This window comes from Heloderma suspectum, chromosome 7 (genome assembly GCF_057233095.1).
Source record: "Heloderma suspectum isolate Gila_16-S chromosome 7, 16-S_ref, whole genome shotgun sequence".
NCBI lineage: Eukaryota > Metazoa > Chordata > Lepidosauria > Squamata > Helodermatidae > Heloderma > Heloderma suspectum.
In genome coordinates, this window is record NC_139464.1 from 30957956 (window position 1) to 31189585 (window position 231630).

General features: G+C 45.7%; 4 protein-coding genes and 1 pseudogene across 9 annotated transcripts; 2 read left to right on the forward strand and 3 right to left on the reverse strand.

Moving 5' to 3' along the window:
- Positions 1-6902: 6902 nt before the first annotated feature.
- On the reverse strand, positions 6903-28785 carry SSBP1 (single stranded DNA binding protein 1). Of its 2 annotated transcripts, none has more exons than XM_084809482.1 (7): positions 28622-28785; positions 25199-25268; positions 21972-22032; positions 20952-21092; positions 17614-17701; positions 10466-10554; positions 6903-7068 (listed from the first exon to the last, which is right to left on the reverse strand). In XM_084809482.1, exons 2-7 carry the CDS (start codon positions 25220-25222, stop codon positions 7025-7027), a joined length of 447 nt encoding a protein of 148 aa, XP_084665608.1. In that variant the 5' UTR covers positions 25223-25268; positions 28622-28785; the 3' UTR covers positions 6903-7024. The 2 variants fall into 2 exon arrangements, with proteins under 2 accessions (XP_084665608.1, XP_084665609.1); XM_084809483.1 differs by lacking the exon at positions 28622-28785 and adding an exon at positions 27960-28178.
- Positions 28786-30415: 1630 nt separating this feature from the next.
- On the reverse strand, positions 30416-69441 carry WEE2 (WEE2 oocyte meiosis inhibiting kinase). 2 transcript variants are annotated; one of them, XM_084809475.1, is made up of 12 exons: positions 69052-69441; positions 65617-65978; positions 52612-52811; positions 50560-50611; positions 42535-42707; positions 40675-40796; positions 39650-39796; positions 38004-38105; positions 34797-34882; positions 33401-33571; positions 33170-33312; positions 30416-31936 (listed from the first exon to the last, which is right to left on the reverse strand). In XM_084809475.1, the coding sequence occupies exons 2-12, from the start codon at positions 65971-65973 to the stop codon at positions 31771-31773; spliced, it is 1719 nt and encodes a 572-aa protein (XP_084665601.1). In that variant the 5' UTR covers positions 65974-65978; positions 69052-69441; the 3' UTR covers positions 30416-31770. The 2 variants fall into 2 exon arrangements, with proteins under 2 accessions (XP_084665601.1, XP_084665600.1); XM_084809474.1 differs by having other exon boundaries at positions 68350-69441.
- On the forward strand, positions 69383-114080 carry DENND11 (DENN domain containing 11). The gene is made up of 9 exons (XM_084809476.1): positions 69383-69738; positions 94158-94257; positions 95523-95681; positions 96379-96526; positions 98193-98331; positions 100071-100202; positions 102037-102187; positions 106856-106924; positions 109225-114080. Exons 1-9 carry the CDS (start codon positions 69525-69527, stop codon positions 109418-109420), a joined length of 1308 nt encoding a protein of 435 aa, XP_084665602.1. The 5' UTR covers positions 69383-69524; the 3' UTR covers positions 109421-114080.
- LOC146339473 (uncharacterized) lies at positions 80548-83943 on the forward strand (annotated as a pseudogene).
- Positions 114081-115108: 1028 nt separating the features above from the next.
- AGK (acylglycerol kinase) lies at positions 115109-170819 on the reverse strand. 4 transcript variants are annotated; one of them, XM_084809478.1, is made up of 17 exons: positions 170540-170819; positions 166824-166881; positions 165728-165874; positions 152557-152596; positions 150029-150108; positions 145312-145387; positions 143715-143807; positions 141309-141341; positions 138091-138185; positions 135919-135988; positions 134990-135069; positions 133310-133367; positions 129743-129890; positions 129316-129413; positions 127005-127075; positions 117733-117817; positions 115109-117318 (listed from the first exon to the last, which is right to left on the reverse strand). In XM_084809478.1, the coding sequence occupies exons 3-17, from the start codon at positions 165835-165837 to the stop codon at positions 117184-117186; spliced, it is 1272 nt and encodes a 423-aa protein (XP_084665604.1). In that variant the 5' UTR covers positions 165838-165874; positions 166824-166881; positions 170540-170819; the 3' UTR covers positions 115109-117183. The 4 variants fall into 4 exon arrangements, with proteins under 4 accessions (XP_084665604.1, XP_084665606.1, XP_084665603.1 ...); XM_084809480.1 differs by lacking the exon at positions 166824-166881 and adding an exon at positions 169255-169320; XM_084809477.1 differs by lacking the exon at positions 166824-166881.
- Positions 170820-231630: the final 60811 nt, after the last annotated feature.

The following is a 231630-nucleotide window of genomic DNA, read 5'->3' on the forward strand; positions in this document are numbered from 1 at the left end:
TGCTGCTGCTGCTGCTAAGTGAGACCCTGGACTGAGTGAGGCTATGAAGGGATACATTCTTCAACCAGTTTTGGGGAAAGAATGAGATGTGGGGGGGCATGGAGAGGCAGGCAGCTAACAAGATGGGCATATGGTTGTGGGGAGGAAGGGTAAAAATGACTGGCAGGTGAAGCATAAGACAGCAGGCAAGAGGATTGGGAAGATATTTTATTATTTAGATTTTTTGTAACTCCATCAGAAAGGCTACACAGTATAAAATCAAAAGCCTAGAAACATAGAAGTATTTTTAAACCCCCAGTCTCTAAAACATTTGAGCTAAATCTGAATGTAGGCTTTAAAGCTGTAGCTACCATACTTACCTTACATCTGCTCCATCTCTCACTCAAGGAAGCCTCTACCCAGCACTCCTTAATACTGGTTTACACAAAACGGGAGCATAGTGGCACCATTCTCTAACCTCAGGGAGAGCAAGCTGCAGCCCTTGGCCTACTTTTATAAGGCCTCTATAAGCAGTCAGTTCAGACCTTGGCAAGAGTGGTCTGTTCCTCCTCTGGCAGCCCACTTGGTGGAGAGAGAGAAAGGGGGTTGGCAGAGAGAAAGAGAGAGAGAATGAGAGAGAGAGAAGGGGTGGCAGAGAGAGAGGGAGGGAGGGAGGGAGGGAGGGAGGGGTGGCAGAGAAGGGGTGACTCCACCCACTTTTGGCTCAGGCCCACCCACTACAATCATGCAGCCCATGGTAATTATTCCTGAGGGAATGCAGCTCTCAATAGAAACGTTTTCCTCACTCTTAAGGTAACCCCATCCTTCCCACTCATGAAGGTTACTGGGTCCACATAAAACAGTCTGCAACCACCCCACTATGTTAACCTCTTACTAGCAAGCATAGTAAGCCTGAAAACAGTGGCCTGGTATTCAAGCCAACGATTGAGAGAAAAGGACCGCCACTGTGCCAGACAGACAGGCTTATATTAGCCAGGATTAAAATAACAGAGGGAATGAAGGAAAGAACTATGGACATGACTTTCTATTTTGGTACAGTATTTGTTATGGCTAAGAATGGCGCCTGCCTGGCACTGGGTAAGCATCTAAACACACACACACATACAGGGCATCCAGACTTGTGCTAAAAACCCACATTTCAGAGGACTGCTCTCTTCTTGGATTCCCCCCCCACACACACACATCTGGCATAAACAGCAAAATGAAGCCACCTTTAAAGGCCAAGGACCCAACAAGCCAGACAAAGCCAAAGGGGGCAAAATGACATTCATTTGAAAACTGGAATGGTTTCCAACCCTTTGGCACAGTGACCCCAAAAGGCACCAGTTCAACCACTCTCCTGTCCATATGCCACAGATGTTCCAAAGTTGACAAGGCCTCCATCGTTGTGAAAGTAATGTGAGAAGCAACACATCAGTCTTGAATTTAATGGAGGCTTCACATGTGCATTTAAAAACGTGAGTCTACAATTTTCTCTGTACATATATAGCACACTCAAAAGGGCTGTGTGCTTCTGGTAGGGATGTTGGAGGAATCCAGTTGCGGGGTAGAAATGGACAAGCTTTCATCAGCTGGGCCCCCAGGTCCCCAGCAAGTTGGGCCAGCTGGTGAGTTTTCTGTCTTTTAAAAAAAAATCTGTAAATAGACATTTGCACAAATTGCAGCTGCAATTTGCATAATTTGAGAGAAACTGCAGCTGCAATTTGCACAAATTACACAAATTGTGGCTGTAATGTTTAATTATACAAATAAAAAATAACCCAAAAATGTTCCCGGATTTCTGGGAAAACCCACCGCTCAGCTTGCAAATGTGAGCCGAGTTGCAGGCACCACGGAAACCCAGCAAGCCCAAAAAGGGCTGGATTTTCCAATGTCAGACATCCCTAGCTTCCGGTGACTGTCAATAACGTGGAATAGGTGAAAGAACAGGAACATAGGAAGACACCTGATACAAGGGCAGACTATACGTCCATCAGACCCAGTACTGTATTCTCCAGGGGTTGGACAGAAGGTAAATCGGGATGTACCGGCAGATCTCAGCGTGATTTGCAGTAGAGTGACAAGAATTCCTGACTCTCAGAGTTGTCCAAGAATAGCAAGAACTAAAAAGCTCCCTCACACCCACCCCTAAATTAAGTTGCTGAAAAAGAACGTTAGGCGAAAAACCAGGACTGGATTTGTGTATGAAAGGTTTTTGTTCTGCTCCTGAACACAAGATCTGGGGCTGAGTACATGGTGAGGAGCGCCCTGTTGCTTTATTCTTAGCATATGCTTGCCTGCCTGAGCCACTAATTTCCACCAAATGCAAAGGTAGCCGTTTAGACTAGACGTAAAATTCCAAAACCCGTATTAGTGTAATACTTTATCAGGCCGACCAATGATCACCAAAAATGTGCATGCTTTTGAGATCTCCAGATCTTTTCATCAGGCAAAATGTTATAAAAAGGGTGTGTGTGTGTGTGTGTGTGTGTGTGTGTAGCAGAGGGAGAAAAAACCCTGACTTGATGGTGAAGTCAATGTGTCTACATAGTCAGAGTCCCAAGTCAGATTTTTCCCTCTCTCCTACTCCCCCCGCCTCCCCACACACCTGCTTTTGCCTGATGAAGACGTCTGGACATCTCAAAAGCTTGGACATTGTTTTGTGATCCTTTGGTTGGCCTCATTTGCATCAGGCTCCAGTTGGCGGACCTCAAGAGTTCTAGTGAAAAACTCACAAGACTGAGGTCTGCCCACCCCAGGTCTACTCTGCCTTTATTGGCTGCAGTTTCCCAGGGTCTTTCTTAGCCCTATCTGGAGATGTCTGGGATCAAACCTGAGACCTTCCGCATGCAAATCCTGTGCTTTACCCACTAATTTCTAGTATAGAAAATCTTGAATTCAGACATGTTCAACACACGTACATACCCCCCCCCCCAATACACACACAGCAAGACACAGGCTCTTTCATCCCCATTTTTGTTGACTGTGTGACAGCCACAGGCCAAATCCCACTGATCCTTTGCCCTGCCCCAAGGATTTGAATAGCAGCACTGAGTAAATGTTTCCAAGCACAGCAGGCCATGTAGAGATGTATATCTGAAAAGCCATTACCCGTACAACAGTGCAGAAGCCATGCAGGAGGGATATAATAAAAGCAAACAGCCCGCATAATGTATATTCCACACACACAATTTGAAGATTGCCCATGAGGCTGCCTTTCCATCCTTCATTCCCCGCCAGAAGATGGATAAAACAAAGACAGCCTCCTAGGCCATTAGTATTATTCTTTCTGAAGTACAGGGAGACTAAACATTTTCTCCTTATGCAGGGGGAAAGGAACCACCAGACCACGCACAGTGTGACAATTTTGCCAGGCTGTAGCCGTTCAGGATGCAGATGGTTAAGTGCATCATCATTATTACCATCACCGCCACCCCTGTCTTCTACCCAGAACACTGCTCTTACGGTGGGCTCCCTGTGGTCTGCCATCCAAGGGACTGAACTAATCCACACTTCCCTCGTTTCGGTAATGACGCAGCACCCAGCAATGACGGAGCTCATGGGTTGTGTGCTTGAATCTTTCCCCACTGAAAAGAAAAAAGATCAAAACACTCTCTACTACACGTACAAAACTCATCAGGGGCTAGGCTTTACCTTGGCACAGAATTTCTTTTTTGTTGTTGTTTAAGCACACACACCTTTGCCAGCAATTATGTGTATCAGGCTGGGAGATAGTAACTTATCCTAATCTGGGAGTTGGAGGAGAACAGATCTATCAATGGCTTTATTAACAGTGACAGCTAAAAATGAACCCAGGATCAGAGAATTATACATCCAAATAGCAGATAATATGAAACACTCGCATCGTGCAGAGATGGGATATTGGTGGCCCTACCAATATTGCTGAACTACTACACCCATCATCCTTGACCATTGACCAGGTTGGCTGAGGAAATGGAATCCAACAACTGGAGTGGCACAGGTTCCCCAACCTTGGTATGCTTTCCAATATTCAAAGCACTTTACGTTAATTATCGAGCTGTAATCCTTACAACAACCCTGCAAGGCGGGGTGTGCACCCTGCAAGCCATGGAGCTGCAGGGACCCTGCTCAGGGATTGGAGAGAAGGGCAAGGTTACCCTTGTTAATGCCAGCTATGGAAACTCTTCCTTGTTCTCTGATTCGAGAGTGAAGGTAAGGGTTTTCTGTTAGTGCTAGTGCTGGCAAGGGGAACGCACCTCTGTGCATGGGGAGTGTGTGCGCATGCACATGCATGTGCATGCGCAGCCTCCAGTCTCCTATTTAGCACCAGATACAGCCCTCAAGGCCAGAAAGTTTGTGTATCCCTGTTTTAAGTTAAGTGTTACTTCCCATATTGCAGACTGGGGCAGGGACTGATGCTAGAAAAGCACAGCTTGCCTAGTGAGTTCCTCACAGAGATTCAAACCAGGGACTTCTTGATGCGCAGCTCAGTCTCTTGTGTATGCTACACCAGCTGTCAGATACTGGGGGCAACCCGGGGACAGCTATCAACACCTTCACACCCTGCTTGTGAACTTCCAAGGGACCTTAGGCTGTCCTCTACTGGAGACAGCATGCGAGGCTCGGTGGCCTTTCCTTGGATCTAGCAATGCCTTTCTTGTTATTCTACTTTGGAGGCTGTCAAAAGACTTTTGCTTTGCTAAAGTGGTGGAGAAACCTTGATGTAAGAAAACACAGCCTGACAGTCCCAACAATACTGTGCAAACATTGGCCAGTGTTTGCTTTGAGTCACCCTGCTAAGCCCGTTTTTCTCCCATTCAGTGACCATCACCTTGACACACAACCACCCCACACCCTGCACAGCTCCTTGGTGGTTTATCAGCGGAGCTTCGAGAGTGTACTCTGTTCCAGTGCAGCCATACTTCTACTGGCAAGAGCCGGGGGCAGGGGAGAAGACCGCAGGTCAATGAGGAAAGGATGGCATTATTCAGGCTTAAAACAAATATCAAACAGACAACTGACAGGAAGATAAAAGGTCATGAAACAAAACTCGCTTCCAGAAGAATGCAGCTGAGGGAGAAGTGTGGTTTGCGGTCTCCACACCTGACCCATCATGCATGGGGAAGAGGACTGCTCAGGGCAGAAGGCCAATTATCTCCACTTAAAGGACCCAGCACCATGGAGAACCACTGCCAGTCATAGCATCCAGTACTGGGCTATGCAGAGCAATGGTTTGACTCTGTGTAAGACAGCTTCCTAATTTAGAGAACAACATGCTAGGTTTGCAACAGCGATCAGGCTGTGCGAAGAGGAGAATACTGATCAGGCAGGCACTTGATCGGGGGGGGGGGATAGGTCACTCTCCTTGGACACAGGAAGCTGCCTTATAGAGTCAGATCACTGGCTAACCTAGCCCAGTACAGTCTACACTGACTGGCAGCAACTCTCCAAGGTTGCAGGCAGAGAGAAATCTGACTTGGATTCCTACACTGAGCAGGGGGTTGGACTCAATGGTCTTGTAGGCCCCTTTCCAACCCTACTATTCTATGATTTCCCAGCTCTGCTACCAAATATCCTTTTATTGTTGCTGCTTTTAAAGTAATTCTTTTTTGCTTTCATTATGTATGGTCCCAAGAGCTTTGGCTATAAAACAACTCATCAATTGAATGAAATAAATAAGTGAGTTGAATATTTGACAGCAAATTTTTCCAGCTTGAAAGAGGGCCTTTTGAGCAGGGGCAAAAGGTTTCACAAAAGCACACACTGCCCCCCCCGGTGGCCATCTTTGGTATCCCTTCTTTGCTACCCATTTGTTTTCCTGGTGGTGGCAGTAACCATGCTAACCCGTTTCTCCACACCCTTTCCCATTCTGTTTTGCACAAGACAATGCTACAGTGAGAGCAGGAAGCCCTCATTCTCGCTTGGCTTTGAGACGTCATCATGACGCCAACTCAAGAGTGAAGGCAATGCTTCCACCCAGAGTTAAGGCAAATATTTCATCTCTATTCACACACCTTTCAAAACTGTTTCCCCAAAGGGGCCCTAACTCACAGCCTTCAAACAGGGAGGCAAAGTTGGACTGCCATTTTAGCTGGGGCCTAACTTGAGGTGCCAAGGGCTGAGCGTGGGTCCTCTACATGCAATATAAGGGTTCTCCTACTGAGATAGGGTCCAGCAGTAATTTATGTAGGGTGAGGCAACAAGGGTTCATGCTCTTGGCAAAATCAAATAAGGGCCCCAAAATCATGTACAATATTGACAGGTATTAACAAGATATTAATATATGTAAATATTTCCTTTCAGTATTAAGCAGGTTGTCAAGATGGTAAGTGAAAAACTAAATATTAGCTTTTTTAGAGGCTTAGTAGGGGCAGTAGGCCAGTCAGAGTGATGCCACTGCAGGCTCTTGCTGACCCTGTGCTTGCAGCCTAACACACTAATGCACATTCAGCTGGGAGGTGGCATGGATGGAAAGAAATAGGGCACACGCAACACTGGACAGAAGCAGCCAGCAAGTTTCTGCATAACGTCTTTGAGGAGGAACAGTGAAACTCTGAAGTTGCAAGCAGCAGCACCACCACCACCTTTAGGGGTCTACAACCATTCTCTGCTTGCCCTGGTGCCAGATTCTGTCCACAAACCCAAACGTCCCCCTAGTACATAGAAATGACTAGTTACAACGTAAGTGGGGTTTGCAACAATGGTGCTATCAAATGTGGCTCTAGGCCTTATCCATTTTGCATGGCCAGACCCCTCATATAATCCATTCACACAGCATTAAGGAGCAGCTATGACAGTGAAAAATAAGCCACATTTCTCCCCCCACCCCCCTTGCAAATACACACCAGCTTTCCTTAAGAAGTGAAACATACAGGTATCACATGAAAAAGACCCCCTCCCCTTCAAAATAAACCCCAAACAGTCACACATTCTCCCAAATGTGTACAAAAGGTTATTTTTAATATTGGCAAAGAAACTATAGGCAGAGACATGATTGCAGAATTAGGAAATACTACAAAACCAAGTAGGAACAGATGAAGCCAGAGTCCTAGAACTGAACACCTCATTCCTTTTCTTTTGGAAAGTCGCTCAGGAAAATAATGTTATCTGGAAGGGGGAAAATGGGGGAGAAAGAGAGTAAGTAGCCACACATTTGAACGTATACAGACACAAGAAGCTGAGAAGCCAAAGAAGGCTTTTCTTCTTCTTTTTTTACCTCCAGGGGGTAGAATTTCAGGGAAAAATGGGTGCAGGGAAGTTTAATGCCCCGCCCCCGTACCATGGTCCTGATTTGAATTGGGGCCACATGCGCTTACACAGGAGTAAGGAAAACTATCACACATAGATGCACTATGCACAATTAGGACAACATTTAGTTTGGCCCTGAATCAGACTATTACGGGTTCATCTTCCCCTGTAGTCTGGTTGGCAGCGATTCTCCAGGCTCGCAGACAGAGGTCTTTCCCCAGCCCTGAGATCATCTGAGCTGGAGATGCCAGAAATGAACCTGGAACCTTGTACAAGCAAGGCGCATGCTCTGCGGGGCTGGCCTTACCATTAGGTAAAGTGAGGCAGCCGCCTCAGGCGACAGATGCTGAGGGAGCGGCAGCGAGAAGTTGGAGGACAAAGCTATGGATCTTAAGCAGCCTGCCCTGTACCCCTGAAGCGATCTTGCTGTCCTCAGGTGTGGTGGTGAAATAATATTCAACTATTACTGTGTTGAAATAAGATTCAACTATTACTGCGGCTGACTTCTATGTAGAAAGTGTGTGCGGCGAGGTGTCATTTTAACCTTCACCTCAAGCAGCAAAATGTCTTGGGCTGGCCCTGTCTGCCAACTCCCCCCCGCCGCCCTCCCCAGAAAAACTTTAATGCCATTTGAGTCTGTGGTGGATAGGTGGGTGTCGCTTGGTGGCAGAGCAGCAGAGCCGGCACAAGACATTTTGCTGCTTGAGACGAATGGTAATACAGATCCCCCACCCCCACCTCACTTCTACATTCAGAAAGCAACTGCAGTGAGAGTTAAATTTTACTTCAACACAGGTGGTGGGACAGCATTCTCCACCCCACCTGAGGGAGGCACTGTAGCTGTGGGGCTGCAGGGCAGGCTGTGCAGCATCGATCACTCTGTCCAGCAACACCTCACTGCTGCTCCCCCAGCATCTGCTGCTGCCTGAGGCAGCTGCCTCACTTTAACTAATGGCAGGGCTGCCCCCGAGTACAACTTTGGATGGACAGGCATCCACAACTCACGCCATGTTCTGGCTGCCTTTGCTTTCTGAGGCTAAGTTGGCAACTATATATTTCTTACATTTCTATACCGCCCAACAGCCAAAGCTCTCTGGGCGGTTCACAAAAATGAAAACCCTAAAATGCAACATGAAAAAACACAATATAAACAATATAACAGAATAAAACAAAGTAAAAAACAGAGTAATCGCCAGCGGCAGTGTCAAGATCTAAAAACAAAACGTATTTAAAACAAAACAAAAGGGCTAAAAAGCCTGGGAAAATAAAAAGGTCTTCACCTGGTACAGAAAAGAGCACAGTGTAGGAGCCTCTCAGGGGAGGATATTCCACAAGTGGGGTGCCAGCACGGAAAAGGCCCTCTCCTTAATAGCACCTGCCTCAGCTCATTGGGTGGGGGCACCTGGAGGAAGGCCTCTGGAAATGATCTTAGGGTCTGGGTCTTTTTTGTAGTGGGGACTTTCTTTCCCAGAGAGAGCCACTGGGCCAATTTGCTAAAGATTTCAGAAGCCTTCTAAAAAGGCTTCTTGTCCTGCCAGGTCAAGATGTGTGCATGTGTGGGGGAAGGGGTGTGTGTGTCTATTCTGGGACCCTGCTATTAGCTGTATTTCTTATCACTGGCTTTTACGATGACTTCCCTTGTGGTTTATGATGGTGTTAAGGCTTTCTGTTGTGAGCTGCCCAGAGGGCCCTGTTAGGGTATAAGACAGATATCCAGTCTAAATTAAAAACGAACTCACAGGTAGTCTGTACAGAGTTTGGGATGCCTAAATCCACAGAAAGCAACAGGCTGAGCCATGCCTAACTCTGCGCAGGATCAGGCCATTAGCCTCTTGCCTGGGACCATTAACTCTCCCTTTTAGCCTTACTCCTGAAGTCACTCCGACACGTTTGGCTACATGTCAGAGAAGGGGGCTGTAATATTTATTGTTCATATCTACAAGGATGTTATTAACACCATTCGTCTCCAGCTTTGCTAACATAAAGACAGGCATGTTTCTTTTACTTCTGCTGTCTCCCAAGGGATCCATGTGTTCCTGTTAGGGCTGGAGACAGAACCGAGTAACTACTAGATTTTATCTGTTCAAAAATGGGGAACAGTCATTATTGCGCCTTTGTCCCAGTATCTCTGGGTGCAGCCTGCCATCTGCCTTGCAATCTTCCCACACTTCTGCACTCCAACGTAAAGCTGCTACAAACAGCAAACTTTGGGGCAGTGACATTATGGCCCAGGTTCTCTCTCTCTCTCTCTCTCTGCCTGCCCCCACCCCCTTGTTTTGTTTACCATTCAGCCCGAAGAAGAGTTCTGAAGAATTCAAAAGCTTGCTCATGACTTTGTGACATTTTGGTTGGTCCTAATAAAGCAGGGGCATCGAAACCCAGGGCCAGGGGCCAAATCCAGCCCACTTGGGGTCCTAAGCTGGCAAACTGGAGTTCCCCAGATGGCCCCGCCCCTTTTCCCCTGACCCCACCCACCACAGGAACACAGGTCCGGAGGGCTTTTTCAAAACTGAATGTGGCCTCAGGCTGAAAGAAGTTCAGCACCCGTGTAATAAATGCATAGGCATACTGCGGTTATTGGATTAACGTTCCAGCCCCTTTTGCAAGGGTCATTTCTCCTTTCTCCCCTCTTTTTTTTTTTTTTTTCCAAACCAACTCCTCCTCCCCAAGGTGATTTAAAAAGTCTCTCTTATAACAACAAGAATGCAAAAAGACGGAAGAAAACCTGTCATCAGTGGCACAGCCAGACAGGCAAGTATTTCCTGCTAAATTCTTGAACTGGGACATTCAGGCAGGGCTCCCTTTCATCTAGAGAGCAAACAGAACCTGAACAGCCTCTGCGAGCACAGAGAAAGCACGCAAACGCTCACCAGCTACAGCTGACCAGCAAATGCTGCGATAGCCTTCCTCAACGTGGTGCCCCTGCCAATATGTGGGACTACAACACCCAGCATTCCCAATAGGTGTGGCCATTCTGACTGGGAATGATGGAAGCTGTAGACCAACAACTTGGGAGGGGCACCAGGTTGGGGAAGGAGTCTTAGGGAGTCGGTGCAACCTCTCCCACTCCGCTCTTGGTGTTCACAGCACCCAGCAGCACCACCTCGTGGTATGGCTAAGAACTGGAGATATGTACCCAGCTCTATCTAAATCCAGCCCGTGGCCCGAAGGAGAAAGGCAGCGCAGACGTCTGGGCAGCGGTGCATCTCCCACCCCTGCTCACAACCCTGCCAGCTTTGGCATCCGAAAGCTTTACCTGCGATGACTGTTGTGGCTTGCCGCCTCACGTTGTTTTTATCTACGTAATCACCGTAGTCGATTTTCCCTTCCACGTAGATCCGAGCGCTGCCGGGAGCCAAGCACAGACCACGGGCAGATTAATGGCAACGTTCACTTTTAATTCTGAGCTTACGGCCATATAATTAAATCAGGGCTTTAAATGCTGCCATTAACAGACGCTGCTCATCGGTTCATTCATCAAATTGCAGAAGGTTGGAGGAAAAGGGAAGTTTTAAGAGACTACTGATAAGGCTGACACGGGAGAACATAGGAAAGTGCCTCATATAGAATCAGACTATCAATTCATCTAGGCCGGTATTGTCGACACTGACTGGCAGCAGCTCTCTAGAGTTCCAAGCAGGAATTTTTCTAGCCCTGTCTGGATAGGGAGACATTTTTCTCCCTCTCTCATAACACTAGAGCCTGGGGACATTGCACGAAGCTGATTGATGGGAGACTCAGGACAGATGAAAGGAAGGACTCCTTCACAGCGCATAGTTAAACTATGGAATTCACTTCCACAAGATGTAGTGATGGCCACCACTTTGGAGGGCTTCAAAGGAGATTGGGCAAATTTATGGAAGAGGAAGGCTATCAGTGGCTACTAATCCTGATGGCTATGTGCTACCTCCAGTACCAGAGGCAGTATGCCTATGCACACCAGTTGCTGTGGAACATGGGCAGGAGAGGGCTGTTGCTTCTGGGTTTCCTGTGGGCAGCTGGTTGGCTGCTGTGTGAACAGAATGCCGGACTAGATGGACTTTGGTCTGATCCAGCATGGCTCTTCTTATGTTCTCATGAGATGACGGGGATAGAACCTGGGATCTTGTGCATGCAAAGCATGTACTCTTACCACAGAGCCACAGCCCCTCCCTTATCCCACCTCGTCAAGGCAAGCTACTGAAGCAGATCCTGCTGGGCCCCCTAGAACTCGGTTACTCAAAGCTGTGAACAGGCTTGCATTCGTGGCATAACAAACACCACATATATGCGATCGCTGCGCTTTGGCAAGTTCAGATTTAGATCACAGGACAGAGTGAACCACACGAAGAAAGAGACCAAAGTAAGAGAGAAGCACAGTTAATGCTTGGCACTGATGCAGCTCAGACTTCCCCAACCTGGTGCCCTTCAGGTGTGTTGGGACTGCAGTCCAACACAGCTTGAGGGTACCAGGTTGGAGAAGGCGGATATGCCTCTTTACAACAGGGGTCTCCAACGCGGTGCCTGTGGGTGTCAGTGTGCCCACGGAGCCCACCCTTGGTGTCCACCAGGCTCCCTGCCCCTCCCTAATTTTAATTCTTACGTTTTTTAAAATTATTCTTTTTTAACTGGGAGGTTGCCATGTTGTGAAGCAAAGGACTGTTCTCCAGCACCAACTTTGTTTGGGTTCAAAAGAGTGGTTTTGTGTTTGGGAGTTGGTTCTTGGGCGAGTTACTTTTCTTTCAGTCTCTCCAGTTTGCCTTCATGACTGGCCATACCCATCGTGGCAGCCATTTTCTGAATGGGCAAGGTCCCATTCCTGGAAGCCATTTTGTGAGAGTGCCCACAACACTCTTAAAATTCCAAATGTGCCCACTGGCCCAAAAAGGTTGGAGACCCCTGCTTTACAAGATTAAAAACACTGATCATGTTTTATCTCAATCATCTTTTTGACAGCTTTGCAACAGGAGTAAGATTTTGCACCTACCCCCGCCCCCCACCACAAACATTGAAGATTGGCAGCTGGGGCAGACACTGACTTGTTTAAGACTATGCAGAGAGGTCGTGGTGAGGGTGAGTTTTGAGCTGGAGGCTTCCTGGCTTACAGCTCTTATGCTTGGCCAGAGCACCAGCACCGGGTCTTCTGTTAGTGGAGGCTGGTGGCTCTAGTGTCAGTGGGGTGGTGAATCTGCTCCAAGTTTCACTCAGAACCTGTCAGAGCTGTAAAGGAGCTATCCAAGGTGCTTGAGGTAGCTCCTTTAGAGTTCTGACTGGTTCTTTTTTAATAATGAAATGTTATTCTATTTCAAAATAAGGTTAACAAAATAACAGCAACAAAAAGAAGGTACCTAATAAAAAATCAAAATGACGAAAGAAACAAAGGACTTCACTAATTATAAATCTTAGTCTATAAGTGAAATGCTTATGCAACATCTACAATAAAAAATGCTCAAGTAGGAGCTCAATACCTAATGAAAGTAAAAATACAAGTACTACAACATATAAAAGCAGCATGCGTGAGTGTAGGTCATTTTGTGCAGATGTGTGTATTAATCAGAAAAAAATATAGGCAACTGTACTTTGCTTCTGACTGAAACCTGGAGCAGATTCGCCACCCCACTGATATCGGAGCCTACCAAGGCCTACAACAACAAGAAGAGAACAGCAGCAGCGGTAGAGATTCCTTGCTGCATGGGATTGAAACCCAAAGATGTCATGAAGACCCATGGACTCGCCAGGTACACTGTCTCCCAGGAGGATGGATTAGAGATGTGATTGAAGGGTTGCCTGCACTCATAAAGCCCACTGACAGGTATCCCTTCCTTCTCGTCCATGTGGGTACAAATGATAGCACCAAGCAGAGCTACGAAGAAATCATGTCAGACTTTGAAGCTTTGGGAAGGAAACTCAAGAACTTTGGGGCCCAGATAGTTTTCTCATCCATCCTTCCAGTAGTTAGAAGAGGGACAGAAAGAGAAAGTAAAATATTCTGGGTGAATGACTGGCTACGAAGGTGGTGCTGGCGTGAGAGATTTGGATTCTGAGACCACGGGCTATACTTCTTGGAACATGGACTGTTGGCAAGGGATGGGTTGCACCTCACAAAGGCTGGGAAGAATGTGTTTGGCCACAGCATGAAGAACTTCATCAGGAGGGCTTTAAACTGAATCCTACAGGGGAGGGAGACGTAAAGTTGGGGGTAACAATGGATGGAAGGCTCATGCACCACAGTGGAGAGAACAGTTCTAATAGCACCCAATAATAGTCTTTAGAAACATGTAGGAAGAAAGGCGGATTATAAAGCACACGGTCTTCAATGTCTATACACTAATGCCCAGAGTATGGGAAACAAACAGAATGAACTTGAACTCTTAGTACAGGAGGGAAATTATGGCTTGATAGGTGTAACTGAAACTTGGTGGGATGACTCCCATGACTGGAATATAGCAATTGAAGGCTATAACTTGTTCAAAAAGAACAGGAGGAACAGAAAGGGAGGTGGAATTGCACTATATGTTAAAAATATGTATCTCTGCACAGAAATACAGGATGACTTAGTAGCCCCATTGAGAGCATCTGGGTTAAAATAAATGGAGCAAAGATAAAAGGAACCTGGTGGTCGGAATCTACTACCGGCCACCCAATCAAGGAGAAGACGAAGATGAAACTTTTGCAAAGCAAATTGCCAAGGTTTTAAGGAAGCATGATGTAGTAATAATGGGGGACTTCAATTTCCCTGGTATTTGTTGGGAGACAAATTCTGCAAAACATGGCCCCTCCAAGAGATTCCTGACTTGTGTGGCGGATAACTTCCTCCTACAGAAAGTAGAGGAAGGAACTAGAGGATCGGCTATCCTTGACTTGATCCTAACCAACAGAGATGACTTAGTGGATGAAGTAGCAGTTACGGGAACTCTGGGGGAAAACTACCATGTTATACTTGAGTTCTTGGTTCTAAAGGAAGCAAAGCTGAGTGTAGCCAAATGCGTACCCTGGCAATTTTAATAAACTCAGAACAACGATCAGTAAGGTCCCATGGCAAGCAACACTAACAAGAAAAGGAGTCCAAGATGGGTGGGAGCTTTTAAAAAAGGAAATTCTCAAGGCACAATCACAAACAATTCCAACAAGAAAAAAGGCGGAAGACAACAGAAGAAGCCAATGTGGCATCACAAAAAGCTTAAGGATGACCTGAAAACAAAAAAGGACACATATAAGAAGTGGAAGGAAGGCCAAGCTACAAAGGAAGAGTACAGGCAGGTAGCACAGAATTACGGGGATGGCATCAGGAAGGCTAAAGCTGAGAACAAGCTGAGGTTAGCGAGGGATGCTAAAAACAACAAAAAGGCTTTCTTCACCTACATGCATAGTAAAAGATAGAGGAAATAAATGGTGGTTCAGCTATTAAATAAGGATGGCAAAATGATAACAGATGACAAGGAAAAGGCAGAAGTGCTCAGTTCCTACTGTGGCTCAAGTCTTCTCCCAAAAGAGGGTCTATGACCCCCCTGGCAAAGGCAAAGTACAGGCTGAAGGGGCAGGACTGCAGCTTGAGATCGATAGGCGTATGGTCAAGGAACACCTAATTACTTTGAATGAGTTCAAATCTCCAGGGCCAGATGAACTGCATCCTAGAGTAATAAAGGAACTGGCAGAAGAACTCCCAGAACCACTGTCTGTTCTCTTTGAGAAATCAGGGAGGACGGGCGAAGTGCCAGATGACTGGAGGAGGGCTAATGTGGTCCCTATCTTCAAAAAGGGCAAAAAGGAGGAACCTGGGAACTACAGACCAGTCAGTCTGACATCAATCTCTGGGAAAATCCTGGAGCAGGTGATAAAAGCAATCCATCTGTAAGCACCTTGAAAACAATACAGTGATTACTCGAAGCCAACATGGATTTGTCAAGAACAAATCCTGCCAGACGAATCTGATCTCATTTTTTGATCAGGTCACCTCCCCTGTGGACTGTGGGAATGCTGTGGACATAATATACCTCGACTTTAGCAAAGCTTTCGACAAAGTGCCCCATGATATCCTGATGAGCAAACTAGCTCAAAGTGGGCTAGATGAAACAACCATCAGGTGGACCCACAGTTGGCTACAGAATCGGACTCAAGGACTGCTTATCAATGGGATCTTCTCAAAGTGGGGAGATGTAACGAGTGGGGTACCGCAGGGCTCAGTCCTGGGCCCAGTGCTCTTCAACATCCTTATTAATGACTTGGATGAGGAGGTGAAGGGAATGCTGATCAAATTTGCAGATGACATAAAATTGGGCGGGATAGCTAATACCTTGGAAGACAGAAACAAAATTCAAAGTGATCTTGATAGGCTGGAGTGCTGGACAGAAAAGAGAATGAAATTTAATAGAGGTAAATGCCAACTTCTGCACCTAGAAAAAGGAAACCAAATGCACAGTTACAAGATGGGGAATACTTGGCTCAACAATGCTACAAGCAAGAAGGATCTTGGAATTGTTGTAGATTTCAAGCTGAACATGAGCCAACTATGTGATGTGGCTACAAAAAAGGCAAATACTACTTTGGGCTGCATTAATAGAAGCATAGCTTCAAAATCCCGGGAAGTACTAGTTCTCCTCTACTCAGCACTGGTTAGGCCTCATCTGGAGTACTGTGTCCAGTTCTGGGCACCACACTTTTAAGAAGGATGCAGACAAACTGGAGAGGGTTCAGAGGAGGGCAACAAAAATGATCAGGGGACTGGAAACAAATTCCTATGAAAAGAGACTGTAAAAACTGGGCATGTTTAGCCTTGAGAAGAGAAGACTGAGGAGAGATATGATAGCGCTGTTCAAATACATGAAAGGTTGTCACAGGGAGGAAGGCCAGCATCTCTTCTCGATCATCCCAGAGTGCAGGACACGGAATAATGGGCTCAAGGTACAGGAAGCCAGATTCCGGCTGAACATCAGGAAAAACCTCCTGACTGCTAGAGCAATATGACAATGGAACCAATTATCTAGGAAGGTAGTGGGCTCTCCCACACTGGAGGCATTCAAGACGAGGCTGGACAGCCATCTGTCAGGGATGCTTTGACTTAAGTTTCCTGCATTGAGCAGGGGGTTGGACTCAGTGGTCTTATAGGCCCCTTCCAACCCTACTATTCTATGATTCTATGAGCCACCAGCCTCCACAGCCTTCTGTACTTCCTCATGGCACGAGGAAATACTCTATACTCCACCACTAATGTCTTATGGAAGGAATGGCATCCATTTCACTTTCAGCAGCCATTGTTACAGTTGAGATCTGTTCCTGAAACAGACTCCGCTCTTAGAGCACAAGTGAGATCCTGTTCACAGGGCAAATAGAACAACCCATTTTTTCCAATGCCTAAATGCTTCTTCAACTTTCGGGGTTGTAAACCACAGTGTCCCCAATGCCACCGCTGATATCCCATCATCTGACCTAAACAAGGAACTAAATATACGCATGTCTGAGAAGGCCTTAATGTAACCAACCAGGCCAATTCAGAAGCTTCTTGAACAGCAGCAGGCCAAAGAAGGTCTTGTGATACTGCCTTGGCGTCTATAGAAGCTGGCCAAAGCTTGCTCTGTGTAGTGGTCTGAACAACAAAGGTACGCTGTGGGCTTCTTTTCCTTACTGAGGCCTATCTTGACTCTCCCTCACCTTGTTCCCAGACAAGTCTTCTGGTATGAGCATGAGGCATTGTTGGGCAGCTGCTGGGGGCCCCACAACACTGCCTGCCTTGGCCCCCAGCTTTTGAAAATGTGGCTCAGTTGGGAAGCCGCCATTTTGATTCTCCACAATGCCCTGGAACAGGGGTGTTGAACCTCTTTCAGCCCACAGGGCAAATTCAATTTTGGAGAAGCTATTGGGGGGAGGGGGTGAATTCCAGTGGTGGGCAGGGCCACAGCCAAAAGGAGTAGGCCCAAAACGCCTTATATATTTTATAAGGCAGTATATTTTAGCTTAAAGCTCCTACTGTCAGAAACTAAGCCTTGGAAGGTGCATTTCAACCTTTTAGAGTGGGGGGAAACATGCAAAATCCGGAAAACAACCAAATGACTGGTGGTAGGGTCAAAGGGGGCGTGGCCTTCTGAGAAGCCCTGGCAGGCTGGATTGGGACCCCAGAAGCAAGATTTTCCCCAGTGGCCTGAGGTTCCCCACTCCTGCCTTGGAATGGTGCTATGCTGGTAGCTCTGTTGGAAGTCTGCAGCCACTGCCACCAGGCTAACTGGAAAGGGCCCCATCGACACTAGAAAACCACCCATAGCAGGAAATGCAGACAAAATAATAATCCCCCATTTTGGTCTTCCTACATTTTGACAGACAATTCCGGTTTACATACAGATCAGCTTACCCAAGGCAATGCCGTGCGGGAAACTACCGTTTGGCATTACCTTGGATGACCAGGAATGCTAACAACAAGCTCTTGCAACTCACCCTTTCTTCACGTATTGATAAGCCACATCTCTCAGCCCCGGCCTGAACACAGAGACCCTGTGCCACGTTGTCTTCTGCGTAATATCACCTGGGTCCAATGAAAACAGAACAGGTTATACAAACTTCCACAGACTCCTGGTCTTGTCTAGAGCATGGCTTAAAGCTCCTCAGAAGCCAAGTGCATGTGTGACCTAAAACCCCATTACACATTCTTTCGGCGTATGAGGCGATTGTGAGGTCACGCCCTCCTACTGGCTGTGCATTCAGCAGCCATAGGAAGGGATCTGAGATTAGCACTGGCGTAGATGCATAGAGCTCCTCCAGACAAAGGGGGTTGGGGTGTGTGTAGTGAGTTGGTTAATAAGCAAACAATTGGACTTCACAGAGTTCTTGGATGCTGGTGGCAGATCTGTGTAATTTACCCAGCAGTAAATTACAGTACACAGTTAATTTTATGGTTAACTTTTGTTGTTTATTCGTTCAGTCGCTTCCGACTCTTCGTGACTTCATGGATCAGCCCACGCCAGACCTTGCTGTCAGCTGTTGCCACCCCCAGCTCCCCCAAGGTCGAGTCTGTCACCTCCAGCATATCATCCATCCATCTTGCCCTTGGTCGGCCCCTCTTCCTTGTGCCTTCCACTTTCCCTAGCATCAGCATCTTCTCCAGGGTATCCTGTCTTCTCATGATGTGGCCAAAGTACTTCAGTTTTGCCTTTAACATCATTCCCTCAAGTGAGCAGTCTGGCTTTATTTCCTGGAGTATGGAGTGGTTTGATCTTCTTGCAGTCCAAGGCACTCTCAGAATTTTCCTCCAGCACCACAGTTCAAAAGCATCTGTCTTCCTTCGCTCAGCCTTCCTTATGGTCCAGCTCTCGCAGCCATAGGTTACTACGGGGAATACTACTGCTTTAAGTATGCGGACCTTTGTTGCCAGTGTGATGTCTCTGCTCTTAACTATTTTATCATATGGTTAACTAAGCAGGCCTTTTACACCAGGCCTTAATCAGTTCCAAGCAAGTACAGCTCCATGTGTTGACAACTGTACCTTGGTAACTCTTGCACAATTATCTCATGAAGTGAACGAGATAAGGGTGCTTTGCCATGAATCTCATCGAGGAGCTGGAATGCTAGGGTCTCTCTCTTTAAGCTCAGTTTCCCAGGCCAGGATGCTTCGAGCAGGGGAGGGCCCTCCTTCTCCTAGATGTATGTGTGCTGGCCTGCCTGTCAAATCATGAGCTAGAGGTGGGCATCTAGCATAAAAGCTCATAAGATCCAATCCACAGGCCTTGAGCTTTGGCCTTGCCTCGGGGGCCGATGTGCACACAGCCAGCTTGGAGGACTCTCATGACTTGAGGGACGGCTTCTGTCTATCATGCCCCCCCCCCCCGACAGATACCCAGTTATAACAGCTTGATTAGCTGGAAAGAGGGGTGAGCTTTCTTTCCACACATATTCTGCATCTATTTTCTATCCATAAGCTGTCATCTTTTTGCACACGTGACTTTGTTTCATCTTGGTAACCAAAAGAATCTATTTTCGGCTGGGACCTGATTCTGGGACAGAATCAGGACCCTGGATCAACACATGGGAGAGATCCTGATTGGCCCAAGATCCCTCCTCGCATGGAGGAGCTCTATGACCATGCATCAGTACGCACGTAGAACCCTCTTAAGGGTGCCATAAGTGTGGCTGGCAGGGGAAGGGAGAGGCACCCAGCACATGCAATGGGGTTGGTGGGCATGGGGTAGGTCAGGTGATGGGGAAAGGGGAAGGGGAAGCCGGGCACAGGAAAGGCTGGGCTACAGTGGAGCATCTTGAGCAAGGGTGCCAAGACTCAGAGAACAGGAAGCTGATCTTCAGAACAGGAAGCCGCAATGGCAGGGGTCACAGAGGCAGGAGTGGGAGAAGGAGGCAAAGGCAAAGGGACTCTGTCTGGAGTGAAAAGCAAAGAAGAAGACAGGGAAGGAGAAAGGAAGAGTCAGAGAACTGAGGGCCATTGATAGTTAAATACTAGAACAGGAGTGCACAACCTGAGTCCTTATTTACTTATTTCATTTCTATACCGTCCAATAGTCGAAGCTCTCTGGGTGGTTCACAAAAATTAAAACCACAAAGCGCAGCAAAAAACAATATGAAATATGAAAGCTTAAAACAGTACAACCAGAATAAAACCTAGCAGCAATGCAGAGATTTAAAATACAGACTTAAAACACAGGAGCTAAAAGACTAGGAAGCTAAAATGCTAAAGGACTGGGAGAATAAAAAAGGTCTTTACTGCAGACCCCCAAGGGAGCCCTAACCCTCTAACCATTGCTGAATTCAACCACACCAGCCCCTGGCTTGTACTCTCTACTCCACCCCGAGATAGTCGTACAGATCCCTCATTCCTTGCCGCTGCAAGGAGCGCTGAGAAAGCAATCTGTATCAGGGTTGCTGGTGCGCAACTGTGCGTGCGCACAGGGGTGTATATGCATGTGTGTGTGCATGTACATGTGTATATGTATATGTATACATGTGCATATCTGTGTATGCACATGCAGCCCCCTGGTCCCCAAACCGACATTGCATGTGGCCCTCGAGACCAAAATGTTGAGATCGGAAGTGTAACCTGGAGCCTTGGAATCCAATAGAACTTGTAGGAGCCTCACAATATGCCAAGGAACATCCCTTCCTGGGCCAGGCAGCTCCCAATTCCAAACCGGTAGAAATGGAACCTTTTCTGGAGGCATTCAAGATGAAGCTGGACAGCCATCTGTCTGGGATGCTTTGATTCCTGCATTGAGCAGAGGGTTGGACTCGATGGTTTTATAGGCCCCTTCCAACCCTACTATTCTGTGATTCTATAATTCTATGATCCTCCTTACCTGTCTGCTCCAGTGATCTTGGAGGGAAAGTGTGTGCGAGGTAATACATGATGCATGTCAGGAACTGGCATTATTTATTTTATTTTTAATTACAATTATATCCTGTCTTTTACAATTATATATTATATATATTACAATTATATCCTGTCTTTTTTTCCTCTTGCAAGAAACCTCTCCATTTTATTCTCACCTCAACACCGTGTGGTAGGTTAAGCTAAGAGTCAATCCCAAAGTCACCCAGTGGCTTTATGGTTGAGTGGGGACTAACATCCGAGTCTCACAAGTCCCAGTCTGACACTCTAACCACCACACCACACTGATTCTCATTATAACATAGACTTTGGTTAAACTATGCAGGGTCAAAGAAGACGAGACACTTCCCTAAGTCAATTTAGTGCCAGAACACAGCCCAAACGTATCGCAGTATTTACTGTATTATTCGTGCACCCCCCGCCAACAGCCACACACACTCACCTCCTTGGAACACTTCACTTTCTCCTGACCGCCACATCTCATTGGTTGCAAGGCTGAAAATGGTGACAGGATTTTTCCCTTCCACTTGCCTCATGACAGGGTCCTGACCGACACGGCCAAGCAGCTGGATACGATTCAACGCTTTAAACAAAACAGGACAAAGTATTTGTGAGGTATGTTAGAAGCCAATATGGTCAAAGGCAGGGGCGGGGGATCTCTTTCAGCGCAAGGGCCAAATTCAATTTCAGAGGTGCTCTCGGGGGCTGCATGCCAGTGGTGGGTGGAGCTGAAGGCAAGGGGGGCTGGGGCAAAAACACCCAAAACACCAGCCTATTTCAATTTGAAGCTCTTACTGCCAGAAACTAACCCTTAAGAGGGGCAGTTCAAACTTTTAGAATGGGAAAAAAACTGCACAAAAGCTTGGAAAACACCAAATAATTGGTGTGCGGGGAAGGGGCTCGGGGAAGTGGGTGTGGACTAGGAGGTCTGGTGGGCTGGATTTCACCTGCAGGCCTGAGGTTCAACACTCCATCTTGCCATGGTTGAGGAAAGCCTCTTCCTGCCTCTTTTTGAATTTACATTGACGCTAAGGAGTCCCTCTCCTTGTGTTTCGGACAGAGCATAGGGAAGGAAAGCTATAACCCTTGTTCCATCCCTCTCTTTCTCCTGTCAGATTTCCATCTTTCACCACTTCAACCTCCCTGAATACTGACGCATCACCTTCAACTTTTCAGAATGGTGGGAAAAACTGCACAAAACCCAGGAAACCACGAAATGGTATGTGGAAAGGGCGGTGGCGGGGGGCAGGGGTGTGTGGACATTCAGGGAACCCCAGAAGGCTGAATTGGGAGCCCAGACAGGCCAGATTTGGCCCCCAGGCCTGAGGTTACCCACTCCTGGTCAAGGGTGACCCACTCTCGGCAGCGCTAAAGACAGTGAAATGGGCTGACAGGATGATCTGACATGGACTCCACGTGACCCTTGGAAGCAGCCTGCCCTGCCTCAAGAAAAGCTACTTACATCTCTCAAGAACACTGGGCATCACTGACTCAGACTCATGTCTCACAAACTGACGCAATACCTGGAGAAAGAAAAGAAAAACCCAGTCAGAGAGGCCATGCCTACCTGAATCATTCCATTACAGCACAGGTGCTGTAAGGCTTGGGGGCCAAATCTGGCGCTCTTGGGCTCCCCAGAAGGCCACACCCCCTCCCCCTGTCACCAGACAGTTCCAGCTTCCCCCTCCCCAACACACACACACACAAACACACACCCTGATCACTTGGTGGTTTCCCAGATTTGTGCTTTATTTCCCCCCATTCTCAAAGGCTGAAATGCCTCTCTTTAGGCTTATTTACTGGTAATAAAAGCTTTAAGCTAAAATATGCTGGTGTTTTGGCCCTGTCTCCTTTTGCTCCACCCACCACTGGACCATGGCCTCTGAGAGCTTCTCTGAAATGGAACGGCCCCCGGGCTCAGAGATGGTCTGTAATCCCTGCAGCAGAGGGCCTTTCTAGCAGGAACCATCCCTCCATAGGAGAACAAACTGGGGATGCAAATAGTCTGGAGTACATCTTTGCTCTCACTCAGCCTTCCCCAACCTGGCGCCTTCAGGATGTTTAAGACTCCAATTCATCAGCCCCAGCCAGCATGGCCAATGGTCAGGGATTCTGGGAGTTGTAGCCCAAAACATCTGGAGGGCCCCAGGCTGAAGATTTGTTTGCAGGGTTGGGTGTTTGTGCAGTTGGGTGTTCGCTGCCACGCTCCAGCTGTACTAACAGCTGCCACCTGTGTCCATACATTTACTACTGCCAATAAATAAGGCTCAAGAAAGGCTCAGTTCCGACAGGGATTCTCAGAACATGGCGAAGCGAGCCTCTGAAATGGCAGGAAAGGCAAAGACCTGCTGAGAGGTAGCCAGGTGGGAAGATAGAGACTTTAAGGCACCACTGCTTCCAGACCAAACTAGAGATGACGGTCCGAAGCACCTCCTCGATGTTTCCGTCAGGTTGCGCATAAAACTCTTTTGCCAGCAGCCAGGTTCCCTTCAGCTCCCAAGGTCATAAAAAGAGAGCAACCAGCTGAGTGTTTTCATAAACATGAAGAATGCAGGCCCAACTCACGTCTTCACATAAAATGGTGCAGATCAGTGTGGGGAACACTGCAAGGCACACACACAGAAGAGGACCTCTTCTCCAAACCCACACTCCTCCCTTCTTCCCCCATTCCTCTGGGCCACTCCTTCTTCCAAGTTTCACACCTCATTTCCCAAGGTTCCCTGCTTCTGTTGGTCAGCGGGCTTCTCAGGTCCCTGCCATTCTGCAGGCCTTGTTCCCTCAGGAGAGTCTGAGCATCCCTGCCTCTCCCTTTGATTAGAGTTGGAGGGAGGCAGGCAGAACCTGAATGTGGGTTAGTGAAGGAGGTGGATGACAGCAGCCCCAAGAGCAGAGTCTCCCCCAGAGACTTAATATATTTTAGTCAAAAAAGAGTGCATATTCCCAAGCACCTGAAAATGCTTTAATAAGTCCAACACATTTTGGAATGGTATTTCTTTCCTCAGGGAGCACTCGTCTTTCCCCATGTATATTTTGAAAAATCTTATCAAAACAACCTCTGTTTCAAACTTCATGAAGTATTACTCTTTTTTTAAGTAGTCCAAAAGAGAGGAAGTATTAGTAAGATTCCTCAAAATATAGGTGGAGGAAAATGAGTGGCTCCTGAGAAAGAAAAGACCTTTCCAGAATGCACTTTCCAGCACTTGGGAATATCTTCCATCCTGGTTTTTTTTCCACATACTTGGTGCCTTTCCCTCTTATGTTTTTTTTCTCCCCCCAAAATATATATTTAGGATAGATCATATCCTGGCCTCTCTGGTCTCCACCCCTCTACATCCACTGGAAAGCCCCTTTTTCCTCCTCTTTGAGGTTGGTTTTCCGACCTTGGAGGGCAGCTGGCATAGTTCTTTCCATGCTGGCTGTGAGAGCGGCGGGGAGGTTGACCTCCAACTCCCCCCTTCCAAAGTCGGAGTGCTGTCTCCAGCTTCGGGGGGGGGGGGGAATCCCCAGCATCCTATGGCCCCTCAGACAATGTCTGGGGGCCATAGGACTGCTCCCTTAAACAACTGGGGGTTCAAAATTCTTGCTTATCCGATCTTCCTTCTGCCCACCCATTTTAATGGGTACAAGAGGGGAGACTCATGAAATTGGTGTTTGGGTGTGTGTGTGCGTGTGTGTGTGTGAGAGAGAAAGGCTTTACCAAGTGCAATTCAGACAAAGGACAAGAAAACAGTATTCGATTGAAAAAGGTTAAGATGACTGAGTTTTTTTAGCTCTTCATTCTATGTAACATACATTGGTGGAGCCTAACATTCTGTGAGTGGATCAATATGTAATTTCTGTTCCTGTATTAAGTTTGAGTGTGATTTTATTCTGAGAATCTTTTTGTACGGTGCTTGGAGAGCCATTCAGGGCATAAAATGGGATATAAATATTCCGAATAAATCTATCTATGTTCTGTAGTGGTGGATTAAGATTGCCATTTTTAAAAAATACAAAAATATCTTTTCTTTCACCTAGTATATATACTTTAAAGAAAAACCAATCAGGAGGTACATGTCTTTAAATAATTACATAAGAGGCAAAACCAATCAAGAGGTAAGCCTTTCCCAGCAACGAGAAACACAGATGGAAGAAGCTTCACCGGTTGATTTCTGCCTGTCATACAGTTGAGTTAAAAGACAGAGACTTTGACCATAAAAAAGAGGCACATCCCTAGGTCACTGAGCAAGATACTGACTCTATGGTACTGAAGAGTCTTCTACAATTAGAACTAGTGACCCCTTTGAACCTGAAGTTAATCCTTCATTTCCATTCTCTTCCTTGCAGTCCTGATTCCTTTTCTAAATTTGTTCTCTATGATTTTTTTCCAAATTGCATTAGAGGAAAACACTCTGGATTTTTAAAAAAAAACTAATCCACCCTCGCCCAACCTGGCACCGTCCAGATGTATTGGACTACAACTCCCATCATCCCCAGCCAGCATGGCCTGTGCTGGCTGGTGATGATCTGAGTTGTGATTCAACACATCTGGAGAGCACCGGGTTGGGGCAGACTATAGAAAGCCCAATAACACAAACATAATCATAAGCAACTTCTCCTCCTCATCGTTGTTTTTGAGGTAATACACATCTCCAGTACCAACAGAATCCACCACTTTCAGAACTGTAGCAAAAGGAAATAGATTGTTACCTGCAGTAGCGGTCTACGCAACATTCTGGCTGTTTTCTTTAATTCTATTTAGGGGGCTTTTCTAGATGCTCTGAAAGAGAAAACACAGCTATTAAAACAGTCAGTAGGTACCAGCTGTCAGATGGCATATAACTTTCATTTCTGCCTCTTGTTCCACAGAACAGAAACTTGGAAACAAAACCAAAGCACAGGGAGAGCCTGGGGGTGGGGGAAAGGCACAAGAAGTCGAAAGAAGGAACAGTGGCAAGAAACAGTGTGACTCTCCAGAGACATTACATACAGCGGTGGCTCTCGCACAAAACAATGAGCCAGAATTCTTCAGAATCCTGGCTTACTATTCATGAGCAAGAGTGCCCAGGGTACATCACAAATATGATTCCTTTTAAACTGCTCTTTCTTCCACGAGTGTTAAGATGGGCACAGTGGCACATTCACACAAAACAATAAGCCAGAATCCTGGCTCATCTCGCCAGCAAAAAAAAGCGTAGTGTCACGTCTGAACCCAACGCCTGGTTTGACACTCCCAAACAAGCCAGGAATAGTAAGCCAATGCCAAACCATGGCTTGTTAGGGGAATGACAGACCAGGAGCCCTAATTCAGATGTAACACTAAGCTTGTTTCTCCTGGGAAGTTCCGGTTACTGAAGCTGCTCCTGCTGGCAAGGAGGACCCAAGCGAGCGATCAGGCTCAGAGTGCACCAGCATGCTTGCTCAGAATTCCTCGGAATTCTGGCTTATCGCTTTGTGTGAATGTGGCCATTGCGTCCGTCTTAACAGACATGGAAGAAAGAGTTTAAAGTGAGTCATAATTGTGATGTACCCTTCTGTCCTTTGGAGAGTTCTTACCCCAGTCCTTAACCTGGCATCTCAAGGTTTAAACTAAAATAAATGGGTTTCTGCTTGCCCTAGCATTACCACTAGGACTAAGCCTAACCCAAAATATCCCAAACAATCAGCAGCTGCTATCACTTAAGGCGCAATACTATGCATGTTTAAGACAGAAAAAATCCAGCTCCTAGCATTCCCCAGCCAACATGGATGGCTGGGGAATACTGCGAGTTGTAGGACAATTTCCTGTCCAAACATGATAGCATTGCACCCTTACTGACTTCAAAGAGCAATAGGGCTCTTTAAGTAGTTGGGGCGGCGGGGGGGATCTAGCTGGCATACAGATTCACTACTCTGCCAGTTCCCAATCTCTGCTTACCAAACTCCTTGGTGGCCAGCACATACCTGTAGCTTGGCTGAAAAGGCCAAGGCAATAACATGGGGTGAGGAGATACAATAATTCAGAATCTACCCAGATCAGAACACAACAAACACCTAACCAGTTAGATTTATTAACAGAATGCAAGGAACATGGTATTGCAACCAATTCAATAAACAAATAAAATATTGTTTCTAATGCCAAAGGCTTCTAAACTTGCCCAGTTGATCTGGGAAACTGCATTGATTTTAATGGGTCTACTCTAAGTAGGACTAACATTGGATACAACCCTATGTTTTCTCTCTCTTACTTGCTGCAGAAGATCCATTTTAAGATCCATTTGAGTCTAGAATCAAAGATCATTCTCTACCCCTTCTGGCAGATGAACAGCATGGGCTTCTGGGAGAGAACAGACTCTGGAGACAAGTTAACCAAACGACTAGAGGCCTTTTCAGCACAGACATCTGCAAAGGGGTGCCTATGCATGAGAAGCTGTTCGTGCATAGGAGCCCCACGTGATCAGGACCCCCGGCACCGATGCCTGGAGACAGGGAAAGCACAGTGTAGGTGGGGCCAGAAGGTACAGCCCTTCTCCTCTCCATCCATCAGCCCTACATGCTGAGGACATGCATGAAAAGGGCTCAGGAGGGTTGTCTTCTTATAGGAACTTTAATTCAAAGTTGTTCTTAGTTATACATTTGTATATATTTTCCATATGTTTTTGTGTAAATGGTTTTTAAACTTTGTATATTGTATTTTAATTTTTTAACTTTTGTAAACCGCCCAGAGAGCTTCAGCTATGGGTTGGTATAGAAATATAACAACAGCAACAACAACAACATGCATGTGAAGCGAACACAGTCCCAAACTCTACTGCGGGATGTTAGGCAGGCCTGAAACAAAGGCCAACCTTGCTTGCGGCATATATCGTCGTTGTCCCCCCGCCCCCAAGGAAGACAGCAAGACTGAGGTCTGGATGTACAAAAAGCGCAGAACAGACTTAAAGACAATAATTTCATGAACAGGGCAGAAGGAGCAATCACAGTTCTGCCACTACAGAAGGCAAGGACTTCGGGGTGACTTTATTCCCAGTTCAGTTATGAGCAAAGCCAGTAGACCACGGCCATAATACTAGGTATGTTTACTTGAAAGCAAGCTCCAGTGGGCTCAATGGAACTTACTTCCAAGTAAATACATGCAGGATCAGACTGCAAGTCTACTGCATCTTTCTATGGAAATAATGCTCACCTCTTTCTATAAAGAAGTGCTACTGAGTCAGAATCAAGCCCTTAAATGAATGTGTTTAAGGGTGCAATCCTATACATGGTTCGACAGAAAAAGGGTCCTACAATTCCCGGCGTGCTTAGTGGTTAAGACGCTGAACTGCAGACCGGAAGGTCGGCAGGACAGCAGTTTGAGAACCGAGTGCTGCATGACGGAGCGAGCTCCCGTCTTCAGTCCCAGCTCCTGGCAACCTAGCAGTTCGAAAGCAAGAAATTGCAAGTAGATAAATAGGTACCGCCTCGGCGGGAAAGGTAACAGCGTTCCGCACACCTCGGTGTTCAGTCATGCCGGCCACATGGCCACGGAAGCGTCTTCGGACAGCGCTGGCTCTTCGGCTTAGAAATGGAGATGAGCACCGCACTCTAGAGTCGGACACGACTGGTTGGGGACACCTTTACCTTTTTTTTCTGTCTAAACGTGCAAAGGATTGCAATTTCTTTAAGAGCGCAGTCCTACCATGTTTAGACAGAGAAAAGTCCTACAACTCCCAGCATTCCCCAGCCAGCATGGAATGCTGGGAGTTGTAGGGCTTTCTCTCTCTCTCTCTCTCTAAACATGCATAGGATTAAAGGTGCCGCAGATCTCTCCGTTGCTTTTGGGTAACCAGGCAAGACGCGCTCCACGAGGATCACGGCAGAAATACAAGAGGCCGGGGCCAAATACAATTGGCTTAGGCAGCCTTCCCCAAACCACGCTTGCTGGGGATGATAGGAGTTGTAGTCCAACGCCTTGGAGGGACACCAAGTTGGGGGAAAGCCCAGCTCAGGAGTTGTTACTGGGGCAGCCGCACCTTGGGGTCCTTCGGAACAACTGCAGGCAGGCACGGCGGGGCAAGGGGGCTGCTGGGCTGCAGGCGATCCTAGGAAGGCATAAGCCCAGTCACTCGCAGCTTCGCCTCCTCCGCCGCCCGCCCTTGTGCAAGCGCAGCTTACCTGGAACCCAGCCCCGATCGCGCTCCCACGTGGCGCCGCCCGGGCTGCCTCGCCTGCCGGCCCAGGAGCGCGGGGCGCGATCATAGAGGTAGGGGAAGATCCGAAGCGTGCCTCGACGCAGGCCCGGCCGACACTTCCGGCCCCGCATCGAACCAGTCTCCCCCTCCTAACTTCCCAGCGCAAAGACTATAAAGGGGAGGAGGAAGTGGTTCACCATAGAGATGCCGAGGGGCAGAGCGACGCCATCCTGCGCCCATAGACAACCGGAAGCTTGGGCTTTGCGTCATATCTCTTCCCCCCCTTATTTCCCCTCGCTACAGACCATAGACTTTTCATATAGACTGGGACACCCTGCTAGTTTCTTGCTTCGATAGAGTAATTTTTTTTCCTGCCCTGGGCCGTGAGAGCTGCCCATCGAAAGCAATGGGGGAAATCCCGGATTGGTGCAACGGCCGCTCAGCGACTCCCCATCAGTAAACAAACAAACAAACGAGTTCTTGCTCTCTCTCATCAGGCTATTATTTTGTGAGAGGATTAAAAAAAACAACCGAACCCTTCAAACTTATCGTTACGACAGAAATGCGCCCTACAATTCCCAGATACTTTGCTAGTAAACTGAATAATGAATGGATTAGGGCGGGAGCCTATGCATGTTCAGGCAGAAAAAGGGTCCTACAATTTCCAGCATGCCCGAGGCAGCATAGCTGGCTGGAGGGATCCTGGGAGTTGTAGGACTTTTTTCACGTCTAACCATGGAAAGGATTGTGCCTCAAGTCTTTAAAGCAGGGGTCCCCAACCCCCGGACCACGGACCAGTCCCGGTCCGTGGCCTGTCAGCAACCGGGCCACAGGGGTGTGTGAAACCCCCCCTGGGTCTGCGGGGGGGGGGGGAGGCTATCCATCCCCCCGCTCCGAATCCTCGCCAGCCCCGGACATGCGGACACCATTTGCATCCCTGTTCTACAAGTAATAGGCTACGTAAACCTTTACGTAGGTGATTATTGCAAGGGACGCAAATGGCGTCCGCAAAGTGGACGCCATTTGTGTCCCAGTGGCCAGATGTCCACCAGCGGAAACCCCACCCACGCTCCATGGAAAAATTGGACTGGCTGGGGACCACTGTTTTAAGGGCACAATCCTACGCATGTTTCGATAAAGTCCTACCACTCCCAGCATTCCCCAGCCAGCATGGCTGGGAGTGGTAGGACTTTTCTCTGGCTAAACACACGCAGGATCACACTCTTAATCAAGTGCAAGGTGGCTGCAAGCATGTCGATAGAGTGCAAGACTCTTACATGCAATTGTGCGCTGGGTTTGGGCTGGGGCGCATTTTAACTAGACTGATCTATGCTGCAGCCTGGGGATTGTTCTGGTGGGAAATATTTGGCTGGAAACCCAAACCAGACTCAGCCCCTCCATCCTACAGTGTGAATACTGGACTAGATTCCAGGGTTTTCGGAAGCCACTCAGCCAGCCAGTATAGGGGGATACTTGGTACTGCAACATGCGTGGGGAGGACTAATCTTTAAATGTTGGCCGGCACCTACTGCAACTGTACCACCGCATGTGCCCCTCCGAAGGGCTGAGTATCATTGTGCAGCCCTAACACTGCACCCAATGGCATTCTCTTCCCAGTAGACATGAGTTGGCCAATGCTTGGAACAACTCCACCAGTCAGAAGATAAATCTGCAAATTAGCCCCAACAAATGTGTGGACATGGCCAAAGAAGTTGTTGTCGTCCCTCCCTTATATGATCTCAAAGAAATTCCCCCACACATACACATTTAAATAAATAAGGTTAAAAGCTTTATTCACACAGGTGTCACTTTTTTAAGATATATATAAAAAAAGGAGAATAGTTCCAACAGCTAAAAATGTTTGTGCTGTCCAGCAGCTAGGAGGAAAACCACATTCAGGAAAGTTTGGGGAACTTACACATAACAAAGGAAATGTTGGGAGCTCCCTAAAGACACGGCTCTGATGGTCAAGTCTTTGTGACTGAGCTGGTCAAATGAAACAGTGGTTTTTGTTCATGAAACAATATCAGAAGTTAACACTTTGACAGGGGCATAAGATTTACTTTATTTTATTACATAACACTTTACACAATGCAGTTCCCAGAACACTGAGGCCTTCTAAAAGCATGTCTACCTCCTTTCCAGTGCACGTAAAAAAACACCCTACCCTCTCACAAGAAGACAGAACTTTTACATGTCTGTATGTCAGCCCCCCCCCCCTTAAGAATAAATCAGGTGCTCTGTTCTGAGCAAAGAAAAACACAGCCGTCAAGGACAGCCTATATTTTGCCTGCTGTTGCATATGCAAACAGAGAGATAACCTGTCTCCAAACCAGGTTACGTTTTCTTCAACACCTCTGGGCAACAAAGCAAAGGATCCTCATCATTAGGACTGTTCCATTAAATATATTTTGCTCTGGTTACTTCCTCTGGCTCTTTAGGTCAGATTTAAAGTTTAGAATGATGGCCCAGGCTCAGATGGCCCCTTCCCCAACTGCAAGAAGAACAGACCATCCGCTGCCTAAGAATTATTCCTTTGAAACACTCAGCAAGTAGCCATTTCCAACTTTTATTTTTTTGTTAGTGATGAACACAGAGGTCCTTAAAATAGGCCAGTATAAAAGCTAGAGAAAGGAACGATAGATATAAACTCTCCTGAGAAACCAGGGGAGAAAACAGACTTGTTAGTTTAAAGCAGAGGTGGACAACTTGTGGCTCTCCACATGGTTTGGCCTACAACTCTCATCAGGCCTAGCCAGCATAACCAATGGTGAGAGATGATGGGGGTTGCAGGCCAAAATGACTGGAGGGCCACAAGTTGCTGACCCCTTGTTGAAAGAGAGATTATGTTTATAGTTGCTGCCATGAGGCCCCTCTACCTATGAACTCCAGGTTTTATTGGCCTCACAGCAGTACCAGCTATGGCCATCGAGCCCAGAGGGCAAGAGGGTGGGACAGTTTAGTCTAACAAGAGATATGATGTTGCAACGTAATGGACGGCAATGTTCTTATACCAATCGAGATTCGGCACCGGGACTCTTGCAGTCATGATGGAATAGGTAAAAACAATTATGAGTTCTTATTCTGAATGAGTGCTCTTTGCTGGGATATGCCTTCCATAACTTGAATATCTCAATAGGCACCAGAAGTAAAGCTAAACGACCGGGCATTTTTGCCTCCCACCAAGCGTTTCTTGTTGTTCTGATGCTTTGTCCCGAATCCAGATTCTCGAGGCCGGGCACATTCCAAAGACGGGTTCTTCCTGAAGGTCTGGGCAAGACGGGCTGCTCTCAACTCCCTGAGAAAGAGTGGAGATGCGTTTAACAGTAAGACCCCATGGATTACAAAGGAGAGTAGGGAACATTTCCCCACGATGGAGGCAGTGAAGGCTAGTGCCTCCGATGTCAGTCCATTCTGAGTTTCAGTCAGAACCAGTCAACCAGTCCAAGCTTCACACCTTGGATAGCTATTTTAGTTCTGACTGGTTCTGACTGAAACCTGCAGTGGATGCACTGCCCCACTGACATTGGAGCCACCAGCCTCCACTGGACTGAGGATGTCACTGATGGCAGAGTAAGTTCACGTTTAGGGAAACAGATGCAGTGAGGAAGGGGAGGGACTGACAGACCCTTCATACCCTTTCCAAAAGCAGCCCAGAGCTAGTGAACGTATGCAAAACTTGGAGGTGCAGGATTTTCCTAGCAGCTTAAACTAGCATGCATTCACTAGTTGCAGGACTGCCTTTGATGGGAAGGGTTTAGGCACATTAAGTTGGGAGACGGGGGAAGACTGCTGCCCTCTCCAACCTGTGCACTGGTTTTCTGTGGAGAAAGGGACGTGAGATCTCTCTGCCTTATGAGCTCTACATTTTATTGGCAGCATACAGCTATGGCTACTGAGTACAAAGAGCTAAAGGAAGGAAAGAATGGATGGGCAGAGATAGGCAATATCCTCCCTCCCTCTAAAGTCTCCCTGCTCCTGATTTTTATTTACCCTACTTCCGCCTTGTACTTAGGTAGCCTCACCAGTGTTCCTTCTGGGAAATGAGTGTTTTGTGACTGCCCACGTCCACCATGGCAGCCATTTTAAGGATGGGCAAGCCCCTGCCCCATGGCAGCCATTTTATGGGAGTGTCACAACACTCTCTCAAAATTCCAAATGTGCCCACTGACCCAAAAAGATTGGGGTCCCCTGTTCTACCCAATCCTCTCCAAAGTAGCACGAATGGTCACAGACCCCTCACTTTAAACTAGCAGGACTTTAAAGCCCGCAAGGAAATCAGCTCATGTAATGTTAAAGAAGAGGTATATTTCCTTTTGATCAGTCATATCAGATGCCCATGGAAACCCAACACATCGGAATTCTGTGATGGGGGAAAGACAGCAGGGAGAGAAGAATAGTCTAGTCATAAGCCTGAGTTGAACCTGGAATAAGTTCTCCTCCAAGGGAGGAATTGGCTTCCAAGCCAAGTAGTCCAACACCATTGTTACTTGCCAATCCTCCTTTGCTTTGGAAGACTGACGGACATTACCTTTCCAGCATAGCAGTTTTGAACCTCTCTACATTTAGCTGCTTCTGAAGTTGGGCAGCTTTCCCAAGAGAAGGCCGAAGGACAGGGTGTTTGGTCAGCGCAGTGGCTGATGGCCTCAAAATTGGATCGGGATGAATCATTATCTGAGGTAAAGAAAAAAGAAGAGAGGTCCTATATGATTGAAGTGCTGAAATACCTGCGCTCTTCCAAACCTCCCCCAAGGAAGCTCACCTCAAGCAGTTCTGTAAAGCCACGTGACAGTGGCTGAGGGATTAGTGGCAGGTTGCCTTGGCGGATGTGGTGCCACATGGTATCATTGGCAGGCAAAGGTCCAGCACCTGCAGCTAGAGCGATTGTTAGCGCAAGGGCAAAGATGTCTGCCTTGGGCAGATAGCAATATTGCTACGAAGGAAAAGAAGAACACTAGAGATTTTAAAACACAAAGAATCATAGAATAGTAGGGTTGGAAGGGGCCTAGAAGGCCATCGAGTCCAACCCCCAAACAAGTAATACACCTCTTACATGACATGGGTCATGTTCAGTTTACACGTGCTGGCTGAGAATGTTGGCAGTTGTAGTCCAACACATCTGGAGGGTTGAGGAACATTGGTTTAGAACCTCTCATCATATAAAAAAGGACATATTCTAGAACTGACAGTGTTTTGCCTGAATTTGAAATTTTCATAATTTAAAAATCCAGGTTTAGAGTATAGAGATTTCCCAATTCATTTTTGAACCCCCACCCCCCACCCCCAGTTAGATTCAAGCTTAGTTAAAACACCTAATAAGTCACTGCCCCAAAGTCAGTAACCTCATCAGAATAGTCCCGGCAATATAGGGACTGGACTGCAAGATGTATTTGATGCTAAACAGCAGAAGGAATCAGATTTAAAAGAAGAAACATTTTCTTGCAACTTAGGCCATGTTATGAAATTTTCAAAAGACTGATATGCAATACACCAAACTGAAATAAACCTTTTGCCTGGACTGGTTCAGAGTCTCAGTCTCAACTTCTACAACAGGGGTAGGCAACTTGTGGTCCTCCAGATGTTTTGGCCTACATCTCCCATAATCCCTCACCACTGGCTATACTGACTAGGGCTGATGGGAGTTGTAGGCCAAAACAACTGGTGGGTCACAAGTTGCCCACCTGTTTTACAGGCATATTCAAACACCCTCTATAACATGTGCTCTCCTTCAGAGGTGGGGAACCTGCAGCACGCTACTTGTTAGACTACAATCCCTATCAGGCCCAGAGAGCATGCCAATGGCCAGAGCTAATGGGAATTGGAGTTCCCAACTCCTGCTCTAGTTCTAGTATATTCTCTTGACAAGCTATTATGATTGGTTTCTTTACTGAACTTTACTCCAGTTTTATTTTGTTTTTAATAGCCATATGTTTGCCAATAAATGCTGCCATTTTGTGTGGGGTTGGCAACAATGCAATGCTAAGCACAACTTATGTGTAAGTCTTATGCCAGTAGGACTTACATAAAATCAAAATGGCCGTGTAAATTGGGTAAATCAAAACACAATGAAATGAGTATTATTTTAAGTGTGAACAGAAGTTGCTCTTCTGCTGAAATCCCCCTGTGTAAGTCCTAAAGAAAGCTCACCACCATTTTACCTCTTGCAAGATTTCGTTGGCCAAGAAGCGGCAGTCTCCCTCCTCCACTTGGGGATTGGTTATGGATGTCACATGTCCAAGGTCCCCTAACAGAGAGAAACCCATGAGCCATGGAATGCATCAAACGCGCCCATGGTTTTCAACCTTTCTACCTTTGTGGAGTCTTTTCTACATTTTGGACTTGTCTGCTAAGAACCCCAGCATGTCCACTATGGAAGCCCTTTATGTTGGAAGATTCTGGTGTGTGTTCTTAGCTACAACATCTGGTCAGGTCCAGCTTTGAGATGCAAATGCATTATATAGCATCTCTTCCCACTTCTTGGAGTATTAGCCTGGGTATAAGATTAACCTTAAACAATGTGGAGAATGTTAGTTGAGGAGTATGTTTTACTTAAACAGACCCAGATGACTTGGTTACCCAATATGTTGGACTTCTTAAGAAAAAGGCAAATTCTGCTGGGATGTGGGAGCAGTCCCATCTCTCCAGGTTTGCTCCCCCTCTGTCAAATGGGCCAAGAATTTTTTGTGGCTTTAACCCTCTGTTCTAAGGATTGTGGTTTTAACCCTATGTTCATGTGACCAAGAGACATGAACTGAGAATGCATCTTAGAGAGCAATCCTATGGCCCTGAGTCCACAGACCTTGGGGAGGGGGGAATCCAAGCAGGGATACCCCCCCCCCCCCCGGGTCTCCCAGCCATCATAGAAAGCTCCCTGGTGGCTCCTTTCCCGAGTTCAGTGTCTTGACCTGGGAAGAGGATGGGTAGGGAGAGAAGAGGACGTGGATTCAGCGAATCTACAAGCCTCTCAGTTCCCATGCCCAGCCACAGCAAGGTGAGTGAGCCAGATGGGCTCAGAGGCCCATCTAGTTCGAAATGTGCAAATGGAGGACAGAGAAGCTGTAAAACCCTCAGCTGGTCCTCCCACCCTGCCTGTCTCTTGCTGGCAGGGCTTAGGATAGACAGAGGGCTCCGAGATCAAAGCCCATCATCTAGTGTGCATCAGTCCTGTAAGGCTGAGCCCTTAACCAACTCACTTAAGCAACCACTTTCCTGCCATTGTGCATTGCGCATGAAGATTGATAGCAGCCCAGCATGCATCTTTTGTGGAAGCTCATCTGCCATTACTGCTCTCATTGAAGAACCCCTGATAAGGAAAGGAATGGTTGCCATATAACAGGTCAGACTCTTGGCCATCTAGCCCCATATTGTCTCCTCTGGCTGGCAGCATTTCTACAGGGCCTCAGACAGAGGTCTTTCCCCATCAACTGCTATCAGATCCTTCCAAGCAGAGATACTAGGGACTGAACCTTCTTCATGCAAGGCATGTTCTCTTCCACTGAGCTATGTTTCCTTCCCTAAGGGCACAATCCTATGCATGCTTAGACAGAAAAAGTCCTGCAACTCCCAGCATTCCCCAGCCAGCTATGGTGGGAGTTGTAGGACCTTTCTCCATCTAAACATGCATAGGATTGTGCCTTAAGGAAGCTTCCTAGAACATAGGGTTAAAACCACAAAAAATACATTGCCATTTGAGAGAGGGGGAGCAACCCTGAAGAGATGGATTGCTCCCATATCCCAGCAGAATTTGCTTTTTTCTTGAGAAGCCCAACATACCGAGTAACTGAGCCATCTGGGTCTGTTTAGGTCAAACATAGTCCTCGACTAGGACTCCCCACATTGTTCAAAGACAATCCTACATAGGAAGAGGTGCTATATGGTACATTTGCATCTCAAAGCTGGAACAATGAGGAACCAGATGATCCAATGACAACAACTGTGGCCACATCAGCCATTGCTTTATTCCAGGGTCATCATATGCTGGAAGCTGCACAGACTTTTCAGCCAGCACAGTGGCTGAGTTTTGACCTGGCCTTCCAGTGTGCTAAACTCACATCTACATCTCAAAGGTATTACCTTGGGCAAAGTTGTACTCAACATCAAGGAGCTAACAGACTTTGCGGACACCACATCATAGGGGCACAATGGAGTGTTAAGGCCACTAACTGAACAATGGTCAAATCCAGTTTCTTTCCTCCCCAACTGCATCACTATGCATCCTGATCCAACCGGGGCAATGTGTGGAACCAGGATTCCACACACGAATCATTTTGTGGGATGTGTTTCCATGTCTGAAAACTGCCCTGATGCAAAACAACACAACCCACATGCAGTTCTGTACATGAAATGATTCTTACTGAGTCTGTTTTTATTCGTGTTGTGCTGAAAATTTCTCCTACCTTTTTTTTTTTTTTACCATTCTCATTCAACATGATAGAAGAGAAATAGCTTTTTAAAAGAAATTCAGCGGTGAAGCCATTTCAGAGAAATTCTCAAGGGTTTGGGTTTCTTGGGCTTACCTTATTTAGGAGGCAGCTGAGGAATGAGCACAAGTGTCCTATCTTTCATTGTACAATCATCTCTTCAGCAGCCTGTAGCCTCCTCAGCTCCCTTCACTTCAATTAAAGCCTTGTGGAAGGCATCATGAGGTAATTCCTCCCATAGGGCTTTTTCAGGTCAGGGAACTGCAGGCAGCCTGGGTGGCTAGCTGGGATTAGGTAAGCTCAAACACACCACAAAAATAAATAAAACACCCGGAGAATGAGGCAGAACAATGAAAGCCCCTTTCATGGGGGAAGAAAACTTTCAGGAAATTGGAGGACAGATCTTGGCAGAACAGTAACTCCATCTCACTCCTGGAGCTTGACACAACACTCCCCCACCCCCTGCCCTCCCACACACACACCCCTGCATTGTGGTGGATGCAAAATGGGGGCCAGCCTGCCAACAGTTGATGCTATTATAGCACAAAAGAACCCCCAAACCCTTATCCATCCAAAAAGAAAGAAGCTGCGCTTTGACCCTGGTCAATGAGGAGCCCTATCTGGAAGAAATTGTTGAGAATTTCTACTCCCTCTGGAGAAATTCAGTGAAATTGTCTCCCAAATTTCTCTGTCCACAAATAAGGTGGAGACTTTCGAGAGGCCATTTGTGCACAGCTTTAGTTTTTATACCAAATCCAGAAACACCACAGCTCACCACCCCATTCTGGTTATCATGATCATATGTTCAGCAGGACCTATGTGTAGCTCCTAACAAAGAGGAGACAGATTGGTCTATATGCACCTTAGGAGCCATTTGGAAAGTTCAAGCTGAAAAGCATTTTACCCAACACTGTCCAGAGACAAAGAAATATTTAAGCTACACACCAATTTTATACACCACATTAGAAGAAGCAAACCCATCATCTTCACTGTCACTCTCCTCCAGACTAGCAGGCCAAATCAGCTTGTGACATATAAAAATATTGCCTGCAATCAAGAAGAAATAAAACAATGAAGCTTGCAGTGTCCATGCAGAGGAATTGTACCAAGAACACTCAACAGAGCTTGCATTCCGCAAGCATCTATTTAGACTAGAGGTGGGGGACCTCTTTCAGCCCAAGGGCCAAATACAATTTTGGAGAAGCTCTCAGGGGCCGCATTCCAGTGGTGGGTGGAGCCCAAAGCAAAAGTGGCACAGCCACCTTGGAATGCCAGATTGGGACCCTAGGAGGGCCAGATTTGATACCTGGGCCTTTGCTTACCTGGGCCTTAGGTTCTCCACCAAGTGGCAGTGAGGAATCTACACATTTCTCACTGCCCCTTGAGATCCCATCCTGTACAGGGGAATGAAGGAGTGTGGACAATGCACTTGCTTCTGGATTGTTTGCATATTACACATTGTTGTGAAATACTGCATGTTGTGAAATACTGCATGTTGTGAAATACTGCATGTTGTGAAATACTGCATGTTGTGAAATATGCAATGAACTTGCTTTCTGCTGGAGCTCTGAGGGATTTTATGGCTCTAGCCATAAATCTTCGCCCCAAGAGCGGCGGAGCACAAGAAGTTCCATTTTCAGAGTTTTCTAGTAATCAGGATATTGTTGGCCATGTAGATTTCATAGAAACATGGAGAGAGCCTTGTAGGTTGTCTAGTCCAAGCCCCTGCTCAGTGCAGGAAAACCAGAGCTAGAACATCCCCAGCAAATGGATGTCCAGCCTCTGCTTGAAGACTTCCAGTGAGGGAAAGCCCACCACTCCTCTAGGCAATTGGTCCCATTGTTGAACTATTTCTACCATCAAGGTGTTGCTCCTTGTGCTCAACCAAAATCTACCCTCCTGCAACCTAAGTCCAGTAGAGCTAGTCCTGCCCTCTGAGGGCAGCAGGGAATTCCAGCTATTGGAAGAGTGCTATATTGTCCCCCACCCCACCCCACCCCTGTATTCTCTCTTCTGGCTAAACATTCTCTTTCTTCAGCCTTTCTTGTAGGACCGGTTTCAGCTTCCTACATGTTGTGGAAGTGCCCCACCCATGAAATGAGTCAATAAAGAGTGAAGGCCATGCTTCCCGACTACTTGGAAGCAATAACCCTGCAATTCTAATTAAGTTCAGTAACTTATTGATGCAGCTTCAGTGGAGACTCAGAAGGAACCTTTCAGAGCTCTGTAACCAGGATGTCTGCAATTCCCAATTCAGTACGGGGAGGAGCCCCTCAGGGCTTCAGTGCGTTCAACTCACTTTTTTCCAAACTGTTATGGCAACACAGTAAGTGCGCCATCCACAAATATTGGACACCCAGAGGAACGTAAGAGCATAGCAAGCTGCCTTAACTGAGTCTGAGCATTGGTCCATATAGCCCAGTACTGTCGACGCTAAGTGGCAGCGGCTCTCCAGGATTTCAAATAGTTTTTCCAGCCCTACCTGGAGATGCTGGGGATCGAACCTGGGACCTTCTGCATGCCAAGCATGTGCTCTACCACTGAGCTATGGCCCCTCCCTAGCAATGTTCGGAGTTACAGATAAGGCTTACTGGGTTTGATGTCCATGTGAACCAGGCCAGAAGTATGTATATATTTCAGCCCCATGGAGACTTGCAGTAAGATCTCCTTCAGCTCAGATTCTTTGAAATAGTCTGCCATCTTCACATTTTCCAAAAGCACATCTTGAAGGCTCCCACCTGTGGAAAAACAAGTGTTTAGACACACACACACACACACACACACACCCCGCAAAGGCTCCTTTGTCCAAGTCCATCTATTCACAGCCCCTCCCTCCTGAAGTAGCTTGTTCCTTCTTACAATGAGAGTTTAAAAGATCTGTTTACTTCAGCGCTTAAATGGTAACCTTATACCATTTGACCTTCTGTCAAACTTCATAACCTCCTGCTAAGCTTTCTGACCTAACTAAAAATTTGACCTCTAAATGATGAAACTGACTAGCATGCATGCTCGTGTGTCCACACACACTCACACGTGTGATCTAACCCCATAATAACCTACAACCAATCTAAATGCCCAAAATGGAGGACAGTTCTGCTACTTCACACACTTCCTATCATGGGCATACTTGTTCAAAAGCCTTGAGTTTGTTGCCACACAATGTGCAGAATATCCTCTTGAGACCTAAGGCCTGAAATGCATTTGAAAGAGCACTTCAGACACCATGGGCTTCTGAGAGGTGTCTCAAAGAAAAGTAATTTGCTCAAGAACCTAATTACAAGGCAAAAGTGGGGTCTGAGCTCCAAAACCCAAAATCCCTCTTTTGAATCCAAATAAAGATGGCCCTAGAGGGGATCCCTTTGCTTTGCAGAATGCTAGCCTCCCAGTAAAAGAAAAATTAAATCCTAAGAAATAACATAAAAATCAGGAGGGGCAGGGAGCCTGGCAGACATCGGGAGAGGTATCTGTGGGCACACTGGTGCCCATGGGCACCACAGTGGATACCCAGCTAGACATGATTAACTCCATGAAGGAATTCACAGGGTCTCCATGGATTACAAGGTTCAGTCACTTTGGAGTGGAGCAGCAAAGTCCGAATGGGGCCCCATCTCCTTACCATTGCAGTGCTCATTCTGAATAATCATGTGATCATCTTCAGCCCAAGCAGAGTAATAGCGCACAACATGCGGATGATGGCCGAGCACTGCATGAGCATAGACTTCCCGCAAAGCCATTTGCCTGAGGGGGAGAGAGAGAGAGAGAGAGAATGAGAGAGGCAGAAAGAAAGGTCCATCATGAAAACTACAATATTGTTGTCGGATTGGGAATTTGACAGTAGAGGGTTAACGGAGCCAGAAGTATTGCTGGAGATTCCCTTCATAAAATCGGCAAGCGCCCCTTTTGTAGAGAAATAATAGAATGCAATTTTTCAGGTCGGACACAGACTGACAGAGAGCCAAGGGTGGGCTCTGTAAACTACCAGCTATCAGGGGAGCTGCCTCTCTCCGGAGTTCTGATGTGAGAGCCGTGGGCTTCGGCTGTCTGTTGGAGTGCTTGAGTCAAGGGTGTGGAACCTCTTTCAGCCCAAGGGCCAAATTCCATTTTGGAGGAGCTCTCGGGGTCTGCATTCCAGTAATGGGCAGGGCGAAAGACAAAAGGGGCGGGGCCAAAAATACCACCATATTTTAGCTTAAAGTTCTTTCTGCCGGTAACTGAGCCTTAGAGAGGCATTTCAACCTTTAAGAATTGGGGAAGAACTGCACAAAAGCCAGGAAGCCACCTCTTCATTGGTGGTCAAGAGGAAGGGGGGGTGATCATCTGAGGAACCTGGCCTGGGACCCCAGCTGGTCCAGATCTGGCCCCAGGCCTGAGGTCTTGCCCCCCCCCCCCGACTTAAGCTGTGGATGCTTTCAGATGAGGCTTTTAATGTGCTGTTGCCCTGCCTCATTCACAGAATTGTATGTTGTGGGTCCAGATGACAACATCTTCTATTCGTAGCCCTTCCATGTTTTCCCACAGCTTCTTCCATCTTTTTACTTACTACAGAAAATCCGTTAAGGAAATAAAGATGGATTTTCTGCATAATGCCTTCTGATTGGTAGCACTAGGATTCCTCCTTCTGGAAGCGGCACGTGTGTGCCTCCACTGATGCTCAACCTGTGATATCTGAGCTTTTTTTTTTATGAATATACAAGACGCCATAAGCCTCCAGTGACTTCCTTCCAAAGAAAACAGAGCCCAGCAAGCCCTGCATCCCTGGAACGTCAACTTCTTGGAGAAGTGGTGAAAGCGTAGAAAGATCAAGGAGCAAAATGACTTGAATCAAAGCAATATTTACAACACTGGACACAGACTAAAGAGAGGCCATCTTGGAGGAACAAGGCAAAGGAGGATGCTTGCTGGGTTGAGATAATGGCTTTAAAAAGAATGGTGTCTGTCTAATCTACACATGGGCTAGAAAGCACATTAGACTGTAATGTGCTTCCTAGGCAGTGTGTAGATTAGTGGTATTTAGCCAGGTCTAGAAAAACGTACTGTGAAAAGTAGAGAGACACTATTATTTATTATTATTATTGATTACAGGATGTGCAATACAGTTTGGGGAATTCAGAAGCAAACGTTGCCTCTAAACCTATACTGACAAATGGGATTGTATCCAAATGGTGTCATTCCACCAGCAGAAGAGAACTGCTGGGAGAATGGATTTCCCCTCCCACCTCCTACTGGCCCCCACTGCATCCCAACCCCAAATTTGCTCCAGAATGTAGGGGGATCCTTCGGATTACATTTGGCACATGCACAGATGGACGCAGGGAGGAGAGGGGGAGAGGGAAGTCCCATTGCGTGAGCAGAAATCCCATAACGCAAGTGGACTTCTGCTCACATGAGGGTTGGTCATAATCCATCGTGGTGTATATGTGTGTCCACACACTGAAGGGTGGTAGTTTTTTGGATTTGTTCAACACCATTTGCTTACTCATCCGAGGATCCAGCCAGGGGTCTCTTTGAGCGCTTGATGGCGTAGACGCACCCATCCAGCCTTTTGATGCACTTGTATACAGATCCAAATTCCCCCACACCAATTTTCTCCAGCTCTAGGAATTCCTTCTTGTAGCGGGAAACCATGTTGCTCTCACGTAAGAGGAATCTCTAAGGGTGGATGAGAAGAGCCCACATAGTTAAGGACAGATTCTACATCACCCCTGGAGCAGGACTTGGGAAAGACCCTGCAATGCAAAACCTTGTTCAGATTCTTTTGCAGTTGTGCCTGTTATTTTTTTAGACAGACACAGACAAACCCAAAATCACGATCTATTTGGTCGGAAAGTTTCCTACCATTTTTTTGTTTGATGATCTTTGGAATATTTACCTTCTGAAGAAAAGAGTTATTAACCAAGACCGCAGTCCAAGATGAGCCCAATGATGAGCCCAATGGCTTGGGTACATACAGTAATTTGGGTTTTTTCCATCCTTCCCCCACCTCCCACCCTTTAACACAGGGGTGGGAAACTTCTTTCAGCCCATGGGCCAGATATGATTTTGGAAAAGCTCTTGGGGGCCGCATTCTGGTGATGGGCAGGGCCAAAGTAAAAAGGGGCAGGGCCAAAATGCAAAAACACAAGCAAAACTTGCATGTTTTAGCTTGAAGTTCTTATTGCCAGTAAATGAGCCTTAGGAGAGGCAGTTCAACATTTTAGAATGGGGAAAATCCATGCAAAAGCCGGGAAACACCAAATAATTGGTGGTTGGGGAGAAAGGGGCATGGATGTCTGGAGAACCCCAGAAGGCCAGATTGGGACCCTGGGGGGTGGGAGAGATTTAGACCCTGGGCCTGAGGTTCCCCACCCCTGCTTTAACAGAAGACCACTACACCATACCATTTCAGTTCAGAACCTGCTTGGGAAACTGCCCTTAGTTCCAACAGTGGTTTGCTACATAGCATGGGGCTGCTGTTTAAGAAACAAAACTCCAAAATCATCTCTTTTCCCTTGCAGGGTAAAAGCAGCTGCGGGAGAGAATTGACATGATTTGGCGGGGGAGGGGGGAGACAGTCCAAGGAGAGAGCATTAAGAAACACACCCCTTTGCACTGGTCTCCCCCTTCAAAAGTGCAGTCTCTCTGTTTACATTGTGTAAAATACAAAGTCTGTAAGAAGAATTACAGAATTACATAGAATTACACACAACAGCTTGGATCGAGATTTAGTTATACTTCGAGCAGAGCCATTGAAATCAATGGGACAATTCAGTTACAACCAACTTAAGCCCCATTGATTTCAATGGGTCTACTCTAAATATGACTAAGTCCGGATCCAACCCAATGTATATGTCTGCCCTTAGAAAGAATGCGATTGTTAGCTCCTGCAAAAAAAAAATCCGAACAGATACCGCTAAAACAGTTCAGATTTTGATTTATGGCGTTAACACTTCTTTGCGAAGAGCTGGTCAGTCACAGCACTCACTTTTTCTAGTTGCCTAGAATTAAACTTGCAGCAAGACAAATGTCAAAGCCTTCGGGGCAGTTGAAAATATATCCAGTGTACTGAGCCAAAATTCTGCTGATAGCCAGGCCAGCCAAAAAGTGCCTGGTGTTCCTCATTATGCTTCCCTTGGTGGTGCAATTGCTTTTTACTTCTGTAGTCCGCACTCCAATGTCCCAATCTGACTGAATCATTTATTTTTGTATGTAAACTGTGGTCCAACGACAACATTGACATGTACCAGGAGGTACCTAGCGAGATCCCCAAAACTGACCATCTATTTTGAGGGCCAAGGTAGGAGAGAAGTGGTGTCTTCCATTTGGCAACCTTTGTGATGATGTGCCTTGCAGAGTCAGGCATAGAGCTAATCTCCCTTCAACTTCCCCACCTACCTCAATTAAACCAGAATTTATGTAGTTTTAAAGACCTACTAACAGCCTGGCTTGGAAAGACACAACTTGGGGGCAGCCCCTGGGCCATACAGGGTTCATTTTAGATCATCCAGTGGTGTCTTCCAGATGGTTTGGACTACAACTCCCATAAACCACAGTCAGCATGGCCAATGGTCAGGAATGATGGGAGTTATCCAAAACATCTGGAGGGTACCAGGTTGCCTGTCCCTATGCTGTGGAGTGTTCATCCCCATAAGACTGGCTTGGCTACATCTGTCTTAAGGTTCAGGGAACAGGTCCAAGTCTTTTTATTCCATTTGGGTAGCTGATGGAGGCATGGGCACTGCCTATTTTGCCTCGTTGCTGTTTTTAGGATTTAGAGATGGGCAACTTGCAGTCCTCCACATGTTGGACTGTAGCTCCCATGATCCCTTGTTGCCGACTATGCTGGCAAGGGCTGATGGGAATTGCAGTCCAACATCTGGAGTGCCATAAGTTGTCCACCTCTGATTTAAATGGAAATCTTTAATTTCTATACACTATTTGTTACCTTGGGGATTCTTGAGCCGACAAGACAAATTATAAGTGAAGCTACAAAAAAAGAGCACCTGCTCTGTATGCAGGAGGCCCCAGTTCAATCCCTGGAATCTCAAGCTAAAAGAGGGTCAAGTCTGCATCTGAGTCATCACAGATCAGGGGTTCTAATTTAGACTTTAAAACAGCTATCAATCAATTGGGAGTTGGAGACACTTGCCCATCTACTGCAAATCACCTAGAGATCTACCCGCAGATCCTGATCTACCCACTCATGCAGTACATATATGGCAGTCCATTGTGCCTTATTGAGTTGATGTTCTTACTCATAAATTGCTTTAGAGAAAAGAGCTCTACAGGGGTTTTCAGTGAATCAACAGATTGCTTTTTGATTTTCAGGATAAGGCCATTCCATCCAGAGATACAATCTGGTTGTTTCTTGTGGGTTTAAAAGGATCAGGTACAAGCTCATGGGACAGGCACCTATCTGTCCAAGGCCCTGGAGGATTGCTGCCAAGGAGTAGACAATACTGGGTCCAATGGGCAAACTGTCTGAGCCAGTATAAGGCAAGTTTCTAGGTTCCTACAATGCCAGCATCCCAAATGCATGAAAGTCTAACTAGTTGGGTCTGGAATAGCACAGGTTTCAGTATAGTTTTACTAAACTATGTGGCATGTGGGTAACAGAATAGAAGGTGCTACCTAATACCCCCAAATCAAGCCATCGGCCACTCTAGCCCTGTGGGGCTACCTTAATTGGCAGCTGTTCTTCAGAATCTCTGGCAGAATTCCATTCCCAGCCTTGGTAGAAGGCTTTAACCCTTTAACAGGAAATGCCAGACAATGAACAGGAGCACGGAGATCTACCAGCGACCCATGGCTTCGTTCCACCTTGTGGGGTTCATGCATTCAGTCATAGGGCAATGCACCGTATTATAATGCTTTCCCACTTACGGAAAAGATAGAACCCTGCTTGGGGAAAACAGTCCTAAATGCTTGTTGACAAGGGTAAAGTATGCATTTGGAAGCCTGTGCGGGGGCGGGGTGGGGGACAAAAAAGGGCTAAACACACTCCACCTGTCCACTCCTAAAGTTGCTCTTCTGTTATGAAAGGAAGAAAGAACTTGGTATCACGGTTTAAAGCAGAGTTGCAGAACCTCAGGCCCCAGAAGCCAAATCTGGCCTTCCAAGAGTCCCCAGAAGGCCCCATTCCTTTCCCTGGTCCCACCCCCTTTCTCCCAACTGCCAATCATTTGGTGATTTCCCAGGTTTTGTGCAGGTTTCCTGCATTTTACAAGGCTGAAACACCTCTCCAAAGGCTTAACTACTGGCAGTGAGAGCTTTAAGTTAATATATGCTGGTATTTTGGATACTTCTGGCCCCACCCCGTCCACCCTAACCCCTGAGCATCATAGTATGGTAGGGATGGAAGGGGCCTGTAAGACCATCGAGTCCAAGCCCCTGCTCAATGCAGGAATCCAAGTCAAAGCATCCCTGACAGAGCTTCTCCAAAATGGAATTTGGCCCTCAGACCAAAAGAGGTTCTGCCCCTGTGGTTTAAAGTTACAGATGTCACCCCCAGCTGTTTCCAAGGGAAAAAGAAACAATACCAGAGACAAACTAGAGTCACTCTGGTTTCTCTCCAGAAGAGGGCGATGCTGCTTTATCCCTTTAAAACATCTTACTACTGTGGAAAGCAAAAGATCCATCTTGTAAACACGAGTAATTGTGCACAGTGACTCAAGGGGGAAGGAGGCAGAGGAGAGATTCCTGCACCAGAACACCAAGGATGAACAGCATGAGATATTTATCTAATGCTCAGTAAGGTTCACTGCTTCCCCCCCCAACACACAAAACACGTCTACAAAGATTTTTATCTTCATTAGTTTTTCAATTAGGGGTTTTCCAATTTGCTTAATTTCTCCCCTGGTAACTAACACAGTCAATTGCAATAAGGATAAGAGCAAAGCATTTGGGGCTGATCTACACAAGCAGAAAAAGGACAAGAAATTGCCCTAGGATTACACCACTGCAAAATGCCAGTGGGAGGGAGTAGTGTTCTCACCCCCACCCCCCATACTCATATAAATTCCTACATATGGAAAGCTACGCATGAGGGAAAGGGTTCTAGTAGACTAACTTTCTTCCAAGCTTACTAGATCCCTTCTCTTTAACATGCCACAGCTCTCCACACTCACGGGTGTTTGATTTACATAGCAAGGACCAAAACACACACGATGGGATTCTGAAGTGGTTCAGTTCCAGGAGGTGCTACACTGGATGCTTCCAGATGAGGCTTTTATTATTGCACCATCATCTTGCCTCATTCACGGAATTTTACAGCGGGAACACCATCTTCCACTTGTAACCCACTGAGAGCCAACGTGGCGTAGTGGCAAGAGTGTCAGACTGAGATCCGGGAGATCCGGGTTCTAGTCCCCACTCGGCCACAGAAGCTCACTGGGTGACTTTGGGCCAGTCACAGACTCTCAGCCCACCCCACCTCACAGGGTTGCTGTTGTGAGGATGAAATGGAGAGGAGGATTATGTACGCCGCCTTGGGTTCCTTGCAAGAGGAAAAAAGGCAGGGTATAAAGGTAATAAATAAATAACCCTTCCTTTTTTTCCCACTGCTTCTTCCACCTTTTTTCTTACCGTAAAAAATCCGTTAAGGAGAAAAAGATGGAAGAGCTGCACAATGCCTTCTGTCTGGTAGCGCTAGGAGCCCTCCATCTGGATGGGCCCCTTGTGTAGGGACTGGCAAAATCAGTCTATAGCCAACCAATATCATTTTCTCATGGGCTCACCCATAAGCCCATCCTATCCCATTTTTGCATGACTCTGGAGAGGCAGTGTTGAGTAGTGGTTAGAATATTGGACTGGGACTCAGCAGACCAGGTTCAAGTCCCCACTCAGCCATGAAGCTCACTGGGTGACTTTGGGCCAGTCACTGACTCTCAGCACAGGGTTGTTGTGAGGATAAAATGGAGAGAAGGAGACGGACCATCTAAGCCACCTTGGGTTCCATGCAAGAGGAAAAAAGTTGGGATATAAATGTAATAATGAAATAAATGTAATTAAAAATAAAATCTGCATGAATATTTGAATTTAAATCCTATTTAAATATGTGTATCTCAAAGCAATTTCTCTCAAAGTACACACCACTAAACGTATTTTTATTTGTTTTGTTTTTTTGAGCAGAGAACTGTCCCTGAACATTTAGGAAGTGTGAAAGCCAGTGGATCGCTAAGTCCTGATCTGCACATTAGTCTGGGACACGCAGATCAGCTCAGTTTGTATTGGAATTTGCTAACCAAGAATCTACGTGAAGATCTCTGAACTAAAACAACTTGTTGATATTACGTGCAGACACTGTGAGTCACCCAACATGAGCTTTATGGCCCAGTGAGGATTTGAATCTAGCTCTGACACTTCGTTGGCCATCACACTGGATATGGTGCTACACATTTCAATGGGACTTACTCAGTAAAAATTGGTTTAGAAGTGCAGGCACACTTTCCTGTGAGTATAGTCTATTGAACAAACTGGGACTTCTGAGTAAAAGTGCATAGGATCAGGTTGCAAGTCCCAGATTGTTAGATTACGCCTTGTTGTTGTTGTTCAGTCGTTCAGTCGTGTCCAACTCTTCGTGACCCCATGGACCATAGCACGCCAGGCCTTCCTGTCCTCCGCTCTCTCCCGGAGTGTGCTCAAGTCCATATTCATTGCATCGGTGATGCTATCTAGCCATCTCATCCACTGCCTTCCCCTTCTCCTTTTGCCTTCAATCTTTCCCAGCATCAGGGTCTTTTCCAGGGAGTTTTCCCTTCGCATTAGGTGGCCAAAATATTTGAGCTTCAGTATCTGTCCTTCCAATGAGCACTCAGGGTTGAGTTCCTTTAGGATGGACTGATTTGACCTCCTTGCAGTCCAGGGACTTGTAAGAGTCTTCTCCAGCACCACAGTTCGAACACATCAATTCTTCGGTGCTCAGTCTTCCTTTGCACGTCTTTCCTAAGCCCATCTTTGCACAAAACGTTCCCTTGAGATCTCCAATTTTCTTAAAAAGATCTCTAGTCTTTCTCATCCTGTTGGGAACAACATTCTGTTGTTGTCTTTCCCAACAATTATGTTGGGCATAATCTCCATGAAGGGGAGATTATGCCTACTCACCAGTAAATACGCACAGGATTACAACCTAACGGTAAGATCTCTATGGATGCTTAATGAGAAATAAGTTCAACTAGGACCTACTTTCGAGTACTTTGGTTGACTCAGAGCCCCACTAAGTCCAATGGGACTTACTCCTGAGTAGAGGGCTTTAGGATTGCAGCAGGCACATTTCTTTGTTTTTTTAGGCCTCCGTTTCATTTTTTATAGTTACATTATATTGTTTTTTATAATTTTATGTACACTGCCCTAGGACTGCATTTGGCGATGGAGTGGTATAGAAATATGTCCTGAATATGCACGCCTACTCATCATTCAATATATCAGTCTTCAAGATATCATATTACACACAGAGGCCTTACTTCTCTAGGGGTGGATGAAAAGGACCCATATAGAATCCACACCTTTGATTAAGTATTATTGCCTCTTAGAAAGTATCCTCAGAACTGATCTATAATTTGATTATAACAACCCAGGGTAAAGATAGCCAAATATATGGAAAAGGGTGGCGGTGGCATTTCACTTAGAAGAGTAGCTGGAATGCTGGAGCCCATTATGTGATCAAACATATGATTTAGTTAGTTCAGGAAAGGTCTGAAGCAAGCAAATAAGGATCATTCCACATAACTTGGGACTGGTTTGTTCATTTTTGGAATGTTGTCTTCCATTAAAGTACAGCAGCACATATATTTTCTGTTTTGAATTGTGTTACTATTTAAGCCTGTAAGGGAGCAATCCTATGGCTGCTAGTCAGCAGCTAGACGGCCATAAAATATCTGGTTTTCCGGGAACCAACCTCGGAGCCCATGTTCCGAGGTTGGTTCCCAAAGAACCAACCTTCTCCCCCTTCCCACTGCCTCGCAGGCAGCACGGAACAGCCTCGTGCTCCATGCTCACAAGAGGAGTATGGAGCGGCCAAAATGGGGCATTCCGGGGGGGGGGGTGTTCTGGGGCGGGCGGAAATGCCAGTACAACACATCCCATGTGTCGTCTGGCAGCCTCCTCCCCCACTCTGCCCTCCCGCGGCTAGACAGCCAAAATCGGCTGTCCAGCCAAAGAAGCAGGGCAGGAGAAGCGCGGAGGGAATGATCCCCTCTGTGCTTCTCCTGCCCTGCATTGGATAGGCGGTCGCCTCCGAGTCTGGAGGTGGCCGCCTATCCCCATAGGATTGCACCCTAAGTAACCATCTAGCATTGTAATGACCATCACACTGTAACATTATCTTGTTTTTCTCTCCCTCCAATACACTTTATTATAGGTTTTCTTTGAAATTTTAAAATTAAAAGAAGGATGTCAACTCTTTCTTGTACTCCAGTTGTACCTCCTTTGTCTCCTGCTCCAGGCCAGCACACTTTTTCTCCCCTTCAAACAGAGAACTGCTGAGCATGATGGCATTTATACATCTATGCAAATATCAACTACTCACCTTGGCTGGCAACCCCAGCTCCATGGGACCCTCTTTTTGGCTAGGATCATCCCTAAAACGATAAGTTTAATTACATGAAGTAGGATTCTAGTGCAAACATAAGAGCCATGAGCCTTCAGTTTCACCATTTAAATATTTAAGCATCAGCCTCAGGAACTATTCAAGCTTGATAAAGTATTTATACAGGCATTTCTGCATATAAGCATACAGAAACCACAAGAAAATTCACTCTAAGACCACAGAGGCCACAGTGCTCGGATCGGGGGGTTCACATTCTAGTTCAGGATCAATTCAGATTTCTCATTAATGCATAATTCCCCGCCATCTGGAGACACAGGAAGTAGCGATGTGGCATTTTAAGCTTATGAAATTTGATTCCAGAGTTGTGAAACCCAAGACTCCTAAGCTGGCCTGGAAGGAAGCACTCATCCAACTTTGACAGACCCACAGTAGATCAATTCAAACATCACCTTTTCTCTCCTGTAAATGCAGATTCAGGAAGAACTGGGCGAAAATAGCAAGCTTCTCAACTGGCCTTTGATACCCCAGGCTCATATATTGGTGCGATGTTGATCTCTTATCAGCAGCGCAAGTTGGAGGAATCAGCAATGGCTAAATCTGTCTTTCTGTGGTAGGCACATTGAATCTGCTGACCATTACCCATTGACAGTATTCTAGCACTTCTTGTCAAGTATGTATACCATTATACTCGTCTCCTACGATATTCCACCAGCTAATCACAGGTTTTAGAGGGTGGAATGTTCTTCCTGTTATTTAATACAAATGAATAGCAATGACATAGGGCTCCCCTGACATCCCAACCCTAATCTCCACACAGACTGCCAATCCTTTGCTTGGGAGGATGCACCAAGGCTTTATAAAAGACACACAGAAGCCTTTATTGATCAACACAGCACTTGCTAAATGTCTCCAGAAGATTTCCACATTGACTTTTCTGTCAAGGACTCATAGAATCAACAAGTCGGAGGAGGCTTTGTAGGCCACTTAGTCTAACACCCCAGCTCAATGCAGGAAACCCGGAGCGAGGGCATCCTCAACACATGGCTGTCCAGCCTCTCCAAAGGATTTGGGGTGGGGGGTTGTAGGACACATGCTCAGTTCACGTGTCATATTGACTAGCCCCGTTTGGCCTCTCCCGTCACTCTGTGAGAGTGGATCTTTCGGAACACCTGCCATTCCAGCTCTGCATTGCAAAGGAGGTTCAGAAGGAGCACACAAGAAGCAGGCTGTCGGAAGTATGTCTGCCGTTACTGACCTTCTCAGTGGAACACAGGTTTTGAAAACCAGTGGGTTTACAAGATGGCTACCCTACTATCCCATTTTGCTTCCTATCAAAGATGTAGTACAGGGGTGTCTAACTTCTTTCAGCCTGAGGGCTGGATTCAATTTCAGAGAAGCTCTTGGGATCTGCATTCCAGTGGTGGCAGAGCTAAAAATGCCAGCATATTTTAGCTTAAAGCTCTCCCTGCCAGTTGCTAAGTCTTAGGAAAGGGATTTCAAACTTTTAGAAGGGGGAAAAATTGTGCAAAAGCTGGGAAAAGCTGAGGCTGTACACCCTGTTGTAGAAAGATGCAGGATCCACCTTGATTTTTACTAGGCTCCTGTGGTCCACCAACCAGAGATAGGTGCCAAATACTGGCTCAGTACCAGTTATCAGTACCAGAACTGATAACTGGTATCACCATGGGCTCACCATTGTGAGCTCACCATTGTGAGCTCACCATTGAGCTTTGTTCCACTCCTGCTACGAAGGAAACCCCCCCCCCCCACTCCTGCTACTTCTTCCAAAGATTTTTTTCAGCAACCTAATTTAGGGGGGAAAGCTTTCTAACTGTTGCTATTGTTAGACAATCAGGAGTCAGAAATCCTTGCCAAACTACCACAACCAGTTAGAAATATTTTTTAAATATGGCAAGCCGTCAATAAATCTATGGATAATAATAATATCATCCAGAGATCTACCAGTAGATCCTGAGCTACCTTTCATTTATCTACCCCTGCAACAAGATATCTTAGTAAGAAAACACTCACAGCTCCCCTCTGGCTTTCCTCTTGCCGCTCGGATAGAAAACCATCTGCCGATATGACTCGGGTGTGAACGGGTTAATGTTAACCAAGGAAGTTGGGAGAGGCTCCTCAGGGTCAGTGCAAGATGTGAACCCCAAGCTCCTCATCCCCTTGGAGGGGAATTTGCCCACAGGTGAAGGGAAAGCTGTCTTGCTTAGGAGACTCTAGAGCAAAAACACAATGAAGATTGTCACCAGGCTTAGACAACTGTTTCACCTGCAAAGAGGAAGATGTTAATGACTGTCTTTATTCCCAATATTACTAAGACTTTGCAAAGCACATGAAGCAGTATCTGCTTCTGCACTTCGAATGCTAATATTTATTTTTTTTATAATTCTCATACCCCGCCCTTCCTCCAAAAGGAGCACAGCGTGGCTTACAATCTTAACAAAACATGTACCAGTAAAACAACCATACAATCATACTTTCACACTATTTAAAATACAACAATAGTAATCTGACCTAAAAATACGGAAACCAACAATTCAGGAGCCAAATGTTTGTGTAAGTAAAAAGGTTTTAAATTTGTGTTTAAAAATAGTCCATGAGGGCTACTCGCACCTCTCTTGGGAGCATGTTCTACATATGGGCGGGGGGGGGGGGGCAGAGCACCACTGAGAGTGCTGTCTCTGAAGTCCCTCTCCTTGCCCCATTTCTGGGGTGTGGGGACCATGAGCAGGGCATCTCCTGCAGATCAGAGCGCTCTAGTTGGCTGGTAATGGAGGCAACTGGGTCCAAAATTGTTAAAAGCAAGACCTTAAATTGGGTTTGGTAGCTCATTGGTAACCAGTGCACTGCTTTCAGGATAAGTATAAAATGATCTCGCCTAGCTTCTCCTACTAGCCACTGGGCCACTATGTTCTGCATTAGCTGCAGCTTCCAGACCATCTTCAAGGAGAGTCCCACATAGAGCACACTGCAGTAATCTATCTATTAGATTAGCCATTATGTTATGTTATAAATATAAGAACTTGCCTAACTCAGACCAAGGTCTTTCTAACTCAGAGTTCCATTTTCACGAGGTATGGAGCCATTTGCCCTTAAAAGCTCACAAGCCTTGGAAGAAGCCGATAGCCAGCCAGCCAGCTAACCACCAACAGCCACAGCTCCTGGGAATCAGAGGTCCCCTCCCTTTGAAAGTGGAAGTTCAATTGTAGCGAGACTAGGATGATCAGCACACCAGGAAGAAGCTGTCCCTTCCACATGCAGCGGAGCCTTTAAACATGAAACGTCCAACCCCGCACCTTGAAGTGGTACAGTCCAGCAAGAGCCTTACTTACCATTCGATTCTGCGCAATGGATCAACTAGACCACAGCGCAGTTGGGAGAGAGAGTGTTTATGCTGAGATAGCAGTCCTGTATAGCCCCCTTCCCCAAGCTGCTGTCCTCCAGATAGGTTGGACTAAAACACCCTGGGATGCTAGGAGCTGTGGTCCAGCACATCTGGAGGGAATCAGGTGGGGGGAAGGTGTTGCATAGGCTTGAGCAGGGGGAGGGAGGAGAGACTCACTTTCCAAGTGGGAACAACAAATGTATAAGCATCCACAGCCTGAGGATTTGCAAAAGATTTCCTATCCCACATTTGATTTTGAGAGAAAGAGAGAGAGAGAATAAATGAGGATGAATCAGAGGTCTGGAGGGTATGTGAGTGAATGGGACTGTGTGAAATATATGTGCATTAATGGGGGCAGGGGCATGTGTGTGAATTGGCTCCAGGCAAGCATGCTGAGGCCAAGCCTCTGATGGGTTTCTCCAGAGCCAATTTGCCCCACAGGCCATAAAAGGTTCACTGCTTTATACAGTACTGTCTCCAGGTTTTTGAGGGCCCTTGGACAAGGCACCTTCAATGGGTCCCCTCCCTCAGTGAGTCTGCCTTCTCACTGCCAGCGTCTCCACGAATCTCGGGGAGGCCGAATGCCAACGCATTCGGCCCCCCGAAATTGTTGGTGAAATTCTCCCCCCCCCCCGGATGGGACTTACCTCCCTCGAATGTCCCTCTCGGCGCCGGGTCCCGGCGGCGTTTTGGCGGGGGTGGCAGCCGGTCTTCCGACCGGCCGCTGCCACCATTACAAAGTGAATGTAAAAAACACCCACGTGATAGGCTACGTAATGATTAACGCAGACTATCACGGCTAGATTTCCAAAGTCAGCTGTGATAGGCTACGTAAATCGTTACGTAGCCTATCACAGGTGACTTTGAAAAAAAAAAGCGCGTACACAAATGGCGGCGCCCATGGGCCATTTGCGTTCCTTATTTGGGCCCGGGTAGTCTACGTAATGGAGAAGGAAATGGCAACCCACTCCAGTATTCTTGCCAAGAAAACCCCATGGAACGTATCACAAGGCTAAAAGAGATGACGCCGGAAGATGAGCCCCTCAGGTCGGAAGGTGTCCAATATGCTACTGGGGAAGAGCAGAGGGTATTTCCAAGTAGCGCCAGAAAGAGTGAAGCGGCTGGGCCAAACCCGAAAGGACACTCAGCTGTGGATGTGTCTGGTGGTGAAAAGAAAATCCGATGCTGTAAAGAACAATATTGTTTAGGAACCTGGAATGTCAGATCAATGAATCAAGGTAAGCTGGAGGTGGTCAAACATGAGATGGCAAGATTGAACATCGACATCTTGGGAATCAGCGAACTAAAATGGACAGGCATGGGCGAATTTAATTCAGGTGACCATCATATCTACTATTGTGGGCAAGAATCCCTTAGAAGAAATGGAGTAGCACTCATAGTCAACAAAAGGGTGGGAAAAGCAGTACTGGGGTACAATCTTAAAAATGATAGAATGATCTCAGTACGAATCCAAGGCAAACCATTCAACATCACAGTAATTCAAGTCTATGCCCCAACCACTGAGACCGAAGAAGCTGAGGTTGATCGGTTCTATGAAGACCTACAACACCTTCTAGAACTAACACCAAAAAAAGATGTCCTCTTCATCATAGGGGATTGGAATGCTAAAGTAGGAAGTCAAGAAATCACCGGGATAACAGGCAGGCATGGCCTTGGTGTACAAAATGAAGCAGGACAAAAGCTAATAGAGTTTTGCCAAGAGAACATGCTGATCATAGCAAACACTCTTTTCCAACAGCACAAGAGGCGACTCTACACATGGACGTCACCAGATGGTCAATTTCGAAATCAGATTGATTATGTCCTTTGCAGCCAAAGATGGAGAAGCTCCATACAGTCAGTAAAAACAAGACCTGGAGCTGACTGTGGCTCAGATCATGAGCTGCTTCTTGCAAAATTTCGTCTTAAATTGAAGAACGTCGGGAAAACCACTAAACCTTTCAGGTATGACCTAAATCATATCCCTGATGAATATACAGTGGACGTGAGGAATAGATTTAAGGGATTAGACCCGATAGACAGAGTGCCTGAGGAACTATGGACAGAGGTCCGTAACATTGTTCACGAGGCAGCAACGAAATCCATCCCAAAGAAAAAGAAATGCAAGAAAGCAAAGTGGCTGTCTGAGGAGGCTTTACAAGTAGCTGAGGAAAGAAGGGAAGCGAAAAGCAAGGGAGAAAGGGGAAGATATACCCAACTGAATGCAGAGTTCCAGAGAATAGCAAGGAGAGACAAGAAGGCCTTCTTAAATGAACAATGCAAAGAAATCGAGGAAAACAACAGAATGGGAAAGACTAGAGATCTCTTCAAGAAAATTGGAGATCTCAAGGGAACGTTTTGTGCAAAGACGGGCATGATAAAGGACAAAGAAGGTAGGGACCTAACAGAAGCAGATGAGATTAAGAAGAGGTGGAAAGAATACACAGAAGACCTGTACAGGAAAGATCTGAATGACCCTGATAGCCATGATAGTGCGGTCACTGAACTTGAGCCGGACATCCTAGAGAGTGAAGTCAAGTGGGCCTTAGGAAGCATTAGTAACAACAAAGCTAGCGGAGATGACAGTATTCCAGCCGAGCTGTTTAAAATCCTAAAAGATGATGCTGTTAAAGTGCTGCATTCAATATGTCAACAAATCTGGAACACTCAACAGTGGCCACAAGACTGGAAAAGGTCAGTTTACATTCCAATTCCAAAGAAGGGCAACGCCAAAGAGTGTTCAAACTACCGCACAATTGCGCTCATTTCACATGCCAGCAAGGTGATGCTCAAAATCCTACAAGCTAGGCTTCAGCAGTATGCGAACCGAGAACTACCGGAAGTACAAGCTGGGTTTCGAAGAGGCAGAGGAACTAGAGATCAAATCGCCAACATTCGCTGCATCATGGAGAAAGCAAGAGAATTCCAGAAAAACGTCTATTTCTGCTTCATTGACTACGCTAAAGCCTTTGATTGTGTGGATCACAACAAACTGTGGCAAATTCTGAAAGTGATGGGAGTACCAGACCACCTTACCTGTCTCCTGAGAAACCTGTACGAGGGTCAAGAAGCAACAGTAAGAACCAGACATGGAACAACCGATTGGTTCAAAATTGGGAAAGGAGTACGACAAGGCTGCATATTGTCACCCTGCTTATTTAACTTATATGCAGAGTACATCATGAGAAATGCCGGGTTGGATGAATCAGAGGTTAGAATTAAGATTGCTGGGAGAATTATCAACAACCTCCGATATGCAGACGATACCACCCTAATGGCAGAAAGCGAAGAGGATCTCAAGAGCCTCTTGTTGAGGATGAAAGAGGAGAGTGCAAAAGCTGGTTTGAAACTCAACATTAAAAAAACTAAGATCATGGCATCTGGCCCCATCACTTCCTGGCATATAGAAGGGGAAGAAATGGAAGCAGTGACAGATTTTACTTTCTTGGGCTCCAAGATCACCACAGACGGTGACTGTAGCCATGAAATTAAAAGACGCTTGCTCCTTGGGAGGAAAGCTATGGCCAACCTAGACAGCATAGTAAGAAGCAGAGACATCACCTTGCCGACAAAGGTCCGTCTAATCAAAGCTATGGTTTTCCCAGTAGTAATGTATGGCTGTGAGAGCTGGACTATAAGGAAGGCTGAGCGCCGAAGAATTGATGCTTTCGAACTGTGGTGCTGGAGAAAACTCTTACGAGTCCCCTGGACTGCAAGGAGGTCAAATCAGTCCATCCTAAAGGAAATCAACCCTGAGTGCTCATTGGAAGGACAGATAATGAAACTGAAGCTCCAGTATTTTGGCCACCTAATGCGAAGAGAAAACTCTCTGGAAAAGACCCTGATGCTGGGAAAGACTGAAGGCAAAAGGAGAAGGGGACGGCAGAGGATGAGATGGCTAGATAGCATCACGGATGCAATGAATATGAACTTGAGCATGCTCCGGGAGAGAGCGCAGGACAGGAAGGCCTGGCGTGCTATGGTCCATGGGGTCACGAAGAGTCGGACATGACTGAACGACTGAACAACAACAACAACAACAACAAGTCTACGTAAAGATTTACGTAGACTACGGTGAAAATAAGGGCAACGCTATTTGCGTTGCCCTTATTTTCGCCGTAGTCTACGTAAATCTTTATGTAGACTACCCGGGCCCAAATAAGGAATGCAAATGGCGGCACCCATAGGCGCCGCCATTTGTGTACGCGTTTTTGTTTTTTTGTTTTTTCAAAGTCACCTGTGATAGGGTACGTAACGATTTACGTAGCCTATCATGGCTGACTTTGGAAATCTAGCCGTGATAGGCTATGTTAATCGTTACATAGCCTATCACGTGTGTGTGGTGTTTTTTTTTTACATTCACTTTTTTATTTCGCAGCCGGGGAGACGGGGCGCTTCTCCCCGGCCTGAATTTCGGCCGGGCGGGGAGGCAGGGCCCCTCCCCCCCGGCCTGAACTTCGGGGGGAGAACCGAAGCGCCTCCCCCCCACCGCAAAGCAAGCTGCGGGACCAGGTAAGTGACTTTCGTACATCCCTACTCCAGTGGCTATCGCTCCTCCTCCTCTTTCTCATCACTGCCACCACTTGCTTGAGGCAGCGGCATCTACTGCTCCTTCCTCACCACCACTGTTATCTGGGCCGGAGCGAGAGGCAAGTGAACAAGCAGGTTGCAATGGGGGAGAGGAGCAGCCACTCCAGAGGACTCTTGTCAGTGGGCCCCTGCTGGGGTTAGGGCCCTCAGCAGGTGCCCAACCATGCCGACCATTGATGCTGGCCCACGCTTCATGGCAGGTTGTACTATTCATCCATGTAGCCAGACTGAACCTTTCCAAGGTATTTCCCCATCACCTGCAATAGGGTCAGTGATTGAACCTGGGACCCTACCTACTGCTAAGCCAGGGATGGGCAGCTTGTGACCCTCCATGTTTTGGCCTACAGTTCCCATGATCCCTCACCACTGGCTATGCTGGCTAGGGCTGATAGGAGTTCTAGGCTAAGACATCTGGAGGGCCAGAAGTTGCCCACCCCTGCACTAAGTTATCACAACATGGACAGATCTGTTCAAACCACAGCTGGATCACCAAGAGTCAAACCAACAGACTCAGCGTCCTGTCAGGGAGGATCTTTGTCAGTCATACAGATTTAAAAACCGGGGGCGGGGGGAGGCTCTTCTAGCTATGTTACTATCACAATAGGATATTTTTGGCAGCATGGCCTAACAGAAAGTTGCAGATGGTAGCCAAGTCCTCAGATATCCATCTTGACAAGCAGGAAGATGAAGGGGATTTTCTAAATTGCTCCCATTTCAAATTTTAAGAGAGCAAAACACAATTAAAGAATCAATCAGGATTGTGTCTTTATAGACTGCAGAGACTTGACATCCAGGCCTGGGATGGGGAAGTGACAGAAGCTGCTTTGAAGTGAAGCTGCCTCTGCAATGCTACATTCTGATGGTTCTATCTATCTATCTATCTATCTATCATATATGTCATACCAGCCTCCCCCAACCAGGCGCCCCCCAGATGTGTTGGACTACACTTCCCAGCATCCCAATGGCTGGGGATGCTGGGACTTGTAGTCCAACACATCTGGGGGGTGCCCGGTTGGGGAAGGCTCATACATAATACAGAAAGACATTCAGCATATTCTCTTGACGCTCAGCTATTCATTTAAAAAAAAAAAATACAATGCTAGAGGGAGCAAAACCACCGAAGCATTTTGGTACCTAGCACAGCATCATCTCTTAAGGAGGCATACAATACATCTTCACTTATTTCATTTATGCTCCATGCCTTTCCTCCAAGGCTCATCAGGCAACACATGTTCTTCTCTCCCCCTCCATTTTATCCTCACTACAATCCTGTGAGATAGCTTCAGCCAAGCAACAGTGATTGTCCAAAGTCACCAAGCAAAACCTTCATGACTGAAAAGGAGATTCGAACTCGGGCCTCTCCAGTCCTCATCCTATACTCTAAGCACCATACCAACTCTCACCTATATGATTCTGTTGCGAGATTGGGGGTTAGACGAGAGAGTTAATGGGGCCAGAATGACTGCTTAGTCAGCCAGGTACAGAAGAGATACAATTAGAATGAAGGAACGTGGGTGAACATGAGCTCACAGTCCTTCCACACAAAAAACAATTTCTCATTTCAGAAGTCGAATGGGCAGGGGGTAGTAAACGGCAATTGTTGTTGCTATTTTAAAACCATTAGAATTCAGAAATCCTTGCCAGTCTCCTCCAAGTAACCCAGGGATCTACCAGAGGATCCTGAACTGTCTTCTGACCGCTCCTGACCTACCACAGTTCAGATTACATTTCTCTCTCTTTTCCTTGCTATGGAAGCCAGATGGAACACACTCAGGGGCAGGGCCAGCATCAGGGCTCAGCAGCATTGGGCACCCGCTGAGGCCTACTGCTGACACCCAAAGCCTCCAGGCCCCACTCTTTCAAACTGTCCCTACCTGTTCACCTGCCCTCTCACAGCACACAACAACAAGCCCACAAACAACAACACACCCGAGTGAGGAGATGGAGCTGCATCCTCCACTCGCCTTGCTCTCTTGGTCTGCGGCCGTTGGGCAGATTGGGCCCAGAGGAAGAGGGCAAATGAATGGACAGTGGTGAGGAGAAGGATGGCCCCAAGGCCATCGTGCTCTCCAAAACCTGGAGCTGGCACTGCTCAGGGGAGAAAATAGATCTTCTCTCCCACCCTAACTCTGAACACACCAACTTTGGTTCTTCTCCATTGCAAACTGGAATAACAAGAACATAACCATTCCATCCATTGAGTGTGCCATGTTACAGAGAAAAGTAATACTCTGCTGGTATTACAGAAGGAAATTTGTTGATGATGTTGTTGTTCAGTCATGTCCGACTCTTCGTGACCCCATGGACCATAGCATGCCAGGCCTTCCTGTCCTGCGCTCTCTCCCGGAGTGTGCTCAAGTCCATATTCATTGCATCCGTGATGCTATCTAGCCATCTCATCCTCTGCTGTCCCCTTCTCCTTTTGCCTTCCATCTTTCCCAGCATCAGGGTCTTTTCCAGGGAGTTTTCTCTTCGCATTAGGTGGCCAAAATATTTGAGCTTCAGCTTCAGTATCTGTCCTTCCAATGAGCACTCAGGGTTGATTTCCTTTAGGAAGGACTGATTTGACCTCCTTGCAGTCCAGGGGACTCGTAAGAGTCTTCTCCAGCACCACAGTTCGAAAGCATCAATTCTTCGGCGCTCAGCCTTCCTTATAGTCCAACTCTCACAGCCATACGTTGCTACTGGGAAAACCATAGCTTTGATTAGACGAATCTTTGTCAGCAAGGTGATGTCTCTGCTTCTTACTGTGCTGTCTAGGTTTGCCATAGCTTTCCTCCCAAGGAGCAAGCGTCTTTTAATTTCATGGCTACAGTCACCGTCTGCGGTGATCTTGGAGCCCAAGAAAGTAAAATCTGTCACTGCTTCCATTTCTTCCCCTTCTATATGCCAGGAAGTGATGGGGCCACATGCCATGATCTTAGTTTTTTTCATGTTGAGTTTCAAAGCAGCTTATGCATTCTCCACTTTCATCCTCAACAAGAGGCTCTTGAGATCCTCTTCGCTTTCTGCCATTAGGGTGGTATCGTCTGCGTATCTGAGGTTGTCGATAATTCTCCTGGCAATCTTAATTCCGACCTGTGATTCATCCAACCCGGCGTTTCTCATGATGTACTCTGCATATAAATTAAATAAGCAGGGTGACAATATGCAGCCTTGTCGTATTCCTTTCCCAATTTTGAACCAGTCGGTTGTTCCATGTCCGGTTCTTACTGTTGCTTCTTGTCCCTTGTACAGGTTTCTCAGGAGACAGGTAAGGTGGTCTGGTACTCCCATCGCTTTAAGAATTTGCCACACTTTGTTGTGATCCACACAATCAAAGGCTTTAGCGTAGTCAATGAAGCAGAAATAGACGCTTTTCTGGAATTCTCTTGCTTTCTCCATGATCCAGCAAATGTTGGCGATTTGATCTCTAGTTCCTCTGCCTCTTCGGAACCCAGCTTGTACTTCCGGTAGTTCTCTGTTCGCATGCTGCTGAAGCCTAGCTTGTAGGATTTTGAGCATAACCTTGCTGGCATGTGAAATGAGCACAATTGTACAGTAGTTTGAACACTCTTTGGAGTTGCCCTTCTTTGGAATTGGAATGTAAACTGACCTTTTCCAGTCTTGTGGCCACTGTTGAGTGTTCCAAATGTGTTGGCATATTGAGTGCAGCACTTTAACAGCATCATCTTTTAGGATTTTAAATAGCTCAGCTGCAATACTGTCATCTCCGCTAACTTTGTTGTTACTAATGCTTCCTAAGGCCCACTTGACTTCACTCTCGAGGATGTCCGGCTCAAGTTCAGTGACCGCACTATCATGGCTATCAGGGACATTCAGATCTTTCCTGTATAGTTCTTCTGTGAATTCTTTCCACCGCTTCTTAATCTCATCTGCTTCTGTTAGGTCCCTGCCTTCTTGGTCCTTTATCATGCCCATCTTTGCACAAAATGTTCCCTTGAGATCTCCGATTTTCTTGAAAAAGATCTCTAGTCTTTCCCATTCTATTGTTTTCCTCGATTTCTTTGCATTGTTCATTTAAGAAGGCCTTCTTGTCTCTCCTTGCTATTCTCTGGAACTCTGCATTCAGTTGGATATATCTTCCCCTTTCTCCCTTGCTTTTCGCTTCCCTTCTTTCCTCAGCTACTTGTAAAGCCCCATCAGACAGCCACTTGGCTTTCTTGCATTTCTTTTTCTTTGGGATGGATTGAGTTGCTGCCTCCTGAACAATGTTACGGACCTCCATCCATAGTTCCTCAGGCACTCTGTATATCAGGTCTAATCCCTGAAATCTATTCCTCACCTCCACTGTATATTCATAAGGGATATGATTTAGGTCATACCTGAAAGGTTTAGTGGTTTTCCCTACGTTCTTCAATTTAAGCCGACATTTTGCAAGAAGCAGCTCATGATCTGAGCCACAGTCAGCTCCAGGTCTTGTTTTTACTGACTGTATAGAGCTTCTCCATCTTTGGCTGCAAAGGACATAATCAATCTGATTTCGATATTGACCATCTGGTGATGTCCTTGTGTAGAGTCGCCTCTTGTGCTGTTGGAAAAGAGTGTTTGTTATGATCAGCGTGTTCTCTTGGCAAAACTCTATGATGTCCCCTATGATGAAGATAACTTTTTTGGTGTTAGTTCTAGAAGGTATTGTAGGTCTTCATAGAACCGATCAACCTCAGCTTATTCAGCCTCAGTGGTCAGGGCACAGACTTGAATGACAACTTATCATAGCTTATGGCTTCACTGAGTTACGCAAGCCCCTTCGCCACAACAAGGCAGTGATCCATGAAGGGGACAGAAGGAAATATAGTGACACTAAGGGCGAAATCCTGTGTACATTTAGACAGAAAAAGTCCTAAAAGTTGTGGGACTTTTTTCTGTCTAAATGTGCATAGGACTGCACCCTAAACTAGTGTTCCCAAGCACTATTATTAGCTGGGGAAATGTTTTTATTGCTGCTGCTGCATTAGAGGCACATTCCACTTACTCAAGTTTTTGATTATGTCAAGCATGCCCGTACCTAAAAAAACAATCATCTTTAGAATGATAGGAAGGTATTCCTTGCAACTGCATGTGACAACTCACTTAATTTTGCTCCCAAGCACGCCCTTTATGTCGGTGCTTTCTAGCATCCTCTCATACAATGCCAGCTCCAGGGTTTTTTTTGGGGGGAGGGGGTCTATCAGGGAAACAGCATAGCTTTGTGATGGAGCACATGCTTTGTATGCAGAAGGTCCCAGGTTCAGGCCCCAGCATCTTCACGTATGGCTAGAAAAGACCCCTGCCAGTCAGCGTACACAATACTGAGCTAGATACACCAAGCTTCCTACATTTGAGATAATCTCAGTGGAGACTCCCTCCCATCCACTATCGCCCATTCATTCTCCCTCTGCTCCTGGGCAGAATCCTCACTACTGCCCAGAGGAAAAAGGCAGGAGACTGACCAGGGAGAAGTAACTGCTCCTCCTCTTGGCTCCCTCGCTCATCAGGCCAAAGGGAGAGAGCAGGCGGCCATGATAACAGGAGCAACAGCAGGGCTGCCAAGGGTCCGGCAGTCAGGAGTGAGACCCCTGCTGAAGAGTGAGCCTTGGCAGTTGCCCAGCAATGCTGACCAGGCTCCCATGATATAGTTCAGGTGGAACCAGGGAATCCGGACCTTCCTCCTGCAGCACAAGGTCATCGCCCATCTATTGGTGTGGGAGGTTGCAGAGCACTGCGCTGGGCCTCCCCAATGGAATGCGAGATGCATCCATCATGGCAGCTTGGTGTAAAGCAGGGGTGGGCAACTTCAAGAGGTCCTGGGGCCATTTTCACCCCCTGGATCCCACCCTCCTCACAGGCCACAGTGTCTCGAAAAATTAACGTATTTTTTTTTAATGAAACAATGGCATCTAGCTTGATTGCAAGCTGAATTTGTCCTGCATTAGGGCCCTGTAGCAGCTATGGAGCCCCAGAAGGGTCAACTCTACCTTGCAAACAAACTAGGGGTGTCTCTACACAAGCAATTTATTGCAGGTTTGTGATTGGTCACTCACGGAAATTTGTGGATCCTTTACATGCTGTTGTCAATCTCCAGGATGTCTCCCACACATTTCCCCCTTTATCCCGCTTTCAAAAAGATCAGAAATAAGTTAGTAATAAAACTTAGTAGCACCATATCAGCGGCGTGTAATGCTGGCATAGTGCTATGAACTTGCTGCGGAAGGGCTTTCCTCAGTTCAAACCATGGGTCTGCCATGCAGGCCAATCGGAGGGAGAAGAGGGTAAAATTCCTCCCTGCAATGAAGGGAGACAGATCTGAATCAATGTCCCCTGTAGATTCAGAGAACCCCATTAAGCTCAATGGGACTTACTCCCAAGTAAGTGCGCCGAGGGTTGCAGACAGACTTACAGCATGATCTGATGTCTACTCAGAAGTCCTATTGAGTTCAATAGGGCTTACTCCCAAGTAAGTGTGCCTAGGATTGGAGATTTACAGCACAGTCTTATGTCTACTCAGAAGTAAGGCATAGCTTTCCTGGGGGCTGCAAGGAAACAGTATAAGTTAAGCGACAAAAACAAGACTCACCCCACCCCACCCCACCCACACCCCCGCACCGCGCCTTTGCACACATGCCAGGGAGGGAGGGACGGAGGTGCTCCCTTGAGTCAAAGCACGTATTTGCCATGTAAAGGAGCCCATCCTAATCCCAGAACAGAAACAGAAAGCAGAAAGCCCTGGTAAGGATGCGGGGGGTTTGCTTAATGTAGAAACACCCTAGATTTCACTTTTTTAGTGCTCTGTGGTTCTCCAGATGCAATTTTTTTCCTTAATTTTTTTTAAGCTTTTCTTTCAGGTGTGGGCAACAGCCACAGTGGTGGGCGCAGCAGGGCCCAGACCACTAAAACTAGGACAGTTTCACATTTGAAACAGTAAATACCTTTTGCAGAAATAAGCAACATCAAAATCTCAAGCATGCTGAAGCTCATGGATCAGGATTATGCTGTATGCCGCTCTTGACATTTTAGTAGAAGAGTGGGATACACATCAGTTCTCATCACCACTGCTCTCACCTTACCTTTGGGGTATTTGGGGTATCACAGAGTTGCAGTTTTTGCCAAGTGACATAGTGCAAAGGAGTCCCAGGGTAATCCACCAAAGGGAAAGTTTTCTTTCTCAGAGATTCCTTGCATTCCCCCACAGGACTTGGCCATGACTTTGGGAGAGTCTGAGAGAGGGTATCTGTTTCCCTCTGCGGGGTAACTGGGACAGGACAGTGCATTCGCCAGCTCTGAGATGCCCAGTTTTTCTGGGGGGTGCCATGTCTCAGCTCTTCCTCTTGCATGCTATTGTCCTCTTCCAACTCAGTGTCTTCTCCACAGCTGGAAAAATCCAGCCTCTGAATAAGGTTGTTACTGCTGTTCCAGTCATCCATTGCAGCTACAAAAAGACAGAAAACATATAGCCGAGACTAGACACTAGCCTTTTACATTATCTATCTTAGCCATGCCCTTTGCAGTCATACCAAGCCCTGCTTCTTAGAACATATTTCTTAAAAAAAATCTTAAAGCACTCCCCTTCCAACCTTCCCAATTACTTGCTTTCATGTGCAAGAAGTCAAGCAGATTACCTTAATTTGTTACTTATACTAGGTGTTAAGAGCTAACTTTCGACTTTTACTCAATTACACACAGTTGTCCATTTTGAACAGTCCCTTAGATATCTTGGGGCAGGGGAACACCCTCATTAGAAAGTAATTATTATTCATTTTATTTAACTTGATTTTGAGGCTGCCTTTAAGGGTGGAACCCCTTAAAGAAACAGGCCTTTTTTTAAAAAAGGAGAAAGACACACACCCTGAAGACACTCAAGAACAAAGGTATGATATTAAAATTGACATTCTGTGTATCCTTATTTGGAGATAAGCCCCACTGAACTCACTAAAGTAAACATAAATCAGATGTACACAAGTTTCATACTCATCAGGAATAAGCATTCAGCCTATAGCTGTTCCCACACAAGGGTCTAAGTCAGTCAATACACACAGAAGCTAGACAGAAAAAAGTTCCACATAATGACTCCTTTACACGGATCTCTAAACCCCAGAAGGAAGGCCATACGCTACTCACAGATGCAAAGGCACTCAGCCAGCTACCCAACATTTTCTGACAAAACCCTCTGACTAAAGAAAACCCTGTCTCTTATTAAATGCCCTACAAAATGTATAACCACTCCACTGGTGCTGCAGGACCCATTCAAAAGCAAAAATTAAAACCACGGTTATCATCTGTTCAAAATTACCCCTGACCATTTCCTGCTATCTCCTTCCTGTTAAAACCACTGATGTGTGTATGCTGGGATGGGAGAGCCTGGCAAATGGCGCTTAAGAGCAGCTTCCTGCATGTCCCCTGTTTTTATCATGGCCCATCCTGCAAAGACTTGCAGCCAAGCAGCTCTCTCACACCCTGAAAGTCAGCGAAAATAAAGGCGGGAACATGTAATTGCTGCTGAATCCGTCCTTGGAGATGTGTTGATGGGGAGCATGGTGAAAGGGAAGGGCCATTGAAGGGGAAGTGGTGGAGCACTTGCTTTGCATGCGAGAGGTCCCAGGTTCAATCCCTGGCATCTCCAGGTAAGGCTGGGAAAGACTCCTGGCTGAAACCCTGCAGAGCTGCTGCCAGTCAAGTCGAAATCCTGGGCTAGATAGACCAATGGCCAGGCCCCTTATGAAGCAGGGGCATCAACCCTCTTTCAGCCTGAGGGATGAAATTCCATTTTGGAGAAGATGGGGGGGGCGGGGGGGGCTGCATTCGATAGGAACTTAGGCAGCTGCCTTCTACTGGGCCATCTAGCCCAGTATTGTCAACACTGGCTGGCAGCAGCTCTCCAGGGTTTCAGGCAGGAGTTTTTCCAGCCCTACCAAGAGATGCCAGGGATCAAACTTGGGACCTTCTGCATGCAAAGCAGGGGCTCTCCCACTGAGCCACATACTTCCCCCCCCCCCATTCCAGTGCAGGGCAAAGCTAAAGGCAAGAAGCACTGGTCCAAGGGCAGAAGGGGTGGGAAGAAACTACCGCCATATTTTAGCATAAGGCTCTTACGGCCAGTAACAAAGACTTAGGAGAGGCATTCCGGCCTTTGAGAATGGGGGGAAAACTGCACAAAACCTGTGAAACCACCAAACGGTGGTTGGGCAAAAGGGAGCAGAGGCATCTGTGGAACCGTAGAGGGCCAGACTGAAACCCTGCGTGGGTTGGATTTGGCCTCCAAGCCTAAGGTTCTGCACCCCTTGTATAAAGGTGCAATCCTAGGCATGTTTGGACAGAAAAAAGGCCTCCAACTTCCAGCATGGCCCAGGCAGAATGGCTGGCTGGGGAATGCTGGGAGTTGTAGGACTTTTTTTCTGTCTAAAAATGCATAGGATTGCACCGCTAGTGGGATTTGAACTTAGTGGGATTTACTTCCGAGTCAAAGTACCAGGCTGACTTTATTTCTGAGTAAACATCCATAGACATAGTGCTGTTAGGTGCAGTCCTTTGCACATTTACTGGTGAGTAAGCATTGTCTAACAGCCTGGGACTTGCAGCCCGGTTCTATGCACATTTACTCAGAAGTCCTACTTTTCCCAACAGACCTCACTCACAGATAAGCGTACCTGCACTCCTAACTCCACTTACTAAGGAGTACATCCCACTGAGGCAAATAACGCTACACCCAGTGTAGTGCTTAGACACTGTCAGAAAGAGACTCAATTTCTCTCTTAGCCATAAGGCTCACTTTAGTCTGGTCACCCTGTGTATGCCTAACCTACCTCATAGGGTTGTTGTGAGGACAAAATGGAGAGGAAACCACAGATGTATACAAAATGGGGTGGTCGGGCACTATGTTGTTGTTCAGTCGTTCAGTCGTGTCCGACTCTTCGTGACCCCATGGACCATAGCACGCCGGGCCTTCCTGTCCTGCGCTCTCTCCCGGAGCGTGCTCAAGTTCATATTCATTGCATCTGTGATGCTATCTAGCCATCTCATCCTCTGCCGTCCCCTTCTCCTTTTGCCTTCAGTCTTTCCCAGCATCAGGGTCTTTTCCAGGGAGTTTTCTCTTCGCATTAGGTGGCCAAAATATTTGAGCTTCAGCTTCAGTATCTGCCCATCCAATGAGCACTCAGGGTTGATTTCCTTTAGGATGGACTGATTTGACCTCCTTGCAGTCCAGGGGACTGGTAAGAGTCTTCTCCAGCACCACAGATGTATACAAAACTGGCTTCTCCTTCTCCCCAAGTTTTTTGAGCAGTGCTGCTCCCAATCTGTATTAAAGTCCTCGCAGATAGGTGGGATATATGTTTTTTAAAACACACACACACACACACTCCCTACACTTGTCTACTCAGAATTCAAATATCACTGATTTCAACGGGAAGTACTGCCTAGTGGGTGCGTTTAAGATTATTCCATTAGAGGGGCTGACAGGGAAACTCTATAAACGCCAATCCCATTCCAAAGTAAGTCCCACTGACCTCAGTTTGGGCTTACTCCCAGGTACGCGGGTACTGGGCGTGCAGCCTTCAATTCTGCCGTTGTTTTGTGCGTGTGTGTTTTTTTAAGTAGGATTTACTTCTAGAGTAAACCTGCATAGGATTCTGCTCTTAGGTGCTCCGATCCAATGCTTACTTATCCGGCAGCAAGCTCCATCGACCACAGCAGGGCTTACTTCCGAGTAAACATGCTCGGGGGCGGGCTCCCCCTTCCAAGTTAGCCTGCGCAGGATCAAGGCCGCCCGACACGCGCGCGCGCGAGGATCGGGACGCGCCGGACTCCTTCTCCGAGTAAGCCAGGCGCGTCAGGTGACCCGGGGGCGCGCGCGGAGAGGCCTCCTCCTGGCTTCCCCGGCTCGGCCGGGGGAAGGCGGCCGGCCGGGGGCGGAGAGCGGGCGTTCCCGCAGGCCGCCAAGCGCCGCCCCTCACCTCGGCGCACCGCTGCTGGCTGGGCCATGGTGGAGCAAGCCGACGACGCGCCGCTCCTGTTCTGGGCCGAGGGCCCGGCCGTCTCCTTGCCGGAGCCGGCCGAGCCCGGCGGCTGGGGGGGCTCTTGCGCCTCCTCGGGATGGGGAAGCGGCGGCCCCGGGGGGCGCCCCCAGGACCCCGAGCAGGTAGAGGAGGACCAGATCGTCGCGGTGTTCGTGGTCACCTTCGACTCCCGCACCGGTAAGGCTCGCAGCGGCGGCGGGGATGAGAACGCGCGATCGCCGCCCTCTCCATTCCCGGGGTGGCGGCGGCGGCGGCTTGGTGGCCTTCGATTTCACACCCACCCTACCCCCTTTGAAATCCGACTTTGCCCCTGATGGCTGGCTGCTTCTACAGCAGCGACCCCCCCCCCCTTCTTCATAGGACCTTGGATTTTGCTCCGGAGCCCTTTTTGTGCGGGTGGCGGCAGGTCTCTGATCTGGAAGAACCCAGTGTCTCTGCCCATGTGCAGAGTGCGCTTGTATTCCCCCCTCCTCGTGGAGTAACCGCAGCTCTCTGCGAGATTCGGGGCCGCGGTTTCCAGGTCGGAGGGCACGGCTCAGCTGGTATTTACCTTTCCAGCAGGTTGGGAGTAGGCAGGGCTGTCTGGCCTCTTCCCGCTGGCTCATGATGTCCAGAGAATGGCCCAATGTCAACAGTAAATCATCCCTCTGGGAAGACTGTTCACACCTGTTTGCGAAGGTGGTGGAGGAGGCCGGCTTACAGCAGGCTTCTCCAGCCTGGTGCCGTCCAGATGTTTTGGACTACAGCACCGAGAATTCCTGACCTTTTGCCTTGCTGCCTGGGGCTGATGGGAACTGAAGTCCAAAGCATCTGGTTGGCACCAGATTGGAGAAGGCTGACCTGTATTATCTCCACCCCTGGGTGTTCTGTCTTTAATGGCAACCACCTGAGGTGATTGCATGCGCGCGCACACACCCCTTAACCTTACGGGAAGGTTGCTTTTGCCCCACAGATATGTGGGAAGGTTTCTCTAAAACAGCCTTTTCAAATTTGAGCCAGTGGCAAGGGGTGGTGGGAGTTGTGCACATTTGGGGCCCAAGGCTGGGAAAGGCTGCTAGAAGATTTATTGAATTGAATTGAATTGTACCCCGCCTTTCTGCCAAAAAATAGCACTCAAGGCAGCTTACAGGTACAATTAAAATTGATCAAAACAGTACATTAAAAGCATAACAATTACAGAATGAATATATATATACACAAACAGCATCCAACCCAACAAGCCCATTTATAGGCCAAAGGCCTTCTTGAATAAGGCCTTCTCTTCATCATCGCAATCTGTGTGTTCACCTGCCTCTGGCTCTGGCACAGAGAATGTGGTGAGGAGGAGCAGGAGATACCATGACCTACTTGCTCACCGGCTCTCTGCCTGCCAAGCGAGCAAATAGTAGCAATGATGAGGAAGAGGATGAGGAGTAACAGATGGTGACAATGGTGGTGAAAGGGCCCATTGTGGGTTTCTTGCCCAAGTGCCCTCAAAAATCTAGAGCAGCCTTGCTACTCTCTCAGAGATCTGGAATAGTTACGATAAGTGTGTCCTTCCTCTTCAACTAATTTTGGGACTATTGGCTTTAATCTGAACTTGTGTTCTCAAAAGATCCTAGAACAGGGCTAGCTCAAGGCATTTTGGTATCTGGTGTGGGAAATACGTGTGTGTGTTGAACTTGCCCTGCTGCTCTGAATGGCAGTCAGCATCTTTCCACCGGAAGTGAGCTCCCCCTCCCCCCTACACCTTTATGTCTGGCTTTGCCCCGCAGGTATAACTGGAAAGATTTCCTTGGACAGAGCGTCCAGGAATCACAGTTGTCCCAGCCATAAAAGTGGTTTATGTATGGTTTATTATTTGGCTGGCGGAGGGGAGCTTAGTAGCACCTTCCAACAGAAGTAACAGGATTCTTCCCCACGGACTGTCAGGAGCTTGGGAGATAAAAGCATCTTCAGAAAAAGCACATTCCTTCAGGAGTACCAGATGCAAAAGAAGCCATGGGAATTCTAGGCCTCACCTCACTCTGAACCCCTGAGCCTGTCCTGTGATGAGCGTTACCAGATCCTCAAAGAAACATGTTGGTCCTTTTCCTTCCTTAAACTTTGCCTGTGGATGTAACCAACAGTGTAAATGTCACCAAGTGAGATAGACATGACCTGTATGTGAAGTGTTTGTCCCCTTCCCGCCACCCCAGCTTTGCTAACTTGATTCATTCATGTTTAAGCAAGGGTGAGAAACTGCCGCCCTCCAGATGTCATTGGACTCCAACTCTCATTATCCACAGCCAACATGGCCAGTTGCTGGGGATGATGGGAGTTGTAGTTTAACAGCATCTGGGGTGCTGCAGGTTCCCCAGTCTTGGCACAACATGACTCTAATTTACAGAACTCACTGCCAGGAGATGCAGTGATGGCCATTGGCTTAGATCAGCCTTCCCTAACATGGTGCCCTCCAGATACTTTGGACTACAACTCCCAGCATTCCTGACCATTAGCCATGTTAGCTTGGGCTGATAGGAGTTGAAGTCCAAAATATCTGGAGGGCACCATGTTGGGGAAGGCTGGCTTTCAAAGGGGATGAAACAAATTAATGGTGGAAGAAAGGTCTGCCAGCCATGATGGCTAAACAAAGCAGGTATCCCTTTTCATTCTTATCTTCAAGGATAAATAAAAGTCTTCCTATACGTTTCTGCGTTCGTGCGTGATGGTAAGCCAGAATTCTGGACGATTCTGGCTTGCTGCACGGCCTATTCCAGTTTAGCTCCTCCCACCACCGGAGAGGTTAAACCAATCAGGAATAGAAAGCGTAGTGTGTCCTCCAAACTGGGGTTCCTGACTTGTTGCTCCTGAACAAGCTAGAAACTGTAAGCCATGAACAAACCCTGGTTTGTGATCCTGGCTTATAAGGGGCACAACAGGCCAGGAGCACCAGTTTGGAGCTCAGACTACGGTTTTGATTCCTGGTTAGTTTAACCACTCCTGCTGCGGCAGGAGCCAGGCAGGGGCAAACTGGCTGCCTGCATGAGCATGTAGCTCTTTCCCCTTCTGTTCTGTGGATTGCGCCCATTCCAAGTTAGAATGAGAGGGTGGTGGTATCCGTAGGTTCCAGAATGCTATCCACCCTGGATGTCCTGCTCTTTAGCTCTAACTGTACAAATGTTGGTTGTGATTTCTTAGCTGGCAAGGGAAAGCACTCTACACATGCTTAGAGGTACCTATCTCTATTACTAGTTCACATTCCTGGAGTAAGCTTTGCTCTTGGAAATAGGCCCTGGGTGAGAATTAAGACCAGTTCCTCCTTTTTAAGGATGAGCAGAACAGAGCTGAGTCTTCATTGCAAAATATTGGTGATGTGAAGCTCTTGTGTCTTCATTATTCTTCAGAGCACCTAAACATTTCCCTTCTGTGGTTTCCTTTATTCATTGCATGAATATGTCGCAGGTTTTCAACAGAGCTGGGCTGCCAGTTGCAATAAACCCTTTGGAAATATATGTGGCCAATGGTTGCACAGTGGCACGATTTTAAAATGTACCTTTGTATGCCTTATTGAAATGAATTGGTTATCCTAAAGTTGAAGTCCTGTGTATGCTTACATGGAAGTAAGTTCCATTGAATTCAAGTTAATGTGCAAAGGATCAGACTGTGTGTCAGCGGATACCCATTATTTGGCAATTATATCACATTCACACATGACTCACTTACCTTGAATAAGTTAGTGCAGGTAACCTATTTCCTGTTTGGCCCTAATCTTGGGTTCTTGAATGCTCTTTCATTTAAGTATGGATCACCCCTGTGTCCAAACGTACCCAAGGCAATATACACACATATCTGGCTCTGCCATAGTCGCTTGAGTTCACCTAGCTTGGGAGACTGTTGAATGGCACCTTGGTTTCCTGAAGCTTGATCATGAATGCTTTGCTTGAAGAGCACTTATCTTCCGTGGTTCTTAAATGCCTTGAAGAATCTCTAGCCACATGATGCAAAGTCTGCCCAGTTTGATTATGAAACTTGTAATGAATAGGTGTGTGATGAATGCTTGTTTGTCCTTAGGATGTTGCTTCATGTTTTTCTGGAATTGCTATATGGTGGCGTTTGTGTGCCTACTGTATTGCAGGTGGAGTGAGGAGAGTGGGTACTTTCAAAAAGCCCAAAGCAGGGTGTGTGGGTTGCGGGGGGGGGGGGGAGGACTTAAGTCTCCATTGAGGAAGTAGCTAACACAGGCTGGCTGGCTGGCTGGCTGGCTGTCTTTCTTTCTTTCTTTCTTTCTTTCTTTCTTTCTTTCTTTCTTTCCCTCTCCCTCTCCCTCTCCCTCTCCCTCTCCCTCTCCCTCTCCCTCTCCCGTACTTGGAGGGTGACTTCAGACTTTGTGTTTATTCAGTGGTATTTGTTCAGTTGACATTTACAACAGCCTTGTAAATAAGCCAATAAAAGTTACAAGCCGGCAAAATTTTTTACAGGACTGCTATGAAGCTAGTAGCCTGTATTTCCATGCTGGCCACAGAAGAAGTTAATCCCCATCCTCCATTGGCTTACATGGAAATGCCGGCTTCTGGCTTCTTGGCAGGGGTTTCTTTAAAGTCTTTTACCAAGTGGACTGGCAGAAGACGGACAGATCGATCTTTCCCTCTTCTGCCAGCCCTCTGCATTTCCATGCTGGTTGCAGAGGAAAAGAGGCTTTCCTTCCTCCGTGGCTAGCACAGAAACCAAATGGGCTGTCGGAGGAGGGATGGAGCAATCTGTGTTTCCTTCCCCAGCTTTGTTGCTCGTGTGTATGGAATTCCTGGTTGCCTGTGACTACCAGGCAAGTTGTTAAATACAAGCCTGTTTTATAAGGAAAAATGCATAATTGCACCCAGGGCCGGCCCAACCATTACGCAGAGTGAGGTGTCACCTCAGGGGGCAGATGCTGGGAGGCGGCAGCAAGGTTGGAGGAGAGACCTGGGTGCCCTGCGCCCCCTAAGCTAGCCTGCTGTCTTCAGGTGCCGTGGAGGCCGCTGTCCTATCCCCAGTGCTGAAGAAAGATTCAAATGCCAGTCCAGTCAGCTTTTATTAGGGATGTACGAAAGTCACTTACCTTTTCGCAGCTTGGCTTCGCGGTGGGGGGGAGGCGCTTCGCTTCTCCCCCGAAGTTCAGGCGAGGGGGGGGAGGCTTCCCTCCTCGCCCGGCTGAAATTCAGGCCGGGGGGGAGGCTTCCCGCCTCGCCCGGCCGAAATTCAGGCCAGGGAGAAGCACCCCGTCTCCCCGGCCGTGAAACAAAAAGTAAAAAAAAAAGACCCCATGATAGGCTACGTGACGATTTACGTAGCCTATCACGGCTAGATTTCCAAAGTCAGCCGTGATAGGCTACGTAAATCGTCACGTAGCCTATCACGGGTGACTTTGGGAAAAAAAAAAGCACGTATGCAAATGGCGGCTCCCATGGGGACCACCATTTGCGTTCCTTATTTTGGCACGTCTAGTCTATGTAAAGATTTACGTAGACTACGGCGAAAATAAGGGCACGCTATTTGCGTTGCCCTTATTTTCGCCGTAGTCTACGTAAATCTTTACTTAGACTAGACGTGCCAAAATAAGGAACGCAAATGGCGGTCCCCATGGGAGCCGCCATTTGCGTACGCACTTTTTTTTTTTTTCAAAGTCACCCATGATAGGCTACGTGACGATTTACGTAGCCTATCACGGCTGACTTTGGAAATCTAGCCGTGATAGGCTACGTAAATCGTTACGTAGCCTATGCACGGGTGTGTGTGTTTTTTTTTTACTTTAGTTTTTTTTTTTTGCAATGGCGGCGGCGACAGCCGGTCGGGAGACCAGCCGCCGCCCCCGCCCGTGCCGAACCGCCGCCGGGACCCGCCGCCGGGAGGGACATTCGCCAAAGGTAAGTCCCATCCCGGGGGGGGGGGGCGGAGAATTTCACCGCCGATTTCGGGGGGCCGAATGTGTTGGCGCTTGGCCCCCCGAAGATTCGGGGAGAAATTCTCCGCCATCCCTAGCTTTTATACATGAAAAGGGCAGGGATGCCGCCATCTTGCTCTTCTCAGCAGGCAGCAAAATGTCTTGGGCCAACCTTGATTGCACCATTATCATGGTCTAGAAAGTTCAGCCTGGCTTCATAATTGGTGGCTGCTGCTGATTCTTCCCCCTCCTCTTCCCCCTGTGTGTGCGTCTTAGTTTTATGGTGCTGAGGCATCTGGTATCTGTGGGCAGTTGCCAGGGTCCTAACAGAGTCCACTGCTGATTTCTGCCCTAGGCCCCTCTTATTTATGTTTTCCCCTGGTCTGGTATTGTCTGGGTTCACACAGCACGCTAACCTACCCTCAGTGGTTGAGGGTGGGTTATTGACCCATGAGTTATTGTACTGTGGGTTAGCGTATTGTCTGAACACAGTGCATTTTCTGCTGATTGGCTTGTTAAGCATGCAGTGTGGCTTATTTTTCTCAAACAAGCCTTGAGAACCCATGGTTTGTTGTTGGGTTGTTCACAGTGGTTAACAAGCCACACTGCATGGTTAACAAGCCACCCTGTAGAAAATGCACTGTGTTCAGACAACATGCTAACCCATCCTGTGGAAAACGCACTACGTTCAGACAACAGGATAACCCACGATTCAACAGCAGCCCACACTCAACCACTGAGTGTGGGTTAGCGTGTTGTGTGAGCCCAGTAGGGCCTGGTGGCTGGATCTAGCCACCCTTCCTTTTCATTATCCACAATGCCCTGGACATAGCATTGCTCCAGGGCCATCGAGGGAATTAAGGGAGTGGTTAGACTCAGCTGCCCAGCATCTGCTGGAACTTTACTAATGCAGCCAGCTAAGCCCAGCAGGACCCCTGACAGAGGAAGGAGGGGCACCACAGGACACTTTGCTCAGGGCCCCCTCCAACCTGGAACGGGCAAAAGCAGCACAAGATTCTCACTTTGCCTCGTCTGTCTCTAAAGACAGTGTGACACCAGTGTAAGCGGGGCGACCCTCCGTCCTGGTACCTCCTTGAGCCCCAGTGATGCTCTGTGAAGTCTAGAGGCAGACTGGGCCGAGCATCGCATCCCAGTGGGGAGAGGGGTGTAGGCAAGGAGCCAGCTAGTAGAGGCTGGTGGCTCTGATGACAGTGGGGCAGTGACTCCACTCCGGGTTTCAGTCAGGTGCGGATAGCTCCTTTGACATTGGATAGCTCCTTTAGAGTTCTGACTGAAACCCGGAGTGGATCCATCACCCCACCAACATCAGAGCCACCAGCCTCCACTGGAGACAGGGAGCCAATCTCATGCTAGGTGGGAAACCGGGCATGGCTCAAAAGCTCTGTGAAAGGGGCTGGTGCTGTGATTTTCCAGTTAACCTAGGGAGAGGCAAGATATAAGCTTAAGAGGAAGCCGTAGCTCAGTGGCAAAGCACTTGCTTTGCATGTAGAAGGTCCCAGGTTCAATCCCCTGCATCTCCAGGTAGGGCTAGGAAGGAATCCTGCCTGAAACCCTGGAGAGCTGTTGCTGCCAGTCGGTGATGGCAGGGCTAGATGGACCCATAGGCTCACTTCCTAAGAAGTGGGAAGGTTTGGGTGACCTCATTCCAGTGTAACAATTTATTCTGATTTTGTAAGCAGTGGGGAGAGCGCAAGGAACAATTCAGGACACTGAAGGTAACTCTGGAAATCTTGTTCACATTCTGTGACCTCGGCAGGCATTGCTCATATACTTTTCAATCATAAGAACTAGAAACTTGTTTTTAGGGAAGAAAGATAGGAAGGCGAGGCTCTTGGGAAGCTGAGTTCTGTTCTGGAAGGCACATTCTTGGTTTTTCCATCTGTGGGATCGTAGCATGCAGACAGCATAGATCATATATGCATTCTTTCTAGACATCCCAGAGAAGGAATTAACACCTATGATACTGGGAGGCAATGGGGGTGGGGGAGGGGAACAAAGGGATGGAAGGAAGATGGTGAAAAAAATATGTCCAGTTCAAGTTATACGTACTTGGGCTTAGTTTCAGCTGTAAATGGATGTCATGAAAATGGCTCTGTCCAGCCTGACTACTAGCTCTTGCTTTTTGGAAGTTCTGGGCATTCCGTTTCTGTTTCTCTGATGAAAGCCGCATATGCAAAGATACAGGCTCTATGGTGTTGTTGTCTTTCTGTGTGTAAGTAGTGGTGGAGCTGGTCCAAGCAAGGCAAAGGACTTAGCTAAGGCAGAGAGACAATGTATGAAAGACACACGCACAAAGCAAAGGTAGCTATGTTGGCCAGAAGAAAAAACAATCAAAAAGAAGGTCTTTGAAAGTAACTTTGGAACTTTTCCATGATTTTTTTTTTTTTTTTACAAACCTGCAAAATGGTAGAATAAAAAAGTCCTTGAAAGAAGGGACACTTGAGAACTTTTTCCTCCTCAGTAATGGATGTAAATGGGCTTGCTCTGTGTGCCAACTTCAAGCACAGCACGGGGGGCTTAGTATCCATGGGTAAGCAGTGGAAAGCTCGTATTACGGTTTATGGATTTCTCTCCTGCCTATGTGCACAACAATCTAGGTGCAGAGCTATCCAAATATGCAAATTGTGAATATGTTAAACATACAAGGAAGTTTAAAAAGATGCTGGTTCTAGATAAAAACCCAACAACCAAGGCATGGCTAAAATATCACATACACAACCTAATAACAGTCAGTTTAAACAAAAATGCTGTGTGTTGTTTTCTCATATGCCTTTGTGTCTTTTTGCCTCTTGTTGAAGCAAAGGATAATATCAGCCTACGCTTCCCACCCCGGTCCATTACATTTCTAGTGAGTGTTGATGTCTGAGTGTTTTCTTGCTAATCCCTCTCTGACCACAAATTTGTAGTTAGTTCAAGTTCTCCTTTTTTGCTTAATTGAAAGTCCTGCTGCTGCTGCAAATTAGTCACCTCATGAAGGAAATATTCTTATGCTTCGCAAACATGCTGTATTGTTAACATGCTTGTTCAGGGATTAGCTTGGCTGGGCCGCCACGTATCTCTTAGATAGGGCATTCCCCCTGCATTTATTGGTGGGATGTGAGAAACAAGGATCCTATTTACGTAATTTTTCTGATGCAAGAAACATGCGGTTGTTACACGTATGTATTGCAGGATCTGGACATCTTCTGTTAAGGTAGAACTTTCAGTGCTACGACATTTTGAAGCGCTCAGAACAGCAATCTTTTGTTGTAAGAAATGTAATTCTTTCCTCAAGGGGTTGTATCCAATGTTAGTCTAACTGAAGTCCCATTCATTTCAGTGGGTCTACTCTAAGTAGGACTAGCATTGGATATGACCTAATATTGGTGCATCTATAGCTATAGTGGAATGCAGTTGCAGAAGAGTCAGGGGAGCAGTTTATGGGTTCATCTCGTCATTGATGTGTGTGCCACAACATTTTGTGATTCCCCCGCCCTCCTTAAAGTTATATGGAGGTAATGCATTCCTCAGAACCCGTTTAGCAGGATAGGCAACCTGATGCCTTCCAGATGTTTTGGACTACAACTCCCATAAGCTCCAGCCAGCATGGGCAATGGTCAGAGATTCTGGGAGTTCAAGTCTCTAAAACATCTGAAGGGAACCAGGTTGGCTCCTCCCTCTGCTTTTAGTCTTTCTGCCGTGATCCATGCATTTATAAAAGCTGCCCAAAGGAGAGGCAGAAGCTGCAACAGGAAAAGGGGGGAATTTAACTGGATGAAGTAAACATTTGCAGGTGTGTATGTCAGAAGACACAGAAGCATCAGCCATGACTGAAATGACCAGGCTGTGACCTCTGTCTTTTCTTTCCCTGGCCTTCCATCTAGGCCTACTACTGCTACTGATACCATTGGGCACAGGCACATCTACACGACAAACTTATATTGATTTTCTAATAGCTGGTGTCCTAGCTTCTCCCAAAGCATCCTGCAGGATGGCTAACCTGTGGAGCAGCAATAGAGCTAGAAAAAGTTGAGGATTCCATGCAGCCTTCATTATCCTTTCCTTTCAATGCTGGCATGTGTGGGAGCAGGAGCATTATGCAGAACAGAGATGCCACCCTACCTCCACATCATTATGGTTACACACCTCCCTACGTCTTGCTGTCTTATATCTTGTCTTTCCTCCAAGAAGCCCAAGGCGGTGTACACAATCCTTCTCTTCTCCATTTTATCTTCACAACAATCTTGTGAGGTAGGCCACCTTGCGCTTCATGGCCAAGTGGGGATTAGAACTCGGGTCTCCCAAGGCCCTTTCCATATTCCATTGGGAATTGGAAGTGTCACTGTTGTTTTATTGAGTCCGTGACTCCTGGGAGCACGTTTTGAGTGAAACCTTTCTTTCAGGAGCAATCTTATTCTGTCACAAGGCACCAAGTGCATACAGACATGATGCCAAACCATGGTTTGGTCTTCAAGAATGAGCCCTGAGGGCCTCACATGCTCCCCTCTGCTTCTTTTCCTCCCTTTACCCACAGCAATTCATATCTTCTGATCCTGGTTTGCGATCTTGGTTTGTAGGCAAGCACAAACCATAGTTTGCCCATTTGGACAAAACAGCAAACTATGGTTTGCCACAAACTGAAACAGGAAGTTACTAATTGCCACACGTGAGGGGAGGAAGGAATATGCTAGCCCTATGCCAGTTCGTGTAATGCCAAACAGTGACCTGGTTTGCACGGTCATTGTGACCCATAGTGGCTTAAATAAGCCGCCGTGGTTTGCGGTATGTGCTGGGCACCTGTGGGCACCTGTTCCATACCCCAACCCCTGCTCATAGGTTGTCATGTCATCTGAACCTGACAAGGGTGGGTCGTTGGCGTGGTTAACAGACCACCTACAACCCTCAAACAGCCCATGGGCTCTGGGGGGTTTGTTAAGCACGCCAGTGATCCGTCCTCGCCGTGTTTGGATGTCACAACAACCCATGAGCAGGAGTGGGGTTACGGAATGGGCACCCACAGGCTCCCGGCACATACCACAAACCATGGTAGCTTTTTTAAGCCACTGTGGGTCAAAATGATTGTGCAAACCTGGCCTGTGTGTTGTTAATGGCATTATCGGGGGAGACAGTCACACTCTAAAGGCAGAGTGTGTAACAATAGGGTGCTGACTGTCCCTAAACTGTCCCCCAATTCAAATAACTTGGATGGCCCTGGCAACAGACCCCCTGGGTTGAAACTGCTGCTGCTGAATGCCAGGTCAGTGAATGGTAAAACAGCTGCTATCCAGGACTTGATCCTGGATGAGCGCACTGACCTGGCTTGTATTACAGAGACCTGGCTGGACGAAGCTGAGGGGGTTAATCTCTCTCAGCTCTGCCCTCCTGGGTTCTCTGTTCAGCAGCAGGCAAGACCTGGGGGGCGGGGAGGTGGAGTGGCAGTGGTCTATTGTGATTCGATCCCCCTTACCAGGTGCCCTATCCCGCAGTCTGCTGGGTTCGAGTGTGTGTATTTGAAGGTGGGTGCCCGGGACAGAATAGGGATTCTGTTGGCGTACCGTCCACCCCGCTGTTCGACAGTCTCTCTTCCTGAGCTAACCGGGGTAGTCTCAGGTTTGGTGTTGGAGACTCCTCAGCTTGTTATGCTGGGGGATTTCAACATCCATGCTGAGGCTGCCCTTTTGGGAGCTGCTCAGGACTTCATGTCCACCATGACAACCATGGGTCTGTCCCAGAAGGTATCTGGCCCCACCCATGCTGCTGGGCACACTCTGGACCTCATTTTCTGTGCTGGATGTGGTGATAGTGATCTGAGTGTGGAGGAACTCTCTATAGTTCCGTTGTCATGGACAGATCACTACCTGGTGGGGTTTATACTTGCTGGCACTCAGAACCTCTGCAGGGGTGGAGGGCCGATTAAGATGGTCCGCCCCAGGAGGCTGATGGATCCGAATGGTTTCCTGACGGCTCTTGGGGATTTTCCTGTTGCCTCGGCAGGCAATTCTGTCAAAGCCCTGGCTGATCTCTGGAATGGAGAAATGACCAGGGCCGTGGACACAATCACTCCTGAGCGTCCTCTCTCATGAAGTGGAGCTGTACCAGCACTCTGGTTTTCTAGGGAGCTGGCAGTGATGAAACGAGTGAGAAGACGACTGGAGCGACGTTGGCAGAAAACTCGGAGTGAATCCGATCGAACATGGGCTAGAGCCTATTTGAAGGCCTACTCTGTGGCAATACGGGCAGCAAATAATTTTTTTTTTTCTGCCACTATTGCGTCTGCAAAGAGCCATCCAGCGGAGCTGTTTTGAGTGGTCAGGGGTCTTTTATACACTAGCCCGCAAGAGGATAACTTAAACCTCTTGACAGCCCGCTGTGAACAATTTGCTCAGCACTTTGCAGACAAAATTGCTTGGATCCGCTCTGACTTGGACACTACAGTTGATACAGACTCAATGGATGTAATGGTGGCCTCCGCTTGTCCAGGGTTGTTGGATACTTTTCAGTTTGTACAGCCTGGGGATGTAGACAGAATCCTGGGAGAGGTGAGAGCCACCACGTGTGTTCTAGATCCTTGCCCTTCCTGGCTCATAAAAGCAGCCAGAGGTGGACTGGCCGAGTGGGTAAAGGGAGTGGTTAATGCCTCCCTTAGGCAAGGCAGAGTTCCAGCCTGCCTGAAAGAGGTGGTGGTGAGACCTTTGTTAAAAAAGCCCTCCCTGAACCCCACTATATTGGATAATTATTGGCCAGTCTCCAATATTCCATTTCTGGGCAAGATATTGGAGTGCATTGTGGCCTCCCAACTCCGGAGATTCCTGGATGAGACAGATTACCTAGATCCATTTCAATCTGGCTTCAGACCCAGTTATGGGACAGAAACAGCTTTGGTCACCTTGGTGGATGACCTACGCCGGGAACTAGACAGGGGGAGCGTGTCCCTGTTGGTTCTGCTGGACCTCTCAGCGGCTTTCGATACCATCGACCATGGTATCCTTCTGGGCCGCCTCGCTGGGATGGGACTTGGAGGCATTGTTTTACAGTGGCTCCATTCCTTCTTGGAGGGGCGGACCCAGAAGGTGGTGCTGGGGGACTCCTGTTCGCCTCCCTGGCCATTGGCTTGTGGGGTCCCTCAGGGTTCTGTTTTCTCCTCCATGCTATTTAACATATACATGAAACCACTGGGGGAGGTTGTCCGGAGTTTGGGGGTTCGGTGTCACCAGTACGCTGACGACACCCAACTCTACTTTTCCTTTCCATCTAATTCCAAGGAAGCTGTTGGGGTGCTGAACTAGTGTCTGTCGGCAGTAATGGATTGGATGAGGGCAAACAAACTGAAGCTTAATCCAGACAAGACAGAGGTGCTCCTGGTCAGTCGAAAGGTAGATCAGGGAATAGGGATACAGCTTGTGCTGGATGGGGTTACACTCCCCCTGAAGACACAGGTTCGCAGCTTGGGTGTACTTCTGGATTCAGCCCTGAGCCTGGATGCCCAGGTTTCAGCGGTGGCCAGGAGTGCATTTGCACAGTTGAAGCTAGTGCGCCAGCTGCACCCGTTCCTTGAGATGTCTGACTTGGCCACAGTGACACACGCCTTAGTTACATCCCGTTTGGGTTACTGTAACGCGCTCTACGTGGGGCTGCCTCAGAAGAGTGTTCGGAAACTTCAGCTGGTTCAAACAACTGTGGCCAGACTGCTGACTGGGGCTGGTTACAGGGAGTATACAACTCCCCTGTTAAAACAGCTTCACTGGCTCCCAGTCTGTTTCTGGGCACAATTCAAAGTGCTGGTTATGTCCTATAAAGCCCTATACGGCTCGGGTCCAGGTTATCTGAAAGACTGTATTCTCCCTTATGAGCTTACTCGTGCCCTGAGATCTTCAGGGGAAGCCCTTCTCGCCATCCCGCCATCATCACAGGCACGCCTGGTGGGAATGCGGGAGAGGGCCTTCTCGGTGGCTGCCCCAAGGCTCTGGAACTCCCTTCTCAGGGAGGCGAGAGTGGCACTCTCCTTGATATGTTTTCGCAGGCATGCAAAAACTTTTTTGTTCCAGCAGGCCTTTGGGGATAGCTAGTCTGGACCTGGGAAAATGCGACGTATGGATACCATTTTTATTGTTCTGGTTGTCTTTTAATGTTTTAATATCTTTATAATTTTAATATTGATGATTTAATTATATTTTTAACTTTTATACAGTTGTATTTATATTTCTATTTATAGGTTTTAATTGTAGCAGTTTTAATGTTGTAAGGCCACCTTGAGTCCCAGTATTGGGGAAAAGGCGGAATATAAATAAATATAATAAAATAATAATAAATGTTTGAATGGCCCCGGTGTTACTGATCCTGACTCAGTGGGGTGCTTCAGGAGGAGGAGGAGGGAAACAGCAAACAGAGCGGCATCAATGTTCTAGATTTTATACACAGGGTTCAAAGGTGGTGGTGGGTAAGGTGCACCACTGAATAGATACAGTGACCAAAAACAAAACAAAGCCCCTGCTCTTGTTTGAAACAGCTAAGCTGGCCTTTCCCAACCTGGTACCCTGTAGATCTGTTGGACTGCAACTCTCAGCATCCCCCAGCCAGCCATGCTGGCTGGGGGATGCTGGGAGTTGCAGTCCAACAGATCTACAGGGCACCAGGCTGGGAGAAGGGTGATCTACGTCAACGTGAAAGCAAACGGAACTGAAGCCCCAGGAAACGTCTAATGAAGCCACTATCTTGCCTCTTCCTACTCGGCACGTTCTGTATACCGTGAGAGTTGGCGCGCGGCGTGCCTCTCCCACAGAGGCTGACCGTCTGCTTAAGCCCATTAGCCCCAAATTACCTGTGTTTGTCTGGCAAGCCGCCTGGCTGCCTTGCTCTGTGTGCGTGAAATGGGTGACGTGGCAGGGAACTGAACAAGGGGGAAGAGGTAGGAATCGGTGAGGCAAAATGCTAGAGCAAACAAAGGAGTGACTTCATGTGGGCACGGTGTTGGGCGGGTGGGGAGAGGAGGGAGAGTTTGGAGGGGAGGAAAGGGGGAAACACCGTTGGAAGGAGGTCTGGAGCCTGCCCCTTTTCATGCACCGTACCGCTCTTACCCAGGTATCAAGAGCTTGGTAGACTTTAGTGCCAGGGATGTTGCTGTTTTTAATTTGGATTGTTTATTTTTAGCCTGCCCAATCTTACAAGGCCTGAGGGAGCAGCAGTATATTTAAGCACACATGCACACGAGGAGGCCTGGGAAATGTTACTGTATGTTTTTTTTAAAACGGTCAACTGAAAACAGCCTTGTAAGTAAGCCCACAAAATTGACTTGCCTGCAAAAAATGGTTTTTAATGGCCCGTTTCTGGAAGAATTGCAAATGGTTGACTCAGAAGTAAGCACCGGTTTATTCACTGGAAGTAGTCTCTGCATGGGTGGAGGGGTTGGTGGTGGTGCAGGAGAGGCACTCTCAGCCTAATCCCTGCCGGGCACTACAGAGGAAAGGGAAGAAGGACAGATTGCAGGAGCAGGGAGCAGGCCTGGCTCTAGTCCACATCAAAAATGTATTTCCTCCTGCATACAATTCCTTGTCACTTCTGGCTGCCCAGTGAGTGCTTAAATACAAGGCTGAATTTAAAACAAACTGTTCCATGCCTTGTGATGAGGGAAAGTTGATACAGGGGTAGGCAACCTGATACTCTCCAGATATTCACTCCAACTCCCTTAAGTCTCAGCCAGCCTGGCCAATGGTCTGGGATTGTGGAGTTGTAGTCCAAAACATCTGGAGGGCACTAGGTTGCCTGTCCTTGCTCTGGATGGACCTAATGGGTAGTATCCAATGTTAATCCTACATAGAATAGACCCACTGAAATGAATGGGACGTAACTTAGTCATGGCTAATTTAAGTCCTATTCATGTCAATGTGCCTACTCTACTTAAGGCTAACATTGGATACTACCCAAAGATTCCGACAAGCCATATACTGCTTAGCTAGTTTATGCATCGGCTCATCCCATTCCAGACTAGGAAAGCCATGGGACCTAGCAAACTGGGGTGGTTAAAGCCCCCTCCCTGAGCACCCCATTTTTTGCCGTTTACTGCAAATATGGGAATCTATGGACACTTCTAAGTCCTCCTCCCCACCCTATCTTCCCATTCGTAATCGAGATCAGATCCTCATTTACCACATTCAGAGATGCAGCGAGGGGCCCTAGCTACTGCTTTCCCCAACCTGGCACCCTCCAGATGTGTTGGACTACAACTCCCAGCATCCCCAGCCATTTATGGGAGCTTTAGTCCAACACATCAGGAGACCGCCACATTGGGGAAGGCTGCTATAGCAGGTTGTTGTCATCATGCTCCACCCCATGACATCAGCGCTGCCCTTTTCTACCTTTCAATCCTGTTCCTTGTATTTGTTTTACTTAAGACAAACAAAATTGTGGAGGCAAAATAGTGCCCCAGGCAGCTGAGAGTTTCATCCCAACAGACAAGCTCCCCCCTCCCTCCTTCACACACAAAATTTATCTCCAAAGCTGCCAGCATACTGGTGTTTCTTCCTGGAGGCCGTCCCAAGATTATCTAGTCCGAGGTGTATGTCTGGTTTCCAGTCCCCCCCCTGTACACATGCTCAGGCAATCTGACACCGGACACCCAAGTCAGTGAGACTTTTTTATTGCAGGAAATCCCATGGCAAAAGCTTAACAGTTACACTCTTCAGAAATCATATAGCTGATGGTCAGTAACTATAAGCTCTATACATTACATTGGCTCTGTGTAATTCCAGAACAGTCTAAAGCTAATCGCTACCACCGTGACTGAGAAACCACATCAGTGTGGTTTCCCCATTGCTGTGGTTCCACGGCTCTGAACAAAGGGAAGGGACACAGGATTCCTGGTGCATCTAACCCAGGAAATCTGTACATGGGGTTCCAAACCCTGGACAAGGAATGGGGATGATCCCTCAGGCAACCAAGGATCGCCTCCTCCCATATATGCCTGCCCGGACCTTAAGATCATCATCAGCGGCCCTTCTCCGTGAGCCCCTGCCAAAGGAAGTGAGGCGGGTGGCTACTAGGAGGAGGGCTTTTTCTGTTGTGGCACCCCGGCTCTGGAATGAGCTCCCTAGTGAGGTTCGCCTGGCACCTACATTGTATTCCTTTCGGCGCCAGGTGAAGTCCTTTTTATTTTCCCAGGCATTTTAGCATTTTAGCTTTTTAGACTTTTAGCTTTGCTGTTTTAAATCTGTATTTTAAACTCCTGCACTGCTGCTAGGTTTTATTGTGGTTGTATTGTTATATTGTGGTTTTAATGTTCTATATATTTTAAATTGTTTTATTGTGTGTTGTTTGGTTTTAATTTTTGTGAACCGCCCAGAGAGCTTCAGCTATTGGGCGGTATAGAAATAAAATAAATAAATAAAACCAATGGGGTAAATTCTTGAAAGGCCTAAACAAATACACACCCACAGAGAGTTAGTTTAACTTTTAATACTTTGTTGATAACTCTAGGCTACGTGGTCGAGGCCTGTCAAGTCCTTGCATACCCACACACGCAAGGAGTTCCGTTCCACCACTTTTGCATTGGTAACTCCACGCTGCATGAGTCCAGGCAGAGGGAAGTCCAAAAGTCGTAGATCAAACTCAGCCTCCCGGTTCACTGAGCTGATGACAAACGAAGACACACAGTCCACAGCAAACAAGAGTTCAAGTCTTTGAAAAGCCTCACAGTACTTTTCATGGCAAGTCTTTAGCAATCCAACGTTCCAGTTAAGGGAGAGTCCATGAGCAGAGTGCCTCCAGAAACCCAGACAATGATAGATCCAAACAGAGGAGGCTTCGGGCAATGAAGACGAGATGTTCCTAGCAAAAGCTCTCCGCCTTTGCATCAGCATAAAAGGGGGAGGCGTGACTGTAAGACACCCCCTCCACAGCCCTTGACAGACAAGGGCCTTTAGCCTTTCAGCAGGGCCCCTGTCTAAACAGGGTGTCACTGCTTGGCCCTCCAGCATTGACACTGCGTGACCCTTCTGCAAACTCCACCCCACCTCTGTCAGGTTCTCATGGACATCTTCCAGCCTCCCTACCTGCCAAGGCCAAACCAGCAGGTGGATGGGGAATAGCAGTGACTCTCCCTGGCTCTGCCCTGAGAACTCTGACAGAGATAAGCTCACACATATTCTGACATTCCAGAGGCTGAACAGGCCCAAGCCCTTCCAGGCTACTTCTAGCCAAATCTTAGCTTAGGTGAAGACCTTTTTATTTCCCCAGGCATTTAGCTTTCTAGACTTTTAGCTTTGCTGTTTTAAATCTGTATTTTAAATCTCTGTATTGCTGCTAGGTTTTATTCTGGGTTTATTCTGGTTGTATTGTTATACTGTGGTTTTAATGTTTTATATATTTTATATTGTTTTATTGTGTGCTCTTTGGTTTTAATTTTTGTGAACCGCCCAGAGAGCTTCGGTTATTGGGCAGTATTGTTGTTTATTCGTTCAGTCGCTTCCGACTCTTCATGACTTCATGGACCAGCCCACACCAGAGCTTCCTGGCGGCCGTCACCATCCCCAGCACCCTCAAGGTCGAGTCTGTCACCTCCAGCATATCATCCATCCATCTTGCCCTTGGTCGGCCCCTCTTCCTTTTGCCTTCCACTTTCCCTAGCATCAGCATCTTCTCCAGGGTCTCCTGTCTTCTCATTATGTGGCAAAAGTACTTCAGTTTTGCCTTTAATATCATTCTCTCAAGTGAGCAGTCTGCCTTTATTTCCTGGAGTGTGGAGTGGTTTGATCTTCTTGCAGTCCAAGGCACTCTCAGAATTTTCCTCCAACACGACAGTTCACATTGGGCAGTATAAAAATGAAATGAAATAAATAAATAAGCTATAAACTACAAGGCCCGCTGCAGTGCTGATGCTGGACCCTGACAGTGTATTTACGGTTGGAACATTTTCTACCCTTTTTCAGCCATCATACATATCCATAAGCTCTCCAAAAAGGGTAGTCTGCAGACTTAACGTTCAGTGAGGCCACCTGTATCTTATGAAAGGGGATGTCCATTTTAAAACAAACAAATTGCCGGCCGTAGCCCAGTGGCAGACCTCATATTTTTCATGGAGAAGATCAGGGAAGAGGAACCTCATCCAGCCCTAGTGCCAAATTACATTTTTGCGAAGCCTTTGGGGGCCGCGTTTCAGTGGTGGGTGGGGCTGAAGGCAAAAGAAGCGGGACGAAAACAAAAAAATGGCAGCGTTCTTTTTGCTGAAAGCCCATACGGCTAGTAGCTAAGCCTTAGGAGAGGCATTTCAGCCCTTTAGAGTGTGGAAAAAACTGCACAAACACTGGGAAACCCAACCACCAATTGGTGGTTGAAGGGGGCAGAGCCTTCTTGGGACTCCCGGAGGGTTGGAGTGGGGCCCTTGGCCTGAGGTTCTGCACCCCCGCAGAAAATATAGCGCTGGCTCCAGGTTTGAGTGACAGAATGGGTCCGGGGGGCCCTCTCCTACACTGATTTATTTATTTGTTACATTTCTATCCCGCCTTTTCTTCCTCCTTAAGGAACCCAAGGTGGCGTACATAGTCCTCCTCCTCCTCCATTTTATCCTCACAACAACAACCCTGTGAGGTAGGTTGGGCTGAGAGTCTGTGACTGGCCCAAAGTCACCCAGTGAGCTTCCACGGCCGAGTGGGGACTAGAACCCAGGTCTCCCGAGTCCCAGTCCAGCACTCTGGCCGCTGCACCACACTGGCTCTCTGATGGGTCCCGGTGGGAGCAGCTGGCAACAGCATTATGATCAGAGCTGAACTGGAGCCACTATTTACATTTCCCAGAGTGCCCTAGAGAGATGCCCCGTCAAGGGCATTGTGGGAAATGAAAAAGGTGGCTTACACCCAGCCACCCAGAGCAGGGAGCCCAGGGCAGGTATCAGCCCTGCAGTGGGCCCTGCTAGAGCTTTGGTGCCCTAACAGCATGCCGCATGCTGATGCCAGGTCTGAGAAAGTCCCAGTTTCAATCACCAGCATCTCTAGGATAGGCCGGGAGAGATATGTGTGAAATCCTAGGGAGCCAATGCTAGTCGGTGCAAATAGTACTGAGGTAGATGGGCCAGTGGTCTGACTCGGTGACTGGGTTCAGACAACATGATAACCCACACTCTAGTATGGGTTGAGTGTGGGTTGTTGAAACATGGATTATTGTGTTCTCTGAACCCAGCCACAGTAACAAATCATGGTTTGTTAACCGTGAACAACCCACAGTTCACAACTCAACAACAAAACATGGGTTCTCTTCGTGGTTAATAAACCATAGTTTGTTAGTGCCGCTGGGTTCAGACAACACGATAACCTATATTTCAACAATAACCCACACTCAACCTATACACAACCCTTGAGTGTGGGTTATCATGTTGACTGAACCCAGATAGTATTATTCAGCTCCCTATGTTCCCTATCTATTCCCCAAATATTTTGCTAATATCACAAACTTCAAACCTTTAGAGGATCAGCCATGGAGCTTTAGCAATCATCCTCAGTGTCAGGGTGGAAACTGAGCCGATAGAACCCCAGAGCAGTTCTGATTCTGAGAAGGATCAGCAATCCGTGGGAGAGGAGCCAGCTCATCCCTCACAGGCACAGCAGCTGGCAGAGATTCCTCCTGCTGGCATTCCTGAGATAGATAGTGACCCTGGCAGTGAGAAAGTGCAGGAGGGGGGCTTGCTAGGCACTCGATGCAGACGCAGGGAGCGACGAGCGATGGAGGGCGCGGAAAGGAGGCATAGCGCTTATTTGGCACACAAGCAACGGCCGCCTCCTGTGGACCCAAGGGAAAGAGGGAGGATCTCTCCCTAGCCCATAAGTGCAGGGTCTTCAAGTGATTCTCCTTCAAACGGGGACCAACTGCCTACCTGGCGCGTAGGCTGTTCATTGCTTAGTCGCTGGTGATTAGCATCTGAAAGAGTCATTAAGTTGTAAAAGGATTAAAGCCTTGAAAAGAATCCTTTCGTCTGTGTCTTGAGTTGGCTATTGGAGTGTACTGAAAGAGGCCGCTAGGGCGCTCCTGACACTCAGATATACAGACGATACCAGCCTTATGGCAGAAAGTGAAGAGGATCTAAAGAGCCTCTTGTTGAGAGTGAAAGTGGAGAGTGCAAAAGCTGGTTTGAAACTCAACATTAAAAAAACTAAGATCATGGCATCTGGCCCCATCACTTCCTGGCATATAGAAGGGGAAGAAATGGCAGCAGTGACAGATTTTATTTTCTTGGGCTCCAAGATCACCGCAGACGGTGACTGTAGTCATGAAATTAAAAGACGCTTGCTCCTTGGGAGGAAAGCTATGGCAAACCTAGACAGCATAGTAAGAAGCAGAGACATCACCTTGCCAACAAAGATTCGTATAATCAAAGCTATGGTTTTCCCAGTAGCAACGTATGGCTGTGAGAGCTGGACTATAAGGAAGGCTGAGCGCCGAAGAATTGATGCTTTCGAACTGTGGTGCTGGAGAAGACTCTTACGAGTCCTCTGGACTGCAAGGAGGTCAAATCAGTCAATCCTAAAGGAAATCAATCCTGACTGCTCATTGGAAGGACAGATGCTGAAGCTCAAATATTTTGGCCACCTAATGCGAAGAGAAAACTCCCTGGAAAAGACCCTGATGCTGGGAAAGATTGAGGGCAAAAGGAGAATGGGACGGCAGAGGATGAGATGGCTAGATAGCATCACCGATGCAATGAATATGAACTTGAGCACACTCCGGGAGAGAGCGCAGGACAGGAAGGCCTGGCGTGCTATGGTCCATGGGGTCACGAAGAGTCGGACACGACTTAATGACTGAACAACAAGTATAGAAATGTATTAAATAAAAATTCGCTCTCAAATCCTTGGGCTTAAGTAGCAGAATCGTATAAATTCCAACAAATTTTATGGGCAGATCAGGTATAATGAAGAGAAATGGACACTTTCCAGTGAAGTACGAAAGTGTACTCATAACCCAACTGAAATTGAGCTTTCTAAGGAGTATCCCTTTCAGAACATCAGAACTCTGTGGAAAATGTGCATCAAAGGACCAAGTAAGTAGGTTATGGGAAAGACCAGTCTAAGACCCTAGAATGCTGCTTGCAGTCTGAATAGGTAGCACCTGGCTAGAGAGACAAATGGTCTGACCTGGTATAAGAAATCTTGCATATGATGATGAAATTCGAGCCATCTTGTCTTCCCTAGAGATGGTGGTCATCCTGTTGCCTTCATAATTTAACCCAGCCTTCCTTAACTGCTGCCCTCCAGATGTGTTGGACATCAGCCCCCAATTAACTATGCTGGTTGAGGGTGATAGGAGTTGTAGTCTAACAGAGAATACCAGATTGGGGAACGCATAATAAAAGAGAGGTGAGTGGGGTTTCCTTTTGAGCAGGCATGTATAGAATTGCCCTGTAAATGCAGCAACCAGTCCTGGGGGCCGTCTTCACGAGTGATTTAGTGCGAAGTTAGAGCAGTTTGAGTTGCTTCATGACAGATGACGTCATCACCAATCCGCTGCCAACCAGCTGCTTCCTCCTTGAAAAGCCACATTTTCTGAAGCTCCTTTTGCTCTGACTTTTTTATGAAAGCGGCTCCCTGGCTGTTTTACCACAGTGTGCCATGCACCCCTCCCGGCCTTAAATCCTTGGTGTGCCTCTGTGACCTGGCAGTGATGTGGTCGAGGGGGTGGGACGCTGCATTCCCCCTTGTTTCCCCAATGGAAGTTATTTTTCCCATTGAGAAGATCCCCAGGAGCACAGCGGCAACCTGTCACATCTCAGTAGTGGAGACACTCATTCACGTTATCACAGAAAGTATCATAGAGAATCATAGGGTTGGAAGGGGCCTACAAGACCATCGAGTCCAACCCCTTGCTCAGTGCAGGAAGCCTGATTCCCAGCCAGTCTCCCATCCAAGTACTAACCATGGCTGACCCTGCTTAGCTTAAGAGATTAGCCTGCTTTTAATCTTTAACATATCCCCCCTTCTGTGCATGTTTACTCAGAAGTAAGAAATAAATCTCGCTCCCCTGCAGTGCAAGGATTAAAGGCTAATTTTAGTAACTCGCCCTAAAGCGCTCTTTCATTTCTCCTTTCCTCTCTATTGCTGTGTTGTGCTTCTTTGATATCCTCTGGTTTCTCTGATGTAAGGTCTTCTCCCTTGTTATGTAAAGTCTCTTCTCTGCTTTATCACAAGCAGGGAGAAGGAAAAAGGGAGAAAGGGGGGTTGGAAGCAATAGGCAAAAGTGTGCACATGGGGAAGAATAGGGTGGGAGCGATAACTCTGCCGCAGATTGCTGGAATGCAGCAAAATTGGGGTTGGGGGAGCTCTCACGGGGAGCCTTCAGATGCTGCACTGAAGATTTTGGCTTCTTCAGGGAAATGTGCACACAGGGGCAAAATTAGTTGCTCTCCATTCCTAATAATGTAGTAGCAGGGTGGAGCCTGAACAGAGGTGGGAAACAAGCCTCTCTCATTGGTTGAGCAGGCCCTGCCAATTTGATGACTGTTCAGTTCTACTCCCCACACCCCACCTGGAAGTATGTTCCTTTCAAGCTCTGTGTGACCCCTGAAAACCGGATTTTAAAGGTATGCGACACTCGACTTATCTTGCTTGGTGTGTTCCTGATGGACCAAAGCCGAGTCCATGAGAATCCGGGTGTTACTCCGATGCGCTTCTCATTCCATGAGTGTGCTAATGACACAGACATGCTTGTTTGACCAGTCAGACAACAACTGAGGGCTTCCTGGAATGTGATCCATAGAATAAAGCTGCTGAAAGAAGGCAGCGGGGAAAGGCAACTTCAGCAATCTTTAGTCATGTGTGCAAGTGGGATCTGCAATGACATGCTGCAGCATGGAGTGCAGCCACTCTATTCCACCCCGCCCCCCAAGTTCCATTTTCCCCTCCCAACAGCCACTCAGCATTTTGTGGCCCTAGAGCATGTTCAGTCCGCATTGAGTTCTCAGCCTTAGGGTTTTTTTTTCCTCCTAACTTCTGCAAACCTTGGGAGTTCCCCCAAGCCTGTGCATAAGCAGTGTCATTTTGGCTACATAAGCAACCACACATACAGTGTGAACATTGGAAATGGAGGGAATGGCTGTTCCTGTAATTGCACTGTGATAATGAGGCAGTCAGGGGAGAACTCTAGCCTACCCTTGCAAAATATATAAACTAAATTACTCTTTCTCTGGAGGGAGGGAGCCTGGTTGGGGAAGCCTGGGTTAGAGTGTTGGTCTAGACTCGGAGATCTGTGTTCAGATCGCCACTCAGCCATGAAGCTCACTGGATGGTCTTGTCTAGCCTGCCTCACAGGGTAGATGCGAGGATGACATGGGCAGGGGAAGAGCCTCATATACTCTGAGCTCTTTGGAGGAAGAGCGGGATAAAAATGTAATGATAAGTAAAAGAACAAGGCCAAAAGGGGAAGGAGAGGCAGAGATTCGGGGAGGCACTATAGATCCGAGGGCAAAGCACCTGCTTTGCATGGAGGAGGTCCCAGGTTCAATGCCTAGCACCTCCAGGGAATAGGTAGTAAGCAGCAAGGTTGAGTTGCTGAGTAAGGCTTCCAGAGGTGGGTTGCTGTGTGTTGCCCTTTTCTCTTCCTTGTGGCTGGCTGGATAAATTACGCCACATTAGCCCGTCTGCCTGCATTTCATTTGTTTTTTCCAAGGCTGCCTGGTTGGCCGGTGGCCTTGGCATTTGTGCCTGCCTGCATTCACGCTGCAGTTTTCCTCCCTGCTCCGCAGGTAATATGGTTGAATGGTGTTTGCCGCAAGACATCGATCTGGAAGGCGTCGAGTTCAAATCTATGGCCAGCGGGTCCCATAAAATTCAGTCAGATTTCATGTGAGTTTACAAGATGTCCCCAGGGTTCTGCTCTATTGTGCGTCTTTTTCTGCTGTCCAGAAAGGAGAGCACACAGCCTGTCCCCGGTTAAATGGAGGAGGTGGTTTTTGGTGTAAATGAGCAAAAATGTCCAACATTACAATGGACCGTGTGTTTGTGTGTACACAGGCATGTGCAGGGAAAACCTGTATTTTTTTTTAACTTATTTTTTTATTGTAAAGTTTAAAAGGAAGGAAGGAAGGAAGGAAATGTGGCTACATAGATTTGATTATCTCAATTTCAGTGCATGAAAGTGTGTGTGTGTGTGTTATACACACACCCACATATATAAATATATATATACACATATATAAATATATGAAAATACAGGCTTCTAAGAACTATACGTAAACTTCAACAAAAGCAGACCAGATATCCAAATAAATACCCATTTGAAGGTGGCATCTATACACCACCTGTTCAAATGCTGCAAGTATTGTAAGGTCTCCAGTCCAGTGCATTATAGGAGTTTGTCTTCCAGTGCTATAATGTTGGTCTTTTAGTTGTCAGAAGGGCATGGAGAATCCTTTTGCGTTGTCCATGCATTAACTTCCAGGAAGCAGGTAGGTAATTTAAAAGAGCATGTCTATCAACAAATATTAAGGAGTGTTCCAATACAGAACTTATCCATATAATGACTGCCTCCCCAAAAGGAGCAACTACTGGGCTTTGCCAAAACATACACTTAAAAGAAGCATTTGCTGCATTACACCAGGGAAGGCCTGTATATTGCAGTGAGCCTTTGGGGGTGCTGTGCACACGGTTTCATACTGCACTGTCACCAGAATCCTTGTTGATGGACGCCAGGCTACCACTGTACCTTTTCCCCATTGGAGTTAATGTTAAACTTGTGGGAAAAGTAAAGAGGCGCCATTGGGGAGTGGATAGAAAATCCTCTCCCTGCTGGTGACCTCTGGGTCTAGGGTGAAGGGCGTGTTTTGTCTCCTCTCTACTATTTCCCATATTGCATATCTTGGTCATTCCACCAGCCTTCCCCAACCTAGCACCCTCTCGAAGTGTTCGACTATGGCTTCTATCACCCCCAGCCAGCATGGCCAATGAGTTGTAGTCTGACACCTCTGGAGGGCCCCTGGTTGAGGAAGGCTGTTCCGTGCAGTGTGAGAGAACATTGGAAACCATCTTTGATTGGGAGATTCTGCTGTCCCTATATGTTTTGTTCCCCTGTCTTCTTCTTTATTGACGTCCCGTTCCATGTTCCTTTTCAGTTATTTCCGGAAAGGGCTTTGCTTCGGCTTGGCCTGTTTCGCCAACATGCCTGTGGAGAGCGAGTTAGAGCGAGGTGCCCGCATGAAGTCTGTGGGGATTCTCTCCCCTTCCTACACCCTCTTATATAGATATATGCACTTCCTGGAGAACCAGGTCAGGTATGTCCTTAGGGAAAGGGAGATGGTGAGCCAGGTGGGGAGAGAGGGAGGTTTGTTCGTTCCTGTACCCTAAAGTAGTTTGGGAGTCATTTTGAGTACACATTGGGAAGCCATGGTGGTTTTCCTCACTGTTTGACAAGGTTTGGGCAGTGAGTGCAGTGCCCTAATTTGCCACCTCATTTCCCAGGAACGGGATTTTGCCGTGGTGTGCAAAGTAAGGCAGCCACACGGAGGTTGGATGCAGCCGTTCAGGCCACCTGGTGGTATGTGCTTAAGCATGAAACCCCTTCCGGATCAAGAGCTGCCTGGGCAAGGAGGGTGCCGCATGCGTGGTTCCCCTTGACGGTTGGTTAGGGTGAGATGATCTTGTGCTTTGGACTGGACTCGTGGCAGATCTACCCCAAGTTGGCTGCATACGGACGTGCTGAAGGTCCCTCCATAAGAAAAAAACAAATAATCAGTGGGTTCAACCAAACCACCACCTGTGCCTTTGCACCTCTGCTTTGCTGTGGGTATCAAATAGGAAGGAATCCTGCAACTGACAAAGCAGTCTGTGTGGCACGAGGGCTTCCCTGGCCCCGGAGAAGGACTAGCATGTGCCACTGCTGCCAGCTGAGAATGTGGCCTGCTCAGTGAATGGAAAGGCCCCTCCATGAGACTTGTGTAACATACCTGGCTTCTCTCGCTTGTCTCCCAGGCACCAGCTAGAGATGCCAGGGCATTACTCTCATTTGGAAGCATTCTATGACGACAAGAAAGGGGTCCTGCCGGCTGGTGCCTCTGCTTCTCAGCAACCTGTCTATTGGCTGCCTTCCATCCACAGATACATGTACCCGGAGATGAAGGTGAGGAATCGGCTGAGGGTTACTGGGCTGCGTGGGAGTGCAGAGTGCGGCCAGTGTTCCCTTTTGGTCAAATTGCATGGAAGGGGTTTGGCCAAGATGGAGCTCCTGAGGCCTCTTGCACCAAGAGGGTATCTCCTAGTCCTGGGATGAGTGACCACCTGGGAACTCTGTGTGCACGCGCTGGGAAGGGCAAGATACACATGTCACAAATGAAAAGTGCAGGGGTATACTGGGGGCGGGGACACACACACACACACACACACACACACTCACTCATATCCCTACTCAGCTACCAACTTCATGTGCTTATCCTGGGTGACCTTGGGCAGACTTTCTCTTTTCGCGTCACCTACCTCGCAAGGTTGGAGAGCCAGTGTGGTGTAGTGGTGAGAGTGTTGAGCTGGGAGATCTGGGTTCTAGTCCACACTCAGCCATGGAAGCTCACTGGGTGACTTTGGGCCAGTCACAGACTCTCAGCCCAACCCACCTCACAGGGTTGCTGTTGTGAGGATGAAATGGAGAGGAGGAGGGTAATGTAAGTTCCTTTCAAGGGGGGGGGGGAAGGCGGGATATAAATGCAATAAACAAACAACAACAAGATACCAAGGAGGGAGGGGAGGATCCCTGAAAGTTACCCTGAGCTTCCTGGTGATGACACAGGATAAGCACATGATCAACCAAACAAATAAAGAAAAATACTTGCCTATGAGATACCTGTTTTTCATTAAAGTTCCAGTCACATTTTTGGCCTGCTTCAGCTCCAGAGAGCTCAGGGTAATGTACAGGTTTCCTCACAACCCTGTGAGATAGGTGAGGCTGAAAGAAAGTGTCCAGCCTAAGGTTATGCAGTGAGTTTGGTGGCTGAGTAGGATTTGAATCCGGGTCTCCCCTGCTCCCCTCCCCAATACACCCTGCCCGTTTCTTATGTTTGTATCTTGTCCTTCTTCCAAGAAGCTCAGAGTGGTGTTCCTGGGGTTCCTAGGTGGTCACCCATCCAGGTACTGACCAGACCCAGACTTGCTTATCTTCCACGGTAGAAATACATTTGGTGCTTTTGGACCATTCTTTTGGTCTCAAGACAGGAGGCGAGTTGCATGGGTTGCATCACTTGTGCTTGACTTGCTCCAGTTTCTGTCAGCAGTGTGGATCAGTGGGAGATGAGGGCAGGCTGACGTGTCCTGCATTTCTGGTGTTGTGGGGGACTAAAAGTATTGCCAACTGTTGCAGAAGCAATTTCCCTCAGGGTAGACTCAGGGACTCTCCACAAAGACATTTTTAGAGACAATCCCCGCACACGTCCATGCGCGCACACACTTGCAACAAACTTGCTGTTATATGGTGATCCTAAATGTAAGTAAGTAAATGTTCAGGTGTATATACCTGATAATAAAGGTAATATGGTCATCATTCATAGGCCGCATAGTCCATGGAAATTCCAGTTTCTTCATCATGTGAACTCTCTTTAGTAGTGTGAAGATGTTGAAGCTCAGGAGACCTTTTTTTTTTCTTTTTAATGTTAGAAAGTAAAAATCTGTCAAAAAATAATAATACATATAAAACAGGGGTGCAGAACCTCTTTCAGTCCGAGGACTGAATTTTATTTTGGAGAAGTCATCTTGTTTCTGTTTTCTCACTCATTCCCTGCTCCATTTTCCTCTGGCTGCAGATCACACACCCCGCAGGCTGTATGTCTCAGTTCATCAAGTTCTTTGGGGAGCAGATCCTTACTCTCTGGAAGTTCGCCTTGCTTCGCAAACGCATTTTGATATTTTCGCCGCCTCCTGTTGGCGTGGTCTGCTATAGAGGTACGGAGAGGATGGGAGATGTGATAGAAATTATAAAGTCAGGAATGGTGCAGACAATAGATGGAAGGATAGATTCTCCCTTTCCTTTCAAATTACAAGAACTTAAGGGGTCATCCAGAGAGATGTATAGACAGCATTTTAAAGGCCAGCTAGTGGCTTATGAGCAAGATCCAACTTGAAAAGCAATAATCCCATGTGATCCCGCTGAATTTTAGTCAAGGTTTGGTAAAATCTATGCCAAATTCAGTTTCCCTCGCAAGGAAAAGAGGATTGTTTTGCAAAGGTTAGAGCTATTCCACCCGTACAGCACAATCCTATACATGTCTAGTCAGAAGTAAGTCCCCTTGAGTTCAGTGGGGCTTACTCCCAGTGGGCCTAGGATTACAGCCTGAATGTTACATTTCTCCTGGCAGTTTTGGTGCAATGCCCCAGCTGTGCCCTAACACATGGACTCCATAACTGAGAAACTAGGGCTGCCTCCTATCATAGAAATGTTAGTTGGTCAACTATGTGAGTTTAATTGATACCGCATATATTTACATATGAGTACAATTCTAAAGGTAAATGCATAACTTGCTTTACACATAGGTGCAGGCGCCATGTGAGAAGAGTATTAGTGTGTGTAAGTGTAACAGTGAATCTAAAAAAATTATTGCCATGTACGCTGTAATAAATAATGTAGGGAAACCATTAGATACTCACTAAGGAGATTCTGTTGCTGGATGCAAGCTATTGTGATAACATTAGTAGGATTTAGGCCGACTTCATGTTGCCTGAAGCTAAGATTCTTTCTTGAGCATGTAGCTGAACAAAATACACTGATCAGTAACGTCAGTGCAATCCTATGCATGTCTGTGTTCAGTGGGGCTTTCTCCCTGGTCACTGTGCAAAGGATTGCAGTCTTACCTCCGTCTGGGAGCAGAATGTCGATTGGGAACAAATGGAAGGGTTATTGCCGCTTCGCCCTGCTTGTGAAGTTTCCTGGAGTGTTTGGTTGGCTGCTGTCAGAGGCGTGAAAGCAGAGCGAGAAGAGTCCTCGATCAACTACAAGCCAACTTATAGGTCAAACCCACTATGGCAATTTGTAACGTTCTCTGTAGCGGGATGAAAAGTTGTACAAATGTTATGTACTCAGAAGGCTGTATCGCTATGGAATGTTCCAAAAGAGGGAAGGAAGAGAATGTTGTTCTGTTCAAAAAGCACATGCTTTTTGCAGGCAGAAGGTTCCAGGTTTGATCCCTGGAATCTCCAGCTAAAAAAGGATAAAGTCTGCATCTGAGTTATCACAAAGCAGGGATTCCAGTTTAGATTTAAAAACAGCTATCAAACAACTGGGAGTTGGAGACACTTGCTGATCTACTGCAAATCACCCAGAGGTCCACCAGTAGATCCTGATCTGCCCACCCCTACAGTACATATAAGGCAGGACATTTGTGCCTTATTGAGTTGATGGTTTTACTTATAAATTGCTTTAGAGAAAAGAGCTCTGTAGGGTTTTTCAGTGCAATCAACAGACTGTTTTTAGATTTTCAGGATAAGGCAATTCCATCCAGAAATACAATTTGGTTGTTTCTTGTGGGTGTTGATGTTTCCTTATATAGAAGATCTTTTCAGAGACTACACTCTATAATGTCCTCAATCATATAGGAATTTTCAAAGGCGAGTGGTGAAGTTGGAAGCCACCTAGTCCATCTTGCTCTGATGAAACATCTTCATTCCCCTTTTCTCCTTGTCTGCAGTGTATTGCTGCTGCTGCCTTGCCAATGTCTCCTTGCCTGGTATTGGCGGGACTGTCCCCGACTCTAAGCCTTTCTTCTACATCAACGTGGCTGACATTGAAATGCTGGAGACGGAAGTGTCGTATGTGGCCTGTAAGTATGTGATGTTCTGTATCTGTGTGCTCGCCAGTAGTTTGCACCTTGGATAGCTCCTTTGGAGTTCTGACTGGTTTCTGATTGAAACCTGGAGTGAATTCACTGGCCCACTGACATCGGAGCCACCAGCGTCCACTGGTGCTCTTTGGGATTGCCCTCTGGGTTTCTACAGCTGTGCTGTTGCTAACATTTGGGCCCAAATCAAGCAGCTGCTGTCGTGTACTGTCTCACGGGATTTACACTGAACATTGAGGAATGGTGGGCCAATTTATACATTCAGCAGAATTAAATATTACAGATTTTCTAGGACTGCACCATTTCAGTTTGCAGGGGGTGGGGGCAAGGTGGCATGCCTGAATGCTTCACTACTGATGTGTGTTTTCCAGAAAATTTTGAATTGGAAAGTTAGGGTGATTTGAATAGGGTGATTTGCATTGGAAAATGCTCAGTTTGCACTGGAAAATTTTCCGATGACTTAGATCAGCCTTCCACAACCTGGTGCCCTCCAGATGTTTTGGACTACAACTCCCTGCATTCCTATTAGCCATGCTGGATGGTGCTGATGGGAGTTGTAGTCCAAAACATTGGAGGGCACCAGATTGCTTACCCCTGAAATAAGGTCTGTGCTTGTGCACTTAGGGAAAGCACTATACAAATAAAAGCAGGATGGAGAGAGGCAGAGGAAGTGGGCTGCAGGGTCAGTCAAAGGCTTTACGGGTGCCATGTGACCTGTGGGTTAATTACAAAGAGGGAGGCAGGATTTGTGTTTCATTGTATTTTGTGTTGATACTTGTATTGTATGCCGCCTAGAGTGGCCGGATAGCTGGCCAGATGGGCGGCTAATCAATCTAATAAATAAAACTGCGGAGTTCAAAGTGCCCTCTTTGTGCATATGGAACTTCATGGTTTCTAATTGCAAACCAGGGGACAAGGCTACACTGCTTTAAGTTCTCTCCACACTGTGGGTAGGATCCAGACTAAATTAGCTGCACTTGTTGTGACCACCTTGTCTCATTGATTACACGAGTGCATTTGCACACCTGAGGCTAGTGTGCCATCCGCCTGTTCTTAAGAGATCGCTAATCTGGCCATGGTCACACATGCCTTAGTTATATTCCATTTGGACTACCGTAACACGCTCCACACGGGGCAGCCTTCGAAAAGTAATCAGAACAGCTGGTCCAGAATGATGCAACAAAACTATTGACTGGGATCAGTTACAGGGAGCACATGGCTCCCTTCTTACAACAGCTTCACCACTACCGGCCTGTTTCTAGGCATAATTCAAAGTGTTAGTTATGACCTATGCTACCCTATATGGCTGGAACCATATGTTGAAAGACCACCTTCTTCCATATGAGTCTCCCTGAGATTTAAGATATTGAGGGGAGGCCTTTCTCTTCATCCCACCACCATTGAAGGCAAGTTTGGTAGGGATGTGAGAAAGAGTCTTCTTGGTGTCCACTCCCAGGCTGAGGAACTCCCTGCCGAGGAACACTAGGTTGGCTCCCTCCGGGCTGTCTTTTCACTGGCAGGCAAACACGTTTTTATTCAGGCAGGCCTTTGGCATGTAAGCTGGTCTGTTGCTGAAGGAGGTTTTAATTAGTTGACTGCTGTCTGTTTCTTGTTGTGCTTTTAATTGTGCTTTAATGGATCTCTTTTTATGTTACATTTTAATTAAGATTTTGTTTTTAGCCTGTATTTTATTATTCTTAGTTGTCTTGAGTGTAACTTTTGGCAGAAAGGCAGGATACACTTTAAATAAATAAAGCAAGCAAGCACAACTAACGCAGCCTGGATCCAACCCATTCTCTTGCTCTTTGCTCGGCAGGCACGACAGAGAAAATCTTTGAGGAGAAGCGGGATCTCTACGACGTCTATGTGGATAACCAAAATGTGAAGACACACCACGAACACCTGCAGCCACTCCTGAAGATTAACAGCGCAGACAAGGAAAAGTACCGGAGGCTTAATGATCAGAGGTAGCAGCAGGGGCTGGCCTGTAGGTCTCCCACCCAGGTTTACGGGTAGATTCATGGGTAGAATCATAGACTAGTAGGGTTGGAAGGGGCCTACAAGGCCATCTAGTCCAACCTCCCGCTCAGTGCAGGAATCCAAGTCAGAGCATCCCTGACAGATGGGTGTCCAGCCTCGTCTTGAATGCCTCCAGTGTGGGAGAGCCCACCACCTCCCTAGGGAATTGGTTCCATTGTCGTATTGCTCTAACAGTCAGGAGGTTTTTCCTGATGTTCAGCCGGAATCTGGCTTCCTGTAATGTGAGCCCATTATTCCGTGTCCTGCACTCTGGGATGATCAAGAAGAGATCCTGGCCTTCTCTGTGACAACCTTTCAAGTACTTGAAGAGTGCTATCATATGTCCCCTCAGTCTTCTCTTCTCAAGGCTAAACATGCCCAGTTCTTTCAGTCTCTCTTCATAGGGCTTTGTTTCCAGTCCCCTGATCATCTTTGTTGCCCTCCTTTGAACCCTCTACAGTTTGCCTGCATCCTTCTTAAAGTGTGGTGCCCAGAACTGGACACAGTACTCCAGATGAGGCCTAACCAGTGCTGAGTAGAGGGGAACTAGTACTTCCCAGGATTTGGAAGCTACACTTCTATTAATGCAGCCCAAAAGAGCATTTGCCTTTTTTGCAGCCACATCACATTGTTGGCTCATATTCAGCTTGTGATCGACAACAATTCCAAGATCCTTCTCACTTGTAGTGTTGTTGAGCCATGTATCCCCCATCTTGTAACTGTGCATTTGGTTTCTTTTTCCTAGGTGCAGAACTTGGCATTTATCCCTATTAAATGTCATTCTGTTGTTTTCTGCTCAGCGCTCCAGTCTATCCAGATCACTTTGAATTTTGTTTCTGTCTTCCAAAGTATTAGCTATCCCACCCAATTTGGTGTCATCTGCAAATCTGATCAGCATTCCCTGCACCTCCTCCTCCAAGTCATTAATAAAAATGTTGAAGAGCACTGGGCCCAGGACTGAGCCCTGCAGTACCCCACTCATTACCTCTCCCCAGTTTGAGAAGGTCCCATTGATAAGCACTCTTTGAGTCCAATTTTGTAGCCAACTGTGGATCCACCGGATCGTTCTTTCATCTAGCCCACTTTGAGCTAGTTTGCTCATCAGGATATCATGGGGCACTTTGTCGAAAGCTTTGCTGAAGTCGAGGTATATTATGTCTACAGCATTCCCACGGTCTACAAGGGAGGTTACTTGATCAAAAAATGAGATCAGATTTGTCTGGCAGGACTTGTTTTTGACAAATCCATGTTGGCTTCGCGTAATCACGGCATTGTTTTCAAGGTGCTTCCAGATGGATTGCTTTATCATTTGCTCCAGAATTTTCCCAGGGACTGATGTCAGACTGACTGGTCTGTAGTTCCCAGGTTCCTCCTTTTTACCCTTTTTGAAGATAGGGACAACATTAGCCCTCCTCCAGTCATCTGGCACTTCCCCTGTCCTCCATGATTTCTCAAAGAGAATAGACAACGGTTCTGAGAGTTCTTCTGCCAGTTCCTTTATTACTCTAGGATGCAGTTCATCTGGCCCTGGAGATTTGAACTCATTAGGTGTTCGTTGACCATATGCCTATCGATCTCAAGCTGCAATCCTGCCCCTTCAGCCTGTACTTCGCCTTTGCCAAGGGGGTCATAGACCCTCTTTTGGGAGAAGACTGAGCCAAAGTAGGAATTGAGCACCCCTGCCTTTTCTTTGTCATCTGTTATCATTTTGCCATCCTTATTTAATAGCTGAACAACCATTTCTTTCCTCTGCCTTTTACTATGCACGTAACTGAAGACTTTTTGTTGTTTTTAGCATCCCTCACTAACCTCAGCTCGTTCTCAGCTTTAGCCTTCCTGACACCATCCCTGCAATTCTGTGCTACCTGCCTGTACTCTTCCGTTGTTACTTGGCCTTCTTTCCACTTCCTATATGTGTGCTTTTTTGTTTTCAGGTCATCCCTAAGCTTTTTGTGAAGCCACATTTGCTTCTTCTGTTGTCTTCCACCTTTTCTTCTTCTTGGAATTGTTTGTGATTGTGCCTTTTTAAAAGCTCAAACCCATCTTGGACTCCTTTTCTCATTAGCGTCGCTTGCCATGGGACCTTACTGATCATTGTTCTGAGTTTATTAAAATCAGCTTTCCTAAAATCCAGGGTACGCGTTTGATTACACTCGGCTCTTGCTTCCCTTAGAACCAAGAACTCAGGTGCAACATGGTCGCTTTCCCCCAGAGTTCCGGTAACTGCTACTTTATCCACTAAGTCATCTCTGTTGGTTAGGATCAAGTCAAGGATCGCCAATCCTCTAGTTCCTTCCTCTACTTTCTGTAGGAGGAAGTTATCCGCCACACAAGTCAGGAATTTCCTGGAGGGGCCATGTTTTGAAGAATTTGTCTCCCAACAAATATCGGGGAAATTGAAGTCCCCCATTACTACTACATCATGCTTCCTTAAAACATTGGCTATTTGCTTTTCAAAAGTTTCATCCTCGTCTTCTCCTTGGTTGGGTGGCTGGTAGTAGACTCTGATCACCAGGTTCGTTTTATTCTTTGCTCCATTTATTTTGATCCAGATGCTCTTGATGGGGCTACCAAGCTCATCCTCCTGTATTTCTGTGCGGAGATATGTATTTTTCACATACAGTGCAACCCCACCTCCTTTTCTGTTCCTCCTGTTCTTTTTGAACAAGTTATATCCTTCAATTGCTGTATTCCAGTCATGAGAGTCATCCCACCAAGTCTCAGTTATACCTATCAAGTCATAATTTCCCTCCTGTATTAAGAGTTCAAGTTCATTCTGTTTGTTTCCCATACTCTAGGCATTAGTATATAGACATCGAAGGCTATGTGCTTCATAGTCTGGCTTTCTTCCTACATGTGTCTGAAGACTATTATTGGGCGCTATTAGAGCTGTTCTCTCTGTTGTGGTACATGAGCCTTCATCCGTTGTTACCCCCAACTTTACGTCTCCCTCCCCAGTAGGCTTCAGTTCAAAGCCCTCCTGATGAAGTTCTTCATGCTGTGGCCAAACACATTTTTCCCAGCCTTTGTGAGGTGCAACCCGTCCCTTGCCAACAGCCCATCTTCCAGGAAGTATAGCCCATGGTCCCAGAATCCAAATCTCTCTCGTCGGCACCACCTTCGTAGCCAGTCATTCACCTGGAGTATTTTTCGTTCCCTTTCTATCCCTCTCCTAACTACTGGAAGGATGGATGAGAAAACTCTCTGTGCCCCAAAGTTTTTGAGTTTCCTTCCCAAAGCTTCAAAGTCTGACGTGATTTCTTCGTAGCTCCGCAGTTCCCACATGGATGAGAAGAAAGGGATACCTGTCAATGGGCTTTATGAGTGCAGGCAACCTTTCAGTCACATCTCTAATTCGTCCTCCCGGGAGACAACATACCTGGCGAGTCCATGGGTCTTCGCCACATACTTGGGTCTCGATCCCATGCAGCAAGGAGTCTCCCACTACTACCACTCTTCTCTTCTTCTTGTTGTAGGCCTGGGTTTCATTGCCTCTGTTTGACTGACCTTCAGCCTCTTGCTCACTCTCATGTAGGTTCCCCTGTGATTCTTCCTCTGCAGGCTGTCCTCCAGTCTCATCCGCAAGTACCTGGAATCGGTTCCACAGCTCCACTGGTGCAGAGTGGCGTCTAGTTCTTCTTCTCCTAACTGTCACCCTTTTCCAAGGAGTATCCTCTACTCCATTTCTCTTCACCTCAGCATTTCCCACTGCCTCATCTTGCTCTTGCTCTTCAAGCTTCTGGTCTTCCCTTTGCTGCTTTAGTTCCCCCATTCTGTCCAAGAACTCTTCGTGTTCTCTTATTCCCCGGAGGGTCGACAGTCGCCACTTCAGTCCACTTATTTTTTCTTCCAGCAGCGTGATGAACTTGCACTTGTTGCAGGTGTAGGCCATGTTGTTCTCAGGCAAGAAAACAAACATTCCACATACCTTGCAGGTCACCACCACTGGAGAGTCTTGTCCTTCCATAGCCTCTTTTCCCTTTTTGTGTCTAGCTTTGTGATTGTTCTAGACTAGCCTGTGCCTGTTCCTCTACTCAGTAGAGGTTAAAAGCAGAGTCCCACTTGTGTGAAAGTGTGTGTTACAAGACAAATAAATGGAAAAAAGTTAGTTAAAAAAATAAAATGAAAAAAAATGTTAGGAGCCACCCCCTTGACCTCCCCTGCCGAACTCCCCTGGCCAACTCCTGTTTGCTCCCCGTTCACTCGCTCTAGTCGCTCGCTCTCTGGGAGCTGGACCAGCTGGAGCAGCTTGCTCTGCTTTGTTCAGCTGGGAGGCGGGAAACAGGTATAGAATCCGTTTTGTTTCTGAATTGTGCCCAGTATCTGGTCATTGTTTTTATTCAAAGGTCTCGGGGAAGGCCACTCTCAAGACCAAAACCATGAGAAGAAATGGTAAAAATGCAGAAAGTGTCAAAATCGAAAAGGCTGCTGTCTAAATGTAGCCTTTCCAGACTGTAGAGATCACCAAATGCTCATCTATGTGCTGTAGTGAAGCATGGGTAGAATAACGAGGAAGCTGCTCTTGTTTATGTTGGGCTAAGTTGGGATAGGTTGTCTTTCGAAGGCTATAGATGTGATCCAGATGTGATGGGTATGTGTGTGTTTCCATCATTCAGACAGATGCTGATGTACTCCCAGGAAGTGGATGGGGACTGTAGTTCTTGCGAAGAGGACCTCTTCATCTTGTGAGTTGTTCATTTGGGATTCTTTAGAATGTTGCTGCATGCTCAAGATGGGCTTGAATCGGATAGGCTTGGACAGACTGTAAATAAGCCAAGCGATTTACTGCAAAATTGGGAAATAGCTCGGCTTATTTCCAAGCATTTCTGAATTTAGATTGAACCCACCCCTCCAGGCCGCCATCCCCATAAGCCTCCTCCCACCCCACTTATTATTTATTTATAGCATTTTTACTCCACTCTTTAGCTGAAAAAGTATCTCAGAGCAGCTTACAAAGATTAATGTTAAGACAGGCCCTACCTTCAGGCTTACGATCTAAAATGACATGACACAAAAGGAAAACGGATTGAGAGAGAAGAGGAAAGAAGCAAGTACATCACTGGCCGATGTATGGAGTCAGGTTGGCCTTCCCCTTGTCGTGATGTTCGTGATGTTCAGGGGGTGCCGCCTCCCAGTAGCCCTTGGTTCTCTGGCCGATGGATGAGGCCAGAGTCTGCAGTCCCACAGAATTGTCAGTTGGTGTTGTATGTTCTATCTTGCAGGGAGGGGTGAAGCGAGCTCCCTGCAGTTGCTCCCTCTCAGGTGGATGGATGAAGTGATGGAGAAGCAAGAGGCAGGGAAAGGTGATGACAACAGTTTGCCTCTCTGGCTTCTCCTCCTCTCCTGTTCACAGACAGTTGGAATTCGAATGACCTCTGTGAGAGAGGAGCCCAGCCCAGCCTGGGATGGTGATGGAGAAGCAGCAGGCAGGGAAAGGCAGTGATGACCTAGTTGCTGCTGGAGCTTTGGTGATAGTGGAGGGGAGGTCTCCCCACCCCCAAGCACTACAGCGTGCTAGGTGACAAAGTAGCTCCTGGGAAATCTAGTTTTCCCTAGGGCTTCTGCAATGGCTGCTGGGGAAACTACATTCCCAGAGGCTGCTACTGCCTGGAATGGATAGCAGCATGCCAGAGTGGAGACAAAGGAAAGACTTCCCATTCTGTGCTGTTGCTAGAGCACTAGCAGTCAGGTATTCGGGGTTGGGAGGCAGGTCGAATTCATGTACAACATGTAATTGGAAGACTCCAAAGCAACCAACTAGAGAGCAGTGGGTTGATAAAATTTGGGAGACTATGAGTGTGCATAAACTTACTCAGCAAGCACAGGAAGGAAGGAATCCTAACTCAAAGAATGATATTACGGCCCCATAGTGTCTATTCTTTTCCTATGTTGAAGCTCTTCAAATGTCTGATAAAATTCCAACTAATTCTGTTGCCTAGATTTTTTCTGATTAATACACACAAAATGACATATACTCGCAGACACTCTTTTTACATGTTGCAGAAGTTGTATTTTTACTTCCATTAGGTGTTGAACTATTTAGGCTGTTTTACTATAGATGTTTCATAAGCATTTCAATTGTAGACTAAGATTTATAATTACTGAATTCCTTTGTTTCTTTAGTAATTTCAGTTTATTATTGTTTGTTCTTTTAGTTGCCTCTATTTTGTTAACTTTATTTTGAAATAAAATAAAATGTCATGATAAAGAAATAGGGGGGATAAGCTTCTGCTGGATTCCCCCCCCCCATCACTACTAGGGAGGGAGGGAGGGATGGAGGGGCTTCTTCTCTAGGTCTGCTATCTCTAGGGGATACCACAGCTAAACTGTAGACTACATACATGGCATAAACGGATCTCAAGAAGGTTTAACAAAGGGAGTCCTTCAAGTGTGTTAGCCAGTGGCGATGATCACACGGTTAAGCCTAAGGTGACAACTCTTTCATAGCTCCTCAGAAATCTGGGCAAGTGCAGGAGTGGTAACACTAGGCTTAAAAATGTTATGGGTGGTTCTAGATGCGAAAAGAAGAGGGCAGCACCAAAAAAGGCCAGAGAAACAAAGACAGAGGTGCTTGAAGGATAATTTATTGGTCTGAAATATGCTGCCCAGCATGCGAGGCAACGCCTTGTAAAACATGAGAACTTGTAAATTGTCACCCCACCCCTGGGCAAGCAGTTTTTAGAAATGTGTTGAGGAGCGTATTTGAACCAGTAAATATCCCTTCCAGGACCAGTTTGGGGTGTAGCCCTTCGTTTGCTTCTCAGGAGGCTGCAGTCGATCACTTCTGTTGCAGTAGAGGTGCCCTGTGGTCAGTGTTTAAGTGTTTGCAAGCTTGGCTCCTGGTCAGTTTGAACCTACCCAGAATGTCTTCTAACTAGGGTAACAAAGAGAACAAGCAATAAACACCCAGTCCATAGCTTGGGACAATGGAACTCCATTGGGCTTCCCACATCTTTACATGGTCCATTTCTCATGATCGCTGCAGGTTCTTCATGGAGCAGAACAACCGGATATTTCAGACCCTGATGGAGGTGTCGGCCAGCCAGGACAAGACCTTGACAGCTGACCATGCCCGAGGAATGGGTTTGGACCCCCAAGGAGACCGTAGCTTCCTCATGGACCTACTGGAAGTCTATGGTATTGATGTCATGCTGGTCATTGATAACCCTTGTTGTACTTAGAGCAGAGAGCGCCAGATGGGTGAGAAATGGAGAACGTGCGAGCGCGAGGAGATGGCAGTGACTTCTTACAGACTGCAGGATGCAGGAAGAGCAGCCTTGCCAGAACTCGCCACAACTCGCATTGTGAAGGATTGCCTTTTATTTAAGAGAACTCTCTACAGAAAGTGTTATTTATATATAACTATATATCTATATTTCCTATTAACTATCATTTTCAGGTATACCTTAACCAAGGCGTGATTTTCTCTCAGCCAGGATAGACTGCCTGACCATACCATTCCTTCCCTCTTTTTGAATTCTGCAAAACCCATGGCCTGCTTCTTTCCCTTTCTCCCGCCCCCCTCCAAACAACCCAGCATAAGCTCCTTTTGAGAGCCTAACCCAGATCTGTTGGCCAGGAATTTGGGTGGTTGGGAAAAGCACTTTACTCTCTTTGGGACCGTGAAATTTTTATGCTGCTTTGAGCCTCCACGACTTGGCTGTTGTGGTCGCCCCTCCCAACTGAGCAGAAGCAGTTCCTTGAGCCTTTTAAATTCTCCTGTGACACTCGTATCCCTTATCTTATGCATGTCAAGATGCTTGAGTTGTGCCTGTATGGGATTTCCTGGTGGATTATGGTCAACCTGCAAGGTTAGGCTTTTGCTGTGACACTTGGGGGATGGGTTATAGGGGACAGCTTTTCCTCCTATGTCCACTGCTTCAAAAGCAATAGGAACTGAAGAGCCCTCTTATTTTCTTGACTAATATAAAGAATCTATGTCTTTTTTTACACTTAGTTACTATTTGGCAGATCCCACTTGGGAGGATAGCCTCTTGCTGGTTTCTTCTGACACATGGTTGACCTTGCAGTCACCCTCTCATTGAAGGGGAAGGTCCCATGTCAAGTGATCCCCATCTGAAACCAGTGCAGTTGACCTCACGTGACCCCACCACTGCTTTGCAGAATCTGTCAGTGCAATCTGCAGCTATAGAACAGACGCATCTCAGTCTTTACCTGGGTTGTTTCTGCTTGAGCGAGCTCTGCTGCCTGTGCGCCCTAACCTGCTATGGTGGTAGCTGTTCTCCTGCATTACTGCTTGGGCAGTGGCTCCTCCTGGATGAGCAGTTTGGGCGTGTTCTGTTACACAGGAACAGCCTTCCCCAGCCTTGTGCCCTCCATATGTGTTGGACCACAATTCCCATCATCCCCAGCTGGGGTGATGGGAGTTGTAATCCAACACATATGGAGGGTATCAGGCTGGGGAAGGCTGTGCAGGAAAGCTTCTAGGTTCATTTGTGCCTGGGTCAATCTCCATGACTCTCCACTGGAGAGATTATATTGAAACAGTAGGAGAAAGCAGTAATGGGGAGTGGTAAATCTCCCCCTGGAATTGTTCTGCTGTTGTACAGCAAGGAGCTCAATCATATTCTTGATCATAGTGATTCTGTTGAACACCCTTTACAGTGCTTTGCTTTCAGGAGACAGAGAGCGGGCGCAGCAGGGCTATTCAGTTGCCTGGCTCCCTATGCATTGTGTGAAATACTTTCTTGTGTAACAGTCTTCTAGATTTAGGGCTTGGTTTAACTTGCATCACAGATCATAGGCAGTAATGTGCACCAATTGGGGTTCTGTTGCCTTGTGGCTTGTTTGTGTAGCAGCTTCACTGCCTTGTGCCTTTGCTGGTGGGCACCATGATCTAGCCTTGGCCCACCATCAAGGGCACATAAACACTGCAGAGAGCTTAGCCTGTTTCTGCAGCTCACTGCCGAAGACTGGACTTGTGCAGCTTTATTGCTGCCTGGAATTCAATGCCTCTGGTCATAGCATAGTGATAGGACAGGCAACCTGCAATCCCAGGTGCTTCTCCTCTGCCCCAGTGGGTCTGCATTTCTTCTGCATGAGTTTTGAGTCAGTCAAAGCTCTTTAACCCCTTCCTGATGTGAACTCTGGCTATATCGTAACAGCCGAGCCGCAAAATAAGCGGAATCCTGTTGCTCTCCCATGGGGAAGTTTTGAAATAGGGATGGAAAACCTGTGGCCCTCCAGATGTTGTTAGACCACAACTGCCATTATTTCTTGCCATTTACCATTGGCTATGGCTGATGGGAGTTGGAGCCCAATGATATCTGTGGAGCCACAGGTTCTCCACCCTTGGTTTATATTGCTGGCCCTGAAGCCTTTGCTCAGTTCAACATATATCCCCAATAGTTGCCTATCAGGTTTGTGTTTTTTCTGCAGTCTCTGAGACTGTGCAGGTTTGTTGCTTTTTCAGATAGTGGGTGTTCAACCCATCAGCTGGGTCTCAGCTGTTCCAACTGGAGAGTCACTATTTCCCTAGTAGAGGGATGGAGAGCTGGATTTAACTGGAAGAAGAAACAGGCCCTGTATGTGTGAGCCTTTCCTGGCTCCTATTTCTTTGGCCTAGTTGTACCTTACACTTGGAATGCTATGTGGTAGCCACTGTCTTTGCAAGGAAATATCTCTTTGTTTTGCTTTTAGTGTTTTGAATAGTTGTCTTCTCCCAAACGTTTGCTGTGTTGACCTAATTTGTTGTAGGGAGTGCTCAGCATTTTTTGTTCTTTAAAAAAGAACAAAAACAAATTAATATATATTAATAGTAGGATGGATGGATGGATGCGATTAAAAACCCCATTTGTAGGCCATAATAGTGAAGGCATTCATCCTCTCTTCTGTATGGAAGAGAGAGCCATTCCTTCTTTGTCTTCACCCTTTCCTCCTACCTCATATTTAGGCAGCCTGCAGGCAGGATTCTTCCTGTGCAAAGGACTTGAGTTATATATAGTGAATAAAAGAATTGAGGTACTTTACAGCTGCTTTATCCAGCAAATGACATATGCAGGCAGCTGCTACAGTTGCTCCCCTTGGTGTCTGTTGCAGGGCAAGCCTTTAAATTGGTATCGTTGCCTGTTGTTCTGCTTTCCCCGCAAATTGCTAGGGTGCAGCAGGGCAATCAGCTAGAAGAGTTCAGTTGACAGACCCTCCAACAGATCATACATGGGAAGGGGAAGAGGTAGTAGGGCTCCATTGTCTTTCTGCATTTCTACATTATATCCCTTGCATCAGGGAGTTGTCCATAAACCTGGTTTAATAGCCGTAAACAGCATATGATGCAGGGTGTAGGAAGGAACTATGAAGCAGACCTCTGGAGAAAAGAAGAAATTGGTAAGAGCAGCTTACGTTTTTGGCAGCTTAAAACTTGTCCTGTTCCTTTTACATTGGCCTGATACATATTTATCAGGTGATGCTTTTTCACATCAGTTTATGGTCATGCTAGGAACATCACTAGTTGATCAGTGCATGGCAGCAGGGCCAGTATATTTTTTAAAAGCTGGCAAGTGTAGGAGCAGGTTTAGGTACGATCTTTCAAAACTGTCAGTAAAGTCCCATATCCTACTTACAAGGCCCCTTTGTAATCCTCTTAAACTGGGTGGATAAGAGACTCTTTCCCATCTTACAGGATCTGTTTATTTCCATGGACCCAAGCCTAAACAGCTTTGTAAGGACATGAATATTTTACCATCATTCCCCACTTATAGAAAAGTGTGTGTGTGTTTGGGGGGGGGGGGGAGAATTAATTCTTCTGACACTTTCTTGCTAGGCAACAGAGTTAAGATCACAGCAGGAAAGCCTTGAAGCAGGAGAGAGTGGCATGCTTAAAAATCAGAGGGAAAACATGTAATGCAAGATCACCATATTGGCATGGGGCCTTGCTTGGAAACACTTCTCTTGTACAGGGAGGTTGGAACTACTTTGCCTTGAAAATGCCTTTCTTACTGGAGTCCTGTCTAAGCTAGCACCTGTGGTGATATAACATGTGCAGCTACAGCAGGGGGTCTTTTGTATCAAAATAAAACACTTATGCCAAATTAATAAATACTGTTAAGCTGTGTACTTAAAGGAAAAAAGCATCTTTGCATGTTCTGCATAATTTAGTCTGCTTTTGTGAGGAAGTGGGAGGGGCAAAGTGCCACACTTCCTCAAGGGGGAAGAGCGACACATGTACATGGCGTTTTGAAATGACATTAGAACTAGAGAAAATACGCTGACCTTCGTAAATACGTCTGCCCTCCCTTGCTCTTGCCTGTCTATGTCTCCTCATCCTTCATTTAGGCTCAGAAAGAGCATTTTTGTAACCTATACAGGAATAGGTGGTGCCATTGTTACCTGGTCTGCTTGTGTTAACAAGTGGCTAATTCTTAATTTCCTTCAAACACGCAAGACGATTTTAGTCCTAAAGGAAAGTGCAGGTGCGTGATCCATTGCAGTGTGCAGTTTCTATCGCTTTTGTGCCCCCTATCAGCTGCTCCCCTCTCACAGAGAAAGTAGCCTGTGATAAACTTCAAACTCCCAAGTCTGCAATTGATAACTGCAATTGCAGCATTCAATACACAGGTATAGAATTCCCGCTGAAAGTTGAAATTTGACAGATGAGCTTTCTTATTAAGTTTAGGATGCAGCTTTAAGCCTTTGCGCCATGACAGCTGGAGATAATTTACAGGAACAGGCTGCCTGGTAAAGGTTAATGGGTTCAAATTCTTATTTTGCCACTTGGGAAGAAACTTTGCTTTGAGAGAGTTTGAAAACTCCCCTCTGCTACACCAATATTGCCTGCTTTTTGTCTTGTACTTCCTTAAAAACCAATAAAAAAGATTCCTCAGCTTCCCTGTAACTTTTAAAAAATGCTAAAAGAGTTCAGTATATCAGCACTGGTCATGTTTTAAGTGCTCCAGTACACTGCAGAAGTACTGGTTCTACTTGGGTGGGGGTGGATGCGTAACCTTCACTATTGTACAGGACTGCAAATGGAAGGTACAAGTGGGGGCCTGCAACAAATGTCGCCACGTGGGGTGCTCCTGTTCAGGGCTCCAGCCAGGTGGCCAGCCATGCCCTCTCCCTCCAGCAGTCAACATTCTTTGCTCATTGAGCATGCTCAGTACACTTTGGGGTGCCCCCCCCCAGGGTTCTTCCCTCCCCCAAGTCTGCTGATACCTCCCTCTTCATTGTGGATGGTGCTGTTTTAGCTACATAAGGATAGGCACTTGCAGAATTGAGTTTGCTACTCAAATGTATGATTAGTAAATCAGCGACACTGCCCCTGCAGTACCAGATGAAGTGTGCAAATCTGCTATATAAAAGCTAACAAGGGAGAAATTGCTACTTACTGTGTTCAACATGCAACACACATACACATGTTGCCTTGCTTATGAGAGTGTTTTCTAGGTAATTTTGCAGCCCCTCTCTTAAAAGCAGAAAGTGAAATACTTGTTTATAAAACTCAATAGCTTTTTAAGAACTGCCCTGTATGTCTAGCAGGGATATCACGTTGGCACTGAACTACTCTGTCCCTTTCCCTTAATATTTGTCAGAGGCAACTCTAGCACCAACACTCCACAGTGTAGTGTATTCTTATCCAAGCACAGTTCATACCACTGGATAGTTCACACGTGCATATGGATCATTTGAGGTAGTGGCAGCTGAATGTGTGAACAAACCTTTGAAAACGTATATCCTGTGATATCCGGCAATATGAAAGTCTGTGAAGACTCCCTTCATATGTGTTAAATCAATGATGAACATACATCTGTGAACCAGCCTACTGTAAGTAATAGCTTAAGCTGTTGCCATATATGAAAATAGCTGCTAGCTTTGATATAGACTGAGTCACACAAGCTTTTTGTGGAGTATAGTATATATACACATGTGCATCTTCAAGCCAGCTGCTTATGTTAGAGAAAGGGCATCAGTTAATATGGTGGGCAATGACTACAGGCCACCACCCATCACATTATGCAAGAGAGCTGCAATTGGCCCTTCTGATACTTCCAAACAAAACTTAAAAGGCATTTGCTGCTTCTTCCTGAATTTGGATCCAGGCAGCAGCACCATGGGTTAACCATTCTCCTGCAGTTTCCCTGCTGAAAATCTACCCCCACCCACTGATGTTGCTATTAGTACCACTGGGGGAGAAAGACAAGTGCCCATTGTACCTGCTTTTCCCCAAATGGGGCTAATAGGCTGGGATGGGGGCGGGGGAGAAAAGATCTTGATTTGGGGAGGGGGGGTTAAACTTCTCCCTTCCCCATGCACTGTTATCCTAATCCAATTTGGGCCCACCAGTAGCTATGTACATTTTTAAAAAGCAGCAGGAGAGCCAATCATAGATCTCCTACATAATGTGTAGGTCAGGCCTAAAGCTACTGTCAATCCTGCCCAATTCATACTGGAAGTATTTCTTGTAAGGGCATAGTAACTGAATACACTTTTGAGTGTTATTGAGAGCATCCTTTCTCTCTTCCCCTGGTGGAAAAAGAGACCTTGTTGCATATTGGTTGTGACATTCCTCAACAGTTGGTGCTGCAGTTTTCAGCTGACTGAAGAGTGTATCAATACCATTTTGAGGTGGCCATAAGGACAGGACAGCACAGGCTCTGATAATTCTAACATCTCAAGAGTGAATATGATTCGATTGGCAGCTAGCCTCTTCTCACTAGGTTGTAGCAGTATACACTGTACCAGTGGCTTTCTTCATTTCTCAATAAGAGGGAAATCACTAAGTTTGTGAATTGCCACTGCTTACGTGAAGCCCAAGAGGGACTTGTGTACAAACTATAATGGTCTTTTTTACTCTATTAAAATTCACTTTTAACACACATGCCTTTTCTGCCTGTTGATTATTCTGGAACATCGTTATGGGATGTGTAATTCCACAAGCCACTCTTCTTCCAACAGAGAGATTTTTAAGGCTTTTTATATTAGTAACGGGAGAGCATGAATGTCTTGTACCTTAGTTAGAAGGTGACATACACAGCCCCTTCTTGGGCAGGATGCTGCACTGGTTTCATCATCGTAATTTCCTTTCAGTTGGGACCATGGGTTCAGGTCTCATCACCCCCATGCTAGGAACAAGCAAATGCTTGTAGCTTTATGGGAAAAGCCATGGCTCAGAGATAATATATGTCCATTGCAAGTATAAAGGCCTGACTTTGATCCCTCCTTCCATCTTCATTTCATACTGGAGAGCAGGAGTAGAAACAATCTGTGCTTAATACCAGAAAGCTGCTCCCAGTCACAGAAACTAGAACTGGACTGGGTCAGTGATGCATCAAACACACATGATGCAATTACAAAGTCTTGAGGCTTTTCCCAAGGCCATGTGACAGCATGTCTGCATGTAAAGATATCCAAACAGCACAGGAAACAAATGGGGAGTCTGTCACTGTTATTACCTTGAAATATATACACAGGGGGCTGGATCCAGAATTAGTCAGAGCAGACCCACTGAAGTTAGCAATGACCAACGTAAGTTCCAGTGATTGCAATGGGTTTACTCCAAGTATGCCTAAATCTGGATCCAACCCAGTGTGAAGACCCCCAAAACAGAGCTTGAGCTTAAAACATTGGTCACAGATGTAGTAGTGGGAAGTCATTCTTCCTTCAAGAAAGAACCAGAAGAGAAGGCAAATATATGGCTAGCTCATATCTACTTTCTCTTCTTCCTACCAAGGGAACATCGAATGTGGAGATCCAGTTACTTACACAGAGATCAATCTGTAAAACAAAGGCTTTCATTGTAGTTGAGAAGGGCACACAGTCTTCATTTAGTCTGCAGTTCATTAAAGGGTTCTGTCAGTGATGCTACCAAATTAACTCCTTTTTCAGAGACATTTTTACATGTACCTCCTTTGGCACTGGTCCCATCTGCAGTTCATCTGAATGTAAATACCAGACTGGCAACGGGTGATACAGCTGACACCTGGTTTGATTAGGATGCACCTTGAAGCATTTGCTCTTTCTTTGCAGCATCACAGAAGAACTGGAGCTTCCTGGGTAACAGCCTCACCTCCACTGACATTGCTTCATACTCTTCACTGTCTATAGCCAAAGCCCCTTCCGTATCCTGCAAAGAAATCAGGGTTTGCAATAACTGGTTACAACAGGAAAACTAAACAGACATACTACCTAAGTCTATGTCTGAGCAACTGTTGTCCTCATGGTTATGAGGTACCAGGATATACCACGAAGAGCTGATGTTCATACCTCATCCTGGGTGATGAGGTGTCCTCTTGTGAAATTAATTCCACACTGAGGGAGTACTAATTTGTTTGCGATAGCCAGTGGCCCCAGCACTTTGACTGTACCCTGCTGTGGCTTCAGTAGTGTACTGTTTCAAGTCATGAGCTATTATGCCTGCTCACAAGTAAGTTATCTAAATGTGGATAAGAAATGTAGACAGCCTGCATGCTGCGTCACTTAGCCCTCTGAGAAAAGGAAGGGTAAACAGCTACACTTTCCTCAACATTTCATTTCTCACCTCTGGAAGCTGCAAGATACACCGGCTCGCCTGAAGACACAGGCTTCCTTCTGGACACAAGTGGGGGTCCTGCATCTTTTGACTTCTGTTCAAAACAAAGAAAGAGAGGAATAGAGTGAACATTTACAGCTATGCTTAAAACACAAGCTCCAACAGCAAAGGGGTTGTGGGGTGCTTTTCTTTGCCTCCCTTAGAAAGGAAAGCTTGTCATGCCTAGTCAGAAGCAACTTTCAGATATTATAATGGCAGCTCGAGAAAAGTGGAGAAGTGGGTGCTATTTCTGTGTAATTCTTCAGTGGCCCAGCTAAGCCACCTACCTATGGGGGGCTGTGATCCCTCTCCTGTGCTTACAGGTAGACCCCAAGCACCTTGAGTTAACTGCAGCTTTTTTAAATAGATTTTTATTGTGAATTTCAACAAAACAAAAAAGAACATTGCACTCTACATAAGTGTGGAGTTAACTGCAGCTTTGGCAAATCCTTCCTGAAGAGCCAACTGCAGCTTCAGATACAAAGTCACTGCGGGGTTAACACGAAGCATGAGAAAGAGACATCCACAGTGTCACATCTGAAGCCACTGTACAAGTCCATCCATTCAAATACCGTTGGCTCAGTTGTAGAATTGCTTCACCAGATGTCCACATGAGCAGTGAGGCTATTAATGCAAGAGGGCTTGTACTGAAGGAGATCCATCAAATGCTCAAGCATACAGACAGTTATGGTAAAAGAAAAACAAGGTCAAATGAGAAGCAACACGAGCCAAGTACCATTATAAAAAATCTAGTGCCAAGATAAGTTCACTGAAGTTACCTGATATTTACTGTATTTTATGCTTGTACACTGCCCTGAAATGTAATATGTTAACTGGCATTATATAAATGTTTCAGGTAAGTAAGTTGAATGGGAGATCTAGGAGATGGAAGATGTGGAACAGCAAATCCTGTGACAAATTCAAAATGGATGGAAATCACTGTTTCCTGCATGGGTAACTCAATGCCTTGCACTGGCAGATTCACATTAAAAAAAAATCAATCATAGAGCAGTAGCTATGTACAGCTGTGAAATGTAGACTGTACATGTAGCTAAGAAAACCAAAGGCTGCTTCACAGGTTCAATTTTCTGATATGGAGATCAATATCCATGTTGTTAAAAAGTGTACCGATAACATTTGAATGCAGCCAAAAGTGTCCTTTTCCCCGCAAATACACAAGCCAGGAAGCAGGCAAATGTATTGGATTGCCAACCTGGGAATCCTCAGCAAAGTAACACAATGGTTTGATTCAGATCGTTGCTCAAGGCTTCATAAACCACAGTTCCTGAAGCCATCCGCAAGTGTCAGGGATCAGCATTTCTTGTCCCCCCCACACCTGTCACATACTGACTTCAGCACTTCATTCCTAGGCCCCTGTTAAGCCACAGCTTAACAGGGGCCTAGGAAATTCCTCGATTCAGGAAACTTCTATAGCTGAGGAGTTTTGGCGGGAATCCCTCCTGCACCGTCGCAGCGTGCATGTCCCTAGCAGGTTCCCGCTTATTCCCTCAATTCTCTTTTGGTCACCACTGTGGTAGCCTCGTGAGGGAACTTCTCCATATTCAGTTCGTATTCTAAACTCCGTACAGAAGTTTCCCGAATTGAGGCTCCATGCAGGCTCAGAGCCCATATGTGTGATGCACAGAGACCACGAAGAAAATCTGACTTAATACAAGCCAGCATCTTTGCGCCTAAGCTGGTGCACAACACAAAATCTAGTGCATTAGGAGAGGAGGGGCAGGGGAGGAGCATTCACCCCCAACTTCATAACCCATGGTTTATGAAGCCTCAAACAATTGTCTTAATCAGACCATCGACACAATCTTCCCTTTTTTTTCTTCAGCCATAGCCAAACCACCGGTATATTTAGGCACCCCCCAGTCAATAAATAAAAAAAGAACATTTCAAGAGACAGATGAACCAACTTGTGAAGCAGCCCAAGTATCAGCTGAGAAAGCCCTCCAGAAAATAGGGCTGTGAAGGAAAAGTGGTATCTGGAGTTGAAAGAACTGAGTACAAGCAGCATTACTTAGCCACCCACCAAGAGTATATTATCTATAGCCCAGAGATTGTAATCATTTGGGTATGAACAACAGTGAAGGAACACTGGAAATATGTGTCTTGTTCAGTCATTAAATCGTGTCCGACTCTTCGTGACCCCATGGACCATAGCACGCCAGGCCTTCCTGTCCTCCGCTCTCTCCCGGAGTGTGCTCAAGATCATATTCATTGCATCGGTGACGCTATCTAGCCATCTCATCCTCTGCCATCCCCTTCTCCTTTTGCCTTCCATCTACTGGAAATATACTACTAGGGTAATCCTCCAAACAGCCTCAATGGAGTCCAAGCTACAGATGGTTGATCTCTGTTAAAGAACTGAATGCATTAATGAGAAGAGGAAACTATAGATTGAGTGCAGCAGGGAGGAACTATGGCCAATTCAAGAACTAGCTTATGAAACCAGCAGCCTTGTTGATTAACCTATATTAAAATAGATTACAAATACCTTGAGCTGCCTAGTCCCTTTAACTCTTGGGTTTCAGCCTTAATAATTAATGCTATGCACATTCAACTTATGTCCAAGTTTATATGTTTAGGAATGATGGTTCATCCCCTCAACCAAAATGCAAGGCAAAGTTGTTATCCCCATTTTACACATGAAGAGAGGAGAGGACAGGAGTAATGTTACTTGCCCAAAGCTACAAACTCTTTGCTGGGTTAGATCTGAACCAAGGTTCAACTTCAACAAAACTACTCACTGCACCAGACTGGCTCTCCAGTCCCATGAGCACATGCATCAATTGTAGTTCTCAGGAGTACTTCTTCATTGACCTCGCACTGGTGAGGTATAAAGGAGCCAAGACTCAGTGTGGTCTTGTGGCTAGAGTGCTGTATTTGGACCAGGGAGGCCTGGAGTCAAATCTCAATGAAGCTCACTGTATGATCTTGGGCTTTTCACTCTCTTTCAGCTTTACCAGCCTTACAGGGTTGCTGTGAGGACACCATGTACACCTCTCCCCTAACCCTTTGTAGGGAAGGGTAATGGACAAATGTAGAAAATAAGAGTTGAATGGTCATTGTTGTTTTTTGATCAAGTAACCTCCCTTGTTCTTTTTTGATCAAGTAACCTCCCTTGTGGACCGTGGGAATGCTGTAGACATAATATACCTCGACTTCAGCAAAGCTTTCGACAAAGTGCCCCATGGTATCCTGATGAGCAAACTAGCTCAAAGTGGGCTAGATGAAACAACGATCCGGTGGATCCACAGTTAGCTACAGAATCGGACTCAAAGAGTGCTTATCAATGGGACCTTCTCAAACTGGGGAGAGGTAACGAGTGGGGAGCGCAGGGCTCAGTCCTGGGCCCAGTGCTCTTCAACATTTTTATTAATGACTTGGAGGAGGAGGTGCAGGGAATGCTGATCAGATTTGCAGATGACACAAAATTGGGCAGGATAGCTAATACTCTGGAAGACAGAAACAAAATTCAAAGTGATCTGGATAGACTGGAGCGCTGAGCAGAAAACAACAGAATGACATTTAATAGGGATAAATGCCAAGTTCTGCACCTAGGAAAAAGAAACCAAATGCACAGTTACAAGATGGGGGATACGAGGCTCAACCACACTACAAGCGAGAAGAATCTTGAAATTGTTTTAGATCACAAGCTGAATATGAGCCAATAATGTGATGTGGCTGCAAAAAAGGCAAATGCTCTTTTGGGCTGCATTAATAGAAGCATAGCTTCCAAATCCCAGGAAGTACTAGTTCCCCTTTACTCAGCACTGGTTAGGCCTCATCTGGAGTACTGTGTCCAGTTCTGGGCACCACACTTGAAGAAGGATGCAGACAAACTGGAGAGGGTTCAGAGGAGGGCAACAAAGATGATCAGGGGACTGGAAACAAAGCCCTATGAAGAGAGACTGAAAGAACTGGGCATGTTTAGCCTTGAGAAGAGAAGACTGAGGGGACAAATGACAGCGCTCTTCAAGTACTTGAAATGTTGTCACAGACAGGAAGGCCAGGATCTCTTCTCGATCATCTCAGAGTGCAGGACACGGAATAATGGGCTCAAGTCATAGGAAGCCAGATTCCAGCTGAACATGAGGAAAAACTTCCTGACTGTTAGAGCAATACGACAATGGAACCAATTCCCTAGGGAGGTGGTGGGCTCTCCCACACTGGAGGCATTCAAGACGAGGCTGGATAGCCATCTGTCAGGGATGCTCTGACTTGGATTCCTGCATTGAGCAGGGGGTTGGACTCGATGGCCTTGTAGGCCCCTTCTAACTCTACTATCTATGATTCTATGTTCCTCTTCTGCCCCCATCACTTAGGAGAGCAGTTCTAACATCATGCAACAAAGCAGAATTATCATGGCTATTGCCAGAACACAATTACAGAACTGATTTCTGCTTGCTCTGATAAGCACAGAAGATAGACTGAAGCACCAATGTAAAATCACTAGAAATGGATGTATAGAAAACATGAATAAAAGAAGCTATGCACACACATACTGTATATATTATATATAAAGGTAAGGATCCCACAGACTGCAGACACCTCTGCAAGTCATACTGTGAGCTGTGAAAAAAGACACCAAGGTGAAAAGGAGGGAGAGATGTTAGGAAAAAGACAAAAAGTAACAAGTCAAATGGGATAAACAAGGATATACAGAACGAAGTATTTTTCAAAAAATCTGTATGTATTTAATAACACATAGTTAGTTTACCATAACGAAATGTGATGGTACCAAGAGGACCATAAGTATAGATTGGGGTGCACAACCTTTTTGGTGTTGTGTGCTATGTTGGGAGTCTGCTGGAGTGGCGGGGCACACACATGCATTCACATCCAATTCCTGCTAAGGCCATTTAAGGGGCCTGGCACTGGCTTTGATCAGATAAAACTGACACTCCTCCCAGAAAACTCTGTTCTCCAACCACCCAGCCGTTCAGGAATTCTGGTTGCTACCCATTCTCCCTCCTCTAATCTGTTCCCATGCTGACGGATCCTGACATCCCGCACCTCGATTTTTTTCAGAAAAAAAAAACCACTGTAGAAAAGGCTCTATGGTTCTGGCCATAGGCCCCATTCCTAGAGCATCCTAGGAAGCAGACATGAGCCTACAAGCACTACTTCCTAGGACATTTTGGGGATGCTCTAGGAATGAGACTTCTATGGCAGGAACTGCAGAGCCCATTCCTAGAATATCTTTTTCCACCTGGCTTTTTTTCTGTGGGCCTGGGGGGCCGCCAGACAGGGCTTGTCGCACTTTTTGCGCCCCTCGTATCAAGTGTTATATGGCAAAAGATGTTGTCTTTTATTGATTTCCTGCTTTCCACCCCCCATGGAACTCAAGGCTGCATTCCTGGGATTCCTGGGGAGTCTTTCATCCAGGCACTGACTAGATCCAGCTCTGCTTAACTTCAACAAGGCTGCTGAATCATGTGCCATCACACCATGTCCTACCAATAGGCAGGGCACTGTGGCACACCATACAATGTCTGCATAGATACAGCAAACTACAGCTAGGATTCTAAGGAACATACACACAGAGAAGAGAACTGAGCATGGAACTGGGGTTTTGCTTGTTTGTGTGGCAAACATGCCACTTTCAAAACCAAATGTCAGCATTTCTTTGCAATTGGGAACTGCTGTGGCAAAGAGAGCAAGCTAAGTGCAAACTACACATGCACCTTCTTTGGATTCTGGCCTAGAAGAAGTCACTTGGAAAGGTTTCAGCTAAATGCTAGCAAAGGCTTTCTCTCGCATCTAGCTTCTATCTGACTTAACAATGTTCTCTCATGCGGTCATCAGCTTGAGACTTTTCTGGGTCCAAGCCCTGCTAGGGCTTACAATGAAACAGATTTGTAGGCATTTTTGGAAAGGGAAGGCCAACAAAGTGTATGCTTCCTACAAGGCCTAAAAGGAGCTGTTTTTCAATGGTTTCCTTTAGCAGCTGTTTTACACCTACAGTGCCTCCACGGAGGCCTTGGCTGGCTAATCCCTGCCCATTCCTAAATTTAAGCTTCTTGCTAGAGATCTGCACAGCACCGTTCCTTTTGTTTTCCCTGCCTCTCCTTCCATCTATAGTATTTCAGGACTGAACTAGAAATGGCTGGTGGTCTCAACTGCAGCACATGGTTCTTCCACTAAGTATTCCCAGCACTGCAAGCTCACATTAGCTATGAAATAAAAAAATACAAATTTGAGAAATATCTATTTTAAGAGCAACCAAAATGCCACGAAAACTTGTACAAGCTTTCTTTTCTGGCACTTTTGTTGGTCCTCATAAAGGTTTTACCCGACTGGGATTCTGGATTTTTTTTTCTCATGGACCAGCACAGCTACCTTTGTTGTTTATTGTGTATGAAATCTCCAAAGAACCCATTAATTGCATTCTACTGATGAATGCAGAGCATCTGGAGCCATGTGCAAAAAGTCAAAGGTCTCCGAGTTAAGTTACATTTACTGGCATATTTTGGCCAGTGTACTGAAGATCTGACACTACACTGCTCTCTGTTTCCCTTATATACACGCTGCCATTCTTTTGGTCAGCAATGTTCGTGAATTTACTTACTAGTTATTTTTACAGACCTCCTTTCATCCGTAACAGTTCCCAAGTCAGTTTGCAATGGAAAAAAAGTGCTTGTTTGGTGTGTGCAGACACATGAGTGGCTGGGTGACCAGCCAGATGGGCGATTAATAAATTTAATAAATAAAATGAGCTGCAAAGCAACATTATCATTCAAATGTCCTTTCTTCCACAAACTGCAAGATGACCAGTGGTAACGGTTCAGATTACCAGTAAGCACTGTACTGGCATTATAAGCCTATGAAAATTCAAATAAATGAATATATAAATCAATGGGCCTGCTAGAGCAAAAAAGGGTTTGTGGCTTCCCCATCTCTCTCTCAGCTATACACAGGAGAGGCTTACAGAGCCTACGCTACTAGCATTTTAATTTCATTGCTTTTTTCACCCGACATTTACAGCTGCACCTCCCGGTGTACCAGATCCCTCTCAACAGCTACAAATGTCATCCTCTTTCCATAACATATATGTGCTATTCCATTTTTGTTTAAAGGATGGCAAACCCATCCCCTTTTACTTTTTCCTTTTAAGTTGAGAGGCCAAAACAGTAGGCATAATTCCTTCCGTTAGTGCCCCAGCCACCTGTGTAGAATCATGGTTAGCATCACATCGGTATGGTAACCTTGAGTAGGTTTTTTTCAAATAGATATGGGCATATTAATATATGATGTCACCACAGATCAGCAGTAGAGAGATATGCGGAGATTCAAGGAAACAGGGAGATGATCTGCAGCCTTGCAGTGGTCATGGAAACCATAAATTAAGGACTGGGATTAACCACCAAGAGCCTCTCTCTTTCTGTTCTTGGTGACTGAATCCAACACAATAAGATTGTTATTTATGCTAATGGTGCTAGATTAGCTGTGTCCCTGTTCTGGATTTTGGTCTGATAACATCCAGTGTCTCTAATTTTGTCAAAACTTCTTACTATAAAAACTTCTTATAAACAAGAAAGGAAGGAAGGAAGGCTGGCTGGCCGGCCGGCCGGCCAGCAGGCCATAAAATCTACAACATGACGTGAAAAGAGGCAGTAATTAGACCACTCCTGAAAAAGCCTAACCTGGACCCAGAGGATGTTAACAATTATAGGCCAGTGGCCAACATCCCCTTCCTGGGCAAGGTGCTTGAGCGGGTGGTTGTAGGACAGCTCCAGGCACTGTTGAATGAAACGGATTATCTAGATCCATTTCAATCGGGCTTCAGGCCTGGTTTTGGAATGGAAACTGCCTTGGTCGCCCTGTGGGATGACCTCTGCCGGGAGAGGGACAGCGGGAGTGCGACCCTGTTGATTCTCCTGGACCTCTCAGCGGCTTTCGATACCATCGACCATGGTATCCTTCTGGATAGGTTGTCTGGGTTAGGAGTTGGAGGCACTGCACTACAGTGGTTCCGCTCCTACTTGGATGGCCGATTCCAGAAGGTGGTGCTGGGGGATTATTGCTCTGTGCCATGGCAATTGTGCCATGGGGTTCCACAGGGCTCTATTTTATCCCCCATACTGTTTAACATCTACATGAAACCGCTGGGGGAGGTTAACCGGAGGTGTGGGCTGAGGTGCCATCAATATGCAGATGACACCAAGCTCTACCTCTCTTTCTCATCAAAACCAGGTGAGGCAGTGGCTGTTCTGAATCAGTGCCTGGGCATGGTAATGGACTGGATGAGGGCCAATAAACTGAAACTCAATCCAGACAAGACGGAGGTACTGTTAGTGGGTGGTTCGTCTGCCCAGCTAGGTGATATTCAACCTGTTCCGGAGGGGGTTGCACTCCCCCTAAAGGATCAGGTTCGCAGTTTGGGGGTGTTCTTGGATCCAGAACTGTCACTTGAGGCACAGGTGAACTCAGTGGCACGGAGCACTTTTTATCAGCTTAGGCTGGTATACCAACTACGCCCTTATCTGGACAGAGATAGCCTTGCTACAGTTATCCATGGTTTGATAATTTCTCGTCTGGATTACTGCAATGTGTTATACGTGGGGCTGCCTTTGAAAACGGTCCAGAAACTTCAGCTGGTCCAAAATAGGGCAGCAAGATTGTTAACAGGGCCCGCGAGCTCATATTACGCCAGTACTTTTCCAGCTGCAGTGGCTGCCGGTCCATTTCCGGGCCCGATTCAAAGTGCTGGTGTTAACATTCAAAGCCCTTAACGGCTTGGGGCCAGGTTACCTGAAGGATTGCCTCCTCCCATATGTGCCTGCCCGGACCTTAAGATCATCGTCAGCGGCCCTTCTCCGTGAGCCCCTGCCAAAGGAAGTGAGGCAGGTGGATACTAGGAGGAGGGCTTTTTCTGCTGTGGCACCCCGACTCTGGAATGAGCTCCCTAGTGAGGTTCGCCTGGCACCCACATTGTATTCCTTTCGGCGCCAGGTGAAGACATTTTTATTTTCCCTGGCATTTTAGCATTTTAGCTTTCTAAATTTTTAGCTTTGCTGTTTAAAATCTGTATTTTAAACTCCTGCACTGCTGCTAGGTTTTATTGTGGTTGTATTGTTATATTGTGGTTTTAATGTTCTATATATTTTAAATTGTTTTATTATGTGTTGTTTGGTTTTAATTTTTGTGAACCGTCCAGACAGCTTCAGCTATTGGGCGGTATGGAAAGGAAAGGAAATAAATAAGTAACAGGTTCTCTAATTACTCACCCTCTTTTTATATAGTCTCCCTTACTAATCGTATCTGGTTCAATGCAAATATTCATGAAGTCTTCTGTTTGCTAAAAGAAATGTTTAGAACAGGACACATTAATACTAACATCCATAATATCTCATAAATACTACTTTGAAAGGTAAATGAGTCCAACCTTCTGCCTCTGAATGAAATGACCAGCTTCTCCCATCCCCTGGGGAAAGCAATATTTGGGAGGCAGAAGGGATGTGAACAGTTAATAGTGTGTACACTTTAAAATGACATTGTCATATTAAAAACTAGACAGCGCACATTCTCTCTCTCTCTCTCTCTCTCTCTCTCTCTCTCACACACACACACACACACCCCTACCTCTTTGTGCATACGTTCATGCTCTTTCCAAATTTAGAAATTTAAGAATATCATTTCTCGCTAACATCTACTGCTGCCTGTTCCTTTTTTATACCTCACCACAAAGGCAAGAAAAGGAGGCATAACTGTTTCATCAGCTCTTCATGAACTACAGCAAAGCCCTCACATGCAAGGAAAAACATTTTTACATAGGTATTATTTATATATTTAGTTTTATATGCCATCTTCCAATCAAATGAGCCTGAAGGTGGCTTACAATAAAGAGCAATAACACACTCTGACACCAGCAACCCTTAGACACTTGGCTAGTCGATGGGTCAACAGTGTCTTCCTTTCTGTTTGTAATCTCAGGGCGACGGGTCGCTGGAGCAGAGTGTTCCGTGAGGCTGGGATGGGGGAAGCAAGCTCCCTGTAACTGTTCTTTCCCTGGACAATGGATGGAGCCAGCTGGTCTTCCCCTTACCATGATGTTCTTTCCTGAGAAGCAGGGGATGCTACCTCCCAGTGGACCTTGGTCCCCTGGGTGATGGCAGAGACCCGAAGGTGCTTTCCTTCTGCTTGCAGCCCCAGGGCAATGCAATTAACACAACAGGACTTAACTCTACAGCTGGAGCAGAGTGCTCTTTCTGGCAGAAAGAAAACGGAACCAAATCTCTCTCTTACAGACTTATTTTTGAGAAGATAAAGCAGTGAGGAATGTCTCCTTACGTCTTTCAGCTGCCCTTTAAGGTAGAGATTCTCAAATAGGAATGTCAGGGTCAGAACTCACTGCAGATGCTTTGTTAGCAGCTTGCTAGACTGGCCAGGGGCGGGGGGGGGGGGTAAGGTATCGTTGAGGATTTAGAGTTCAGAGTGCAGTCAAGGATCACACATGCAAGAGGGAGTCTCAAATAAAATAGTGCACCAGGCCCAAAAGATTGTCTTGACAGCCCCGCTGGCTGAATTATCATTTCTTTGATCCACTGAGCACACGCTGCCTAGGTAGCATTTGATTTAAAATTGGATGTACTGGGAATTATCCTTCAGTTTGTGGAGATACGGCCAATCAATTCGGTGCCAAAGTAGTTGCTATTCTTCTATATATGGCACCTCAGCTGAATGGAAGCAAGGACTAACAATCTAGAAGTGGTACAAATAAAAAGTTAACAACAAGCCTTAGGGCCACTGCTCTTGGAATTGTATTTTGTACTAGATTATAGAAAAGGCCGTGTAAACTCTCTGCTAAGCATACATATAAATAAAAGTCAAAATTTTGCATCAAGAAAATCTGGATTCTGCAGCCTGTATAAGTTATGCAAAGCAAGCCCTCTTGCATGGTCTTATTCTGCATACTTGGGACTGCCATTTACACTAATTTTGTATCATTTATTCTACTTCTACTAACTATGGGGAGGGGAAAGAAGTGTGTGGGGCACTAAAGCCTAGCTTCTTCATTGCTGGAAATCTGACTCAGCCTCCCCTTTGGCTTCAGAGAGTCATCAGGCATTGTCAGTACACTTCCAAGCACATTTTTGTAACCCTATGGGCTAGGAGCTTTCCCTCCCCTCTTTTTTTTTTTTAATGAGCAGAGAGTCTCACACACTGAAATTCTGCTCCCAAATACACATTCTGTGCTCCTATGGAATTGCAACACACACACACAGCCCTAGGAATAGATACCCATCAATCATGAAGTGTGTGTGTGTGTGTGTGTGTGTGTGTGATGCTGCTGTTGTTGTTGTAGTAATGCCCTGCTTTCAAAGGCACAGACATGGCAAACAGACCCATGTGTGGATTTTAAAAGGAGACACAACAAAACACACTCATCTCAAACATAGTTTGTCATCGTTTTCAATTCAGACCTGATTTATCAGACCTAAGAAATTTAAAAGCAGGCTGTTATGCCTCCAGCTACAAAGCAACAACACTTTGGCTTAGGAAGAAAAGTTTAGGATTCTTTTATGTCTGTCCTCTTACTTTCAAGTCAAGGTATCTGTTCTGAGTAGTGATAGAGAATTCAATGGCAGACAGCTGCATTTCTTGCCAGGCCTCCGGGGTCACCTCTGTGGGGATTTCTAAGGTCCAAGAGGAAATATACCATTAAGCAAAAAATTAGACAAGACAGTATTAAGAGCAGCAGAGGCCTAAATGCTTCTATTTCTTGTTACTTCACAGGGCTTCATTCTATTCATATTTTTACTGCTGGAACTAGGAACTAAAGGAACTAAAGCAGCAAAAAAGGGGAAAGGAAGTCCACACAACAAAAGGAGAGGAACTCATATGTACTTCATTGAAACAGTTGGTGGACGCTCAAGGTCATGCTACATGGACATAATTGGGAGAAAGTGCTCTTCTAACAGAAACGCTTTTTTAAAAATGTAGATCATGTTGCAATTCTGCTTACCTTTGGGGACAGGTGCCCAATAATGTGCCAGCCTCTTGTAAAGCCTGACATATAGAGGAGGTCTAGAAGTTTTCTGTTCTGGCTCCTCAGGGGGCCTTGGAGTTGGATCCAAATAGGTAAGAGAGGCGAGATGTTTCTGAGGCCACTCCTTGGAGTTTGATCAGAAAGAGAGCAGAATATGAATTCTGATGAGGAATGGACCAGATGTTGTGCAGCAGATGCAGGCTTGGGAACCCTGGTTGCCACCGAATGGCTGCAAAGGCAGCAATTTGTGGGGCAGAAGCCACAGGGAGGGGAAGGGCTGCTTGCTGCTTCCCCCCTACAGCTATTCCAATAGCTCCTTTCCCCTGTGATGAGGCAAATGTGTGTCTTTTCCAGCTGAGGCAAAGGCATGTACGGAAGACGGTGGCTGGGGAAAAGTGATGGATCAGTGAAGGAAGGGTTAAACAACCCACTTCCTGCTTCTGCCCTGCAAGTGGTGCCCTCCTGAGCACTTTGCAGCAGTTTGACAGAAACTAGATTTCCCTGACCTTCACCTGCTGAATGAATTGTTCAGCCCTTAGAACCATCATGACCACAAGGACAAGCATGAAAATGCAGTCTCTAAACACAGCATGTGGTTTTCCTGCCAGAGAATGCAGGATGTAAAACAGCAAAAGTTACAGAGAAGGTCAACTGGCAATACCCACCACCACCTCTCTGCACACAAGAAAGGAGATCTTTGGGCGGGGGGGGGGGGGAGGTCAAGCAATAAAAATATAGCTAATCAAGTCATCACCAACCATGTATAACTAACCTGTAGAACTCAGTGTCACAGAACATTGCTGAGGGACATCTAGTGCTTAGTGGCTTTCTTGTACGTCTCTGAATGCTAAATAGCCACTGTAGCAGATGGAGACATATAAGCAATTTACTCTCCTGCTATTAACACTGCATCTCTGTCAGGGAATGGGATAGAAAGGAACTACGCTTTCCCATACAGTCCATTGCCGCAAGCAGGAGACTGGACCAGGTGGTTTAAAATTTAAATCAAATCTCACAATATGTCCCTTATGTGATGCTACAGGATTTCAGCAGAGGGCTATGTTTATTATCCACTAAGAAATCAAGAAAAAAGTGTGAATAGGAGAAAAATACACACAGCTCTTTTTGTATATGTCAAATCCTTCAGTACTTGAGAACTTAAAACTAGAGCAATTAACCTTTCTGCTCATTTTGTGACAGAAGGTAGGCTGACTGCAAGACGCAGATTATCAACAGTCCTGTAGGCTCTATTTATAGGCACCACTTACGTCAATTGAATAAATCTCAGGGCGAATCATTATCATAACAAAAACCATGAGAGGGGGGCTGCACTAGAGGAAGGCAGCAGAGTAGCCTCTAATGGGTCTCAGCTGCATCCTAGCATCTCTTCACCCCTCCAGAATGTAGTTAATATTCTCTAGCCAGCCATTTGTAGCACTGCAATATGGTTTCAGCTGCATTCCAGGATTTTGCTTTATAAAAGCTCCATGTTTCTGCTGCTTGTTGGGCAAAATGTACACAACACAACATTGGCATCAGTCCTGTGCTGAGGGTCGGCTTTGGATATGTTAAGAGAGTACGCTAAAGTCTTATACTGCCTTAAATATGCTCTGTAACAATCCAAATTGCATCACATATTACGTACAGTGTGAACATATGAATCTACCTTATACTGAGTCAGACTATGATTCCCTCAAGCTCAGACGTGCCTCTGCTAACTGGCAGTGACTCTCCAGCAGAAGATCCCTTCTCTCTGGAGATATTGGCTAGAGACCAAACATGGGATCCTGTGCATGCAAAAATGTGTTCTACCAGTGAGCTACATTGTACAGTCAGGGCCAGAAATATTGGAAAAAGGATAACTGTTTTGGCAGTTGGCCTCTGTACACCTCCACATTGAAGTTGAAAGGAAACACACCCAGATGGAAGCGAAGTCAGGACTTTCAGCTGTAATTCAAGGGATGTGACAAAAGTGGGGCACTAACCATTCAGGAAGGACAGCCAGTGGCATACACACACAGCCATCGTTGGTGGCTCATAAGCAATGGAACGAATGGCTGACAAGCATCTGCATGGCCAGGTGTGGCCTGTTTCCTGGGTGCCCCATGTCCAATCAGGCAGATAAAAGGCCTGGAGGTGGTTCTGAGTGTTACATTTGCATTTGGTAGCTGTTCACTGGAACTCCCAACATGAGGTCAAAGAGGTGTCCATGCGAGTGAAGGAGGCCATCACTAGGCTGAGGAAACAAAATAAACCCATCAGAGAGATAGCAAAAACAGTGGGAGTGGCCAATACAATAGTTTGGAACATCCTGAAAAAGAAGGAATGAACTGGCAAGCTCAGCAACAGCAAAAGGCCTGGAAGACCACGGAAGACAACTAAAGTGGATGACCGCAGAATTCTGCTCATGGTGAAGAGGAACCCTTTCACAACATCTAGCCAGGTCAAGAATGCTCTTGAGGAGGTAGGCATGTCATTGTCAACATCTACAGTCAAGAGACGGCTTTATGAATGTAACTACAGAGGCTTCACAACAAGGTGCAAACCAGTGGTAATGCTCAAGAACAGACAGGCCAGATTAGCCTTTGCCAGCAAACACCTAAAAATGCCTGCCCAGTTCTGGAATAAGATTCTTTGGACTGATGAAACCAAGATTAACTTGTACCAGAGTGATGGGAAAAGTATGGAGAAGGAAAGGAACAGCTCATGATCCAAAGCATACCACATCATCTGTCAAACATGGAGGCAGTGTTATGGCATAGGCAGGTATGGCTGCCAATGGAACCGGGTCACTGGTGTTTATTGATGACTTGACTGCTGATAAAAGCAGCAGGATGAATTCTGAAGTGTATAGGGCTATACTTTCTGCTCAGATTCAGCCGAATGCTGACAAACTGATAGGATGCCGCTTCGTATTGCAGATGGATAATGACCCAAAACATACAGCAAAAGCTACCCAAGGGTTTCTCAAGGCAAAGAAGTGGGATGTTCTTCAATGGCCAAGTCAGTTACCTGATCTCAACCCAATAGAGCATGCTTTTCACTTACTAAGACAAGACTGAAGGCAGAAAGACCCACAAACAAGCAGCAGCTGAAGGCAGCTGCAGTAAAGGTCTGGCAAAGCATCTCGAGGGAGGAAACTCAGCATTGGGTCATGTCCATGGGTTCCAGACTTCAGGCAGTCATTGACTGCAAAGGATTTTCATCCAGGTATCAAAGGTGACCCTTAAGTTTGAAATGATATTGATTTGTTCCATTACTTATGAGCCACCAACGATGGGTGTGTGTGTATGCCACTGGCTGTCCTTCCTGAATGGTTAGTGCCCCACTTTTGTCAAACCCCTTGAATTACAGCTGAAAGTCCTGACTTCGCTCCCATCTGGGTGTGTTTCCTTTCAACTTCAATGTGGTGGTGTACAGAGGCCAACTGCCAAAACAGTTATCCTTGTTCCAATATTTCTGGCCCTGACTGTATATTGAGTGGGACACAGATCTTCCCATGAACAAAGCTGCACTGAGTGACTAATGCTAATGTTCCTTTACCTTTAATGTATTAAAGAAGTGGGCTGCTTTGATTTTCAGAGGCCCAAGATACCAGTACCTGGAATGGAATAAAACAAAAAAGCAAAAGAAAGTTGTGGTCATGAAGAAGGCAATTATCTTTCCCAATTCAATTTCTACTACAGCTGTTTCTTACAGCTTAATCCTTGGACCTTAGATGCCCAGCCAACACACAGCACAGTGCTACCAGTGCTAATGCAGGTGTATCCTTCATCTCTCAGTGAAACCTGGCCTGTGGAGTTCACAAGGAGTCAGAAGCTGCTTAACACCTCAGAACCTGATCTGGTCCCACTGGACTCCTTGCTTGCCATTTTGCCTTTACACAATCAGATCTTCCATCCTTCTGTTACTTCTTACTGTTCCTGAGTAGCAGTACCACGTGTACCAAGTTGACCACTTGTTGCTGGAGAAGCAAAAGGACTGCCCCCCTACAAGGTGCACCAATACCCATGTAACTAGTTCAGAACCTTACGAGCTTGATGGGCCTTCAAAATGTTAAGCACAATTTCATGTACAAAACAGAACAGCCTGCATTTCTTCCCTCTCCTCCAAACTCTCTTACTCAAACACAGACACATGCACCCTGCATCAAATCCTGGCATCAAATAACCCACTCTGTAATCAACTGCAGAACGAGCCTGCCCCTGCTCCCCCAACCGCAAGGAATTCTTTGCTCCTGAAAAAAGTTGGAAATCGGGGTGTTGGAAATATCTGAAGGTAACTCGCCAGGGAAGACCCACCTCATTCTTCAAGATGCACCAAATAAGTGCCCAAGTACTTGAGAATTTTTTAAAAAATGAACTACACAGGTAGATCCTGGGAGAAGAACCACCATTTGGAACCAGTCTATACATTACCCAAACTATGTGAAAGTTTGCATCTCAGTTATTCCATGCAGCACTCTGTAACATTCTGTGCCCCAGACCATCTCAGCAGAGAGATAACAATCCATCTTTTAGCGCCTCAAGGTTGACACCTTAGCACAGTGGACCAGTTAGCAGCTTTGCAGCGCTATGGCCAAGAAAACCTGGGCCTACAAAGCCCCAGGACAGGTGAGGAACCTCTTTCAGCCCAGGGGCCAAATTCAATTTCAGAGACACTCTCAGGAGCTGAATTCCAGTGGTGGGCGAGGCCAAAGGCAAAAGGGATGGGGCCAAAAACACTAGCATGTTGTCGCTTAAAGATCTTCCTAACAGTAACGAATCTTTAGGAGAGGCATTTCAGCCTGCAGAGTGGGAAAAAACTGAAGAAAAGACAGGAAACCACCAAACGAACTGTGGGTGGGGGGCAGGGGTAGGGGGCATGGCCTTCTGGGGAACCCCAGAGGGCCAGACTGGAACCTCAGAAGGGCTGGATTTGGCTCCCAGGCATCAGGAGCCCCACCACTTGGAGAAGAAAGGCCCACAGTCTAGTTGTGTCAAAACAGGCTGATAATGACAAACCTGGAGCCAGTGTCTCTATGGGCATAATGCACAACACACTGGTCTCTGTCCTCTCAGCTAAATTCCTCCAGACATTGGAAAGCGATGCACTCTAATCCTTACACGATACTGATCAAGGCCAGTTAATACAAGATATTGTTTGGGAACTTAGAGAGAAGAACATTGCTATGAGTACAAGATAGAGGCCAAGAGGACACAAAGCAATACTGTATTTCTTTACTTGCTGACTTTTGCTCCCACATCTCTGTAAGACCCCCATCTTAAACCAGTTACAGCAAACACAGGCTGGTCTTTGTTCCCCTGTAAAGGAAAAACACAAAAACAGGAGTAAAGATTCATACAAAAGCAGCCAGGCTTTCAAATTACACTAATCTGGGAGGGGTCTCAGCAACAATGGATCAAATATTCAGCAGCAGGCTGAACTAAAATACCAACCACTACATGCTGGCACCTCCAACAGAAAGGAATTATAAATTAATGTCTCCATGGAGTGGGGTTAGTTACACCTTTTTAGCCATGGACCATTTCATTTTGTGGATATTAGAAGACTAAAAATTGACATATATAATCCTTGACTTCCATACAGTCATTGAAGTGAAACGGGTTTTTTTTCCACATGGACATTATAGGAGAAAAGGCCTTCTCCTCCTTCCCAGGAAAGCTATTCTTGTTGCAGGAAGCAGCTGAACCAAGAACTCTGAGATACCCAAACATGACTTCACAAAGCAAGATAATCAGACGTGCGTTTTAGAGTTGGCTGGGGGGAGAAACAGTGTTAGGTTACCCCTGCAACTGAAATTTGTGTGAACAATAAGAAAAGGCATACCTAACTGAATAACTCCTGTAGAAGCTCCTAGTACTGTTTTGTGTGAACGCAGCCTTTATTTTATATTGCCACTGTAGTCATCAATGGCATATGACATTATTTCCATTATAATAGCAGGAGTCTAAGCACTGCCTTGCCCACAATTCCTCTGTCCTCCACTAGGTGCACTGTTCTTTGAATATTTTATAGCACTGTGACCTTCTACAGAAATAACCTCTTATGTTATCCACACGGCATACAACCAAAAAATAAAATGAGAAACAGGCAGACACAGGAATAAGAACGCCCTTCCAAAACAGGAGGAATAGCTAAGGAAATGCTACCTTGATCTGCAATACATCAAGTGGAATCGTCTCCCCTCTAAGTATGGACAATGTGGCATCAGTGATACATCTGAGGGAAAAGCCAGAGGAGCACATAATTAGGCAGGAGATAACATGGTTTATATGCAGAGCATCCACGGCGCAATCCCACACAGCTCCAGTTAAAAGGATTTTAAATAGCAGAGTTGGGAAAGACCTCTGCCCAACGACCTTAGAGAGTCGTTGCCAGTCAGAGTTTATAGTATTGAGCTACATGAAATACTGGTAGAGGAAACACTGGCTTGCCTTGGTATAAGGCAGCCTTCCTCAACTTGCTGCAATCCAGATGTGCTGGACTCCAACTCTCATCATTCCCAGCCAGCATGGCCAATAGCCATGGGACAAGATGGTGCCCCCCTCCACTCCACCTACAGAAGTTCACAAGGCTGGCAGTAGAATCATACTTCCACACTGGTGATGGGACAGCATCTTCCATCTCATCTGAAGGTAGCAGGCTAGGCTAGGCTAGGCTAGGGGCTGCAGGGCAGGCTGCATGAAACACACAAGTCTGTCCTCCAACAGAGGGGGAATAGCCACTGGGCTGCCACTACTCCTCCACACCATCGAGCTTCTGCCGCCCAAGGTGACTGTCTCACTCTGCCTAATGGTAGGGCTGGCCCTGGATATAAGGCATCTTCACCTAGTAATATGCACAGAACAGTAATACTGGCATCTAAAAATTAGAGCTCTACTTGGATTTCTAACCCACCCTGACCTCACAGCCGGGCAGGTGACAAGACTTCAATACAGGTTATGTTACAATGAAATAGAGAACCTCCTGCTTATTCCCAACCACAATTGTATGCTTTGTTTTGTGGACCATGTGAAGATTTGTTGGGTCAGGGTATGGGAGACTAAGGTTCAACTGCCTGCTCTACCACAAAGCTCACCAGATGGTTCCAAGTAGCACAGTAAGGGTCTCCAGACATGAGACCCTTATTGTGCTACCCTTCGAGCCAACTTCCAGCTGCACTGCCATAGGCCAAATTGATCAGGATACATGAAAGGGGGCACATGAATTCTAACTGAAACCACATTTTCACCTATCCTGCCCTTCCCCCAAGAGAATGCAAGTATGCATTTTTTAAAAATCCAACTGCATCTTAAATGCAAGATGAAATGCATTACTAAAACTCATTAACTCTGGCTTTAGAGAATGGCCAAATTAGAGGGGTTGGGGGGAGGATCCAGCGTAACAAGACAACGAAGACACTTGCGAAATCTGAGGTGTGGTACATCATCTTTCCATCATCTCTCCCTGCCCCCGCCCCCCACAGCACTAGTGGATGTATTTTTCCTCCCACATAAAGGTCTGTCTGTTCACTCTTGCTCATAGTAACTAATTATTATTTATTATTTTGTTATCTAATTAGCATTCTGTTCGACAGAAACTTTGCTGGCATCCTTTGCACATAATTTTCTCCAAGGAAACCAGCACATCATCCTTCATTGGCAGCTTAGAGAGATGGCCAGTGGTCTTGTCATGAACAAGCTTATACTGAACAGCTTGACACCACAAATCTCCACAGGTAAGTCAGCAATGCTGATTTTAATGAAATCACTCCAGGCCAGACCAGCACTGAGTGAGAGCCAGTGTGGTGGGATCAGAGCAGGGGTAGGCAACCTGGTGCCCTCCAGTATTTTGGACCACAACTCCCATAATGCCTGCCCATTACCCATATTGGCTTGGGCTTATGGAATTTGTAGTCCAAAACATCTGGAGGGTGCCAGGCTCGTCTACCCCTGGATTCAAGCATAGGTCTTAGACTGAGGGACTCGGGTTCAAAATCCACTCAGCAATGATGCTTAATGGGTGACCTGAAGCCAGTCACTCTCTCAGACCTACCTACCTTACAGAGGTGCTGTGAAGACAACCTAGGAAAGTCTCATTATGCTGCCCTGAACACCCTTGCAGGAAGGGCAGAATACAAATGTGATATTAAATATAAAATTAGACACTTTTACTCAAAGGTCCATAACATACCCCAAAGTATCTAAAATGGAACAAACATTTTAAAAGATAAAATCACAGCCCTTCTTCCCACAATATACACCAATTTCTACCTCCCCATCATTCTACCCTTTTTAACATGCTCAGTCAGGTCCTCATAATAAACACAAATGCAAACTTACTGGACTTGGTTTACACTCCCAGAATAAAGAGTGTGACTTAAAGTGCTGGTCTTTCCAAGGGGAATGAATCCAATAGGAATCTTACTGAAAACTGCCTGGGAACAGTACAAAACAAATTGACATCAGCATCAGCTGAATTCAGCTCCCTTTTTGCAGAGCGCAGCTGTGCCTGATATCACTCCCCCACACCCCACTCCTTGGCTTGAAGCAGTCAGGCACTTCCTGAAAGAGAAGCAATAATAAATAATGACTTGGAACATCAGCCTCTCTGGACAACCCTCCAAGTGCCAACTGGCGACAAAGCAGCCTTCTGTACTCATTAGGCACATTGTTACACACACAGAGGTTGGCACACACTCTCTAAGCAATGTATGGAGTCCATCAGCAACCTGCCATCTACTAAAAGACTGAAGGTGGCATCCGAAACACGGCTGCACTCCGGTCTCATTTCATTTGCAAGCAGAGCTCACTTGAGACGGAAATAAATAATTCAGAGTGACTTTCCCCAAAGGAGGAGAACATTTAGAAGCACCCTGGCAATCAAGCGCATGGATATTATTACGTATCAATTAAATAGCCCTTTTTAAACATAAAGATTTACACATTTATCTTTATCTCTGCAAAATGGGGGAACAGAAGTGGTTTGCTAATTGGGCCACACAATGAGTCATAGCTTGGACAGGATTTGAAAGTTCAAATGCAGCTCTGTGTTTTCTGGACATACTGGCTGTTGTAAAATTGTTGGCTGGAAGTTACTGTTTATGTCGTTCTCTTGATCTGGGCATGGTAAGAGCCATGTTGCTGGAATACGCGCGCACACGCAATCATAAGCTCTGCTTCTTGATGCGTGTCAGCAAATCAGTGGTAATCAGTATACACCCTGGCTCTCTGCAGAGTACTGCAGCTTGCAGCACCATGACTCAGCAAATCCAATTAATTTTCTGTAGCTTTCCCTCACTTCTTGCTTATAACGTCTCTTTTATTATGCTCTCTAGACCCAGTCCCCTTCCTCATCTCATGTTCTGGCTTCTGTCCCTTTACAGATGGGCTGGTGTCACATGAACATATAAACGTACTGATTTTATGTACAGGATTGACAAGTCTGGCAAGAGGAGTTACCTACGTATACCAAGGTTATAGGACTGGTACATGCCAGGCCATTTTGGTAGGGACTTGCATCTATAGAATGATAACATGAAATATATTTTCAGAATATAAATGGAGATCAGCCATTGCTTCTCTATCCCAAAATGCATTGCCAGGTGTAATCTGACACCTGCAACACCTACCAGTGACTAATTCATTCAGTCTACAAATCTCCATTGCAGGACTGCAGACTCACGCCCAAAACATCTGGCCTAATTTTGAGACTTTGTTACTTCTTCCCCCATCCCTTGCTTTTTGTTCCACCTAGCCTGATGAAGAGATCTGGAGAAGTTGAACGCTTGCACTTTGGGGGAATTTTGACTGGTCTCATAATAGTATTGCCCAACTATGGATTTTGAATTTTTTTTTTCCTCATAGGCTAGCATGGCTATCTTTGTTTTTAAAGAATATTTGGAGTTATTGTAAACTACAGTTGGATGTACCATTCTACTGCACAAAGCAAAAGAGAAAAAAGACAGAACATCCAAAAGAAACAGTTTGTCATGGGACTCATTAATCCTACTTCATCAACCACTGGCCCTTAGCAGACATAAAAGTGCATGGAGGAAGCTTCTTAACAAGTGGCAACACACCTCCCTCAATACTCATAAGTAGTCCAGAAGTTGCATGGAAACTAAAGGGCAGGGCCAAGAGATGGCACACCTTCCAGGAAAGTGGGGAGAAGATAAAGGGCAATGTGCACATGTCCCCATACAAAAGGCATATTCCAGCTATAAAACCAAACACAAAGGACACAAGGGATGAAGAATGTGTAAAGCTGCTGGTTCACCTGCATGCATTCTCAGAGCCTAGCAGCATGGCTGGCTCCAGAGACCACTAAATAGGGCAGATGCTGGGGCCCCACAGCTGGCAAGGAGTCCACTGAGGTGGTCTGTTGACCGCAGTAAGCCCCTTCTTCATTAACACAGGGAGTAGAAGCAGAACTGAAAAGCCCAAAGTACAAATCACTGTAGCACTGATCCATTGCTTGTTCACCAAAGGAATTGTTTCACTGCAGGCCTGGGGTGCGGTGGGGGGAAAGAGATGGGAGGAGCGTATAATGTCTTCCATTAAGCAGCAAAGCGGTCACCGCATATTATTCCTTTTGCCCAGTTTCCTTTCAACTGTAGAGATTTGAAGGCTTAAAATTTTTCAGATAGAAATGTAATTCTTTACACTGATGTTGAAATATAATTTTGTCTCTCCATAAGCAGGCGAAGTAGTTCTGTACAGCAGGCACAATTCAACTTGCTATCAGCGTCCCCAGATCTTCGACTGAATCATAGAATAGTAGGGTTGGAAGGGGCCTATAAGACTGTCGAGTCCAACCCCCGTCATTACCCTGAATCATTACATTGCCTTTTTTTTGGTCAGGTTCTGATAAGACATGCTGGAATACAGTTCTAGTAACAAGCAGCCCCATAACTTTGATGTAACACATCCCCTGCCAGTGCATATATTTCACCCAAAGATTGCTTCAAAAGAGAACACAAACGCAGCCATAATGGGCTCCATTTTATGTTTATATGAATATGCATGTATGTGTGTGTGGTGGGGAGGGGGGTTGGAAAATTGACAGAATTGGACAAACACATATAAACCCCTGGCCTTCTGAAAGTTTTGTATTTAGAATCCCCTGTTATGCTTACACAGAACTTCTCAGAAAAAATGTTAGGAAGCCATTTCCCAAGAAAAAGGCCTAGTTCTCAATGAGGTAGTCAACTGTATCAGGTCATATGGCAGGTGGGGGCTTACGTGAATGAATGTTCCTCCAGATAAACAAATCCCCTGCACACAGAAAACTAGCATTTTAGGGAGAAGGTTTCTAGCCTGGTATTCCCCCTGACATGCTACATTCCTGTGTGGAGGGGACTGGTTTTGTATGGAGAAGCACTGAATCGCCATCTGCAGACTAGACACTGGTATACCACCTCATGGGCCAAAGACAGACAGGTGAAACTGCAAGAACTGAGCAGGGCTTAAAAAGTCACCTCATGCATAATAATAGTGAAGATTACAGGATGCCTAGGATTTTGCAATTAAGAAGGCAATAGAAAAAAAAAAAACCTTACCTCATCTGCCCTTCGGAGAAGTCCAGTTATGACCTAAAACAACCAGAACACGTTAGCTTGCATTGGCACATTATCTTTGCATAAACTGAGCTAGAAATTGCCTTATTTTCCAAAGCAAAAGGGTGGCACACTACGAAGCCTTGATGTAGCCTACAATTCTTTCTCCAGTTACCTCTACCAAATGAAAATCTGGTTTCAAATCGCTTAGTGGGAATCACACTGGGAAGTATAAGATCCAGTTATTAGAAAAAGCTTCTGGGATGGGACCAGAGGGGGGAAAAAACCATCCGATCATGAATCCCTCCCCCATACCACATTTTATTCTCTTTCTAAGAGTGAGGGCCCGCCCAGCGACCTGAAGATCGGGGCGGGGGGCGGCTGCTGACCCTTCTCCAGAAAAGGACCTTTCATCAAGTTATTGAAACAAACATATGAAACCACTACAGCTGATCCCCTACAAACAGGGGTTCACAACCTGCACCTCCCCCAGACCTTTCCTGCACTCTCCGGTGGGTACCCTGACCCCACAACCACCATCAGTCCCCCCCACCTGCCCTGTCCTGCCCCCCCACTCTCTCTCCAAGAGATCCTCATACAGATTATTCTTTCCCCACCACTGCTCACAGCGAAGAAAGAGCAATCTGTATCAGGAACACTGGCTGTGTATTGTGTCTACATGTGTGCGTATGCATATCCCCCCTCACACACACACACACATCCCAAGCCAACATCACAGGCAGCCCTCATCCTCAGCTAGCCTACATGTGGGACCAAACCTGGAAATGGCATCAGGACTCCACACAAACCATAATAAATTTGCTTTTCAGATGAGGTGCAGCTTTACAGATTGTTCGCTCTCTCATAAAACAGGCCCTGAGGCTTTCCAGGAACTAAATTAATAGGCAGAACCTGTAACCCAGGGAAAAGGGCAGGGTACGAAGGGGCAAAAAGGCAGGCAAACAGCCAAGAATGTGTGCATGCACCCAGGCAAAGGCTGGAGCCCTGAAGCTAAGAATGGGGAACAGGTGGCCTTCCAGATGCTGCCGGACTACAACTCCCTTTAGCCCCAGCCAGCATGGCCAGTGATGATGGGAGCCGGAGTCCACAAGGATCTGGAGGGCCACAGACTTCCCTGCCCCACCACCTCAAGTGGAGCCACCTGAGAAGCCAGGTATTGTCTTTCCACAAGAGGCCTCCCCACGAAGCTGGACATAAAACTCAGTTGTCTGACCCTACAAATGCAAACTCTGGAGCAGGTACAGACTGACCTGGTTCAGGTTTAATGCTAAACTATGGTTTTGTGTTAAGTAAACAAGCCTCAGGCTCGTCAGCTCCCCACCACCCCCACCCCAGACCGGAAGCATTTGTTTCCATTTTCAATTAACTGCAGTTTAGTGTTACATCTGAGCGCTAAACTGTTTTTAATCTTAGCTATGGATTAGGGAAACAAGCGAACTCCATAAATCAGTTTGTCCCATTCAGACATAATGCTAAATAGCAGTTACTTAATAACAGAAGCGAAAGCTTCCAGTCTTCTCTCAACCACACAGGAGGAAAGAGGAGTGGGAGCTCACAAGCCAAAGCCTTGTTCATGTAATGCTAAACCACAGTTTGTTTGTCTTTCATCCAAACAAAGCCAAGGTTTGGTAAATGTTAGCTGTGGTTTCTTTGAAACAAGGCAATCTGAAAGGTGGGGGGTGAGCATATGAGCCTAAGGATGTAGCTCATTCACATTACGCTAAACTATGGTTTAGCATAATATCTGAAACTGGCCATTGTGTGTTTGAGCCCCCCCCCCCCCCCATTTTAGGGAAACTTGAGTCTATACTCACTAATTTGTATCTTATTTATTGTACAGTTCCTCTTCCCAGTTGCAAAATGGCCATCATTCATCAAGAACTACATACACAGCACAAGTTGCCTTTGAAAGCAAATGCTCTGGAGCAAGAACAAAAAAGTAATTTTGGAACACACATTCTGAAACATTTTCAGGCAGAGAAGTACCTTCTGCTACTATCATACAGCAGAGGAAATATGATGATGCAAGACAGACCACAGCATCAGGGAAATGTTGGCAGACACAAGCAGCAAGAGGGGTTTGTACAGCGTTAAAAAAAATCCACCAATAGTAGCCAAGTGACAATAATCACCAAACTGTAGTCTGGCTTCAGCGCCTACATCTTGTATACTCAAAATGACTGCACCTTTTGGGGCTGAGATAATCTGAGGGGGAGGTGTTCTCAGGTAAACAACTCACAAAGTATCCCTGAAAAATGTCTTTAAAATTTCTATATTCAGCCTCCATTTCTCTGCTTCTAATACGTATAAGGTGCCAGCGAGGGGGGAGGGGAAGGGAGATAGGGAACATAAAACATTAAAAACAAACATTAAAAACTCTTACAGTACCTCTTGTAGAGTTCCATCCCCTCCTGCAATAATGATCATGTCTGTGTGTTCCATCAGCTCCAGCAACTTCTTTGCTTGCCCTTCATAATCTGTCTGAGATAGAAAAAGGGTGCAGAAATGTATTGTGTTTTTAACACTGCCTGCCCAAAGGAAAACTTGGTATACTTGTTTTAGCTCCATATGAAACACAGCAGTGCTTATCATCTTATTTATTTTTAAAATGTGTATTTTAAATACACATTTAAAGCAACTTAAAGCAACCGCCCTTAAAGCAACATCCTCCAGGGTGCTTACAGCACATAACACAAAGAAATTCCTGCAGTATATTTTTACACTCAATTAAGATAAATATAGTCCATACTATTTTCACATTAGAAGTACTTAACCCGACCACCTTGTTGGCCAAAACAACAACAACAACAACAACAAAAGATGAAAAGTTGTAGATGGTTGAGTCTTTTCAAATGGATAGTTTTTGAAAACCCTGCATTGCCATTCCACCAAGACTTGCTGCAGCTGCTAGCTTATTAATGAAAGCAAACAGTGCCACCTATTGAACTAACCACACTACATCCTAAAGCACCAGAGAGATTTGCAACCATCTCCCATCCAAGGTCTGAGAAGCAGCATCCCGCTTAACTTCTGAATGCTTATTTCATAACATAAGCTCCTTGGATTGATGCAATATTTTTGCAAACTAATGGGAAGGATCCATAGCTCACTGGTAGAACACAGGCTTTTCACACAAGAAGATACTCTGTAAAGTACCATGTGCACTGATGGCGCTATATAAATGAATCACCATCACCACCATCTCCTGTTAAAGGATTTTGGGTACCAGGGCTGGGGAGGAAGCCCTTGCTTGAGACCCTGGAGAGCTGCTACCTGTCAGAGTAGACAACACTGGGCAAGATGGACCAGTAACTTGACTCAACATAAAGGTAGCTTCATATGTTCATTGCTGAACTTCCCAGAAAAAGAGAGATCCTGTCTACCCAGGAAGGGCTCGTTAGCCCAGTCTATGTGGGACATCACATTTCCCTCCTGCCTACCAATGGAGAAAGGTCAGACTTTATCGCTAGTGCACAAGGCAAGGCAAGTTGAACAACCAAAACAATATAATCTCAAAACTGTTTAATCCATCCAAGTTTTCTCTTTCTCTCTGCCATTTAATGTTCCCATCAGCGATGCTAAGTATTCTCCTATCCAAAGGGCCATTAAAGTGTAGAAAGCTGCTCTTAATCAATATCAAGTGATCTGTGGCAATTTTATGAGCTCTTGTGCATCAAAATTTATCTTTCGTAGCCAGTCACCAACCCCTTCCTTGCCTACATACATCAAATACTCTGAAATGCTCTGTTGTGTCGTTCACAAAGATGCATCTCATATTTTCCATCACCCTTGTTCAACAAACTGAAAGCCACAGAAACAACTCTAAAAGATTGAATAATAAGAAAAATAATACCCCTCCACTTGAGCATTTACACTCTTCCTTTTTCGTTTCACCCCTAGCAACAGGTAGATTCTGACCAATATGTACTGGAAGGGAGAAATAGTTACTAGGAGGAGAAAGCACAAGTCCATTCTCAGTCTTTACCTTCACCACAGTCACATCCAAGCCAGACAAGTGGAGAATTGGGGCTGCATTCTTTTCAAACAGATTCCTGGCTTTGCTAGAAAGTAAAAGGTGACAGATCAATTTATGCCGGTTGCTTTATAAAACATCCCTCAGTGTTAAAAAACAAAGTCACATTCATACTAAAAATAAGCGGTTCAGCACATACCTGGCAAATTCTAGCAGCCGAGGGAAACAAATCAAACCTATTGCCTAGGGGGAACAGTCTTACTTTATCAGTATAAACGTGGCTCTGTGACTGGCATTAGTTTTTGTATGCAGAATGAGTAATCAGTATACAATTCTCAGTGGTAAGGTATCTGTGTAGCAATGAAGTCCATCTGCCACATGAGTGAAGCAAATGAGTGGGAGTGAGGGGGTGGAAGGAGAAACGCTGGGACCCAGGGGACTGGGTCAGACAATTTATGTATTTTATTACATTACAGCCTTATCTCACCCTTCCCCAGAGGCTCACAGGGCAGCATACATGGTTCTTCCCAACCTTCTGAGGGGGAAATGCAATTAACACATCTAGTTTTTTCCAGTGTAAGTAGCAGCCCAGGGGTCGTGGGAGGAACAGAACTGGGCACGCAGCTTGCAGGAAGTGCCCTGGCTTGGTCCCTGAGCGGGAGGCGATGGGGAAGTTGGACACAGGCTCAGGGACTGACCAAGTCCCACGGAGTTAACCCTTTATTCCACGCTGTGATCCTGATCACAAACAACCCTCCAGAGCTATCAATCCCAGGCAGTAAGCTACCCTGAGTACTGCAGTCCTGATCCAGATTGGCCCCACCCCACCAGCAGCTATTTAAATTTTAAAAAAATGCCTATTAACTGCTTTCATTCAATTCACATCATGTCTTGTTTGGCCCTTAACTGAATGAACACTCTTTGACCCTCCAGAAACAGCTACATGTAGAAGCACTCTTAAACAAGACCGGCCCACAAAGGGCCCCAGCAGGGCAGGAACAATCAATAGGAGGAAACCATGCTTGGATGTGGCTAAATTTACTCCCCCTCAAGAAACCTACATCACAAAATTTTTCCTGCAAGCTCTTGCATTGGGCTCACCTGAGAACAATATTGTGATGTACAGATGCACGCTACAGATTGTACTCTATGAGGAAGCAGAAAGAAAAACTGGAATAAAAGGGGGAAATTGCTTTTAGAATCATAGAATAGTAGGGTTGGAAAGGGCCTACAAGACCATCGAGTCCAACCCCCTGCTCAATGCAGGAATCCAAGTCAGAGCATCCCTGACAGATGGCTGTCCACCCTCGTCTTGAATGCATCCAACATGGGAGAGCCCACTACCTCCCTAAGTAAGGGAGGTATTTACCCCAATAGCAAACCAAATAGAAAGAATAATAAAGCCACACCCTTAGATGTGATGTTTTACAGCCCTATTATAAACAATGCCCGGAGTTAAGATCAAACTGAGTTCAACAAGGCTTACTTCCAGAACAGTATATCCTAGTTAGTGCAATATTCACTTGTTAGGCAATTCAAGATGTTAGGTTTTATTGAATACCCTCCATTTCTTAGGCAATCCCATATATATTCTATTTATTACATAACATCTATATCCCTCCTTTCCACCAAGTTCCTCAATGTGGCTTATATGATTCTCCCCACCCCAGCCCCCATTTCAACTTCACAACAACCCCATAGGGGGAAGGTTACCCCTCCCCTGTGGGATAGATAGGAAGTGGCCCATGTAGCTTCCTGGCTGTGTCTCCCGGCCCTAATCCACTATTCTAAACATTATACCATTTTTCTATTGTAACTTTAGAAACTTTACAGGTTTTCTCCCAAAACATACCCCAAATAAGCCCTAAAGCAAATTATGTATTATCACTCAACTAATGAGGTATGGAATACTAGCCCTTGGTTGATAGGATGCAAATTCTACATTTAAGGAGAAATATTACTTGATTATTCAGTAACATTAAAAAAAAAACTTAATCTGACCTTGTTTTGGTAATGCTCTCGTGTATTTTTATGCCTGTTACTGAATTTATTATATTATATTTATTATAACATTTATTATGTTACTGCATAATAAATAACCATACTATTAATTATAAATTATTCTGCAAAAATAATTTATAGCACCCAGGGAATACAAAACAAGATTTTAAATAAGGGACATTTTTCAAAGATTTGTAGTTTGTAAGGCTTATATCCTATCAAAAATATGTTTTCAGTTAGGCTAAGTACACAGTTGTATAAACTAGTCAAATGCCCATCATGAGTGTGGAACCTGTAGATCGCAGAGATTTCGGTGCACACAGAGACACATTTCCCTACATGGAGTCTTTATCAGAGGAGGCTGAGCCGTCAATTGTCAGGGGGCATTTTCATGTTTATCACAACTTTGTCGCTAGGTGCACTGCTTTCCTTGTCCCATAAGAATGAATGGCTGTCATCCATTAACATGGGAGAAGAAAAAGCATGCACTCAGGGACACCATGGGGGTGAGCAGTGTGGGTTAAAGCTCACCCTGCCCTTGGTGATCCCACAGCCTGGAGTGAGATGGTTCAGTCCATTCTATCACCTTGGTTTGCTGCACATATAGGCCATGCCTGCAGGCTCGGGGCTCACATGATAGGATACACCTCCGTACAACAACAGTTTTCTGCACTTAGGCGACTTCCACACTAGGCATTTAGTGTGGAATCACCATGTCTCATTCACTCATATTTTATGGGACGTCCACATGGAGTCGTCACACATTTCTAATTCTTCTATGTTTTCCTAATGCGTCTTCTATATTTTTTCTTACTGCAAAAAGTCTGATTTTGAGAAGGATGGGTGCATAGTGTAATTTCCACAGCTGTAGATGCTCTTAATGTTACTCTTCTGTCTCTTTAAAGAGGCATGGTTTTGACATGGGCAGTGACATATCAGGCAGGTGAACAGCTTGGCACACATTCACTATAATCTTTGCAGTGGGCACAGTCTTATACAGTCATTATTTTTTTTCAATCAACCTTTTAATTATTGCTATAATTAAATATAGCACTAATTTTTGGCTATAATCACACACACACACACACACACACAGAGGGAGAGAGGGAAAGCAGCACAACAGCAAAGCAGCAAGAAGGCTCTAGATCCACCATGGATGCTGTCAGTCTTAAGGTAAAATGTGTAAGAAAGATAGAAAGACTAACCACAGAGTATTAAAAATACATATTTTTAAGCTAAACATTTCAGCTTCTGCCCTCATCAGTAGCTGTGCAGTTAACAGCACAACTACTGATGAGGGCGGAAGCCGAAATGTTTAGCTTAAAAAAAAAGTATTTTAATACTGTTGTTTGTCTTTCTTAGATATATAAGCAAAATACTGCTTAAATGAGAGGGTGTTATACTGCTATTACAACATAATGCTAATTTAAAAGAAGAAAAACCTTTCCACTCACCGCCATTTTAGTAATAAATAAATAAATAAATAAATAAATAAAATACTCCTTAAATGAAAGTGTTGTAGCATGAACACTAATTATTATTTTTAAAAGACTTACCAATCACCACCACTTTTTCCTAACTAAACACTTTTAATTCAAAACGAATGTTAAATACTTTGTTGTTTTAACATTTCATGGCAATCATGTTTAAATGAGTAAGCGCTTAGTGCTCACGGAATGATTTGAGGGGAAGGGGGGAATTGCTCTTCTTCAAATGGCCACTCTGGCGAACTGCACCTTTCTCTTGCACACCCAAACCAGCTGTGTCACACCCACTGGCATAGATGCAATGGGATGAACAGAGACGGTGCAACATTCCCGATAGTAGCTTAGAGCTGAAGAGCAATGATTATTTATTTGTTTGTTTCATTTATGTCCCACCTTTCCTCCAAGGAGCCCAAGGCAGCTGACCTAGTCCTCCTCCTCTCCATTTTATTCTCAGAACAACCCTGTGAAGAAGGTTAGGCTGAGAGTCAGTTACTGGCCCAAAGACACCCAGTGAGCTTCATGGCCAACTGGGTCCCAGTCCAACACTCAAACCACTACTCCACACTGGTTCTCAGTGTGGCTCTCATTTAGAAATGCTAGAAGCCACCCATCTGAAAGCAGCCTTAGAAAACTGGCACAGTAATGGGGCTAGGCTAGAACCCCTGGCATGCTGGTTTACTATAGAATGATGGAAGATTATATCAAAACCACTTAGAGATTTTATTAAATTAAGTGGTATATAAGTATTACAAACAAACAAACAGAAGTCCTGCTCAGATGTAATTTCCAGGATATGAAGCCTATTAGGAGGAGGCGCATTCATAGACAGAAGATCCTATTTACTTCAAGACAATATTTCAACTAAATCTTTGACCTTCAAACAGCTTCTGCATAAGTTGGCCATTTGCTATCACTAAAGCAGAAGCACATTCGGAAGAGAGAAGGACAAAGAAGCTTTAGGGGCATTGAGACAGCATGGCCAACAGCTCAGTACCTCCATTTGGGTGGACTTTATAATTCAACAGTATTGAGAATAAATATGGATGACCCTAATGTGGGGATTTATGCTATTAAATGTAATGAGTGCCCATGTTAATTATGGTTTCTTATCTATAATGCAAACAGGTTTGTGGAAGATAGGGAGTAAGACTTTGATTCACACAAATGACTACCCACACAAACAAAGATATAAAGAAACAGGGCCAGGGGGCTGGGAAAAGAAATATCACAGAGAATCTTACCCTTTACAAGCTGCAGGGTTGAGAAATACTGTTGCTTTCTTTATCTGCATGCTGGAAGGAATAATCTGGTTGCCAAATACCTAACCACGAAGAGAAAGTGGGGGTGTCCTGTTATAAAATAATCACATTTCTTCTGTTTTTGGCACTGAAACATGGCCCTGACACCTCTATGTTATTTTGGTAGTTCCTGGGCACCTCCTTGCCCCACACAGAGGAACTGGCTTAGTGAGGAGAAACAGAGATTGTTTCACTTTGACCCCTCCCAGCTAGCAGCTACCAAAGGCCACCTTGATATTTTAAGGTCTGCAAGATGCCTAATATGGACTTCTGTTAAACATTATGGCTGCAAATCTAAAAGCTGCAGGCAGACTGACGTTTTGCACAGGGAACTGCAAAGCACTGGGTACATGCTGTTAGCTCTATTGCGGACAATGCACACCTTATACTTCCATGACATGCTCTACTGTGATCTATCTGCCTCACTTTGATGGAAGCTGAGTAATAAGGATAAGTCCTGGGGAAAATATAACTAACAACAGTAATCAATGAATTTATTCTCAAAGCTTTTGGTGGTGAGGTATAAAACAAGGCAGTTGAAACAACTGTATTAATACAAGAGCTTTGTAGCTTTTCAAAGCAACAGTTCATAGCAATTATCAACATAACTGAGATTACTAGAGCAGAGAATGTTAAAAGTGTTAGAAAAAAATTGAGCATTAAATTCTACTTATTTTACTGCAATGGGAAAGAGAAGGCAGAAGATATGTGAGAGACAGTGATTCATGGGGGCAAAGGACAGAGGAAATCAGACTGACATGTTATCTGAAGAACAGATGGGAAAAACCAGTGGTTAATTTTATTACTTTTGCATTCTTGAGGGAAATCAGGGAAAATGACTGTCTGCATTTATAATTCTCTGGTCTGTTACAGCTGTTAGAAATATCTAATTATTTACTTGGTAGGGGGAGTGATATATTTGCCTGCGCTGAACAAACAACCTGTCTCTTCTACAGATTTTAGTTTTGGCAGACTCTCTTTGTGGAGGCTTTGCTCTCATGCATTAAAGAGGATAAAGGGAAACACACATCAAAAACCTTCGTAATCATATACTAGCCCTTAACTGGGGGGGGAGGGAGTGGAGTAGGAACCTTGTAAAACAATTTTAAGACATACTTATTTCCTGTTTGACCATTCCTTCGTTCTCTTTACACCCCACACCACATCCCCCATAACACAAAATGCCCCAGAGTATTGAAAGCAATAACTGTTACTGAATATCCCATAAACCTATTTTACATTAGTTTGATGACTGTCACTGTCAGCTGAATGTATGAGATGGATTGGCTGAAAAGCACAGGATTTGAAGTGATGACATTCACTTGATGACAAGTGAAAAAATATGTCTGTGCTGTTGTATCTGCAATGGCACCATTGAAGTGTTTGTCACTTGACTGCAACATCAAGTGATGGCTTACATGTATGAACTAGGCCTTTGTTTCTCCTCATGCTTAAAACTCTGCATCCTGATAAAGTCAATAAAAGCCAAGTTGGGCAGTGTTACCTAGTGGTTGAAGGGAAGCCAACCCTCAAAGAGTATTTTAAATTCTGCATTTTGCCAAAATGGACACTCTAATCTATTTAAATAGATGCTTTTATTTAGTTCAAATGGATCAGATTTCAGGCAGAATCTTAAATATTTTACTTCCCAGCTGTTTCTCTACAAACCTGAGTTTTTTGTATTTGCATACTAACTGAGTTCCACAGATAACTATGTTTAGTATTGATAGCCTAGTAAATATCACTTTCTCACTGTCCATTAAGAAGTCCTCCTTCTGGGCCAACAAACATTTCTGGGAATTTTTCACCACTGTCAAAGATAAGGTTATCAAAAGTTTACAATATCACCAGGCTTTTAGAACAGGTATAATAAATTTTGTGGCCACAGGTACTAGGAATCAAATGGGAGCTCACCCCATAACAGGGTCAAAAGGATGTGTGAAAATTCACAGTGAGCAGGAAAAAATACAGATTATAATAAAATCAATCTGTCCCCCCACCGCCCAGCTTCCTTGAAACTCTTTCCCTCCTTTTGTAAAAGTACCAGAGTACCAGGTCCAATCAGAATGAAAAAGCTACACCTTAATTGCTCTCCACTCTGTCAGTTGAAGCAATGGGATTTCAATCTCCAGAGTTGTCAGTCTACCACCTCTGGCCCATACATTTACCTAACAGAAGCAATACAGATAATTAAGTTTCTAGAACTGTCATACTGAATAATAAAAAAAATCCACCTTCATGATGCTCCTGAATAATTTGTGATGGCACTAAATTGGAGGTATAATTAGGTGCAAAGCACAGGCTCTGCAGGAAGGAGAAAATACCTTGTGGTATTTGAGCAAAAGAATACAAACAGCCCCTTTGTCAGGCTAGTCACGTAGATGAGTCCTGCTGGGAGAATCTCCAGAATCCTGCACAAGTGAGATAAGGAGGGGATTTTAATCTAATTTGATCTTGTTAAATAGTATTACCTGGGCTTCTTGGCATGCAGCTCTCCTTAGCAGGTTATCACTATCGGGAGGGGAAAAAAAGAAACAAAAAGAATGGGCGTTAGACAACATAAGTTTCGGAAAGAGAGATAGATGGATGCATACATTAAAAATATCTGCTAGTATTGTTTTGGCACACAATATATAGACCAAACTTTTCAAAGGGACTACTTGTCAGGAACACAGACTGTTTAAAAGTCATAATGTTGAGACCACATTAGCTTTCATTATTTCTTTACCTATGCCTTCATTACTAAGAACTAGATGCCACATGTAATGAAATTACATGATTAAATAATGTCTCATCCACAGAACTGTGGCCATACATTGTATAAATATATGGGATGGGTTCAAACGATCAGTGGGGAAAGGAAGCCACCATGGTTTCTTTTCCCCACCCTGCATCTGCTACTCGCACACATGCCAATTCCCTAATAACCCTCACCACAGGGCAGGTTGTCATGTCATCCAAACTCGGTGAGGTGCACAGCGGGGGTGGCTCCCGAATCACCCCACAACCTATGGCTAGTTGTAGGGGTTGTGGGGTGGTTTGGAAGCCACCCCTGCTACAAACCTCCCAAGGTTTGGATGACACAGCAGCCCATGCCACTGCAAGGTTCATTAGGGAAATGGCAGGTGCATGAGCGTCCAAACCCAGTCATAGCAAGTAACTGAAAACTTTACCTCTGGCCTCACTTGTGAGTGATATAATGCAATTGCCCAGCTGGCCAGCAAATATTGTCCAAGTATTATTATACACATCCATTTATCCATCCACACACACATGCACTATGCCACTCTAGCCACCACACTTTGTGGTTGGGCATCTGAGCCTGTGCATGTGTCTGTCTTACCATTACTCCTTATTTCATTTAACCATTCTTTCCAAATAAATTGCCCCAAGATTCATTAAAATTGGGCTTGAAGTGTAATGTAGTTAAAAGGCAAAGAATGGGAGGCAATAACATTAATTTCTGGGAGTTCTCTCTATGGAAACGGCATTCCGATTCTAATTCATGTAGCCTGAAGTGCTCTGGGTTTGGAAAGCACACCACTTCCATTTGCCAGGGAGTAAAGGCAGGGCTTATTTAACTTATATGCAGAGTACATCATGAGAAACACCGGGTTGGATGAATCACAGGTCGGAATTAAGATTGCTGGGAGAATTATCAGCAACCTCCGATATGCAGACGATACCACCCTAATGGCAGAAAGCGAAGAGGATCTAAAGAGCCTCTTGTTGCGAGTGAAAGTGGAGACTGCAAAAGCTGGTTTGAAACTCAACATTAGAAAAACTAAGATCATGGCATCCGGCCCCATCACTTCCTGGCATATAGAAGGGGAAGAAATGGCAGCAGTGACAGATTTTATTTTCTTGGGCTCCAAGATCACCGCAGACGGTGACTGTAGTCATGAAATTAAAAGACGCTCCTTGGGAGGAAAGCTATGGCAAACCTAGACAGCATAGTAAGAAGCAGAGACATCACCTTGCCAACAAAGATTCGTATAATCAAAGCTATGGTTTTCCCAGTAGCAACGTATGGCTGTGAGAGCTGCACTATAAGGAAGGCTGAGAGCCGAAGAATTGATGCTTTCGAACTGTGGTGCTGGAGAAGACTCTTACGAGTCCTCTGGACTACAAGGAGGTCAAATCAGTCAATCCTAAAGGAAATCAACCCTGAGTGCTCATTGGAAGGACAGATACTGAAGCTGAAGCTTCAGTATTTTGGCCACCTAATGCGAAGAGAAAACTCCCTGGAAAAGACCCTGATGCTGGGAAAGATTGAGGGTAAAAGGAGAAGGGGACGGCAGAGGATGAGATGGCTAGATAGCATCACCGATGCAATGAATATGAACTTGAGCACACCCTGGGAGAGAGCGGAGGACAGGAAGGCCTGGCGTGGTATGGTCCATGGGGTCCCGAAGAGTCGGACACGACTTAATGACTGAACAACAACAAGAAGTATAGAAATGTATTAAATAAAAATTCGCTCTCAAATCCTTGGGCTTAAGTAGCAGAATCGTATAAATTCCAACAAATTTTATGGGCAGATCAGGTATAATGAAGAGAAATGGACACTTTCCAGTGAAGTACGAAAGTGTATTCATAACCCAACTGAAATTGAGCTTTCTAAGGAGTATCTTTTTCAGAACATCAGAACTCTGTGGAAAATGTGCATCAAAGGACCAAGTAAGTAGGTTATGGGAAAGACCTGTCTAAGACCCTAGAATGCTGCTTGCAGTCTGAATAGGTAGCACTTGGCTAGAGAGACAAATGGTCTGACCTGGTATAAGAAATCTTACATATGATGATGATGAAATTAGAGCCATCTTGTCTTCCCTAGAGATGGTGGTCATCCTGTTGCCTTCATAATTTAACCCAGCCTTCCTTAACTGCTGCCCTCCAGATGTGTTGGACATCAGCCCCCCCCCCCCAATTAACTATGCTGGTTGAGGGTGATAGGAGTTGTAGTCTAACAGAGAATACCAGATTGGGAAGGAAGGCTGAGCGCCGAAGAATTGATGCTTTCGAACTGTGGTGCTGGAGAAGACTCTTATGAGTCCCCTGGACTGCAAGGAAGTCAAATCAGTCCATCCTAAAGGAAATCAACCCTGAGTTCTCATTGGAAGGACAGATACTGAAGCTGAAGCTCAAATATTTTGGCCACCTAATGCGAAGAGAAAACTCTCTGGAAAAGACCCTGATGCTGGGAAAGACTGAAGGCAAAAGGAGAAGGGGACGGCAGAGGATGAGATGGCTAGATAGCATCACCGATGCAATGAATATGAACTTGAGCACGCTCCGGGAGAGAGCGCAGGGCAGGAAGGCCTGGCGTGCTATGGTCCATGGAGTCACGAAGAGTCGGACACGACTGAACAACAACAACAACAAAAGGCAGGGCTGGTAAATGGCCAATAGGAGGTTGCTTGTGCCTTGGAGTGGCTGGGTTCAGGGGCATGAAGACCAAAGGGCAAATACAAACTTGCTCAATTCAGAGTGGGGCAGGACTCACCTGGACTCTACAGTGCCAAAGGCCACATGACACTCATTTTGATTCAGCTCAAACAACATGCATACACACATAATTTGGCTTATTACAAAACAATTTACTTCAGGACTTTTCTTTCTTCTCTGCTTATCCCACCCTTTGGAGTCACATAACTTGTTTGGTCTTACTAACACATTATTGCCATGGTAGCTTTTCTTGTGTTACAGAAAATCGATTTCAGATGAAGAATCAATCAGGAGAAATTCAAACTAAGCAACAAGAGAAACTCTGTCAATAAGAAACCTTTAGTGAAAATAATGGGACAAACAGAAACAAGCTTCCTAAGCGAGAGAATGTATAAATAATATATTACTCCCATTCATGCCTAATTGGAATATTTATCAAAGTTTTCCTTAGAGGCATTAGCACTTCCTTTAACATAATGTTTGCTCTTCAAATTCAAAGGAATAAATCATGGGTGTTAAGAAACAGGAGCATTTTTTTTTTTTTTACAAGAATGGCAGACTATTGACTAATTGCAGTAATTTTACTAAGTACTAGTTAAAAACCAACCCTAGCGCTGAAATGAATTGGATAGCCCTGCTCCATCTTATCCACACATGTTGAGAGAACAACTGGGCACAAGCACAAATTAATTATAAGGGAAATGCTCCCAGTCCCTTTTTCCCACCATATAATAACTTCTAGGCAAAGACCCAAAAGAGCCTACTCCTATGAAAGGGTTCCTGATCTATCGGGCTAAGTATATGAGCAACTAAGAAAGGCTGAGAAAGTAAGGCTTTGGGTGATGCACAGTAGCAGGAAAGTAGGCACACAATGAATTCATCCACAGGAACAATTTCCATGGGGTTCCTGCCATGTATTTCAATTAGTGTTACTAAATATTTAAATGTAAGTCACATTTAAGTGCACAAAATCACCCAATTTCTCTGAATTGCATCCACATCTCTCAAATTCATATGAAAGTAAAATCCATGACAGGAAACAGGTTTGGGTTGAATCCAGGATCTGCCTTCTGGAAGAGGAAGAGCTCTACTCACAGAAGGTCCCTCTGGCCAATTTCTGAGCATTCCCCCCCCCCAAACCACAGCTCACCCCATTTAGAAGGTTATCTTGACTCTCTGTGTAGTATTTTCAGGGTGCTGGAAGGGCTGCCTTGTGAAGGAGGGGGCAGGGAAGTCTACTTCCATCAGCACAGCTGATCCAGCATAAATCTGGATGCAGCTGTTTGTGTGCATAAAACACTGCCAAGGGGCTAGCATGGGGACAAGGTGTTCTCTATATTCAGCAACTTCTGTTGCACTTAAGGTTCTGGCCCAAATTCAGAGTTCCACAAAATCAGCAATAAGCTTTGTGCCTTACACCCTCTTCATCCATCCCCAACCCCCCTTGCTGGAGGCAGTGAGAGGGAGGGAGCAGCTCCATAAATACTACTGCTCTCATGAACTTTTACTGCAAGCCAATATATTCAGTTCATTTATTATCATGTTATATTATTTATTAAATCCTGCATTAGCTGCAGCCTTGGCTCTCAGAGCAGTATATATTATAAGATTTTTTAAAAAAAACATTTAAAAAGCCCAGCAAATTGCAGCAGAATTATCTCCCAAGTCTAATGTGAAAAATAAAGCATGAACTTAAAGACACCCAGGCAAATAAAAAGAGTTCTGACCTCGTACTCCAAAGAGAATAAAGACGATGCCAGGCAAGTATCTCTATTATGTAGTAAAAGCAATGACAGCTAATACAGTAAGTTTGCAATTAGTAGAAGGAGATAAGGCAGAGAGCATATTTGTAAATTAACCAGCTGGCTGAACTATATTCACCTAGAAAAGCTAATGGACCTTTGTATTGCAATGACAATATCCACAGATAAAGTCTGAAGCGATTATACCCATGGCTTTTGTTCTGGGCTTGCAGCAACCACCTCTTTTACCTTAGGGCAAAAACAGCATCAAAACTTAGCCATTTCCAGCTAGTGCTGCTTCACTGCTAGCCAATTTATTAAGAACATAAGAACAGCTGTGCTGGATCAGACCAAGCCCCATCTAGTCTAGCATTCTGTTCATACAGTGGCCAACCAGCTGCCCATGGGAAAACACAAGCAGGACATGAGTGCAACAGCACCCTCCTGCCCACATTCCCCAGCAAATGGTAGGCATATTACCACCGATCCTGGAGGTAGCATATAGCCATCAGGTCTGGTAGGCAATGACATCCTTCTCCTCCATGAATTTGTCCAATCTCCTTTTAAAGCCATCCAAATTGGTGGCTATCACTACATCTTGTAGAAGTGAATTCCATAATTTAACTATGCATTGTGTGAAGAAGTACTTCCTTTTAACTGTCCTGAATCTCCCACCAATCAGCTTCATAGAAGGACCCCAGATTCTAGTATTATGAGAGAAAAATGTCTCCCTATCCACTTACTTCACACTATGCATAATTTTGTACACCTCTATCATGTCTACACTTATTTACCTTTTTTCTAAACTGAACAGTCCCAGATGTTGTAACTTTTCCTCATGGGGGACTTGCTCCAGCCCCTTGATCATTTTAGTTGCCCTTTTCTGCATTTTTCCAATTCTACAATTATTTTCCAAATAACTAGACTGGCTCAGTAAACCAGTCAAGATGGATGAGGAAAACCAGGAGCATACCTCCAAATACTTAGGTAGCCAAACTATAATCAATATAAATCTAATTCCTAATTTGCCTCCCACAGATGGGCCACCACCAAAATAGATCAGAAAAGTAAATACTCTTAAGATTTTCAGATGTAAAATCATTGCGTTGCTTCAGTAGACTTGTTTGGGCACTTTCCTGCAGAACATGAAACTGCCAACATTGAACAAAGACTTCCAGTTGGCCCCTTTTTAAGATGAATGGAGCCCAAACCTCTTGGAATCAAGCGATCAATTTCAAATGAAACAGCCATATACACTATCAAGGCCTCTAGCATTTGATAGGAGAAAGGACAAAAATAACCAGCAGAAATGGCAGGTGATCAGGAAGAGAAGAGCATGCTTCAATCTAGTCCAGCCTTCCCCAACCTGGTGCCCTCTAGATATTTTCAACCAACTCCCATTAGCCCTAGCTAGCATGGGCAATGTTCAGGAATCCTGGGAGTTGTAGTCCAAAACATCTGAAGGGCACTAGGTTGGGGAAGGCTGATCCAGTCTATCATTTCAACCTATTCCTTCTCCAAATGGATGGAAATTCAGAGCAGGCTTTACATGGTAAGTTTCCTCTGCATAAAACAGCCGGAGAACCCTATGGTGGTACGTAATTGTTACATTTATTTACAAATGTATAACTTGTGTTACAGGACCAGGGAAGCAAGCATAAGAACAGGCATGTTAGTCCTAAAGCCAAGCCAGAATCCTGAAATCTAAAGGCTACTTTCTCCTAGAAATCTTAGCCAGTCAGCAAGACTTCGGGCCCAGCCAAACAAGCCACAGCCGCCAATTGTTCAGTAGCATTAATTGCCCCCCATCAATGACTATGCCATATGAAAATCAAAAGAGAACAATGCTCATAGCAGTCACTTATTTCCTTCGCAGACCAGATTTCCTGTTTATTTTTGAAGCCTTAACTATCTCTTATTAGAGGAGTAACAGCTGCTCATAGAAGACAACCACAGAAATTCAGGACCATTGTCTGTCTGTCCTCACAATAAGCAAAGATAGATGTTTGTACTCTTTCAGCCAGGTCTTAATGCATTTTAATTTAAAACAAAACGTTTTTTAAAAATAACATTTCTGACTCTCCAAACCATGACTGGAAATGAGCTCTGTACTCATGAGTGCCTTCCTGCCTCCCCTTGCCTCTTGTGCTTGGCTTAACAAGTAACTTCCTGGTTTGTTCAAATCAGTTTGGCAGATTCAGCTGCTATAGCAAATCATGGTTTAATCTAACTAATTGTTAAGCGAAATGGTGGCAGAGAGGAAGAAGTACATGACTGCAGGGCTCATTCCCAATACTCTGAAAAGTGGTTTTGGGGATAAGAAATGTGTTTCACTGCTGCCATTAAGTTCCCACTGCCATGGAGGGGTTGGTGATGTGATACTGAGAGTAGCTTATGACAACCCTGTAATGTGGTCAACTATTCATATTTCAAATTGGCAGCATGGGGGCTGTAACATGGTCCACTGTTAATATCTATTGCAGATTGAAACAAGAGTGGAATGAGGATGAGAGAAAATAAGCAGTGTTATTCTAGTTTTTCCTACCTCTATGGATATATCAAAGCAACAGACCATTTGGATATCAAAGCAACCATTACAAACGCATTTACATCACAAGGCAATTGAGATGCCTTTCTTTGGGACCACTCCTGCTATGCCAACTTTTTCTACAGTAATACGTAACATCTGCTCATAGTTACCATTTTTCTTCTCCTGTCTAGCAATAGATCTAGCAGATCTATTTCGAGTCATATTTCTGTTGTTCATGATGTGGACTACCCAGTGTTTCCTAGACAGTTTCCCAAACACTCTAACCCACTGTTTAGAAAACTGCTGCCCAGTATTACAGCAAGATTAGAAAACGTCAGGCTGGCAGGAACAGGGGATAGGGGGGTTTCGGTGGTAGCGCCACACTTATGAAACTCATTACAAGCTGGAGTATATCACGGCCTGTCTTTGCAGGTCTTCAGAAGAGCCCTAAAGACTCATTTATTCTCAGTGGCCTTCTCCTAAGGGTTTTACGGAGCTGCTTAGAGAAAATTGTTTCAGTGTACGATTGACTGTACTGTTTGTATACGGTCTTAGTCTTGGTTTTCATTCATTATTAAGGTGTTAATTGGATTTTAATGATCTATTATTGATGATTTATTAATTGTGTAAGCTGCCTTGAGAGGAAGTTTTGTCCTATAGGCAACCTCAAATAAATAAAATCAGCACAATTCAAGTCAATCATTCCCAAACCCTGCACTAGGGTATGAATGGGCAGGCTTCAGATTTGCAGGATCTATTTTATTTTTACTAGAACCCTGAAATCCGCCAACCAAAGCCAGGTGCATAAAAGTGGCTCGGTGGTTGAGTCAATTACCCCTGGAACCCCATCAGGCATACATTGGGATGACTTCAATATACAAGAACAAATCCACTTCCGCATTATTACAGATCAGAGATTCCAATGCAAAACTTTAAAACTGGCCAACCGAGCTGCACAAAGACTTGGTTAAAGGCAACCAATTAAGGCTCCTATTCTCAGGTGAGGAACATCAATGCCAACAGAGAAGCAATCAGCACAAGGCCAGCTATGGCAGAGAATTTTTTTTAAATACAGCTATTCTTAAATTATTGGGAGTCAGAAGGGCATGGTGTAAGGGGACATGAAGCAGCCACTTTGCTGAAGCTAAGCAGGTCTGGGTCTGGTCAGTGCCTCAACGGGAGACAGCCTGGGTACCCTACATATGCCGTTGACCCAACAAGAAAACACTTGCTGATTTACAGCAAAGTTACCCAGGGATTCCTCTCCTGAACTAGGGCACACTAATATGAAACCAAAGGCTCCTGGTGGAGCTATGGGCATGCCTCTTTCCAGTCAGTGAACTGTGAAGGCAGACAATGTTATTACTGCATCAGGAACAATTCAATCACACCTGGTGCGGAGATGCATTTCTTGCATCTCTGCAAGTCATGGCTCTGGGTACATGTGCATCCTTCCAATCATTCTAGGTGCAAAGTGTGCCTTCCATTTTAATTCAGAAAAATAGGGTGCAACTAGACATGACACAGCAGACCCATGATTAGGATCTTCTGCATTGTTGTTGCTGTTTAAATAGCAAGTACCATAGGAGGACCCAGATAAGATCAGGACCATTGTAGCACAAAAGGGGGAATATAATCCTTCCCCTACTACCATGCTCTTTTACTAAATTTAAATACCCTCCCCAATGAAGCTGCCATTTGCTCCATGGGGGGAAACTAACAGGTATCATATGGATTCCTACAAGTTTCCCCCATAGGGCAAATAAATAGCAGTGTCAGAGGGCACTGCTTGCCTGCGATCCTGCTGTAAAGAATTAAACATTCGAATGCCACAGGCAAAGCCCAGATTTTTCTATTCAAGAATGAGAGCTAATTGGAGAATGTTTTGGCGCTGGATCTTTGCACTCCCCCTTCCTCTGCAGAAGAAGTCCTTCTTCAGCAGCAAATGAACAAGCAATGCATGAAACTGCTAATTCTGGGAGTCAAAGGCTAATCTGAAGCAATGGTAAGCTAAAGCAGTACCTTTTGCAATAGAAGCTCCAACTATGTCAGAAATAGAGAGACAAGATTTTGCTAAACCTTTAAGCTGTTATAAAAGAACACTATATAAGTCTAGTCAAGTATGCCTCAAGCATCGTAATTTAGCCTCTGATGTCAGCAGCAACCAAAACTCACTTGCAAGGCAATGTACATATAGTTTACTTTACTCATCCTTTCCAATGCTGTTCAACATTTCAGGCATGTGGCTCTACATTTATTTATTTCAACACTTAACTCACTCTCTCCTGGAGTTTCTGGGGTGGTAACATACAGGAGACAAAAGGCAAGTCAGTAACAGTGCACAGGGAGCTCAAACTGACATTGTTCTCAAAAGAACGATCAAATTGAAACAACCCCTATATTGCACAAACAGAAAGATCTTACACTTAGTTAATGCCGAGGCTCTGGTGAACATCCAAAGAAGGATGTTTCCTTTCATAATTGTGCATGAGGTTCTGAAATCACCTCTCTACATATCCAATTTCACTACTGCTCAAAGTAAGCAGAAAAACACAGTACTTATGAATACCACAGAAAACATCAGACTGAGGCATCATCTTTAACTTAGATGATATCACTTAATAAAAATTATCTTCCATTAAGGATTACACGGAAGCATGAAAACTACAACACAAGCAAGGCTCTTTACATGTCACAGTATCTAGCTAAGGATATGACAATTATTTTCTTTGGGGGCCAGATATTGTTGCATGTAGCAACACTCAGCCAAAAAGTTAAAAGCAGCAAGGAAGGCCTGGTTTGCACACTGGAAGCCAGCCTGAGGAGCGCTGGCTCCTTCCTCCTCTGGAAACCATGATTTGTTGATTGTAACTGCACTAAAAAAGAAAATTAAAACATGATCATGAATAGCTTTAAGAACACATCAATGCTAAGCTTTTAAAGCATCAAATGTTTTAGATGATTGTAACTTTGTATGCCACATTGGAATTAATTCCAAAGAAAAATGCAATAAATAACTAAATATGGTTCAGCTGTCATAGTTCCCAAACCTATGAACTATACTTCATGAGAATGCTAAGAATTCTCCAATAGGTTCTCAAAAATGGCATTTCCAAGGTTCCTTGCAGGAAGGAAACAACAACAAAGATTGGCAATGAATTAGGACTCATGTTCAAAACCTAGAATAATGATGGGGGTATTTCAGAAGTCATATGACTTTAGATGAACCCCTTAACTTTAAATGCTCAGAGCTGGCAACGCTGGTTACCAATCTCTCTTTTCGTCTGCTTCTACAAAAATATATATGTATTTCCCAATTAGTGAAAGTGAGAATACCATTTCCATCTTTTTGTTTGTTTGTTTTAGTTTTAAATGGAGAGCCTCGTTCTTCCTATCAGGAATTTTCATTGCAGGTTTCACTGTTTTTTTCCTCACTGTAAATCAACATTAGCCATGACATCCTAGCCAGTGGTAGACTTCCAAATTACTTCTTTTTTCTGAAAAGCAATGCATACCAGATCTTCACCCAATCTGTATTGTATTTATGCACAGGGAATTAATTGAATACAGCCCCCTTACGTACAACCCAGCCTCCCCATCTTTCTCGGCACAGGAAAAACTCTATGGGGGCGGGGGGGATTGTATACAGTCATGTTAACAAACATGTTATACTACCATGTGAAGGCTGAATTTAATTGTCAAAGTTCAACACACAGTCAAAACCCATTGAAATCAACCAAGCCAAATTACTGCATGTTCAAACATACTTTAGAAACAAAGGCAGTAAAATATAAATATATTCTAACTGAAACACAGATGTCTACAAGGAGAAGAAACTGAGTAAACAGAATGGAGACAGACTAAGATTTGCTTTCTTAAGTCTCCCATTTAGACTCTGGCAGGATTTAACATATAAGAGATCAGAGAACAGGAGGGCCTAATTGGTTCCTATTTCTTAAGTGATGAAACAGAACAGATTGTGGTCCTCAAGACAACAGTGGTTTAAAATCATTTGGTTATATTTACCTTCCCCTGAAATTTATTAAATGTGCAAACAGGGATTAAAGTTAAAGCTTATTAATGTAACTTTTTAGAAAGCAGCACAATGGTTTAGGGCTTTATGAGGAATATTTCTACCAGAGGCAGCAGAAACAGAACAGCAACAGATAGCTATTTTCACAGTGTATTGCATTAATATACTTAGGCTTTAATTTTTTTGAAGGAAAGAAGGTGGTTTCTTCATTTAAAAAATGAAACAAACCAAGAACAAAAAAGCACGCAGTGTGAGGGTTTGACTGACCATATCTCAGCTTGAAAACTGAGATACCTTTTGGCCACACATGCAGCTTTGCCCCTTCTCCCTTTGCGGCAGACGTAAAGACCCTAGGAAGTCTTCCACTACTATAGTTTCCCATTTCATCCAAACTAAGAAAGTATGGTTAACAGCTTCCGAACAAGACAGAAAATTAAGCCAACTTGAAATCATGGTTTAACATACTGGCTTGTTCCAAAGCTGTTAATCATATGTAAACCATGTAAGTGAAGAGCCTCCCTGATCATCCAGTGCAGGGGAGTCCACATTCCCAAGGGAGGGATTGAAGATTCCAAGGGCATTGGAGGATGGAGGGAGGAAAAAATTGAAGGGACAGGTAAACTGATTGGGGATTCACAATGGATATGTCTGTTAATTATTTGGTCTTTTTCAGTAACTATAACCTATAAACACCTGACTTTTCTATTTTGTTGTTCAATCGTTCAGTCGTGTCCGACCTTGAGTATAATACACACTTGCTGGGATGTTGAAGCTAAACAGCAAAAAGTACTCAGGCATACGCTCCCATCAATAAGGGACAGCTGTTTTTATGTTTGTTTACTGTAAGCTACTCAGAGAACATTATTATAGGGCAGCATATAAAATTGCCCCGACTCAGTCAAGGAATAGAGTAAGACAGCATTCCCCAACATGGTGGCCTCCAGATATATTGGACTACAACTCCCAGCACGCCCCAGTTAGCAACTTTTCTTAATCTGCTACTAGTAAAGTGCCAACGAAGTGCTGTCTTCTCAAAATGAGATTTTTTTCAGCAGGTTGCAGACTTACTTTCTGAATAATCCCACTTGGTCCAAACCAAACATCACTGCAAATCTGAAGCAAATGTCACTAAACAATAACATTTTAAACTACATTATGCAACCTTACATAGCATGTTTAATTGAATGTCATGCTTTTCTGAGCCCTTATTTTTTAATCAATAAGTCTAAAGAAAATTATACCATTAAACATCCAATGAAGGGGGGGGGAATCGTTCAATTCTGCTCTTAAATCAATGGAAAAATAACATTTCTCACCAATTTCATTTAATCTAAAATACATTCAGTTTCATCATAACAATGGGCCATCCTGGTCCCACTCCAAGAGAAGGAAATATGAAATAATAAAGTATATGCTTTACCTAAACCAGTTTCATGTTTTTACAGACTAATTTTCTGACTTACACATGCACACATACACGGCCTCCCAACCATCTTTATTTTTACTATACTGCAGTTGTTAGGGGCTCCAAATTTTATTGGAGAAGTGGCACTCCTACTGGAAAAGTGGCTTACCCCTATTCCCAATCAAAATTCCCTCTGATCTGCTTTCTTATGCAGTGAAAAGACACCACAAATATGCATGTTTTCAACCATGGGGGGAAAAGAACAGACTGGTGGTGCACCACTCCCTACCCCCCTGTGTCACCACTCCAGTTAAATTCAGAGCCTCCCATGGTTACAGTAAAGTAAAAACAAAAATAATCAGGAAATAGTCCATGTGTCTTGCATGTTACTTCCAGTTTGGCCCTAGGGTGTAATTTAGTAAATAAAAAAACACACACACCTCAAGTTGAAATGCCAATAAAACTTTAAAGACAAACAAATAATTACCAGTGTTTTCTATACAACCAGTTTCCTCCCCAGACGAACAGGCAGGCCCCAACAGCAGACTTCTTCCAATGATTTCTTAGGGTGTGAAATATTTTCATCACCTTGGCCATGTTTATGTTTTACTGTGCAGCACACCTTACAAGGACTCTGATGCAAAGAAAGGGAACACAAGAACATCTGTATAGTAAACTATAAATACAAAAGATTAATATTTTCAGAAACAGGAAAAAGCTGTAACATTAATTTGCCTCTAAATAACTACTACTTTTGTGTTAGTAAAAATGAAGGGAGGAAATAACATAGGCTGAAAAAACTGCCTTCTGGATTTAACTCAGGTCAAGTCATGTTCTGTTTGTTATTCAATGTTCCACATTAACACAGAGCAATAAAACTTGGTCTGTACATCCAGGATATACTTTTACATTTTAAGTTAAAAAATCACCTATCCTGACCTGCCCACTCCTTTTCAAGGGAGAGAGAATTTATTTTATTTTAATTTATTTGAAATGTTTTTAGGCAGCCTTGAAGGGTAGAGCCCTCTAAATGTGGCATATAAGGTAAAAACAGTACAAAACAATCCAAGACAAATACAGTAACGCAATAAATAAACATTCAATAAAACTTTTATAAAAACAGATAACACAAATAAAACTTATAGCCCATGGACAATGGAATGGCCAGTGAAAACAGATGGTCTTCATAGCCTTCCTGAAGACCTGAAAAGAAGGGGCCTGATGAACCCCTAATAGAAGCAGATTCCAGAGTTGTGGGGCCACCATTGAAAAAGCCCTCTCACTTGTACGCACAATCTCAACTGCCCTTGGCGGCTGGCAGGAGAGAAGGTTCTTTGTTGATGACCTCAGAAAGTGGGTAGGCTGGTACCGGACAAGGCAGTCCTTCAAGTAACTTGGGCCAAACCTATTTAAAGCTTTAAAGGTTAAAACCTGTACTTTAAATTAAATTCCTGGCCACTGCTGCCACCTGAGCTTCCCCAGCACTCCTAAATTGCACACTTGGTCCTTTAGGAGAAGTGAAACCCCATCTAAGACTAGATGTATTCCTCTATCTAGACTGGTCAGTTTCCTGACCACAGTACCTCTGTCTTGTCTGGATTAAGTCCCAGCTTGTTTATCTTCATCCATTCAACAGCCTCCCTAGAGTCATTAGATAGAAACAACAGGTAGAGCTGAGTATCACCCACAAATCAATGGCACTTCAGTCCAAACTTCTGAATGATTTCTCCCAGAGGTTTCATGTAGCTGTTGAAAAGGATGGGGGACAAGATGGCCATGGGGTGGAGCAGAAGTCCCCCCAGCACCACCTTCTCAGACAGTTCATCCAGGAAGTACCTAACCACTATAACACTGTGCATCCTATACCTCAGTCCTCCAAGCAGTTTGACCACGTCCTCAGGCTGTGCAAGCTGAAAGATATCCATGATAACATGACTAGGTAGCACTCTGGTCATATTCATCTCTGACTCTGTCAAAACAAAGTCTAAAATGGCATGGATATGAGAGACTTTATCTGCAAGATGTCCAACAAACTGATCACAATGGGCTTTTGAGGGCTCAAGTTGTTGTCTTCCAAGACCTACTCCAAGAAGGCCCTTCTCCACCCAAAGGAGCTCTGCTAAACAGCACTGAGCAGACACAATGGTGGTGGTGAAGTACAATCTCTTTGCCATCACCACAGAATAATATTTAAGATGGATTCTAAACTGTGTTTATTTATTTATTTATTTATTTATTGCATTTATACCCCGCCTTTCTCCCTCTCGCAAGGAACTCAAGGCGGCTTACATTATCCTCCTCCTCACCGTTGTATCCTCACAACAACAACCCTGTGAGGTAGGTTGGGCTGAGAGTCTGTGACTGGCCCAAAGTCACCCAGTGAGCTTCCATGGCCAAGTGGGGACTAGAACCCGGATCTCCCAGCTCCCAGTCCGTCACTCTCACCACTACACTACACTACACTGTTCAGTTGTTCTCATTCCAACTCAATCACCATTTGCGTTCTAGTCACGGGCCCAGTCACTCATAGCTCCCCAGAATACCAGGCACCAATGCAGCTCTACGACCGGGTCAAGGACATTTGGAAGCAATCAAGAGCCCAGGTCATCCCCTCTTTCCAAGCAGAGACCATGGCCTTGGCAAGACCAATGGCTAAACCTGCAGGAAAATCCCCAAAGACCTCAGAAAATAATCCAGATGCATCAGGCTCCTGATAAACTTGTAAAACATGTTGACTGCAATCATTCCAGAACTCTTCTTCTTGAAGAAAAAGACCATACGATGAAAGTATCAAGCATATCCAGTTAAGAAAACAAGTTGAACGATGCAAACCTGAAACAAGACCTTGTGAAACGTGATTTATGCGTTATACCAGCCCAGTAGTTGATCCTGCCCAATGCCCTTTCTACAGGACCTACTTGTCCCACATGCTTTACAAACAAAGTAAACTTGTGTGTGACTCCAGCCAGACCAGTCCTAACAAACCTTCTTTAGCTAATGCAGCATAAATAAGGGCATTACCTATGGCAATAAAGCAGAAGGGTGTTTTAGTGGTACCCGCACAATTATGGAACGCTCTGCCCAATAAGGTCTGCCTGATGCTAACATTGTCATCTTTTTGGTGCCAGGTTAAGACTTTCCTCTACTCTCAGGCATCTGATGGGTCTTTTTAATGTTACTTAAATATCAGGTCTTGGTATGTTATTGCTTAATTGTTTTTAGCTGTTTTAAAAATTCTGTATATTAAAGGTTTTATACTACAATATCATGTTGTATTTTAGGGATTTGAATTTTGTGAACCACCCAGAGAGCTTTGGCTAGTGGACAGATAAAAATGTATTGAATGAATGAATGAATCATCCTTGATCATTGATCATGCTGGCTGGGACTGATGCAAGCAGGAGTCCAACAATATCTGGCAGGCTGCAGGTTCCCCACCCCTGATTTTAGTCTAACCTTCTGTTTCCAGTAGCAGCCAGTCAAATGCCTCCAGGAAGCCCACAAGCAGGGCATGAAAGCAACAGCCCTACCCTGTTGTTTGTCTGCAACAGCTGGTATTCAGAAACATATTTAACTCAAATTAGCTATCATGGCTAAGAGAGGTTAATAAAGATATCCATAAATTTATCTAACTTTTTTTTGTTGCTTCCTTCCATTCTCCAGTTACTTTTCTTTGTCGCGCAAGACTCTTAATCCCCTTGTATCTTCTGCTGCTCCTGTCCTTCTCTAGAGTAGATGTTGCCACCATTTGTTTTCAAAAACTTCAGAGCTCAGATATAAACAGAGAGATTTTCAAGGACCTAAGGACAGGATATATCTGAATCTGTGCCAGCAGGTACCTTTCCCTTGAGACATGAAACAGTTTTGTTTTTATAAACCCATGTTGAGAGCCAGTGTGGCATAGTGGCTAGAGTGTCGGACTGGGAGCCCAGAGATCCGGGTTCTAGTCCCCACACAGCCATGGAAGCTCACTGGGTGACTTTGGGCCAGTCACAGACTCTCAGCCCAACCTACCTCACAGGGTTGTTGTTGTGAGGATAAAAGGGAGAGGAGGAGGATCATGTAAGCCGCCTTGGGTTCCTTGCAAGAGGAAAAAAGGTGGGATAGAAATGCAATAAATAAATAAATAATGTCAAGAAGAGAGGGCATTTGAACATGCACAGAGAGCTCCTCCCCTGGAGGTTAACTATTTTTTTCTTAAAAGTATACACACAACTGTTATAGAAAGTAAGGAAATAATAAAGAAATAATGAACACACAAGTTTTCCCCAACATTAAATCTTCCTGTTTGGACACTATGACGTCTGTCACTCTTGCAAAATCCTTTTAGACCTACCTTCCTCATAATACTTTGCCCCTTTTTGATCAATATGTAATCCCCCTCACTATGTGAGTGCATATAAATGAAGCAATAGACTCCTGAGGCATTGGGAGTGGATTGTACCACTTCGGACAGTTGCAATTTTTCTGAATGCTCTCCCAAATAAAAAGCTTCCTGCACACATATCTAGCATGGCAGGGAGAAGGATTCTAGCTCAGCCTGCTCCTTGCCATGTTAGTGTTCTTCCCGCAGGGAGCTTTTTACACAAAAGAGCAGGTGATTCCACAACCACAGTCTGAAGTGGTACAGTCCATTCCATCTCCTCAGAGCTCTACCACCTTCACTTGCTATTTTGTTCTCCTCCCTGCTTGATGCCCTCCATACCTTCATGCAACTTTCCCCAACCTGGTGCCCTCCGGATGTGTCAGTCTGCAACTCCCATCATTCCCAGGTGGCTGGGAATGATGGGAGCTGCAGACTGACACATATGGACAGCACCAGGTTGGGGAATGCTGCTTGTATGGATGGCCCCTCTGGTAACTAGAAAGGAGGTTGAAATCCTAGTCAGGCCAGTGAAATGCCGTTCAGAACAGGTGCCAATCCTACCCACTGTTTCTCTCTCGTCTTTTTGACGCTCCACTCACTGCACCCTCCCCTAATTCATGCAGTGCGGGGGGGGGGGACACCCTCATTAGGCCGGCCTTCCAGATGTTTTTGGACTACAACTCCCAGGACTCCTGACCAATTGCCATGCTTGCTGGGGCTGATGGGAGCTGAAGTCCAAAACATCTTGTCCAAGGACATGTCCTTGGCTACGCTAACGGGGCGACCTCTCTCAGCCTAGCCTGTCTCGCAGGGTTGTTGCGGGGATTCAACGGGAAAGGGGGCGACGAGCTCCACGGAGGGAAGGCAGGGCGCGGTAAATGCAAACACACAGCAGGAGCCGCCCCCACGGACCCGCCGGAGGGGCGGCCTCACCTGGCCCGTGGAGCCGCTTGGCAACGCTTTTCCTCTCCTCGCCGCGCTCCAACCTCCTCCGCTCCCCGCCGCCTTCCTTTGGGCCGGCAGTCGCAGGCCTAGCCCGGCCTCTTCCAGCCGCGCCGTCCCTCAGGGCTGAGGCCGGGGAGAGCGAGGAGGGGCGCAAAAGGGTCTCGCTCCCGTCAGGCTCTCGCCACTCCCGCCTCCGCAAGGCACGCCGCCGCCAAGCTCCCCGCAGCCTCTCGTTTTCTCTCCCCGCTTCCTGGCACCGCGCCGCTTCTCCTTCCCCGCCTCCCGTGGAAACAGCGAACCGCCTCGCCTTGGTTCCGCGCAGGCCCGGCCAAGTCCCGCATGCTTTCCCAGGAGAAAAAGCAGCAGGAGCTGAGAGGGGGAGGCAAGGCCGCCTTAAATAAATAAAGCCTTCAGCAGCTGTAGCTTCCAGGCATTATTCCCGTTTATATAATATATAAACGGGAATAATGCCTGGAAGCTACAGCTGCTGAAGGCTTTATTTATTTATTTGATTTATACCCTTCCTTTCTACCAAAAAATGGCACTCAGGGCAGCTTCTCATCTATCTACCCCTGGGATGGGAAATTTGTGGCCCTCCAGATTTTTTTGTACTACAACTCCCATCAGCCCCAGTCAGCATAGCCAATGGTGAGGCATGGTGGGAGTTGTAGGGCCCCCCCCCAAAAAAAGAAAATCTGGAGGGCCACAAGTTGCCCACCCTTCATCTAGGCAACTCATGCTTGTGGGGGGCGGTGTAAAAGACGGAATGGAACGGCCCCTTGATTTAGGAAAACAAAAAACATAACCATGCCAAACACTATGGCATGTGTTAGAGACACCCGAGAACAATATTTTAGGACAGGAACCCTTGAAAGAAATTATATTATTAACCCCTTGTTGCCCAGAACACATCTGGAGCACAACAGAATGGCCCGAAACAGCCGCTTCCGAATGAGCTGAACCAACCAAATTCACCTAACTACACATAACTTACATGGGCTGATGTAATACGCTACAAAATGTCCACAGAAACCACATTCAGGTACCCATTCAAGGCAGTAGTCTGCATTCTTGAAAAAAGGCCCCAAACAGCAACTTCCAAGTGAGCCAATTTGACCAAATTCACCAGTCACACACAACTACATGGGAGGTATGCAGTAACCCACAAAATTTCCACAGAAACCACGTTTGGATACCCATTCCAGGCAATAGTCCATATTCTGGGAAATGGCCCCAAACACCAACTTCCAACTGAGCCAAACTTGGCAGTCACACATGATTATATGGGGGTGATGTAAAAGCTAGAAAACCTCCACAAAGCCATGTTCTTCTGGCTGTTTCAGGCAACAGTCCATATTTTATAATAAGACCCGAAACAGGAATTTCCAAGTGAGACAAATCAACAAAATCTCCTGTCACACATATCTACATGGGATGGATACAATAAGCCACAAATCTTCCATAGAAACCATGCTCCAGTATCCATTCCAGGAATTTCCAGGCAGTAGTCCATATTCTGGGAAATGGCCTAGAATGACAACTTCAAAATAAGTCAAATCAACCAAATTCACCTGTCTCACATAACTGAGTGATGCAATGAGCCACAAAACCTCCACAAAAACAATGTTCTAATAACCAGACTTACAGTTTAGTTTTTTTTCTTTTGTGGGGGATATGTGCAAATGTGCACTTGCACATGTGTGCATGAATACAAGTGCACTAATGTGCATTTCTAAATGAATGAAAGCCTTGTAGAAAAAATCCAGTTCTGTTAATGAGTGGACAACACAACAAAGGATGCCTGACAATCTGTGAAACACAGAATGGATTTAAGAAATTCATACATCCCTACTCATGCCTCCCATTTACATTGCCAAAAAGTCATGCAGTTGCAATGTAAATTGCAGGCATAGGGAAAAGGGTTAAAGCCCTCTACCCACCAGTCTAGTGTCCTGATCCATATGAGGTCCCATGAGCTTACTTTTTAGTAAAAAAAAAGAAAGAAAGAAAGAAAGAAAGAAAACCTAGCTACATCTTTACAGTACCATGAAGTTTGACACTCAGATAATTTGGGAGGGATGGGGATGGAGTGCATAGATGGGGGGAACAGAAGGATCAGGACCTCACATCACCTTTCTGAAAGCAGAAATGCAGTACAAGGGCCCCAATCCTTGCTCTTCCCCAGCTCTGTGTGGTGGGGAAAATACATGGAAGGATCATATCTCACATTATATTCACATGTTACACTGAACATGCTTTCATACTCTGTGTAAGCCCATTTCATTTCATTTAATTTAATGCACCCACACTTTTCCTTGGTCACCATAGATGTCCCATGTTGTCCTGGTCCTATACTGCTTTAGGAAGCATCTAGTGTTATTGCTAGAAGATGTCTCTCTCTCATTGTTTAACCCATCCTGCAAGCTACTGAGGTAACTAACAAACAGGCCTGGCTGAACTCACAGGAGGATTCCTCTAGCAATAGGGGAAGGCTCAGATGCTTCATAAGGCAATGCAGGACCAAGACAACATGGGGCATCTTTGCTGGCTCCAGACACTCCATCCTCCTCCTGTGGATTTGGGCCTGAAAGTCCTAGGAGAAATGTGGATGCATGGAGGGGAAGTTGTAAGCAAGTATAATTCATGACATTATACACAATCATCACTGATTATGGGGCATGTTAGTTAAGGCACCAGACTTAGCTTCCAATTTCCTGGATTTGTGGACCTTGAGCAAACGAGCTAGCTTTAACTCTGGTCTTAAACCAGCAGGCTTTTAAAAAACATTGAATATAAATTACGCTGGTTTAAAAACACAAATTTAATTTGATGATGTCAAATGTGACTTGGTAGGGCTAGAAGTTAAAGGCACACATCAGTAATTTTTTAGGTGGGTTTGATTCTGTTATATTGTAATATACATTAAAGATGGCTTTTAATTCCAATATTGAGTGGTAGTGTGACTGGTGAGCTTGGCTGACTTGTCTCACTTGGAAGTTTCCATTCTGGGCCATTTGACAAAATATAGACTGTTGCCTGAACGGTCCAGGAAAAAATGAAGTCTTTCAGCAGGGCTGGTGGAATGGCCCTGCGCTTGCTCTCAGCTCAACCTGCTGGAATGGCTGGAATGCCCTGACAATATCCCCAGGCCTGGTCACAGAAATATGATTGGCTTAAGGGTATCCCAAGTGTATTTTTTTCATCTTTGTGGGAAGGTCCTGTACCTGGCAAATGAGCCAGAGAGGTCCAAACTGGATGGGTTGTAGCCTTCTCAAGAGGGATTGTGTGTCCCATCAATAATTTTCTGTGCATTTTTAAGCACTGGAATGAGAGGACAGGTAGCCTGAAGGAAACAAAAAGTGTGTAGGATAGCCACTGGTCTGCCTTCTTCTGCTCCCACTTGTCCCTCTTGTACTTCTCCTGGGGCCAATCTAAATGGAAACCAGAGCTGAGGTCTCAGAGGCTTCTTGTGGTGGAGAAGTAAGAGCACAACTCCCATCTTCCCCAGCCTTGCTGACTAGGGATGGTGGGAGTTGTAGTCGAACACATATGGAGAGCACCAGCATAGGGAAGTCTGCGTTAAAGCAACAGTGGCCAATTACAAAAAGAACTGTCAAAGAGGGAGTCCAGTTGTTGAGAATGAAGTCAAAGTACATAGTAGTACTCAAAGCCAGTCAGTCAAGCTGTTTTGGCCCCTGAGGCAAAAAAAAATCCTACAAGCACCTCTCCCCTTCCCTGGCAGTGAAAATACAATAATAATGAATTAATACATAGTGAATAATTTGCTTTTTCATGACACCCCAAATCAGCTATCTGAGGTAGTTGCCTCAGGCTCTAAAAGGTATGTGTGTCTGAATATGTGTCTTTAAAGGACCCTGTCTCCTAAGGATAGCCCTATTTGTAAAAAGAGGTGTATGGACAAGGGAGAGGAGGGCTCTGGATTTCAGAAAAAAACCTCCAGAGGCAGCTGGAGGGGAAGCATATGTGGGCAAAAAGCCACCTAGTGCAGCAGGATCCGTTGCAACAGAGATAGTCAGGGCTACTGTACCTTCATGTCAGCAAGTGCAAGTTTTCTCCCATTACATGAAAAGCAACATCTTTCTAAATAACTTTCTGCTCAGTGGACTCCAGTCCACGAAGCTTATGATGCCGTGGTAAATTTGTGAGTCTTTAAGGTCTTAAAAGGCATTGTGTCTTTTGAACACAAAAGAGTGAGAAGCCCCTGTCCTCCTCCCACACGTATTCAGCTTTCTTCAGCCTAGTGCAAACCTCCGATGCCAAGGGGGATCATGCACCCACCAGAATCTGGCCCATGGATCATGCAAAAAACAAGTGCGCTCCAGAAAGGTGATTGCAGAGCCAAGAAGCTCCAAATATACTCAAGGTAGCCAGAAAGCCATACAGTCATTCATTACCTTGCCCCAAATTCAGACACTGCTGCTCATTCGAACCCTCTTTGCCAGTAAACCCACCTGTGTTTCCCCCCAACATATGTGATCAGCCAATGTGCCTGCTCTTCCCCTTTTCAGGGCCTCACTGCTTACAATGGCCCAGGGCACAAATGCATTTGCCCAGGAGCAGTTGTCCAGCCAGGTCTCTGCAGACTCAGGCACACTCCGAGAAAGCCGGGGGACAGTGATGCTGCTAGGCAATTTTGGACTCTGGACTTAATGAAAATCATGACCAGATTGTGGAAGGAAAGGGGGCAGTCTCCCCTCCAGTTTAAAAGGCTGGTGCCTTCATGCTACACACCCTATTAGTCTGCTAAGGGAGTCAGTCCTGAGGGCTCCTAGCAACTGCAAGGCTACTGAGTTCAGAGGGAAGCAGGCTTGTATTAAAGCAGACGATGGCAATTGGGGCACCTCTAAAGATCCAGGGCACAGCTCATGCGCAGGTGGCCCCCATTACACCGCCCATGCTTCGAATATTATGTCATTATTATTAACCCCATAAACCCCAGAACACATCTGGAACCGAACAAAATGTTTCAAAACTTGTGGCATGTTTTAGTTATGTATGACTGGTGAGTTTGGTTGATTAGGCTCATATGGAAGTTGCTGTTCCGGGCCATTTTTCCTTAAATATGGACTATTGCCTAGAATGGGTATTGGAACATGGTTTCTGTTAACATTTTGTGGGTTATTGCATCCCTGCCATGAAGTAATATATGACTGGCGAGTTTGGTTGATTTGGCTCATTCATAAGTGGCCATTCTGGGCCTTTCTGTTTCAGACATTTTCCGGGCATTGTGGGGTTAATAATAATATAATATTGCAATGGTTTTAGTCCTAAAATATTGTTCTCAAGTGTCTCTAACACATGCCACTATTTTTGGCATGGTTTTCTTAAATAAAGGGGCCATTCCAGTTTGTTCTGACTTTTACACCATCCCTGCTTGTGGGCTTCCCAGAGGCCCCTGTGGGAAGCCCACACTGTTCACCACTGTGTGAACAGAATGCTGGACTAGATGGACCCTTAGTCTGATCCATCATGGGTCTTATGTATGTATTTATTTTATTTATTAAAGTGTTTATGCCTACCTTTCCACTTAAAACAAAAATGGCACAGTCAGGGTGCCTTGTGAGAAGTCATAATAAAACCTAAGAATTAACTTAACAATTTAGAAAGCAATCCTACGGTCCCTGGGTGAGCATCTCAGGCACCATAGGATGGCTCAGAAAACCCCTTTCCAAGGTCTGAGACAGCGCTCTGACCCCAGAAGGTGGAGTCAAGGGATCCCCCTCCCCCTTGCAGGCAGCACAGGAAGAACTGTGCCAGCTGCCTCTCCGAGGTTGGAAAATTGACCTCAAAGAGGGGGGGAAAGTGGGGCGTTCCGGTGGGCAGGGAGGGGAGGAGTCTGGAGAGACCAGGATACAATTTAACCTGAGCCGCCTCCAGGCTTGTTCCCTCCTGTTTCAAAGTGCCCTTGCTAGGTGGGCTGAAAAGCCTGTCTAGTGAAAATAAGAGAGATCAGAGGACACGGAGGCAAGGATCACCTCCGCCAATCTTCCTCCTACTCCCAGCATTCCCCAGCCAGCCATGCTTAATTCTTTACTTAAAATACAAGGCCATTTTAGAGTTTATACAGGATGTAATCAGCATAAGGTTCCTGTGCAAACCATGGTTGAAAGAGTGCTGTATCCCAACTTAGTGTTTTGAACTAGACACTATGGGGCAGCTTATTGGACACAGCATATTGGTGATAATTAGCACATGATTTGGGCTGATCAAAGATTATTTAGGGTAGCAGAGCTAATTACATATAACTTCCTTAGGAACTTACATTATTTGTTCAGCTTTCTATAATTTAGTTGTCTTGTATTAATATTGTCAGACATTTTTTGTCAGAAACCACATCTAGATCCTCACTCCTCCTGCGAGAGCAAAATGAGATGCTTGGCTTCATAAAAGCTCAGTGTGTGGGTAGTGTCATGATATAGCTTGGTCACCGGGACTCCATCTACATGGAAATGGAATGAGAAGCACTTTCTGATTATATCTGTATTTTCATGAAATTGCTTTGGTCCGTCAGGGGCACCCGAAGCAAGAAAAGTGGTGAATACACTACCTAAAACCCTGCTTTCACAAGTTACGCAGCACTTTGGGGTGGGGTGAGAGGAGTAGAACTGAAGGTGATCAACCATGTAGGTGCTGCTAAGTGAATAAGAGAGGCTTGTTCCCCACCCCTATCTATGCTCCCCTGCTCAGGGAAGTTTACTGGAAGAACTGAATTAAGCCCCTATAGCTTACCCCACACCTCTCCCCTCTCATCCACCATTGGAATATTGTGAAAGATTAAAAGATACTGGGCTATTGTGAATGGGAAAAACAGACTACATAATCTGAATGAATGAAGCAGCTAATGTGCTATTGTGAATGCTTGAAATAGCCCTACTGTGCTATTATGAATAGGAAATACAGGCTGCATACTGTGAATGGGGGAAGCAGCTATTCCGCTATTGTGAATGCTGCACTATTCTGAATGGGAAATATAGGCTACACACAGTGAGTGAGGAAAGCAGCTACTCCGCTATTGTGAATGCCTGAAAGTTGTGCAACTGCGATACTGTGAATGGGAAAAAGAGGCTACTTATTGTGAATGGGAAAGCAGCCCTAGTGTGAATGGTGAAAAAGAGGGAATGGGGGGGGGGTAATGGTGGCAGCCCCATCCCTTAACCAGGTCCCTGCCAGGTCACAGAAATAGGCATGCCCAGGATTTAATGCGGGGGACAGAGCACACTGCAGTGGAACCGCATGAGAGACGCGTTTAAGAAGAAAAGATACACTAAAAGGACTTTCCAGAAATGCACCTTTTCCAGAGGGAAGCTGTGGGATTGCTGCGGACTGATGACACTGTTCTCTGTCGTGAACGACCCTGATGTGCTGTCACTCCACACTATATTGGCTGTGTAGATTGGGGACAGGTGACACTGGACTTAGTTGTGTCTGGTGAAGTCTGGAGTTCTGTGTTGTTGTTCTGTTCTTGTTTAAGATATATACATGCATAGCAAAATGTAATTGGTTTTTGAAATTTAAAAAGACACACACACTAGGTGATCATCCTCTGCCCCAGCCTTTCCCAACCTGGTGCCCTCCTGATGTTTTGGACTACTATTCCCAGCATTCCTGATTATTGGCCATACTGGCTGAGGCTGATGGGAGTTGAAGTCTAAAACATCTGGAGAACACCAGATTGAGTAAGGCTACACTAAGCTTACACAGTGACCTCTCTCAGCCTAGCCTACCTCACAAGGTTGTTGTGGGGATTAAAAAGGAAAAGAAGCAAGGAGCCACATCATTTAGCAACTCCTTTTCCCTCCTCATCTTTTCAATGGGAGTTGAAGTCTAAAACATCTGGAAGACACCAGGTTGGCGAAGGCTGCTCTCCCCCTCTACATAAACTTATTCTCCAGCGCAGTTGCAGCAAAACAGCATGGGGAAGCTATAAAACAGGGCTGGGGAATCTGTGGCCCTCCAGAGGTTGGACTTTAACCCACATAATCTTTGACCATTGGCTATGCTGGCTGGGGCTGATGGGAGTTGTAGTATGACAACATCTGGAGTTGTAGTATGACAACATATATGTTCCCCAGCCAGCTGCTATAAAAGAAACTTCTTATTCCACATTTGGTGTGTACCATGAGTATGTAATTCAAGATAGTTGACAGGGGTGGGGCTGATTGAAGCCAGGTTAGCATGGTCTGGAATTGGTGGTAGGGGGTTTCTGGAGAGAAATAGCTTTTGGATTCCGAGATGTTGATCAGCCCAATTTTTATTCCAGATAGAGATAATTAGTGTAGTCTTCCTTCGGGTCCAGACCTCTTATGCACTTCTTTTTTTCCTCTTTTTGTCTCTTTGGTGTTCTCCTTTTAGTTACCCTTATTGGGATCAACCTTCCCCCGCATTCCCCCTAGGCCCTAGTACTTCAAATAACCCCCTGAATCAATGAAGTATCATCAGGCTCCCTACTCTTCAGGTTTCAGGACGATGTTATCTCAAGATGGTCTTACAGTGGCCTTGCTGGCTCTTGGCAATCATTCCCTCAAGCTGCTTCAGAGGGAGAGAGAGGAAGCACAGCAACTTCATCAGCTTTGCTGAGAGACCAGATACCTTTGGCACCTCCTCTCCCCGAACTGTTTTCATTCCAGTGGATCACTATAAGAACTCTGTAACTTTAAGAACTGGTGTCCCTTTTTCCTTTTGTGTGATGTCTTTCAGACTGTACACCTGAGGGGCAAGAACTGTCTTGTTTTTTATTGATCTGTAAGCTGCTCTGGGAGACCTTTTGCTGAAGAGCAATATAAAAATACTATAAATATTTTCTTTTTAGAAATATTCCTTTCATGATCTTTGTACTGCCTGACTGAATGCTTGCTTGCTTCTGCACCATTGTCATGCTCGCTTAGTCTGTACATTTGTAAATAATGAGATTATTAGAAGGTCACAGTAGGAAATTACTTGCTCTGTAATGGTTATTCCAAACTTCCCACTGTTCAGAGAAGTGTGTGTGTGTGAATCATTATCTTCCAAAATAGAACAATCATAGAGGACAAATCCTCAGCTTGTGTATCTCAGTTGACTTCAGTGATGTTACCTTTTTACTCCAGATAATTCAAACTTACCAGGTGTTTCTGCAAGTGTGTTGTACCTATTCAAAGTAGCAAACAGCTGCAACAGACTTCATTATTGCCTTATTATCCATCCAGGCTTGTGACCCGATGTAACATCCTCCTGGCAAAATTACTTGTTCTGTTTTAGGGGTGGGGGGTTGACTCTGGACATCTGGTCACTCTAGCATCTTGGCCTACCTGCTTTATTTTTACACATACCAGATACCTCTTTTCTACTTCTTCTGCTGTTTTGTTGCAGATATCCAGTGGATGTTATTAGCAAAGCAACATGGCACCAAAAGAGGAGAGTTAATAAAATACCCCCTCTGGATTCTGTACTGCAGTCTTATTTAAAGGCCAAGGAAAATGACCCTGCATTTGCGGTTCTTTTGAGACTCTAGTTTGGAAGTTGCTGAAAATAATTATTTCATTATCATTTGATCAAGAGGGCTTAAATAGCTGGGTCAATTTTTAAAAGCCTGTCCTCCTGTGTTACCAACAATTATCCCACATATTTCTTTATTTTTTGCTTGAGGAGGAACATTGTATATATTTAGCTTTCACCCCATTTAACAGGGAAGCTTCTACTCCTCCATCTTACTCATCTGAAAAAATCTCTGCCTACTTTGCAGGCAAAATAAATTTAAGAATTGAGTGGTGGGGATGGGGAAGTTTCCATGAACAGCTCATATTTTCTATGGGTGCCCATAGAGGATGGTGGCTGCATCAGCACATAGGAACATAGAAAGTTGCCTTATTCCGAGTCAGACTATTGGTCCATCTAGGCCAGTATTGTTGACACTGATTGGCAGCAATGGCTCTCCAGTGTTTCAGGCAGGAATTTTTCCAGTTCTATCTGGAGATGCCAGGGATTGAACCTGGGACCTTCTGCATGGCAAGCATCTGCTCTACCACTGAGCCACAGCCTTTCAGTCAGTTCTTTACTTGCTCTGGTACAATCTAAGACCGAGTCATACAGCTATCAAGCATGTGGTGGCTGCTCCAGACCCCTTGAAATCACTGTGTGTATTTGCTCTCCTTCTAGGACAGGGGTAGGGAATGAACTGAGGGCTCCTCTTCTGGCCTGCAACTTTCCTCTACCCTGACCTGCCATGCAGCAATTCAGGGAGGCTTTTTAAAAAGTTGAACTGCCCTGCAGGAGAGCATTTTTGGGGTGGGGGATGTCACTGCTGGGGAGGGAAGATCTAATCCTAACCTACCTTGCTCATGTGCTGCCACCCCCAACACACATGCTTAAAAAAAAACATACCCTGTGAGGCAATTGCTGACAATGGAGGCTTTTTTTAAAAAAGTGTGTATGTGTGTGGGGTGGTGGTGTTTGTGGATGCGTAGTTGGGTGTATGTGAATTATTGGGTGTGTGTTATGTGTGAGGGCTCCTTCACACTGAGCTTTTATCCTGCTATTAACATTGCTCTCTCACGGAAGTTTGCGGGTGCTTTTCATGACGTCGTTAACCTCCAGGGCACATCCAGAGGTATTTCCTGGTTATTTCATCTCAAAAAGATTTGGAACTAATGAACTATCTTTTTAACTTGAAATGTTACATGATTAAAACAGCCACTAGATGGCGCTGTTTCATTGAGTTCTATGGAACCTTGAAAATTAAAAGCTTCCCCCCTCAGCAATCACATGGCCACAGTAAACGCGGAAAGGCTCTAGAACAGGAGGATGGCGGGGGGTTTCTTTAGTGTAAAGGCAGCCTGAGAATGCATGTGTGTGTGTGAGACAGAGAAACTGTGGGTTCACCTGCTTACTTTAGTTTTAATCCCACCCACTTTTTGCAGGGGTGGAGCACCCACCTCTAGCATGCAGCTGCCAGAAGATTCCCCAGAACAGAATGTGGCCCTGGGGCTGAAAAAGGTTCCCCACCCCTGTTGGATACCATGTAGTTCAGAGCCTATCACAAAGCGTCTTGTGTAGAAATGGCATACAGCAGCAGTAGATATGGGCATGGCCATTGGTGAGTACGTTTCCAGCTCCTAGATAGCTCTGGAGTTTGCCTGTTGGTGTGCTCTTCAGGCATAAAATCAAGCATATGTTTCCATGAAAGCAAAATCATATTTCTTTTAGTGCTCCGATGATGTTAGAAATTGCACCTTCCAAAATTTCCTCTCAACAGTGTAGCATTTCCTTGAAAGTGGTTGGCACAGCTGAGCAATCTCCTTTGTTGTATGTTACCTAGAGCTGTCAACCAATTAGATGTTTTTTAGTTAATTGAATAGGCCACCTTTTAACTCAGGAGCTGGACAGACCTCAGGCTTGGGAGATCTATTTTTTTTTAAAATAGAACCCCCAAAACCACCAACTAGAGCTTTATGCAGAAGGCATACACTTAGAATTAAAGAATTCTGACCACCCCAGGAAGTTGTTTTGAGTACCAGAACTGAATGGAGCTCACAATCCCCATTCACAAAATTTTCACAAAATCTACTCTTGGGCTAGATCTACACTACTGCTTTACAGAGGTATTGAAGTGCACTGATAACTGTTGGGGCACATTACACATTCAATATACTGCTTTTGTAGCATTATTTCCCACGTTTTATTCCACATTATCCAAGTACCGCAACAAATGCCATTGTCTGCCCTACGAGATATAAATGCACAAGCGGGATATAGCGTTACCATGATGGGATCGTAATGATATGGCACAAGGTGTAGATCTGGCCCTGGTTACCCCAGGCTTACTTCATTTCAGCAGTATAACTCCATACTGGGGTGGGGGTGGGGTGTTGTTGCCATTATTAAACAATTGGGATTAAGAAATCCTTGCCCATCTGCTGCAAATTACCCAGAGATCTACCAGTAGATCCTGATCTACCTTCCATCCTACCCTATTTTAACCAATTAAGGGTGTCCATTAGAAGGAAGCTTCCAATCTCGGAGGCTTCCAAGTATCTGGTGGCTTGCCAGCCTGCTGCCGGCAGGGTGGGCAGAGCGATGGAGGCAATTTTGGCCTCTCCATCCTCCTTTTTTTATTTTTTCCTCTAGACAGATCTCTGAGCCTGTCTAGAGGAAGCGTGCTGGCAGTGTCAGGACTGAGAAGACATAGGATTTTTCATATCCTGGCCTCTGCCCTCCCTGCCCATTGGAATGCTCCCTTTCTCTGTGGTCGAGGCTGCTCTTATGACCTGGGAAAGCAGGTGCCATGGTTCTTTCTCCAAGGGACCAGGGGGAGGGAGCGGATCTTGGACTCCCCCTCCCAAAGTTGTAGCAATGTCTATGGCTTCGGTAGGGGGAATCATAGAATCATAGAATAGTAGGGTTGGAAGGGACCTATGAGTCCAACCCTGTGAAAATCTGAAAAATCCTATGGTTCCGAAGACCCTCTATAGAGGCCATAGGAATGTGCCCTAATTGTTTTTATTGATCTGCATACTACAAAAACCTCATCATTAGTCTTTTTTGAGGATTTTTTATTATACCCTAAATTAGGGGTGGGGAACCTGTGCCCCTCCAGATGTTGTTGGACTCTAATTCCCATCAACCCCAGCCAGCATAGCCAATGGCTAGGGCAGATGGAAGTTGTAGTCCAGCAACATCTCATACATAGAAACATAGGGTTGGAAGGGGCCTACAAGACCATCGAGTCCAACCCCCTGCTCAATGCAGGAAGCCTGATTCCCAAGCAGTCTCCCATCCAGGTACTAACTAGGGCTGACCTTGCTTAGCTTCCGAGATCAGATGAGATTGGGTGGAGGGCCACAGCATGACCTTCTTCTTCTTCTTCTACACCTGGAAGTTAGCACCCATTTCTACAAGGCCATTTTGAATATTGTGCTGGAAATTTTATAGTAAAACACTAGGGTTAAAAATGGCTTCAAAAGCATAAAACAAACCAGTGTTCTTTCGGTCTCTCAACCCCATCGATTTAAATGTGCTTCCGTCAATTAAAATTTGCTCCTGATTAATCGGCTAAAGCTTTAGTTGAGTAATCAGCTAATTACACTGATGAAAGCTTGCAGCCTTGGTGTTAATTTTTTTGCTGGCCAGCCTGAAGATGGATTTCTTGGTCCTGTCAGAAAAGCCTCACGGTTTTGACTTGTTGAGGGCCTCCTGATGGAAGGGGAGGAAAATAGACCACTAGATGGCTCTCTCGATCAGGGTGTCATGGAAGTAATATACTAATAATGGCTGGTGGGTTGTGGTCTTTCTGGCTATGCCCTTGTCCCTTGGAATATTGTAGATTACTGAAGGTGGCTCCTTTTTAGCCTGTTTACATGATTAATGCAGGATTCCCCACACACAGCAACACTTAAATCTCTCTCAGCACTTCCTGTGTAGAGTGTTTTTTCTTATCCATATACTCCTCATTTGTATGTGTGGCCATGTTTGTTTTGTTATTCCCTCCTCCTTCACTGTTTGCTTCTAAATCGATATGCCAAATGGAAATTACAGCCTAAGATGGAGGAAAGGGAAAGAAGGCAAGCAGAGAGGTTTAAGAAAATAGGAAGCAGCTTTGTACAGAGTCAGACCATTGGCCCATCTAGCTCAGTATTGTCTACACCAGCCTTCTCCAACCTGGTGTCCTCCAGGTATTTTGGACTCGAGCTCCCATCATTCCCAATCACTGGCCATGCTAGTGGGGGCCAATGGGAGTTGGAGTCCAAAACATCTGGAGGACACCAGGTTGGGGAAGGCTGGTCTACAATAGGGGTGTAGAACCTCTGGCCCGGGGGCCAAATCTGGCCCTCTAAGTTTCCCCAGAAGGCCACACCCTCTTTCCCTGACCCACCCTCTTTCCCCTCCAAAGGCCAATCATTTGGTGGGTTCCCGGGTTTTTGCAGTCCCCCACCGAATTCTAAATTCTGAAATGCCTTTCCTAAGGCATAGTTACTGGCAGTAAAAGCTTTAAGCTAACATATGCGGGTATTTGGGGGAGGGCAAGTGTTTTGTCTTGGGGCCCACCCCTTTTGCCTTTGGCTTCACTCACCACTGGAATGCAGTCCCGAAGAGCTTATCCAAAATGGATTTCAGCCTTTGGGCTGGAAGAGGTTCTACCTGCTCCAGGTTTCAGTCAGAACCAGTCAGTTCTGACTGGTTCTGACTGAAACTCGGAGTGGATGCACTGCCCCACTGACATCGGAGCTACCAGCCTCCACTGGGTTCTACATGCCTGGTCTACACTGACTGGCAATGGCTCTCCTGGGTTTCAGACAAGAGTCTTTCCCAGCCCTACCTGGAGATGCCAGGGATTGAACCTTGGGACCATTTGCATGGAAAGCATGTGCTCTGTATCACTGAGCTATGACCCCTCCAAGAAGTTTGGATAATGACTGAACAGAAAAGGCTGATAGACGGACTCACTTGGTTTCCTTTCTGACACTGTCCGAAGGGGCTTGTCTGGAGATTTTAATCTGTACCCTTAATGCTTGCTCTATTAGTCGAGACAGCACACATTGACTGGGTTCACACAACATCCTAACCCACACTCAGTGGTTGAGTGTGGGTTCTTAGTGAACCATAGGTTGTTTGTTGAACCGTGGGTTAGCGTGTTGTCTGAACCCAGGACATTTTTCGCAAGCTGGCTCGCTAACCATGCAGCATGGTTTATTTTACTCGGACAAGCCACCTTGGGAACCCATGATTTGTTGTTGGGTTATTCAGGGTGGTTAACAAACTATTTGTTGCTGTTCAGTCGTTCAGTCGTGTCCGACTCTTCGTGACCCCATGGACCATAGCACGCCAGGCCTTCCTTCCTCCACTCTCTCCCAGAGTGTGCTCAAGTTCATTAACAAACTGTACTGCATGGTTAACAAGCCACCGGGCAGAAAATGTTATGGGTTCAGACAACACCTATGGTTCAACAAACAACCCACAGTTCAACAACAACGCACACTCAACCACTGACTGTGGGTTAGTGTGTTGTGTGAACAGCCCCATTGGGTAGCCACCATTAGATAGCTTGGAAGGAAAACCTACAGAGATCAACCTCTTTCCCAGGCTTTCTTTCTCACTATCAGAACAGGTTTAAATTAAAGAGAGAAAAAACAGTTGTTTTCTTTCTCCCCAACCCTCAGCAAGAGACATTTGAGAGCCATTCCTGTATTGACACAATCTTGAAGCAAACAGAGAGAAAAAAATCATTACCCCTTCAGGGCTTAATTTGTGCCAGAGCCCGGCCCTAGAACTTTTTAGTTTTAGAATTTAACACTCAGGCATATGAAATAATAATAGGAAAATGGGCCTCTGAGCATGTGCAAAGTAAATTTGCTTCAATACTTCTTCACAGAAATGAGCTCAAAGCACACACTTTGGGCATGCAGGCTTCTAGGACTGGGTAATTTTGTTTTTATTCATTAAGCGCTTCTCCCTTTCTGGTAATCTCTAGAGGTTCCTTATTTCTAATACTGTATGCATCTTCCATTCATGCTCTGCTGATGAGCACCCACAGGCACTTGGCTGGCTGCTGAAAGAAGCAGAACGCTGGACTAGATTTATTTATTTAAAATATTTCTTGGCTGCCTTTCAGGGCAGAAGCCCTCCCAAGGCGGCTTACAACAATAAAATACATAAAAACAGTTAAAATATTAAACGTGATAAAAACATAAAAACAATTAAAGCCAACAATTAAAGCAACAATGATGTTAACAGTTGCAGTAGCAGTCATATTAATAGAAGGCCAAGGTAAAATAATATGTTTTCAAGGCCTTCTTAAAAGTCTGCAGTGACAGGGCATGGCGGACCTCCGACGGCAGCTTGTTCCAAAAATGTGGGGCCACTGCAGAGGAGGCCCTCTCACGTGTGTTCACCCACCTGACTGCTCTCACAGGTGGGCAAATGAGAAGGGCCTCTCTTTCTGCTCTCTAAAGTGCGAGCAGGCTGATATGGGTGTAGGCGGTCCTTCAAGTAACTTGGTCCCAAACCGTTTAAGGCTTTAAAGGTCAAAACCAGCACTTTGAATTGGGCTCAGAAATGCACTGGTAACCAGTGCAGCTGGCGCACTGTAGGCATTATATGATCAAATCGCCTCGCCCCCACCAATACTTGGGCAGCCGCCTTCTGCACAAGCTGGAGTTTCTGAACTGTCTTCAAAGGCAGCCCCACGTATAGCGCATTACAGTAGTTCAGCCTGGACGTGACTAGTGCGTGGATAACTGAGGCCAGGTCCGTCCTCTCCAGATAGGGCCGCAGTTGGCGTAACAGCCTAAGCTGGTAAAAAGCGCTCCTGGACACCGCAGCCACCTGGGCTTCCCCAGTTAGCTCAGTGTCCATGAGGACTCCCAGGCTGCGCACTTGGTCTTTCAGGGGGACTGCAACCCCATCTAAGACCAGTTGTAAATAGGGATGGCGGAGAATTCCAGCATGGACCCCAATGAGGCTGGATTCCAAAGAATCTGGCCTTCGGAGTCCATGGCGGAATGGAGCACTTACCTCCGCCTCCCTCCGGAATCCTCAGGAACCAGCTCTGCTCTGCGATGATCCCACAGAGCCGGCCCCTGGCTCTGCATCGCTGGAGATACAGCTGGCCGTCATTGCCATGCCGTATCGCTTGCTGACTGTGAGGGCTAACTCCGGACACAAATGGCATAGTGGACACCATTTGCGGCCATAAAGCTGTTAGATTAACCTAATTGCAGCTGTAAATGGCTGCATTTAGGTTAATCTAACAGCTTTACGGCCGCAAATGGCGTCCACTACACCATTTGCGTCCGGAGTTAGCCCCCACTCTGTCACCCAGAGATACGGCATGGCAATGGCGGCCGGCTGTATCGCCAGCGATGCAGAGCCGGCGGCCAGCTCCGTGGGATCATCGCAGAGCAGAGCTGGCTCTTGAGGATTTTGGGGGGAGGAACGGATTGCCTCCCCCCACGGGCGGATTCCCCACAGAACGGCAGGTAGGGAATCCGCCCACCCCTAGTTGTAAACCTCCATCCAAAGGAGTTGGTTTCCCAACCCACAGTACCTCCGTCTTGTCTGGATTAAGTTTCAGCTTGTTCACCCTCATCCATCCCAAAACAGCCTCCAGACACTGGTTCAAGAGTTCCACAGCCTCCCTGGGATGTGTAAATGGAAATGAGAGGTAGAACTGAGTATCATCCGCATACTGATGACATTTCAGCCCAAACCTCCTTATGACTTCTCCCAGCGGTTTCATGTAGATGTTTAAAAGCATGGGGAACAAGATAGAACCTTGCGGCACCCCACAGGCTAATGGCCATGGAGAAGTCCCCCAGCACTGCCTTCTGATATCGCTCCTCCAGGAAGGACTTGTACCACTTTAAAACTGTGCCTCCCAAGCCCAATCCAGATAAACAATCCAGAAGGATACCATGGTCAATGGTATTGAAAACCGCTGAGAGGTCCAGAAGAACCAAGAGGGTAGCACTCCCCCCATCCATTCCCTGGTGTAAGTCATCAACCAGGGCAACCAAGGCTGTTTCCGTCCCATAACCAGGCCTGAAACCTGATTGGAATTGATCTAAATAATCAGTTTCATCCAAAACTGCTTGGAGTTGTGAGGCCACCACACGCTCCAGCACCTTGCCTAAGAATGGCAAATTTGACACAGGGCAGTCATTATCTGGAACCATAGGATTTAAATTTGGTTTCTTCAGCAAGGGCCTCACCACAGCTTCTTTCAAAGCTGCGGGGACCTTGTCAACCCTCAAGGAAACACCTCCGAGGTCCAGATATCCAGCCCAGCTCTGGCAGATTTCACAAGCCAGGATGGGCAAGTATCTAAAGGACAAGTAGTAGGCCCCAGTCCTCCAAGCAGTTTGTCCACATCCTTAGGTTGCAGAAGCCGAAAGGTGACTAGATGGTGCATCAGCCCTGTCCATATCAGACTCTGTCAAAACAATATCATCCAAATCAGCATGAATACGAGCAATTTTATCTGCAAAGTGTCTAACAAATTGTTCACAGCGGGCCTTTGAGGGTTCAAGTTCTTGTGTTCCAAGGCCTACACCCAAGAGGCCTTTAACCACACGAAAGAGCTCCGCTGGATGACACTGAGCAGATGCAATGGTGGCAGAGAAGTAGGATTTCTTCGCCGCCTTCACCACCACAGAATAAGATCACAAATGGATTCTTACCTGTGTTCGATCGTATTTGTTCTGAGTCTTCTGCCATTTGCGCTCTAATCATTGACACAGTCATTTCATCACCCTCAACTCCTCAGAATACCAAGGAGCTGACACGGTTCTATGACTAGGTCGAGGACATTCAGGAGCGATCATATCAATGGCCCGGGTCATCTCCTCATTCCAAGCGGTGACCGGGACCTCGGCAGGACAGCCAGCTAAGCCTGCAGGAAAATCCCCAAGAGACCTAAAAAAATCCACCTAGATTCATCAGTCTCCAGGGGCGGACCATCAAATTTGGTCCCCCTCCAGAGGTTACAGATGGTCTGAAGGTCAAAACTGAGGCAGAGAGCCAGTGAGCAAGTAGGCTGTAGCATCTCCTGCTCCTCCTTTTCACCACCTCCGTTGTCTGGACCAGAGCGAGAGTCAGGTAAACAAGCAGGTTGCAATGGTGAAGAGGAGGAGCAACTCCAGGGCGCTCCTGTCAGTTGGCCTCAGCTAGAGTGTAGGCCCTCAATAGATCATGCCTACCCTTGACACCAGACCTGGCACCTGGCCACCTTAACCAGCAGCCTCCTCTGGTTAGTGTAAATACAGTGCTAGTCTGTATTTTGTTTTTTAAGTCCTTTTGCGTCATGAAATATGTCCTACAAATCCATCAGTGTTAAGCTAACTGGAGTGATGGGCCTTCTACAAATTGTTCTGGCAGCAGGTTGCTGACCACGCTTTCTCCTTCCCTCTCCAACAATATTTTTGCAAGGAAATCCTCAGGAGAAGGTGCTACAGGAGTCTGCCAATATTGTGGCTGGAGGAGATAGCTTGCAGACCCTCATTATAGCCTTAATTCCATAAGAGCCCCGGGATGTTTACACAACAGGAGAAGAAGCATTTTCTATAGACAGTAATTAAATAGCTTCAGAAACCCAGCACCGGTGTATTTATGTATTTTCAAACAATCCACATAGAGAAGACTTGGATACATGTGAGCCAACTGACAAGACTGACGATTGTTTTGACGTGGACTGGCAGTCCTGGCACTGACTGGGTTCACTCTCCCCTAGTCACACAGGTTTGCAGCCTTGAGGTGCTCCTGGATCCATCAATTCAATCGTGTCTAGATCCTGAAGTCGTCATGGTAGCCGAGAATGCTTTTGGCAAACTCCATCTGGCAAGAAGGTTACAGCCTTTCCTTTCCAATTCAGACCTAGCAATTAACACTGATGCCTTCAAAGGCTCAAGATTTCCAACATGTGTTCTGCGTGGGGCTGCCCTTGAAGACAATTTGGAAGCTTCTGCAGATGCAAAATGCAGCCGCCCACCTCTCACTGATATAGCAGGTCACCATGACCACATATAATTAAAAGATTTTATACACTGCTGCATCACATTAAGAAACAAGAAATCATAACATCCATAATAAAACCACAGGAATAGAATCAAAACCAGCACAGCAAACAGCAAAGCACCCACAGCGAAATCCTACTTAACCCCCGCCCCCAGAAAAAGTCTTTCAAAACTGATAAGCCTGACTTGCACAACCTGGTGCCCTCCAGATGTTTTGGACTACACCTCCCAGCATTGGTCATGCTGGCTGAGGCTGATGGGAGTTGAAGACCAAAAAATCTAGAGGATACCAGGTTGGGGAAGTCTGCAATAAATCTTACACCTGGGGTATGCAACCCAGTACCTTCTAGATGTGTTGGACTACAACTCCCATAAGCCCTGTCCATTGGCCATGATGGCTATGGCTGATGGGATCTGTAATCCAAAACATCTGGAGGGCACCAAGTTGCCTACATCTGCCTTTCGCAGACTCCTAAAGGCCCATTACAAGATGTTTATCATAATGGGGAATACCTTGGATTAGAAGGGGGGTCCCACCTCATCCTATGCTTGTTTTTATTTCCCTTACCAATGGAACTGTTAGCAGGGTCCAATTTCTAGCTCTCCAGTGGCTTCTTATTGTCTTTTGGGCACAATTCTTATCTCCCTAAAGGAATGGCTTCTGTACTTCAGCAAGACTTCCGAAAGCCACTCTAATAACCAGCCTCCTTCTTCTAATTGTCAGCTATAACCCATTGAGCCCTGAACACAGTGTTGGCCTAACATGCCCAAGAGAGTGCCTTTCCATTATAATATTTATTTTAAAGCACGGCAGTCATCTTTCCAGAGTAGAACATTACCTGCAGCGATGTACAATAAAATCTACAAAGTACATTTAAAAGCCCAATTAAAATAACACAAAAACAGGAAGCAGAACAGTCAGATCACAGCACAGAAAATGGGTTTGTTTGTTTGTTTGTTTGTTTTGATGCTGTAGCTCACCCACAAGCTTGAAGGGTAGGGTTGGCCCAAAATTTAAACACACTCTAAAGAAGAGAGAAAATCCCGATCAAGTTTTGGATTGTTCTCACCTTCACCCAGGCCAACAGTTATAGCATGTTCAAGAACAAAGCCACATAGAATACATGGGAAGGGGGTGAGAGGAGGGATCACATCCACTTGTTCCACCCCCAACGCCTTTGCATTCAGTGTGTAAATTGGTGTCGCTTAGGCTGAGAGTTGCTATAGCAACTGGAGTCAGTGGTGCAGCCAGGTACTTGTAGACCCCGGAATTAGGGTGTAATCCTATGCATGTTTAGACAGAAAAAAGTCCTATGATTCCCAGAATTGCCCAGCCAGACATGGCTGGCTGGGGAATGCTGGGAGTTGTAGGACTTTTTTTTCTGACTAAGTATGCATATGATTGTGCTTGGGGAGAGCAACCCTATGGCTCCTAGAAAGCGTTGGATTCCTGGATCTGAGATCAGAGTCAACGCTCTAACCTCAGACCCAGAAGTCCGAGCCCCTCCCCCTCCCAGCTGGCATGGAGAGAACCGCACGGCTGCCTCTCGGAAAGGGGGAGGTTCTGTGGATGGTGAGGGGCTGGCGAGGCAGGGATATGAGTGTCAGGGTGGAAAATGAGCCGATAGAACCCCAGAGCAGTTCTGATTCTGAGGAGGATCAGCAATCCGTGGGAGAGGAGCCAGCTCATCCCTCACAGGCACAGCAGCAGCTGGCAGAGATTCCTCCTGTCAGCATTCCTGAGATAGATAGTGATCCTAGCAGTGAGAAAGTGCGGGAGGGGGGCTTGCTAGACGCTCGACGCAGACGCAGGGAGTGACGAGCGATGGAGGGCGCGGAAAGGAGGCGTAGCGCCCGTTTGGCACGCAAGCAACAGCTGCCTCCCGTGGACCCAAGGGAAAGAGGGAGGATCTCTCCCTAGCCCATAAGTTCAGGGTCTTCAAGTGATTCTCCTTCAAACGGGGATCAACTGCCTACTCGGAGCATAGGCTACTCTGCTGTTCATTGCTTAGTCGCTGGTGATTAGCATCTGAAAGAGTCATTAAGTTGTAAAAAGATTAAAGCCTGGAAAAGAATCCTTTCATCTGTGTCTTGTGTTGGCTATTGGAGTGGACTGAAAGAGGCCGCTAGGGCGCTCCTGACAATGAGCTGTCCTCAGCCCTTCCCAGCCTCCTCCCCTCCCCCTCTGCAGAGCCCTACCAGGACAAGCAAAAACACCCATCTAGCAGAAATGCAGAGTGGGAGATGCGCTGAGGCAAAGTTCACCTCTGTGTTCCTCTCGCTCTGCCTAGGATACCAGGCTGACAGGAATCCTGATAGGACTGAGCCTTTAATGGACTTATGGGGGGCCCCTTTAGATGGCCATGTGTATTTAGACAGTTCTGAAGGACACCACTAACATGTCTCTCCCCCACCCTCCAACCATCATTCCATACTTTGGAACTACTTCTACAATCCTGATATATTAGAATGTCTGATAACCCTGACCTAAAACAAAACTCTGAGCATGTGCAAGTTTTGCATTTTACCTTCACTTCAGTCATGGCACCATCATGACTACAGGAATAAATGTATTTATTTTATTGATTTAAAATTATTTTTAGGCTGCCTTTAAGGGTAGAACTCTCTCAAGGCAGAGTACAAGATTAGAAAAACATACAAAAGTATACAAATGGGCAATAAATAAATACACAATAAAATACTATAACATACTATCAAAACCGATGGAGCGAAATAAAGTTTGCTTATGCAACCCTACTGCTGTCTGTCTGGTCATTTGTGTACGTGTTGCGGGGCCGGGGGGGGGGGGGCTGCAGGGACCTGGACTTTGGCTCCAAGATCCATCCCTAGTTGCCCTACTGGCTGGAGGCTGTTCTTGCTCCTCAGTATCGGAGTGTCTGGTGTGACTTATAGCAGAGTTGCCTTATATAAAGGACGTGTGGTAACACAGCACTTAGTATTAAACGGAATAAAAGCAGACTACAGCTGGTTTAGAAGAAGTTCAAATCACCTGACTTTATTAGAGCCTTTTTATACACATTATTGAAGAAGGCTATCTAACACTGTTTATTTTATGTATTCGGGGGACGGGGGTACCGTGGCTTAGTTATTGTTTTGGACCTTGGCTGCTCCTGTGGAGTTGGGAGTAGCAACAGTGGGTGGAGCTTCTGCTAAGTTCTTCACTTCTGTGTATGATACATAAAGAACAGTTGTGTTTGAGGCCTGCTGATTACAGTCATTCCCTCTACCTATATAACATTTTGTGGTAACCAGGATGGGATACTGCAAGCTATACAGGCAGCAAGGACTGTGAATCCAATGAATACAGCTAACTGGTAAGCAATCAGCTAGGCCCACTTAAGAACTTGAGCAACTCCGGGGGGAGGGGGGGATCAAAATTAAAATGCCTGCTTTTGGACATATTGAAGAGTTTGATGTGGGTCAGCCTGCTTCCTGGGATTCTTATGCAGAACAGCTTTCATTTTATCTTGAAGCAAATAAGATAGCTAAAACTGAACAAAAGCAAGCTGTGCTCTTAACCGTTTGTGGGCCACAGCCATTTGCCATAATATGATCCCTCACTGTTCTGCCTCACCCGAAACTAAGACATTTGATGAACTTTTAGGATTGCCGAAGATATATTTCTCACCAAATCCTTCAGTTATTGTGCAGAGATTTCAATTCCAACAAACGAATGCAGCAACCTGGAGAGGGCATTGCTGCTTATATTGTAGAACTGCATCATCTTTCTCAACACTGCAACTTTGGGGATTTTCTAGGATATGCTGAGGGATCGCTTTGTCTGTGGGGAAGCACTACAAACGATGCCTCCTGTCGGAGCCAAACTTGACATTTGCAGTGGCTCAAGAAAAGGCATTAGCCAGCGAGACTGCATCACTCACTATATGTCACAGAATTCAAGAGAGAAGCAGATGATGTAAATGCCATCAGGAGCATGCAGGCTGAGAATTCTGGGCAGCAAGGTCAACAGAACACAAGAAAAGCACCCTCCATATAATCTGCAGATAGGCTGTGGCTTACTTATTCCTGCTCAGGCTGTGGAGGACCACATCAATGCTCTCTGTGCAGATTCAAGGATGCTGAGTGCAGGTTTTGCAAGAAGAAGGGTCACCTTGAGTGAGTCTGCCATTCAGAATCTGACAGCTCAAGGCCAAGGAGCTATAACAAGGAGTCACTCCACCTAGCGTCTCATGGGGTTCATTATCCACAGGGTGATGAAACTCCACAGCTATATCACATTCAGAAGGTCTGTAGCAAGGAACCTCATGATTCTGTGTTGTATGCAACAGTATTAATCAGTGGCCGGAAGTGCAAAATGGAAGTGGATTCGGGGTCTGGGGTATCCATAATTAAGAGAGACACCTTTAAGCACATATTCTCTGGGACACTTGCTCCAAAGTTGTCATCATGCGTTCTGCATGATTACAATGCAAAGAAGGTCGATATTGTTGGGTGCTGCACTGTAGATGTACAGTATGGCTCCTTCCAAGGGAAGCTTCCACTTATAATCGTGGAGAGGCAGAGGAAAAACCTCTTGGGGAGAAACCGGTTCTCATCAATAGGGATTAGCCTTCAAGGAATTCACGCCATTACTACAGGTCGGCTTGCAGCAATTGTTAATAAATTTCCAAGGGTATTTTCTGAAGAACTGGGAAAAGGGAAGCCAGTGTCACTCCATCTGGATCCATCTATTGCACCAATTTGCATGAAAGCCAGGAATGTGTTTTTTACATTGTAGGGAAAAACTGAAGAAGAGCTTGAGCATCTCATCACGCAAGGTGTGCTAGAATCAGTTACACACACCCAGTGGGCTACACCCATTGTGCTGGCATTAAAGCCTAATGGGAAGGTGAGACTGTGTGGGGATTACAAGTGCACTGTGAATAAGGCACTTAAGCAGCATCCATATCCAGTGCCTGCTGTCAATCAACTCCTCGCTGTTCTTGGTGGAGGGAAGGTCTTTGCAAAACTTGATCTGGCCGAAGTATATCAACAGTTGGTTGTTGATGATGCTATAGCAGATGCCCAAACAGTAATCACTCATTGAAGGGCATTCCAAATAAAGTGTCTACAATTCGGAATTTCTATGGTCTCTGTACTGTTCCAACAATTCATGGAAACCCTACTTTCTGGAATTCCAGGTGTTGCTATATTTTGATGATGTTCTGCGCATGGGATCAACAGAGGAAGAACTTGCTGAATGACTTCAAGAAGTCCTACATTGTTTTGACACATCCGACATTCATGTAATAAAAGAGAAATGTGAAATTGGAATCTCCAGCCTAACATTTTTGGGCTATTATATTGATGCTTCTGACATTCACCCCACTGACAAAAAAATACGTGCAATTCACAATGCACCTGCTCCAAAAACAAAGCAGGAACTTCAAGCCTTCTTGGGACTTCCCCATTTCTACCAAGGGCACCTATCTTTCCGTGGGAAGTGACCAAGGCTGTGTTTCCACCAGCAATTTACTCCAACCTGGCGGCATGATAAGGTCTCTGTGTTTCCATGTCATCATGGCCATTCAGCACCAGCCGAGCCCCACATTTTATCGTGGAAAAAACGCTTCTTCTGAGACAGGTTATAGTCCAACTTTTCCAGCTTACTTTGGCTCCATTACTGACCTGTTTTCACAACCGCACTGGGTTCGGTATCATAGTCCTGCCCATAGGGCATGTAGCCCAGCCCTTGTGGGTGTGTTGCTTACCTGCCCATGACCTCAGTGACCCAACCCTTTCCCTCTACCTGTTTTCTGGAAGTTTCATCGCCATTTTGGAGCAGAATCCCAAGGGACCAACTTTTGAAACATCATTGAAAATAAGCGCTAGAACACTAGTGCATATAAGTGTGCTATCGCGGGCAAGCAAGTACGCCCACTGCAGCCTGAAAATCAGGTTTATCTCAGGTCGTCTTCCACCAATAGGCATACCCTCTATGTCAGTATCTGCCTATGACTCTATGAATCTATCCGTCAATCGCAAAATAGCAGTAACATGCATTTACACTATTGCACATAGTGCATTCTCTGGAACAAGCCTCCTTGACTTCAACAGGAGTCAGCGGGCACCCTTGGACTAATGCACTATCGTGTAATAGCGCTATTATGCCATAGCACAAATGCGTGTTAGTGCTATTTCACAATAGTGATAGCGAGAAACTGACGTGGAGGGTATGTGTATTAGAGGGAAAGGAAAAAAAGTGGGCGGTAACTGGCAGTCTACTCAGAAGTAACTCCCATTGTGGTCAATGAGGCTTGTTCCCGAGATTGCCATTAAGGGGAGTAGAGCCTGGAGGGGGGGAGCCTCTCTTATTGGTTGAGCAGCCCCTGCTAGTCTGATGACGTTCACTTCCAATCCCCCCACCCCATCCGGAAATATGTTTCTGTCAGCGACTTATAATGGTGCGGAGAAGTCGTAACTGGAGCGGCGCACTACGGGAACAATGGGAAGGGTTGCAGTGCCTGTTAATGTGAAACTGTGCCTTTGCTTTTTCACTCCTCTTCGTTAAAGTGCAATTGCGCTTTAAAATTCACTTTATAGGGGAAAAAAGGGCTGGGAAGGCAGGGAGGAGACTGGCCAAAGCAGGAAACTGGAGCAGAGCAGAAGGGGGGACTCAGCAAGAGGAGGAGGCAGAAACATGGATGAGGTAATCAGACCCAACCTAGACTCCACCCAGACTCCACCCAGCCATCAAGAAAATAATTTGATTAGAGCTCAGTGGAAACAGCACAGAGCCCCATGCTACAGCGATGATAAGCCGGGACTTCAAGCACTGTGGAAACTGGAAAAGGAGCAGATGCGATTGGGGAAACATTGCAACAAAGTTGCAAGCCAGGTGAAGCGCATAGTGTGGAAACACACCCCAAGAATCCTTGGTCAAGAATCCATATTGATTTTGCAGGACCATTTCAAGGAAAAAATGACTTGGTTGTGGTAGACTCTTACTCGAAGTGGCTTGAAGTTGTCTTAGTACCATCACAAACAACCTTTGCAACCATCACAGCACTGCGCCACTTATTTGCAACCCACGGGTTGCCTGATACTATAGTCTCAGACAATGGGACTGCTTTTACATCTGCTGAATTTAAATCATTTGCAGACAAGAACCTTATTTGGGCTGTCACCATTGCACCTCGTCATCCCTGAGCAAATGGGCAAGCTGAACAGATGGTGCAAACAACAAAAGATGCCCTGAAGCGCATTGCGGGAGGAGACCGGCCAACACGCCTTGCCAGGATTCTCATTGCTCAACATGTTACTCCTTATACAACAACAAGAGTCAGTCCTGCAAAGTTACTTATGAGGTGGCGTCGAAAAACATGCCTTGACCATCTCCACCGAGATTTACCTGAAGACTCACAAAGCAAACGGGAGCAAGGTCTGGATGCTGCCTTCTCAGCTCCTATTCTTTTCATTTGCCCCACAAGATCTGGTGTTTGCTAGGAAATTGGGAAAGGAGTACGACAAGGCTGCATATTGTCACCCTGCTTATTTAACTTATATGCAGAGTACATCATGAGAATTGCCGGGTTGGATGAATCAGAGGTTGGAATTAAGATTGCTGGGAGAATTATCAACAACCTCCGATATGCAGACGATACCACCCTAATGGCAGAAAGCAAAGAGGATCTAAAGAGCCTCTTGTTGAGGGTGAAAGAGGAGAGTGCAAAAGCTGGTTTGAAACTCAACATTAAAAAAACTAAGATCATGGCATCTGGCCCCATCACTTCCTGGCATATAGAAGGGGAAGAAATGGAAGCAGTGACAGATTTTACTTTCTTGGGCTCCAAGATCACCGCAGACGGTGACTGTAGCCATGAAATTAAAAGACGCTTGCTCCTGGGGAGGAAAGCTATGGCCAACCTAGACAGCATAGTAAGAAGCAGAGACATCACCTTGCCGACAAAGGTCCATATAATCAAAGCTATGGTTTTCCCAGTAGTAATGTATGGCTGTGAGAGCTGGACTATAAGGAAGGCTGAGCGCCGAAGAATTGATGCTTTCGAACTGTGGTGCTGGAGAAGACTCTCACGAGTCCCCTGGACTGCAAGGAGGTCAAATCAGTCCATCCTAAAGGAAATCAACCCTGAGTGCTCATTGGAAGGACAGATAATGAAGCTGAAGCTCCAATATTTTGGCCACCTAATGCAAAGAGAAAACTCTCTGGAAAAGACCCTGATGCTGGGAAAGACTGAAGGCAAAAGGAGAAGGGGACGGCAGAGGATGAGATGGCTAGATAGCATCACCGATGCAATGAATATGAACTTGAGCAAGCTCCGGGAGAGAGCGCAGGACAGGAAGGCCTGGCGTGCTATGGTCCATGGGGTCACGAAGAGTCGGACACGACTGAACGACTGAACAACAACAACAATGGTGCTGGACTGAGATGGGTTCCTTCCTCTATCAATGAGGTCACTGGACCTGTGTCATAAAAGGTCCAGCGTGCAGATGGGTCAGTGTGGCATCGCCATGTTGACCAGCTGAGAAGGCATTCTGGCCAGAGTGGGTTATCATCAGCAGAGGTAGCTGCTGATGACATCCCACTTGAGGAACTGATGTGTTTCTCTCACCTCTGGTTGAAGCGCCAGAACCACTAAGTCATGGGAGCAATACTCCTTCCTTACAGCAGTTATTGCAAGGAATTCATCTGAGCAAACTACACCTACTAGTCAAGTGCAGAGACCATGCCATGAAAGGGTACCTCCTCATTGGTTGGAAGACTATGATAGCTAAGGGGGGAGGAATGTTATGTATCCGGGGGGGGGGGGGTTCCTGTGGCTTAGTTATTGTTTTGAACCTTGGCTGCTCCTGTGGAGTTGGGAGTAGCAACAGTGGGTGGAGCTTCTGCTAAGTTCTTCACTTCTGTGTATGATACATAAAGAACAGTTGTGTTTGAGGCCTGCTGATTTTTACAGTCATTCTCTCTACCTATACAACAGTTTAACAACAAGCACCCTCTAAAGCTAGGTGCTTGAGCCTTGAGTGTATGTAAGCAACGTCATGAGATGTAGTTACTTGCTTCCCTCACGGAGAGAGCATATGTTGCTTTTTCCAGAGGCAAAGAGGAAGAGGAAGCCAAGCGAGTAAGAGATAGGAACCAATCAAGTTACAGGACAGCAAGGGGGATGAACAGGATAAGTGGCTGTTGATACCACATGTTCTCTGTCACCCCCTAGTGTCTGGAAGCAAGTGGAGTTCCTGTTATCCAACACTCAGGCAGGCCCTAATGGAGGCAGGCATCAACATGGGCTTCCAGGTGATCTCACAGAAGAAGTAGTTTTGTGTGGTTTTGCCAGCAGCAGTCCTGACATTCCTGCCTAGGTTACCATCTCCTCTGCTCCTGTGGACCTTGGTGGTGGTGGTGGTGGTCTCGGTCTGAAATCCCGCAGGAAGCCCAGAGAACTGGAGTGGATAACTGTTAATCAAGACATTAATCAAAACATTTTTAGTGTGTTTGTATATAAGTATATTTGTTTTGGTCAGATGATCACTATTATGATATATGTTTGTACATTCTGGAAATAAGTTTTTTGTTTTTTTCTACATTTCTAATCCACCCAATAACTCATGTTCTCTGGGTGGTTCTTTCAGGCTGTGCAGTGTGCCTATAAATCAATTTTTGTTCCTCTTTCAGGATTTGATTTATTTTATTTTGCGGGGATCTACAATAATTAGATACAAGTTGTGTGTCTTTTTGGTTTTACACTCCTGTTTATATTTTAGCACTTCAATGGGAGCTTTCTTAATGATGTACATTTGTTTTCCCTGTTCCTGGTTTTTACTAATGTTATGAAAGAGTGTAGTTTTACCATCAAATTTTAGTTTTCTACACGTGCATCATAGTTTTATATTATTTATCTATACCAAAAAAAACCCCTTTATTGCTTATAGCCATAGGCCATTGCAACCAAACAGCAGAGACAAAAATGTCTGCAACAAAGACCAAAAATATGGGTGATTGCATTTCCCAATTCTCATTTAGCATAAAAGTATAACTAAAATAAATCCTTCATTCAAATTTCCAGTAATTACTTTTGACTTCGCTTACTCAGATTAGAGAATGACTTTTGCAGTCTACTGAAACTTTCTTCAAGATACTTACTCAAATGTTCTTAGCTGCTATTGCACATAATGCAGGTTGGTAGGATGTACATTCATACACATCTAAAACTTAAGTATGCGGCTTAGTTTTAGATGTGTATCATTTATCAGTGTGCACTGAGCCTCATGGGTAAGAAATGTTGTTCTATGAGAGCCATATCAGCCATTCCAGCAGGCTGACCTGAGGGAGCAAGGCCATTCGACCAGCGCTGCTAAAAGAATTAATTTTGTTTTTTGGTCCTCTTCCCTCCCCAGTTCTTTTTCCTTGTGTGTTGTGTCTTTTTAGATTATAAGCCCATGGCTGGGGACTATCTTGTTTAATTGATTATATGTAAGCAGCTCTGGGAATCTTTTGGCCAAGGAGCAACATAAAAATGCTTCAAATAAATAAATAAAATGGAGAAGACAATAAATAATGGGCTAAATCTTCTATACATCTTTCTTCACAGATATATCATCTATCCCTTACAGGAATATGAAGGTACATGCCTTGCAAATAAGTTACGGATATGGGAAGGCTTTTCTCAACTGTGGAAAAGTAATATTCCATAAATACTTTGAAATTTGGGGTGCTTCCATACAGACAGCTCCTAGCCCTACCATTGTGCAGTGATAACATCTTTTGCATCTTAATGCATTTTTGTGTGTGGAAAAAAGATGGAAGAAGCAGTGGAAACGCACAGAAGGCTTAGAAGATGGAGATGACTATGAGTTTTTCTACATGAGGCATTTATTGTGCACTCGTCCTTCCTTACTCTTGATTGTTTACAGGTTCTTTAGATGATGTTGTGATCTTCCTGTTTCCCTTCTGTTTTTTAAGAGTGCTTCTGTGATTTTCTTTAGAGCAAGGAAAATGCAGTATTATTTGTGAAAACAAAACAAAACACATTTCGTCACTTGTGCAGTTGCATTATTCTGCTATACCACAGCACCACCTAGAGGTTATATAGCAGAAAAGTAGGAAAGGAAAAGCTCTTTGTGTAGAGCTCAGATTTCAATTCTGTGACAAAACCGAAAGTAGATACAGCAAATTAACAACCTTGTGTAGAAAAGCACTTCATCTGGACCCCCGTAAAGTGCGGTAAATGAAGCAGGGCAATTACACAATAAAAGCCTCATCTGGAAACACCCTTGTGATCTTTCACTTTAGAGTAGCAAACCATTGAGAAGAACAATTATTAATCACTTCCCTATCCGTAAGTGTGTGGAAGTAAGTGCTCATTGTTCCGAAATGTCTTGGGCCTGATAAACCTTTTCCTGGGTGCCTGGAGGACTCCTGCCTTTTTCCTCTCATACTCTGACTGTCTAATGGCAATATAGATAGGTCAGGCCTTCCCGGCTCATGGCTTATTAGATTGCACTCCAAAGCATGATCTTTGATTACCAATATCTCAGTTGGCCTTTATAACTATGTAACATTACCTTCACCCATTTGGCAACCTGCCACAATATATAATTCATGTCTGCCATTAACATAGTTGTGACTTCATCCCCCTATCTAAATGCATTAATCGGTGTATCTGCAAAGTACGAACGTTTCATTAGTGACTGGTTCATTGCCCATCAAGATAAAGACATAGCAATTGATTGAATCTTTCAGGTAAACACTGCAAAATTTACTCGCGTCTGCCCATATGAATGCTATGGCTGTGATTCCCTCTTGTTCTCCGCTTCTGGCATAAACTGCCAAGTGTTCCAAAACCAGATCCCCTCAGGCCCCTGAGCTAAATCTGGCTGTCCTGGGGGTCTCAATCTGGCCCTGATCACAGACTTAGCCCATGTTTGGGCTACTAACACCAATCTTTTCTCCCTCTGCTTTTAGTTACTCAAGGACAGGACATAGTTATTGTCTCTTAAATGAATAGCTCCCTCAAGATGGCACATAATTAACGATCCATCTGTGACTGTTTCTCACTGCCCAAAATCCTTTGAACCACAACTGTATAACTCATTAGGAGGGTAAAGCACAATAACAAGAATATAGTGTACAAATTAAATTCATAACAGGTAATGGATAATCCTAGAGCAAGGGTTTCTCTTTCTAGAAATTTTCAAACTCTTCCCCCCCCCCACACACACACTTAGAGTTTTACATTTTTAATAAGGGTAATATCCTTTTATCTCAGAGTTAGAATCCCAGTAAAAATTGGGATTGCAGCTGATGTTGTGGTTTTAGGGGTGGGTAGCCTGCCTGATAGGCGGGAGCGAGGGGGCATGTGTCCACCTGATGGAGGCAGTGGGGGGAGTGTTGGGGGCCAGAAGATACTGAGGCTGGGCGGCAGGCGCTGGCGGAGCACTAGGGGCAGGCCATGCCAGGTAAGGGGAACAAGGGAGAGATGTGTAGTATCTGTCCCCTGCTCCGGGCCTGTCCAGAGCCAAAGGATGGCTGGGGGAGGCGTGACCCCATCTTCTGGCCTTCGTTTGCTGCTCTGAAATGCCAGGTCTGTTACCCAGAAAACCTCCCTCATCCATGACATGATCCTGGATGAGGGTGCAGACCTGGCATGTATTACGGAGACCTGGCTGGCCGAGGCTGCTGCTCCAACCCTTGCAGCCATGTTTCCAGCTGGATTTTCGTATGCACAGCAGCCGAGGGCTGGGGATCGGGGAGCGGGAGTGGCTGTTATCTACCGAGAGTCCTTGGTCTTCACCAGACCCCCTCTCCGGGAGACCAAGGTTGCTGAGTGCATGTACTGGAGGTTGGGCCCGAAGGGCAGTCTAGGGATTCTGCTCGTGTACCGTCCACCCCGCTGCACGACTGAGTCCCTGGCCGAGGTGCTTGAGGTGGTCTCTGATGTGCGTGTACAGTTCCCTAACTTACTGGTGTTGGGGGACTTCAACGTACATTCGGAGGCCATCCTCACAGGAGCACCTCGGGACTTCATGGAGACCATGGCCTCCTGGGAGCTGCACCATATTCTAACTGGGCCCACCCATGTAGCCGGTCATGCACTAGACCTTGTGTTTGTTTCAGGAGAAGTGGGGAGTGATCTGGAAGTCGGGGGTATATCCACCACCCCCTTGTCATGGTCAGATCACTATCTGGTGACGTTGGACTTCTCAGTTCCACAACCCCTCCGCAGGGGTGGAGGACCCATTAAAATGGTCCGCCCCAGGCGTCTTATGGATCCAAATGGATTCCTGAACGTGCTTGGGGATTCTCTGGGGCATGCCAATGGCCACTCGGTCGAGACCCTGGTGGGTGGCTGGAATGCCGCAATCACTGGGGCATTAGATCAGGTGGCTCCGAAACGCCCTCTCCCCCTGAACAGGGCTCGGACTGCACCATGGTTCAATCCGTGGTTACGAGCTCTGAAACAGGAGGTGAGACGGCTAGAGCGCCGGTGGCGGAAGTCTCGCTCCAAAGATGATCAGACACGGGCTAGAGCTGTATCTTCAGCCTATCACGTGGCGGTGAAGGCAGCAAAAAAGGAATATTATGCTGCCTCCATCGCGTCTGCAGAGTGCTGTCCCAGGAGGCTGTTCCAAGTGGTCCGGAGCCTGGTCGGTCCTGTGGCTCCGGAACCACTGGAGCATTCTAAGGCCTCCTGTAAGGCCTTGGCAAGGCACTATGCAGATAAAATTGATCAGATTAGGTGTGTTACTCTGCACGCTGTGGATACAGTTAGTGAGCAAGAGGCGGCCTGTGGCAAACCGGTTTTGTGGGATCGGTTCCAGCTTCTTCCTCCTGATGAAGTGGACAAGGTGCTTTCATCGGTACGGCCGACCACCTGCTTACTTGATCCTTGCCCATCTTGGCTCATTATGAGCTGCAGAGAGAGACTGGGTGAGGGGATCAAGGCGGTGGTGAACACCTCCCTTGAGGAGGGAGTGATGCCATCAGCCCTCAAGGAGGCAGTGATAAGACCGCTCTTAAAGAAGCCCTCCTTGGATCCTCAAGTTTTGAACAACTTTCGCCCAGTCTCAGATCTGCCATTTTTGAGCAAGGTGATTGAGCGGGTGGTGGCGGTGCAGTTGAAGGCACACTTGGAAGAAACTGATTATCTAGACCCATTTCAGTCGGGCTTCAGGCCTGGGCATGGGACAGAAACGGCCTTGGTCGCCTTGGTAGATGATATGAGGAGGGCTCTGGATAGGGGTGAATGCTCCTTCCTTGTTCTCCTCGACCTCTCAGCGGCTTTCGATACCATTGACCACGGTATCCTCCTGGACCGCCTGGAGGGGTTGGGCATTGGGGACACCGTATTGCGGTGGTTCCAGTCCTTCCTCTCTGGCAGGTACCAGAGGGTAGCACTGGGAGAGGAGGTTTCGGACCCGTGGCCACTTACCTGTGGGGTGCCACAGGGTTCCATCCTCTCCCCGATGCTATTTAACATCTATGTGAAGCCGCTGGGGGCTATCATCAGGAGGTTTGGGGTGCGGTGTCGTCAGTATGCGGATGACACGTAGCTCTACCTCTCATTCAAATCTTCACCAAGGTTGGCCATAGAATCCCTGTCCAAATGTCTGGAGACGGTGAATGGCTGGATGGGGAGGATTAAGCTGAAGCTGAACCCTGACAAGACCGAGGTACTTTTGGTGGGAGACAAGAGGAGGCTAGGGGATGTTGACCTGGTGTTGAATGGGGTACAGCTTCCCTTGAAAGATCAGGTGCGCAGCCTGGGGGTCATTTTGGACTCCCAGCTGTCCCTGGAGGTTCAGGTGTCAGCTGTGAGCCGGACAGCGCTGTATCAACTCCATCTGATACGGTGGCTGCACCCCTTCCTTCCCGACCATCTGCTCCCATCGGTAGTACATGCCCTGGTACCCTCTCGTTTATAGACTACCGTAATGCACTCTACGTGGGGTTACCCTTGAAGACGGTTTGGAAGCTGAAGCTGGTACAGAACACAGTGGCTCGCCTGGTTAAAGGCAGCCGCCGGCAAGATCACATCACTCCAGTGCTGAAGGAGTTGCACTGGTTACCAGTTGTTTTCCGGGCCAAATTCAAGATGTTGGTTTTGACCTTTAAAACCCTATATGGTTCCGGCCCAGCCTATCTTAAGGAGCGCCTGCAGCAGCACCAGACAGGCCGCTTAACAAGATCAGCCTCAGATGGCCTTCTCTCTGTCCCATCAGCCAGGACAGCTAGACTGGTGGGGACGAGGGAGAGGGCCTTTTCTGTGGTGGCCCCCACTCTGTGGAACTCCCTCCCTAGGGAACTCTGTCATGCCCCCTCTTTAATGAGCTTCCGTCGTGCATTAAAAACGTTGTTCAGGCAGGCATTTGGGGTGGGTTAGGGTTAGGCTTCCCGCCTCGCCCGGCCGAAATTCAGGCCGGGGAGGAGGCTTCCCGCCTCGCCCGGCCGCGAACACGAAAGTTAAAAAAACAAAAACAAAACGTCCCCTGATAGGCTACGTGACGATTCACGTAGCCTATCATGGCTAGATCTGGAAAGTCAGCCGTGATAGGCTACGTGAATCGTCACGTAGCCTATCACGGGTGACTTAAAAAAAAAAAAGCGCGTACGCGAATGGCGGCCCCCATAGGGAGCCGCCATTCGCGTTCCTTATTTAGTTGCTGTAGTCTACGTAAATGTTTACGTAGACTACGGCGAAAATAAGGGCAACGCAAATAGCGTTGCCCTTATTTTCGCCGTAGTCTACGTAAACATTTACGTAGACTACAGCAACTAAATAAGGAACGCGAATGGCGGCTCCCTATGGGGGCCGCCATTATCCGTACACACTTTTTTTTTTTTTTTTAAGTCACCCGTGATAGGCTACGTGACGATTCACGTAGCCTATCACGGCTGACTTTGCAAATCTAGCCGTGATAGGCTACGTGAATCGTCACGTAGCCTATCAGGGGACGTTTTTTTTTTCTTCTTTTATTGCAATGGCGGGGGCGGCAGCCGGTCGAAAGACCGCCCCGCTCGAACACCGGACGAACCGCCAGCCGGACCCGCCGCCGGGAGGGACATTCAGGGAAGGTAAGTCCCGTCCCGGGGGGGTGCGGGGGGCGGGGGGGTGCGGAGGATTTCTCCCCGAAACTTGTTCGGGGGGCCGAACACGTTGGCGCTCGGCCCCCCGAAGTTTCGGGGAGAAATTCTCCGCCATCCCTACAAGACGGGTTTGGCCGCCAAGTCCCCTGGGATACCCACTGGGGCCGGCAGGAGGATGGAGGGGGAAAGAGGGAGAGAACAACCCATGGTGAGCCTGATTGTACAAATGACAACTCACGCTGTGTGGCTTATTTTGCAGGGTGGGTTGTTATGCCGTGCGGACTCAGCCATTGGCTAAGGTCCACTTGGAAACGGTATGTGCAATGTTTTGGCTTTCTCGAATAAGGACATAAGAAGAGCAATGCTAGATCAGACCAAAACCCTGTCTAGTCCAGCGTTCTGTGTCCACAGTAGCCAACCAGCTGCCTGTGGGAAGCCCACTAGTATGACATGAGTGCAGTGCCACCCTCATGCTCAGGTTCTCCAGCAACTGGTATTCAGCGGCATACTGTCTCTGATGCTGGAAGTAAGAGAAAGCGATTGTGACTTAATAGCCATTGATATCCTTATCTTCCATGAATTTGTCTAATCCCCCTTTAAACCCATCTAAATTGGTGGCCATCACTACATCTTGTGGAAGCAAATTCCATAGGTCAATTACGCACTGTGTGAAGAAGTATGTCCTTTTATCTGTCCTGAATCTCCCACACTTTAATTTCATTGGGTGACAGGCTGTAGTATTATGAAGATTATTATAAAACTTCTCTCTCGCCACTTCCTTCACAACATGCATAATTTTACACCTCCATCATATTGCCCCCGACTCACCTTTTCTCTAAGCAAAAAAGCTCCAAACGTTGTAACCTTTCCTTATAGGGGAGTTGCTCCAGGCCTTGATAATTTGGTTGCCCTTTTCTGCACCTTTTTCTAGCTCTACAATATCCTTTTTGAGGTGCAGTGACCATAACTGTACACAATCTTCCAAGCACAGTCATACCACGGGTTGGTATAACGGCATAACAATACTGGCAGTTTTATTTTCAGTTCCTTTCCTAATGATCCCCAACATGGAATTTTCATTTTTCACAGCAGCCACACGTTGGGTCAGTGTTTTCAGCAAGCTATCCACCACAACACCAAGTTACCTTTCCTGGTCAGTCACCATCAGATCCCATCAGCATATATTTGAAGTTAGGATTTTTTTGCCCCAGTGTGCATCACTGTACAGTTGTGTACGTTAGAACACATTTGCCATTTTAATGCCCATTCCCCCAGTTTGGAAAGATCCATTTGGAGCTCTTTGCAAGCCCTCTTTGTTTTTACCACCCCAAATAATTTGGCGTCATCAGCAAACTTGGCCACCTCACTGCTCAGCCCTAACTCCAGATCGATTATGAACAAATTCAAAAGCTGGTCCCCATACACATCCTTGGGGGATTCCACCGTTTACATTCCTCCATTGTACTATCCATTGTTTCCTACTCTCTACGCCCTGTTTTTTAACCTGTCACCAATCCATAAGAAAACTTCTCCTCTTATCCCTGCTAAGTTTGTGCAGGAGTCTTTTGACATTGTCAAAAGCCTTCTGAAAATCCAAGCAAACGACATCTACTGGACCTCCCCTATCTGCATGATAGCTGACACTCTCAAACAACTGTAAAAGGTTAGTAAGAAAGGACTTACTTTTCCAGAATCCATGCTGATTCCTTTTCAGCGAGACTAGTCCTTCTATTTGCTTGATAATCTTATCTTTGATCATTTTCCCAGAACAAATGTTAAACTAACGGGACTGTAATTCCCTAGATCCCAAGTGGTTCCTTTTTTAAAAACTCGTGTTATATTGGTACAGAGGCCAATATTAGAGACATGTTACACTTTCTTGTTAGTAGATCAGCAGTTTCACGTTTGAGTTCTCGGAATCCCCAAACCCATTCCCAAAATAGGTTCAGACATTTGGAACTATTGTCATTAACAACGACTGCTGGTCTCCTCTGCATCTGCCCATTGAGAACTGGGCGTATCTCTGTCTCTTCTCTCACTGTGCTGGGCCACTGTCTTAGGGATTATAAAGCACATGCTTGTTCAGTATTCACAAGATATGTGTTCAAGTTCTGATCAAAACAACCTGCAAGGTGGTGGTACATAACATCCAGAAATGTCAAAGAGCAACATCAAGCCTTTTTTCTGATAATTTTACACCAAGATTGGTTTGATCGTAGGGTTGATCGGGCCCCCAAAATTGAAGCATTTTTCAGCTTTTCAATATATCACAGCCCAAACCAAATTGTTAGTTAGAAACTATTTTTATTAACATCTGTGACCCAGATTTTCAGGAAACATTGCAACCCATCAATCAAAACAGGTGAGTTTGGTATCTACAGCAGGTATCTCTTCATCTGCTTATCAACTGAGCAGGCAGCTGTGCATGCAAAAGGAGCTATTCAAAATGGTCGAACTTGATTTAATGTTCAGATTTCATGCCTTTGTATCAAAACCAAGTAGCATTAATATTAACCCATGCTGAATATTCTAAGAAGGCAATATTCTTTATCTTGGCGGTAAACGAAATGTCAATGGACAGCAATATTTCTTCCAAATGAAAACTGCCTGAAAATACATTCATTCCATAGAGTATTTGAAAAGAGTGTTTATTTAGTTATTTATTTATTTGCAATGTGCCATGTAACACTTATTGCTCTTATCGGTTTTATGTTCAGAAAACATTTTCTCATCAATCTTTTTTTCTTTTTTAAAATCAAGTTGACTTTGTATTGTGTTCTTTGCTGTTGCTGTTTCCCGGAAAGATTCCACGAACACCCCCACATTCTTTTCTCTGGATTAATTTATAAACTCTTCGCTATGGTTTACTCTGGCCTGGTGTAAGTTCTGTTCTTTTAACTAGAGTGTTCTGAAATAAGCACCCTATATGAGCAAGTGGGTGTGCTCTCTCTATGTAAAATCATTCTGGTGAGAGCAGATAGCAAAAGAAATGAATTTTGCCTTGAATGCAGTAAAGTTCAAAGTGGCTCTGCCTTTCTTCTGTTTTCTTTCTTACATGCTTGGCAGGATTGCTACTCTGCTTGAAAGTGTCATCTCATTCTTCGCACAAGTCGTGGACAAGCCTGAAATCCAGACAGCACAAGGGACATGATCCAGGCTGTGTGTTCTCTTGCACTGACCCTCCCGCCTCAAAATTCCGCACCAAGGGAACCCAGAATCCATGCCAAGAAGAGCTGGATTCTGCAACCTGCATACATCATGCAAATTAAGATATATTTGCATGGATGTATATATATATTTGCACATTTAGTCATGGGGGCCAGCCAGATGGACATTCCAGAGTGGGGGAGCTTGGGCCTCGCTACTTGTCCTGAGACACCCTTAACCACACCTCTATGGCGAGACGCGGCGCAAGGCCTCCTTTGATAGGGTAGTCCAGCAGTAAGGAAAGCAGAGGACATTTCAGAAAAACACACAACCCTCATACATTCAGAGTACGCATGAGGAGGGTGTGGTGCAGGGGCCCTGCCTCCTGTTGCTGCTTCTGGTGGCCATACACCCCAAAGCCACCATGGGTACTGGCCATGCCCCTTGCCACCTACGAATTCAACATGTTGGAGAAGGGGGGTCTATCCACAAATGGTATTCACCTTGAGCCCCTTCTCTTTCACTCCAGTCACACTGATGGTAGGAGGCAGGGCCAGTGCGTACATCCATAGCATGCTCAATGGGTGCAGCTTCCCTCTCCCTCTCCCTGCATGAGAGGTGTTTGTGTAGACATCCCTCATGAGAAGTGCTTTGCTGGATCGAGCAAAAAAATCTACCTAGTCCGGCATTCTGTCTCCAGCTGTGGCCAGATAGATGTCTGCGGGAAACTCACTATTGGGCCATGGTGGAGATGGAGCCACCCATTGTAGTTTGTCCCCAGCATCTACTGTTCATCAGTGTACTGCCCTTGAATATGGAGTCACTTTGGATGGCTTTGGAAGGGGACTGGACAAATTCCAGGAGGAGAAGGCTATCAATGCCTACTGGTCCTGATGGCTATATGCTACCTCTGCTATCAGAGGCAGTGAGCCTATGCTGGGGAACATGGGCAGGAGGGTGCTGTTGCACTCATATCCTGCCTGTAGGTTTCCTACAGGCAGCTGGCTGGCCACTGTGTGAACAGAATGCTGGACTAGATGGACCTTTGGTCTGATCCAGCACAGCTCTTCTTATGTTGTTATTTTTGGCTGCCATGGCAAATAGCAACCAGGACATCTAACCTCCAGTCCTGCATTTAGTAGTGTTGCCAGTTTTAACCCAGCCTGGCTTATGTGGGCTGAGAATTCAGATTTATTTCTTTTAAGTATTTTTGGAGTAGCATTTGGTCTTATATGCTGTAAGGCCTCAGGCCTGTAACCTGAGTAACCAGTAGTTTTAGAGAAACTTAGAGATCCACAATGCTCTTTGCTTAAGCCCAATTTCCTGGCTAGGGGGCCTCTGAGCTTGTGAGATGAGTCAGAGGTAGATATCACCACCTCAGCACATTCCATAGTAACAAGCTGTGAACCGTTTATCTTATCAGGGCCTGGGAAGCACCTATGAAGTGAGGCTATGTTTACAGGTGTCTGTGCTGGGAAAGTTCTGATTGTGTCCCTTCTGATGGGGGGCTGTTAGTCTATGCTGGGAAAGTTGCAGATGAACGCTAATTAAGGCTTGCTAGTGTTGTCCTGCCTCACTGCTAACATGTATGGTATAAGACCATTTTACCCCTTGGCTCTGGGTTCAGAGAAGCTGTCTGATCCAACCATTGGGTGTGCCTGTGTGCTGTAAGTACTCAATAAAGACTCCTTGTAAGCAAACCTGGATCTGGCTTATCATTATCTCAGCACCTCTAAATTCTGGAAGTCCACTGCAGGGGCAAACATTTGCTTAAAAACAATTGAAGGAAATGGGTGCATGAATTCAGGCAACTGACTTCCGTCGTCCATTTTCAGCCGATCTTGGGCCACTGGAGCCAGCTGCCAGTAGAGCAGACTATTTGTTTGAACTGTCAGCACTGAACAGTCTCGCCCTTTGCCATATGGTGGATGCATCATAATGGGTTTTGTTGGGGAAATTAATTGTAATATATTGTTAAGAAGACGTTCTGAAGCTAGGGATGTACGAAAGTCACTTACCTTTTTGCGGATTGTGTTCACAGTGGGGGGGGAGGCGCGCCATCCCTCCCCCTGGAATCCTTGACGGCGGGGAGACAATCCGGTCCTCCCCCCAGAATCCTGCCCGGCTGTCTCCGCTCCGCAGCTGGCCAGGCCTGTCCGCAGCCGGAGTTCCGGCCAAAGACGGGCTGCTGCGGATGCAAATGGCGGCCGCCATAGCGGCCGCCATTTGCGTCCAGCCAGGCAGCCATGATAGGCTACGTAAGTATTTACGTAGCCTATCACGGCTGGGCAAAAAACCAAAAACAGTGTACGCAAATGGCAGCAGCTACAGTGGCCGCCATTTGCGTTCCCTATTTTTTGCTGTTTTAGCCTACATAAATATTTACGTAGGCTATTACGGCGGGGAAAAAAGGGGAATGCAAATAGCGTAGTGGGCGCTATTTGCGTTCCTTTTTTTCCCGCCGTAATAGCTTACGTAAATATTTACATAGGCTTAAACAGCGGGGGAAAAAGGAATGCAAATAGCGCCCACTACGCTATTTGCGTTCCCTTTTTTTCGCCGTAATAGCCTACGTAAATATTTACATAGGCTAAAACGGCAAAAAATAGGGAACGCAAATGGCGGCCGCCGTAGCTGCCGCCATTTGCGTACCCCATTTTGTTTTTGTTTTTTTGTTTAGCTTGCCGTGATAGGCTACGTAAATACTTACGTAGCCTATCACAGCAAAGACCAGGACGACAATGGTGGCCGTGGCAGCCGGTTGAAAGATCAGCCGCCACCGGAGCTGCTGCCGTCCGGAACATCCGCCCCAGGTAAGCATCGTCCCAGGGGGAATCCGTGGGGGGGGGCGGGGGGGGCTGTTCCACTACGGATTTCGGGGGGCTGAAAGCCAGTGCATTCGGCCTCACTGAAATCCGTGGCGGAATTCTCCGCCATCACTATCTGAAGCCAGACCGGATTCAAGCACATATTCTGGGGTTTGACTCTTCTCTCGCTAACACAAACGGGTATTGTCAGGTAACTCTTTTGTCCCTGCTGAACTTCAATAGCCAAAATCAAAACGCAGACAAGAGGCTTCTATCCACGACTCTTTAATCCTTTACTTCAATGGGTCATACAGATGCTAATTATCAGTAACTCACAGTCTACAAAGGAAATGCCTTTGCAGGGAGTTCAAAGAGAAACCAGGAAGATTGGAAGTTGCCCACCGTTTGAGGAAAGGCGGGCACGCTTCCCTAACTTAAGGGGTGGGGGGGATCTCCGTCTGTCTCGAGAGGAATCTACTCATAGCTGGTCCCACCGGGCCAATTGGGCAGATTTCCTCAGCTCCACCCCTGCCATCTCTCTCTTGGCCCTGCGTCTGCACCTGGCATCTGAGAATTCAAGCTGTCCAAGCCCCACCTCTCCCTGTTCACTGTCTCTCACAGGGGCGGGTGCGTGTGAAGAGAGGCTCTCTCCACCCAGCTGGACTATTGAAACCTGAGGAGTCTGTCCCTCCCTGTCTGGAAGAGTCTGGGAAAGTTTCTCCCCCATGTTTTGTGGTTCCTTTTCAGACTCAGCTACCCTGCCACTGCCTATGCTCAGAGGCACCCCTGACAGGTATGCTCCCTTCTCTGCCCATGCTCTCATAAGCCCAGAAGCAGTCATGCACTCACAAAGGCAGGCCATCTTTCTGCTGTCCAGAACCTGCACTCAAATAATAAATATCTTTTTTTTAATCTATATTTATTTTATTTTTTATAAGTGAAATAATACCAACAACATGGTCAAAATCTACAGTTTCCAACATTACAGTATTCTGGGGGAGAAAAAAAATAAGGAGGAGAGCAAAAGAGAGAGAGAGAGAGAAAGAAAGAACAAAAGATTATATCTAAACTTTGATGAAAGCAAACCAAATATCCAAATATAAGTCCAATTGCAAATTATACCATACAGCACTCTTCCAAACATTGCAGGTATTATTAAATCTTCAATCCGCCGCTCCATAAACTGTGAGCCTTGTCTTTCAATGTTATAACCTCAGCTTTATAGCAAATAAACGGGAGCAAACCATCCCTTTCCATTAATCATATGTTACCATTCCACTGACACATATTAGTAAACATTAAAAGTTTAACCAACAAGAAATAATAATAACCATAATCCCATAATAAAGATAGTAATACTAATATTAATGATAATTTTTAAAAAAGAAGACATTTTAAAAAAGGATAAAAAAATAAAAACAAACCATTTATTTTAAGTAATATATCTAAAAATGTATATGTGTATACACACATACAATATAACACACAAAGGAGAAAGAAAACAAAAATATGCAAACATTTAATCTGGCAAACTTCCCAGTCATCCTATCAGCTAAACCCCAAACAAAACTTCAGAGGAACAGTAAAAATGGCTACGTTCCAACTCAGGAGGCTGAGAAAGTTGGCTCCCTTGTTTTAATGTTAACACCAATGAGAAATGATTCAGCTGCGTCAGGATTTAAAAACTTTTTCATCTGGCCTTCAAAAAGAATGCAAAGTGTAACAGGATATTTAATATGATATTGCAGGTTATTTTGCTTTTCCAAACTTCTCACTTTGGTGAATTGCCTTCTTCGGTCAGCAGTTCTTTAGCATACAGGAAAGAGCATAATCTTGTCATTTGCTTGTCCTCACCATAGCTCACCTCTTGCCAGACGCAGAAGATAATTTTTTGTAGAAACTCATGAAAACTGAACAACAACAGTCCCAGAAGTCCCTTTAGTACCATGCATTGAGCCAGGAACATGATATGCATGCTCAATATCCAGCAGAAAATCAGATGACAAAAATAATAACTCATGCAAAAGTTTATCCATACATTCAGCCAAACATACATCAGCAGCCAAATCTTTAATACCAAGAATACGAAGGTTCGCTCTGAGTGTAAAAGCCTCCAATTGGGAAATTCGAGCAGACAAAGTATTGTGAGATGTTTGCATAGCAGTTTCCTGAGCAATAACTCGATCTTCGAGCGCATTAACATTCGTTTCCATTTTTTGAAGAGATATTAATTAAATCCATAGCCCCTTGGAGGGCAGTGATTGAGTCCTGGATTGTTTCAAGGTTCTTTGACTGCACTGATAGCTGAAAAGACATAGACTTATCAAAGCAAGCAACTCCTCTTCACCTCCGGCATTTCTAGAAACCTTTGCCGGGGGAGCAATTGGGGGGATAGGTGGCGTTCCCAGACCTTTTGTTTTTCCCTTTAATACTGCCATCCTCCACTTCCAGAAGCACAACAAGCAATTATAATTGCAGGAACAGAAAAGACAAACGTTTAGTTAGATTTAAGTGCCAGCCCCCAGATATTGCTGGTAGTTTAAATTCACAAATATTTTCTGGAACACGTCAGTCTTGTAGTCTCCTAATTGCTAGAAGTTTCAAACAATGTTCAGTAGATGATACTCCGGCCACTGACCTTAGATTGTAGCCCTTCTGCTGCAGCGCAAAAGCATCTGTTCTTCCAAGATTTCAACCGGATGGTACTGTAAGATTCTCCTTTTAATTCCAGGGGAATTTAAAAAGGCTTCTCAACCTTTTCATGGCTGTTTGAGATAAGCAACCTGTGGAGCTCCGCAGGTCACTGCCAAGACGACATGGCTCTGACCGGAAGTCAAATAATAAATAAATAAATATCTGTGGCCTGATACAGAGAGCAACATGAAGTCCTTCTGGTCCTCAGGCTGGGCAAGCTCCCACTATTTGCAGCATCCTTTCATCTGGGAACAGGTGATGTCTTGCGGAGCCAGTGCGGTGAAGTATTATTTATTATATTTCTATACCGCCCCAAAGTTGAAGCTTTCTGGGAGGTTTACAGAAGTTAAAACATTAAAATACACTATACAAAGTTTAAAAACCATTTACATAAAACACATGAACAAACAACATATAACTAAAAACCACTTTGAACTGAAAACAATTTGTTTTAAAAATCCAACAATAAAACACAGCTTAAAATAACACTGTTTAAAAATAATATATAAAAGTCAGCAAAAGGTACAAGGGTTCTAAAAAGGGAAGGCCTGCCGGAATAACAGCATCTTTAATGCCTGCTTCAAAACCTTCAAAGCGATCAGTAGGCGCATTTCAACCGGGAGGTCATTCCACAGCTGAGGGGCAGCAAAGGAGAAGGTCCTCTTGTGTGTGGCTGCCAGTCTCACATTAGGCAGCCGTAGCAGAGAGTCCTCACAGGACCGTAGGGGGCGGACTGGGACGTAGGGGAGAAGGCGCTCCCTAAGTAGTTAAGAGTGTTGGACAGGAAATCGGGAGATCCAGGTTCTGGAGCCCACTCTGCCATTAAGCTCAATGGGTGACTTTGGGCCAGTCACTGGCTCTCAGCCTAACGTATCTCACAGGGCTGTGGTGAGGATAAAATGGGGAGGAGGGGAAGGATAATGTACACCACCTGGGGCTCCTTGGAGGAAAGGCGGCATACAAATTTAACAAGTGAATAAGTTAAATAAATAATAACAAAACAGCTACCATGGACACAGCCACTCTTCTAAACTGCGGAATTTAGAAAGGAACCATCATTCCAAGCGTGACATTGTGGGAAAACATGGCAGCCTGAGTGGCTGCCAACGGCAGCTGCTCAGCTGAAAAATTTTCTGGAAAAGAAAGAAGCCAAGAAACAGCTGCTGTCATCCCACCACCCACACCCCACCTCACCCACCTCCACCCCACCCCACCCACCCCCACAGCCTCTGGAAATGGTTAAACTTTCACCTGTCCTCCCAAGAATGTGAATTCTCTCCCACTTTTGTGGCCTGTGAATGGGGTTGTGGAAGTGGGAGGGCCTTTGTCGCCTGGCCCTGTCCATAGGGCAAAGGAAGAGCTGGTGGGAGCTTGCTTCCCCGCTCTCTGCCAGAAAGAACACTCAACCTCAACTGCCACGTACCCTAGGACTTCAAGCAGAAGCAAAGCACACCTTGGCCCCATCGATCAGGCAGGGGTCTATGTGCTATATATCCAAATAAATAAATAAATAAATAAATACATATATACATACATAATACATTGTGGGGTGAGGCCTGGGTCCTGACAAATCCCTGCTTTTATGTATCAATCTATTTGCTGATTGATTTATTGATTGATCCTGACTTTCAGTCTAAGAATGGTCCTCCAAGCTAAAAATACCACAATGTGCCTGCTCCGTGAAATATTTGGCTCCCTCGCCTTTCCTTTCTTGTCACGAACTACGGGGGGTAGAACCGGGAAGGAACCCTTGGCTCTGTGTGCACCAAGCCATGAGGAGTGAGGTGGACTTTCTTCGTTTCCTCAGGAACTGGACTGGCCCCACACACCCACCTAGGCTGGCTCTTGGGTCCTCCTGGGCACCAACATCTATCAAAGGCTCCCTGTTACACCTGAGTCTGTTATGCCTGGGCAACAATGATAGTCCTGCTTCTGGTTTGTTCCTTGTTTCCTGGCTTGACTCTTGGCTCCATTTTGACAACAGCCTGTATAGGAAACTGCCTTATTCTGGGTTAGACTCTGTCCATCCCGGCCTCCTTCCCTCCCCCTCCCTGAAGTCATGGCTGGACAGGCAGAATCGCCCATCTAGCCAAAAAATGCAGGGTGGCTGGAACACGGAGGTAAGGATCGCCTCTGTGCTCCAGCCACCCTGCATTGGATACTGACTTCCGAGGCTGTCGACTGTCTCAATAGGATTGCACCCTTAATTGTTTGTGGCTGTACTGCCATCCGTGTGCATGGTTCTTAATCAGGGCCAGCCCTACCATGAGGCAGAGTGAGGCAGTCACCTAAGGTGGCTGATGGAGGCTGGTGTGGAGGGGGCAGCAGCAGCCCCCTGGCCATTCCTCTTTGTTGGAGGACAGACCTGCGTGCTCCAGGCAGCCTACCCTGCACCCCATAAGCTAGCCTGCTACCCTCAGGTTCAGAGGAGGATGGTTTCCCATCACCAACGTCGACGTCAAATTCAGCCACCAATCCAGTCTAAAATTTGACACAAGGGAAACAACAAAGAAAGGGGAAAGAACTGGAGGCAGAGCTAAACAGGAAGAATGTGGAATAGGTAAAACTTTCTCAAAGGATGCCATACTAGGGGGACGAGGGGACCCAACCCCCACCCCTCCCTTCCTAGTCAGATCCATGTAGAGGTGGGGAATATGTGTGTGGTGAACTCTGGAGCAGCAACATCAGTGGCAGCTTTGTGCCAAGGCCACACTGACCTCTTCCTGCTCCAGCTGTGAACCTAACCCCTGCTGCTTCTGCTCGTTTTTAAACAAGAAAAAAAAAGTTTATTTAAGACTTATAAGCACTTGAAATAAGTAAGAAATTTGGGACAGATTTTCAGCAGGCTTGGGGATGTGACATAAATTAACGATATAGATCTGGATTTCAGATACGAGTGATGATGGTTCTTTGTCTCCCATAGATGCTTCTACAGAGTCGCTGTTCTCAGATCACACAACGACTGGGCACATAGCAGGCGCAAGGAAATCTGTTGCATACCCCGCCCCCCTCCCAGGCCATAGCCAGCACGTTGCATATATCTGCTACCATGTCTCGAGTTTGGCTTTTGGCATGCCACGGCAGGTAACACATGTCGTCAACTATTCACCAACCAAAAACTGGATCCCATGCATGGCACCGGATGCACACAACCAGCCAGCCACAGGCAGGAAACTATTGTGTGGAGGATTTTCCTGCAACTACTAGTGCTCCAGCTGTGGTTGTATGAAGAGGACCTCAGGGGATCTCTACACCTCAAGTTTATTGCGCATTCATGGTTGCTCACTCACTGAATTGTGCGGGTCCATTATGTGACATCGTCGTTGTCCCGTCAGTATTCCACTATTTCCTCCCCCCGTCCCGTGTTTTCCTCAAATGGAAAAAATGGGGTATTTTTCCAGATATGCGCAAATGGAGTTCCATGTCCTCCCTGTGTATTTCTCCCCTAGTGTGAATGAAGCACAGAGTGTGGTTGTTGGGGGCGTGGCCATGATGTCGAAGGTGGTGACGAAGGTCTGATGGGTGTTCAACCTTCCCGCTCCTGCGCCATTTTGGCTCCTCACCATTTTCAGCCTGCCTGTTCAAAACAGAGCGGCACAGCGGCAGTGAGGGGGGTGGCAGAGCGGAGGAGCAGCAGAGGGGCTGAGTGGCAGGGACTGGCCAAAAGCATGGAAGAGGGAAGCGGGGCCCAGGGAGACCGGTGTGGGGGCTGTCCGCGTGTCAGTCCCCATCCTACACTAACGTGCAAGGGGAGGGAAAGGGGCAGGAACCCAGGAGCAAGTATCGCTGAACCTGGAGCGTGTGTAATGCCTCTTCACAGAAACATAACGCTATGGGAATGGCCATCTACAGAGAAGGACGCGCGAATGGCCATCTACAGAGAAGGATGCGCGTGTAAAGGGAATCAGTTGTAATCCTGCATTTAAAACGGAAGTGGAAAGCCCCATTTTAAATGCAGGATTTTAGGCTGGTGTAGAAATCTTGTCAGACGTTGTTAATGCATAAAGTGTGTGTGTGTGTGTGTGTGTGTGTGTGAGAGAGAGAGAGAAATCACAATCCACCTTTAAAAAAGGAGCCATCGACAAATGTGATTGGCTCGGCTGTCTAAGATTAATTTGGCTGTTACTACCTGTTCACAGCAATTTCACTGGTCATCCAAGGAGCGCCTGCTCTCCTATTGGACAAGCAGAATACCAGACACATTTTATTGCTCATTCTCTGCCCCCCCCCCCAGATAGCAGAGTGTTGTCAGCCTCAACAGGCAAGGTGTTGCCTGGCTACCAGAAAAGGAGCATTTGTTTTTTCATGCAGCTCACCACATTTAGCCAGGGGCTTATCCAGTCCACATAGTGTGTGCGTGCGTGTGCGTGCATGCGCATGCGCATCTATCTATCTATCTATCTATATTCTGCTATCTCTTTATTTATCAAGTCTTGGCCTTCAATCCTTTATGCACTTACCTGGCAGTAAGCCCCACTGAACTCAATGGGAATTACTTCTCAGTAGACATGTACAGGGTTGCGCCGCTGATACGATCTGTAATGTTAAACACCACACATTGGTAACGTTTGGTGGGCCACTCTTTGGTTATTCCAGATCAATAAAGCTAGAATGGGTGCCGCTGTCTGTCCTCATAATCATAATAATACGCAGATGATAACAACCTTGCAAATCTTTATTCAGGATGTGCGTGTATTCACAAAATATTTGTGAGTACAGTACAGTACAGTACAGTGTGTGTTCTTGCCTGGCCTTCTGCATACTGCCAGCTTAAAAGCCAATAGCACCAATTCAGATTTGGTGCGTGTGTGTGTGCGCGCCGTGTGTGTGTGTGTGTGTGTGTGATAGATACTCAGTAAGGATGGGGGTTGGACTCGATGGCCTTGTAGGCCCCTTCCAACCCTACTATTCTATGATTCTATGATAAAAAGTGCACTCTGAAATATATTGAAGAAATATATTAAATATATTAAATAATAACTTGGGTGAAAAAGGAAGCATACTTCCTTTTTCACAGGAGTGGGTAGCCACAGGAGTGGGTAGAAGGTAGATCCAACTTTACTAGTAGATCTTGGGGTGATTTGCAGTAGATGGGGAAGGGTTTTTGACAAGGGATGTTGGAGGAACTCACATAAGGCTGCTGCAGACCTAAATAAGGCTGGATTCCCAAGAATGCAACCTGCGGGGGTCTGCAGTGGACTGGCTCCCCTTACCTCCATGCCTGCCAGACTCCAAGTGGGATGGCTTCCAGGTTTTAAAAAGACAAAGTCTGTGAATGGCGGCTGCCATTTGTGGACCTTGGGAAAATCACGGATGTAAATTGTGTTTTTTACACTATTTGTGGCTGTAAAGTACTTACATCTACGTACATTGCAGCCATAAAAGCCATTGGACTATGATCAGGGAGACCTGGTTTCAAATCCCCACTCAGCTACCAAGCTCACTCTGGGTGAGCTTGGGCCGCTCACTGGATTGTTGTGAGGCTAAAATGGTGTGCGGAGATCCATGTATACCATCTCAAGCTCCTCAGAGGAAAGGTGTGGTACAAAAACATAGAATGTGCATCTTATTTTAAAATGGTTCTCTTTTGCTTTTCATTCTGCTTTGGAAATATTTACAAGCAGTAATGCCTTTTAGGCTAACAGTTATTCTCAGGGCCAGAGTAGCTGTGATGCCAGAATATCCATGATTGGAGATCATAGTCCCTCACCCCAAAAGCAGCAACACCCTTGAATTAGGTCTCTTCTACATGAGGCTGTTAATCTGCTGTCTACTTTTGGTTTTGTCTCAACACTGAGATCTGAGCACTATATGAAGAGTGCTTCCTTTCCTACTTTTCTGCTACATAACCTCTTGGTGGCACTGTGGTACAGCGTAATAGTACAAATACACAAGTAGAAAAAGTGTTTTCTTTCACTTTCACAAATAATATCACATTTCCCCTGCTCTAAAAAAAACCTTGCTGATACTGCTCTTTAAAAACAGATGCGAAACTGGAAAGTCAGAGCATCATCTAAAGAACCTGTAAACAACTATGAGTAGGGAATGATGAGGGCATGATAAATGCCTCGTGTAGAAGAGCTCTTAGTTTGGGGCTGTGATGCTGGATGAAGGGGTAAACTTCCCCCACCATGCTGTTTTCCCAATCTGAATCTTCACCACAAGCTGCCATTTGCCCTGTGACAGAAAAACATACTCCACCCTGAGGCAAACAGCAAAGAACAACTGGGGATAATTGGGCAACTTTGAATAGATTCTGTAACCACAGGCTGATGTGTACTTACATATGAAGCATTGGATCCAGGATCTACCTTTGACGAGAGGAAGGGGCTTTCTACAAGAGGAAGGGTTCTGCTCACAGAAGCTCCCCTGACTGATCTTTGGGGATCCCCCCCCACACACACACACATACACCAGAGCTCACCCCATTCAGCAGAGCCTCCTGTCTCTGTGAAGCATTTTCAGGGGGCTGGAGAAGCTGTTGCGGGAAGAAGGGGTGGGGAAGTCCACTTCTGTCAATGCAGTTGATCTAGCAAAACCCCAGATCCAACCCAAAGAAGACATATCTGGTTATCTCCACTTTTTGTATGGCAGGGATGGAGGCATCCATCTTGTAAATAATGGTGCAATCCTATGCATGTTTAGACAGCATGGCTGGCTGGGGCATGCTGGGAGCTGCAGGACTTTTTTCTGTGTAGACATGCATAGGATTGCACCCTAAAGATCTTTAGCAAATACACTGGACCAGCCTCTGTTCTTTCCCAGGACCCCTGCCTCTCCTTCCTTTGGTTCAGTATTTCAAGAGCTGACATGAGTCAGTGCTTCTTACCAAGCCTCAGCAAGTGTAGCTGAATTACAAGGACCTGGTGAAGCTGAACAAAAAGCATGCTCCTTATTCCTTAAACCTCTCCCATCAGCATTTGCATCTTGCACTGTTCATTTCTTTGCTGTGCAAAGGAGAAAGCATTCAGTTTCACCTGACTTTTGAATCCCCAGGACCATATTCCAAGCCGCTGAATATGCAGTTACTTGGAGAAAACATACTTCCCTCATAAATGCTTTAACGGGATCACTAAGTGGGAATTAAAATAAGGCTGCACTAAGCATGCTTATTTGGAAGTTAACTCCACCCAAATCACTAAGACTTACTTCAGAGAAAGTACGTTTAGGATGGGAGCACTGAATGTGAAATATCCTGTTATTTCTTTTTCAGATGTCTAATATGTTGGACAAAGCTCCTCCACCCACCTGACTTTGCTGCTTCTGTGCGCCTTCAGTTTTTCCTCCCCCTGGTGCCATGACTGAACAGAATAAACTAAAGGTCTCCATGATTTTCAGGTACTTGGAACTTAATTGATTCTTCTGCTGCCAGAAGACCTTTTGTTTTGTTTTGTTTTGTGCTTAACCTTTTCCCAAGACCAGTGAATAGAGTTCGCAGTTTTCCATCTGCTGGCAAGACAGGAGGGTCGATACAATGCAAGCTAATGTAAATTATGCATTTGACAGTTGATGGCTCTCTGATGTTGATTTGTACATCTTTCTTTTCATTTCAGTCCAAACACTGTTTTTTTCTTCTTCTGCCACAGGAAGCACTCCATTCTAACAAGAGTGTTAGGAGTTTGCTCTCTGTCATTTACCCTGGTGCTCCTGTCATTAAATGCTTGACTGCTGACAAACGTTTGATATATGTTCAGGTGGAAAAAGCTGGCAAGGATGCAACTTGGTGTACTGAGGGCCATAATGACTCTGACATGTAGTTCAGTTTCTTCGATGGAATCTGAAGAGTGACAATGAAAGATTCGATCTTTAACGGAGGCATATACAGAGATCAGTATTAAAACCCAGGCAGTCAACATTGCAAAATATTCATTGACATAAATGTCAGGTGATTCAGTATGCATATTAATGCAGGCAATACATTTGCATGCTAATAAAACCACATTTAAGAAAGCAAACATCACCTGTGTGAGACATTCAAACATCTAATTTTGGCATTTTTGAGGAGCCACTTTGCTAGAATCCAGCTCTCAGGTGACCATATGGACTAGGTTTGCACAATATGCTAACCCACACTCAGGGGCTGAGTGTGGGCTGTTGTTGAACCGTGGGTTGTTAGCCCAACTGTGGGTTAGCGTGTTGTCTGAACCCAGGACATTTCTGCAAGGTGGCTTGTTAACCATGCAGTGTAGCTTATTTTTCTTGAACAAGCCACGTTGAGAACCCATGGTTTGTTGTTGGGTTGTTCAGGGTGGTTAACAAGCCACACTGTATGGTTAACAAGCCACCCTGAGGAAAATCTTCTGGGTTTTTGCAACACGCCAACATACTATTCAACAAACAACCCACGGTTCACTGAGTGTGGGTTAGCATGTTGTGTGAACAGCCCCCATGTGTCCTGATCTGCAGAGGAGAGTGCCCAATTTGAAGGGCTCTCAGAAGACAATGCTCTATTTGAAGGCATCCTGGATTTGAAGGCCCAGTCCAAGTCTGGTTTAAAGATAAATAGCCCTAAGAAGGAACAGGAGGAACTTTAAAATTGCCCATCAATAGGAAACATCTGGACAGGTCACTTGGTCGAAAGCTTCCCTAATACTAGGGATAGGGAACCACTTTTATGTGGGGGCCAAATTGCCCTCTGCAGGCCAGATGACATCAGTGGCTGTAGCCACGTCCACGGACTTTATTAGCCTGCCCTGCCCATTTTGCCTTTCTCTGTGCTGATAGTTCTGGCCTTGCGTAGTGCATGTTGTCCCCACAGGGGTGCAGCGCGAACAGTCTCAGCTGGAGCTGGAAGAATGGCCACTCCTCTCGGTGCCTGCCAAGGCCCAGGCTTTGTGCGGCACCCATTGTCCCCGCAGGGGTGGTGTGCAGACTCAGATGGTGCTGGGAGGAGGAACCATTCTTCCCAGCACCTGCTCAGTTTCCGACTTTGCAGGGTGTATGTTGTGCTTAGGGGGGTGGCGCTTCCCATGCCAATGGACACACCTGGTGCTGGGAAGAGCAGCTGCTCTTTAGCATCAGGCAAGTCCCCCGCTGTTATCTCTGTGCATCCCCAGTGTTATCTCTGATTCCAGACCAGAGATAATAGCAATGAGGCCTCCAGAGGGATTCCTTCAGGAGATGGGTCTTGGAGGAATTTGGGATGTCAGAGGGATCTGTCCAGGGGGTGGAGCTTGTTGAGCTCAGCCCTTGGACTTTGGCTCACTTCCCCACAAGCTGACCTGACCCAATTTGCACTGAGTCAGGCCAGCTCGTGGATTTTCCAGGTTTTGTTTTTGTTTTCATAAATAGACATTTGTGCAATTTGTGGCCATAATTCGGTTAATTTGTGCAAATTGTGACTGGTATTTGTGCAAATTAAGCAAATTACAGCTGCAATTTGCCCAAATTATGCAAATTGCAGATGTGATTCGTGTGAATTTCTATTTATGGCGGGGGGGACCCAAAGTTCTCGGATTTGGGGAAAAACCCACAGCTCAGCTCGTGAATGCAGCAGGAATCTGTCAGACCCCTGAAGGGCCAGATGTTCACATGACAGACATCCCTAGAAGGAATCCAAGGAGGCTCTGCAGGCCAGATGGTGATTTTCTGTGGGCCAAATTAGGCCCGCAGACCAGAGATTCCCCACCCCATGCCCAATATGGTGAAGTGAATTGCATTTCTGCTAAAAATACAGTAATTATTTATTGGTGTGCATCTATACATTCATGTGCACATCAGCATGTGCACATCTTATGCAAATGTGTATCCTCTTTTGTCCTCTTTTTTGATGATGTATTTCCTCTTTCGGGGCAATGCATAGATGGCTGCTTTACAAGATTTTTGGACTACCAATCCCAGCATTCCTAAGCATGGGCCATGCTGGCTGAGGCTGATGGGAGTTGAAGTACCAGGTTGGGGAATGCTAACCTAGTGACTGCTCTCAGCAACAAGTTGCCCAGAATGTGGAGTCCACCTATAATAATGATTATATTTAATGTGATAAAAGTGGCCATTGAAAACGGGCCAGCCATTCCATGCACTGAAACCCAGTTTCCTCTTCCATAACTGCCATCATTGCTTTCTCCACCTGCAGCTGCTTTACCAAGCTGGGACTGGGTCCCTCCTCCCTTCATAGAGGCCATTAGAAACAAGTGCCCTGTGAGAAAGAGAAGAAGTGAACTGTTATTGTCACCACTTCTTTGAATAGTCTGCTGCAGCCTTCATCAACTTGGGGCCCTGCAGATGTTTTAGAGCTTTTCTACATGAGGCTGTTAGTCAGCTGTTAATCTGCTGTATCTACTTTCAGTTTCGTCACAGAACTGAGATCTGAACACTATAGGAGGAGCATTTCCTTTCTTGCTTTTTCACTACATAATCTCTAGGTGGCACTGTGGCATAGTGGCATAGCACAAATACATGAGGAAATTGTGCTTTCTTTCACTTTCACAATTAAATGCGCATTTTCCTTGCTCTAAAAATCTCACCGGAAGTGCTGGTTAGACACAGAAGCGAAACTAGAGGGTCACAATGTTGTCTAAAGAACCCCAAAACAACTGTGAGTAGGGAATGAAGAGGGCATGATAAATGCTGCATGTAGAAAAGCCCTTAGACTACAACCCCCAGCATTCCTGACCATTGGCTGTGTTGGCTGGGGCAGATGAGAACTGAAGTCTAAAATATCCAGAGAGCACCAAGTTGGGGAAGGTAGGTCTACTGTTTTAATGACATTATTGTTCTGATTGACCCTAAGTATGCTGCTCTGGGACCCTTATTGGCTGAATAGTGGGCTAAAACGCTTTGAAGATCACATTCTCCCATATGAGCCTGCCCAGGTTTTAAGATCTTCTAGGGGAGGCTCTCCTCTCAGTTCCTCAGCCATCAGAGGCAAATTTTATTAGAATGCGAGACAGGGGCTTCTTGGTAGCTGTCCCAGACTCTGGATCTCCTTGCCAAGGGAGGCTAGGTTGACTCCTTCTCTGCTGTCCTTCCACCAGCAGGCAAAGATATTTTTATTCAAGCAGGCCTTTGGCTTGTAAGCTGGTCTGTTGCTGAAGGAGGTTCTATTGGGTTGGGTGCAGTTTTTAATTTATTTTATTGTTGTGTTGTTTAATCATGTCTTTAAACTATTTATTTTTATTATTGTTTTAACTAGGTTTATTTTAATCTCGGTTTTACTGTTGCTAGCCCCCTTGAGCTCCATTTCTTTCTTTTAGGTGGAAAGGCAGGGTATAAATCAAACGAATAAATAAATGTTCCCAATCTTACCTTTCTGGCAGTGATGGAAGATTTTACCACCAGTTGACTTCAGAAGAAGTGTGTTCCACTATGCAGTTTTGGAGCTGTTGCTGAAACTGCATCTCAATGAGGCCTCAATGAATGTGTGACCCTCCAAGCTACATACAGCCCCAAAGCCCTGTCTTATAGTTTGGGCAGTTGTTGTCTCTGCCAGGAAGCAAAAACAGAATGCTTATTGAGCCCCATTTGGGCTACCATGCATGGCTGGTGTTTAGCTTGGTGGATTCCAAGTTGTGCAAGCACAAAATTCTTTTCCAGTCACAGTTCCCAATCCTTGAAATGGGAATCATAGTGACTTACGCTTTCACAACTGTTAGGAAGACAAAAGAGATAATCCAACATCGCTACTGCATATAAGGCTCTGGGATCAGATGAACTATAAATAAATAACCAGGCACAGATCGTTAAAACACACAACATGATTTCCTTTTATTTAATTGTTTAATCAGTTTACATTCCACAATTGACAGTTTACTTTTTCATTTTTTTTCCATAAACAAATTGTTTAATTACCAGACAAGATCGTAAATTGATGGAAATACAGAACTTTCTGCCAATTTAAAAAAGAAAAATTGCAAGATGCAGCCAGTTTTCTTTTTATTTCCTTTTTTCCCCTCCCAGCAAAGTCCTGCAATATTTAGTATCTTTCTCAGTTGTTAATTCTTTTCTTTTCCTCCCAGAGAAGTCCTGCAATACTATGTGGCCTTCATGATCCCAAAGTTATACAAGAACTCACCAGTTTCCTTTTTTCATTGCCTAGGTGCCTCTCTGTCATTATATCAAAGAGGCCCTGGATTTTATAGTGTGCAGAACCAGTAACCTTAAACAGAACAACAGTTTGGTCTCTGTTGTGTTCAACTACCTTTGCTCACCTTTGCTATGATTGGCAAGGTGAAGGAATAGATGCGATAAGACTGAGCCTTACCTGTAAAAAGATCAAACAACACATTTATTCACATCATCTCAGAACAAGAATCAAAACATGCTAATTCATTTTATTGGATTTTTTTAAATTTTATTTTTAGCACCAATAGCCACTTTGGCCACTTGCATTTCCTGACGGCCCAGAAGCCAGAAGTGATGTGTTACATTCTATCCTCATTCATGTCTAGCCAGTGGGGCTTAACTGGGAAGAGCATCACTCTCACTTCTGCTATGAATGGTGAAGCAACAGACAGAAAGCAGGATAGAAAAGGTCTTAAACCAGGGTTGAAGAACCCAGTGGAGGCTGGTGGCTCAAATTTCAGTGGGTCTGTAAATCCACTCTGGGTTTCAGTCAGAACCAGCCAGAACTCTGAAGAAGCTATCCAAGGTGCTGAACCCATTTTAGGGGTGGGTTTCATCACTTTGGACAGCTCATTTAGAGTTCTGACTGGTTCTGGCTGAAGCTTGGCAGTGTATTAATTGCCCACTGAAATAGGAGTCACCAGCCTCCACTGGTTGAACCTCAGGACTGTGGGCCAAATCTAGCCTAACCGGAGTCCCAAGATGGCCGTCTGGGGTTCTCCAGATGGCCATACACCCTTTCTCCCTGACTGTCAATTGTGTAATTTAGTTTATCTAACTAGAAAATAATCTACAAATGGTGAACACTTTCTTGATATTTAATATTCCATGAGTTAGCATTTTCTATCCCAGCCTCCCATTCAGGAAAATGAACACAACTCACATAACTATTTTACCATAGACTTGTTACCATACAGCCTTCTTTGACACAGTGGCCTGCTGGGTGCTTGACCACCCTCCTTCTTTGAACTCCCAGACAGGAGGTTATTGTGCTCCAGATTGGATGCTGGCTGGTAGTGGTAGGCTATGCTTGGCTTGGCAAGTTATGAGTTATTCAGGTCTGAATGACAGGAATGTAGGCTGTAGTCCTAAGTACATATATCTGGAAGAAGGTTCCATTTTTATGACTCATGCATAGAAGTCAGACACGCCTTCGGGCATTTCCTGACACTGTGGTTTACCCATGAGGACTATGCAGTCATCACTGAGCTATCCAGATGCATTGTGGGAGAATCACTGTTTACAAATAGTACTAACACATTGTCAGTAATCTGGAATTCCACCATGTGCATTATGCTGTGGGGGTGGTATTTCTGAGGATGTGAGAGGCACCTATTGGATAGTGCCCGTGACATTGTAACACAGGCACCTACTTTGTCTGCCTACTTCATTTCAAGTGCTTTATGAAATGTAACTGGCTTTCTCTATTTATTTTCTGGTCTCCCCCCACCCCATCAAATGCAGCATGCTCACCTCTCCAGCACTCAAGCATACTCCTCCAACAACCTGTTCAGCCCTCCTTCCCCCACCGTAAGGCAGCAACCAAGTTATCCTATCTCACTTACACTATATGAGGATAGGCATATCACTTGATATGGCTAGTGCTAGTAAAGCACAAAAACTGTTTGTGTGGAAAAACCCTAAGTTATATCCTAGAGATTGTAGGGAACTGCAGATTACCATCTTGGTTCCCATAATGGTGCTATAAGTTGACCTGTGACTCTGAGTGCTACTGAGCACAAATACCCCATCTGTGATTGCTGGAGCTACAGACGTGCAGTATCGCTGAGTACCATCTTAGAACCCTAGGCCCACTATTCTCCTAAAGACGTAGAATTGCAGAGAAGATGAAATACTTTCACAGGCAACATTTCAGTGTATTTGTTCTGATACATTGGCCTAGCTAGTCTACAAAGAAGTAGTAAAATTGCCCCAAGGCTGTACCATTTCAGTTAGTAGATGGGGAATTGCATGACTGACTTATGTATATATTGGGAGGGGAAAACTCCCTGCACAAGCAAAGCTCAGTGTCAGGAAGTTCTAATCTGACTTGCTCCCTGACATAACGAGTTTGTATATACAGAGAATTGGTTGCTTTCATGGGAAGGATTCGATCACATGGTGTCTCCATTTTAAGCACAAGCAGTTGTACCATGTGAACAGCTACTTGAGGCAGCTGGGTCACTGATTTATACACAAGTCTTCCAAGAAGTGGGCTCTTCTTAGGAGCAAGTGCATGTCTTACGACAACTTGTTTGGAAAGAGTATAAATGTGTAGGAGTAGGCCCAAGACTGAAAAATGTGGAGAGCCAGCTTCTGAGAGAACATGTGGAGAGAAAAAAGGAGACCTTGAACAATGTTACTGCAGATGAAGTATCACTTCTGACAATAAATCATCTTCCTAGCATACTGCCAGAAGTTACATATATTGTGTATTAATGAAGAAACAAACCCAGTGCATCCTGGGTCATGCTGTACATTGTTCATTCCTCGTACAGAGCGAGCCCTAGGTGCCAACAAATGAGAATGATATTTTATCTGTGCTCTGCACTGTCTTATAAAAGATAGAACTAATTACAAGAAGAGTGCACACCTTGAGGCTCACTGAGACAAACTCACTCCACCAGCCTTGCATTGTGACTAAGAGCACCATTTAGAGTTGGAGAATTCTGAGGAATTTCTCCTTGGAGGCAATGACAGATGGAATGTCAGTCTCCTCCTGGGCAGTGATGTGGGGCAGAACATTTTCCAGAATTTTTTTCCAGTGCCTTATTTCTCTGTGGAAAATTTTCTGTTTCATAAGTTCATTACTAAAAATGAATGTATGCCAACTGCAAATGCAATACCAGGTAAGCTTGGCAGTTTCAAAGTTTTAATTAATGGGTACAATCCAACATGAGTCCTCCTTAGAGTAGACCCATTGTAATGAACTTAAATCCCATTCATTTCAGTGGGTCTACTCTAAAGAGGATCTATGCTGGATTTTACCCCAATTTTTTAGGTGATTATACCTAGCATACATAACTATAAGGAAGGCTGAGCGCCGAAGAATTGATGCTTTCGAACTGTGGTGCTGGAGAAGACTCTTACGAGTCCCCTGGACTGCAAGGAGGTCAAATCAGTCCATCCTAAAGGAAATCAACCCTGACTGCTCATTGGAAGGACAGATACTGAAGCTGAAGCTCAAATATTTTGGCCACCTAATGCGAAGAGAAAACTCCCTGGAAAAGACCCTGATGCTGGGAAAGACTGAAGGCAAAAGGAGAAGGGGACGGCAGAGGATGAGATGGCTAGATAGCATCACTGATGCAATGAATATGAACTTGAGCACGCTCCGGGAGAGAGCGCAGGACAGGAAGGCCCGGCGTGTTATGGTCCATGGGGTCACGAAGAGTCGGACACGACTGAACGACTGAACAACAACAACCTAGCATACATAAAGGTCACTGAAATACATATATGTCTCAGAATGAAGCAGAACTAATAAATAGTGACAGTGAAACTCAAGGTGCCCCAGCAACCTTAGTGGAAGGAGCTGAACTCTGTTGAAATAGATGAGTGGTTATCAGCATTTCATGCACATTTCTTTGGGTTAGTAAAATTAATTCGAGTGTCAACAGTGTTCAGTACCTTTGTGTATGTTTTTCTTAAATTTAAAGAGTATAAGGGATGTACATGGTATTGTCTTTAAATTTTTACAAGTATTCTGATAAAAATATCTACATAATATAACATTTAAATCATATTATGTATCCTTTAATTTATTTTCTCAAATATTGCTGGTCAAATACTAGTGGTATATTGGGACAAAAAATTAATATGGGGTACTTTAAAAAAAAAGCTTTGTTGTCTACTAAATACAAGTAAAATAAACATGCTAAATCAAATCTCTCTAGGGCATAGGTGGATACTTGTGGCCTCCAGATGTTTTTGGCCTTCTCACTAGGACATCAGAACATTCTCCAATGCAAATTTAAAATCTCCCTCTGCAAATGACTGTTTGCAAATTAACCTAATTTGCATTGGGAAATTTTCTGGAAAATCTATATCCCTGCTTCTGGGGATTTGGGGATATGTAGTTTCAGTCTCCATCCCTGGTGGAAAAAGGTACTCTCTATCCTGGACTGGGAGTATCTACTGCCTCTATTTTCCCTTGCCCTAAGGACAAGGGAAGGGGGAGATTGCAGCGTTTGCTGCAATGGCTTTCTTCAGTGTGTAAACTGAACACTCAGAAAGCCCCTTGATGCTTTTCTGGTGTTTTATTGGAACACTCAAGAAGGCTTTTCTCCATTCAGGGCAAAAAGGAGGGTGATCGCTCATCCTCACGAGTCATCCAGTCCTGGATGACACATTTGTGAGGAACATCTAGAGTAGAAATTGTCTGTTGACCTCCTGGCTAGGACATGGTGAGGCAGCAGAATTGGTCTCCTTTTTAAAATATTGTGCAGGAGGGTTTACACTCGGATTCTTTGCTCAGATACGTGATGATTTGAACCTCTCGCTGAATGGTGAGGCACATCTTGATTGGTCTTGAGTACTATCTCCTTGCCTTGAACTAGTTGCTGAGGTGTGATAAGGCCCCAATGAATTCAAGACCTGTCAACTGGAATCCACACCAGCTGTCAGAAGTCACCAAGTTAATATTTTCGTTTAAAATGACTAAGGCCGCAATCATGTACATGTTTAGACAGAAAAGGTCCGAAAAGTCCCACCATTCCCAGCGTAGCTGGCTGGGGAATGCTGGGACTTGTAGGACTTTTTTCTGTCTAAACATGCATAGAATTACACCCTAACTGG

Coding starts and splice junctions, on each gene's coding strand:
- SSBP1 (XM_084809482.1), bottom strand. CDS start 25,222: ATGTTGCGTAGACCGCTACTGCAG. Junction 22,033..25,198: donor TGCGTAGACCGCTACTGCAG/GTAACAATCTAT, acceptor TTCTTTCTCCAG/GTATTGCGTCAGTTTGTGAG. Junction 7,069..10,465: donor AGCCACAACAGTCATCGCAG/GTAAAGCTTTCG, acceptor TCCCCCTTCCAG/ATAACATTATTTTCCTGAGC.
- WEE2 (XM_084809475.1), bottom strand. CDS start 65,973: ATGGATGACTGGAACAGCAGTAACAACCTTATTCAGAGGCTGGATTTT. Junction 50,612..52,611: donor AGGAAAGCCAGAGGGGAGCT/GTGAGTGTTTTC, acceptor TTATCGTTTTAG/GGATGATCCTAGCCAAAAAG. Junction 40,797..42,534: donor CTGGCTGGATCCTCGGATGA/GTAAGCAAATGG, acceptor TCTCCCCCTCAG/GCAAATGGCTTTGCGGGAAG.
- DENND11 (XM_084809476.1), top strand. CDS start 69,525: ATGGTGGAGCAAGCCGACGACGCGCCGCTCCTGTTCTGGGCCGAGGGC. Junction 95,682..96,378: donor TTCCTGGAGAACCAGGTCAG/GTATGTCCTTAG, acceptor CTTGTCTCCCAG/GCACCAGCTAGAGATGCCAG. Junction 102,188..106,855: donor CGGAGGCTTAATGATCAGAG/GTAGCAGCAGGG, acceptor TCCATCATTCAG/ACAGATGCTGATGTACTCCC.
- AGK (XM_084809477.1), bottom strand. CDS start 165,837: ATGGCCAAGGTGATGAAAATATTTCACACCCTAAGAAATCATTGGAAG. Junction 129,891..133,309: donor ACTTCTTTAATACATTAAAG/GTAAAGGAACAT, acceptor TCAAACTCCAAG/GAGTGGCCTCAGAAACATCT. Junction 129,414..129,742: donor TTGGGCACCTGTCCCCAAAG/GTAAGCAGAATT, acceptor CTTGGACCTTAG/AAATCCCCACAGAGGTGACC.